Source organism: Salvelinus alpinus, chromosome 23 (genome assembly GCF_045679555.1).
Source record: "Salvelinus alpinus chromosome 23, SLU_Salpinus.1, whole genome shotgun sequence".
Classification (NCBI taxonomy): domain Eukaryota; kingdom Metazoa; phylum Chordata; class Actinopteri; order Salmoniformes; family Salmonidae; genus Salvelinus; species Salvelinus alpinus.
In genome coordinates this window covers 29,661,176-29,893,783 of record NC_092108.1, presented here as the reverse complement: position 1 = coordinate 29,893,783, position 232,608 = coordinate 29,661,176, and the positions used below count along the sequence as shown (strand labels likewise).

General features: G+C 42.8%; 12 protein-coding genes, 1 long non-coding RNA gene and 1 pseudogene across 26 annotated transcripts; 6 read left to right on the top strand and 8 right to left on the bottom strand.

The window, feature by feature from the left end:
- Window positions 1-8,547: 8,547 nt before the first annotated feature.
- Window positions 8,548-13,492, bottom strand: LOC139550767 (uroporphyrinogen decarboxylase-like). The gene is made up of 10 exons (XM_071361899.1): window positions 13,312-13,492; window positions 12,615-12,727; window positions 12,382-12,461; window positions 12,227-12,289; window positions 11,797-11,994; window positions 11,465-11,626; window positions 10,600-10,734; window positions 9,940-10,040; window positions 9,625-9,691; window positions 8,548-8,929 (listed from the first exon to the last, which is right to left on the bottom strand). Exons 1-10 carry the CDS (start codon window positions 13,332-13,334, stop codon window positions 8,768-8,770), a joined length of 1,104 nt encoding a protein of 367 aa, XP_071218000.1. The 5' UTR covers window positions 13,335-13,492; the 3' UTR covers window positions 8,548-8,767.
- Window positions 13,493-13,838: 346 nt separating this feature from the next.
- On the bottom strand, window positions 13,839-26,915 carry LOC139550763 (tyrosine-protein kinase Lyn-like). The gene is made up of 13 exons (XM_071361894.1): window positions 26,761-26,915; window positions 24,146-24,282; window positions 23,701-23,755; window positions 23,430-23,535; window positions 23,150-23,248; window positions 22,877-22,980; window positions 22,605-22,754; window positions 22,224-22,376; window positions 20,416-20,598; window positions 20,175-20,251; window positions 17,425-17,578; window positions 15,167-15,298; window positions 13,839-14,744 (listed from the first exon to the last, which is right to left on the bottom strand). The coding sequence occupies exons 2-13, from the start codon at window positions 24,275-24,277 to the stop codon at window positions 14,542-14,544; spliced, it is 1,548 nt and encodes a 515-aa protein (XP_071217995.1). The 5' UTR covers window positions 24,278-24,282; window positions 26,761-26,915; the 3' UTR covers window positions 13,839-14,541.
- Window positions 26,916-29,494: 2,579 nt separating this feature from the next.
- Window positions 29,495-50,860, bottom strand: LOC139550766 (trimethylguanosine synthase-like; annotated as a pseudogene).
- Window positions 50,861-51,307: 447 nt separating this feature from the next.
- Window positions 51,308-54,823, top strand: LOC139550765 (DGAT1/2-independent enzyme synthesizing storage lipids-like). 4 transcript variants are annotated; one of them, XM_071361895.1, is made up of 8 exons: window positions 51,308-51,442; window positions 51,893-51,947; window positions 52,221-52,617; window positions 52,942-53,109; window positions 53,283-53,476; window positions 53,693-53,753; window positions 53,851-53,990; window positions 54,107-54,823. In XM_071361895.1, the coding sequence occupies exons 3-8, from the start codon at window positions 52,293-52,295 to the stop codon at window positions 54,209-54,211; spliced, it is 993 nt and encodes a 330-aa protein (XP_071217996.1). In that variant the 5' UTR covers window positions 51,308-51,442; window positions 51,893-51,947; window positions 52,221-52,292; the 3' UTR covers window positions 54,212-54,823. The 4 variants fall into 4 exon arrangements, with proteins under 4 accessions (XP_071217996.1, XP_071217998.1, XP_071217997.1 ...); XM_071361897.1 differs by lacking the exon at window positions 52,221-52,617; XM_071361896.1 differs by lacking the exons at window positions 51,308-51,442; window positions 51,893-51,947 and having other exon boundaries at window positions 52,221-52,442.
- A 6,204-nt stretch (window positions 54,824-61,027) lies between these two features.
- buc (bucky ball) lies at window positions 61,028-158,868 on the top strand. Of its 2 annotated transcripts, XM_071361892.1 has the most exons (8): window positions 61,028-61,038; window positions 155,279-155,299; window positions 155,521-155,575; window positions 155,682-155,840; window positions 155,916-157,592; window positions 157,713-157,823; window positions 157,956-158,057; window positions 158,143-158,868. In XM_071361892.1, the coding sequence occupies exons 3-8, from the start codon at window positions 155,569-155,571 to the stop codon at window positions 158,172-158,174; spliced, it is 2,088 nt and encodes a 695-aa protein (XP_071217993.1). In that variant the 5' UTR covers window positions 61,028-61,038; window positions 155,279-155,299; window positions 155,521-155,568; the 3' UTR covers window positions 158,175-158,868. The 2 variants fall into 2 exon arrangements, with proteins under 2 accessions (XP_071217993.1, XP_071217992.1); XM_071361891.1 differs by lacking the exon at window positions 61,028-61,038 and having other exon boundaries at window positions 155,171-155,299.
- On the bottom strand, window positions 61,932-125,764 carry LOC139550762 (XK-related protein 4-like). The gene is made up of 3 exons (XM_071361893.1): window positions 124,813-125,764; window positions 76,806-77,005; window positions 61,932-64,658 (listed from the first exon to the last, which is right to left on the bottom strand). Exons 1-3 carry the CDS (start codon window positions 125,502-125,504, stop codon window positions 63,700-63,702), a joined length of 1,851 nt encoding a protein of 616 aa, XP_071217994.1. The 5' UTR covers window positions 125,505-125,764; the 3' UTR covers window positions 61,932-63,699.
- On the bottom strand, window positions 145,263-155,016 carry LOC139550760 (E3 ubiquitin-protein ligase RNF31-like). 2 transcript variants are annotated; one of them, XM_071361889.1, is made up of 23 exons: window positions 154,676-155,016; window positions 154,136-154,337; window positions 153,784-153,930; window positions 153,396-153,551; window positions 153,251-153,307; window positions 152,958-153,126; window positions 152,721-152,880; window positions 152,438-152,580; window positions 151,975-152,147; window positions 151,578-151,811; window positions 150,844-151,179; window positions 150,383-150,568; window positions 149,892-150,098; window positions 149,563-149,736; window positions 149,230-149,328; window positions 148,037-148,126; window positions 147,794-147,908; window positions 147,009-147,121; window positions 146,628-146,738; window positions 146,414-146,462; window positions 146,230-146,326; window positions 145,936-146,101; window positions 145,263-145,850 (listed from the first exon to the last, which is right to left on the bottom strand). In XM_071361889.1, the coding sequence occupies exons 2-23, from the start codon at window positions 154,334-154,336 to the stop codon at window positions 145,800-145,802; spliced, it is 3,234 nt and encodes a 1,077-aa protein (XP_071217990.1). In that variant the 5' UTR covers window position 154,337; window positions 154,676-155,016; the 3' UTR covers window positions 145,263-145,799. The 2 variants fall into 2 exon arrangements, with proteins under 2 accessions (XP_071217990.1, XP_071217991.1); XM_071361890.1 differs by having other exon boundaries at window positions 152,438-152,577.
- A 3,411-nt stretch (window positions 158,869-162,279) lies between the features above and the next one.
- Window positions 162,280-166,294, top strand: LOC139550759 (uncharacterized). Of its 3 annotated transcripts, none has more exons than XM_071361888.1 (6): window positions 162,280-162,337; window positions 162,544-162,830; window positions 163,069-164,988; window positions 165,696-165,803; window positions 165,887-166,000; window positions 166,172-166,294. In XM_071361888.1, exons 2-6 carry the CDS (start codon window positions 162,551-162,553, stop codon window positions 166,201-166,203), a joined length of 2,454 nt encoding a protein of 817 aa, XP_071217989.1. In that variant the 5' UTR covers window positions 162,280-162,337; window positions 162,544-162,550; the 3' UTR covers window positions 166,204-166,294. The 3 variants fall into 3 exon arrangements, with proteins under 3 accessions (XP_071217989.1, XP_071217988.1, XP_071217986.1); XM_071361887.1 differs by having other exon boundaries at window positions 162,280-162,423; XM_071361885.1 differs by having other exon boundaries at window positions 162,280-162,464.
- A 2,237-nt stretch (window positions 166,295-168,531) lies between these two features.
- On the bottom strand, window positions 168,532-172,716 carry LOC139550757 (putative nuclease HARBI1). 7 transcript variants are annotated; one of them, XM_071361884.1, is made up of 11 exons: window positions 171,874-172,708; window positions 171,510-171,580; window positions 171,246-171,422; window positions 171,094-171,155; window positions 170,925-171,011; window positions 170,796-170,837; window positions 170,554-170,727; window positions 170,439-170,474; window positions 169,786-170,340; window positions 169,393-169,504; window positions 168,532-169,298 (listed from the first exon to the last, which is right to left on the bottom strand). In XM_071361884.1, the coding sequence occupies exons 1-8, from the start codon at window positions 172,029-172,031 to the stop codon at window positions 170,439-170,441; spliced, it is 807 nt and encodes a 268-aa protein (XP_071217985.1). In that variant the 5' UTR covers window positions 172,032-172,708; the 3' UTR covers window positions 168,532-169,298; window positions 169,393-169,504; window positions 169,786-170,340. The 7 variants fall into 7 exon arrangements, with proteins under 7 accessions (XP_071217985.1, XP_071217983.1, XP_071217984.1 ...); XM_071361882.1 differs by adding an exon at window positions 169,601-169,716 and having other exon boundaries at window positions 171,510-172,698; XM_071361883.1 differs by having other exon boundaries at window positions 170,439-170,727; window positions 171,874-172,716.
- Window positions 172,717-174,089: 1,373 nt separating this feature from the next.
- On the top strand, window positions 174,090-175,238 carry LOC139550756 (uncharacterized). Its single transcript, XR_011670120.1, has 2 exons — window positions 174,090-174,285; window positions 174,475-175,238. It is a non-coding gene; the product is annotated as an uncharacterized lncRNA (long non-coding RNA).
- Window positions 175,011-182,731, bottom strand: LOC139550754 (glutamate decarboxylase 1-like). The gene is made up of 15 exons (XM_071361876.1): window positions 182,647-182,731; window positions 181,923-182,069; window positions 179,824-180,066; window positions 179,563-179,653; window positions 179,141-179,253; window positions 178,799-178,914; window positions 178,633-178,712; window positions 178,480-178,534; window positions 178,077-178,193; window positions 176,753-176,817; window positions 176,461-176,539; window positions 176,197-176,346; window positions 176,017-176,124; window positions 175,831-175,920; window positions 175,011-175,657 (listed from the first exon to the last, which is right to left on the bottom strand). Exons 1-15 carry the CDS (start codon window positions 182,666-182,668, stop codon window positions 175,460-175,462), a joined length of 1,674 nt encoding a protein of 557 aa, XP_071217977.1. The 5' UTR covers window positions 182,669-182,731; the 3' UTR covers window positions 175,011-175,459.
- An 863-nt stretch (window positions 182,732-183,594) lies between these two features.
- Window positions 183,595-185,146, top strand: LOC139550755 (E3 ubiquitin-protein ligase RNF152-like). The gene is made up of 2 exons (XM_071361877.1): window positions 183,595-183,877; window positions 184,100-185,146. Exon 2 carries the CDS (start codon window positions 184,207-184,209, stop codon window positions 184,903-184,905), a length of 699 nt encoding a protein of 232 aa, XP_071217978.1. The 5' UTR covers window positions 183,595-183,877; window positions 184,100-184,206; the 3' UTR covers window positions 184,906-185,146.
- Window positions 185,147-188,289: 3,143 nt separating this feature from the next.
- On the bottom strand, window positions 188,290-204,136 carry LOC139551254 (glutamate decarboxylase 1-like). The gene is made up of 15 exons (XM_071362736.1): window positions 204,115-204,136; window positions 203,182-203,322; window positions 200,298-200,540; window positions 195,798-195,888; window positions 194,999-195,111; window positions 191,231-191,346; window positions 191,065-191,144; window positions 190,912-190,966; window positions 190,509-190,625; window positions 190,247-190,311; window positions 189,948-190,026; window positions 189,686-189,835; window positions 189,506-189,613; window positions 189,320-189,409; window positions 188,290-189,125 (listed from the first exon to the last, which is right to left on the bottom strand). Exons 1-15 carry the CDS (start codon window positions 204,134-204,136, stop codon window positions 188,877-188,879), a joined length of 1,719 nt encoding a protein of 572 aa, XP_071218837.1. The 3' UTR covers window positions 188,290-188,876.
- Window positions 204,137-219,967: 15,831 nt separating this feature from the next.
- LOC139550753 (melanocortin receptor 4-like) lies at window positions 219,968-225,310 on the top strand. The gene has a single exon (XM_071361875.1). It carries the CDS (start codon window positions 220,710-220,712, stop codon window positions 221,730-221,732), a length of 1,023 nt encoding a protein of 340 aa, XP_071217976.1. The 5' UTR covers window positions 219,968-220,709; the 3' UTR covers window positions 221,733-225,310.
- The last annotated feature ends 7,298 nt before the right edge of the window (window positions 225,311-232,608 follow it).

Below are 232,608 nucleotides of genomic sequence, written 5' to 3'. Positions count from 1 at the left end.
CTGTTATACCGCAATCGTATTCCAAGGGTCAGCTTTAAACTTTTCCTGTTAAAAGGTCTCGTTTCAAGGCATTATGTGTGGAGGAGGTGGAATGCTGAACTTGGATGTGTCAGGTCCAGAAGCCAAGCCTAAATATGCCAGACTCATCAGGTACATACTGAGTCCTCTGACTTGACCAAGCCACTCACACTCTCACATATTCTCTACCACCTTTCCTGAGTGTAGCCTGATCGATTTGTCTGGTATCTCCTATTTCTAGTGAAGGTACCTTTCAAAAAGAGACAGATGTACAGAGAGAGAGACAGGTTGCGGCAGATTGGTATTTGGATTCGATCACGGAAAGATGGATTGACTGGCCTGAGAGTGATACTGCCACTGTGGGTTTGGGTCTGTGAGGAGTGGCTTGTGTTGTCAGAGTTTGGGTTTATAACATGTGGAAATACCATTGCTGAAAAACATCTCGTATCTTTCAAAGCAAAACGTGTATGAACGTGTACTTTTTGACAACATGCCTTGGTGTAGCCGGTTGGGGTTAGTATTCCACATACAGGCCTAACTATAACTATCAACCTCTCAGACCCTGTGGGAAAAGTTTTATATTAGCCGTAGTACTATTGTTATACAAGCACTTCAAAAAATGTCATGTACTCAACACCATTCTGTCTGCTTGAGCAATTATTTATCGATCATTAGAATAATCTGTGTGTGAATGAATACTAGGAATACAAACAGCATAACTATATTTAACATGCAAAAATAGGAATATTAGACAAAAACATTTGAGGATAAATGTTGAGGCTATGAAAAGCGTTCCATGTCAGCTTCCACATTCCAGGTGACCTAGGGCCACAGAAGTACGTCTGTTTGACGTAGTACAGTAAAGAAACAATGACAGAAAAGAGAAAAGAGACGCTGAACTCAGTTCTCAGGGAATCACTTAAAGAAACAAAAACAAAAAAAAGTAGTAGCATAAGCATTTAAGATATTGTAAATATGAAAGTGTCAATTAAGAAAATTGTAAAGTTATAATTATTTATGATAACTGTATGTTTTTGTGGGATACTTGAATGTGTTGTGGGCTGGGAATGTGAGGGCAGTTAGATGGAAATACATTTCTCAGGTGCTCCTGTGTACATTTCTCTGAATTGAGTCGATTTTTTTATTTGTATGTTTTGTTTAGTTTTTGCAGTGTTTTCTAAGAGGAAGCATGTTATTTCGAAATTAGAAAAGCAGGCATACCATTATGAACAGAAAGCAACCTGACTATGCAGAAACCACTTGGTGGTTTGGTCCCCTTCTCTGGAGTCACCCAGACGAATGTCTGAGGGGGGCTAGCCACTATCCTAAAGAGAACAGACGAGGCAAGACACGGCATGTTTGTATTTGTAAGTAGCCTGCACATGCTGCAAATTGGGACGGACGTTGCCTTTGACCAATTTTAATGTACAATTTCTCTCTTTGGACTTAAGCCTTTAGTGTCTTCTCAAAGTACCCGTGTCAGCGCTTGACATGGTAACGAGAGTTTAAGGAGAACAATGGTCCAAAATAAATGAAAATAAAAACCCTGCATGCCCCACGCAAAATAAGGAACTGGCAGATAATATGAATGGGGGAGTCTGTTTTGCCAACCCCTATCGTCCTCCCTTGTATTTCTTCATGCTTTTAAGCCTATTCAGTTCCCTTCACCTGAACGACCATGGCCATGCTCTTAACCATTCTCTACAACCCCTACGGAGCAGCTGAGTTATTCTGCTCCTTCCTTCCATCCATCGCCGGTCTTTATTCCTTCTCTTTTAAAAAGATTTTGTTAACTTCCTCCCAAACGTTAGTCACAGGATTCAGTAAGACTGCAGCACTGCCTGTACCAGTGCCATATGCACCACGACATAACACCTGCTTTCCAAACCAACCTACCAACCTACGGCAGTCTCCTCTGTTTTGTCATTCACTAGCTGCCACAAATATTAACCACTACTTGAATCTGAGATTTGTGAGTTACAACGAGTGGACAAAACAAGATTGCAGTTTAATGTAAACCTGTCTGTTATATACACACGTCAAACAACAAGCATTTTCTGTCGCTGAAGTAGTTGGTTCTACGGCATTGCAAAAAAAGTGGGGGGGGAAACTCCTCTGGCTTTTCATTTCTCTCTCCCATACTCTGTGTCTGTGTTAACTGTACCAGTGTTTTGACCTGTCACTAGAATTTAGAAGGAAGTAATAATAATCGCTGGTAGATTGTTCACTAGTTCATCTACGGTTTGATTCTTTTTTTATTTAAGGGAAAGTGTTTGTTGCCTCTTTGTGCTACTGATTAATAAAAAAAGGTATCCAGTATTTGTTGCCACAGAAGTATAGTTTATCAACAGTTTGTTTGTGCAACCTCTTGAGCTAATGTCTATAAAACAATTTATTACTATTTATGTAACGCTACTACCATTTTATATCATTTGTGTTGGAATCTCAGTGCTTTTCTATGAATAAAGTGTGAAACACGTATATTGACTCCTGCTACTTTCTAAAACCTGAATTCTCTCACTTTAGGTGCCACTCTATTCCTGTCAGTGTAGTTGTGATTTATCCTCTAATAAGACTCTATCTCATCTATCTCATTGCAATTCTCATTCATTAGGGCATTCATGCAGCTAAACCTGTGAATCAGGTCATAAAGAATCCTAAGTGTGTGTGAGAGGCAGGCAGCACGTCTCCAGCCCAGATTGATTGCCTCTCTAAATGAGCTTATTAATTATCGCAGCAGACCGCTCACAACTGTCTGATTCCCATTCTGTTCTTAATATAACACCACCTCAATTTGTTCTGTTACCTCCTACACATGGGATTGGACTGACAGTGAATTCTATGAATCGGTTTTGGGATTCAGTGGTGACCAAAAAACGGTATATACGTTGGCTGATATTGAACGTGCTGCACGTGCATGTTGACTGACAGGTTGGTTTAGCTCTAATTTTATCCTGGGTTAAAGGCAGGGGTGTTTTTTTTGCGTCTGCTGTACGAGCCAATCTGTTACAACTGTAAACACCATGAAGACCAAATGTCAGAGTGATTGGTAGCGCTGGTTGGTGATGCTGTCAACAAACCCAATACTCTTCGGACCTGCTTGTACAAACTACATTGCTTCTCCCCTGGCCTATCCATGGGGGAGTGCTTCACAGATGGGCTCTGTCATTGTGTTTTGGACAGGGAGCACAGAGTTTGCCTGCTGAAATATGGACGGCTGCTGGGCCCGCCCCCCTCTGCTCCACTGGGGAGTGTTTGTGCTCCTGTAGAGGGGGGTGATTTAGCTGAAGTGACATGTAGGGAAGAGACAGACGAGTAATTGGCTCCCCCACCTTGCTGTGTGGTTCCTGTGTCGGCTGCTGAGGCTGTCAGCTGGGGGAAAGAGTGGAGAGAACAGGCATCGATGTGAGACGAACGCTGGGATGCACAGACATAGCACCAGATTGCTTATGTGGTCCTGAAGGCAGGTGCTTCGTTCGAACACTAGAGCTGCACTGTATGTTTATTAGTAGACAATTGGTCAGTCGAACCCCAGCAAGGACCAACAGGTGGAGGAAATTCCTCCGGTGGTCAAGTCCACCTCCAAATTGGCACACACTCATGCTCCGAGAGCACTCTGACTGTCTGTCCACGAACTGTTTGGCAGTTGAGTCTTAAGTTCTCTCTCTCTCTCTCTCTGCACCTTGGATGGTAGGTTGTGCTGTCAGCATTATCAAACATCTCATTCTTCAGGGAGCTGATTTGGAGAGCTTTGTCCTGCCGCTCTGGCTTTCTAACATCCCTCAGTAATTGGGGTGTGTGAGGGGCTGGGCAGGGAGGGTGGGGTGAAGGAGGGATCAGGGAGGAAGGGAGCTTGGGGGAGAGCTAATGAAAAGGAGTAACTGCAGTGGCCCTATGATTCTATCCATTCCAAATGATTCTTTCTTTGGATCATTTTTGATTGGATTGAATCTTTTATTGAGAAATGCTGGGGTGTGGGGACTGGGGAGATGAATGACTGTGGTCTTAGCTGTGGAACAATAGAGATGATGGTGATGGATGAATCAAGGCTGGACCACAGGGAGTTAGGCTCCCTCTGATAGTATCTGTGTCATCCAGCTCCACTATCATTTGGCTCCATGTTAACTAGTGATAAGGTGACAGGAACAAACAGCACATTACTCTCTGACCTAGTTGGGGACTGACAAGCATATTTCTTTCAACACCCACTTTGTGTAATGGCACAACTCATACAGTGTGAATATATTACACAGGTTAAGGTTTACAAGTGACAGTGACCTTAACACAACGACATGGACATGTCAGTGGCTTTCTAAAGCACAGGTCCCAAGATGGAATCCACACAAAGGCTGTGTAGCGACAGTGCCAATATCACATTCCCACAAAATATTGTCTTCACTTTTTCCATAGCAGCTACAGTATGAAACATTGGAGCCGGCCAGCAACTCCTCACTGAGAAGTCTGATTTGGGTTTCTCCATTGCCCTATGTTAATATTTCAAATCAATCACAGTCAACGGCAGCCCATACGATAAAGTGCTGATGGTGCCAGTCCCTGACAAATGATGTACAGCCTGCTGTCTCCAGGAGCAGATTGGATTTTCAGGCCTGCTGATTTGCTGAGAGATTGTGCCTGAGACCCCCACAATCCATCCCCCTGGTCCTCTTTGTAAGGAGGCCTTGAGTTTTTTTTAAGCACCGGATTCATTGTTGCATTTAAAAAATAATGCCTGAAAAGCCCATGACGTAACGCACGCACATGGGGAGAAACAAGAAAACATAGCCTTGCTCTACTTGGTCCTTAAACAGCAAAATGTAAAATGACAGCACCTTTAGAAACCTAAAGCACTAATCAGCAAATTAATTGTTTTTTGTGTTGAATTCTTTTTTTTTCACGTCGGCTTACAGGGAACAGCACCTAACAGCAAAGTCGGGCTAATCCTGCATTGTCACAACAATTTACCGTTTGGGTCCAGCTGAAAAGGAGTGCGCCACCGCCACGGTTTGAGGGTCAGACATCCAGCCAATCAGGAGACTCTTAGGCAGAGCTACTTCCTCCTTCCTCTATCAATGTTTCACACAGCAAATCAAGGAGCATCCGTAAAGGACAACTAACCAAAACATGATGCATTTTTGTGGAATCCTATTCCCACAATTCCAACAACAAAATCAACTGGATTTGAACCGCTCTACTTATCTGTAGTGCTTAGCTTCCTTTCAGAGAAAAACACCCGTTGGGATTAACTGTCTTTATTCCTTGTGTTAATATCAGTCTGTAATGACAATCATTTCCTTTAAAGCCAAAAGAAGTAATAAAATGAAGCAATTTTTTATATGTATGTTCAAAATGGAAACAAATGAAGTCTGGATAGATTTGTTCTGGTACTGGTTTGAACAAAATCATGTACAGTATGCCAACCATACCCATCCCCGACTCCCAGTCCCTCACTACATCCCCGACTCCCAGTCCCTCACTACATCCCTGACTCCCAGTCCCTCACTACATCCCCGACTCCCAGTCCCTCACTACATCCCCGACTCCCAGTCCCTCACTACATCCCCGACTCCCAGTCCCTCACTACATCCCCGACTCCCAGTCCCTCACTACATCCCCGACTCCCAGTCCCTCACTACATCCCCGACTCCCAGTCCCTCACTACATTCCCGACTCCCAGTCCCTCACTACATCCCCGACTCCCAGTCCCTCACTACATCCCCGACTCCCAGTCCCTCACTACAGTCGTATTAATTTCAACTAAGTTTGCTGCTTCAGTGTCTTTAGATATTTTTGTCAGAAGTTACTATTGAATACTGAAGTATAATTACAAGCATTTCATAAGTGTCAAAGACTTTTATTGACAATTACATGAAGTTGATGCAAAGAGTCAATATTTGCAGTGTTGACCCTTCTTTTTCAAGACCTCTGCAATCCGCCCTGGCATGCTGTCAATTAACTTCCGGGCCACATCCTGACTGATGGCAGCCCATTCTTGCATAATCAATGCTTGGAGTTTGTCAGAATTTGTGGGGTTTTGTTTTGTCCACCCGCCTCTTGAGGATTGACCACAAGTTCTCAATGGGGTTAAGGTCTGGGGAGTTTATGCTAATAGCATTTCAATCGGTGACGTCACTCGCTTTGAGACCTTGAAGTAGTGGTTCCCCTTGCTCTGCAAGGGCCGCGGCCTTTGTGGAGCGATGCTTCGTGGGTGACTGTTGTTGATGTGTGCAGAGCGTCCCTGGTTCACGCCTGGGTCGGGGCGAGGGGACGGACTAAAGTAATACTGTTACATTGACACCAGGCCATCCTCCAAAAGTCTTCACCTCACTGTGCGTGCAGATGCACTCACACCTGCCTGCTGCCATTCCTGAGCAAGCTCTGTACTGGTGGTGCTCCGATCCCGCAGCTGAATCAACTTTAGGAGACGGTCCTGGCGCTTGCTGGACTTTCTTGGGTGTCCTGAAGCCTTCTTCACAACAATTGAACCGCTCTCCTTGAAGTTCTTGATGATCCAATAAATGGTTGATTTAGGTGCAATCTTACTGGCAGCAATATCCTTGCCTATGAAGCCCTTTTTGTGCAAAGCAATGATGACGGCACGTGTTTCCTTGCAGGTAACCATGGTTGACAGAGGAAGAACAATGATTCCAAGCACCACCCTCCTTTTGAAACTTCCAGTCTGTTATTTGAACTCAATCAGCATGACAGAGTGATCTCCAGCCTTGTCCTCATCAACACTCACACCTGTGTTAATGAGAGAATCACTGACATGTTAGCTGGTCCTTTTGTGGCAGGGCTGAAATGCAGTGGAAATGTTTTTGGGGGATTCTTGGGGTTCATTTGCATGGCAAAGAGGGACTTGCAATTCATCTGATCACTCATAACATTCTGGAGTATATGCAAATTGCCATCATACAAACTGAGGCAGCAGACTTTGTGAAAATGTATATTTGTGTCATTCTCAAAACTTTTGGCCACGACTGTATATCTCATTTGTAATTTAAGAGTTTCCCCTGATAATCTCAAGCACCAGTGGTATAGTGGTAAACGTGTGGACATAGGATTGCTAATTCATCTCAAATTGGGAGCTTCCCTTGAGAGCTTTGGTGAACTGCAGAGGTCAAAATCTATGGAGCACAACAAGCTGAACCAACAGTCCTGGATGAAGGCTTTACCAAGGCAAAAACAACCAATATAAATCCAATATATAATTTATTCGATCTCATTTCAAATACAGGTCCAATTCCAAACACAATCATTCTTAAATTTGACTGAATAAAAATAAACAGGGAAATAAACACTAGTGCTTATGCTTTAGTACATGTCACAGTCAAACAACAGTGTTTTCCATGAGAGCAACACACAACCTTTCAAGATAATCACATTAAACCCTTCATGTTGTTGTAAGATGAACTACCTGATGAAAAAACGGAGCAGAGGTACACATAGGAAATATTACAAGGTCGTGCACTACTTCAATGTTTTTCTTTTGTCCAAGGATTATCTATAGAATATAACCAAAATATTATTTACAAAAGAAAAATCACATACACTACCGTTCAAAAGTTTAGGGTCACTTGAATGTCCTTGTTTTTGAAAGCACATTTTTTGCCAATTAAAATAACATCAAATTGATCAGAAATACAGTGTAGACATTGTTAATGTTGTAAATGACTATTGTAGCTGGAAACTGCAGGTTTTTAATGGAATATCTACATGCAACCATCACTCCTGTGTTCCAATGGCACAACGCGTTAGCTAATCCATTTTATCATTTTAAAAAGGCTAATTGATCATTATAAAACCCCTTTGAAATGATGTTAGCACAGCTGAAAACTGTTGTTCTGATTAAAGAAGCAATAAAACTGGCCTTCTTTAGACTAGTTGAGGATCTGGAGCATCAGAAGAATTTGTGTGTTTGATTACAGGCTCAAAATGGCCAGAAACAAAGACCTTTCTTCTGAAACTCGTCAGTCTATTCTTGTTCTGAGAAATGAAGGCTATTCCATGCGAGAAATTGCCAAGAAACTGAAGATCTCGTACAACACTGTGTACTACTCCCTTCACAGAATAGAACAAACTGGCTCTAACCAGAATAGAAAGAGGAGTGGGAGGCCCCGGTGCACAAGTGAGCAAGAGGACAAGTACATTAGAGTGTCTAGTTTAAGAAACAGACACTTCACAAGTCCTCAACTGTCAGCTTCATTAAATAGTACCTGCAAAACACCAGTCTCAACGTCAACAGTGAAGAGGCAACTCCGGGATGCTGGCCTTCTAGGCAGAGTTGCAAAGAAAAAGCCATATCTCAGACTGGCCAATAAAAATAAAAGATTAAGATGGGCAAAAGAACACAGACACTGGACAGAGGAACTCTGCCTAGAAGGCCAGCATCCCGGAAACTTGTATTAGCTAACAGAACGTAGTGATGGTTGCTGATAATGGGCCTCTGTACGCCTATGTAGATATTCCATTAAAAATCTGCCGTTTCCAGCTACAATAGTCATTTACAACATTAACAATGTCTACACTGTATTTCTGATCAATATGATGTTATTTTAATGGACAAAAAATTAGTAGCGTAAGTCTGGATTTGTCCTGTGATAACATACTTGATAAGACCTGTTGGTAGATTGGTTTTCTGTGAATACATGATACATTGTCTCTATAATCCAATGCAATGTTGCTTAGTTCTTTGGGCGCTGCTCTCTGCTAGTATGATGACTGTGGTCAATGTTGCCAGGTGATGGGGGTGTTACTTGAGGTTGAGGTGGCGAGAGTGAGTGTGGACAGCTTCTACAAAGGCACCCACATTCTCTGGGTCCATGTCAGGGTACAGCCCGTGGCCCAGGTTGGCTATGTACCCTCTGGTCCCAAAGCCTTCCAGCATCTTCTTCACTATCTCCGATATACGCTCCTGCAGAAACAGAGACAAATGAGCATCACTTTTGAAAGTGTGCCGTATAAGTAAGAGCAGCAGTTTTGGGGTTAGCAAGTGCCTGGTTCAAGAACACAACAGTTGCTGGATCATGTGCTTGTACTGTACAGTACCTTTGTACTCAAACATCTCTCTGTACCATGTGTTTTCTATTGTCAATATTATAGATTTATTTTTAAAATAATATAATAAAATCATTTTCGGAATGGTCAAACGTTTTCAGTGTAAACTTAAACGACTAAAACCAGATATGAAGTATGTAGAAAAGATAATGGACTTATATATTTTTTAAATAAGATAATCTTTGAGAACAAACAATCTCCAAAACAAAAAACTAGACAGTCAGGGAGAATCAAGAATTCAAAAAAATGATGCATTCAGGAGTATTTTTGTCATGGGGCCCCCATTGATTTTGAGTCACTCATATAGCGTAAGAACACAGCATTAGTCATGGCAAGATGTGTATAATTGCAGGAAATTTGCTTTAAAACTGTAAAATGTTCTCTTCGCCCCATGGCAAAATGTATAAAAAGGCAGGAAATTAGCTTTAAAACAGCAAAAAGTTTGTCTCTGCGGCAAAGAGGGCGGCTCTTAAATGTTCAGTTGGCGACTGCACCATTGGCCACGCCCACCACCTAAGCCCCATTTTGATCCAGAAAAAACCCAGTGCTTACCTTGGGGGCATAGAGTGCACAGGGGTCCATGTTCCCCTGGAGACTAACCTTTCCTCCCGTCCGTTCTCTGAAATCACAGAGACAATAAGCTCATTAGGAAGAGTTCATTTACAAGGTGTTCAGTGGACAAAGCCAGGCATCCCCATTTTTATTGTTGACAGGATAAAATTTTATAAGAGTGATTCCAATACAATTTAAACATATGACACAAAACGTCTTTTGCAAACGTTGGCTCGGCCATTGACTGTCTAGGAAGCTAACTCTCTGGGAATTATTCATAAATTGCTTTCTGTGAAAAGGGTTCATGTCCATTACCGTGCTGAGTGTGGATCGATGGTCCAATCCAAACCAACAACCTCATAGTGGGACTGAGAGAGGTCCTCCAGACCATAGTGGCCGTCCTTGGCAAACACAATCTGGAACAGAACATACAGGACACGGGGGGGTTACAGAATGGTCCAGGGAACTTAAAAGACACACCCGTGAAAAACTAAAATTACAAAACAATTGTGAAATATTTAATTATGAGCAGTGATGTACAGAAAAAAAAGGCTTCAGGTCGGCGTGAAAAAAAAGGTAACTGTTTCAATGCGTTTTTCGGCAAAAAGTGGGTTAACTGTTGGGCAATAAAAAGTTGGGTGAACTGTGTTAACTTGCATTTACCCACCACTACACTGCTGATTATGAGACCTATGACATGCTATATAATGATTCAAGGCATAAAAAAAAAACCCTAATGTATTTCTGACTATTCAAGATGACGTCTGTAGAGAAAAATCTTTGACCGTATAGTGCCATCTAATGGTGAAATATCACATCACACTGGCCAACATATCTCACTGCAATAAAGGCAAGCCTTTTATAAGGACAACGTAGAAGATGATAAACAAAAGCTTGTCTTGAAAATCTAGTGACATAAAATCCACAAAAAGGAGGTCTGTGTTGTTTTGTGAATGACAGTCTGTGTGGGCTCACCATGGGGACATCCTGGCCTGACTCCTTCAGCTGGTCTTTGACCTTACGGGCGATGTCTCGGAGGTAGGGCAGGGAGAACTCCTGGAACTCCACTGGGCCCAGACAGCCAGCATGGGACTCAAACACCTGCAAGGCCTGGGGAAACACAGGGATGGGGGATGTATCTACGTAGCACTACACTGAGTGTACAAAGCATTAGGAACACCTGATCTTTCCATGACACAGACTGACCAGGTGAATCCAGGTGAAAGCTATGATCCCTTTTGATGTCACTTGTTATATCCACTTCAATCAGTCTAGATGAAGAGGAGACAGGTCAAAGAAGGATTTTTTAGCCTTGAGACGACAGACATGGATTGTGTGCCATTCCGAGGGTGAATGGCCAAGACAAAAGATTTGACTGCCTTTGAACGGGGTATGGTAGTAGGTGCCAGGTGCACCGGTTTGAAAACTGCAACGCTGCTGGGTTTTTCACACTCATGCTGGGTTTTTCACACTCAACAGCTTCCCGTGTGTATCAAGAATGGTCCACCACCCAAAGGACATCCAGCCAACTTGACACAACTGTGGGAAGCATTGGAGTCAACATGGGCCAGCATCCCTGTGGAACGCTTTCAACACCTTGTAGAGTCCATGCCCTGACGAATTGAGGCTGGGGGGTTCAACGCAATAGGAAGGTGTTCATAATGTTTGGTACACTCAGTGTATGTCTTTTGTATAACTTTAAGTGCTGTAAATAAAATGATCTACCTTCTATTCACCTGATAATTTTCCCATGTGCAAGAACTCTGAGCTAGCAGTGCACCTGAGGATAAGCTGTAGTAAGATACAGCTGGAACTCAATCTCCCATGATGCCTAGCTTACCTGTGCCCCAGCAGCCACCTGTCCCAGCAAGTACTCTACGATGACATCAGTCAGCATCTTTAGCAGCTTGTGGCTGGCCTCAGGGTGGCGGTACAGCCAGCGCTTAGCCTTGGAGTGGGTTGTTGAGCCTCCCCCCTCAATCATATAGGCCATTAGGGTCCACTACAGGGGAAAACAGATGATGATATGGGCCACTTTACCAAAGCCACTAGTCTAAGAAAACCAAAATACAACACATTTTTTTCTTCTGACTATTGAAGCAACCAATAGATTCTTTATTGAAAAGTGTTGTCTCTCTCTGTGTGTGTGTATGTGTGTGTGTGCCATCTCACCGGGGCACCAGTGAAGCCGATCAGAGGGACCTTGCCATCCAGTTTGTGGCGTGTCAATGTGATGGCCTTGAAGACATAGCCCAGCTCCTTGTTGACGTCCACCTTGTGCTGCAGGAGCAGCAGGTCTTCTGGCTCCTTTAGGGGCTCTGGGAACGTAGGGCCCTTTCCTGCCACCATCTGGACATCCATACCCATGGCCTGGTAGCAGGAGCACACATAAACCCAGACATTCATTGGGCAGTTCCATTCCTCATACTGTATCTGAGTTATGTATTTCCTCCTCTCCACATACTACACAAAGAGATGACCTTCTTACTGTACCTCATGTCATCTCTTTGTCTAGTATGTAGAGAGGAGGAAGAACACTTGTAACTGAATTGAGTAAAGTAATGGCAAATAAAAATATTTGTCAGACAAGGACTATTCTTACCTGTGGGATAACCAGGATATCTGAGAAGATGATGGCAGCATCAAATGGGAAACGTCTCAATGGCTGTGAGAAGACAACAACAAAAAATAGGTGAATGTTATCAATCAAGGCTAAGATGTTTTGTAGATCGTTTTATACCTGTACTGCTTAGCTACCTGGAGAGTGAGTTCACAGCAGGCTGCAGGTGACCGACACGTTTCAAAGAAGTCCTTCCCAGCTCTGAACTCACGGAACTCTACAAACAGACATGTCAATACCAGCAACTCATTAAAAGATGGATGGGTCCATTCAAACAATAACAACTTACTCATATTTGATTTAGCCTAGTGCTTGTTAATGTTAGTCTCTTATGTCAATGAAGAGAATATGAGGGTGTAGTGAGGCCCACCTGGCAGGTAGCGTCCAGCCTGTCTCATACACCACACAGGAACATGGTTGGTCTCCTGGCCTTGGCATGCACGGAGGAATGCATCATTCTTCAACTTAGGGAAGTCTTTGGGGCTAAAAACGAAATATCATGTCAAAGATGGAATGAGACCATATGAGGTCATATTCTTATCAGAGGCAAGGCCTACTCCTCCCCTTATCCTAGTTATCGTGTTGGCCACCCACTATAGCGTGCTGTAGGAGCATGTGATCGTAAAAGATAAGTCCCCCCTCTCTGTTCTCAGCTGCACATTGTGAAACGGTTGAATGAAATTATGCAGGTTCTCTCTTTCTCATGCAACTTCATAGTGACACTGTCACAAATGCTTTATGTACCAAGCCTAACCCCTGACAATACTTCAATGTGACATGCTGCAAGTCTTCATCGTGTTCCTTTAGTGACTCTGTTAGCAGTTAACTAGCTAGCTTCTTAGCACACAATTAAAAAAAGAACTAGCTAGCTACAATCAAGCATTAGAAGAACACAAACAACACTGCATGCACTTGAATGTCGACGTAATAGATAGATAGCTAATGGTTCAGTGTTTTGTAACGCTACGAATAAAATGTATATTATTCTATACAAGCTAAATGGTAAGCTAGTTAGTCGGCTAACAATTGCTTGCTTTAGAGTATCTAGGTATACAGAATATACGTACAGTATTAGATCGTCATTTTCCATGATGGGACAGATGATACAATGGTTGAGAAAGTGTAGAAATGATGTTTACTTGTCCTAGATGTCAGTGGCACAATGCTGTCTGCTTCTTAACTGTCATCCAGAATGTTGTACAACTAAAATTATGTCACACCCCTCGGTTACAGGGCGCGGCCATCTTTAGAAAGTCACGTGACCACTATGGTTACGTTTCAACTTTTTGCCTCGCGATCCCCGAATCTTGAATGTTGCGCACTGTGATATCGGTAGTTGTCCGTTTATAACATCTTTTGATTGATATTTTTCATGTTTTGTAAGTTAATTCACTGACTCAAATGATCTGATTTTAAATCAGATCTCACATCGCATGGAGAAGTGAATTAACTGAAAAGCGCTAGTACAAAAAGAGGACATGGAACGCCACTTGTCTTGTCTGAAGATAAATACTTATATTTCTGGCATAGATAGTATATAATATAACTTTCTAGTGCTGATGACACTTTTCAAATGACTTATTATAGGCCAAAATTATGAAATATCTGCAAATAAGTATTTTTATTGATACATATCATTTGCATTTATTCAGGTTAATACAATCACAAACACGTGATGTCACACATCAATATCTCATTGCAAATAAAACTAAAATACAACAAATATACATGAAATAAATCATTAGTCTCATTATTTTCGTAATTCAGAAAATAACCCAAAAGACCAGCTGCTAAAATAAATCAATGTACCTTGAAATATAAAGAAAAATAGAAATGTAATAGATGAAAAGGTAAGCATCTGTACTGGTAAAATGTATGCTTGAATTCAACATGGCAAACAGATATGGCTAAAGTGATAATAAATATGTGGTAGAATGTCTATTTTGTGCTGTTGAATGTGATAATTATTCGACAGGTTTGATCAGAGTCAGTCAACAGTAAGCCATTTGTTATTCGATCATTTTCCGTGAAATGCTGAAATGCACAAGCAGGTCTATACTTCAATATGAAGTTGAATTCATAGATTCATCTTTAGCTTGCTTAACAAATAAACAAGCAGTCAACTTGTCCGACAATATCTACTTCCACTGAATAGCTGATATTGTTGCTGGTGGATTGACTATTTCATAATGAAACTAGCACATTGGCAGATGTATGTACATCCCAAATGACACCCTATCCCCTACATAGTGCACTACTTTTGGCCAGAGCCCTATTGGGACTCAAACATTGACTTCCTAGGGCTGCTGTTGGTACTGGCCCTCTGTGGCGGTGTAAAAGTCATCTAGGACACTCTGGATGTAGTCAAATGTAGGCCTGTCATCTGGCTTGCTCTTCCAACAGCTGGTCATGATGTCATAGAGCTCGGTGGGACAGTTCTCAGGGCGGGGCATTCTATAACCTCTCTGCACGGAAGTCATCACCTCACCATTACTCATCCCTTGAAAAGGAAAAAGGGAACAGAAAGATTCAGAAGTGAGGCGAAGCAGATACTCTGAAATGCAGTTCGACCCAAATTGAAAAAAGCAAATGTGACCAATTCTATTTTCTGTGGGGAAAATGGTTGATCAATAGCGGAAAAAATACAAATAAAGTCAGCAGGTATTTGGTATTTCCTGACGCATCACAATAAATACCATCAAACCAAATACAGGGTCCTTCTCTGGAGAATACCCCTCAACGATCTCATGCAATATCTGTCATTAACCAGCAGATGGCGATAAATATATGTTAACGCCTATTATTTCGTTCATTCAAGCTCTATATTTTGTCAGCATATCGTGGGGAAATCAGGCTTGAGTAGTTAGTCTTAAATATGAAAGTATTGTGTGTGTTTATGTGTATACGGTTGCATGTAATTACCTGGGTAAGGTATTTTTCCATAGGTAATGATTTCATACAGGAGGACTCCAAAGGACCACATGTCTGATTTGATAGTGAAGGAGCCATAGTTGATGGCCTCTGGTGCTGTCCACTTGATGGGAAACTTTGCACCTGTAATGGGCAAACAATCACATATTCAGAGGACGGAATAGTTTGACACTTATCTGCCTAACCAACCAACCAAGGTACAATTATATACACTAGTACATGTTTGGACTGCTGACAGAAGCATTCTTGTACAAACCAATATGCAATGATAACCAGTTTACTTCTAGCATGTTTACATTGCTGAAATGTACCTCTACTTCCTCATTGGCATAACAAAAAACAAACACACTATGCAAAGCCTGATCCAAGTCCCTTAGATAAACATCAACATCATGTCCCTCAGCAGTACTGGTCTCTACAGATACGATCTTACAAAATATACACAATTACACTACTGTAATAACTCTAGAGAGCAACAGGGAATTTCTCTATACTGTCTTGCTCAGCCAAAGATGTGACACTAGACAAATCGTTTTGGGAAAAACTCACGATGCATGATTAATCAGTTACAGAACTGATTAACAGTAGTTACAGAACTACCCACCACAAGCGGACCAAGCAGCGTGGTATGGAGGAGCAGAGGGTTCAGGACTACTGGACATGGGAGGAGATATTGGACGGACAGGGACCCTGGAGACAGGCTGGGTAATATTGCCGCCCGAAAGAAGAACTGGAGGCAGCTAAAGCTGAGAGGCGGCGATATGAGGCAAGGCAGCGCAGCAGGCTCGAGAGGCAGCCCCAAAACATGTTTTGGGGGGGCACACGTTGAGATTGGCAGAGTCAGGCGATAAACCTGAGCCAACTCACCGTGCTTACCGGAAGCAGCGTGGTACTGGTCAGGCACCGTGTTATGCGGTAAAGCGCACGGTGTCTCCAGTGCGCACTCATAGCCCGGAGCGCTATATGCCAGCCCCCCCCCCAAGTGCCATGCGAGAGTGGGCATCCAGCCAGGGCGGATTGTGCCAGCTCAGCGTGTTTGGTCTCCGGTGCGCCGTTTCGGCCCAGGGTATCCTGCGCCGCCTCTGCGTACTGTGTCTCCGGGGCGCTGGAAACGTTCAGGTCGTCCTATGCCTGCGCTCCGCCCTAAAGTGGGCATTGAGCCAAATGGAGAGGTGCGAGTGGTAAGCACCAGATCTCCAGTGCTCCCCCACAGCCCGGTTCGACCTGTGCCTGCGCTCTGGAGGGGCCGGGCTAAAGTGGACATTCAGCCTGGAGGAGTGGTGCCAAGGGTGCGCACCAGGGCTCCAGTGCTCCCCCACAGCCAGGTTAATCCGGTGCCTCCTCTACGCACCAGGCCTCCTGTAGGTCTCCCCAGCCTGGTGGGCCCTGTGGCAGCTCCACGCACCAAGCTGTCTCTGTGTCTCCTCCCTCCAGAGTCTTCCTCCAGTCCGGACCCTCCAGCGACGCCCTCCAGTCCGGACCCTCCAGCGACGCCCTCCAGTCCGGAGCCTCCAGCGTCGCCCTCCAGTCCGGAGCTCCCAACAAGGGTCCCCAGTCCGGGGCCCGCTACGAGGGTCCCCAGTCCGGGGCCCGCTATGAGGGTCCCCAGTCCGGGGTCGGCGGCGAGGGTCCCCGCTCTAGAGGCGCCACCCAAGTGGGCCAAGCCAGAGGTGGAGCGGGGTCTATGTCCCGCACCAGAGTCGCCACCGCGGAGAAATGCCCACCCAGACCCTCCCCTATAGGTTCAGGTTTTGCGGCCAGAGTCTGCACCTTTGGGGGGGTGTACTGTCACGCCCTGACCGTAGAGAGCTTTTTATGTCTCTATTTTGGTTTGGTCAGGGTGTGATTTGGGTGGGCATTCTATGTTCATTTTCTATATTTTGTATTTCTTTGTGTTTGGCCGGGTGTGGTTCTCAATCAGAGGCAGCTGTCTATCGTTGTCTCTGATTGAGATTCATACTTAGGCAGCTTTTTCCCACCTGTGTTTTGTGGGTAGTTTTCTGTTTTGTGTCTGCACCAGACAGAACGGTTTCGTGTTCCATTTTATTATTTTGCTTCAGTGTTCAGTTTAAATAAATAATCATGAGCACTTACCACGCTGCGCTTTGGTCCGATCCTTCTCATTCCGACGACGAACGTTACAGTTATGAATATTATCACATGAATCACACATATGTATAACAGTATGGCCAAAGTACAGTATTAATATTGTACTAACTAATTCTAGCATGCACATATGGAAGGCTCACCCTCTCTGGCTGTGTACTGGTCATCTTCTATAACTCTAGCAAGGCCAAAGTCAGCTATTTTACACAGCAAACTCTCAGACACCAGGACATTGGCTGTTCTCAGGTCACGGTGGATGTAGTTCTTCTTCTCAATGTAAGCCATTCCCTCTGCAATCTGAAAAATGATGAAAGTTCCCCTCAGGGATTAATAAAGTACCTATCTATCTGAAATGAAACTCAGTTCAGCATTCGACCCAAATCAGTAAAACTTTACGACTCTGACTTGTGTCGTTTTGTTCCCATAAAACAGTACTGAAAATGCTTAATAACTAGACTTCTCTTCTGAAAAAAATTCAGTATGGCAAATGTGCAATGCTGCACAACATGCACCACATGACCAAAAGTCTTTGGACACCTGCTCGTCGAACATCTCATTCCCCGTTCTGCCAGTCACATTCTCTTAAAGTTCCCCAAAGCACACATCCCTGGGTCGCTCCTCTTTTCAGTTCGGTGCAGCTAGTGACTGGCACGAGCTGAAAAAAACACTCAAACTGGACCGTTTTATCTCCATCTCTTCAATCATGGACACTCTTACTGACTGTTGTGGCTGCTTCGCGTAATGTATTGTTATCTCTACCTTCTTGCCATTTGTGCTGTTGTCTCTGCCCAATAATGTTTCTACCATGTTTTGTGCTGCTACCATGTTGTGCTGCTGCCATGTTGTGTTGCTACCATGCTGTGTTTTCATGTGTTGCTGCCATGCTATGTTGTTGTCTTAGGTCTCGCTTTATGTAGTGTTGTGGTGTCTCTCTTGTCGTGATGTGTGTTTTGTCCTATGTTAAAATTTAAAAAATAAAAATGTATCCCTGTCCCCACAAGAGGCTTTTTGCCTTTTGGTAGACCACCATTGTAAATAATAATTTGTTCTTATTAACTGACTTTCCTAGTTAAATAATGGTTTTAATTTTTTCTATAACATTCTCCAATCTTCTGGGAAGGCTTTCCGCTAGATGTTGGAACATTTCTGCGGGGACTTGCTTCCATTAAGCCACAAGAGCATTAGTGAAGTTGGGCACTGATGTTGGGCGATTAGGCCTGGCTCACAGTCAGTGTTCCAATTCATCCCAAAGGTGTTCGATGGGGTTGAGATCAGGGCTCTGTGCAGGCCAGTCAAGTTCTTCCACACAGATCTCAACAAAACATTTCTGTATGGACCTCGCTTTGCGCATGTCTGCATTGTCATGCTGAAACAGGAAAGGACCTTCCCCAAACTGTTGCCACATAGTCGGTAGCACAAAATCGTCTAGATTGTCATTGTATGCTGTATCATTAAGATTTCCCTTCACTGGAACTAAGGGGCCTAGCCCGAACCATGAAAAACAGTCCCAGACCATTATTCCTCCTCCACCAAACTTTACAGCTGGCACTATGCATGTGGGGAGGTAGCGTTCTCATGGCATCCGCCAAACTCAGATTCGTACAGAATCTGCCAGATGGTGAAGCGTGATTCAGCACTCCAGAGAACACATTTCCACTGATCCAGAGTCCAATAGCGGTGAGCTATACACCACACCAGCCGACGCTAGGCATTGCATATGGTGATCTTAGGCTTGTGTGCGGCTGCTTGGCCATGGAAACCTATTTCATGAAGCTCCCGACGAACAGTTATTGTGCTGACGTTGCTTCCAGTGGCAGTTTGGAACTCGGTAGTGAGTGTTACAACCGAGGACAGGTGATTTTTACGCGCTACAAACTTCAGCACTCTGTGGTCCCGTTCTGTGAGCTTGTGTGGCCTACCACTTCGCGGCTGAGCCGTTGTTGCTCCTAGACATTTCCACTTCGCAATAACAACACTTACAGTTGACCGAGGCAGCTCTAGCAGGGCAGAATTTTGATGAACTAACTTGTTGGAAAGGTGGCATCCTATGACGGTGCCATGTTGAAAGTCTCTGAGCTCTTCAGTAAGGCCATTCTACTGCCAATGTTTGTCTATGGAGATTGCATGGCTGTGTGCTCAATTTTATACACCTGTCAGCAACTGGTGTGGCTGAAATAGCCGAATCCACTCATTTGAAGGGGTGTCCACATACTTTTGTATACATAGTGTAGGTAATGTTTGTATTTTACCTCTTGGTAGAATTGAATTAGCTAACAAACATTTGACTTGGTTATTACTCAACAGGTTTAAGTGAGCTGGCTGAGTCCATTCTGGGAAAGGGTTGATCTGGTAATCAGACAATTGTTTCATTTCCCCAACTGCATCCTCTTTCACTTTGTCTAACACGTTGTGCAACTGTGGCTAGATGCAGTTTTCCCAAGCCAGAACTGACCACACCTCTCAGTCAATCCACAAAGACCTGATTAGGAATTTCTATTGAACTAATCAGTATCTCAAGTGTACTGACCTACATGGAATGAGGTATTTTCCTTTCAAAATGTGTGACCTTTTTTAGGTAGTTTACTTCTTTGGGGAGGCATGTTATCAATGGTACCTTATGAATCATCATTTCTTATACTTCCATGAGACTCATACTTTAATAGGCGTGTGAGGCACCACTGGATGGTCTTCACTTGTCACTTCTATGTTCTTAGTTGGTTGCAACTCATTTGGAAAGTGTGTCACAAAATAGTATTTAGTTGCTATTCCTCTTTCTGGTTTACCAATGGAAAAACTGACATCATCATCTATTTCTTAAGTGGAAATGTCTGTAAAGTTGAGCCATAATCTTAATCCTTGTGACATATAGAGATGTAAGAAGAACATGCATTACCTGTGCAGAGAAATCGATGAGCTTAGGTAGCTGAACTTTGCAGCCTACCTCACTTTTTAGGAAATCTAAGAGGCTACCTAAAAAAGGAAAGAAACAAAATGTAGGAATAGAAACCAAACCAATGAAAATGTGCAAAGGTGACATACAGAACACTTATATAACTTATGTAACATCAAATGGTGTGTATTGATGAAAACATGTCGGCAAAATTATTAGGAATTGGACTTGAAGTGTGTGTTACCGTTGGACATGTACTCTGTGATGATGTAGATAGGCTCGACCTTGGTGACGACGGCGTAGAGGCGCACCAGTCTGTCGTGTTGCAGGGTCTTCATCAGGTTAGCCTCCTCAATGAAGGCCTCAGCTGACATGGTGCCTGGCTTCAGTGTCTTCACTGCCACCTTGGTCGTGTTGTTGTAGAACGCTGTAACAAGGAGGGTTTTACACAGTATGTAAAAATGTCTTCTGATCTCTAGGGCTACCTACTGTATTTTTTTGTCTTTTTATTTGAATGACATTTTGATTGGAAGATTTCACATAAACAGGTGACAGTGATTGCATGCAGTTTCACACGATTAAGTAACAAGGGAACCAATGGCAGTGACATAGAGTAGTGAAGCGTAGTTCATACTCAATAAATAGAACGAAGGAATTAAGCTGTAACAGTTCAGAAAAAAACTGTTTGTTTGAGAGAGCTAAAAGTAGACAGCAGGAGCCTTGAGACAGATACATTTTCATGTTTCAGCTTCACTGCCCTCTGAACAAACATCAACTGTAAGATGCCTCAGGGGAATGATGATAGAACTGCTAGAGAGACCATTGATTCAAAACAATAACTCTAAGTGTACGTCCCAAATGACAGCATATTCCCAATATAGTGTATTACTTCTGACCAGGGCCCATAGAGCTTTGGTCAAAAGTAGTGCACTATGTAGGGAATAGGGTGCTATTTGGGATGCACATAATAAAATACAAGCTAGGGAGTTTCTCTGGATATATTACTGATTAACAAGTGGAGTTTCAGTACAAGTTTGAGCATTTTGAACCCTCCGTCCAGAATAGCATTTCTTTATCACATAAGTCTCCAACAATTTTATTGTTTCCACTGTGCTAGCTGAACAAGCCCTGAACTTCATCCTAATCTAAGCCTCTTAATTCCTCGTATTCATAGAGAAGAGGGGACTAAACTCTACAGAGACATAACAAATGCAAGGAGGTGAATGAGAGGAAACAGGACTGTCGACGGCTCCATCTGGCTGGCTGGCTCACTGTGCCATAGGAAAAGCCCTTAAAGCCAATGAGTTCAGAGAAAACAAAGGAAACATCTTGAGCGCCGTACAGGAGCCCCACAGTCCATTTGGATATTTGCAAAGATGACAACTTCCTGCAATTCATCAAGGCTGAGGTGCGTGAAGGTAGGACTTGAATAATAACAAAATCCAATGCAAATTCGAAGTCAGACATACTCACATTTCCTCTACAGATGCCTCTGATAACAGCGCCAACAGTTCCTTGTACCAGTCCCATCCCTCCACTCTCTAAGGCTGCTCACAATCTCATAGACAGTAGGATCAACATTTGACTGTCTGTCTGTCTCAACCGCCCTACCCCTGATACAATTACACCACAATAAAGTGATACTATTCAAAAACAATGGAGAATTCTGACCAAAGGCCTGCCATGACTCATGCATCCACTTACATTACAATAAAGATGACTTACTAATTTGGGATATCTGATAATCACCACTACTATGTTCTTGGTGAAATGACACACAGTCACATACTGTACAACCGTGGTTCCTAACCAGGGGTACTAGGACCCCTGGGGGTACTTGGCCTATCCACAGGGGGTACTTAGGAAGACTCATGAGACCATAGGCCTACTGATAAAATGTACATGAGGGGGTACTTCAGCGGTGCTCCAGGCAGAGCAAAATTCAGTTGGCGGTACAGTAACCAAAAAAGGTTGGGAACCACTGCTGTACACTCACACACACATACACAACACACTCCTCCAACAGACAGGGAGCATCTGTCGTTGACTCACCCATCCACACTTCACCAAATTGTCCTGCTCCTAGTTTCTTCACCATCTTGATGGACTCCTTGGAGATCTCCCAGGCATCTTTGTCCCATGGCTTCTGAGCTTTGGGTTTATCACACAGCTTCTCCAGCTTTCGACAGAGACCATCCGATTGTTCTGACAAGCACACAACAAACCAATGTTGAGACATAGCAGAGTGACATTACTATATTCTTCAGACAAGATATTCTTTATTTACTTTTAGTGAATAGAGAAGTTGAAAGTTTAAATTTGAAAGAAGCCAAGAAAAGTTTAAGGTCATAAATGGTCAAAGAGAAGAGTAACCAAGCAAGATGTTTAAGTTGGTGTAATATTACAGGTGGGCTCAAATACAGTGGTACTCACTGTGATAATGATTTATCATGCTGCCAATATCAGGGAATGTGATCTTAGGAGAGATGTAGAAGCCTCCGTTATCCAGCATGCGGATCTTATAATGTTTCACAGTGTCCGTCCCTTGGGCATCCACATCTCTGATAGACATGGAATAACTTCCTGATAAAGAGAAAAAAACGACCACAATTATACTCATATATTCAGACATCCAAATACAATAGAGTGATTCATGGACCATCTATTTTCATTAGAAAGACTTAGTTTCTCCAGTGGGTCCTTACCCTTTGATGTCTCACTCTCACGAATGAGGTAAGATCCTGCTTTGTTTGCAGGCGCCAAAAGTTGTCTCTCTGCGTCCTTCCTTGTAATTTCCTTAAAAAACCATCTACACAGAACAGAAAAACAATACTATAGTGACACAAATTAGAAATCCACTCTTCCCCTGAAATGAACGAAAAATAACAGCTACAGAATGTGCATCTATTAACAGTGAATAGAAAACCTTGTTGGCTCTGAGAGAAATGTGTAAAAGTAATTGTGATGACGACACTCACTCCTCTGTCTCCATGGTGTTGGCCTCAGCAACATAATTGGAGGGTATGAACCCTTCTTTCTTAGAGGTCAGAGACTTAGCCTTCCACCATTCACCATGCCTGAAAACAGTTTGGATTCATATGATGTCAATAAAGGGGCACAACAAGAATATACCTATTCAATGATGACACTATTATCTTTTTATAAAATGCTTGAACAAACAAAATTCCTCTTAGTCCTACATTGGATTGGTTTATGTATAAAATCCAACACACTCAAATATGGAGAACAGGCACTTACTCTTCAAGAACCTTAAGCCTTTCCCCCTTCTTGAATCCCAAATCGTCTTTGTGTTTTGCATCATATGGGTATAGTGCAATAACTATTTTACCAGACTCAGATTGCTCTGTGTGAGATAAGAGGGACAGTGGGAACATTTGTCTGCAATCAAATAGTATTGGAATAATGCACTGCACAATGCACTGCAGAAGAAATGGAACCACCATACAATATTTGCTCTGCATCAAATATTACTGTAATAATGTGCAATAAAGAAATAAAACAAGCATACCTTCCATTTTCATGAATACCTGACCAGGCAGGAGACCTCCAGGAGGTGAGTTACTCTGTATCAAAAGATGATTTCAAATCACTACTCTGAACAGTAGTTTTTCAAATGTTGTCATGGTTTCATTGTGCTAATCTATGAACAGTAGTTTGGATCAAATGATAATCTAAAGTGAACAGATGAAACAGATAGAGAGAAAGAGAGAGAGAGAGAGAGAGAGAGAGAGGGCTGGAAATTGACATTTGTGCTATTGGGTCCATTTAAATAAAAACATTGATAAGTTGGTTACTTTTTCAATTTTCAAAGATTCATTAATAACACACTTGAACCATTTGTGTCAATTGTTTCCAGGTCAGGTTTTTTTTGTTGTTGTAGTGATTACATTAGTAATCACTACAAGAATAATCACTACAAAAGAAATACTGTTTCCCCTGACAGTACTACTTACTGTAGCATTTGGTTTACTGGAGGTGGGATCTCTCACATATACAGTTTGGTCAGGACGTACTGGCCGTTGGTTCTTGCCATCAAGCACACCTCCATTCAGACCGTCATTTAGCTTGGATTTTTTACAACCCATGTTGTCTGTTGGAAAAGACACAGAAGTTAACTTTAATGTATTGACCTCGTCTTTTCCATTGGTTAAAACCACAGATGGCACATAGAATTTTGAGCAAAGCTTGCTATTCATCATTTCAATATTCCAACAAAATGGCCATGAAGGAATGAGTGTCGAGAAACGTAACCCAGATGATTATCAAGACACTAATATCAAACATAGATAAACATTGACAGTGTGGCTGTGTGTGTGAGACCTACTGTACACATGATCTTCACTGTACTACACTACAACACCACTTGATTCAGCAGGGATTGAAAATTAAATTACATCTCAAAATAGAAGAGAGTGGGTTATTATATATATACAACCAGCAGTGGTTGCAAATCAGTATCTTTCACTCACTCACACACTCTTTCTCACATACAGACACACACACACACACACACACATGTGCGTGGAGTTTGTAGCAGCAGTGGTTGAGTATAACAACAATACTGTGAAGGTAACAATCTTAGATCTGTACATGTTTTGCTATGTACAGTACATTAATACCATAGACATACGATACAAGCCGCGGTTTGCTATTACCGGCAGGAAACAGGGTTGTACAGCTGGTTCACTGATACCAGGGGCAACACATGATTTCCTGTGTCAAAACACATTTACTCACTCCAAAGACACTCCAATGCTCAGTGTCCAGGAGAATTCTCCAATGATTTCAGTTATAAGTTACAGATATCGTCTTATATCAAGAGCTACAAAATAATATAATTAACACAATAGGCCTATTGTTTGATCTTAAACCAGTGTGTCACTAAAACTGAGGGAGGGAAAACATTCATTTATTATTAACTATTCCAGTCAAAATTAAAATTGATTTTATCAGAGTGTGAGGTATTTTTCTTCCTTTACTTTTTCCTCAAACGTTGGATCCCTAAAAAAATATTGATCAGTTTTTCTTTCTGGCCAACTAACAGCTTAAAGGCACACCATTCATTTGTCCTAGTCTTGTATTTAATTTACCCCAAATGGAAACCAGATCAGAAACTATACTGAACAAAAATATAAATGCAACATGCAACAATTGAGTTACAATTCATAGAAGGAAATCAGTACATTTAAATAAACTCATTTGGCCCTAATCTATGGATTTCACATGACTCGGCAAGGACACAGCCATGTGTGGGCCAGGGAGGGCATAGGCCCACCCACTTGGGAGCCAGGCCCAGCCAATCAGAATGAGTTTTTCCACACAAAAGAGCTTTATTACAGACAGAAATACTCCTCAGCACCCCCTCAGACTATACCGCAGGTGAAGAAGCCGGATCGGGAGGTCCTGGGCTGGCGTGGTTACACGTGGTCTGGGTTGAGAGAAATAAGCTTTTTGTGCATGTGGAACATTTCTAGGATCTTTTATTTCAGCTCATGAAACATGGGACCAACACTTTACTTGTTACATTTATATAATGGATGTCTGATTGTGAACCATAGCATTTGGTTGTACTAATGCACTGTTGTTGGATGATATGGACAATGCATTAGACCATTAAGCAAGATATCTGTGATAAAAAGAACACATTCAACTCCTCTAGTGCTCTCTATCAAATGCTGAACAACAACCCCAACCCTGTTGGGTCCTTTGGGTCTCAGGCTCTGGCTGTCACAAGTGTTGAGGCTGATCTTGCTTGGTTGTTTATATGACAGCCAGGAAACGGCTGCAGACAACTTAGAAGAATCCAAATACAGAGGCTATGTGCTACTGTGGCTTCTGTACACTTCCTCATTTGACCAGCCACTGTCTTTTGTCAGACAAGCGAAAAACCCTATCTGCATGTATTTCTGTCTGGTGTTATTTAGGTCAAGGAATATTCAATTTTCTTTAGGAGTTAAGTTGGTTAAACAATACAGAAAATGCAATTCCATTTAGTAATGTTGAATACATAAAAATACACTTAGACCATGCCTCATACACTTTAGAGGGCACAGCACATGTGGGCGTGCACACGACAGGAATGTCCATCACACCATTGTGAAGTGTGAGCGGGGTGGTGATAGGAACCTATCGCATAGAAGTCTCCCACCGCAGACTGGTTGCCTCGCGCAATGTATCAACGCTACTAGGATCAGGTTTACGAGACTAGCTGCATAGTGCAGTCTACAGTTGAAATTATTTATTTAAAACACATACTTTGGGGTAATAATATGTCCACTCTTAAAACATCCCAAATTGAAAATATAGGCTACGCCAAGTTTGTACACACACCAATTTCTTTAGACAAAGGTTTCAGAACAATTTAAACTTGATACCTAAACTGTGGATCGTATCCCGATTTTTTAAAAGAGAAAATGTGGACTATTTTGCCAAATAAACGGACTAGCCTAATGTCTATAGAAATAAAAATGAAGTCATGCTTGATTTAAAAAAAAAAACTGCTGATAACTTTAAAAGACAGCTAGGCTATAGAATAGAGGTGCAATGCCATAATATAGGCTAGACTTACCTGTCAAATTTCACTAGTTATAGATGCGTTTTAGCCAAATAAAGAAAAATTGTTGTAATCCACAACTTTCGTATATCTTGCTCTTCATTAGAGCCGAGAATGGACTGTCATAGACTGTTACATTCACCGAACAGAATGAGGAACTTCATATGCTAAATTGTCGGGATTTTTTTTTTTACTGTAACTTCCTGGTACAATGTTCATTCGTCCAAAGTATTTGCATAATAGCGCACAACTGAACACATTTGAAAGTCCAACACCTTCAAACATCATGCTAATTACACAGGTAATTTGAGGTCAAAGTCATATATTTACTACATACCTTTTACCTTACACTGGGTTATTTATTTTATACAGTCAGAGGCACTACAATTTATGAGGTGGACAGAGGGGACATTGTGGAACTACTACCTGTGTGTTGTTATTAGTGAGAAGCAGTATGATGAAAAGTCAGCCAAAACAAGATATTTATTTCCCAAAAAGATACTAGAAATAAGGATGTGGCCATGTGTCTCTTGCAATTCTGCAGGGGCCAATATTATCATAAGACATACTGTATAATATAATAGCTGTCTGTATAACATGATAGTGTGATATGTGATTTTTATTGTCTGCTTAGATACGCATGCTGTCACGCCCTGACCGTAGAGAGCGTTTTATGTCTCTATTTTGGTTTGGTCAGGGTGTGATTTGGGTGGGCAGTCTATGTTCTATGTTCTATGATTTTCTATTTCTAAGTGTTTGGCCGGGTGTGGTTCTCAATCAGAGGCAGCTTTCTATCGTTGTCTCTGATTGAGAACCATACTTAGGTAGCCTTTTCCCACCTGTGTTTTGTGGGTAATTATTTTCCGTGTGTGTTTGTGTGCACCTCGGTTGCGTCACGTTCTTTGCTGTTTACCTGTTTGTTTTTTTGATTGTTTCGGTTCCACTTTCATTAAAAGATTTGGAACTACATGCACGCTGCGCCTTGGTCGATTTATGACAGGGAGTTTGAGGATAGCGAGCGTGACAGAATTACCCACCACAAGAAGACCAAGCAGCGTGCGCCAACCTGGAGGAAGAGTTGGACCGGGGAGGAGAGAATGGTAGAGGACAAGACCCGGTCACTGAAGCCCGAGAGGCAGCTCCAAAACATTTTTTGGGGGAGGCACACGGGGAGTGTGGCAGAGTCAGGTTGGAGACCTGAGCCAACTCCCCATGCTTACCGTGGCGAGCATGGGACTGGTCAGGCCCCGTGCTATGGGGTGATGCTCACGGTGTCGAGGCGGAGCATTCACAGGCCGGTGTGCTCGGTGCCAGCGTCCCGCATTTGCCGGGTGGAAGCTGGCATCCAGCCAGAACGGGTGGGGCCAGCTCTGCGCTCGAGACCGCCAGTGCGCCTCCACGGCCCAGTGTATCCGGTGCCTCGGCCAAGGAAGAGGCCTCCTGGATGTCTCCCCAGCCCGGTGAGTCCTGTGCCTGCTCCCAGAGCCAGGGCTCCTGCCCGGAGCTGCCAGTCGCCCTCCTGCCCGGAGCTGCCAGAGTCGCCCTCCTGCCCGGAGCTGCCAGAGTCGCCCTCCTGCCCGGAGCTGCCAGAGTCGCCCTCCTGCCCAGAGCTGCCAGAGGGCCCGCTACGAGGGTCCCCAGTCCGGGGTCTACGTCCCTCGCCAGAGCCGCCACCGCGGAGAAATGCCCACCCAGACCCTCCCCTATAGGTTCAGGTTTTGCGGCCGGAGTCCGCACCTTGGGGGGGTGGGGGGGGGGGGGGGGGTTACTGTTACGCCCTGACCGTAGAGAGCGTTTTATGTCTCTATTTTGGTTTGGTCTGGGTGTGATTTGGGTGGGCAGTCTATATTCTATGATTTTCTATTTCTATGTGTTTGGCCGGGTGTGGTTCTCAATCAGAGGCAGCTGTCTATTGTTGTCTCTGAATGAGAACCATACTTAGGTAGCCTTTTCCCACCTCTGTTTTGTGGGAAATTATTTTCCGTTTGTGTGCACCTCGGTTGCGTCACGTTCTTTGCTGTTTACCTGTTTGTTTTTTGGTTGTTTCACTTTCATTAAAAGATGTGGAACTACATGCACGCTGCGCCTTGGTCGATTTATGACAGGGAGTTTGAGGATAGCGAGCGTGACACATGCACTCTTCTTCGGGAAAGGCAGGCCCAGCCCACTGAGGACATACTGGTTGAATCAACGTTATTTCCACGTCATTTCAATTAAATTACGTTGAACCAACGTGGACTAGATGTTGAATTGACGTCTATGCCCAGTGGGAGGCTTGGGTGTCAGTGTGACAGAGATATCCTAATAGCTATCAGCTCAACTGAAGCAGAATCAATAGGGCTTAACTGTTGGCCAGGCTGCAAACAGCAGGTCTGGTCACTGCTGTGATGCAGGGTGCCTGCCCAGCAGGTGCTGAGCTCACTAAGAGAGAAAGAGTCGCATATGTGGACCCAAGCATCACTGAGGCCAACTTCAGCAGGTCCTCACTCAGCTGACTGTCTATTTTCTGAAGCCTGATGACCATGTCATATTTTCCAAGCACTGACTATGCTGATAAATACTTTGAGGGAAAATGTACTTGATGCAATTTGTATGTGTTGCCTCATCTACCTATCTTAAGATGAATGCACTAATTGTAAATTGTTCTGGATAAGAGTGTCTGCTAAATGACTAAAATGTATATCCAGTGTGTAGCTAACATGTAAACGAAAATGTCCACACAAAAAAAAGCCAATGTTGAGAACAGGGCAAAGTAAGATGGCATGGTTAGCTTTAATACAACAATAGATCATCCAAGAAAATGTGTTCTTCGATCAAAATAGAGTAAAACATGTATCACCGCAAAACTGCCAAGGCTATTCTTGACAGAGTAGCCAGCACGTCTTCAAAATAGAGAACTATTCTGTGCAGTGACATGTAAGCTTTCTTTTGGCTAGACCACAGTGGTCTGACAGTAACAGTTAAGGCCAAACACAGAGCCAGACTCCCCTAGAATGAAACAGACAAAGAACTAGACTCACTAACTCTAATAAAAAATAAATAGGGGCCTAGTGCCATTATCTAATGTCAAGTAGTATCAATTGATCAACTGATGACTTGGGCCAATGTAGCTAGCTCTATATACAGTGGCAAGAAAAAGTATAGTTCGGCCTAAATTGGTCATAAAATGTGATCTTATCTTCATCTAAGTCACAACAGACAAACACAGTCTGCTTAAACTAATAACACACAAACAATTATACATTTTCATGTCTCTATTGAACACACCGTGTAAACATTCACAGTGCAAAAAGTATGTTAACCCTTGGATACATTTTCTTTTTTTTAATTCACCTTTATTTAACCAGGTAGGCCAGTTGAGAACAAGTTCTCATTTACAACTTCGACCTGGCCAAGATAAAGCAAAGCGACAAACAACAACACAGAGTTACACATGGAATAAACAAACGTATAACACAGTAGAAAAAAATCTATATACAGTGTGTGCAAATGGCGTGAGGTGGTAAGGCAATAAATACGCAATAGTAGCGAAGTAATTACATGTTAGCAAATTAACACTGGAGTGACAGATGTGCAGAAGATGATGTGCAAGTAGAAATACTGGTGTGCAAAAGAGCAAAAAAGTAAATAAAAACAATATGGGGATGAGGTAGGTAGTTGGATGGGCTATTTACAGATGGGCTGTGTACAGCTGCAGCGATCGGTTAGCTGCTCAGATAGCTGATGTTTAAAGTTAGTGAGGGAAATATAAGTTTCCAACTTCAGCAATTTTTTCAATTCGTTCCAGTCATTGGCAGCAGAGAACTGTAAGGAAAGGCGGCCAAAGGAAGTGTTGGCTTTGGAGATGACCAGTGAGATATACCTGCTGGAGCACGTGCTATGGGTGGGTGTTGTTATCGTGACCAGTGAGCTGAGATAAGGCGGAGCATTACCTAGCAAAGAGTTATAGATGACCTGGAGCCAGTGCGTCTGGCGACCAATATGTATCAAGGGCCAGCCGACGAGAGCATACAGTGGTGGGTGGTATATAGGGCTTTGGTGACAAAATGGATGGCACAGTGATAGACTGCATCCAGTTTGCTGAGTAGTGTTGGAGGCTATTTTGTAAATGACATCGCCGAAGTTGAGGATCGGTAGGATAGTCAGTTTTACGAGGGTATGTTTGGCGGCGTGAGTGAAGGAGGCTTTGTTGCGAAATAGGAAGCCGATTCTAGATTTAATTTTGGATTGGAGATGTTTAATATAAGTCTGGAAGGAGAGTTTACAGTCTAGCCAGACACCTAGGTATTTGTAGTTGTCCACATATTCTAAGTCAGAACCATCCAGAGTAGTGATGCTAGACGGGCGAGCGGGTACGGGCAGCGATCGTTTGAAAAGCATGCATTTAGTTTTACTAGCGTTTAATAACTGGTTGACCATCCTTTGACAGCAATAACCTCAACCAAACACTTTCTGTAGTTGCGGATCAGACCTGTACAACGGTCAGGAGGAATTTTGGACCATTCCTCTTAACAAAACTGTTTCAGTTCAAGAATATTCTTGGGATGTCTGGTGTGAACTGCTCTCGAGGTCATGCCACAGCATCTCAACTGGGTTGAGGTCAGGTGTATTTTCTTCTGTTGAAGCCATTTTGTTGTTGATTTACGTCTGTGTTTTGGGTCGTTGTCCTGTTGTATCACCCAACTTCTGTTGAGCTTCAATTCACAGACAGATAACCTAACATTCTCCTGCAAAATGTCTTGATAAACTTGGGAATTCATTTTTCCGTCGATGATAGCAAGCTGTCCAGACCCTGAGGCAGCAAAACAGCCCCAAACCATGATGCTCCCTCCACCATATTTTACAGTTGGGATGAGGTTTTGATGTTGGTGTGTTGTGCCTTTTTTTCTCCAAAGTGTTGTTTTCCTTCCAATTTTAGTTTAATCTGTCCACAGAATATTTAGCCAGTAGCGTTATGGAACGTCCAGGTGCTCTTTTGCGAACTTCAGACGTGCAGCAATATTTTTTGGGGACAGCAGTGGCTTCTTCCTTGGTGTCCTCCCATGAACACTAACCTTGTTTAGTGTTTTACGTATCGTAGACTCGTCAACAGAGACGTTAGCATGTTCCAGAGATTTCTGTAAGTCTAGGTGATACCTCATTGAGCATTCTGCGCTGTGCTCTGCAGTCATCTTTGCAGGACGGCGACTCCTAGGGAGAGTAGCAACAGTGCTGAACTTTCTCCATTTAAAGACAATTTGTCTTACCGTGGACTGATGAACATCAAGGATTTTAGAGATACTTTTGTATCCCTTCCCAGCTTTATGCATGTCTTCTGAGATCTATTTTGTTTGAGGCATGGTTCACATCAGGCAATGCTTCTTGTGAACAGCAAATTCAAATTTTGTGAATGTTTTTTATAGGGCAGGACAGCTCTAACCAACATCTCCAATCTCGTCTCATTGATTGGACTCCAGGTTAGCTGACTCCTGACTAGTCATTAGCCTAGGGGTTCACCTACTTTTTCCAACCTACACTGTGAATGTTTAAATTCCATATAGACAAGAAAAATACAATAATTTGTGTGTTAGTTTAAGCACACTGAGTTTGCCTATTGTTGTGACTTAGATGAAGATCAGATCAAATGTTATGACCAATTTATGCAGAAATCCAGGTAATTCCAAAGGGTTCACATACTATTTCTATGCTCAGTATACTTCTTATCTTCTAATAACAGCAAACACGGACTTACATTTTTATAGTAGTAGATATGCAATAAAAGGCTATAGCTAGATCTGCCACTGCTAAGTAACCAGGTCAATGTGTTACCAAATAGGTGATGGCCTGCTTTGTTACACTGCTGATAAAATACATGATGGTGGCAGAATACAATATCATTGAGGTCTACAGTATGAGGCCTGTTCCTGCTCTGGGAGCCTGTGATCTGACAGTGTGAACACATACAGCCCCAGGCCACTGGATAGCACAGAGCACAGAAATGGGAAGTCATCTAAATAAAGGAGAAGTATGGGTATTCCCAAGAACACGTTCAGTACATGCTCAGCAGGGCAGGCTGACGCCTGGCATCATCAGCTCTGACTACAGCTAAGTCCCAATTCTCCACACTTCAGCCAAACTATGCACTTGCACACTCCCCGTCATGGATTTAAAAGCAATGGATTGGTGTAAGCATTGTCTGGAGGGAGTTCCCACCATTGTTAAATGGGAAGTGTGCAAGTACACACTTTAGGAGAAGGGTGGAGAATTGGGACGTAGCCTTTATCCTCCTCCAGATGCAGAAACCTCACACCTCTATAGGCCTTCAGACTATTACTGTTATGTAATTTACACTGAAATATCAACAAATACAGTGCATTCGGAAAGTATTCAGACCCCTTAAATCTTTCCACATTTTGTTACATTACAGCCTTATTTTGGATGGATTAAACAACAAACATCCTCATCAATCTACACCCAACACCACATAATGACAAAGCAAAAACATGTTTTTCGAAATGTTTGCATTTCTGAATACTTTCGAATGCACTGTACATCTTGACTCAATGGTAGACGATTAGCCAAGCATGACTAGCATGCACAAAGACTGTAAATCAAAATAAGATGCAAACAACCAATACTCCTCTACTTGTCTATCAGGGCACAAGGCGAGACCCAGATGCAGACACAGGAGGCAGATGGTTGGACTCTTAGATGTTTATTGATCCAAAAAGGGGTCAGCAAGAGAATGGTCGTGGACAGGCAAAAGGTCAAAACCAGTTCAGAGTCCAGGAGGTTCAGAGTGGCAGGCAGGCTCGAGGTCAAGGCAGGCAGAATGGTCAGGCAGGCGGGTACAGAGTCCAGAAACATGCACGGGTCAAAACCGGGAGGACTAGCAAAAAGAGAATAGAGAAGGCAGGAGCACGGGAAAAACACGGTGGTTGACTTGGACATACAAGACAAACTGGCTGCTCTGCCATGGAAACCTATTTCATGAAGCTCCCGATGAACAGTTCTTGTGCTGACGTTGCTTCCAGAGGCAGTTTGGAATTTGGTAGTGAGTGTTGCAACCGAGGTCAGACAATTTTTACGCACTATGCGCTTGTGCACTCGGCGGACCCGTTCTGTGAGCTTGTGTGGCCTACCACTTTGCGGCTGAGGAGTTGTTGCTCCTAGACATTTCCACTTCACAATAACAGCACTTACCGTTGACGGGGCAGCTCAAGCAAGGGCAGAAATTTGACAAACTGACTTGTTGGAAAGGTGGCATCCTATGACAGTGCCCGGTTGAAAGTCACTGAGCTTTTCAGTACGGGCCATTCTACTGTCAATGTTTGTCTATGGAAATTGCATGGCCGTGTGCTCGATTTTATACACCTGTCTGCAACAGGTGTGGCTGAAATAGCTGAATCCACTAATCTGAAGGGCTGTCCACATACCTTTGTATATATAGGGTATATTAGCCACTTCTGAGACTCAATCAGATAATTAATTTGATGACAAAGCAGCAGCAATACAAGGATATAACATCTATAGAAAATACAGGAATGCTTATGGGGGAGGTGTTTCTGTATATATTCAGAGCCATATCCCTGTAATGCTTAGAGAAGATCTTATGTAAAGTGTTATTGAAGTGTTGTGGTTGCAGGTTCACCTGGCACATCTAAAGCTTTTTATTTTGGGGTGTTGCTGTAGGCCACCAAGTGCTAACAGTCAGTATCTAAATAATAGGTGTGAAAGGCTTGATAGTGTATGCGATGTAAACAGAGAGGTCTACTTTCTTGGGGACCTGAATATTGACTGGTTTTAATCTGTAACCAGTGCCTGTAACCTGGTTCAGGTTATTAAACAACCTACCAGGGTGTTTACAAACACTACAGGAACAAGATCATCCACATGTATTGATCACATTTTTACTAATACTGTAGAACTTTGTTCTAAAGCTGTATCCATACCCATTGGATGCAGTGTTCACAATATAGTGGCTATATCCAGGAAAGCCAAAGTTCCAAAAGCTAAGCCTAAAATAGTGTATAAGAGATCGTACAAATTAATTAGCTGTGACTCTTATGTAGATGATATTTGTTGGTCTGATGTGATTAATAAGGAGCATCCAGACGCTGCACTGAATAAAGTAATGGAATAACTTCTTCCAATTATTGATAAACATGCACCTGTTTTGAAACTGACTGTTAGAACTGTTAAGGCTCCATGGATTGATGAGGAATTGAAAAACTGTATGGTTGAAAGAGATTGGGCAAAAGGAGTGGCTAATAAGTCTGTCTGCACATCTGACTGGCTGACTTACTGCAAATTGAGAAATTATGTGACTAAACTCAACAAAAAGAAGAAGAAACTGTATTATGAAGCCAAGATCAATGATATAAAGATTGATGAAAAAAAACTGTGGCATACTTTAAATGAAATTATCGGCACAAAGACAAATTGAACTCCATCTTTCATCGAATCAGATGATTTACTCATCACAAAACCATTTGATGTTGCCAATTATTTTAACGATTACTTCATTAGGCAAAGTGGGCAAACTTAAGCAGGAAATGCCAACAAACAGTGAGCCATCGTACTCATGCATAAAAAAAACATATAATCAAAAGAAAAGCATTGTAAGTTTGAATTTTGCAAAGTTAGTGTGGGAGAGGTGGAAAAATTATGAATAATGACAAACCTCCTGGAATTGACAACTTAGATGGAAAGCTACTGGGGATGGTAGCTGACTCTACAGCCACTCCTATCTGTCATATCTTTAATCTGAGTCTAGAGGAAAGTATTTGTCCTCAGGCCTGGAGGGAAGCCAAAGTCATTCCACTACCCAAGAGTGGTAAAGCCCCCTTCACTGGTTCTAACAGCAGACCTATCAGCTTGGTGCCACCTCTTGGCAAACTGTTAGAAAAAATTGTGTTTGACCAAATACAATGCTATTTCTCAGTAAACAAATTAATAACAGACTTTCAGCATGCTTATAGAGTAGGGCACTCAACATGTGCTGCACTGACACAAATGACTGATGATTGGCTGAAACAAATTGATAATAAGAAGATTGTGGGCGCTAGCTGTACTGTTAGATTTCAGAGCAGCCTTCGATATTATTTACCATAACCTGTTGTTGAGAAAACTCATGTGTTAGCTAGTTTTCTCAACCTCATGGATTCAGAGCTTTCTTTAATGTAAGCTTCTTCAAATGTCAAACATGCAAAGTGTGGTGTACCGCAGGGCAGCTCTCTAGGCCCTCCACGCTTTTCTATTTTTACCAATGACCTGCCACTGGCATTAAACAAAGCATGTGTGTCCATGTATGCTGATGATTCAACCATATACGCATCAGCAACCACAGCTAATGAAGTCACTGAAACCATTAACAAAGAGTTGCATATGGTTTTGGAATGGGTGGCCAGTAATAAACTGGTCCTGAACATCTCTAAAACTAAGAGCATTGTATTTGGTACAAATATTTCCATAAGTTTTATACCTCAGCTGAATCTGGTAATGAATGGTGTGGCTGTTAAACAAGTTGAAGAGACTAAATAACTTGGTGTAACCTTAGATTGTAAACTGTCATGGTCAAAACATATAGATTCAAAGGTGGGGGAGTAGTCTGTCTGTAATTAAGAGATGCTCTGCTTTTTTGAAACCACACTCCACAAAGCAAGTCCTGCAGGCTCCTGTTTTATCTTATCTTGATTGTTGTCCAGTCATATTGTCAAGTGCTGCAAAAAAAGACCTAGTTAAGCTGCAGCTGACCCAGAATAGAGAGGCATGTCTTGCTCTTCATCTGCCCCGGTCTCTACCGCTCTGCCCTGGCCTCAACCACTCTGCCCTGGCCTCAAAAGCCCTGCCTCGGTCTCTACCGCTCTGCCTCTACCTCTACCCCTCTGCCTCTACCCTGCCCTGAGTGCTGGAGTCTGGCCCGTTGCCTGACTATAAAAGCCTGAGAGCAGCTATAACGAGAGGAATAAAGGATATCCATCTGAAGTCATCATACTCTTGATATCGAATATGTCTGCGCTGAGGTAGTCTGAACACCACATCCCCCCTAAGACGTGGTGCCAGCTTTAGGAAGTCTCCCTGCACAAAGTCGATGCGCTCGGCCACCTCATAGACCTGGGCGTTGTGCAGGGACAGACGCACTGGGTCGATGTCAATGGCTAGCACTACAAGGGGGAAGGGACAGGGAGGACAGAGAGTCAGACACACAGGGAGTACCACTCAGGACAATAACTGTTAACCTATAGGATATAACAAGTGCCCAGAGGTTTTCCTGGTCACATCACAGAAAAACTCTCTTCACAGTGAGAACAAACTGGATGGCATTGCCTCCTACTCCACAGAAGGTGTCTATGAGTGGAAACTGTGGTCGGCTATCTTGACAGACAGACAGAACAGACAGACAGACAGACAGACAGACAGACAGACAGACAGACAGACAGACAGACAGACAGACAGACAGACAGACAGACAGACAGACAGACAGACAGACAGACAGACAGACAGACACAGACAGACAGACAGGAGTAAAAGGCTTTAACAAACTGAATACAAAGATACAATTAATATATATTCTAATTTCTGTCATTTTACTATAATACAAGGCAAATTAAGTGTATTTTAATAGTCACATTTTAATAAATCAGAATTTATCTGATTTGGGAGGTTTTGCAAAGAGAAATACCCCAATGCAAAGCATAGCCACCAGGGGTCAGACAAGTGTCAAATGGTTTTGTTCAAACTGCCATTCTGATATTCAAGCCAAGTCCAGAAATATAATATATAATCTAGTTGATTTATTTTGTGGGTTTATGAAGTCATGCTAGTGCCATGCGCAACTTCACCAAAAGAACCAGAACACTATCAGTGACAGTTACATTTCAAAACAGCTGTCATTCACAACATTTTACTGCAGGCAAAATACTAATATTAGGCCTGCTGGAATATAAATTAGATGTGGGTTTGCCATCACACCAGGAAAAGCCTAGTTATGATTATACTATACAAGACAACACAAAAAGTATTCAAGAAGTATGCTGTGGATATTGAGATATATTAGACTATGTGGAGAGACTGGGATGCTTCATAGACCACGTCCTCCTGTCTCCCCTCGGAGACCCCTAGACCATCTGCCATCATTCTCTAACTGAGTCTAGCAGTCATTGCTGTTTTCTGTTCCGCTGCTTGTTTTCACAGCCTCCTCAGAGAATAAACACCTGTTAAGGCAAACAATGATGGGAGTGGTCTCTACTCTTTTAGCGCTTCACGTCTCTCACACTCTTTTATTATGCCTTCCTTCCCTCCATTCTGAGAAAAGTGACTGAGGAGAGGGCAGATTTTCCAATGCTAATTTTACTGGGGCTCAAGGGAGGGTCCAAACAAAATATTGAGCTTATGCATTCCCCTAATGTCTATTAGCAACTATGTCTATGGGCGACTAGTTAGAGTTGTATTCTCAAACAGATCTTGAAGGGAAGACAACATCATGTCGGAAGTTTTAAAACCGAGCTACATCACTTCAGTCCCAGAAGACTAGACTACCCCTCTTCACAATCTGCTATCTATCATTAGCCAGGCACTGCTACACATGATGAAGCTGTACAGGCACTTTCTCAGACTTTACCCCTATGTCTAATTGAGCAGTAGACACCATAGGAATCTGAAAGGAGTAGGTGTAATCTGCAGTGGGTTTCAGCCATGCTACGGTATGCATCTAGGCTCTTCTCTGTTGACATGAATAACTGAATAGTTATGAAGGCTCTGATCTCGTTTTCAAACAGAATTCAGAATGCTCTGTGAAAGACTTCTTATTTGAGCTAGGTAGACTAAAGACATATTAGTCATAATACTTTGGAGAATAGGGAGATTCGGAAGGATGAGATAGGCCCTCTGATAACAGATAAACTCTTTCCCAGAAATAGGTTGGAGAAGGCCGTCAGTGAGGTATAAACTGAGCTTTAAAAAAAACTTTTATAACCCTACTTACAGTAGGGCGGGATGCTATGCCTCTGCTTAGAACTATAAGTATAAATATAAGAAATCTAAGATGTGTCAAATAAATGATATCCAGCTCAGGGCTCCAGCTATACATTTGATTTGCTAACCTTCTAGCTAAATGTCAAGATAAAGCTTCTTGGTTACAATCAGGGGCATAATTGTTTTTGGTTTTAGTGAAATAGTGCCCCTTGTTTTTTCTGGTAATGCCGTATTCCCTGGTATGGTACAGAAATAGTATGAAAATCTGATACCGCCCAACCCTAACTAACAGTATGAATATTTGTCATTCTAGACTACAAGGTTGCTTTTATTTCTGCTATAGTCTCTGCTCTTTTTGTTGGGAGAGAGAGAGAGAGATTTGATTTCGATTTTATAAGGGCTTCTTTTAGTTCTCATTTGGACTAATCTTCCAAGAGTCCTTAAACATTAAAGCACAATATATAATAAGATCACATTTTCACATAACATTCTGTTACAAACAGACATAATACACTGACATATTGACCAGATAAATACTCTAACAGTCTGAAGATATAGAGTGATTCCTTCATCTACCATAGTTCCGCACAACCTTCCAATTTATTATATTTAAAATGGTTCTAAAGTATTGTATGAATGTATATATTGAAATGTTTCTGGTTTTCTCAGATAAATTATTCAATTTCTTTATTGCTCTAAATCGAAATGTTATTTTGCCTATTTCTCTTTTCTGTCTGGATAACACAGATGATGGACACTATATTCCAAGTATTTACTGAATGTCTGTCTCTTACCAACTGAATACTGTTGTGAATAGTTTGGCTGTTTTAAATGGTGTACATTGTGAAATAAAATAAGCATGTTTTTTTTCAATTATCTTGTTGATTGATGACCAACCAAGAGCATTGAGCATGACTCCAACAGAATAACCATATCTCCACCTTAAAACAATTCTTGCCGCTTTGTTCTTTTCAATCTGCAGCCTCCTAATTTCACTTGCTGATGCATTTCCCCAGACCACAGAACAGTAGTTTACCTGGCTCCCAATTAGTGCTTGGTTGTTTGCTTAAGAATCTTTCCTGGTAAATATTTAGCTATCTTTCTGATCATGCATACCTTGGATTTCTTGGTGTTCAAAACAAGTTTGTTCAGACAAACCCACTCCCTGATATTTCCCAGATCTACTTGTAGAGCTTGCTGTACCTGTTGAACCAATTGTCTTGCTGTATAAATTGTAGCATTATCTGGAAATATAGTAGGTTGAGTTTCAGACAAGGCATAAGAAAGGTTGTTGGTATATATTAAGTAAAGAAGTGTCCCAAGACAGCTGCCCTGCGGTATTCCACAGTTAAAAGCATGAGGGGAAGAAAACAACCCATTGATATAGCTGGACTGTTTCCTGTCAGTTAGATATTACTGTACCCAATTCCATGCTGCTAAACACTGTTTAGCATGCTTCCATACATTTGTAAATGTCCCCTTTTCCAATTACCAATTAAATATATATTTCAGTGGAGCTGCAATCTGGGGAGCAGCATAGCGAAGTAAAAAAATTGTCCATAAGATCATAACCTGTAGATTTACCATCAGGTAATGACTTGAATAGGTTAAACACCTCCTCCACTGACACCGTTTGGAAACTAAAAGAGCAGGTGTTTTTGCTCATGATATGATCATCAATCCATTGGAGAATTGCTTGTTTGGGAGAATGGATGTTTACATTGTCGCTCAGTAAATTCATTTTCTTTGTAAAAAAAAATCAGAAAAATGATTGGCAATGTCAGCTGGTTTTGTTACAGAACAGGGCTCCGGGCAGCCGAGCGGCCGAGCGGAAATGGAGGAAAACTCGCCTCCCTGCGGACCTGGCATCCTTTCACTCCCTCCTCTCTACATTCTCCTCTTCTGTCTCTGCTGCTAAAGCCACTTTCTACCACTCTAAATTCCAAGCATCTGCCTCTAACCCTAGGAAGCTCTTTGCCACCTTCTCCTCCCTCCTGAATCCTCCTCCCCCTCCCCCCTCCTCCTCCCTCTCTGCGGATGACTTCGTCAACCATTTTGAAAAGAAGGTCGACGACATCCGATCCTCGTTTGCTAAGTCAAACGACACCGCTGGTTCTGCTCACACTGCCCTACCCTGTGCTTTGACCTCTTTCTCCCCTCTCTCTCCAGATGAAATCTCGCGTCTTGTGACGGCCGGCCGCCCAACAACCTGCCCGCTTGACCCTATCCCCTCCTCTCTTCTCCAGGCCATTTCCGGAGACCTTCTCCCTTACCTCACCTCGCTCATCAACTCATCCTTGACCGCTGGCTATGTCCCTTCCGCCTTCAAGAGAGCGAGAGTTGCACCCCTGCTGAAAAAACCTACACTCGATCCCTCCGATGTCAACAACTACAGACCAGTATCCCTTCTTTCTTTTCTCTCCAAAACTCTTGAACGTGCCGTCCTTGGCCAGCTCTCCTGCTATCTCTCTCAGAATGACCTTCTTGATCCAAATCAGTCAGGTTTCAAGACTAGTCATTCAACTGAGACTGCTCTTCTCTGTGTCACGGAGGCGCTCCGCACTGCTAAAGCTAACTCTCTCTCCTCTGCTTTCATCCTTCTAGACCTATCGGCTGACTTTGATACAGTGAACCATCAGATCCTCCTCTCCACCCTCTCCGAGTTGGGCATCTCCGGCGCGGCCCACGCTTGGATTGCGTCCTACCTGAAAGGTCGCTCCTACCAGGTGGCATGGCGAGAATCTGTCTCCGCACCACGTGCTCTCACCACTGGTGTCCCCCAGGGCTCTGTTCTAGGCCCTCTCCTATTCTCGCTATACACCAAGTCACTTGGCTCTGTCATATCCTCACATGGTCTCTCCTATCATTGCTATGCAGACGACACACAATTAATCTTCTCCTTTCCCCCTTCTGATAACCAGGTGGCGAATCGCATCTCTGCATGTCTGGCAGACATATCAGTGTGGATGACGGATCACCACCTCAAGCTGAACCTCGGCAAGACGGAGCTGCTCTTCCTCCCGGGGAAGGACTGCCCGTTCCATGATCTCGTCATCACGGTTGACAACTCCATTGTGTCCTCCTCCCAGAGTGCTAAGAACCTTGGCGTGATCCTGGACAACACGCTGTCGTTCTCAACTAACATCAAGGCGGTGACCCGTTCCTGTAGGTTCATGCTCTACAACATTCGCAGAGTACGACCCTGCCTCACACAGGAAGCGGCGCAGGTCCTAATCCAGGCACTTGTCATCTCCCGTCTGGACTACTGCAACTCGCTGTTGGCTGGGCTCCCTGCCTGTGCCATTAAACCCCTACAACTCATCCAGAACGCCGCAGCCCGTCTGGTGTTCAACCTTCCCAAGTTCTCTCACGTCACCCCGCTCCTCCGCTCTCTCCACTGGCTTCCAGTTGAAGCTCGCATCCGCTACAAGACCATGGTGCTTGCCTACGGAGCTGTGAGGGGAACGGCACCTCCGTACCTTCAGGCTCTGATCAGGCCCTACACCCAAACAAGGGCACTGCGTTCATCCACCTCTGGCCTGCTCGCCTCCCTACCTCTGAGGAAGTACAGCTCCCGCTCAGCCCAGTCAAAACTGTTCGCTGCTCTGGCACCCCAATGGTGGAACAAACTCCCCCACGACGCCAGGTCAGCGGAGTCAATCACCACCTTCCGGAAACACCTGAAACACCACCTCTTTAAGGAATACCTAGGATAGGATAAAGTTATCCTTCTAACCCCCCCCCCCCCTTAAAAGAGTTAGATGCACTATTGTAAAGTGGTTGTTCCACTGGATATCATAAGGTGAATGCACCAACTTGTAAGTCGCTCTGGATAAGAGCGTCTGCTAAATGACTTAAATGTAAATGTTATTGTTCTCCTGTCAACCTCCACACTAGATGGGTATGATGAGATAGATGTTCCAAGTAGGCCCTTAACTGTATTCCATACCTTTTTACAATCATTTTTACAATCAATAAAATATTTTTTGTAAAATAATGTTTTTTTTCTTACGATTTAATTTAACTGCATAATTACGTAGTATTCTATAATTCTGTTCATCAATTTCTAGTTTAGATTTGGCTGCTAAGACTTTTGCCATATTATTTGAGAAAATGCCTCAGCCAGTTAATCATCAATCCATGGAGATGGACGAGCCCCAACAGTACTCTTTCTTACTGGGGCATGATGGTCCATTACCTCAGTGAGCAAATCAATAAAACATTCTGTAGCGTGATTTAAATCCTCCTCTAGATTAATCAGCTCCCAGGGTACAGCGGCCAAATCATTTTGAAATAGCTCATGATTAAATCTTTTAAAATTTCTCTTGACCATAGTTATGGTCACAATATTATGGTCTGTCCAGCCCACTGGCATTGATCTGGCTTTTAAGCATTGCAATAGTATATTACAGAATATCAGATCAATGCATGTGTCAGAACGGTGACCTAACTTTGTTGATGATCTAGTAGTACAATGAATCATTTGTTTCAAACCACAGCTCTCGGAATATATCATTAATTTAGTTATATTTGAATTATTATGATCCTTCCAATGTATATTAAAATCACCCAATATAAATACATCTCTGCTACTATTTGTGGCCTGGTCAAACCCAGTGCATAAGTCATCCAGATCGAGCTCTAAGGTGTCCTGAGGTCTATACACACATCCTACCAATATGGCTGCCTGGTAAGGCAGATGTACTTGAGCCCATAGTGCCTCTATTTGACATACATTAAGGTCATTCCTCCTCTTAATGGGTATATGATTCTGAATGTACAGTGCTACACCCCCACCATTCCTATTCCTGTCCCTTCTAAGTACTCTATCCATGGATGTACATTTTCCCATCATTTACAGATGCATCCAAATGCGTTTCAGTCAAAGCTATAATATGAATATTATTTATGTTGACCAAGTTAAAAACCTCATGTATTTTGTTAGGAAGGCTACATACATTAACCTGAGCTATATGCAACCCTTTCCTTGCCAAGTGGAGATCAATAGATCATGTATTCATTATAGTTGAAGTTGTCATGACACACTACAACACAAACTCAGATTTAAACAATGGATTAAAATAGCCAGTGAGTTACTCTAGAGTCCCGATACAGTTGGATTAAAATAGCCAGTGAGTTACTCTAGAGTCCCGATACAGTTGGATTAAAATAGCCAGGGAGTTACTCTAGAGTCCCGATACAGTTGGATTAAAATAGCCAGTGAGTTACTCTAGAGTCCCGATACAGTTGGATTAAAATAGCCATTGAGTTACTCTAGAGTCCCGATACAGTTGCCTGTTGATATAAAGTTTATCCATCACCAAGGAGACTCGTTGATTCCGGGAACGCTTTTCCTTCATGATGGGATATCCGTGGGGAAGTGATCATTCAATCCAAAATCTGTGTTTCTGAGTTCTCTGCCCCAGCTCTTCACCATTTCCATTTGCTTACAATGTTCAAAACATGCAATAGCCCGTGGCCTTTTCCCAGAGGCCTTACTCATTCTATGGACTCTGGAGACAGTGACATTACGCACGATATCTGTGGGCAGTTTTAGTTGAGTTGACATAAAGTCTCGGACAGTGTCCTCACAGCTTTTGCTGTTGTCATTCTCTGGCATCCCTGAAAAGATTAGTTTCCCCGTATTGATTGACACTGTACATCAAGCAAGGTTTCTTTAAGTTGTTTGTTCTCCCTTTGCACCACCTCCACCTTGCTATGAATAGAGTCTACAGTACCTTTCAGCACTGTGTTCTCTTTCCTTAGATCATCAATCTGACTTTGGCTGAATTCTAGACTGTCACATAATGCATTGATGTCCTCTCGTAGTATATCCAAGATATCAAGTTTGGCAAGCCTTTCATTGATGGATTTCAACAAGTCAACATCCATATCGTAAACCTCTCCCCACTCACGCCCTCTTGCTTGGGGATGGTTTTATGCCATCGTTGATACCGCTTGGCCAACTTGGCTTTGGTTTGTTGATTGGGTTTGTTGTCCTTAACAGTGTTTGAATCCTCTGAAACCAGCGACAATTTTTCTTTGAGTTCATAAGTATCTCTCGTCAATGAATCGTTCAAGCTCTTCAATGGATTCTGAAGCATCCAGCGTGTTTACAGGCAGAGTAAAACAACGGATGTATCTTTCCGGATCTGTACAGGCCGTTGGTAGATACACCCCCCAATTTCTTTTTTACAATTGTGTCATCACTAGGACTGTTATATTGAAATATTTCCTGCAAACAATTAACCAAGGGAGAGAAGAGCCAAATTGAGTACAGCTCCCGGAGAGGAGAAACTGACAGGTGGGCAGATGCACTCGGAACAGAACCTGTGACACCTGTTTCAGCTGCAAGGGAGAGAGAGTAAAGGAAAGGAGAGACTCGAGAGTCATGAAAGAGTTGCTCTGCTGGGAGACAGGGAGAGAGCCTGATGCTGTCATGTCATGTGACACAGGGTGAAGTGTGAGGTGTGCTTCACTGGCGTCAGCACTTCTCCCTACAGACAGGAAGCGGAGTGCCCTGTCTGCCAGCCAGCAAATCCATGCACCCACTACACCACCATCTCAACCTCCCTGCCTCTCTTTCCCTCTGCTTCTCTGAAAACAACATGATGTTAGACTTCAAGAGCAGCAAAACTGTAGCTTTTACCTTGGACATAACAGCCATCCGTTTCTCAACTGAAGAGAAAGATAACATTCAGTCACCTTGAGGCAAATCCTTTTCTTTTCAGAATAAAGTGCATTCCTGAATCACATTTGACAACACTCCATTTGGGCTGCATGAATAGAAGTGGTTGGGAGACTACAATAGTTGTTCTCAAACTAGAGAAATATTAACACGTTAACAACAATAATAACGTAAAGTCGTTCCAAAATACGACTAACCCTTTCTGCTTGAGCCTGTATGAAGAAATTGGTTGTGTTTCCTGAAGTGTGTGTGTGTGTGTGTTCTGTTTGCTCTGTGACTCAACTTGTTCCAATTTGATGCCCTCATCGAACCTGGAGAAGAGGCGGTAGTGCTGGACCCAGTACTTAGCCAGCTCGGGCTTCACTGCAATCTCAGCTGGCATCACTCCACATTTCCCTCTTTTCTTGGTATTATTGTTCTTCTATTTCTTCCCAGTAGCCTCTGGAAATAGGTAGTGCAAAAGTTGTACAAGACTACAACAATCAAACAAGAAATACACTAACGTAGATCTGACATTAATTATTTATGAAGAAACCCTGGGTTAGAAAAAGGTCTAAACCGGCTGTTGACGCAAACTCACCTGTGTTATTGTGTTCAGGTGCTCCGGGAACTAAGTAGTCTGGTATGTCCAGTGAGTACACCTCTCTTCTGAATTTAATCTCATCATCCTCTTCATCTTCTATTCTGGTGAAGAGGTTCTGATGAGAGGGTTGCTCAGTACTATCCAACTCCAGAGGGGTATTCCCCCCTCCTATCTTCCTGCTCCTCTTCCTCCAGTCTTTCTTCTTTTCCCTCTGCAAATGGACAAGCAGGGCTCCCCCTGTTTGCCTGGTCAACTGGTGTGTCTGGGACAGCTGTGTCATTATCTTTCTGAACTTTCTGGAGGAATCTCTGAACCTGAAGACAGATCAGGACATGAGTGAGTGATCTGCAAGTACAAGACACAAGCATGAGCAATAAACACTAAATCAACAGAGAAGCATGACAAGTTTGACAACAAAATAATACTTTAAATAGGCCTAATCAGTGCTGAAGTCATTTCTAGCGGGCCTGCTGGATGATGGAGCCATTTGCTGCAGACAGTAAAAACGGCAAGTCTTGCCCAGAAGATCAATTCAGTGAGCTCATACAGAGAGATGAATGGAAAAGCACTGCATTTAAGACCTCCCACAGTGCGACACTACTTTATAATGTAGTAAGACATTAAGTTTCTCCTTATTTGAAGTGCTGTTTCTGCACACTCAAGTACTTTGACAAGTTTCAATTTCTTTGGGATAAGAAAATCCAGCACAGTCAGCAAACAGAGAAAAGCAGCATTTCCTAGCTTCTCTATTATGGTGTGAACAAGCATCTGAGTTTATAGCGACCAACTGAACCCTCTGAAGGTCAGCCAGTGATGTGAACTTCCTACATCAGCCATCCAAAGATAGTCTTACCAATGAAATGTGACTGACTCAAATAAGCGGATGATACATGAACTTTAAACAGCACGGCTACCCTTGAACCAGTGCAGTGTGCCGGCGCATTGTAAATAAATTCAGTCGGCCGAAAACAGTGGCTGCATGTTTAAAGAGATGCAGTGTGTCAGAGGGTGTCAGAGGAGGGCAGCACTGACAGGGAGGGGGGTGGGGGGGATAGGAGGGGCTCCTGTGGAGTCTTGGCTGCTCTCCCATTCTCTCCTCTGCCAGCAGACACTGAGTGAACACTGAGGCTGAGGCTACAGGTAGCTGAGTTAGACATGATGCAGACCTCTCTGACAAAGCTTCCCCCGGTGTCAACCACAGCACATCTTCCTCCTCACCACACTCATCCATTTGCTAGTCAGAAGCTGCTATGAACTGTGGGTGTGTGCTATAACTGCTCAGCTACCACCCGGTTACTCAACCCTGCTGCCCTATATACATACATACTGTAGACATGGAATCACTGGTCACTTTAATGTTTACATACTGCTTTACTCATTTCATATGTATATACTTTATTCTTCTCTACTGTATTTTAGTCAATGCCACGCCAACATTGCTCGTCCTAATATTTATATATTTCTTAATTGCATTATTTTACTTTAGATTTGTGAGCATTGTTGTGAATTGTTAGATACTGCTGCAGTGTTGGAGCTATGAACACAAGCATTTTGCTACACCCGCAATAACATCTGCTAAATATGTGTATGTGACCAAAAAAATTTGATTTGATTAAAAACGAGGGTGACTATTGGTATTGCTATCAAAAATAATTTCAGAATAATTGGTCAAATGTTTACAAGGCTTACTTTTTGAAAGGTCTTGCTCAGCTTGGGCTCTGTGGCATCTCCCTCTTCAGTAAAGAAGGTGTGCTTGTTGATGTGGCAGGATGCTCTCCTACCTCCATGTAGCTTCCTATTCCTCCCAGCCTTCCTACCCTGGTGGTGACTGGGGCTTAAACTTCAGCACACACTCAAACCTAATACATCAAAACATGAAAAGAGATTGATTATGTGAGATTGTCCTCTTAGAATATCATACAGATAACTGGTCTCTGTTTGAAATGGCACCCTATTCCCTACATACTGTAAAAGTGCACTACTTTTTGACAAGGCTGGTCAAAAGTTGTGCACTATATAGAGAATAGGGTTCCATTTGGGATGTAGCCCAAGTCTGATGTAGTAATGCTCACGTACATGGGGTCGTGGCTGCGCTTTAATCCCAGTTTATCCCAGGCTTCCTCTACAGACATCTGAGGGTTCTCCTCCACATCCAGTTCATGACTGTGTCAATCAATAGATCAGATGACATCATTAGCCTAACAAACAATCACAATGATTGAACAAGGTTACATCCCAAATGGCACCCTATTCCCTATATAATGTACTACTTTTGACCAGAGCCCTATGGGGTGCCATTCGGGGAGCATGCAGAACAATTTTGTTAAAATTTCACAAAGCATTGTGTAGGCTTAATCATATATCAGTCCCCAATACCAGCCTTTGGGTTGGAATGGACCATGTGATTCTTACTGATTTACATCTATACAGATTCTACAGAATCTATTTACAGAATCCTTGGTTAATTGAAACATGATGGAGTGTTTATCATTGGACATAAACATCTCCTTAGATCAAACTGAAATTGAAAAAGACAGTGGATAAGCACTTTCATTCCTTCCCCAGGCTGACACTTTTACATTCAATGCATCATAGTCAATATTTTAAACCTTTACATCTTGAAGCATAGTCCAATTCAAACCCATAGGAAAGATATGTCAGTCACTGTCAGCATATGGCAGCCAATTGAAGCAGTGATATTCAGTAATACTATAAGGGTTGAGCAATAGAGGCCAATACTGAAAAATGCAGCAAGGGATGGATATATAGACAAATTATGTCATGTAGCTTACCTCCGCTTTACTTTTGCAATTCTTCTATGTGGCGTTTCTTCACCATCGTCACCTTCACTATTAGATGCTCTTCCCTCACTTGATCCATTGTTATTTTTCTGGGAACACCCATCCTGTGTCTGGAGGGAAGAAACGTGTACATTCATTTATCCCTTCAACATTACATTCTACATTCATGTTTTCTGATCAAAAGGATAAAACAGGGAAAAGGAAGTTGGCATGTGGTATAAAACATTGCTACAAAGCCAGATAAAACAGATATTCTATGCCATATAAATGAGGGCAGTGTTGTGTTGTATGGGATCAGTCACGGACAGGATGGAAAATCCCAGAGGAAAGGGAGACGTTGAGTCAGGCAGTGGTGCGCGCCACTGTTCTCTATGACAAGAAGAGCCATTCAAAATGCATGGGCCTGTGTCACATGGTCCTTTCATTCAAAGGAACACATCTTTTGATTGTATTATGCATTAAATACTCTGACAGAATCAATGCACAATTTGGAAAAAGCCCAGAAATACAAGGACTAAAATACGTTTTAAAAATTAGGTCTGTTGTACATAAAGTCATTTTGAGTAGATCATTGGGCTGCCTGGCTACTCTAATGACATTGTTGTTTGAGAGATAGAAATCATTGATATGTCAATATAGTTTCAGTCTCCTCAACGATACAGGATAGTTGACTAAACTGAAAAACAGAAAAAGCATGTATATAGGTTGGTGGGGGGACTCACCTCTTGACTCAGTGGGCTTGGTGTTTGAAGAGGCAGCTCTTTTGCAATTACCACCATCACAAGGTTTATCATCATTTCCACTGACATGGTCTGCTTGCTGTTGGCCCTAATCGCACTGGCCAGCTACCACTGACAAAAGTCTGCCCAATCAGATCGATCACTTCACTAGTGCCCGCCTGACTTCACTTCAGCCTTCCTCCAAACTCTGACTCCCCTGGGTCACGACAGGGAGTCGGCTCTCCATCGGCTCTGTTTCAATGGGTGCGCTGCTTGATTAGTCAAGGACTATTGCCAATGCTTATATAAATGGGTCTATTTCAAAACAGGATATGAAATCCATGGTATGGAGAAGATTCCAGATGAAGGAGCAGCTCTTATAGTCTATTATCATGGGGCTATTCCCATTGACTATTATTACTTTCTGGCAAAGGTCATCATTCAAAAGGGACGGATTGTTCACTCAGTCGCTGATTACTTTCTGTTCAAAGTTCCAGGTAAGATCTTCACAGTTTAATTTCCCAGTATCTAAATATAAAAGTGAGATGTTACATTCAGCCCTCTGTATCTAGTTGATCAGTAAAGTGTATAGCCTACAGCTGCCGTAGTCCATTCTTACTACATGAGCTACTTAGACCCTAAAAGCAGGACCTTTTATTGTTCTCTGTAGGGTTCAAGCTGCTGTTGGAGGTGTTCAGTGTCATCCACGGGCCCCAGGAGGAGTGTGTGAAGGCCCTAAAAAGTGGCCACCTCCTGGGCATCTCACCTGGAGGCGTGAGGGAAGCCCTCCTCAGTGACGAGACCTATCCACTGCTCTGGGGGAAGAGAAAGGGCTTTGCACAAGTGGCTATCGATTCCAAAGTGGTACATATTGGTTTTTGTCTCCTGTCTTTGTTCTCACAGGATGTGTCCCAAATGGCACCCTATTCCCTATATAGTGCACTACTTTTGCCTGGGAGGGTGGAGGTTCTGCTTTCCTCCTGGCCCCTCACTGAGATCAAATCAAACGCAGCCTTAGTGCTTTCAACAGTGGGATCATTCTTCTCCACCTGGAGTGAATGTAGCTCTTCTTCATCCAGATTCTCAGGAGCTGCTTCCCAGTGGATGGCATTCTTCCTCATCAACTTTGTCCCCTTCAAGAGAGAGAGCATTGGGGCAACATTATCTTTTTCTTTCTTTTAGGTGGACTCTATGGTGACGGACAGACATAGGCAATGTTTACTTGCTACTACGTACAGCTCTTTTCTGTGCAGAGGAACTTATGAACTCCACAGGCAGTCCCATGCTTGCCTTAAGTTGGGCTTCTTCATCGATCGGTCCATCCTCCTCTTCAGCCTCTTCATCTTCTGACAGCTCTTCTCCATGCTCATCCTCTGCCTCCGAGAGTGCAACAATAGGCAGAGTTACAGACAAAACCTTCAGTTTTCAAAGCTTGTGAAAAAGTAATCAAAATGCATGTCAATCATTAAAAGGTGTGAGGTATGCCCAATGATCTATACAAATTTACGATCCCTACACACCGGGAGAAAAAGAAGATAGTGAAAAGTGAAAACAGTGCAACACAGTTGACATTGAGTGTTGTACTTGTTGTGAGCTAACTTAACGTTACTTACTGTACAAAAGCTCTTGAGCACAATCAGTGTATTGTCCCATGATCATCTCCAGCCAAGCTCATTTGGCTAAAAATAATGTCGACAACCACATTCGATCTTCCATTATTAATCATCATGTGGTTCACATTTGCTATCTGATCAAATTCAGACATAAAATATACAAGCTAGCTAACATAAAGCCTATTCCACTGCAGTTCATTCCACACAAGTTGTTTTGCCTCGATGACATTCGTTCCTGCTTGTGTCACATGAATAAGGAACCGGTTGAACAAAGAAGAAAATAATCTGTAATCTTCCTGCTATCGACTTTCCAAGGGGATCAAACCAGTGCTAAAAAAGTATGTAATTATTTCATTAAAATATGGTATTGTTATTTATGCAATAACTAGTATAGATGTTCATGCAGTAGCTGTACTAACGTTAGCTCGTTATGCATTGATGTCAATGCTAACGTAATTGAGGTCATTCAGCCTCAAGAACTAGCTAACGTTACCACAAACAGAAGTATATCTTTGTACCTACTGTGTAAATTAAAAGTTTGCTAGGTAATCGAGGGAAATGCGATTCATAATGAGCAGCTTTTTCATTATTGTGTCTAGTTTGCTAAGGTGTCTAGTTTTAAATTGGACTTTAAAGTTGTAGCTCACTAGCTAGTATGTTATTCGCTAGCTAGCTAGTTATTACAGCGCGTTAACGAGTGGTGTCAAGACAGTACACAGCTAACGTAGCTAGCTAACTCAGCTGTCACAAGTGGTGAATGAATGGCATTTACTTTCATTTGTCTTTAGAGTCTGGCCCTGGAATGATCTGTCCCCAGTATTATTTACGCTGGAAAAATAAAAGGTTTGTGAAGTATTACCTTTTAAGAACTTATAGCTAGCTAGCTACATTTTATAATTTTTCATTCAGTGATGCTGCAAATACCATTTGATTACTTGCTATTTGGGTTGTTTATCAAATAGCTGCACTTCATCTAGCTAATTGTTAATTTATGCATGCTGATTTCATTATTTGTATATTAACCAGCATGTGTAAAACATGCTCTCATTGTAATTTGATTTACTTTAATGTATTGCTATTGTACATTAGCCTTCTTCTCTCCATTCTATACTTCAGGCCTGCCCATTGGCAGATGGTGTCCTCATTCGACTTGGCTTCCTTTGGGAGAGGCTAACTGTGGCAGGCAGTATGTCAAATGGGAACGAGTCCTGCATGTTTGGTGATGGAGATGATTTACTAGCCTGCCTCTTTCACACATTTGAGGAATGGTCAGGACTAGGACCCCTGGAAGACTATCTGAGCTATCTGGAGTACCTGACCTGGGTTTTCACCCCTCTGGTTGTCGTTTTCATCATGCCCTTCCTCATTGTGATCTTCCTCTACCTTTCCATCCTCTTCCTCCATGTGTACAAACACAAGAACCAGCTCAGGGAGGCCTACTCCAACAACCTGTGGGATGGTGCTAGAAAAACGCTGGCAACATTATGGGATGGCCACGGGTTCATCTGGCACGGTATTTATACAAGTGGCGAAGTGGTCTAAGGCACTGCATCACTACAGACCCTGGTTCGTTTCCAGGCTGTATCACAACCTGCCGTGATTTGGAGTCCCATAGGGCGGCGCACAATTGGCCCAGCGTCGTCCGGGTTAGGATTTGGCCGGGGTAGGCCGTCATTGTAAATAAGAATTTGTTCTTAACTGACTTGCCTAGTTAAATAAATATTGTGTGTATGCCAGGGGATGTTGCAGGGTGTTTGTTTATTGCTTTGTTTACTTCCGTTTTACCATGACAATGACTATTGCCAATGCTTATATAAATGTGTCTATTTCAAAACAGGATATGAAATCCATGGTATGGAGAAGATTCCAGATGAAGGAGCAGCTCTTATAGTCTATTATCATGGGGCTATTCCCATTGACTATTATTACTTTCTGGCAAAGGTCATCATTCAAAAGGGACGGATTGTTCACTCAGTCGCTGATTACTTTCTGTTCAAAGTTCCAGGTAAGATCTTCACAGTTTAATTTCCCAGTATCTAAATATAAAAGTGAGATGTTACATTCAGCCCTCTGTATCTAGTTGATCAGTAAAGTGTATAGCCTACAGCTGCCGTAGTCCATTCTTACTACATGAGCTACTTAGACCCTAAAAGCAGGACCTTTTAATGTTCTCTGTAGGGTTCAAGCTGCTGTTGGAGGTGTTCAGTGTCATCCACGGGCCCCAGGAGGAGTGTGTGAAGGCCCTAAAAAGTGGCCACCTCCTGGGCATCTCACCTGGAGGCGTGAGGGAAGCCCTCCTCAGTGACGAGACCTATCCACTGCTCTGGGGGAAGAGAAAGGGCTTTGCACAAGTGGCTATCGATTCCAAAGTGGTACATATTGGTTTTTGTCTCCCTTCTTTGTTCTCACAGGCTGTGTCCCAAATGGCACCCTATTCCCTATATAGTGCACTACTTTTGACTGGAGCCCTATAGGGAATAGAATGCCATTTGGGGACAGACAGTACATGTCACTTCTTACTCTCACACAGGAGCATAACTTTATCTGAAATCATCTTAGATATTTAATGTCTTCTTTAAAATTTTCAGCCAATAATTCCGATGTTTACTCAAAACGTCAGGGAAGGATTCCGATCTCTCGGACGGTTAAGTATGTATGCTTAACTATTAATTTTAATTGCAGTGTAACTTATTTTATTTAAACCTCATTATAGCTCAAATTAACGTGAACATTTTATATTTCTCAGGCTTTTTCAGATGGTCGTATGAAAAGTTCCGCGTGCCGATGGCCCCTGTCTATGGGGGATTTCCTGTGAAGTTTCGTACATACCTAGGCAACCCCATCCCATACGACCATAACATTAGTGCAGCAGAATTAGCTGAAAAGGTAAGTCATTATGCAACTGTAATTTAATGGTTACTTACTGTCTGACATGTAGAGCACACAAAAGTCAAATGATTGGGAAAGACGGGGTCAGAGAATTTTCCTTTTCTGATTTGCAGACACAGCAAGCAGTTCAAGCACTCATTGACAGACACCAAATAATTCCTGGGAATGTCCTTCGAGCATTACTAGAGCGATTCCACAGCAGGCATAAAGACAAATAAATATCCTTTTGAATAGCCTTTTGTTAGTTAAATGAAGCAGTTACTTGTTTTTAAGACAAACTGTTTGAGTATTATCATGTGATCAATTGAATGTTTAACTGATTCCCGGTTTCTGTTATTTCACTATATTAGTACTTTTTCCACTCAGTTTGTCACAAACCAAGTACAGAAAATAAGGTAAATTGTAAAGGTGTCATATAGCCTACAAGTGTCATTATAATGGTTAATGTCAAATGTGCAAATTGAAGACATTTGTGCATTGTTGTATGATTCCACAATTGATTTGCACAAATTGTTCAAAGTTCCACTGGCAACAATTTCAATTTAAGAGGCCTTTCTTTTGTTTAACAACTGCAAATATTGGAACAATATAGCAATTGATATACAGGGAACAATATAGGTATGGAGACTGGGCTGTGTTATTTTCTTTCGTCTGTGTAGAATGTTTGCCTTTTGATTGAAATAATTATATAATTTCTTTCATTTGTACATTGTTGTATTATGTAGGTATGTACTGTAGCCTATGCACTTTTAAAACCTATTGAGGTCCATTGTCAGTGTGATTCAAGACGGAAATTATTTGTAATGTTACAATAAACATGTTTTAATGAGTGTTGCTAGTTACAAGTAATTCCTTTAAAAATACTCTTTATACACTGAACAAATTTAAACACAACATATAAAGTGTTGGTCCCATGAACTGCAATAAATGAAAACAGAAATGTTCTATATGTACAAATAAAATAAAAAATGTACATCCCTGTTAGTGAGCATTTCTTCTTTGCCAAGGCAATCTATCCACGTGACAGGTGTGGCATATTAAGAAGCTGATTAAATAGCATGATCATTACACAGATGCACCTAAAGGCCACTCTAAAATGTGCTGTTTTGTCACAAAACCCAATGCCACAGGTGTCTCAAGTTTTGAGGGAGTGTGCAATTGACATGCTTGACTGCAGGAATGTCCACCAGAACTGTTAATTTCTTTACTGTTGTTAATTTCTCTACCATAAGCTGCCTCCAACGTCTTAGCGTTTGGCAGTTCATCCAACCAGCCTCACAACCGCAGACCACATGTATAGTGGTGTGTGGGTCAGCGGTTTGCTGATGTCAACGTGAACAGAGTGCCCCGTGGTGGTGTGGTTATGGTATGGGCAGGCATAAGCTACGGACAACAAACACAATTGCATTTTATCGATGGCAATTTGAATGCATAGAAATACCGTGATGAGATCCTGAAGCCCATTGTGAGGCCCATTTTTTTAAGGTGTCTGACCAACAGATGCATATCTATTTCCAGTCATGTGAAATCCATTGATTAGGAACTAATTTATTTATTTCAATTGACTGATTTCCTGTAACTCAGTAATCTCTTTGAAATTGTTGAATGTTGCGTTTTATATTTTTGTTCAGTACTCTTAAATGCAAATGGAGCCACAGACAGCCATTTCAAGATACAGTATTTGGGAAGTGGTTTCAAACAGAATATACAATTTTCTTGAATAAAACCTCTGGGTAACTTTTCTGCACTAGTGGTTTTCAGGGTTGTAATGCTTCAATAAGAATGATCAAGTAATTATTTCTGGCATATACGTCAAATGTAACTAATGTTAAAGTTCACTGTAATGTGTAGCCTATGATAAAACCCATTTAGTGTATTTTTCTGTACTAAGTTGTTGAATAAAAACACTGCCCACTGATGCCAATCCAAAGGTGAGAATTACATAATATTTCCAATAAAGAATGATGGGATTTCTTCAATGGCTTTTGGGGATATTTCTCAGCAGACAAACTCCATCACACTTACATCTCACAGTGATGAGCAACACCACAAACTCAGTGTTATACTACATTGTTACTACTCTTAAGAACAAAGCGAAACTGTTTTGGTTTATCTGCAGAGATGCTTAGAGCTCAAACTCAGGCCTGCAAAGATCTGAGTAATGGAACATTGTTGGCATCCACATCACATATTGTACAGCTTATTTCAGTCCAGTACTGTCTAGTTATGAGGCTTTGACACCTGTACAGCTCTCCCTGCCTGTCCTGTGTGATATCCTGTTCACCTATTCGCCTCTGGTGGGCTGCAGTAGCCACTGGTTGTGTCCCAAATGGCACCCTAATCCATGTAGTGCAGTACTTTTGGCCAGGGCCCATAGGGTTATAGGGTCTGGTCAAAAGTAGTACACTAAATAGGGAATAAGGTCCTATTTGGGACACATACATTGTCAATGGATACAGCCTCTTCGATAATGAATGAAGAGGTAAATTGCACCTATTATCTAGTATGTCATCATGCAGAATGTACATTTTACCCACACCTACCTATTTGCATACTGTATGCACACAGTATTCAAAGCCAAGAACTCGATGCACTTAAATGTATCGGTGTGTAAATGTGCTGATCTTTTGTTCATTCACTGCCCATTCTGCAAACACTGCATTATATCAATAACAATGCTGTTGGAATGCTGTATAACCAGTGGCTCTAGTGAAAATATATGAATCATGGTATAATACATTACCATTATATCCATATCTTTAGAGTTGCATGCACATAATGTGACAACCTGTGTTAACAAAACACAAATTAACTAAGTGGAGGCTGAAAAAATGGCCACAGTGTACTTTATTAAATTAATTTAGGTACTTTGTGTTGCATTAGAATCAAATAAAAATTTACAAAAATCCAATATATACAAAAATGTCATGTTCTGTTTTTACTGTTCAATTTACAATAACATTAGTTTAATTCTGATTTAATGCAGTCCAAGCACTTCAGACTTTCATTACACAATGTAACTTAAAATACCAATAATTAACAGTTTTTTAGTTTTTTTGCATTTTTGTCATTTAATACATCACATACACCACACTATTTTAATCTGTATTACATCATATGTAACTGCCGTCTTGTGGCGGCGACCTCCAGTCAACAGACACCCTTCACAATCAGGACTCTGAGAGGAATGTTCTTTTAACATGTACATTTGCATACATTTATTTACAGTTATATAGTTTGTTTTTCAATTACTATTGTGATCTTCCATTTGCAACTGAGACACTAATGACATCTGTACACTATGCTTTCGAAGTTAACAAAATGGAATGACATTCCTATGTTCATTTGTTACTGTGCTTGTACTAATGTTATATTGGCTACAGTAGGGCTGGAATAGTATGATACAATACATCACTGCTATTTGTCTACATTACTAGTATCTAATGTTGATGAATACCTCAAAACAAAACTCAACCCCCAATAATGGATCCAAATCAATACATAATATTAGTAGTTCCTTTTGTTAGAAGTCTTCAGTATGACCTGCTACAAGAAAGACAATTTCATTTCCTGGGTCAAGGGTTCTCATTTAAACTGTGAGCTTAATAGGTCTATCTTGCATTGTGGATAATTATATAATAGTATAAGCACAGTAACTGTATAGAAACACATTGCTATTGGGCCGTGAACAGAGAACTTTGATAAACCTAGAGACCTCACACCACTTTGATCATCATAACCACAAAACCAGAGGACAAAAACAAATCCTTATGAGATTGAAAGAAATTAAACAAAAGCATAGAAATATTTTCTTAAGGCAAACGAAACAGATATAGGCCTAAGCAGCTTAAATAGTCACAACCATGAATTCCTCTTAAACAATGAAGCGGGTTTGTTGACAAGTGCATTTTCCTGTTGTCTCAGTCTGCTTGCTGATGCACTTACAGTGGTAAACAGAATAGCATCCACCATCAAAACACTGAACGCCTTATCATTTGTTTCACATTTGGATTTATGCTCTTGGTAAGAAGATCAGTACAGTATCATGTATCAATGACGTCAGAGGAGGGTATTCTGTTCAGAAACCAAGTTGAGGTAGGTATATGTACAATTTACACACTTTTTCAGAGATGATGATGAACAAGGGTAGTCTGAGATTCATCCCTGGATGTGCTAAAACATTTATTTATTTTTATTAAAGAATAAGACGCCTTCCTGAAAAGTGTTTCTGTATAGATGGGTTTTACAGATGGTGTAATAATAATTTCATCATTATCACCCACAAGACCAAAGGAGATTTTCCCACTCCGTTGTGACAACAGGGAATGTATTTTTGATGTACTAATAATGACTCTTTTGACCTTTCCTGACACTCTGCCCTATAAAAATGACTGACACATATTCATATTTGACCCTAAGCTCAACACTACTTTTTTCTAAAGATAGAAATAGTAGAACATTGGCTAGATTGTAAGTCTCGCACAAGTCTCGTATTTTTACAGTGCCTTGCAAATGTATTCATCCCCCTTGGCGTTTTTCCTATTTTGGTACATTAAAACCTGTAATTTAAATTGATTTTTATTTGGATTTCATGTAATGGACATACACAAAATAGTCCAAATTGGTGATGTGAAATTTAAAAAATTACTTGTTTAAAAAAAGTATAAAAAATTAAAAACTGAAAAGTTGTGTGTGCATATGTATTCACCCCCTTTGCTATGAAAGCCCCTAAATAAGATCTGGAAGCAACCAATTACCTTCAGAAGTCACATAATTAGTTACATAAAGTCCACCTGTGTGCAATCTAAGTGTCACATGATCTCAGCATATATACACACATCTGTTCTGAAAGGCCTCAGAGTCTGCAACACCACTAAGCAAGGGGCACCATGAACACCAAGGAGCTCTCCAAACAGGTCAGGGACAAAGTTGTGGAGAAGTACAGATCAGGGTTGGGTTATAAAAAAAATATCTGAAACCTTCAACATCCCACGGAGCACCATTAAATCCATTATTAAAAAATGGAAAGAATGTGGCACCACAACAAACCTGCTAAGAGAGGGCCGCCCACCAAAACTCACGGACCAGGCAAGGAGGGCATTAATCAGAGAGGCAACAGAGACCAAAGATAACCCTGAAGGAGCTGCAAAGCTCCACAGCGGAGATTGAAGTATTTATCCATAGGACCACTTTAAGCTGTACACTCCACAGAGCTGGACCTTACGGAAGTGTGGCCAGAAAAAAAGCCATTGCTTAAAGAAAATAAGCAAACACGTTTGGTATTCGCCAAAAGGCATGTGGGAGACTCCCCAAACATATGGAAGAAGGTACTCTGGTCAGATGAGACTAAAATTGAGCATTTTGGCCATCAAGGAAAACGCAATGTCTGGCGCAAACACAACACCTCTCATCACCCTGAGAACACCACCCCCACAGTGAAACATGGTGGTGGCAGTATCATGCTGTGGGGATGTTTTTCATCGGCAGGGACTGGGAAACTGGTCAGAATTGAAGGAATGATGGATGGCGCTAAATACAGGGAAATTCTTCAGGGAAACCTGTTTCAGTCTTCCAGAGATTTGAGACTGGGACGGAGGTTCACCTTCCAGCAGGACAATGACCCTAAGCATACTGCTAAAGCAACACTCGAGTGGTTTAAGGGGAAACATTTAAATGTCTTGGAATGGCCTAGTCAAAGCCCAGACCTCAATCCAATTGAGAATCTGTGGTATAACTTAAAGATTGCTGTACACCAGCGGAACCCATCCAACTTGATGGAGCTGGAGTAGTTTTGCCTTGAAGAATGGGGAAAAATCCCAGTAGCTAGATGTGCCAAGCTTATAGAGACATACCCCAAGAGACTTGCAGCTGTAATTGCTGCAAAAGGTGGCTCTACAAAGTATTTACTTTGGGGGGGGGGGGAGTGAATAGTTATGCACACTCAAGTTTTCTGTTTTTTTGTCTTATTTGTTTGTTTCACAATAAAACATATTTTGCATCTTCAAAGTGGTAGGCATGTTGTGTAAATCAAATGATACAAACCCCCCAAAAAATCCATTTTAATTCCAGGTTGTAAGGCAACAAAATAGGAAAAATGCCAAGGGGGATGAATACTTTCGCAAGCCACTGTAGAGGTGGTGTACTGGGTGAGTCCAGTGGGTGTTCATTTGGATGGGACTGACAGCAGTTGTTGTATCTGTACATTTTTCGCAATATACATGAATACTGAGGAAACCTATGTGGATATCACTGGATGAGGACACAGTCAGACACACCACTATTCTGAAAAACAAGACTCGCGTTGTCTATTTGTGGCCGTGACCCCAATAAATCATCAACACTGGGACTCTCACTGAAAATGAAAATAGCAGTTGAAAGCAAATAATGGGATGATAAAATCTCATGTTAACATGGATCAGATTGACTAAAGGAAAGCAACACAAGCTAAAGACGTGCAACGTGACATTGAGAGAATAATTTACTACATGTTTTATTGATGAGGAGATGGAACCAGGCCAAGTGACCTTCAATGATTGACTAGTTAATGATGAGCAATTCATTTGACCTCTTTAAGTGTATCATCAATAGCAGACCTAAATAAGAGATCCCAAGATAAAATAGAACAAAAGCACCAGTGTTGTGCCATTCATGATAATTTGCTCATTTCTAAGCCTGTGCTTTCTTGATTTCCCCCCGTGCCGTTTGGTTTCTGTCTTCATTGTAAATAAATAAAAATCTGCTTTTTTTAAAAATTAACCTTAAAACACAGACAGGTTAATGCAGGGGCGTTAAACTCATTTTGCCCCACAGGCTGCATTCGGTCTTCACCAAGGTCCGGAGAGCCACACTTAAAATTGGTTATATTTCCTCGCCGTCAAAGTTTGCTGAAAATTGCCCTCTATCCATCGCTTTTGGAAATGTTTATGCTCCCTGACTGTCTAGCTTTTCGGTGACTGTTCTGTGGTATGTTTTACTCAACTCCATTAAATATTCAGAAGTGAATGCCGCTACACGTTCAAGAGACTCTCCAAAAAGTTTTTTTTTGGTATTACATGCAGAAGCACTGGGTAAAATCATGTCCACAGCTCTGTTTTCTTGGAGTTGAGTTGGTGTAGAGCAGCATAAAGAGACTATAAATGTAAGTCCATTATCATTTCTACCGTTTCATATTTGTTGTTGTTGTTGCCATTTCAATGTCGATTGAGATTGTTTTCCCCAGAAATAATTCTACATTTTTTATTAATGAAAAATATATATATACACTCAAACAGGCCGGATTGAAGGGGCTCTCAGGCCGGATCCATATGACAGCCCTAGGTTAATGAGAGAAACTGAAAAGATAAGTTGTAATAAAACGTGTTGCACCATTTATGCTCATCCACACTGAATTCAACTCAGAAGAAGTAAACAGAGCTGTGGACATGGTTTTACCCAGTGCTTCTGCATGTATTACCCCCCAAAACTTTTTAGAGAGTTCCTTGAATGTGTAGCAGCATTCACTTCTGAATATTTAATGGTGTTGAGTAAAACATACCACAGAACAGAAGGGAACAGACATAACTAAGACAATTTGTGTGATGTCGCAACAACAAGGCAAATGATGTGAAAGCAAATTAAACCAAGAATTTCCCACATACGAACGGATATGAATAATTCAAATAAGACATTTCAACAAAAACAATTCAACAAAAATAAATCTGAACCATTCAGTAGAGATTTCAAATCTGGCTCTAGTCGAAAACAACAGACACATCTTTCTGGACTGATCAATGGCCTTTTCTCACTCTCACATTGAATATCATGGTTTCCTTCCCTCAATGTGCTCTGATTAATTCCACAGAAGTTTTGTGCTTGTTTTTTTCCCTCCTCCTTGTCACCCTCTTCTCTCCATAGTTCAAACGAACAAGACATAAAAAAGAAGCGCTTGTGACCTAGAACTGAAAGAGAAGCTACACACTTTCTTTTTTGTGAAGACACCTTTGCAAGATATTTGAAGATATTTTTAGATATCACATCCACAGTCATAGTGCCTGGGGCTTAAGTCAGAGCATAAAAGGTGAAATACTTGTTGTTTCCTGCTTAAAAGCCCATCTTGACACCATTGATGTTGGATGTTGACAGCTACAATGATAGTGGTATACACCCTAGAATTGGTACTGATCTTGTGTTGAGTATAGGCTACAGCAGCCTTTCACACCATAGTGCTGAAGTGCATGTCTCTAGTTCATTGCACTACAATATATAGCTGCAGACAAACTGACCACTGATTGTGGCATCTACACATACCATCCTGCGCCATGCTTTTCCTCTCTTATAAGCACGCATGAGCGCGCACGCATACACACACACACACACACATACACACACTTCCCTCCCACACACACGGATGGCAATACACTTTTACATCAGTTAGGTAAAACGTAAAAAAGAATGCGGCATCTATGATGACAGTAGATCCTGCAGGTGCTTCAGTTATGAGAGTAGTTTGGCTGAAGTGGCTGCTCGTTTGTCTCTTATCCTCTCCTCCTCTCCGTACAGAACAGCACTATGTGGCCCAGCAGACTGATCCTTATCAGCCATATGGACGCATGGCAGCCCAGACCACAGCTGGACGAGGCTGGACTGTAAATAGGAGCTGCCAGGAAGGTTTTCTTGGCATGCCGCCTTTTATCCAGGCGAGAACAAAGATGAGGTTTGTCCTTCAGTCTCTCCACAATACACGAACATTCCGGTTTTATTTAGCATATAAACAGCATGATTACCATGTACAGTACTAAGCTTCTTCAAAGTAAATAGCAGTTCTGCCCTGCCTGAATCTACTAATATCCAGTTACTGGCAGTCACAGCCACAAAATCCAGTAGTTTCAGACCTTTTGGCACTAGGACAACATGGCTGATGAAATCAGATCAGAACTCATGGGCCAGTACACATGTAAAGTATGACAGACACAACGCCCTACTCATGTCGCTAATTACATCACGGACTACGCGTGTACTACTTTGTCACCTGTTTTCTTTGAATTAGAAATAACTAGAACCATCCTAAATATGAATCAGGACCATTAACTGACCTTTTTTTTCTTATTTTTGTTAATCAACACGTCCACTATATCAGGGGATATTACTTGTATCCTATAAATGTAAAGTACATATTTGCAGGTCTAAGATGTTGGTAATAGAAATTCATGTAAATATGAGATATCGTAGGTAAACATTAATAACTTGTTATAACCTGTTACGAACCTTCATAAGGATCTGTTATGAAAGGGCATGATATCATTCATTAGAACACTGCTTTTATTATGATAGACTATTGGGCTACATTTTTTTATATGTGTGTGTGCAATGGCCTTTTATCAAATAAGAGATTCCCTGACGAACGTAAGTAAAATTTAAAAAAAATGTAAATACAATAACGACAACATCAACCAAATAAACCCAAAAAGAGGAACTCTGTTTAGAAAACATTAATATATCCCTCCGTCACATCAACTAATAAATTGTGTCTATTCTTGCCCATGACAATCAACATCATGGTTCAATGCTAGTATGTAGAGTGAGTGAGAGAGCTAATAACTTATTATTGCCACAGTCCTGCTGTAAATCCAAGTTGATGGTCATCCTTTGTTACGGTTTTGCATTTCCAAGGATCCAACATCCAGGCATCCAACATCCAGGCATCCAACATCCAGGCAGCAGTGTAGGGCTACAACGTGGTCTCATACTCCAGGCGCTCCTGAACTGTAGTGTCATCTTTGTACTGGAGTCTGGGCGGCGTAGGGGAGCAATCGATGGCCAGGATGGCCTTGCGTATACTCCTGTCCAATACGTGCCTTTCCCAGGCCGGATAGCGGTTCCGACACAGGTCTATTTTGATGACCGTCTCCTCGATGCGTGGGGCACGGGAGGACGGCGTGGAGGGGGCGGTGGGTCTCACCTGAAACACGGGCATGCAGCCGTCCCTCTCTGTGTATTTGCCGTCCCTGCCAATGGTGCCATCCCCTGAGATGAGAGGCGCACCACGGTTGGACCTCAGCGAGTTGGTGGCCCCCTCGGCAGGCAGCGTGAAGGCAGCCGTGGGGTCGTCCAGCACGAGGCTGGGTGAGCGTCCGAATCGGGGCCCATTGGGGTGAAAGAAGGCGTAGTACATGAGCATGAAGACGATGCCGGTGAGGAAGCTGCTGAAGATGACACAGAGGGCGGGGACGGCAAAGGCGTCGGTGCTCTGAGGGACGCGGTACAGGTACCACAGGGCACTCAGAGCAGTGTTCTCCAGCAGGATCACAAAGTAGTAGATGAAAAGCCTACACCGAGTACGACCCTCCTTCACATTAAACCAACTGAAGATGTAGATGATCCCCACGACCATGTCGAAGACAATCTCCTCCCACTTGGTGATGCAGAACTCGGTCTCACAGTGGACTATCCAGAAGGTCATAATGCACCAGTGGAGGACGATGAAGATACCAAAGTAGAGCTGGAACACGGAGGCGAACAGGGCGAAGGTGATGACCCGGGCGGCAATGGTGAAGAAGTGCCAGCAGAACTGGATGATGACGGCCAGGTAGCTGATTGGCTTCTTATCATCCCGGGAGTCTCGTAGGGCTTTCTGATAGGATGCCAAGGCCCAGGCCAGAGACACCAGGGAGGCAGCCGCTGTCATTCCTACGGAGACACAGAAAGGACAAAAAAAACTCATGAGATTCGCAGTCACATTCACAGTTATAACATAATCAGAGAGTATGGTAACCCAAACTGTTATAGACCTATATCCATCCTGCCCTGCCTTTCTAAAGTCTTTGAAAGCCAAGTTAACAAACAGATCACCGACCATTTCGAATCCCATCGTACCTTCTCCGCTATGCAATCTGGTTTCCGAGCTGGTCATGGGTGCACCTCAGCCACGCTCAAGGTCCTAAACAATATCATAACCGCCATCGATAAAAGACATTACTGTGCAGCCGTCTTCATCGACCTGGCCAAGGCTTTCGACTCTGTCAATCACCGCATTCTTATTGGCAGACTCAACAGCCTTGGTTTCTCAAATGACTGCCTCGCCTGGTTCACCAACTACTTCTCAGATAGAGTTCAGTGTGTCAAATCAGAGGGCCTGGTGTCCGGACCTCTAGCAGTCTCTATGGGGGTTCCACAGGGTTCAATTATCGGGTGACTCTTTTCTCTGTGTATCAATGATGTCGCTCTTGCTGCTGGTGATTCTCTGATCCACCTCTACGCAGACGACACCATTCTGTATACTTCTGGCCCTTCTTTGGACACTGTTAACAAACCTCCAGACGGGCTTCAATGCCATACAGCACTCCTTCCGTGGCCTCCAACTGCTCTTAAATGCTAGTAAAACTAAATGCATGCTTTTTAACCGATCGCTGCCCGCACCCGCCCGCCCGCTAGCATCACTACTCTGGACGGTTCTGAGTTAGAATATGTGGACAACTACAAATACCTAGGTATCTGGTTAGACTGTACACTCTCCTTCTAGACTCACATTAAGCATCTCCAATACAAAATTTTATTTAGAATCGGCTTCCTATTTCGCAACAAAGCCTCCTTCACTCATGCTGCTAAACATACCCTTGTAAAACTGACTATCCTACTGATCCTTGACTTCGGCGATGTCATTAACAAAATAGCCTCCAACACTCTACTCAGCAAATTGGATGTAGTCTATCACAGTGCCATCCGTTTTGTCACCAAAGCCCCATATACTACCTACCACTGCGACCTGTATGCTCACGTTTGCTGGCCCTCACTTCATATTCGTCGCCAAACCCACTGGCTCCAGGTCATCTATAAGTCTTTGCTAGGTAAAGCCCCACCTTATCTCTGGCCACCATAGCAACACCCACCCGTAGTACGCGCTCCAGCAGGTATATTTTACTGGTCATCCCCAAAGCCAACTCCCCTTTTAGCTGCCTTTCCTTCCAGTTCTCTGCTGCCAATGACTGGAACGAATTGCAAAAATCACTGAAGCTGGAGACTTATATCTCCCTCACTAACTTTAAGCATCAGTTGTCAGAGCAGCTTACCGATCACTGCACCTGTACACAGCCCATCTGTAAATAGCCCACCAAACTACCTCATCCCCATATTGTTATTTATTTTTGCTCTTTGAACCCCAGTATCTCTACTTGCACATCATCATCTGCACATCTATCACTCCAGTGTTAATGCTAAATTGTAATTATTTTGCCACTATGGCCTATTTATTGCCTTACCTCCCTACTCTTACTACATTTGCACACACTGTATATAGATTTTCTATTGTGTTATTGACTGTACGTTTGTTTATCCCATCTGTAACTCTGTGTTGTTTTTGTCGCACTGCTTTGCTTTATCTTGGCCAGGTCACAGTTGTAAATGAGAACTTGTTCTCAACTGGCCTACCTGGTTAAATAAAGGTGAAATAAAAAAATGAGAAAATGGAGAAAAAAAAAACTACATGGGAGTAATGTGTGGAGTTTTTCCTTCCTGTAAAAGTCTGCCATGATGTGATGACTCTTTAATAGATACTGTACCGGTACGTATAATGTTTTCAAAGAGCAACGCAACACCAAACAGAACCGGGAGCCAAACAAACGTTTTTTTTGCACCAAAACACAAACACAAGCACATTTGGGAGACAAACAACCCTTCAGGAGGAACTGCATAACATTATATATTCCTCCACTCAGTGACTATCTGCAGTGCAATTAGCTCAATATGAAACCCATTCTTTTCCAAGCTGCCTGTAAAATACAGCAATTCACAAGACCCACTGGTGGCGTTTAGCTCTGAAATATCTGAACTGAGGGACTGTATTGTTGCTTTGTACTCAGTAAAATCCAGAAAAGATGGCTGTGGTGATGGCAGAGGTCCAGGGATCCCTGGCTGTATGACACTGGGTTTGACACTGGGTTTCTCTGAGGAGCTGGGTGCCATGGTTCAAGTGCCAAGTCCTCATGGCGCTGGAGTGATCGTCCTCTATCAAGAGTGAGAGGAGACCATCTCCTGGACTCGATACCAGAGGGAGACAACAGCCTACACACGCACTTGCATGTACACACACACACACACACGCGCGCGCCCGCGCTTGACCTCCCCAAGATGTCTCTACGCACACACACACACAATACTTTGGTCAGACAGACAAGTGTAAGAGGCAAAGAGCACAAGTGGACAGACTGAATTGACTGCATTTTACTATCTTTGTTAAATCCTTAAATCCTATTGAATATATCTACTGTTTATTATTCCTCCGTAACCGCAGGTACTGCAGGATTTTGTTCCAACTAGGCACCACACCTAACCAACTGAGCTAATTGATCATTTCAGCGCCTAAATTCAACACGCCTGGTCTTCCAGGTCGGTTAAATTAAAAGCATGAAGTGCGAGGGTTGCTTACCCCTGCCCTAGGGATTCAATGGAAACTCTTTAGACTACAATCTGACTGTAAACACTGAAAGTAGGAGCAATAAGGAGGTTCATTGGCAGCCATTCAAGTTCATGCGACCCTTTAATCACATGGAGGAGGACCCCATGAATATCCTGGGATACATCCAAAATGGTACCCTATTCCCTATAGCCCTCCAACTCAACTCTGGACCTGGAAGCCAGTTCCACTGTGTTCTTTCATTGTTGCCCTCTAATCAGGGACTGATTTTGACCTGGGACACCAGGTGTGTGCAATTAATTATCATTATCATGTAGAACAGAAAACCAGCAGGCTCCGGACCTCATAGGTTAAGAGTTGAATACCCCTGCCCTATATAGTGCACTACTTTTGACCAGAGCCCTATAGAGCTCTCTGCTGCCAATGACTGGAACATTTCAAAAATCACTTAAGTTTGAGACTTATATCTCCCTCATTAACTTCAAGCATCGGCGGTTTAAGTCAGCATCGGCTGACTTAAACTGTCAAAGCAGCTTACCGATCGCTGCAGCTGTACACAGCCCATCTGTAAATAGCCCATCCATCCAACCAACTATCTACCTCATCCCCATATTTGTTTTTTTGTTTATTTCTGCTCTTTGCACACCAGTATGTCTACTTGCACATCCTCATTTGCACATCTATCACTCCAGTGTTAATTACTAAATTGTAATTACTTTGCCACTATGGCCCATTTATTTCCTTAGCTCCTTACCTAATTTGCACACACTGTATACACATGTTCTATTGTGTTATTGACTGTACGTTAATTTATGTGTAACTCTGTGTTGTTGTTTTTGTCGCACTGCTTTGCTTTATCTTGGCCAGGTCGCAGTTGTAAATGAGAATTTGTTCTCAACTGGCCTACCTTTTTTGGGGGGGAGCTTAATAATAAACCATGCTATTCAATCATGTGCAAATTAAAAGTGAGGAACAGTCGTTATTACGGGGCATGACAGCTACTTACTGTTTCCCATAAAGTGAGCCAGAGTCCGCTCAGAAAACACACTTACTCCATTGTTTTATTACATCCTCAAGAGCAAAGAGACAGTGAAGCAAACTGGGAAATGAATACTGATCGAGCTGTGCCGCATGACCCCAGTTTATCCAATAGTCTAGCGGGCCTGGCTGGGTGGACTAGCTCTTGATCAACCTGTGAGCATATTATTGTGACTTTAAAGGTTATAATAGATCAGACCACATTTAAAATTGAGATAATTACTATTTATTGCAACGCAGCTCCCTTGGCTCCTCTAATAACAAAGAATTACCCACAAAGACATCTGGCAACAAGCTGTGCTCTGTCTGGTGGTAGAGCTGTCCCGGATATTTCCATTTTACTTTTACCAGAGATGGCTTTGATGATGGGGCACAAAACGAAATCCATACTTGACATTCTCTAGACCAAAGACTGTTGTGGGCAGGATACTTGTCTGTCTAATCTAGATCATGGATTATGATGTGACTGGCTGCTATGGACATTTTGGTCCATGTAGCAACAACCTCATACATAAATCAATTAATTATCCTGGAGCTGGATGAATAAATCCAGCTTCAAAAGTTGAAAATGAAAGCCATCCAAACACCCTTTCAAATGTAAATGAAGAGTTTAGATGATAGAGAAAATATAGGACAACTTCAATGTATGTGCATATCAAAGCATCAATATCTTATTTAGAACCTCACTCAAAACTCTATGGCTCCTTGTGGATGGATATGTATCTGGAACCAATGTCAATCCTGTCACCTCACTCAAGGAGTCCAACAGTACAGCAAAGTGTTACCCAATTACCCTTTCTGTAGATACCCTTTGTGTAATGTCTCCCAAATAGTCCCTATGGTCTTAAGTGTAACTGCAGTATATGCATTACTTATCTCCCTGTTCCTGGCCTTTAACACCCAGGACCATTACAGTCAATTGCATTTTGTAATCAGACGTTAACATATGGCTGACTCCTGTGCTTTTTAAATTATTTTCACTTCAAAGTCAAACCGAGTCAGTTTGTTGAGAGAGACCACTCTCTCTTTTCCAGGATGTCAAAACTGGATGGCGTGATGTATACAGTAGAAATATGACAGAAAATCATTGTGTTCCTCCACTTCTGTCTACACAAAAAAATGCTATCTAGAACCAGCTGTCCCCATAGGAGAGCCCTTTGAAGAACTAGTTTTGGTTCCAGGTAGAACCCTTTTTGGTTTCAAGTAGAAGCCTTTTGGTTGTGGAAAGGGTTCTACCTGGAACCAAAACTAGTTTTTCAAAGGGCTCTCCTATGGGGACAGCTGAATAACCCTTTTAGGTTCTAGATAGCATGTTTCTGCGTAGACAGAAGTGGAAGAACGCAATGATGTTCTGTCATGTTCCTACTTTTTTCTAAGAGTGTATACAATACATTGAGCTGAGAGAATCAGCTAACTGTCTGTCTGTCTCCTTCTGTTTGTATGCCTATCAATAATATAGCTATGTCTTAAGCAGATGCTTTTTATCAACTGTATCTATCTATTATATTGATTGGCCTATCTATTTACATGTTTGTATTTTTTTGTCATTGATTAATAACAGTCTTTAACCCAGTTAGATGCAGGCCAGGCCATTAGGTGTTGGGGCGTGATGAAAGGGTTTAATGACTACTGTGTGGAGTGGGATGATTAACAGGCTGAGGCCAGGAGTGGCAGGGGACTGGGAGGGGGATGCCATTCTTATTCTGGAGCTAGGCCCTGGGCGCGTGTGTTTGTGCACGTTTAGTTTAGTGCATGCACGTGAGTGTGTGGGTGTGTGTCTGAGGAAGGAAGCAAAGCCCTTCCTCTGCACACACACACACACACACACACACACACACACACACACACACACACACACACACACACACACACACACACACACACACACACACACACACACACACACACACACACACACACACACACACACACACACCTCGAGGAGAAGGAGGAGGGGAGGGAAGCTAGAGGAATCTGCCGGGCTGCCACAGTCCAGCAGCGTGCTGCCTGGCTACTGGGTAGTGTGATTTAACTGGTGATGTAATACTCCTCCTCTCCTCTCACAGAAGCTTCAGTAATTTGGGAAAGGGGGCGGGCTGGGGACCAGGGAGAGGCAGGGTTACGTAAACCACAGCAGCATCACTGCAGCACTGGGGCTGCAATGTACCAAATGGCACCCTATTCCCTATGTAGTGCACTACCTTTAACCAGACTAGTGCACTATATTAAAGGGAATTGGGGGCCATTTCAGACAGCAAAGGCTTTGGCCAAAAGTACTATACAGGGTACTATATAGTATAAGCACTATGTAGGGAATAGGTTTAAATTTCAGATGTAGCCTGTGTGGAAATACAGTGGGGAGAACAAGTATTTGATACACTGCCGATTTTGCAGGTTTTCCTACTTACAAAGCACGTAGAGGTCTGTCATTTTTATCATAGGTACACTTCTACTGTGAGAGTCGGAATCTAAAACAAAAATCCAGAAAATCACATTGTATGATTTTTAAGTAATTAATTTGCATTTTATTGCATGACATAAGTATTTGATACATCAGAAAAGCAGAACTTAATATTTGGTACAGAAACCTTTGTTTGCAATTACAGAGATCATACGTTTCCTGTAGTTCTTGACCAGGTTTGCACACACTGCAGCAGGGATTTTGGCCCACTCCTCCATACAGACCTTCTCCAGATCTTTCAGGTTTCGGGGCTGTCGCTGGGCAATACGGACTTTCAGCTCCCTCCAAAGATTTTCTATTGGGTTCAGGTCTGGAGACTGGCTAGGCCACTCCAGGACCTTGAGATGCTTCTTACGGAGGCACTCCTTAGTTGCCCTGGCTGTCTGTTTCGAGTCGTTGTCATGCTGGAAGACCCAGCCACGACCCATCTTCAATGCTCTTACTGAGGGAAGGAGGTTGTTGGCCAAGATCTCGCGATACATGGCCCCATCCATCCTCCCCTCAATACGGTAGAGTCGTCCTGTCCCCTTTGCAGAAAAGCATCCCCAAAGAATGATGTTTCCACCTCCATGCTTCACGGTTGGGATGGTGTTCTTGGGGTTGTACTCATCCTTCTTCTTCCTCCAAACACGGCGAGTGGAGTTTAGACCAAAAAGCTCTATTTTTGTCTCATCAGACCACATGACCTTCTCCCATTCCTCCTCTGGATCATCCAGATGGTCATTGGCAAACTTCAGACGGGCCTGGACATGCGCTGGCTTGAGCAGGGGGACCTTGCGTGCGCTGCAGGATTTTAATCCATGACGGCGTAGTGTGTTACTAATGGTTTTCTTTGAGACTGTGGTCCCAGCTCTCTTCCGGTCATTGACCAGGTCCTGCCGTGTAGTTCTGGGCTGATCCCTCACCTTCCTCATGATCATTGATGCCCCACGAGGTGAGATCTTGCATGGAGCCCCAGACCGAGGGTGATTGACCGTCATCTTGAACTTCTTCCATTTTCTAATAATTGCACCAACAGTTGTTGCCTTCTCACCAAGCTGCTTGCCTATTGTCCTGTAGCCCATCCCAGCCTTGTGTAGGTCTACAATTTTATCCCTGATGTCCTTACACAGCTCTCTGGTCTTGGCCATTGTGGAGAGGTTGGAGTCTGTTTGATTGAGTGTGTGGACAGGTGTCTTTTATACAGGTAACGAGTTCAAACAGTTGCAGTTAATACAGGTAATGAGTGGAGAACAGGAGGGCTTCTTAAAGAAAAACTAACAGGTCTGTGAGAGCCGGAATTCTTACTGGTTGGTAGGTGATCAAATACTTATGTCATGCAATAAAATGCAAATTAATTACTTAAAAATCATACAATGTGATTTTCTGGATTTTTGTTTTAGATTCCGTCTCTCACAGTTAAAGTGTACCTATGATAAAAATTACAGACCTCTACATGCTTTGTAAGTAGGAAAACCTGCAAAATCGGCAGTGTATCAAATACTTGTTCTCCCCACTGTACCTGCTTCAGCAGCAGCAGCAGGGTCATTACTGTTGGCAGCACTGGGAAATGGATATTGTGGAAATAAAACGTTGATGAGTGTCTGCTTCCTGGTATACTGTACAGTTGAGATTTTTCAGTGTGAGTGGTTTTCTCCTCATAGACTCATGCCTTTGGCATTGTCACTGTGTTGCTGACAGTTTCTTTCACAGATTTGTCACTACTTTTATAAAAAGGCAACATATGGTATTCTCACTGCAAGCAACAGAGCTGGATAACTAACTCTCTGGATAACTCTCTCAGTGCTACTTTTAGTCAGTGAGTGAGAGGTGAATGTCTGTGGCCATGGCCGTATGATCAAAATAACACTTTTCTTAACCTCAGGGATTTTTTAAAAACTGCCAGGATTGGCCTTCTAAAATAAAATCAGAACAAGGGGAGAGAATCAGACATACTGTTGTGGTAAGGAAGAAGACATTACCTCAATTAACTTATCTAGCAGAGAGAGGAATGAAGACAAGTGATTTGAAGAGCACACAGAGAGGGCCTGGGTCAGGCCTGAAGCAGCCTTATCAAACCCATTAACACAAGCTTATTTGGAAAAGGAAAAAGCAAGCTCTTCCCAACCATGGTGTGTTTTTAAATACATTGCCCAGTTCATCAGATTATAGGATGTATTGTTTTACCTAAATACTTCAGACAAATGAATGGTGTGTGATATGCCACTGGGTTAAATGGTTTCTTAAATCAACACAGAAGGTATGACTTGACATTTCATAAAGCTCTCCATGTTAGCTCCCTGTGATAGCGCAGTGTGTTGATGCAAGAGGAGGATTTTAAAACAATATCTCTCATTTCTCTTCTTCTTTTCCAATATGAGAGTCACCAAGTCAAATGTGATTGCATATTCAAGCAATAGGTAACCAACAGTGATGTACCCTTGACTTAGGACCGAGAGGGATTGCTGAATACCACTTATTTGTCACCTGGGATAGTACTTACGATTGCAGTGAGGATAAAGTAGATATAATTCAGGAAAAGTGCTGCAAGAAATACAGTCAAGCTGAAGAATTGCTCACTTACAGGTGTTGGTTAGATAGGCCTCCTGGAGAATATTTATTTTCCCAGGAAGGAAGTGTGTCACTCTGACAGAGTGTAAAAGAGGAAAAAGGCTGACGACTGATGGGTTCTGGCTCACTGCTAGTGTGGGCTAAAACCACAGTAGCTATGGCAACTTCACTTAGAGAGAGAGAGTGATGGGGAAATATAATGAGAACGAATGAGAGAGTGAGTGAGAATATGAGAGAGAGCAAGAGAGAGGGAGAGAGAGAGTTTGAGAGGAAGAGATAGAGGCCTCTATTTTTGACTGGCGTTAAGGACGGCACTAGTGTCAAACGCACATTAGTTTGCAATTTCGTCATGTAAAAACTTGCGCACTGGCATTTTCCAGCCCTAACGCCAGGTTCGGCAATTTACCTGTCTTACATGAGCTCGCTTGCGCTCAGATGGGCAGGGTGGAAATATTTGAGGTGTGTCCTTGAAGACATGATCCAAAGTGCTCATTTCAGGCAGCGCTGACAGGGATATTTAAGACCAACTGAAAGCTGGTTTTAGTGGTAACACAGTGTGTTATGGCATGAATTTTGACAGCGGAAACGCAGCCTATCTAGCCGTGACGTACACTGCACATGGAACAAGATCAGTGGTGTAAAGTACTTAAGTAAAAATACTTTAAAGTTCTACTTTTACTTTTACTTTTACTTCACTACATTCCAACAGAAAATAATGTACTTTTTATTCCATACATTTTCCCTGACACACAAAAGTTCTCGTTGCATTTTGAATGCTTAGGACAGGAAATTGTCCAATTCACACACTTATCAACAGAACATCCCTGGTTATATCTGTCTCTGATCTGGTGGACTCACTAAACACAAATGCTTTGTTTGCAAATTATGTCTGAGTGTTAGTGTTCCCATGACTATCCGTAAATACATTTTTAAAAACACAAATTGTGGCATCTGGTTTGCTTAATATGAGGAATCTGAAATGATTCATGCTTTTACTTTTGATACTTAAGAATATTTTAGCAATTACATTTACTTTTGTTTATTTAATAAGTATATTTAAAACCAAATACTTGTAGACTTTTACTGAAGTAGTATTTTACTGGGTGACTTTTACTTGAGTCATTTTCTATAAAGGTATCTTTACTTTTACTCAAGTATGACAATTGGGTACTTTTTCCACCACTGAACAAGAGTGACCTAATGTGCTTTTGGTGCCTGTATACTTCGTATTTAGAAACATAAAAAAACAAGGCTTTTTTTGTCTGCCCATTGCAATTGCGAAGTAGTCAAGACTGTCGATAACAGGTTTGGCTCCTGAGACCGCTTGGAAATAAATCTTAAATCACCAAAATGTATTAAAATATTAAGTTTGAGAGGAGTAAAACAGTGAGCTGACTGTTTTATCTATGCATTGTAGGCAGGCCCACATTATTTTAGCCAAGCAGGTCCCGTTTTGGATGTGTGTGAAACCCTCCATAGTCTGCGTTGTTTTAATATTATATGCCGACATGGAGAAATGATGGTGCCTGTAAGTGTGACATAGCCTATTAAAACAAGTTGTTGTTTTGTTTAGAATTTGATTAGAATTATTCACCTCTTTTTACGCCTTATCAATAATTAATTTAATCTCGCTTATTGACAATGTTTGGCATGTCCACGCTCAGCCATAATGTAATTTACAGTAGGCCTAGCCCATATATCAGTGTGAATGCTATTGAAGCCATGCAATTACTTAGAACAATGTGGACTGCAAATGGGTTCAAGTTAACATATTTAGCAAAGATAGGTCTACATTTTGTTGATTCATTTCTGTAAGTCATTTAACAAACTAACATTGGAATTGAAGTTGATCCCAAGACAATACATAAAAGACCGTAATTACACAACTTGAAGCAACCACATATTTCGCCATGGAGCATGTTCTGATTGGCCAGTAAGGGGCAAAGCCTAGATACACCCACAACTTGTTTATTCGTCAAAACCCATCCCAATATTGAACAACCATATTTTCATGTATTTTTATAGAAAATTGTTAATGAGCTAAACTGAATGGGGGACTAAAACGGTTAGGTCAAGCCAAGGTCAGCGATGCCACATGGGAGGGTTTTAGGTGCTCTATAAATCCGCCATAATGTCCTCAAGTCTTGGTGAGCCGAGGATGGGATTTTCAGAGCAATTAACTTACCCCATCAATCCATCCACATTTCTCTGTCCCATTGTACTATAGCAGCCTGTGAATATCAAATGGAAGAAGAGGAACCTATAAATACACTCTCTCTTCTTCTCCCAAGGCTCCTAGACTCAGAGTAGCTACAGTGATTAACATCCTGCATTATGTGCATTTTCCACTTGTAAATCTTATGCAACTCCCACAGTATGAATAGAATTGTTTTGAAATGATGGCTGGAGAGAGACTGACAAGAGGAAATACAACCGAGTGACTACATCCAGAGACTCGTCAGCATCCTCTCCATTGTTTTCTCTCCCTCTCAAGCGCATCACAGATTTTTACAAACCCTCCTCGCCGCTAACGTCAGAGGAGGTCCAATCTTCTTTAGCGCAGCAGAAAGAGCATAAGTGCCTCTAAAGTGCAGCAAATACTCTACTTTCCGCAGCTCAGCACAGCAGAGGAGAAGGTAGAGCAAAGCAAGGCTATGGAGTTGTGGGGACGATGGACAAGGGGAAGACTTGTGATAATGTTCAAGCCTACAGCAGACCTGGAAGCCCTCCACTGGTCTAAATGTGGCCAGCCTTCTTCCCCCCCTGCGTGCGTTTACTTGTGTGTGTGTGTGTGTGTGTGTGTGTGTGTGTGTGTGTGTGTGTGTGTGTGTGTGTGTGTGTGTGTGTGTGTGTGTGTGTGTGTGTGTGTGTGTGTGTGTGTGTGTGTGTGTGTGTGTGTGTGTGTGTGTGTGTGTGTGTATCCGAGCGTGAGGCATGCGAGGTGTGTGTGTGCCAGTCCAGCCAGTGTAATTAAACATGATTCATTGCCCCGGAGAGAGAACCACACTCTTTCTGTACTTAACATTACATTAGGCCTGCATTGATGTGCTTACATTAGAGCAGACTTTACATTGATGTGCTTCTGCTTACACTAACAAATAAGTATTCCACACAGGCCTGGACCACAATAGAACACTTGGGTGGTGGTGTCCTTTTAAACCGTGGTATCCCAACTTGGGAAACCCTAACAGTGCAATGTGACTGATTTACAACAGACAGAGACAATGAATGGGAATAGTGGAGGATGGAGAGAGTATGTGAAAGTGTGGTTTCAGGAAGTACATTGGATGGCCTGTGTATTTACAGTATGTGTATAGTGGCAGATAGATGAGGTGAAAGGGAGAGTGTTAATGCAGGGTGTGGTTCCAGCCAGTACCTTGGACGGCCTGCAGTTTGTGGGTCTGGATGATGATGCAGAGCTGCAGGACCAGCTGAGGAGCGCTCTCCAGGAAGGTGGCCAGGAGGTGCAGCATGCTGACGTCAGCAAACTCATACACCATCCTCCAGTAGAATCTCCAGCGGTCATGGTCCCCACTGCGCCGGCTCCGAATGCCCAGGTAGATGGCGTGGAAATACCTGGAACAAAAGGAAACAATACAAAACAATACCTTGTCAAAAAGTTTGGATCCATTGGCGTAGCAGCTAATGTGCTACCCCTCGACTCCACAGTATGACCCCCTTTGGTTGTGCATGTATATAGAGAGTCATATCATATTTGTGTTTATATGTGCCACTCAAATGTGTTTCATCCATTTTCATATTCTAATCCTATCTAGAATGAATTTCACCAAGTCGAACTTCTAAAATTGTGTCTTACAGCTCCTATCCAACAGACTGCATTCAGCAGTAAGAGGGTTTCTGATGTTGTGTTGGGTTATCCTGTGTGTTAGCTATGCCTAAGGATGCACATGAATTTGATGTGAATTATTTAGTGCTATTGCAGTTGATTCTGTGAATACAGACATAGTGTGGCTATAAACAATAAACACAGAGAAAGTGATGTCATTGTTACATAACTTCAGCTAGGTATTGTAGCTAGAATAATGATTATGATACATTTAAGTCCCGGGGGGATGTGGTACTGTGTATGGCAAATATACTACGGCTAAGGGCTGTTCTTAGGCACAAAGCAAAGCAGAGAGACTGGACAAATTCCTTAGCCGTGGTATATTGGCCATATATCACAAACCCCCGAGGTGCCTTATTATTATAAACTGGCTACCAACGTAATTAGAGCAGTAAAAATACATGTTTTGTCATACCCGTGGTATCAGCCAATCAGCATTCAGGGCTCTAACCTCCCATTTTATAAGTACATTTAACCTGTCATTGCAAATTATTAAATAAATAAAGACCAATTGTTTTCTAAAAGTGGACTTAATTGTTACACAGTGAAAATGTCTCAAGTGGCACTTAAGATTAGTTAACCTCAACATTGGCAGAAACAGCTATCTGCTTGCTTGTTCTAGGATGCGTTCTAAATGGCACCCTATTCCATTTATAGTCCACTACTACCCATAGGGCTCTGGTCAAAAGTAGTGCACTATAGGGAATATGGTGCCATTTGGGACTCAGAAGCTTCAAGTGGATGGAACATCACTTTTAAGCTGCTAGCTATTCCCAGGTAATTAATTACATCTATATTTACAATGCTAATCTAACCATTTAAACATAAAGGCTTGAAAGAGCTTATTTCGCAAACATACACTTTTACTGTCAGAGAGAGACATGCGCAGAATTAAGATGAGGTTAGCTATTGACTACAGCTCCACCAATCTATGAAATCCTCACACACACAAAAATAATATGCTCCACTGGCAGTCTGGGCAACCGTCCAAACATAACCGGCCAGAATCTACCGGCTCACCACAGGGCTATTTGAGTACAGCACTGTACACTGCTTCTACTACTCCATTACCTGAGAACATGTTCAGGGGAGGCCGACATGGTGACCAATTAGTGTCTTTGTTTTTGTGCCCCTATAATTTTTGTAGCTCTCTACATTAAGAGCACGGATATTAAACTAATTTTGTCACAAATAACAACATACAAGTGCCACATCTGTAAAGTTAATGTGGAAATTATGGAACTGCAGTTGGATGTTTTCGCAAAACTGCTGCTTTCAAACTTAGTGTAGGTGTAAGCTTTGACTGATGATACTTTCCCTCAGTGCCTCATTAAATGTGGATTCTATGCAACACCATTTTGAAAGGACTGAGGTTGAACACTTAGATTTTGTTTATACATTTGTACTTATCACCACATCTCATCTGCGATTGTACCACATTTATCACATTTATATTTCCCTAGCAGAAATACTACTACATCTGAACAGTCAGTGTTGCACATTTAAGTGATATCAATTAAAGGTTTCTTAAGATGAGTTAAACTTTCTATGACTCTGTGTAGGCCTTCAAGTCTCCAGGGTTAGCTAGTGATTATTAGGGTAACTGCACTTCAGAGGTTTCTAAGAATCACATTTCTGCTTTAAAACAGAACACAGTAGACAGGATGCTTATGAAATTCTGACTTGGGTTACGGTCTTTGCTAAAGGTCTAATGACTGAATATGGCCCTAATGAAACGTAGCCAGACTGTGAATTGATACACCGACTGATCCAACTCCTGTTTTTCCAGGACGCAGCTACTGAGGAGCCCTGAATTTGTTTCCAACAGAGGCCCTGCCTACTGGCACCTGAGTTGTATTCATTTGGCCCCAAACGAAGAAAGAAAAGGACTGGAACAGGGAGCAACTTCCTAAACTTGTACAATAAGAAGCACTTGTTTTCTGTTTTCAATTGATGAACGCTTTTCTAAAAAAATGCTACGCTGTGCCCTAATGTATACGACCCTGCCAGCCCTGTCCCAGCACCAGTCCTGCCCCGCGGTGCCAGATGCCCCATTCCCAGGGTGTGTCTGGGGTCCTCACACAGAAACATTATCCCCCTAACCCACCTAGGCACACAGCCAACCTACTCACGCTCACAGGCAACAGAGGTAAACCAATAGGATCCGCCCCTTTTTTCCCGTTTTCGCCTGAAATTACATACTCAAATCTAACTGCCTGTAGCTCAGGTCCTGAAGCAAGGATATGCATATTCTTGGTACCATTTAAAAGGAAACACTTTGAAGTTTGCGGAAATGTGAAAGTAATGTAGGAGAATATAACACAATAGAACTGGTAAAAGATAATACAAAGAAAAATCTACCGTTCTTTTGTATTTTTTTTGTACCATTATTTTTGAAATGCAAGAGAAAAACCATAATGTATTATTCCAGCCCAGGTGCAATATACATTTTGGCCACCATATGGCAGCAGTGTATGTGCAAAGTTTTAGACTGATCCAATGAATCATTGCATTTCTGTTAAAACATTTGTATCAAGACTGCCCAAATATGCCTAATTTGTTATTTAATAACTTTTTATGTTCAAAATTGTGCATCCCTCTCAAACAATAGCATGGTATTCTTTCACTGTAATAGCTACTGTAAATTGGAGAGTGCAGTTAGATTAACAAGAATTGAAGCTTTCTGCCAATATCATATACAGTATGTCTATGTCCTGGGAAATTTTCTTGTTACTTACAACCTCATGCTAATCGCATTAGCCTACGTTAGCTCAACCGTCCCCTGTATTATGACATGAATGCACTTCAAACCCAAATGCTTAGTCTCAGTCTTCAGCTACCATAAATCTTTGTTTTTAACGGTTGTAGTACTAAGTCAAAATATTCCCAAGTATGGTTTTTGGTTTTTGCTAATGATTTTATTTTGATGTTTGTACAATAAAATCAAATGTTATTTGTCACATGCTTCGTAAACAACAGGTGTAGACACAGTGAAATTCTTACTTACAGGCCCTTCCCAACAATGCAGAGAGAAGGAAAATAGAGAAATAATACAAAAGTAATAACACATGATAATAAAAGTAATAATAAATACACAATCAGTAATGGTAACTTGGCTATATACCACTTCCGTATTAGCCATGGTAATGGTACTTCCTGCTTGAGTTTTGCTTGTAAGCAGGAATCAGGAGGATAGAGTTATGGTCAGATTTCACATATGGAGGGCGAGGGAGAGCTTTGTACGCGTCTCTGTGTGACGTAAAGGTGCTCTAGAGTTGTTTTATACTGGTTGAAATGAGATAAGACATTAAAATCACTGAACACTAGGAGCATCGCATCTAGATGAACATTTTCTAGTTTGCTTATGGCTCTATACAGCTCGTTGAGTGTGGTCTTAGTGCCAACATCGGTCTGTGATAAATAGACAGCTACGAAAAATATAGATGAAATCTCTCTCTGTAAATAGTATGGTCTACAGCTTATCATGAGGTATTCTTTGTATTTGTTAAAAATATATATATATACATTACCAGTCAAAAGTTTGGACAAACTTACTCATTCAAGGGTTTTTCTATATTGTAGAATAATAGTGAAGACATCAAAAAACATAACGTTAACTTCACTGCTATGCGGATGACACACAGCTGTACATTTCAATGAAACATGGTGAAGGCCCAAAATTGCCCTCGCTAGAAATTGGAACCTATGATGTACATTAATTGAAATTATTAGCTGTATATTAGTCCTCTGCTGATTCATTAGACTTTAGTATAACAATGTCTGGCATGGAAGCTCTACATAATCTACATACATGCATGATTATGATAGTGGTAAAGTATTATGCAAACTACAAGAATACTTCCCTCCTGCCCTGTCAATGATCCAATGACCTATTCATGATTTATCAATCAAAACAGGAATACTCTTACTGGTGTGTGTGCTAGTCAAGGTCCAGGTCTGCACTGGGGAGTCTCAGTGGAATCTTCCTGCCTGACCTTCTCAATGAATGGGCTCCAGGCCCTGAACAGCATAATGATGCACTCCACCCCATCCCCTTAACACTGCCATGAAGACAGAACGGACACTAGCCCTCCTCACTCACTGCTCCTCCACATTGTCAAGGCTAATCTAGAGATCATCTCAACAGATTACTGCTCACATGTTCTCGATGAAAAACAAAGCTCATCTTCCAGGTTGATCCAGGACACTACCATGATGAAATACTGTGCAATACCATAGAAGCAAATAGTACTGCAGTACTGAATTAATGGACATCAGTAGGACCATTTGTTTGCTATTTCCTTTGAAAACATATCCCGCTCATGGTAACTACCCATTTCATATCATCCCCAGCACCAAGCCCCCCAGTATGTGAAACGCTGGTTGTGGCTGGATAACTGGATGGGTAACTGGCCTCTGGATGATGTTATTCCTGCAGCGGAGAGCCGGGGCTTTGCATGGTGTGGTGATAATCGGCGGTTCTAAATGGGATTAGCCAAATGTTGCTGTGCATCCTTCCCTGAAATGGGATTATTTCTACCACTCAGCCAATGCCAGTCTGAAGAGTGGCTCAACAGACGTGCATAGAGCAACAATGCCTGTGGATGGGCCCATAGCTTACTGTACAGTGTACACACAACACGCCTGCCTGAGTAGACACCCATAATACAATACACACAAAGCAGGCCTGCATCTATGTTTGAGGGCTGAGCTAAGAAACACTGACATTGTCCAAATAGCACCAGACTAAGAAACGTGTTGATGACAGGCTCCACACAGGGCTGTGCGACTGACTGATTGTGTGAGGCGTGCAGGACAGGGAAGCATCCTCACAGGCCATGCATGCCAACACACAGGATCAGTGGAGACCGAGCTCTGATAGCTCTACCAGCTCAGAACTTTGATCACCGTATTTCAAATCAGTAGGGATTCCTAAGACTCTCCTAAAAACGTCTGTTTGCTCCTCTTAAGCATCAATCTCTCCAGCTTCTTTTAAGACTGGCCAATGAAGAGTATTGTAAAGTATACTCCCACTCACTGCAAAGGCAGTTATTTGTTTGATTCATTTCTAGATACTGTATATATGTCTTAGATATGATTCCTTGCTGTGACACAATACAACACAATCAAGTTATTGTCTGTTCAATGTTTCTATCAGTCCTTGAAACAAACTAAACAATGTCATAAAACACATACACAATTCTCAAACATAACAGCACAAATGCTTAATCAAATACTTGTCTAGTCGTTCCATGTCTCTCATTGGCTTTTAATAACCATGATCGTGCTCATTAGGCACCACACAGGAGGAAACATTTCTAAACCGAGGAGGAGCTACTTGAACTTGTCTAACAAGAAAGCTCATCTTCATAGGTTTCCTGCTGTCTCGTGCCTCATTTTTTTTATTTTTTTTATCCGTTATTTTACCAGGTAAGTTGACTGAGAACACATTCTCATTTACAGCAACGACCTGAGGAATAGTTACAGGGGAGAGGAGGGGGATGAAAGAGCCAATTGTAAACTGGGGATTATTAGGTGACCACGATGGTTTGAGGACCCGATTGGGAATTTAGCCAGGACACCAGGGTTAACACACCTACTCTTACAATAAGTGCCATGGGATCTTTAATGACCTCAGAGAGTCAGAACACACGTTTAACATCCCATCCGAAAGACAGCACCCCTACACAGGGCAGTGTCCCCAATCACTGCCCTGGGGCATTGGGATACTTTTAAGACCAGTGGAAAATGTGCCTCCTACTGGCCCTCCAACACCACTTCCAGCAGCATCTGGTCTCCCATCCAGGGACTGACCAGGACCAACCCTGCTTAGCTTCAGAAGCAAGCCAGCAGTGGTATGCAGAGTGGTATGCTGCTGGCAATGAATGAACACGACCCAAGATTGGTGCGTCCTGTTTGTTACTTTTCATGCTGCTGGCCTGGGCCTCTAGCTCTGTTCTAATGAACACGACCCAGGTTAGTTCGTCCTGTTTGTTACTTCTCATGCTGCTGGCCTGGGCCTCTAGCTCTGTTCTAATGAACACGACCCAGGTTAGTTCGTCCTGTTTGTTACTTCTCATGCTGCTGGCCTGGGCCTCTGGCTCTGTTCTGTTTGCTGTTTCTCTGTGGGTTCTGGGGCCGTTGGCGGTGGCGGTGGCTATTCTGTTCTCTCTCTGTGTGACAGAGCTGCTCTCCCGATGGCTCTATCCTTCATGTCTCACTGGTTCTGGCATCATACTGTAGGGTCCAGCCTCATCCCCTTCATCACTGTCTAATTTTACTCCATCCCTCCCCAGCCATCAGTGGCCCAGTGTGGTTATCACCCCCGTTCCCCCGCACATACACACTCCCACTCCCACTGACAGCTCCAGAAACACACACAGGCGCGCACACTTTCTCCCAACCAATATATCTCTCTCCTGCCAAAGCTTCGTCTATTCCCCAAGCTCTGGGTCCTGTCAATCACCTCCAAAAGAGCCAGACCACACTACACTATCTTTTAAAACGTTATACTGTGTGTGTGTGTGTGTGTGTGTGTGTGTGTGTGTGTGTGTGTGTGTGTGTGTGTGTGTGTGTGTGTGTGTGTGTGTGTGTGTGTGTGTGTGTGTGTGTGTGTGTGTGTGTGTGTGTGTGTGTGTGCGTGCGTGCGTGCTTGCGTGCGTGCGTGCGTGTGTGTGAAATCAAGCCACTCAGACATTTCAACTGGTGATCCCATCTATACAGCACTGTATAGTCAAATATCTAGTTCAGACAGTCTCAAGTATTGAGTGACACTCATCTTTCACAGTTGGAGAGCACTTGACCTGCTAATGGTTGCTGGAGAATGGTAACTGGTCAGTGGAACAAGCCTTTGCTTTTATGGGGGAGACTGAGGTGGAAGGAGCCAGGCTCTGAGGTTGACTGGCAGAGACAGGCTACAAGCCCTGGGAGACAGAAACACCATGGAAGAAAGGAACAGAACAGGCAATGTCCCAAATGGCACCCTATTCGCTATATAGTGCAGGACTTTTGACCAGAGCCCTATGGGCCCATGTCCAAAGTAGTGCACTATAAAGGGACTATGGTTCCATTTGGGACGCAGTCACAGGCTGAGGCTGCAGTGCCGGAACACGCGTGATCTTTAAGCGCTCCCTCCGTTGCTAAGCACCACCATCACCATCAGCTGCATGTATGCAATCCTCTCTAGAGGTCTGTGTTTCTATAGTGAATTATACTGTATAGTGGCACGATTTCATGCATCCACTCAGGACCCTCGGGGTAACGCAGAGACAGCAAACACTCATCATAATTACCAACATGGGCTTGGTTTGCAAGGACTATTTCCCTATCGATCTGAATGCCATTTTGATTGGTAACCACAGCAACCACTTTACCTCTACCGTCGTATTCATGAGGATTTCGATACAGCCAGGAGGAGAAGTGTGGAGGGAATTTCCATCTCTCACAGTAAATCAAAGCTTCACCGCCACACCACTGTTGACCAACTAAGTCTGCTAATTACTGCCTTTTCCTGCTTCTCATTGTCAATCAGAGAACATCAGGGAGAGACACACTACAACGAGACACACTGCACACTACAACCGTGGTCGCTGCAGTCAATTAGAAGACCAGGGTGAGATCACAACACAGAAATACTACACCTCTAATACTACTAATCCTTTAAAGCTAAAATCCTTAGGTTCTACATCCATTTTTGGTTGATTCTTGAAGAATATAACTTATAAAATGCCTAATAAGCTTAGTTCAACTGTCGTACCTCATCAAAACCCAAAATATACATTTGTTTAACTCCAACGTTTGTAAACAACATTAACATAAACAAACAGTGTATAAACTCAAAACACGTTTAAAACTATTTGATACAATGGATGGTCAGTCATTGCATCCATAGCTCTGTCTCTGAATTTGAGAGTGGTTACATTTCTCTAGCCCCACCCCTTAGCTTTTTAGTGAAACCGGGATGGGGACAATGCTTTGTTATTGTTTGAATTAAGGATTATATCTTTAAGGTCTGTCTGTCTGTCTGTCTGTCTGTCTGTCTGTCTGTCTGTCTGTCTGTCTGTCTGTCTGTCTGTCTGTCTGTCTGTCTGTCTGTCTGTCTGTCTGTCTGTCTGTCTGTCTGTCTGTCTGTCTGTCTCTGTGTGTGTGTGTGTGTGTGTCCCTCATGGCTCAATCAATGCCTCATGGAGCCGGAGCCAGCGACTCCCCAGCCTGCAGCTCAGCCCAGTCCAGTCCTGCCTCCTTCCCATACATGATGAATGCCTCCTGTGCCGCTGACAAGAGGAACCCAATCAATTGAACCTTGTTATTCAGCAATTATCAAAGGACCACTTTTTCTGCATGATGCCCAATGAAGAAGGTCAATGGGATTCACCGCCATAAATAAAATTCTCGCCGGGATATTATTGTGCACTAAATTCTCGACACGGCCATATTTCTTGCATTTACCAGTCACAGCAGACACATAGGTTCCAGGCTTATAGCCATTGACGGTCTGGAGGTAGAATGTCACAGAGAAAACCTTGAGTGATTGACAGCCACACTTGATGTTAAGGATGTACCTGAAGCATAAACTGGACGGTGGAACCAGATGGCTTGTCACTCCAGTCTTTAAATGCAATCCATTAAAATAATACAGTACGTCACCTTCAATTGTTTTCATCACCTAATAATGGGTTCACTTGGTGGCACTGTATGCCATTTAAAATCACATTCACTTTATCAGTGGATGCATACAAGATAAATAAATCCTGCAGTTCTGTGGACTGGACCTCATAGTTCTCAACACTATTCCCACCAGTATTCCAGATCGATAGTCTGTAGTGTTTTCATGTTTTGTCCAAATGTGTCTTATCTATAGACAGAAGGACAGCCGTCGCAGTATGTGTTCAGGAGGACGAGGAGGAGGTAGAGGAGGAGGACGAGGACAAGGAGGAGGACAAGAAGGAGGAGGCAGTAACCATGAAGCCACGGAGAGCCATGTTGTCAGTCAGAGAGCTGGCTGGGCTGCCTGGGCCTCTGTCAGACTGCTCTGCATGCCAGGACCCACAGATGCTATCCCTGCTATGTCACAGCGCATAAACTTCAGTCTACACTGAGCCCTATTCAGAGAGAGCGGCATGTAACTGTGACACTCTCCAGTGAGGCAGATAGAAGCCCAGCCTAGCACAGCCCCTCCTAGCCTGAGAATCAGCCGGCATAAAGGGGCTCTGCTGTCAGTGCTTTGCCTCCTGGACACATTGAGTCAACACAGGCACACAGGCACACAGGCACACACACATACACACTGCTCTACAAGGCATCCTCCTTTCCAGTTAATGTGTCCCTCATTAGGCACATGGAGAGCCTGTCCCCTCAGGTCAGACTGCCCATAGTGCTGAGTGTGGACTATGGGTGCTTCAGCACAATCTTCATACTGTAGTCCCGTGTGGCTCAGTTGGTAGAGCATGGCGCTTGCAACGCCAGGGTTGTGGGTTCATTCCCCACGGGGGGACCAGGATGAATATGTATGAACTTTCCAATTTGTAAGTCGCTCTGGATAAGAGCGTCTGCTAAATGACTTAAATGTAAATGTATGGGCCACATTACCAGACTGTACAGATACTGTACTCTTATACCTGCAAATTTCCCTCCAATACCCTCTCCTCTCCCTCCATGTTATCATCCCAATTAAAATCCCTGAAACAAAATGGCTGAGTGTGTGAGGTGCAGCGTGCACATGGCATATGCACCCAGAGCAGTGGACACATGAGTAACCTAGAAGATTACATTCGGCCAGTAGTGACATCCAGGCATGTCCAGCAGCCGTAAGCCCCTCTCTCCCGTGGTTCCTCTGAGATTCACCCTCAAGGTGCCAAAGATGTTCCCCCTCTCTCTCCTGTGGCCGTTTGGTCTTGTTCATATTTTCTTGGTTATAGAGGAGTAGATTTGAGACCATTTTATCGCCAGTAAAGATTAGGATTAGAAGATCGGTGAAGATAAGCAAATAATCCCAGTTGAAATTCATGCAGAGATGGAATCTATACTGAGGCTAGCAAATAGAGGTGTATAATGCCTATGGTCTGGTACTGTACAGCCATTAAGTATAACATCACATTATAGTAGGTACAGTGCACAGGGTTACGCATAGACACTCACAGTTTCCATTAGTTTCCAAAGCATTTATGGCAAACAGGCCTCCCTGAAAAGCACTTTTTTTTTTGCTGTGCAAGCAATGATTCCTAAGACCAGAGGGCAATTTGTCACTAAAGCAATGTAACGGATGGCCCAAATTTGTAACTGTGGTATTGGCTCTATGACAAATAGCTGGGCTATTGAGATCTTTTGGTGCAACCTGCAGAATCTTAGTTTGAAAACAAAAAGAAAAATCCTTGTTTCTTACATCTTCTTCCCCTTTGCCACTAACTTAATACTGCTTAAGGTTCATTTGAATAGCTTCCGATGGTACTACATTAAACACTATCGCATAGACTAACTCCTCTGCATCCCATGTGGCTTATGAGTATCTACTGGACTCAAGAGTTGAAAGTTGATAATCACTGAGAGCATCCGTTTCATACAGCAGTACATATATCAAAAACATCTGACACTTAATTATCCAAATTCATCGCATTAACATTTGTTAACTCAATAATAATAACAATAATTATGCATAGAACACCAGTATTTGAACTACACATAAAACACACATGGATTTGAGTCTTAAATATAAATACAAACCACATAGGGCCTACTGTATAATATCTTCATGCTTGGTATGCTGCATTTAACATTTAGTGATGTATGACTATGGATGCAGGGGGTTTTGTGTGCGTGCTTATGGATGGTCAACCGAATAAAAAAATGCTTATTAAACCCAGATGGATGGACCCGGATTCCTCTCCAAATCTGCCTTAACACTCTTTGTAATCCCAGATATGAGATATCAGGCCAATTCATTTCCTCAGGGGGGTAATGATAGAGATTAAAGAGATGAGAACACCTTTTGGTGCTTGCGCTGCTTTGGCTGGCTGAGGAGGACTTTCATTGAACCAGTACTGTCATAACATAAGATGCAGTGCTGCCCTCTAAACATTAAGTATTGATGTACAATATATCTTGGGAAGGAACACTGGTCTTCATAGACCTCATGCAGAGTGCCGGCTATAAAGTGAAAGTGCAGAAATCATAATTGGAATATGTATTGTTAAGTATAATTCATCTTAAAAAGGGCTGACGAAATGCAACCCTAGACAAAGAACAAGCTAAGGTACATACTGTATCTGCTGTGTGGCTAATCTACTACATCATCTATCCAGAGACAAAGAAATTCCATTAATTGTTGAAAGATAAAACATTTCTAATACATTGTATTATTTCCCTGACTTCTCCTGTCCTGGGACAACAAAGGTTGACACAAATGCAATACTGTCTGCGTGATTTCAACCAGTGACACACTGACAATGACACCTTGAAACCAACAATAGAGTGTATTTGCATACATCAGGGTGTGGTGTATGTCCATCCATCAGCTGTGACAGAAGATGTGATCGGGGTAGGGTCACCCACGAGCGCTGATCTCATCTGAACGTCATTGCCAATACATTGTCATTACTGTGGTCATAATGTGTGTGTTTGCGTGTGTGCGGTTTCGCCTGTGTGTTGGAGTAGCTGACTCAAGAGGATGGGAGGGAGTGATCCCCCTGGAGGATGCTGGTCCGTCTGACCCATTTGGTCATTTCACTGCCCCTCCCCCACCCACCCCTTCCCTTGAGAAGGGTGCAGTTGCGGTCTGCAATTCGGGGCGTTCCTGCATGTGGGCAGCTGCAGGAACCCCTCTTTATACTTCTATTGATACATTTTGAAAGCTATGACAGGCAGGAGGCGGGGACGCTCTAGTACCATAGATGGTGTTAATGCACAATAACATTGGATGCCAGCCGTCGATAAACCCCACAGAAGGGGCGGGGGCAACAATGGTAGCTAGCTAGCCGTACAATGATAGACAGTGTGCGTCGTCCCCGCCTGTCGGGCACTGTTTTCCTGCAGTTCTGTTAAGGACAGCGAGGGCAGGTGTTCGGCAGGCGGGAGCAAAGGACACTGTGTGCTAGTTTAGCCAGCTAGTCCGGTACACAGGAGGTGGTGACGACACCGTGTGCTAGCTAACTAGCATGCTAGCTAGTACATGGTGTCCATAACTAGCAAGCTAGCTAGTTAGCTAACACACAGTGTCGCTAGCGGGAGGCGGGGGTGACAGATAGACAGTGTCCTTCTCGCCCACATGTCTGGCACCGTTTTCTCCAGATAACAGCAGGTGGGAGGCGGGGGCAACACCATGTGCTAGCTAACTTGCAAGCTAGCTAGTTAGCTAGCACACAGTGTCGCCCCAGCCTCCCACTTGCTGTGCTAGCGGTAGGGCAGGAGCGACACCAATAGACAGTGTCCTTCGCCCCTGCCTGTCGGGCAATGTTTTCCCGCAGTTCTGTACGATGGTAAGGGCAGGAGTTCAGTAGGTGTGAGCGAAAGACACTCAGATTATTTCCCTTTTGACCCACATTCAAAAGTGTGAGGGGGGATGCGTTCATGCAAATCAAATGTTATTGGTCACATACACGTGTTTAGTAGATTTTATTGCGGGTGTAGCGAAATGCTTGTAAACCAATGGGATGATTGAGAGGGAGTGTTCAAAAAGGAACCAATGGGAGAATTCCCACATGCAGAAACGCCCCGAATTGCAGGCTGCAGTTACACACCATTGTTCCCTCTTCCACCCCTCACCTCTTCCGTCTCCCTTCCCCCCTCTGTCTCCCCTCCCTGGCCCTTTCTGGCACACAGGCTGGGCTGAGGCCTTCCTCAGGGGGACATTACAGCAGCTGTCTGCAACCATTGATCCCAGCCGATAATGTCCCAGTCTGGGCACAGGAGGCCCATCACTGCCTGGTCCCCATGCCCAGTGCTACTCCATAAGGTCCATCCATCACAAAGTGACATTGGACGCAGCAGCTTAGTCCCATTTGATCAATGAAACTATGATTTGATTGATACATAATTTACACAACAATGATAAGCATATAGCATGCCAACTAGATCCTTCTTATAAGAATATAGATGAAAAACATTCTCAGGGTGAAACATTCTGACACTGAGTGACAAATTACTGGATTAAGACTATTTGTAATTTTCCTAATTGGTCCCTTTCTGTTCATTATGCCTGTTGTTCAAATGCTGAATTTCTGTCTAATTTGTAATTTGACTATCAGTCATGTAATAGTAAAGGATACTGGACATTTTGTAGAGACAAAGACAAAGGGAATGAAACATTTGGCAAATTGAAAGTACTGCTTTTAAGATTTTGCTTTAAAAAAGGTCCATTGCAGCCATTTTTAGCTAATTTCAAATCATTTCTGGGTAACAATTAAATACGTACTCCAGCGATTTTTTTGCTTCTACTGTTGAAAAGCAATATCCCAAGTATAAATACAGTAAAGTACACACACTTAAGGGTAAAAAAATATTTTTGAGCAAAATAATGTTTTTTTACACACAACTGCAAAGTTTAAGGAGTAGGGCATTCAAGGAGTTGGTCTGATGGGAAGTCGTAATGTCATCGGCATCCCCCTTTCTTGAGGAACAATAGAGGAGCAATAGAGAACAAAAGTGTGTGCTATGTCATGACTTACCTGGACCACCTACTGAGATGTACTTTTTATTAAGTAAATCAGGTGATAAATGAGGTGAAAAGGAGACTAGAGTGTCACTTTAAGTGCCATTTTAATAGAAAACAAACAAAAATAGCTTTTTAGCAAAGAGCAATTTCTCAAGCAATACTTTTGCTAGGACTGTCTGGAAGTGGTCTGAGTGGGGTGGGGAAAACTGAAAACTATCTGTTATTGGCCGAAAGGTTTGGAACTCTCTTATTGGTCTATTAACTAATTTAATGACGTCACCAGGCAGGCCAAAACTCCGTCCCATCAAAAACTGAAATTTCAGGCGGTCTTTTCAAACACCTCTTACACTAAAAAAGCATTACCATCATTTTCACAATTTCACAGTATTATTCCACACTCATAGTGTGGAAATATATATATATATATATATATATATATAAACTCAGCAAAAAAATAAACGTCCTCTCACTGTCAACTGCGTTTATTTTCAGCAAACTTAACGTGTAAATATTTGTATGAAGATAAGATTCAACAACTGAGACATAAACTGAACAAGTTCCACAGACATGTGACTAACATAAATGGAATAATGTGTCCCTGAACAAAGGGGGGGGGATCAAAATCAAAAGTAACAGTCAGTATCTGGTGTGGCCACCAGCTGCATTAAGTACTGCAGTGCATCTCCTCCTCATGGACTGCACCAGATTTGCCAGTTCTTGGTGTGGGATGTTAACTCACTCTTCCACCAAGGCACCTGCAAGTTCCCGGACATTTCTGGGGATGTCACCCTCCGATCCAACAGGTCCCAGACATGCTCAATGGGATTGAGATCCGTGCTCTTCGCTGGCCATGGCAGAACACTGACATTCCTGTCTTGCAGGAAATCACGCACAGAACGAGCAGTATGGCTGGTGGCATTGTCATGCTGGAGGGTCATGTCAGGATGAGCCTGCAGGAAGGGTACCACATGAGGGAGGAGGATGTCTTCCCTATTACGCACAGCGTTTAGATTGCCTGCAATGACAACAAGCTCAGTCCGATGATGTTGTGACACACCGCCCCAGACCCTCCCCCTCCAAATCGATCCCGCTCCAGAGTACAGGCTTCGGTGTAACGCTCATTCCTTCGACGATAAACGCAAATCCGACCATCACCCCTGGTGATACAAAACCGCGACTCGTCAGTGAAGAGCACTTTTCCCCAGTCCTGTCTGGTCCAGCGACGGTGGGTGTGTGCCCATAAGCAACGTTGTTGCCGGTGATGTCTGGTGAGGACCTGCCTTACAACAGGCCAACAAGCCCTCAGTCCAGTCTCTCTCAGCCTATTGAGGACAGTCTGAGCACTGATGGAGGGATTGTGCGTTCCTGGTGTAACTCGGGCAGTTGTTGTTGCCATCCTGTACCTGTCCCGCAGGTGTGATGTTCGGATGTAACGATCCTGTGCAGGTGTTGTTACACGTGGTTTGCCATGGTAAATGGTTCATTGAACAAGCATGGGAAAGAGTGTTTAACTTCACTAGGGTAGGGGGCAGCATTCAGAATTTTGGATGAAAAGCGTGCCCAAATTAAACTGCCTGCTACTCAGGCACAGACGTTAGGATATGCATATAATTAGTGGATTTGGATAGAAAACAGTCTAAAGTTTCCAAAACAGTTAAAATAATGTCTGTGAGTATAACAGAACTGATATGGCAGGCAAAAACCAGAGGAAAATCCAACCAAAAAGTACTATTATTTTGAAAGGCTGTTTTTCCACTAAAAGCCTATCCATACAAAGACTTAGGACCCAGTTCAGGGAGGGAGATACAGCACTTTCAATGAGAGGCCAGTGGAAATTTCCAGACATCAGCCATGCGCCTGATCGGGAACGCACCTTTCTTGTTTCTCCTTTCCTATTGACGAAGCTTTTGTCTGGTTGAAATATTATTGATTATTTATGACAAAAACAACCGGAGGATTGATTTTAAACATCATTTGGCATGTTTCTACTAACTTTTATTGTACTTTTTTTGGACTTTTCGTCTGGACTTGTGCACGCGCCTTGTAGATTAGGATTACTGGACAAAACGCGCTAACAAAAAGGAGGTTTTTGGTCATAAGGAGGGACATTATCGAACAAAACTAACATTTATTGTCTTAACATGGAGACCTGGGAGTGCCACCAGATGAAGATCATCAAAGTTAAGTGATTCATTTTAATGCTATTTCTGACTTTTGTGAGCCCTCTTCTTGGCTGGAAAATGGCTGTATGGGTTTCTGTAGCTAGGCGTTGACCTAACATAATCGAAAAGTGTGCTTTCGCCGTAAAGCCTTTTTGAAATCTGACACAGCGGTTGCATTAAGGAGAAGTTTATCTTTATTCGTATGTTTAATACTTGTATCTTTTATCAATGTTTATGATGAGTATTTCTGTTATTTGATGTGGCTCTCTGCACTTTCACCGGATGTTTGTTTGAGACAATGCATTTCTGAACATAACGTGCCAATGTAAACTGAGATTTTTGGATATAAATATGAACTTTATCAAACAAAACGTACATGTATTGAGTAGCTTGGATGAAAGGTGCCCAGAGTAAACTGCCTGCTCCTCAGTCCCAGTTGCTAATATATGCATATTATTATTAGTATTGGATAGAAAACACTCTGAAGTTTCTAAAACTGTTTGAATGATCTCTGAACTCATATGGCAGGCAAAAACCTGAGAAAAAAATCCAACCAGGTAGTGGGAAATCTGAGGTTTGTAGGTTTTCAACTCATCGCCTATCGAATACACAGTGAGATATGGGTCCATTTGCACTTCCTACGGCTTCCACTAGATGTCAACAGTCTGATGCTTCTACTGTGAAGTGGGGCCGAAGGAGAGGGGTTTGAGTAAGGTCTGCCATGACCTGAACATGCGCTGACCATGCGCGTTCATGTGAGAGTGAGCTCTGTTCCATTGCACTTCTGAAGACAATGGAATTCTCCGGTTGGAACATTATTGAAGATTTATGTTAAAAACATCCTAAAGATTGATTCAAAACATCGTTTGACATGTTTCTACTGACTGTTACGGAACTTTTTGACATTTCGTCTGCTTTTAGTGAACACGCTTCGTGACTTTGGTTTTGTTTACCAAACGCGCTAACAAAAGTAGCTATTTGGACATAAATGATGGACATTACCGAACAAAACGAACATTTCTTGTGGAAGTGGGAGTCCTGGGAGTGCATTCCGACGAAGATCAGCAAAGGTAAGTGAAGATTTCTAATGCTATTTATGACTTTTGTTGACTACACAATTTGGCGCTAGCGTCCCACTTGTACCAGAGAGGTTAAACCCTTTACAATGAAGATCTGTGAAGTTATTTGGATTTTAACAAATTATCTTCGAAAGACAGGGTCTTAAAAAAGGGACGTTTCTTTTTTTGCTGAGTTTATAACACAGGAAATCAAGTTTTGACTTCACTGGGCCTTTAACTACCGACTTTTTCTCCCAGACATCCCTTGCTTTAAAAGGCAATGTAAGGTTACTCTACGAAATATCATCCATACACTTCATTCTCGCTAAAGTATTTGAAAGTTAAATCTGTGAAAAGGTAGGAAATGTCCTTTAGATGGACATAAGGCACTTGGTATTATGTCCTTGGAAGCCCTTTCCCTGGGTTGATTTTGCCCAGCCTAACACTAAGTGCCCTTCAGCAGCGCATTGATAAAAATGTGCTATCACCATGGGATCAATTCCGTGGGCAGGCTTGGCACTGTGACAACACTACAAACACTTGCAGTTGGTTGCCAGTTTCGCCAGACAGCTTACATATATACAGTATGTGCATGATATATGAGTGTAGGTTATAGTGACGTGTTTGGTGTTTGCTTTGGATCAAAGATACAAAACAGAACATCATTTGGGCATATGTGGTGAGCGGCAACACTTTCTGGATCAAGATGAATAGATGTGGGTCAGATGATCTGAGATCAGTGGTGGACCGTTGCGGTTAGGTAAACAGTATACAGTGATTAGGGGTACTACAGACCCAGATAAAGGGACACAGCTACAGTCAGCTAAGCCCCATCCTGACAGGAAGAAATATAATTGTGCCCTCCGGTTGCCATTAAATGCAGCTTGTCTCCAGCTACAGATCAAGTTGAAGAACACAATTTCCATTGACTTGGCTGGAACACTGTGAGGGCATCACTGAATATCTGTTTATAGCCCAGGATTGTTAGGGAACATTCACCACCTCTCTAACCAACGCTTACTACACACCCAGACCGGAGATGATCAATGATGCTACCAACACATAGAAAATAGTGATTTTTAGTAAGTGAAGAAAAAATTCTAAACATTGATTGAGTTATTTTGGAATTAAACCTGAATGTTATATTTGGAGAATACTCTACGACAAAAAGCAAGCTTGCAACCTAACCACTTCTATTCAGGATTCACTTCTATTCAGAATATTACTGAAGGTTAACTGAGGTTTATGTAGCTGTAGCTAGAGCGGTAGGTAAAGACATTCAAGGCAAGCCATTCACAATTCCATGAACAACATAATAGAGAGAGTAAACATTTCTATAGATGTTCGTCATATACTGAAATATGCAATGTTCTTTTCAGTAAACCACTGAACATTTGAGGCATAAGAGACCTGTATTATATCCTTACAAACTTTATTCAGAAAATACATTCCACATACCTCAGCTGTCCCTCATATTTCTCCAAGCAAAATGTATAAAACACTGTCTGTCAATGAATACGTCCAACAGTCCCCTTGACTAAAACCCTTTGATATCCATTGTCAAATGCAAGGACGTTTACACATCATCAAAGGCAACATAAATAGCTCTCTATGACATCAAAAGGAAATCTGGTGTTTGGGATTCCTCCTAGACCAAGTCTAATCCCTGACTTGAGATGCATTCATATACCTCAAAGTTTGTCACCGCCTCGCCGCACACCGGCTAATAAACGCTGTATCCCCCCTAAGCCATAAGGAGCATGGGAGAAAATAGTTGTGAGAGAAACTTTGCATTGTTTGCTGACAGCCATTTGCCGCTCATGATCACATAGAACAATTTTATCCACAGGATGGAGGGTAGTAAACAACTTTATTCTACTTCAAAAGTTGAATAAAAATACTATTTCTGGCAACCTCACCCCACTGTAAGTCTAGTCATCATGTCTTGTCATTAAGTATGGGAATAAGACTCAGCTAGTTAAGTAATAAGCCTTCTCTCTTCACTGACTCAGCACTCTGTCTGAGTAATTTGCTACAGCTGTTTCATTGTTAGATAAAGAGCTTTGTCCCCTATTTGGTTATTTGGTAAGGGTGATGGTTCTATGTGGAACCATAATGACTCGAATAACCCTTTGAGCCTTTCAACAGTTCTTTGCAGATCAGAAATGTTTTCTTTCATCTTTTAGTGATAACTAAAATGAGGGGCATACAAATATTTTGGGGCTTGGTCTGCTCACAGCTCTTTTTGTGCAACCGTGAGTGAGAATTTTACTCCAGTTTACCTAATCTGTTGTGTTATGTCATTACATGTTAAATGTCACTATGGCCAGTAATGGTGTTTTGTGAAAGACTCACATTAGGCCTTGTGTTTTGAGAAACGACTAAATCAGTGGTTCTCAATTCTATGCTTAGTGAGCCCCAGCCATTCCAGATCTCGTTCCAGTACACTGGATTCAACTTGTGAAATACAGTAACGGTGTCACGTTCGTCATAGTGAGGAGACCAAAGCGCAGCGTGATGTGAATACATCTTCTTTAATGAAACGAAGAACACTTAACAAACTAATACAAAACAAATGTGAAGCTAAGTATAACGATGGCAGACATGCAACATCTCATAGACAATCACCCACAAACCAAACTGGAAAATGGCAACCTAAATAGGATCCCCAATCAGAGACAACGATAAACAGCTGCCTCTGATTGGGAACCAATCTAGGCCACCATAGACCTACATAATGCCTAGACTACACACACACACCTAGACATACCCAAAACCCTAGACAAGACAAGAACACACATACCACCCTCGTCACACCCTGACCTAACCAAAATAATAAAGAAAACAAAGATAACTAAGGTCAGGGCGTGACAAACTGCCCAGTGAACATCTCACTTTCTATATATATATATATATATATATATATTCTGTTAAAGACATGCTCTGGAACTTTGGCGACTACTAAGTATTTTTTAAACCTTCCACTTTGGGCTGGATGTGCCAATGTGTTATTCATACATGCATAATCTATGAGCAATATTACTGTCTTACCTCAATTAGCCATGAAATCACTAGTTTGAAAGCAACGTTTTTCTGGAAAATGTGCTGCGCCCTTTCCCTACATTTTCCCCCACCTGGTCCAGCACTATTGCAATTTGAGTTCAAACAATGAGCTTCAGCACCTCACCATACGAGTGACAGCTAGCAAGATGCACGTCATGCACACACAGAAGAACGAGAGAGAGCGCTATTACATGATGCACATACTGTATCTGCACATATGTGCCGTAGTACGCAATTTTCAGGGACCACTTTTGGCTCGTGAATGCTACTTTCAGAACTACTGGCTAGAAGTATAGAAAAGTACCAGAGAATCCCGTCAACTCATATCCAAAATGATGTTGTTGACTTGTCCTATAGTTGTATGTGGCCAAAACATAAATTGGAGGGAAAAAAACAATTAAAAAATCCCACGTCAAATTTGTATCTCAAACAGACAGTTTAAAAAATGCTTGCTATTTCCTTATAGAACATGATGTCATCTCCCTAAGGAGCAGCTAGCCAATCCGCGGTCTAGAGGAGGATGAGCTGGCCAATCAGCGATCTACTTGCATTAATATTTTTTATGACTTGTATACGCCCACACACCATTCTATTGTTTTATGTAACCTTTATTTAACTAGACAAGTCAAGCTTGGCACACCTGTATTTTGAGAGTTTCTCCCATTCTTCTCTGCAGATCCTCTCAAGCTCTGTCAGGTTGGATGGGGCGCGTCACTGCACAGTTATTTTCAGGTCTCTCCAAAGATGTTCAATCGGGTTCAAGTCCAAGCTCTGGCAGGGCCACTCAAGGAAATTCAGAGACTTGTCTCGAAGCCACTCCTGCATTGTCTTGGCTGTGTGCTTAGGGTTCATTGTCCTGTTGGAAGGTTTTTGCTCTGGAGCAGGTTTTCATCAAGGATCTCTCTGTACTTTGCTCCTTTCATCTTTCCCTCCATCCTGACTTGTCTCCCAGGACCTGCCGCTGAAAAACATCCCCACAGCATGATGCTGCCACCACCATGCTTCACCATGCTTTACATGCTTCGTAGGGATGGTGCCAGATTTCCTCCTGATGTAATGCTTGGAATTCAAGCCAAAGAGTTCCATCTTGGTTTCATCAGACCAAAGAATCTTGTTTCTCATGGTCTGAGTGTCCTTTAGGTGCCTTTTGGCAAACTCAGAGCGGGCTGTCATGTGCCTTTTCCTGAGGAGTGGCTTCCGTCTGTCCACTCTACCATAAAGGCCTGATTGGTTGAGTGCTGCAGAGATGGTTGTCCTTCTGGAAGGTTCTCCCATCTCAGCAGAGGAACTCTGGAGTTCTGTCAGAGTGACCATCAGGTTCTTGGTCACCTCCCTGACCAAGGCCCTTCTCCCCTGATTGCTCAGTTTGGTCGGGCGGCCAGCTCTAGGAAGAGTCTTCTTGGTTCCAAACTTCTTCGATTGAAGAATGATGGCCCGTGTTCTTGGGGACCTATAATGCTGCAGATTTTTTTTGGTACCCTTCCCCAGATCTGTGCCCTTCCCCAGATCTCAGAGCTCTACAGACAATTCCTTCAATCTCATGGCTTGGTTTTTACTCTGACATGCACTGTGAACTGTGGGACCTTACATAGACAGGTGTGTGCCTTTCCAAATCATGTCCAATCAATTTAATTTACCACAGGTGAACTCCAATTAAGTTGTAGAAGCATCTATTGTGTGTAGATTGATGAGGAAAATGTTTTATTTAATCCCCTTTAGAATAAGGCTTTAACATAACAAAATGTGGAAAAAGGTTCATGGTGTGAAAACCTTCCGAATGCACTGTATATAGCACCAAAAAGGGATCCACTATGATTACAAGCCAAATAACCTTTTTTTGGTGTGTTTAGCACCATGTTCACAATGAAAACTCTTTCTCATCCATCAAATAAGCACAAGGGCCTATCGATTTACTTCATGCGCATGTTCTTAGTAATGTTTACTGTCACACCCTGATCTGTTTCACCTGTCCTTGTGCTTGTCTCCATCCCCTCCAGGTGTCGCCCATCTTCCCCATTATCCCGTGTATTTATACCTGTGTTTTCTGTCTGTCTGTGCCAGTTCATCTTGTTTGCCAAGTCAACCAGCATTTTTCTCCTAGCTCCTGTTTTTCCCAGTCTGTTTTTTCTCCTCCTCCTGGTTCTGACCCTTGCCTGTTCTGACTCTGAGCCTACCTGCCTGCCCCTGACCTCGAGCCTGCCTGCTACCCTGTAACGTTTTGGACTCTGAACTGGTTATGAACTCTTGCCTGTCCCCGACTTGCCTTTTACATACCTCTTGGACTATAACAAATATCAGAGCTCAAACCATCTGCCTCCAGTGTCTGTATCTGGGTCTCGCCTTGTGTCGTTATAGTTTACTGTGACAGTAGGGGTGAGTGGTTTTAAGGCAGGCATGATGAGGTCAGAATGGTTTGACTTGACATTGGGGACTGCAGCAGTAGGATTAGCAGGAAGTGAATGTATCAACACCAGAGCCTTGGCCTGAATAATCAAACCCAGAGTTACATCTGTAGAACTGTCATGGTGAGATTCGGCATGCCTCTACACCGCCTGGAGACAAAGTCAGAGAACACAATCAACGAGAAGTGACAGCAGCAAACTAGACTACTGCAGCAGCGACAGAGCCCCTGTCACTCGCCTGCTATCGGTTGATAATGGAAGAAGTGTGGTGTGCTAGTTTCTTTCTTTACACTGGTCCAATCTTACATTTCTATTTTTAGAAATGAGAACTATTTTGTATTTAACAGTTTGATATAATATTGGAAAAGTGTGCATTCAAGATCACACACACAACACACTCAAGGTCAGGGGGATGGTGTCCTGTGAGTGTAGGGTTGTCTAGTGAGCCTAAGGTGCCAGGACCCCTGACACTACAATGGCCCACCAGGCCCTGTGTTTGGATAGCAGCAGGCAGCAGTATCCTGGCTCTGAGGAGAGGACTGACTGCCTGCACATCATGGCTCACGCTGAAGCTGTCCTGCTGACAACGCACTGTTCCCTGGCCTGGCCTGCACATAGCCACAGTCACACACACACACACACAGCAGCCTTGCTCTGACTGAGGACTCAGGGAGTGACAATCTTCAAAACGCACATAGCACAGGGCCTCTTTAGAGAGCATCTCTGTCACACATACACAAACATGCACAAACACCTCATATGTTAGTACAGGTAAAGGATGGAATGACAGAAAGTGTCTGCTTATGAAGTGGCCATGTAAAATTTAGTATCTATTTTCGGTACAAAATTTAATATGTAAAACATGCAATACAACAACTGCTTTGCTTTAGGCCATTTCATGTATCAGAGGAAGAGCCTTAATATTGTGAGCTTGAAAGTAGTGTGGGAGTTTGATAGCAGTATGTAGGTGATTGTACTCTGTTTCTGTGAAGAAGAAAAAAATTCTCAAAATTTCTGCCAGTTACCATCAAACAACAGACAGTGTGTGATGACAATCACTGCTGATGTAATTCTATCACCACAAAATACCATTAATGAAGCACATTCTTACATATCAGCCATTATTTTTTACATTATAGTCATTTAGCAGACACTTATCCAGAGTGACTTACAGTTAGTGCATTCATCTTAACCTTTTAGTTAGGTAGATAGGTAGGTGGGACAATCACATAGCACAGGCATAGAAAGTAATTTTTTTTCATCAGAAAGACACGGACAGACAGATAGACAGACATACAGACAGACAGGTAGCTGTTCACTGCCAGGTTAATTTCTCAACAACATCAGAAATGAAAGAAATACAAAGAAAAGGCATAGCCATTAGTCTCTACCTCCATTGCCATGGAGACCAATCAACTCGGCAGGAGCCTATGTTAAAGACCATAATCTGAGATGCGCAGGACAGAAGCCTGCCAACCGCAAATATGAGCACCCCTGTAATAATTTTTACAACTTTTATATAGAGATCTGAAGTCTTCATGCAGGCAGTTCATCATAATGTGATACGATTCTGAAGTCATTCATGTGTTTGAAATATTTAAATCGGTCAGATTTTTTGTAAAGAAAACTATTATCACTAAATTCGTAAACTGTGAGCATAATGCAGAGGTTTAGGGATGAACCGATTAGTATTACCGTTTCAAATTTGAATTATCATTCAAACCGTGTTTCATTACCACGGTTTGAAAAACTCACGGTAAATACTGTCCAGCATTCACTAAAGTTAGCAACAGTTTGACGCAGGCGCAGCATGCAACGTGGGGTTTGTTTCGTGTGAAAACATGGCGGAAGGCAGTGACAGCGCCAGCGCCGGGGGATTTTTCAGGCTTCTAAGAGGACCAAATCTGAAGTGTGGTCGTATAGAGTGCTGAGGGAAACTTAATCGAAGATGGTCACCCTGTCTGCAGAACATGCAAAAACAATCGCTGCGAAAGGGGGCAACACTTCAAATCTCTTGAGTCATCTTCGTGATCACCACCCACTACTTTATAGCGAATACAAGGTAAGTTAACTTTTAGCTCAATGCATGATGTGGGGACTTCGGAATGGGGGAAAATGTCATGGTTTGTCTGTCTGACTTGCTAATAGCTTGTCAATAATGGAAACTGAAGCTTTCAGTGTTACCTACTCTTGTAAAAACACTACACGTTGTTCTGCTGCTGTATGCGTTGGGTGTCTGCAGACTCTATTCGCCCATTGCACACGATAACACGTTATGTAGTTTTAAGTCACCCAACCAACATATTTTGTTCATTTAAAATCCGGCAGACGTCGACTTGTTTGTAAAAGTGTTCCAACAGGAGAAACACTGTAGACTCCTATACAAGACTCCTGTATTTATGTCAATTGTTGGGCTCATTGCAATTACTATCTTCTTAAGACTAATTTGTATTTATGTAAATCGTGTGTTAATAATAATGTAACACATAATAATAATAATAATACATTTGCTATTCCCTTGTTTACAGAGTGGGCGAGCAGCAGGCAAACCCTGTGATGCTACTGGTCCCTCATCTACAGTTGTGACAGACACTCGAGCAAGCGTTTAAAAAGCATCCAAAAAATGCTCAAGACCTCATTGCAAAGGACATGATGCCATTTCAATTTGTTCTGAGGCTGATGAAGGTTGGCGTGCCTCACTACAAAGTGAGTGCTGCTAATTTTATTTGTTGTTTGTTTATTTGATTTGCCTACTTAAGGTTGTGTTAATTTAAATCTGGACTAGGGAAACTGTTACCTCTCATGGCCACATGGTGGCATCTTTAATGTTAACGTTATTATTTTAATGTTTATGCGCACACAAATTTCATAGTGCTGCTAATTTTATTTGTTGTTTATTTGTTTTCAATATAAAACTTGGTGAAATGTTTTCAGTGTGTGTATCAGTACTTTTTGAAAATGTCCAGCACATTTTAATAATACTGTGATAATACTGATAACCGTGATAATTTTGGTCACTATAATCGTGATATGAAATTTTCATACCGTTTCTTCTCTACAAGGGTTAATATACTATGTAGTGGATCTATTCTGTAATGGCCCATAATCAGAAGTTACTGCACTTATTAATAGATAAAGAAGCTCCTGAATGATGTCATCCTGACTATCTTGTGTCAGCGCTAAGCCTGGGGTATATTCAACATCCAGGTGGTGGAGAAAGATCCTAACATCCCATCACATGGTGGGCAGATTGTAGAGGCATGGACCCAGGACTGCCTGGCACGTTGGCCGATACCCAGGCCTCACACACCATAGAGATCCTATAATTCTATAATGCACGCACGCACGCGTGCACACACACACACACACACACACACACACACACACACACACACACACACACACACACACACACACACACACACGTGAGACAGATGTTTTCAAATGGAGCCTCTGTGTGCCAATTCAAGACTCTGGCACACACACTCACACCGACATGGAGCCTGGGAGCTAATCTTTGAGAGATGTGCAACCTGCTGGCCAGCCTGAAGAGCTTGTTGGCACCATGACTGCTCTACTATTGGCTCCACTCTGGGAGGCCATTTCGGAGAAGTAGCTGTAGTAGTTTCAAATCAAATTTTATTTGTCACATGCGCCGAATACAACAGGTATCTTATAGTGAAATGCTTATTTACAACCCCTTAACCAACAATGCAGTTCTAAGAAAATCCCTAAAAATCCCTGGCCATTTGATTAGCTGTTCAGGAGTCTTATGGCTTGGGGGTTAGGAGCTGTTTAGAAGCATCTTGGAAATAGACTTGGCGCTCCGGTACCGCTTGCCGGTAGCAGAGAAAACAGACTATGACTAGGGTGGCTGCCTGTTTGATGGTTCGTCGGAGGGCATAGCGAGATTTCTTATAAGCATCCTTGAAAGCGGCAGCTCTACCCATTAGCTAAGTGCAAATGTTGCCTGTAATCCATGGCTTCTGGTTGGGGTATGTACGTACAGTCACTGGATACTACGTCCTCATTGCACTTATTGATAAAGCCAGTGACCGATGTGGTGTACTCCTCCGGAAGAATCCCGGAACATATTCCAGTCTGTGCTAGCAAAACAGTCCTGTAGTTTAGCATCTGCTTCATCTGACCACTTTTTTATTGACTGAGTCACTTGTGCTTCCTGCTTTAATTTTTGTTTGTTAGCAGGAATCAGGAGGATAAGAGTTATGGTCAGATTTTCCAAATGGAGGGCGAGGGAGAGCTTGTGTGTGGAGTAAAGGTGGTCTAGAATTTTTTCCCCTCTGGTTGCACATTTAATATGCTGATAGAAATTAGGTAACACTGATTTAAGTTTCCCTGCATTAAAGTCCCCGGGCACTAGGAGCGCTGCCTCTGGATGAGTGTTTTCCTGTTGCTTATGGTGGAATACAGCTCATTGAGTGCGGTTTTAGTGCCAGCCTCGGTCTGTGGTGGTATGTAGACCGTTACGAAAAATACAGATAAACTCTCTAGGTAGATAGTGTGGTCTACAGCTTATCATGAGATACTTTACCTCAGGCGAGCAAAACCCTGAGACTTCCTTAGATATCGTACACCAGCTATTGTTTACAAATATGCATAGGCCCCCGCCCTGTGTCTTACCAGAGGCTGCTGTTCTGTCCTGCCGATAGTGTATAACCAGCTAGCTGTATGTTCTTAATGTCGTCGTTCAGCCACGACTCGGTGAAACATAAGATATTACAGTTTTTAATGTCCCGTTGGTAGGATATACGTGCTTTCAGTTCGTCCCATTTATTTTCCAGCGATTCAACGTTAGCTAGCAGAACGGAAGGCAAGGACAGATTAGCCTCTCGTCGCCTGATCCTCACAAGGCATCCTGATCTCCTTCCACGAAACCTACGTTTCTTTTTCCAGTGAATCTCTGGGCCTGGTCGGGTGTCCATAGTATATCCCTCGCGTCCTACTCATTGAAGAAGAACTCCTCGTCCAATTCGAGGTGAATAATCCAAGTTCTGTTATCCAGAAGCTCTTTTTGGTCATACGAGATGGTAGCAGCAACAATACAGTTGAAGTTGGAAGTTTACATACTTTTAAACTCAGTTTTTCACAATTCCTGACATTTAATCCTAGTAATAATTCCCTGTCTAAGGTCAGTTAGTATCACCACTTTATTTTAAGAATGTGAAATGTCAGAATAATAGTAGAGAGAATGATTTATTTCAGCTTTTATTTCTTTCATTTTATTTCTTTACATACACTCAATTAGTATTTGGTAGCATTGCCTTTAAATTCTTTAACTTGGGTCAAACTTTTCGGGTAGGTTCCCACAATAAGTTGGGTGAATTTTGGCCCATTCCTCCGGACAGAGCTGGTGTAACTGAGTCGGGTTTGTAGGCCTCCTTGCTTGTACACGCTTTTTCAGTTCTGCCCACAAATTTGTGGTCAGGGCTTTGTGATGGCCACTCCAATACTTTGACTTTGTTGTCCTTAAGCCATTTTGACACAACTTTGGAAGTATGTTTGGGGTCATTGTCCATTTGGAAGACCCATTTGCGACCAAGCTTTAACTTCCTGACTGATGTCTTGAGATGTTGCTTCAATATATCCACATCATTTCCCCCCCTCATGATGCCATCTAATTTGTGAAGTGCACCAGACCCTCCTGCTGCAAAGCACCCCCACAACATGATGCTGCCACCCCTGTTTATCACGGTTGGGATGGTGTTCTTCGGCTTGCAAGCGGCCCCCTTTGTCCTCCAAACATAACGATGGTCATTATGGCCAAACAGTTCTATTTTTGTTTCATCAGACCAGAGGACATTTCTCCAAAAAGTACAATCTTTGTCCCCATGTGCAGTTGCAAACCGTAGTCTGGCTTTTTATGGCGGTTTTGGAGCAGTGGCTTCTTCCTTGCTGAGCGGCCTTTCAGGTTATGTCGATATAGGACTCGTTTTACTGTGGATATAGATACTTTTGTACCGGTTTCCTCCAGCATCTTCACAAGGTCCTTTGCTGTTGTTCTGGGATTGATTTGCACTTTTCGCACCAAGGTGCGTTCATCTCTAGGAGACAGAACGTGTCTCCTTCCTGAGCGGTATGACGGCTGCGTGGTCCCAAGGTGTTTATACTTGCATACTATTGTTTGTACAGATGAAAAAAATATTTTGATTTTCCCATGATGTCAAGCAAAGAGGCACTGAGTTTGAAGGTAGGCCTTGAAATACATCCACAGGTACACCTCCAATTGACTCAAATTATGTAAATTAGCCTATCAGAAGCTTCTAAAGCCATGACATCATTTTCTGGAATTTTCCAAGCTGTTTACAGGCACAGTCAACTTAGTGTATGTAAACTTCTGACCCACTGGAATTGTGACACAGTGAATTATAAGTGAAATAATCTGTCTGTAAACAATTGTTGGAAATTGTTGGGGGTGCTTTATGGGGTAAGGGTCTTCATTTTAATCCAGAGAACAAATGGACAGTGACAGCTCCATCCAAAACTGGAGGGGGTGGGTTGAGGGGGGAAAACGGAGAAAGAGCAACTCGATAGGCTGAGCATCTGGTTAAATGTTCATCCAAGGTGGACATCCCTCCCTGATGGAGACACTGTTCTCCTCTACTCTCTCTGTGACTCCTTCAGGAACAAGAAGTGCTGTGTTATGTCATCAGTGGGAGAGCAAATACTTCCTCTATCCTCCCTTTGACTCTTGTGTTCTGATTATAGGAAATAGAGGAAAAAGAAGTACAGGTCATAGTCTTTATGGAACCTTGTGTGTCATTGGCTGCTGGGGAGATGATTTTAAAAAACTGACATGGATGAAAGTGGCAGAGGGGGTGTTGGAGCAGTGTTGTTGATGGAACACTCCAGCCAGGTATCCCCCTGGGAGCCTTGTGCATTATGGGACTTAGAGTGTGTTGCTTGCTCCCGCTCTGTATTGACTGGAGCAGTGGGTTCCAATCCTATACAATCCTTCTACTCCTTGAATGGGGAGTATGTATCAGCTTTAAGTCCCCCATGCTGCTAAAGCCTACAGAATGCCTTCTCCATAATGGAGGAGCTCAATGGAAGCAAGCTGCTCCACTCATGACCACAGTAATACATTTAGGAGGCTTACTTGTTGGGCCATTCACTGGTATAAGAAGCAGTCTCTCTGAAATGTGGCAGTTTAAGGAAACAGCTTTCCTCTGTGAGGTACGCAGCGCTTAGGAATTTTCCTATGTTTACCGATTATAAATTGAATCAACTTCCATTTGCTTTGTAATTCCTCAAGTTAATATTCAATACACCATACTCAAACAAATATGGTTAAAAACAGAGGTTTAAATTTGTCACACCTTATTTTGGACATTGAGTCAGAGGTATAATATTGTTTTCACTATTTCCCACAGTTAACTAACAACTGCATTATACAGAATAACCATTATCTGTTTAATTTCTACACAATCTATGGTTTGACGACTCACAGGGGATGTTACGGTCAATCACGCAATCATACTTTATAGTCCACCTTGTACACGTAAGACGCAATCAAGCCATACAGAAATGAAATATTAAACTGCCAATAAACCATCAGGAGCATCAATACCCACTAAAGAGGGCTGTAATGCATCACAAACATTCAGGACCAAGTTGCTCTTTAAGTAGAAATTCTTAATGATCAATATGGAATGCACAGGGTTAGCCTGCTGTGTCATTAAGTTGCCCCCACTAGGTCAGTCAGTCATTAAATGTATTAGCCTCACAGTGAATATAATAAACAAGTGGTAGTTAAGTAGGTTTGTCATCATTGTTTTGTCCAAAGGCTGACCATTCCAAAGCAGACAGGACATACATGCAGGAAACTGTAAAAAAAAGAATACATGCATTTCACAGGGTGTTTCCTAGTAAGACATCCTTTTGGAAGGATGGGGGTCTGCAGTGAATAAATACACATTATGTACACAGCGCACCATGGCAGCACTGATTAACTTTGAAGTTGTTTGTTTGTTTGTTAAATGAGGCATGTTGCAACATTAATTAAAAGAAAGGCACTCAAACTGCAGTACTGGAAGGGAGCGGAAACAACCTGTTTCACTATGGGGCAATTAGGAGAGAGCGACACCAGTTGTTGGGTTTTTTGTTTCCTGATGCTGGGTGGGCAGTATGAGCCCATCTGGTGTGTGTGTGGCCTCTCCCTCCCCCCTCTCTTTCTCTCCCTCCCAGCACCATCCAACATCACACCACAATACAGGTAGGCAGTTACTCATCCAGACTAACTAGCCAGCAGGTGTCAACAGGTAAGCATATAGTATGACGTAATCGTAAAACTACTATGTAAAAGTCTAATTGCTGTGGTTTATTTTCAGCTGCCTCTACAGCATTGCATTGCTGAGTTATCCTATAGAATGGTGTTCTGATGTTATAGCAACAGCTTGCCCCACACTAGGTAAATAAATACATGGTCTACTGGGATTGAGTGGGCAAGTACTAATATACTGCAATGTGTAAGTGAGAGGAAGTAGGTTTGACACAGTACACACTGTATTTTACACAAAAGACAGTTTGTGCACCTTTAGGTATACTTCAGTATGTGGGAGGGAATCATATAACCATAAGTAGCTTATGTAGCATCATATGATTCAATAAAATAAAATTTTATTAGTCACATGGGCCGAATACAACAGGTGTAGGTAGACCTTAGTGAAATGCTTATTTACGAGCCCCTAACCAACAATGCAGTTTACATTTTTTGGGATAAAAATAAGAAATAAAAGTAACAAGTAATTAAAGAGCAACAGTAAAATAAAAATAGCGAGACTATATACAGTGGCTTGCGAAAGTATTCACCCCCCTTGGCATTTTTCCTATTTTGTTGCCTTACAACCTGAAATTAAAATAGATTTTTTGGGGGGTTTGTATCATTTGATTTACACAACATGTCTACCATGTTGAAGATGCAAAATATTTTTTCATTGTGAAACAAACAAGAAAAAAATGAAAAAAACAACTTGAGCGTGCATAACTATTCACCCCCCCAAAGTCAATACTTTGTAGAGTCACCTTTTGCAGCAATTACAGCTGCAAGTCTCTTGGCGTATGTCTCTCTAAGCTTGGCCCTGGGATTTTTGCCCATTCTTCAAGGCAAAACTGCTTCAGCTCCTTCAAGTTGTATGGGTTCAGCTGGTGTACAGCAATCTTTAAGTCATACCACAGATTCTCAATTGGAATGAGGTCTGGGCTTTGACTCGGCCATTCCAAGACATTTAAATGTTTCCTCTTAAACCACTCAAGTGTTGCTTTAGCAGTATGCTTACGGTCATTGTCCTGCTGGAAGGTGGACGTCTGTCCCAGTCTCAAATCTCTGGAAGACAGAAACAGGTTTCCCTCAAGAATGTCCCTGTATTTAGTGCCATCCATCATTCCTTCAATTCTGACCAGTTTCCCAGTCCCTGCTGATGAAAAACATCCCCACAGCATGATGCTGCTACCACCATGCTTCACTGTGGGGATGGTGTTCTCGGGGTGATGAGAGGTGTTGTGTTGGCGCCAGACATTGTGTTTTCCTTGATGGCCAAAATGCTCAATTTTAGCCTCATCTGACCAGAGTACCTTCTTCCATATGTTTGAGGAATCTCCCACATGCCTTTTGGCAAACACCAAACGTGTTTGCCTATTTTTTTCTTCAAGCAATTACTTTTTTCTGGCCACTCTTCTGTGGAGTGTACGGCTTATAGTGGTACTATGGAAAGATACTCCAATCTCAGCTGTGGAGCTTTGCAGCTCCTTCAGGGTTATCTTTGGTCTCTTTGTTGCCTCTCTGATTAATGCCCTCCTTGCCTGGTCTATGAGTTTTGGTGGGCGGCCCTCTCTTAGCAGGTTTGTTGTGGTGCCATATTCTTTTATTTTTTTAAATAATGGATTTAATGGTGCTTTGTGGGATGTTCAAAGTTTCTGATATTTTTTAAAAACCCAACCCTGATCATTACTTCTCCACAACTTTGTCCCTGACCTGTTTGGAGAGTCTTTTGGTCTTCATGGTACCGCTTGCTTGGTGGTGCCCCTTGATTAGTGGTGTTGCAGACTCTGGGGCCTTTCAGAACAGGTGTATATATACACTCAGATCATGTGACACTTAGACACACAGGTGGTCTGTTATTTAACTAATTATGTGACTTATGAAGGTAATTGGTTGCACCAGATCTTATTTGGGGGCTTCATAGCAAAGGGGGTAAATACATATGCATGCACCATTTTTACATTTAGAATTTTTTAGAATTTTATGAAACAAGTAATTTTTCACTTCACCAATTTGGACTATTTTGTCCATTACAAGAAATCCAAATAAAAATCATTTTAAATTACAGGTTGTAATGCAACAAAATAGTAAAAACGCCAAGGGGGATGAATACTTTTGCAAGGCACTGTACAGAGGGGTACTGGGGCACCGGTTAGTTGAGGTAATATGTACCTGTAGGTAGAGTTAAAGTGACTATGCACAGATGATAACACCAGAGTAGCAGCAGTGTAAAAGAGGGGGGGGGGGGTGCAATGCAAATAGTCTGGGTAGCCATTTGATTAGGTGTTCAGGAGTCTTATGGCTTGGGGGTAGAAGCTGTTTAGACGCCTCTTGGATCTAGACTTGGCGCTCCGGTACCGCTTGCCGTGCGGTAGAAGAGACAACCGTTTATGACTAGGGTGGCTGGAATAGGTTTTGTCGTGCGCTCTTCATGACTGTCTTGGTGTGCTTGGACCATGTTAGTTTGTTGGTGATGTGGACACCAAGGAACGTGAAGCTGTCAACCTGCTCCTTTAGCTCAGTGCGGATGTTACCCGTAACCCATGGCTTCTGGTTGGGGTATGTACGTATGGTCACTGTGGGGACAACGTCATCGATGCACTTATTGATGAAGCCAGTGACTGATGTGGTGTACTCCTCAAAGCCATCGGAATAATCCCGGAACATATTCCAGTCTGTGCTAGCAGAACAGTCCTGTAGTTTAGCATCTGCTTCATCTGACCACTTTTTTAATTGATCTAGTCACTGGTGCTTCCAGCTTTAATTTTTGCTTGTAAGCAGGAATCAGTAGGATAGAATTATGGTCAGATTTGCCAAATGGAGGGCGAGGGAGAGCTTTGTATGCGTCTCTGGACCACCTTTACTCCACACACAGAGTTTTTTTTCCCCCCTCTGGTTGCACATTTAACATGCTGATTGAAATGAGGTAAAACTGATTTAAGTTTCCCTGCATTAAAGTCTCCGGCCACTAGGAGCGCCTCCTCTGGGTGAGCTTTTTCTTGTTCGCTTATGGCGGAATACAGCTCATTCAATGCTGTCTTAGTGCCAGCCTCTGACTGTGGTGGTATGTAAACAGCTACGAAAAATAAAGAAACTCTCTAGGTAGAGTGTGGTCTACAGCTTATCATGAGATACTCTACCTCAGGTGAGCAATAGCTCGAGACTTACTTAGATATTCCTTAGTTATTTATAAAAAATACATAGCCCGCCACCCCTTGTCTTACCAGACGCCGCTGTATAACCAGCCAGCTGTATGTTGATAGTGTCGTTGTTCAGCCATGACTCAGTGAAGCATAAGATATTACAGTTTTGAACGTCCTGTTGGTAGTTTAATCTTGCTCGTAGGTCATCCATTTTATTCTCCAACGATTGAACGTTTGCTAGCAGAATGGAAGGAAGTGGGGGTTTATTTGATCGCCTACGAATTCTCAGAAGGCAGACCTCCCTTTGGCCCCTTTTTCTCTGCCTCCTCTTCACACAAATCACGGGGATCTGGGCCTGTTCCCGAGAAAGCAGTATATTGTTCGCGTTGGGCTCGTCAGACTCGTTAAAGGAAAAAAAGGATTCTGCCAGTCTGTGGTGGGTAATCGCGTGGTGAGTAATGTCCAGAAGTTATTTTTGGTCATAAGAGACGGTAGCGGCAACATTATGTACAAAATAAGTTTAAGAACTAAGTTACAAACAAAAAAACACAATTGGTTGGGCACACGTTAAACGTCTGCCTTCTCCAGCGGAATTTTTAGCTGTTGGTATTGTCTTGCTAGGGCAATTTAATTTAATTGCTGTCTTTTACCTAGTAGCCTACTTAAATCATTGCTCAGTACTCGTGACTGTTGCTGTGGACTAGTTTCAGGCCTATTTGTTTAACAGTCGTGATAATTTGTGGGTGTATTGTATGTTAGGGGGTGTTTTCTTCACCTCTACTAGGCAAGTCTTTCACCTTTGCTAGGCAATTATTGTTGGTACTTTAGTTTCCCCTGTTTTTTCAGTGGCAGCTGTAAACGGTGGTATTGTCAAACGACAATGTTGTCGCCGAAACAAAGACGTTCTTCCGAGTTGTTCTGGCGAGTTGTTTGAGGAAGTAAAGAGAGGAAAGCTCCACATCACTCTCTCACTTGAGTATCTTACCTAGGTATTTTCTGATCTCATTTAGCTCTTTTGTAGCTTTGGCAAGTATGTGTGTGATTTCTATCCCAGTTCGCTCCTCTCTCCTCTCTGTAGGTCTGCGTTCAATAAAGCGGAGTTAATCTCAGCCTATATTGCCCTCCAGTCCCTACACTTTTTGGCACCGACAGAGACATGGATTACCCCAGAGAACGCTGCTACTCCAGCTGCTCTCTCGTCATCTGACTAGGTGTTCTCTCATAGTCCGAGAGCATCTGGTAGTCGTGGTGGTTGCACCGTGCTACTCATTTCTGGAGATTTTCTATTTTCTCCCTCACTCATCTGTTCATCTCCTAATTTGAATTCCATGCAGTCACTGTCACTTGTCCACTCAAGCCTAACATTGTCATCTATTGCCCACCAGGTGCCCTTGGAGAGTTCCTCAATGAGCTTGACACCTTGATAAGCTAATTTCCCGATGATGGCTCACCACTCATCGTACTAGGCGACTTCAACCCCCCGACGCCTGACTTCAATTAATTTCAATTTAATTAACTTTTGATCTCACTCTTTCCCAGTCACCACATACTCACAACGCAGGCAATATGTTGTACCTCATCTTCACTAGAGGCTGTTCGCCTACTAATCTCACTGTAACCCACTCCGTGTCTCTGATCCCTACTTTGTTTCCTTTTCTCTCCATCTCTCCTCCATCCCTACCCAGATGCGCCACTGCAATCTTCGCTGTCTCTCTCCCACTACTCTCTCCTCTTCTATCCTATCCTAAATCCTTCTCCCTCCTGTCTCCTGACTCTGGTTCTTCGACCCTACTTTCCTCCCTGTCTGCATCTCAGTGTCCCATATCCTCCCGGCCGGGTCGACCTTCCCCTCCTGCTCTATGGCCAAATGACTCACTGCGTGCTAACAGAACAGGGCTGCTGGCAGCTGAGCGGAAATGGAGGAAAACTACACTTCTGGAGGACCTATCATCCTTCCACTCCCTCCTCTCCACCTTCTCTTTCTCAGTATCCACTGCTAAAGCTGCTTTCTATCACTCTAAAAGCTTCTGCCTCCAGCCCTGCGAAACTCTTCTCCACTTTCTCTTCCCTCCTTAATCCCCCCCCCCCTCACTCTCTGCGAACGACTTTGTAAACCACTAATGAAAAAATAGGTTGATGGCATCCGCTCCTCATTCACTCAGCCTACTGGCCCACTAATCCCACTCACACAGAACTACCCTACACCTTGACCTCTTTCTCCCCTCTCTTGCCAGATTAAATCCTGTGACTAGTGATGTCCGGCTGGCCAGGTGAACGGTGTTTCCTCCGACACATTGGTGCGGCTGGCTTCCGGGTTAAGCGAGCGGGTGTTAAGAAGCACGGTTTGGCGGGTCATGTTTCGGAGGATGCATGACTCGACCTTTGCCTCCCGAGCCCGTTGGGGAGATGCAGCAAGGTCAAAATTTGGGCGAAAAAGGGGGTAAAAAGAAGATTATATATATCCCTTATTTATTTTATTTCCAAAACACTTGAGCCTGCTGTCTGACCAACTCTCTCTCTATCTCTCTCAGAATGATCTTCTTGACCCTAACCGGTCAGGCTCCAAGGCAGCTCACTCAACTGAGACCGCTCTCCTCTGTGTTACAGAGGCTCTCCGTTCTGCCAAAGCTGACTCTCTCTCCTCTGTTGTCATCCCCCTAGATCTATCCGCTGCCTTCAACACAGTTTACTATCAGATCCTCCTCTCCACCCTCTCAGGGTTGGGCGTCTCAGGCTCTGCACACTCCTGGATTGCATCCTACCTGGCAGGTCACTCCTACCAGGTGGCGTGGAGAGGATCTGTGTCTGAACCATGTGCTCTCACTACTGGTGTCCCCTAGGGTTCGGTTCTAGGTCCTCTCCTTTTTTCTCTTTTCACCAAGTCACTCGCTATTTTTAAAACAAGCCATAGAAAGTTGGTTGCAATTTCAATTTAATCCACCAGAAAAGACAGAACAAACAAAACTCAGATATACAAAAGGAAAGTGGAAGTGGAAAAAAGTAAGGAACTTGTCTGTCGGCCCTACATTAAAGACCATAATTGGTTCAAGAAAATAGTGATAAATAAAAAAAGTATACCAGTTTCATTTAAGGACCAAAAAATTGACAGCTGTGCCATATAGATTGCAAAATAGTTGGGAAGAGATTTGAGGGACTGATTCCATGGCACATGGTTTATGAACTGATGCGCAAAACTTGGATTTTTTATTATACAGAATTCTTTCAACCAATAGAATGTTATTTATATGGGGGATACAACCTTCCCAGCTCTGCAGAATTTGCTGCGAAGAGGCAGAATCATTTGATCATTTGTTTTGGTACTGTCCATATGTAGCTTATTTTTGGTCACAGGTCCAGGAATGGCTGAAGAATTGCAATATTTACCTGGAGCACTACTGGGCGATCTGAAAAGTCATAGTCAATCGATTAATAATATAATAATACTTTCAATTTAAAATTTGTAGAAAAAATGAGAATAGAAAGGTTCAGAACTTTTGTGAAACAGCACAATTATGTCAAATAGAAATCCAATATGGATGGTGTTAAGAGATAGATGGGAAGGATTGAATGGAGCTGAAGGTTGGGACTAATATCAACAAGATAACTAATGTAAAACATATTGTGCCCGTAAAACATATATAGGTTAAGAACTTTTTTGAAAAGAGCACAGTTTGAAAGATATGGCAAATAGAAATCAAACCGGATGAACATCATAAATATATGGGAGAGGTTGAGAGTAGAGGAAGGACAAGAGTTAAAAACAAACTAAATGAAACTATTGTAAAATAGACTGTGTCCATAAAATGTATATAGTATGTATAAGCTGGAAATACAGGCCTAAGCATGGTTGTTCACTCGTTTGCTCCAATTAGGGGAGGGGTGGAGGGTAATAAAGGAAATATATATTTTTAAAGATATGTGTGCGGGTGCGTATGTATGTATATTTGCAAAAATATATGGGGGATTGGAAGTGATGCAGACAATTACATTGGTGGTAGCTATAGTCTTTCTGCAATATTAAAGTTGATCTACACCCTAATATTTTTTTAAGTCACTCGGCTCTGCCAGATCCTCCACATGGTCTTTCCCATCATTGCTTTGCGGATTACACTCAACTACCCTTCTCCTTCCCCCTTCTGACACCCAGGTGGGGACACGCATCTCTGCGTGCCTTGCATACATCTCAGCTTGGATGTCGGCCCACCACCTCAAGCTCGACCAAACAGCTGCTCTTCCTCCCGTGGAAGGCCTGCCCGCTCCAAGATCTCTCCATCATGGTTGACAACTCCACAGTGTCCTCCTTCCAAAGTGCAATGAACCTTGGGGTGACCCTGGACAACACCCTGTCGTTCTCTGCAAACATCAAAAAAGTGACTCGCTCCTGCAGGATCATAGTCTACAATATCCGTAGAGTACAACCTTTCCTCACACAGGAAGCGGCGAAGGTCTTAATCCAGGCACTTGTAATTTCCCGTCTAGACTATTTCAGCTCTGTTGGCTGGGCTCCCCGCTTGTGCCATCAAACCCCTGCAATTTATCCAGAATGCCACAGCCCGCCTGGTTTTCAACCTTCCTATATTCTCCCATGTCACTCCGCTCCTCTGCACACTCCACTGGCTTCCAGCCAAAGCTCGCATCATCTTCAAGACCCTGGTGCTTGCCTACGGAGCAGCAAGGGGAACTGCCCCTCCTTACCTTCAGGGTATGTTCAAACCCTACATCCCAACCTGAGCACTCCGTTCCGCCACATCTGGTCTCTTAGCCCTCCCACCTCTACAGGAGGGCAGCTCCCAACCCAGTCATAGCTCTTCTTTTTCCTGGCACCCAATGGTGGAACAAGCTTCCCCCTAAAGTCAAGACGATAGAGTTCCTGCCCATATTCAGAAATGTCTGAAACCCTACCTCTTTGAATAGTTCTTAAATAACTCTCACAGCGCCCCTGACGAACAGGGGACTGTTAACTAATCAAAACATGAAAACTATTACCATTGAAGACTATGTACGTGTTTTAATTCAGAACTCTGTGAAATAGTGTTGACAATTGTACTCCAAAAATAAATCAACAGCAAATATGCCTCATTCTCTGTAACCAGAACTTGAAACTACAACCTGTGATGCATACTATGCACAGATTAGAAATATGACAGTCTTCCAAATACAAAATAGCCTACTAGCATCATCCTACACAAAATGTAGTCATTAGTACAGATTGAAGATACACTGATGCTACCATACATCACTTATACATGGCGTCCTAAGAATGATACTTCACACACAAGACAAGGTCCGCGTCCCAAATGGCTCCCTATTACTAATATACTGCACTACTTTTGCTCATAGGGTAGTAGTGCACTACATAAGGAATAGGGTGATATTTGGGAAGTATAGAAGGAGAGGCATCTCCATGACAGGATTCAGTATGAACACAATGGTTGACAAAATGAGGATGCAGCTAGAGAATGCATTGGATTCAATAAAGAGTGTTGTACTGTATACATTACAATGTACATAATAGCTCTATACAAGCTCTATACATAAGGGACTGACTCATGAAGTTAGAGTTGTATAGCAATATACAGTATGTATAGCAGAAGCCTGGCCCATTGACTCGTTAAACTATACAACCGTTATACGATCACTCTGATGATGATCAATCTTCCAGAGATAGTGTATTTCTACAGTAGTGAGAGATAACATGGACACTGGGCGTGACCAGAAAGCAGAACTCTAGATGTTTTCTTCCAGCGCCAGTGAATTCTGTGCTTAAATGATGTGTTCCGAATCCAATTGCCAGTGAGCTATCGTAGAAAAGGTGGGTGGATCTGGAGAGGATCTGGAGCAAAACCTCAACGGTTTGGTCCAGCTGGTAGACAGTGGTGGAAAAAGTACCCAAATGTCACACTTGAGTCATTTTCGATTAAGGTATCTTTATTTTTACTCAAGTAAAAGTCACCCAATAAAATGCTACTTGAGTAAAAAGAAAAGCAGTATTTGGTTTTAAATATACATAAGTATCAAAAGTACAAATCATTTCACATTCCTTATATTAAGCAAACCAGACGCCATGATTTACTTGTTGTTTTAATTGACGGATAGCCAGGGGCACACTCCAACATTTACACAATCATTTACAAAAGAAGCATGTGTTTAGTGAATTGGCCAGATCAGAGGCAGTATGGATGACCAGGGATTTTCTCTTGATAAGTGTGTGAATTGGACCATTTTCCTGTTCTGCTAAGCATTGGAAATGTAAAGAGTACTTTTGGGTGTCAGGGAAAATGTATGGAGTAACTAGACTATTTTCTTTAGGAATGTAGTGGAGTAAAACTAAAAGTCATCAAAAATAGAAATAGTAAAGTACAGATACACTAATAAATGACACCGTGCATTCGGAAAGTATTCAGAATCCTTGACTTATTCCATATTGTTACGTTATAGCCTTATTCTAAAATGTATTAAATAGTTTCTATTCCTCATCCATCTACACACAATACCCCATAATGATGACAAAAAAAACAGAGTTTGGCAGCGATTACAGCCTTGAGTCTTCTTGGGTATGACGTTACAAGCTTGGCACACCTGTATTTGGGGAGTTTCTCTCATTCTACTCTGCAGATCAACTCAAGCTCTGTCAGATTGGATGGGGAGTGTCGCTGCACAGCTATTTTCAGGTCTCTCCAGAGATGTTCGATCGGGTTTAAGTCTGGGCTCTGGCTGGGCCACTCAAGGACATTCAGAGACTTGAGGTCATTGCTGCGGTGTTTTGGCTGTGTGCTTAGAGTCATTTTCCTGTTGGAAGTAGAACCTTGGCCCCAGTCTGAGGTCCTGAGAGCTCTGGGGCAGGTTTTCATCAAGTATCTCTCTGTACTTTGCTCTATTCATCTTTCCCTCGATCCTGACTAGTTTCCCAGTCCCTGCCGCTGAAAAACATCCCCACAGCATGATGCTGCCACCACCATGCTTCACCATAGGTATGGTGACAGGTTTCCTCCAGACGTGACGCTTGGTATTCAGGCCAAAGAGTTAAATCTTGGTTTCATCAGACCAGAGAATCTTTTTTCTCATGGTCTGAGAGTCTTTAGCTGCCTTTTGGCAAACTCCAAGCGGGCTTCATGTTCCTTTACGGAGTGGCTTCCATATAGACACTCCACCATAAAGGCCTGATTGGTGGAGTGCTGCAGAGATGGTTGTCTTTCTGGAAGGTTCTCCTATCTCCGCAGAGGAACTCTGGAGCTCTGTCAGTGAACATCGGGTTCTTGGTCACCTCCCTGACCAAGTTTGGAACCACCGAGACTCTTCCTAGAGCTGGCCGCCCGGCCAAACTGAGCAAGCGGGGCAGAAGCTTGCTCAGTTTGGCCGGGCGGCCAGCTCTAGGAAGAGTCTCGGTAGTTCCAAACTTCTTCCATTTAAGAATGATGGAGGCTACTGTGTTCTTGGGGACCTTTAAAGCTGCAGAAATGTTTTGGTACCCTTCCCCAGATCTATGCCTCGACACAATCCTGTCTCGGAGCTCTACGGACACTTCATTTGACCTCACGTCTTGGTTTTTGCTCTGACATACACTATCAACTGTGGGACCTTATATAGACAGGTGTGAGCCGTTCCAAATCATGTCCAATCAATTGAATTTGCCACAGGTGGACTCCAATCAAGTTGTAGAAACATCAAGGATGATCAATGGAAACAGAATGCACCTGAGCTCTATTTCGAGTCTCATAGCAAAGGGTCTGAATACTTATGTAAAAAAAGGTATGTTTATTTTTAATACATTTGCAAAAAATCTCTAAATCTGTTTTCACTTTGTCATTATGGGGTAGTGTGTAGATTGATGAGGAAAAAAATATTTAATCAGTTTTAGAACAAGGCCATAACGTAACAAAATGTGGAAAAAGTCAAGCGGTCTGAATACTTTCCGAATGCACTGAATATACTGTATACACTGAGGCTGCCTGGCTGCTCATTTGAAATGCAATCGGGTGTATTCCATTGTGAGATACAGTACACACCTATTCATTCCTGGGTTTCTTTATTTTTACTATTTTCTACATTGTAGAATAATAGTGAAGATATCAAAACTATTAAATAACACATATAGAATCATGTAGTAACCAAAAAAGTGTTAAACAAATCAAAATATATTTATATTTGAGATTCTTTGAGGTAGCCACCCCTTGACAGCTTTGCACTCTTGGCATTCTCTCAACCAGCTTCATGAGGTAGTCACCTGGAATGCATTTCAATTAACAGGTGTGCTTTGCTAAAAAAAAAAAAGTGGAATTTCTTTCCTTCTTAATGCATTTGAGCCAATCAATTGTGTTGTTACAAGGTAGAGGTGGTATACAGAAGAGAGCCCTATTTGGTAAAATACCAAGTTCAAAGAACTTTGAAAGTTTCTTCAAGTGCAGTCGCAAAAACCATCAAGCGCTATGCTGAAACTGGCTCTCATGAGGACCGCCACAGGAAAGGAAGACCCAGAGTTACCTCTGCTGCAGAGGATGAGTTCATTAGAGTTAACTGCACCTCAGAAATTGCAGCCCAAATAAATGCTTCAGAGTTCAAGTAACAGACACATCTCAACATCAACTATTCAGAGGAGACTGCATGAATCAGGCCTTCATGGTCAATTTGCTGCAAAGAAACCACTACTAAAAGACAACAATAATAAGAAGAGACTTGCTTGGGCCAAGAAACACAAACAATGGACATTAGACCGGTGGAAATCTGTCCTGTAGTCTGATGAGTCTGAATTTGAGATTTTTGGTTCCAACCGCTCTGTCTTTGTGAGACACAGAATAGAACGGCTGTGTAGTTCCCACCGTAAAGCATGGAGGAGGAGGTGTGATGGTGTGGGGATGCGTTTCTGGTGACACTGCCAGTGATTTATTTACCAGCATGGCTACCACAGCATTCTGCAGTGATACGCCATCCCATCTGGTTCGCGCTTAGTGGGACTATCATTTGTTTTTCAACAGGACAATAACCCAACACACCTCCAGGCAGTGTAAGGGCTATTTGACCAAGAAGGAGAGTGATGGAGCGTTGCATCAGGTGACCTGGTCTCCACAATCACCGACCTCAACCCAATTGAGATGGTTTGAGATTAGTTGGACTGCAAAGTGAAGGAAAAGCAGCCAACAAGTGCTCAGCATGTTCGTAAACTCCTGTTGGAAAAGCATTCCAGGTGAAGCTGGTTGAGAGAATGCCAAGAGTGCAAAGCTGTCAAGGCAAAGGCTGTCTACTTTGAAGAATCTCAAATGTAAAATATATTTTGATTTGTGTAAAAACATTTTGGTTACTACATGATTCCATATGATATTTCATGGTATTAATGTCTTCACTATTATTTTACAATGTAGAAAATAGTAAAAATAAAGAAAAACCCTTGAATGAGTAGGCGTGTCCAAACTTTTGACTGGTACTGTAAGTGTCAATCCAAAGATGTGACGTATACAACAAACATCTGGACTACTGATGATAAATTTATGAGAACAATGATTGTGGGGGCTGTCTTGTTAGACTTCAGTGCAGCTTTTGACATTATCGATCATGGTCTGCTGCTGGAAAAACGTATGTGTTATGGCTTTACACCCCCTGCTATAATGTGGATAAATAGTTACTTATCTAACAGAACACAGAGGGTGTTCTTTAATGGAAGCCTCTCAAACATAATCCAGGTTGAATCAGGAATTCCCCAGGACAGCTGTTTTGGCCCCTTGCTTTTTTTTATTATTTTTTTACTAATGACATGCCACTGACTTTGAGTAAAGCCAGAGTGTCTATGTATGCGGATGACTCAACACTATACACGTCAGCTACTACAGCGACTGAAATGACTGCAACACTTAACAGAGCTGCAGTTAGTTTCAGAGTGGGTGGCAAGGAATAAGTTAGCCCTAAATATTTCTAAAACTAAAAGGATTGTATTTGGGACAAAACATTCACTAAACCTCACCTAACTCTTGTAATAAATAATGTGGAATTGAGCAAGTTGAGATGACTAAACCGCTTGGATTAACCCTAGATTGTAAACTATCATGGTTAAAATATTGATACAGTAGTAGCTAAGAGGGGGAGACGTCTGTCCATAATAAAGCGATGCTCTGCCTTCTAAACAACACTATCAACAAGGCAGGTCCTACAGGCGCTAGTTTTGTCGCACCTTGACTACTGTTCAGTCGTGTGGTCAGGTCCACAAAAAAGGACAGCATGGCTGGCGCTTGGATGTACACAGAGAGCTAATGTTAATAATATGCATGTCAATCTCTCCTGGCTCAAAGTGGAGGAGAGATTGACTTCATCACTACTTGTATTTATGAGAGGTATTGACATGTTGAATGCACCGAGCTGTCTGTCTAAACTACTGTCACATAGCTCGGACACCCATGCATACCCCACAAGACATGCCACAACAGGTCTCTTTACAGTCCCCAAGTCCAGAACAGACTATGGGAGGCGCACAGTACTATATAGAGCCATGACTACATGGAACTCTATTCCACATCAAGTAACTGATGCAAGCAGTAAAATTATATTTAAAAAACAGATAAAAACCACCTCATGGAACAGCAGCGACTGTGAAGCAACACAAACATAGGCACAGACACCTGCATACACACACGATAACATATGCACTATACACACACACACACACACACACACAGATTTAGTACTGTAGATATGTGGTAGTGGTGAAGTAGGGGCCTGAGGGCACACAGTGTGTTGTGAGATCTGTGAATGTATCGTAATGTTTTTTACATTTTATAAAACTGCCTTAATTTTGCTGGACCCATGGAAGAGTAGCTGCTGCCTTGTCAGCAGTTAATGGGGATCCATAATAAATACAAATACAAATACTGTATGGGGAGGTTTGACAGCCATATTATTAACCCCACAGCTGCAATTGAAAGGGGAAAACTTTACTGAAAAGCAATTTACATTGTGTGTGTGAAATATGAGTAAACTAATACAGAAAATGCATTTGAAAAAAGGTTACTCATAATTCAGAAATAACTGAATTATTCAAACCATAAACCATATCCAACGTGAGTATTTGGAGAAATATATGATGGAAACCTGTTTGGACAAACAATTACAAAATCATTGTGCTAATAATACACATGGTGATGATGTCATGTCATAACCGTTGTCAGGAACCAACATGGCTCACACTGGGTCTGATGAACTTCATTAACACACAGCCATTTATAAAACCTTGTCTGTCTCAAATGGCACCCTATTACTTATATATACTGCATGACTTTGACCAGGGCTTCTGGTCCAAAGTAGTGCACTACATAAAGAATAGGGTGCCATTTGGGATGCAGACCTCAACTTTGCCTGATTTCCCCAGACAACTGTGCTCACTGCCGTGTCTCAACAATACCCTGTCTACTCTCTGAGGATACACACCCTGGTGGAGTCAGATCTACAGTATTCTCAATGCACCAGACAATGTGACATAACAATGATGAAACTAAATGGGGCGGCAGGTTGCCTAGTGGTTAGAGCGTTGGGCCAGTAACCGTAATCTTTGTGGGCTATACTCGGCCTTGTCTCAGGATGGTAAGTTGGTGGCTGAAGATATCCCTCTAGTGGTGTGGGGGCTGTGCTTTGGCAAAGTGGGTGGGATTATATCCTGCCTGTTTGGCACTGTCCGGGGGTATCATCGGATGGGGCCACAGTGTCTCCTGACCCCTCCTGTCTCAGCCTCCAGTATTTATGCTGCAGTAGTTTGTGTCGGGGGGCTAGGGTCAGTCTGTTATATCTGGAGTACTTCTCCTGTCTTATCCGGTGTCCTGTGTGAATTTAAGTATGCTCTCTCTAATTCTCTCTTTTTTTCTCTCTCTTGGAGGACCTGAGCCCTAGACCCATGCCTCAGGACTACCTGGCATGATGACTCCTTGCTGTCCCCAGTCCACCTGGCCGTGCTGCTGCTACAGTTTCAACTGTTCTGCCTTTGGCTATGGAACCCTGACCTGTTCACCGGACGTGCTACCTGTCCCAGACCTGCTGTTTTCAACTCTCTAGAGACAGCAGGAGCGGTAGAGATACTCTTAATGATCGGCTATGAAAAGCCAACTGACATTTACTCCTGAGGTGCTGACTTGTTGCACCCTCGACAACTACTGTGATTATTATTATTTGACCATGCTGGTAATTTATAAACATTTGAACATCTTGGCCATGTTCTGTTATAATCTCCACCCGGCACAGCCAGAAGAGGACTGGCCACCCCTCATAGCCTGGTTCCTCTCTAGGTTTCTTCCTAGGTTTTGGCCTTTCTAGGGAGTTTTTCCTAGCCACTGTGCTTCTACACCTGCATTGCTTGCTGTTTGGGGTTTTAGGCTGGATTTCTGTACAGCACTTTGAGATATCAGCTGATGTAAGAAGGGTTATATAAATACATTTGATTTGATTTAACCGAAAGGTTGCTGGATCAAATCCCCGAGCTGACAAGGTAAAAATCTATCATTCTGCCCTGAGCAAGGCAGTTAACCCACTGTTCCTCGGGTGCCATGGATGTCGATTAAGGCAGCCCCCCCGCACCTCTCTGATTCAGAGGGGTTGGGTTAAATGCGGAAGACACATTTCAGTTGAAGGCATTCAGTTGTACTACTGAATTTCCCCTTTCCCTAAATGCTCAAGTGCTGAAGTGTGGCAGTGTCAAGGAGTTACATAAGGAGTCAAGGGTGCAAGCCCCCATGAAATGTACATTATTGTAGATGATGTGATGCCCTTATCATGCATGGCCAGGAGCTAAACAGAAAATCAATAAAACATAATATCACATGCAAATAATAATGCATGTGCGAACACACCCACATTAAATTGCCCAGTCGCAGATAACATGTGTGTGACTGGAACAGAATGGATACAAAAAATAGGATGGCACCAGAGAGAAATTGAATTGAGAATGGAACCAATATCCACTAATAGCTTGTTACGCCCCCTGTATTTAATTAAATACATTCTTGAAGTTAAAGCTCAATCTCATTAATAATGGATTTACAATGTGATTTTATTCAATATCATGCCTCGGTATATGTTTCTATCTATAGATTTTGAACTTGATGTGGGTGAATTTACAATCCATTTCTTCTGACATTATGTGCTTTTTGCAAAAGAGTGTGTATTGATGGCCTGGTCCCCACACACACACACACACACACACACACACACACACACACACACACACAACATACCCTCACCTTCAATGTTCAGATCCCAAATGTCTCCAATACACATTTGATATATTCTTAATTTAGGGAAATCAATGTGGTTTTTAACTGTTTCTTTCCTCACACATAATGTACTTGTTTGTAAATAATAGGCCTAGTTGTAAAGAGTTTCCCATTTGTATACTAAGCTGGGCTACATACATCTAGCCCTATACTGTATGGTGTGAAGAATTCAATTGAACATGCACAACTTCTAGCTCGCCATTGGACCAAGCACATTCACAAGGATATCACATCATGAAACATGATACCATTTTGTTTTACGACAGACTATTTATCTCCCTATGATTGTTTATTTAAGATATAACACCTATAACCCACCAAGAAGCTACACAGGGTATGCTACTCAAAATGCTTTGCAGTGCGCGTAAAACCTGAAATGTTATACGTTCTATGGTAGTTGGTGCCTAATAATGAATAACAGTAGACCCTCTTGGGCATGATGGGAGCTAAGTGTAGGCTATGAGGTACGTGCAGTCAGAAGTTAACACACGTAGGCTAATGGGCTGCTACTCTCTTCATTCGAAAGAGCATATCAAACGCTTACCTCCATATCTGTCCAAGCTGCAAGATGTGGGTGACGGATTGCGCGGACCATATGAATAATGAACAGGACGCCGAGCTTTTCTTATTCGTCGGGGTTGCGGTGCTGCTGTTGCTGTTGCTGTTGGTTGTGGTGTTGCTCTTGCTCGCGGTGGATGCCTGTCTTTGAGGTGTGGACGGTTGGGCGCCCACATCTCCATGTGAAGCAGAACCGCTCAGCAGCTTCCCGTCCATGTGGGATGAGCAGTTTGCCGCACCGGCGGCATTGGAGCTCTCGTCGGTGCTGAAATCGTGGACGAACCATCGGAAACTAAAGACTTGGACGGAGAACGACCCTAGCACAACAAAAAATAGCGTGAGCCCGAACCACCAGTAGTCGCGACGGAGGTAATAGTCGACAGAAAGCCAAATGTCGGTGCCTACATCGGCGAAATACACCACCACTGCAGTGAGAATCCATAGACAGTCCCATATCGTGTATTTTGTTTGCTGCTCTCTGCCAAGGCGAAGACATGTCGAATTAGAACCACAGCACCGCGATTCCCCATTCACGAATTCCCCATCCCCGGTTCCCGAATCCGGCTGCGATCCTGGAACGAGTCCTTGTACTGAGCCCGAGTGGTCCGAATTCTGCAAAGGCGTGAACGCTACATCGCTCTTTCTAATTTTCAATACCCCATCAGATTTAGCGGCCATTATCGTAGCTTTTTCTTTCTCCTCCAGCCAACACCGTCTTTTCTCCTCCCGTTTTCTCGTCTCCCCCTCGGCTTCTGTGTTCTAGGCGTAGAGATACTGGGCTGGGCGACCTCCTCTTCCGCCAGCTACAGCGCCGCCTGTTCATAACAAAGCAACCCTACCGCTCGGCAGCGGGTACGAACCATATGCTCTCCCAAGGCACATACTTGAAACTATGACATCATTGCTTCGCAACTCTTCCTCAGTCGCTCATCACCTCACATTTCTCCCCAATAGCGACAATAGAGCTACAGCATATTGCAATTCACTCTGATAGGCCTAATTAAACCAAATGTATAGGCTAATTTAAAAAAAGTATATATATATATATTCCAGAGGACTGCAATAAAATGAATCGAAGGCCTGGCCAATATTTCAGGTAGGTTATACTTGACCAACGATGAGCAAAATACAATAGGCTATTAACCTAATCCAGACCCTCTAGGCAAAAACTGATTGAATCAACGTTGAATCGACATAATTTCAACCCCAAAATGCAATGTGATGACGATTAATCAACGTGGAAAACTGATTGGATTTGCAAAAAGTCATCAACTTCAGAGAATTTTGTATTTTTTTCACCCAACCTTTAACCTAAATCACGTTGAATTCATGTTAGTTAACAACTCAACCAAATGTAAATTAAAACTAGACGTTGAACTGACGTCTGTGCCCAGTGGGGAGGGAATAGGGCTCTCCTGCTGCCACTATGAAATAATACAATAGCTATAAATAACTGGAGCAGTGACGCACGCACCCACTAGAAAGTGTTGATTTGTGGTTAAGTAGTCAATTATCCCACTATTCACATATGTAGCCTATTTCTCATCTGGGTATTCTGGTACAGTGCGTATAACGGTTCAGCACCATGGACAGCTCCCGCGTCAACTCACTTTCATACTGTATGTAGCCTACAGCTACCCTCATACAGAATACACCGGTAAGCAATCAAGTCCCGTCATTTATTACTAGAGGGTCCCGACACAGTCATTGACTGCGATTTTAATGAATGACCGCACCATAGGCTATTTGAAGCACAGCCGCACAACCGCTGTGATTTTGACACGCCCTCCTCGCAGCTTGGCTGCACGCATGGCCAGAGGACGACCATGCTATATAAATGTACAACCTTAAAACACGGCCACAGCCTTGCTTCAATGGTATTTTGTTGAAATGCTGAACAGTGACACTAAAATATTATTATTTGCGATTTAAAACTGAGAGATTGATTGTATTAGCTGTCTAAAATGAGGAAAATAGTTAATGAATTGTGTCCATGTGTGAGAGATGGAGAGCATCCAGATATAAATATGGACCCTGTCACAAAGAAAAATCGATCCACGCCCAATGACTGATTGACAGACAGGTGATGCTACAGAGGAGTGAGAATGAGGAGATGGGGGAAAGAGGACAACTCTATAGCTCTATATTCCTAAACACTATAACACACCCATAATGGCTTATATTGCGGCACCTAGGGGCCCCGAATGACAACCTTAGCCTCCCACCCAGGCAGCCAATCTGCGACGCATGGTAAATCTTCAAAGATGTGACCATCTGTCATTAGTGGTGCAGGGGAGGATAAATACCTTGGCGTGACTCGAACTGCTAGCGTTTGGCAGATCCCATTTCAAGCCCCACTGACGTGAAGATGAGCGTCACACATCTCCTTCCACCACTGGCCAGTGTTGTGCCGTGTTGCTGTACCTGTGGCCATCTCTCTCTCTCTGACTGCCACAGCCACACGACCTATGGGTGACTAGGCCAGAATGATGGTGCTGTCACCTTGCCTGGCTACCCAGACTCCTTGCTCTGGCCAAACGCTACGCCACACCCACAGACATTAGTTTCTTCTCCGCAATGAGTCTGGATCTGATAGGTCCAGAAACCGATGGGTTGGGCCAGAGCCAGAACACACGTAGGTAAAGCAGCGGTTTAGAAATGTGTAGCCTCTGCCAAGTCCACAACAACTGGATGTTCTGGTTTTCAGGGGAAATGAAAGAGAGCCTGTGGCGTGGCTTCCTCTTTTGGACATTAAGAAGGCAACACTCCATCTTAACTCCTCCTCCACATTTACTGGATTGGTTGAACAGTGCAGAAGAGAACCTCCTGTGCCAGTTTTTCTTCCGTCTTGTCAAGACCAGTATGTAGGGGATCTAGTTTCAGGCGTTTCTTTTCAAGCCTGCTACGATGGGTTATAAAATGAGTCATTGGCTTTGATACTCTGATTAGTTAGAGACGATCCAATCACTGACAACGCCTTTCGTGCACCTCGTCACCATAAAGAACTTCAATGATGGCAGTCTCGGACTAAAGTATGTAGCGAACGACAGAGCAGCGAGAGAATTGAGTGTGAGTTGTCAGGCTAGCTGTCACCTGGTGCTGGATCCTCTCTTAGCTCACCTGTCACATCATAAGCACAACACACTGTGGAGGAATGGCTCACTCCGTACCAACCAGAAACAGACTTTCCTAAATGCAGTTTGGGCAAATGTCAGATGGGTTGGGCCATCTTTGGCCCAGTGGGCCTGTCTGAATTGCGGGTTTTTGCGCATAATGTTTATTTGGATAACAACGGGGGCCTCTAGAAAAAAATTGTCTGTTTGGTGTCCTCAAGGAAAGAAATGGGCCGGTGTGTTTGCAATGCCCGGGCCGATTTCTGGTCCCAGGTACCAACACTACTGTAGTAGAGAACCTCAACAATATATTTATTCTTATTAGATGGAACTCATTAAAGAGGAGGGCTGCTGTGAGCTGTTTAAGTTTTGCCTGGATGAAATAAGGGCCACCTCACAGAACTAGGGACAGCCCCCACATTATCTCACTCATGTTTTATAGCTGTGCTTCCTACCTTTACCCCTCACCTCTTGATTTGAAGTAACTGAAAATGTACATTATTCATAACTGTCTGCAGCAATGAATTCTCACACATATTCATGTTTATCATGTGGAATTCTCACTTTCAATTACTCCACCATAAATCCCTGTTAAAATCTTTCAGCAGTAAGCATATTAGTTATTCAAGAGAGACTCCTGTTCTGTGGAGGAGACATCCCTCCCTATGCAACCACAATTTAATTACTGCTGTCTACTCTTATTGATTTGAACAGGCGCTCTGTCAAATGGATAGCTATGCCTAGCTCTGAATTCCATCATTAATTCCTCCTAATGATTTCCAAGGTACATTTTTTATGACAGGAGCAATCATACAACTCCACTGGCCTCTTGAATCAGTTTCATCAGTGGCAACCAGCAAATAAATACTCATCTGAATGTACTGGGAAAGGGAAAGGAAAGGGGGATACCTAGTCAGTTGTCCACCGGAAAGTATTCAACTGAAATGTGTCTTCCGCATTTAACCCCTCATTGTCTCTTACTGTTAAGTACTTGACACAATACAAACTCACTGGAGTCTTTTTTTATTTAAAATATGTTTCCAACCTAGATTATTTCTTTATCATAAAAGAAAGCAGTCGCTAAATATGCATGCTTCATTTGCACTGTATAGTAAAAGATCCAGATGACATTGTCTATTCAAAGCCCAGTGTTGCATCAAATATCTGGGCCATATCTACAGTATGAAATATTAATAGAGCAGCCCTCAGCATCATACGTCATCAGAACCAGGCAGGCTGGTGTGATCCTCTCCTAAAACACATGGTATCAATTCAATGGATACAGTCTATTTACTGTAATTCACATGCTATACTATAGTTACTATACGTATATTCTACAGAATTCTATTCTATTCTAAAATATACCATCCTGTAACACACATGATACATAAACTGAGTTTCAGATCAGTCTGACCTTTCTGTCAGAAGGGTGTGGGTTCATTTTACACTTGCTATCTGCAATGATTATATTATGTAAAACACACACAAATGCAGAATTCAGAGGTGATGAATATTGAAAAAATGTATATCGATCAGCAGACCTGGCAGAAAACATGCTCATCATTCTGAATTTGAATGAAATGTGATAACTTTGTCAAGCGAAGAATCTTCTTCCTTTGTTATTAATGACAGCCGTAGTTGCTCAGCAACAAACCCCAACGTTCCAAACAGAGTGAGGACCTGCGGTGAGACAACATGCCATTGTGACAGGTCCGTTCGAATAGTAAGAGAGCTGACATGCTAAAAGTGGGACAGTAGCCTTTGCTATCTAGAGCCACTCTCAGACTGGCATCTAACTGTAAAGATGGTGACACAGGGAGGCTTGTCCACTGAACCAAACAAGGCTTGTCATGAGAAGAGGCTTCGTCTGAAACTTTTTCAAACTGGGTTAGACGTCTTGGATTTACAGTGCCTTCAGAAAGTATTCCTTTTTTTTCTCTCACTCATCTACACACAATACCCCATAACGGCAAAGTGAAACATGTTTTTAGAAATGTTTACAAATGTATTGAAAATAAAATACAGAAATATATTGCATAAGTATTCACACGCCTGAGTCAATACACGTTAGAATCACCGTTGGCAGAGATTACAGCTGTGGATCCTTTTGGGTAAGTCTCGAAAAGCTTTGCACATGTGGATTGTACAATATTTGCACATTATTCTTTTAAAAATTCTTCAAGTTGTCAAGTTAGTTGTTGATCATTGCTAGACAGGCATTTTCAATTCTTGCCATAGATTTTCAAGCCGATTTAAGTCATAACTGTAACTAGGCCACTCAGTAATATTCAATATCCTCTTGGTAAGCAACTCCAGGGTATATTTGGCCTTGTGTTTTAGTTTATTATCCTGCTGAGAGGTGCATTTGTTTTCTAGTGTCTGTTGGAAAGCAGACTGAACCAGGTTTTCCTCTATGATTTGTCCTGTGCTTAGCTCTATTCCATGTATTTTTATCCCACAAATCTCCCTAATTGTTGCCGTAGGCAAGCACACCCATAACATGAAGCAACCATCACCATGCTTGAAAATATGAATAGTGGTAGTTCATTTCTTTGGCAGATGTTTTTGCAGTTTTACTTTAGTAACTTATTGCAAACAGGATGCATGTTTTGGAATATTTGTATTCTGTACTGGCTTCCTTCTTTTCACTCTGTCATTTAGGTTAGCATTGTGAAGTAACTACAATGTTGTTGATCCATCCTCAATTTTATCTCATCTGTCACGTTCCTGACCTGTTTTCTATTGTTTTGTATGTGTTTAGTTGGTCAGGGCGTGAGTTGGGATGGGCAGTCTGTGTTGTTTGTTCTATGTGGGAGTGTGTTGGTTAATTAGCCTTATATGGTTCTCAATCAGGGACAGGTGTTATTCATTTCCTCTGATTGAGAATCATATATAGGTTGGCTGTTCTCACTGTTTGTTTGTGCGTGATTGTCTTCCGTGTCTGTGTCTGTGCACCACACGGGACTGTTTTCGGTTTGTTCGTTTTATGTAGTCTATTCCTGTTCGTGAGTTCTTTCGTGTCTTTATGTAAGTTCCATGTTCAGGTTTCGTCTACGTCGTTTTCTTATTTTGTAAGTTATTCAAGTGTTCTTCGTGTTTCGTCTTTATTTAATAAATTCATTATGTCATCATACCTCGCTGCGTATTGGTCCACCGATCCTTCTCTCCTCTCCTCGTCCGAGGAGGAGGAAGAGCTAGAGCACCGTTACAGAATCACCCACCAACCTAGGACCAAGCGACGGGGGAGAGCGCAACAAGGAAACCAGGACTCGTGGACATGGGAGGAAATATTGAACGGAAAAGGACCCTGGGCTCAGACAGGGGCATATCGCCGCTCCATTGAAGAGAGGGAGGCAGCTAAAGCCCAGGAGCGGTGGTTTGAGGAGGCAGCAAGGAGACGTGGCTGGAAACCCGAAAAGCCTGTGAGTAAACCCCAAAAATTTCTTGGGGGGGGGCTTAAAGGGAGAGTGGCGAAGTCAGGTAGGAAACCTGCGCCTACTCCCTGTACTTACCGTGGAGAGCGAGAGTACGGGCAGACACCGTGTTACGCAGTAGAGCGCACGGTGTCTCCTGTACGTGTGCATAGCCCGGTGCGGGTTATTCCACCTCCCCGCACTGGTAGGGCTAGATTGAGCATTGAGCCAAGTGCCATGAAGCCGGCTCTACATATCTGGCCACCAGTGCGTCTCCTCGGGCCGGCTTACATGGCACCAGCCTTACGCATGGTGTCCCCGGTTCGCCTACATAGCCCGGTGCGGGTTATTCCACCTCCCCGCACTGGTCGGGCGACGGGGAGTATTCAACCAGGTAAGGTTGGGCAGGCTCAATGCTCAAGGGAGCCAGTACGCCTGCACGGTCCGGTATTTCCGGCGCCACCTCCCCGCTCCAGCCCAGTACCACCAGTGCCTACACCATGCACCAGGCTTCCTGTGCGTCTCCAGAGCCCAGTTCCTCCTCCACGCACTCTTCCTGTGGTGTGTGTCTTCGGCCCGGTGCCTCCAGTTCCGGCACCACGCACTAAGCCACCTGTGCGTCTCCAGAGCCCTGTATGCACTGTTCCTTCTCCCCGCACTCGTCCTGAGGTGCGTGCCCTCAGCCCGGTACCTCCAGTTCCGGCGCCACGCACCAGGCCTATAGTGCGTCTCAGTCGGCCAGAGTCTGCCGTCTGCCAAGCGGCGCCTGAACTGCCCGTCTGCCAAGCGGCGCCTGAACTGCCCGTCTGCCAAGCGGCGCCTGAACTGCCCGTCTGCCAAGCGGCGCCTGAACTGCCCGTCTGCCCAACGGCGCCTGAACTGCCCGTCTGCCCAACGCTGTCTGAACTGTCCGTCTGCCAAGCGCCGCATGAACTGCCCGTCTGTATTGAGCCTTCAAAGCCGCCCGTCTGCCATGAGCCTACAGAGCCGTCCGCCAGACAGGAGCCGCTAGAGCCGTCCGCCAGACCGGAGCCGCTAGAGCCTTCCGCCAGACCGGATCAGCCAGAGCCTTCCGCCAGACCGGATCAGCCATAGCCTTCCGCCAGACCGGATCAGCCAGAGCCTTCCGCCAGACCGGATCAGCCAGAGCCTTCCGCCAGACCGGATCAGCCAGAGCCTTCCGCCAGACCGGATCAGCCAGAGCCTTCCGCCAGACCGGATCAGCCAGAGCCGTCAGCCAGACCGGATCAGCCAGAGCCGTCAGCGAGCCATGACCAGCCAGAGCCGTCAGCGAGCCATGACCAGCCAGAGCCGTCAGCGAGCCATGACCAGCCAGAGCCGTCAGCGAGCCATGACCAGCCAGAGCCGTCAGCGAGCCATGACCAGCCAGAGCCGTCAGCCAGCCATGACCAGCCAGAGCCGTCATCCAGCCATGACCAGCCAGAGCCGTCATCCAGCCATGACCAGCCAGAGCCGTCATCCAGCCATGACCAGCCAGAGCCGTCATCCAGCCAGGATCCGCCAGAGCCAGCCAGCCAGGATCCGCCAGAGCCAGCCAGCCAGGATCCGCCAGCCAGCCAGGATCCGCCGTCCCTCAGTCCGGAGCTGCCGTCCCTCAGTCCGGAGCTGCCCCTTATCCTGGTGCTGCCCCTTAGTCCGGTGCTGCCCCTTAGTCCGGTGCTGCCCCTTAGTCCGGTGCTGCCCCTTAGTCCGGTGCTGCCCCTTAGTCCGGTGCTGGCCTCATGGTGAAATCCCTGAGCGGTTTCCTTCCTATCCAGCAACTAAGTTAGGAAGGTTGCCTGTATCTTTGTAGTGATTGGGTGTATTGATACACCATCAAAAGTGTAATTAATAACTTTACCATGCTCAAAAGGATATTTAATGTCTGCTTTTTTAATTTATACCCATTTACCGATAGGTGCCCTTCTTTGCGAGGCAATGGAAAACCTCCCTGATCTTCGTGGTTGAGTCTGTGTTTGAAATTCACTGCTTGACTGAGGGACCTTACAGATAATTGTATGTGTGGGGTACAGAGATGAGGTAGTCATTAAAAAATCATGTTAAACACTATTATTGCACACAGAGTGAAACCATGCAACTTATATGACTTGTTAAACACATTTTTACTCCTATTTAGGCTTGCCATAAGAAAAGGATTGAATACTTATTGACACAACATTTCAGCTTTTCATTTTTTATTAATTTGCAAACATTTCTAAAAACATAATTCCGCTTTGACATTATGGGGTATTGTGTGTAGTTCAGTGACACAGATTCTCAATTTAATTACTTTTAAACTCAGGCTGTAACACAACAGAATGTGGAAAAAGTCAATGGGTGTGAATACTTTCAGAAGGCACTGTACTATAATATAAAATGGCAAGTGTCAAAACATTGAAAAGCTATGGTACAGTGGCAAAATAATGAGCGGAAATGGGTTTGAAATACCAAAACCTTTGGAGTGTAACAAGTCACTAACCAACCAATAAATGTTAATTTTCATTAGCGTCATTCTTTGATTTCTCCTTTTATTTGTCATTCTGAGCAAGCGAGAGGGGTAGAGAGAAGCAGCAGACAACAACAAAATCAAAGACCCGCTGTCAACTGCCAACTCAGCCAATGGGCTGAGTACAATATTCTAATTATTTCTCAATCTGTCAATCTGTCACTCGTTCTACTGTGTAACTCCCACTGGCAGGGGAACACTGTGCCTGTCTGGCCTAGCCCTTCTGAGAGATCTTGTCTGGGTACTGTCTGTCTGGCCCCTGGGTATGAGACCAGCTCACTGGGCACAGATGTCAATTCATTGTCTATTCCACGTTGGTTACACGTCATTTTGTTGAAATGACGTGGAAACAACGTTGATTCGACCAGTGTGTGCCCAGTGGGAGGGTGCTTGTGATCCATGGTCTACTTTGGGGGCTGGCTTGGCTAGAGGAAACAGGGGAGCAACATAATTAATTAGCTCAGACTTAATTGCCATGACATTTCAAATGAGGTGTTTTCATTGGTAAACAACACAGAATGATGCATGTATCGCTGACATTTATGAAAAGCAGCTACTTACGTGCTGACTTGTGCTAGATTGTGGTGTATAGGAACAGGGCCAAAGTAATAACAACCACAACATAAAATGTTGTCCTTGGAGTAGCCAACAGAGGGCTTTTGGCAATATCTTGGTAATACAGATGGGTCGTTTCACTAATTAAGGGCCTTTTGAGTAGTGTAACTTTTTATTTCACCAAAATGTTCCCATCTCAAGAGGTTAAATAAACAAATTACTATAGTAAGTGCCTATTAAGAGCCAAATAAAGTAACAGGGTTGACAGTAACAGGGTTGACAGTAACAGAGTTGACGATTTCATCTTAAATCAGCCATATATCCCTCATGACAGGGGGAATGATAGCTTGTTGTGTGCATAACATTTCTAGCCTGTATATCTATGGGTAACAGAGTTGACGTGTTATGCTCGACCCGCTCAGTTTTCCACCACAAAACAACAGAAAATGTCCAAAAGAGTAGAACCAGCTCACCTGCATACTTTTACACTATGATTTGACTATTAGATGTTCAATGTTTCACCATATTAAAACGAGAGTTCCGTTAACGTAACAGGGTTGACCTTAAAAAGTTGGACATGTATTTTTTTACCTTAAAATTAATCACTCATCACATTAAATAATTTGTACTCTTCAGAAATGACTTTGTCAAAGCAAAGATTTAAAAAACTAGGGCTTTACAATGATGGTGAAAACTTGGGAAAATGTTGGGGTTAAAATCTTCCTAGAAGTCACAGAGGATGCACAGAGGGACACAAAGCAGAATTTTATTCACATAAAAAAATCAGATTTATTGCATTTTCCATGTGCTCTATATTAAAGGCCACCTCATTTAATAACAGGTTTTTCAAATTCAATATTTGAGCACAATTTCGACTTAAAATATCAACAGGACGTAAAAGGCACTCATTTCGTGGAATGACCCAGAAAGAAATGCAAAAACTCAAGTGCTGCTTCAATTCAATAAAATTCAACAGCAAAAGCTCCATGTTGACATTGCATGGAGCCCATGAGTGTTCTAATCTGAAGGTCTATTTGGAGAGGGATGCTGACCCTGTCCCATGCCTTGGCCCTGTCTCTTTCCAGCAGGATGATCTGTAGAGGAGTGTGAGAGAGGGAGTGACATGCCTGGGTGGCGGTGCCCAGACACTCAGGGCAATACCAGAGTTCAGGTGAAGAGATGGGAGGAGTCAAGCTGGCCTCGCTGCCTGCTGCAGATTAGCTAAATACCTAGGCCACTGATTTCTGTGGACAATTACATATCAGCCACATAAAAATATATACTACTCCCTCGCTCTCTCTCTTCAGTTTGTATTTGAACCTCTCACTTGAACAAGTTAGCTAGCTATTACAATGGTAAGATTGGCAAGTACAGTTGAAGTCGGAAGTTTACATACACCTTACCCAAATACACTTAAACTCAGTATTTCACAATTCCTGACATTTAATCCTAGTAAAAATGCACTGTCTTAGATCAGTTAGGATCACCACTTTATTTTAAGAATGTGAAATGTCAGAATAATAGCAGAGATAATTATTTATTTCAGCTTTTATTTCTTTCATCACATTCCCAGTGGGTCAGAAGTTTACATACACTCAATTAGTATTTGGTAGCATTGCCTTTAAATTGTTTAACTTGGGTCAAATGTTTCAGGTAGACTTCCATAAGCTTCCCACAATAAGTTGGGTGAATTTTGGCCCATTTCTCCTGACAGAGCTGATGTAACTGAGTCAGGTTTGTAGGCCTCCTTGCTCGCACACGCTTTTTCAGTTCTGCCCACCCCCCCGAGCTTTACTGTTGGGATGGTGTTCTTCGGCTTGCAAGCATCCCTCTTTTTCCTCGAAACATAACAATGGTCATTATGGCCAAACAGTTATAATTTTGTTTCATCAGACCAGAGGATATTTCTCCAAAAAGTACGATCTTTGTCCCCATGTGCCATAGTCTAAACCGTAGTCTGGCTTTTTTTATGGAGGTTTTGGAAGCAGTGGCTTCTTCCTTGCTGAGCAGCCTTTCAGGTTATGTCGATATAGGACTCGTTTTACTGTGGATATAGATACTTTTGTACCTGTTGCCTCCAGCATCTTCACATGGTCCTTTGCTGTTGTTCTGGGATTGATTTGCACTTTTCGCAAGGTACGTTCATCTCTAGGAAACAGAACGTGTCTCCTTCCTGAGCGGTATGACGGTTGCATGGTCCCATGGTGTTTATACTCGCATACTATTGTTTGTACAGATGAACGTGGTACCTTCAGGCATTTGGAAATTGCTCCCAAGGATGAACCAGACTTGTGGAGGTCTACAATTTTTTTCCTGAGGTTTTGGCTGAATTCTGTTTATTTTCCCATGATGTCAAGCAAAGAGGCACTGAGTTTGAAGGTAGGCCTTGAAATACATCCACAGGTACACCTCCAATTAATTCAAATGATGTCAATTAGCCATCAGAAGCTCCTAAAGCAATGACATTTTCTGTTATTTTCCAAGCTGTTTAAAGGCACAGTCAATTTAGTGTATGTAAACTTCTGACCCACTGGAATTGTGATACAGTGAATTATAAGTGAAATAATCTGCCTGTAAACAATTGTTGGAAAAAATACTTGTGTCATGCACAAAGTAGATGTCCTAACCGACTTGCCAAAAATATAGTTTGTTAACAAGAAATTTGTGGAGTGGTTGAAAAACGAGTTTTAATGACTCCAACCTAAGTGTATGTAAACTTCCGACTTCAACTGTAAGTACTGATGACGCCCAACCTGCTTGATACATTAAACAACAGTTCGATATTTTAGCTTTTAATTCATTCAGTGTTGACAGTAAAATACAAAAATATGTATTGATAGTTTATCAACGGTACTAAACCTATTGATTTCATAAGGATGTCCCTTTAGCTGCTCATCATGGTTTTAACCAATCTAGACATACAGCACTCAGTTTTTACTGTAGCGTCTCCGAATCTTACAACCTGATTGGTAGATTCCATTTCACTTCCATTTCAGCAAGCCCGAGGACAAGACTTGACTGTTAATAATAGTGATGGTATGAAAATTGAAATTGCAAACCATTTTGTCAGACCCCTGACAGAAAACCTGTTTTATATGTCAGCCCATGCACATGCCAGTCAAACATCCATCCAGTATGAAGCACTTGATAGTCAGCTTGACTTGTACTGTAGGCCTATTATGCAGCAAAAAAAGTTATGGCTTCTGTAACGCTGTCACAACCTGCATCAGTGTAATCAATAGTGTTGTGGTAAACAAACCTAACCTACCACTATGTGTATTTTATAGTCTCAAGCTTTTAATGTTTACAATTTCCCCCCTTGATGATATTGGTGTTTTTCAAGTTCACTTGTCATCCTTCAGTTTTTGCCCCTTGACAGACTGAATGTTCTCATTTTAAATTTATCAGATGGAGCCAATTTATTTTGACACAGCTGGCTGATAAACATTCCACAGATACACTTGCTTTGCAGGGCTGCTATCTGGCTGTGGATAATGAAGGTCAAACAGGTCTTGTGGTGCATGTTAAAAAGCCATTCCCTTCCCCATCATCACCAACCCCAGTCAAACTACCCCAGAGGTCAATTCCAGAGCAGATAGAGCAATAACACAATTGATCTAGCTTGGCTGAGCTTGAAATAAAACGTTATATTTCATGACAACAATTCTGGCTTAGGTTAACCTAAATACCACGACCTGAGGGTGTGTGTTATATGTCAGGAAAACATGTTGCCGTATAGTGTATTTCCTATTTTGTTCATTTCATCAGGACCCCCATCTCTTCAGGGCACTCACTGGATGGTTGGCCTAAGCAGGGGGTACAAATACTAGTTCTGTCTTTTGGCAGTGTGCCTTGCTCTGTTCCAACGCCTGCCCTGTGGCACAGAGACACCATCACAGCAGTACCCATAAACCTGCAGGCTCTCCCTGCCCCCTCTCCACTTGTCTCTGATCCTGCTGCCGTACCGATATCTATCTCAGACTATGGCTGCTTCGCTTCCCAAAACATCCTAGAGACAAGCACAAGAGAGTTCATCTGTCACAAGACATTAGCAGCCATGTCAGCAGCTGACTCATCTGACTTAGTATTGGAGTGAAAAACAGCAATACACGTATGATTATTCATATTTGAGCCGTCAATAGGCTTGTTCAAGCTCAAATGTTTTGAAATACTCTTTGACCGTAAAATGTCAAGGCTGCTCTTTTTTGAATAAACATGATTTTATGCAAACAATAGAGTGAGCATATACATGTAAGTCAATAAGCACATTGAAACCTGGTGTAGAATAAATGCAATTTCAAAGGTCTGAGTTACACTAAAGTTCTTGCTCTGTGTGTTTTTCAGAGTCTGAACAGTGAATAACAGTAGCTGCTAATCATAGCGCTTGGGGCTGCAACACACAGTGGGCCACATCCTTTATAATCAGTCCCACATTAGTCATAGCCAACTTACACAAAGTGATATTCAGTCATAATTCACTGACACTGAAGACAAACGCAATTAAGGGAAAACAATTAATATCTCAAGTAAAATCTGAAGTTTATTGTTAATGATTGTGTATGATTTATTTACTGTAGAAATACTTCACAATGATACCTGGAGGGGAAACAATCTCCAGTTTCAAAATGTCCAGTCTTGAAGCGGAATCCTACCTCTGGGGCTGTACTGATCCAATCCCCCCCCAAAAATTCCAGTAACTATGTCAACCCTGCAGTTACTCTGAGGACACAACTACCTCCCTTACAGCAAGCATACCAGGAACATTTTGGATAAAAAGCATGACAGAACCATAGTGGATGATTGATCTTTTGGTTTATTGCAGGGCTCTCCAACCCCGTTCCTGGAGTTCTACCCTCCTGCAGGTTTATTGCAGGGCTCTCCAACCCCGTTCCTGGAGTTCTACCCTCCTGCAGGTTTATTACAGGGCTCTCCAACCCCGTTCCTGGAGTTCTACCCTCCTGCAGGTTTATTGCAGGGCTCTCCAACCCCGTTCCTGGAGTTCGACCCTCCTGCAGGTTTATTGCAGGGCTCTCCAACCCCGTTCCTGGAGTTCTACCCTCCTGCAGGTTTATTGCAGGGCTCTCCAACCCCGTTCCTGGAGTTCTACCCTCCTGCAGGTTTATTGCAGGGCTCTCCAACCCCGTTCCTGGAGTTCTACCCTCCTGCAGGTTTATTGCAGGGCTCTCCAACCCCGTTCCTGGAGTTCGACCCTCCTGCAGGTTTATTGCAGGGCTCTCCAACCCCGTTCCTGGAGTTCTACCCTCCTGCAGGTTTATTGCAGGGCTCTCCAACCCCGTTCCTGGAGTTCTACCCTCCTGCAGGTTTATTGCAGGGCTCTCCAACCCCGTTCCTGGAGTTCTACCCTCCTGCAGGTTTATTGCAGGGCTCTCCAACCCCGTTCCTGGAGTTCGACCCTCCTGCAGGTTTATTGCAGGGCTCTCCAACCCCGTTCCTGGAGTTCGACCATCCTGCAGGTTTATTGCAGGGCTCTCCAACCCCGTTCCTGGAGTTCGACCCTCCTGCAGGTTTATTGCAGGGCTCTCCAACCCCGTTCCTGGAGTTCTACCCTCCTGCAGGTTTATTGCAGGGCTCTCCAACCCCGTTCCTGGAGTTCTACCCTCCTGCAGGTTTATTGCAGGGCTCTCCAACCCCGTTCCTGGAGTTCTACCCTCCTGCAGGTTTATTGCAGGGCTCTCCAACCCCGTTCCTGGAGTTCTACCCTCCTGCAGGTTTATTGCAGGGCTCTCCAACCCCGTTCCTGGAGTTCGACCCTCCTGCAGGTTTATTGCAGGGCTCTCCAACCCCGTTCCTGGAGTTCTACCCTCCTGCAGGTTTATTGCAGGGCTCTCCAACCCCGTTCCTGGAGTTCGACCCTCCTGCAGGTTTATTGCAGGGCTCTCCAACCCCGTTCCTGGAGTTCTACCCTCCTGCAGGTTTATTGCAGGGCTCTCCAACCCCGTTCCTGGAGTTCTACCCTCCTGCAGGTTTATTGCAGGGCTCTCCAACCCCGTTCCTGGAGTTCGACCCTCCTGCAGGTTTATTGCAGGGCTCTCCAACCCCGTTCCTGGAGTTCTACCCTCCAGCAGGTTTATTGCAGGGCTCTCCAACCCCGTTCCTGGAGTTCTACCCTCCAGCAGGTTTATTGCAGGGCTCTCCAACCCCGTTCCTGGAGTTCTACCCTCCTGCAGGTTTATTGCAGGGCTCTCCAACCCCGTTCCTGGTCCAACACAACAACACCCCCTCAACCAGACCCAGACAACAGTCCAACACAACAACACCTCCTCAACCAGACAACAGTCCAGCACAACAACACCTCAACTAGACAACAGTCCAGCACAACAACAACCCCTCAACTAGACAACAGTCCAACACAACAACACATCCTCAACCAGACCCAGACAACAGTCCAACACAACAACACCCCCTCAACCAGACAACAGTCCATCACAACAACATCCCCTCAACCAGACAACAGTCCATCACAACAACACCCCCTCAACCAGACAACAGTCCAACACAACAACACCCCCTCAACCAGACAACAGTCCATCACAACAACACCCCCTCAACCAGACAACAGTCCATCACAACAACACCTCCTCAACCAGACAACAGTCCATCACAACAACACCCCCTCAACCAGACAACAGTCCATCACAACAACACCCCCTCAACCAGACAACAGTCCAACACAACAACACCTCCTCAACCAGACAACAGTCCATCACAACAACACCCCCTCAACCAGACAACAGTCCATCACAACAACACCCCCTCAACCAGACAACAGTCCAACACAATAACACCACCTCAACCAGACCCAGACAACAGTCCAACACAACAACACCCCCTCAACTAGACAACAGTCCAGCACAACAACACCCCCTCAACCAGATACAGGTCCATCACAACAACACCTCCTCAACCAGACAACAGTCCATCACAACAACACCCCCTCAACCAGACAACAGTACAGCTCAGTACAGCTCCTGCAGGTTTATTGCAGGGCTCTCCAACCCCGTTCCTGGAGTTCGACCCTCCTGCAGGTTTATTGCAGGGCTCTCCAACCCCGTTCCTGGAGTTCTACCCTCCTGCAGGTTTATTGCAGGGCTCTCCAACCCCGTTCCTGGAGTTCTACCCTCCTGCAGGTTTATTGCAGGGCTCTCCAACCCCGTTCCTGGAGTTCTACCCTCCTGCAGGTTTATTGCAGGGCTCTCCAACCCCGTTCCTGGAGTTCGACCCTCCTGCAGGTTTATTGCAGGGCTCTCCAACCCCGTTCCTGGAGTTCTACCCTCCTGCAGGTTTATTGCAGGGCTCTCCAACCCCGTTCCTGGAGTTCTACCCTCCTGCAGGTTTATTGCAGGGCTCTCCAACCCCGTTCCTGGAGTTCTACCCTCCTGCAGGTTTATTGCAGGGCTCTCCAACCCCGTTCCTGGAGTTCGACCCTCCTGCAGGTTTATTGCAGGGCTCTCCAACCCCGTTCCTGGAGTTCTACCCTCCTGCAGGTTTATTGCAGGGCTCTCCAACCCCGTTCCTGGAGTTCTACCCTCCTGCAGGTTTATTGCAGGGCTCTCCAACCCCGTTCCTGGAGTTCTACCCTCCTGCAGGTTTATTGCAGGGCTCTCCAACCCCGTTCCTGGAGTTCGACCCTCCTGCAGGTTTATTGCAGGGCTCTCCAACCCCGTTCCTGGAGTTCGACCATCCTGCAGGTTTATTGCAGGGCTCTCCAACCCCGTTCCTGGAGTTCGACCCTCCTGCAGGTTTATTGCAGGGCTCTCCAACCCCGTTCCTGGAGTTCTACCCTCCTGCAGGTTTATTGCAGGGCTCTCCAACCCCGTTCCTGGAGTTCTACCCTCCTGCAGGTTTATTGCAGGGCTCTCCAACCCCGTTCCTGGAGTTCTACCCTCCTGCAGGTTTATTGCAGGGCTCTCCAACCCCGTTCCTGGAGTTCTACCCTCCTGCAGGTTTATTGCAGGGCTCTCCAACCCCGTTCCTGGAGTTCGACCCTCCTGCAGGTTTATTGCAGGGCTCTCCAACCCCGTTCCTGGAGTTCTACCCTCCTGCAGGTTTATTGCAGGGCTCTCCAACCCCGTTCCTGGAGTTCTACCCTCCTGCAGGTTTATTGCAGGGCTCTCCAACCCCGTTCCTGGAGTTCTACCCTCCTGCAGGTTTATTGCAGGGCTCTCCAACCCCGTTCCTGGAGTTCGACCCTCCTGCAGGTTTATTGCAGGGCTCTCCAACCCCGTTCCTGGAGTTCGACCCTCCTGCAGGTTTATTGCAGGGCTCTCCAACCCCGTTCCTGGAGTTCTACCCTCCAGCAGGTTTATTGCAGGGCTCTCCAACCCCGTTCCTGGAGTTCTACCCTCCAGCAGGTTTATTGCAGGGCTCTCCAACCCCGTTCCTGGAGTTCTACCCTCCTGCAGGTTTATTGCAGGGCTCTCCAACCCCGTTCCTGGTCCAACACAACAACACCCCCTCAACCAGACCCAGACAACAGTCCAACACAACAACACCTCCTCAACCAGACAACAGTCCAGCACAACAACACCTCAACTAGACAACAGTCCAGCACAACAACAACCCCTCAACTAGACAACAGTCCAACACAACAACACATCCTCAACCAGACCCAGACAACAGTCCAACACAACAACACCCCCTCAACCAGACAACAGTCCATCACAACAACATCCCCTCAACCAGACAACAGTCCATCACAACAACACCCCCTCAACCAGACAACAGTCCAACACAACAACACCCCCTCAACCAGACAACAGTCCATCACAACAACACCCCCTCAACCAGACAACAGTCCATCACAACAACACCTCCTCAACCAGACAACAGTCCATCACAACAACACCCCCTCAACCAGACAACAGTCCATCACAACAACACCCCCTCAACCAGACAACAGTCCAACACAATAACACCACCTCAACCAGACCCAGACAACAGTCCAACACAACAACACCCCCTCAACTAGACAACAGTCCAGCACAACAACACCCCCTCAACCAGATACAGGTCCATCACAACAACACCTCCTCAACCAGACAACAGTCCATCACAACAACACCCCCTCAACCAGACAACAGTACAGCTCAGTACAGCTCCTGCAGGTTTATTGCAGGGCTCTCCAACCCCGTTCCTGGAGTTCGACCCTCCTGCAGGTTTATTGCAGGGCTCTCCAACCCCGTTCCTGGAGTTCTACCCTCCTGCAGGTTTATTGCAGGGCTCTCCAACCCCGTTCCTGGAGTTCTACCCTCCTGCAGGTTTATTGCAGGGCTCTCCAACCCCGTTCCTGGAGTTCTACCCTCCTGCAGGTTTATTGCAGGGCTCTCCAACCCCGTTCCTGGAGTTCGACCCTCCTGCAGGTTTATTGCAGGGCTCTCCAACCCCGTTCCTGGAGTTCTACCCTCCTGCAGGTTTATTGCAGGGCTCTCCAACCCCGTTCCTGGAGTTCTACCCTCCTGCAGGTTTATTGCAGGGCTCTCCAACCCCGTTCCTGGAGTTCTACCCTCCTGCAGGTTTATTGCAGGGCTCTCCAACCCCGTTCCTGGAGTTCTACCCTCCTGCAGGTTTATTGCAGGGCTCTCCAACCCCGTTCCTGGAGTTCGACCCTCCTGCAGGTTTATTGCAGGGCTCTCCAACCCCGTTCCTGGAGTTCTACCCTCCAGCAGGTTTATTGCAGGGCTCTCCAACCCCGTTCCTGGAGTTCTACCCTCCAGCAGGTTTATTGCAGGGCTCTCCAACCCCGTTCCTGGAGTTCTACCCTCCTGCAGGTTTATTGCAGGGCTCTCCAACCCCGTTCCTGGTCCAACACAACAACACCCCCTCAACCAGACCCAGACAACAGTCCAACACAACAACACCTCCTCAACCAGACAACAGTCCAGCACAACAACACCTCAACTAGACAACAGTCCAGCACAACAACAACCCCTCAACTAGACAACAGTCCAACACAACAACACATCCTCAACCAGACCCAGACAACAGTCCAACACAACAACACCCCCTCAACCAGACAACAGTCCATCACAACAACATCCCCTCAACCAGACAACAGTCCATCACAACAACACCCCCTCAACCAGACAACAGTCCAACACAACAACACCCCCTCAACCAGACAACAGTCCATCACAACAACACCCCCTCAACCAGACAACAGTCCATCACAACAACACCTCCTCAACCAGACAACAGTCCATCACAACAACACCCCCTCAACCAGACAACAGTCCATCACAACAACACCCCCTCAACCAGACAACAGTCCAACACAACAACACCTCCTCAACCAGACAACAGTCCATCACAACAACACCCCCTCAACCAGACAACAGTCCATCACAACAACACCCCCTCAACCAGACAACAGTCCAACACAATAACACCACCTCAACCAGACCCAGACAACAGTCCAACACAACAACACCCCCTCAACTAGACAACAGTCCAGCACAACAACACCCCCTCAACCAGATACAGGTCCATCACAACAACACCTCCTCAACCAGACAACAGTCCATCACAACAACACCCCCTCAACCAGACAACAGTACAGCTCAGTACAGCTCCTGCAGGTTTATTGCAGGGCTCTCCAACCCCGTTCCTGGAGTTCGACCCTCCTGCAGGTTTATTGCAGGGCTCTCCAACCCCGTTCCTGGAGTTCTACCCTCCTGCAGGTTTATTGCAGGGCTCTCCAACCCCGTTCCTGGAGTTCTACCCTCCTGCAGGTTTATTGCAGGGCTCTCCAACCCCGTTCCTGGAGTTCTACCCTCCTGCAGGTTTATTGCAGGGCTCTCCAACCCCGTTCCTGGAGTTCTACCCTCCTGCAGGTTTATTGCAGGGCTCTCCAACCCCGTTCCTGGAGTTCTACCCTCCTGCAGGTTTTCGGCTCAACCTGTTTTAACTAACCTGATTCAGCATATAAACCAGTTCATTATTAGAATCAGGTGTGCTAGATTAGAGTTGGTGTGAAAATCTAGTGGTTTATTGGGTGTTTAAATATATATCATTTTTTCCCCAGACAGAAATATACATTTAAGAGCATGCACCTCCAGACTGTGTGCAATGAAGCGATGCCTCTAAATATAACTGGTTATTTAAGCTGTAACCCTGTTATCAGTCTTGAAATGTTATGCACACACCCACACACCCACTCTCATACATCTCTGTTTTAAATGAATGTGCAACTGAGCATTTAGCCCTAATATAGATTCATAAATAACTGTAGCACAATAATGGGGATGTAAGCATAGCTTTCTGCTGTGTGGTGTAACAGTCACATTGACGCAAACACATTTGATGGCCTATTGAGCCAAAATCCCAACACTCAATACTAAACACACTTCAACGAACAAACAAGTCGTTTTCATTTCTTCCGTGGAACCTTGTCTCCAAGTGGTACTTCATCAATAAGTTTCTGAAATAAGATTAGAAATGTTCAAACCAAGTGACTAAATATTTGGAAAAAGACAAATCCCTCCACAAGGACCATCAATGCATACCTCCAGTATTCGAGTATAGTACGTCACATCGTCCTCCAGCTCCCCCCGGGCGTCATCCACTTGGTATCTCCGACAGGCCAGCACCAGCTCGTTGGCATTGAAGAGAGGGGCCGGGTCGATGGAATGGCCATTGATGAGGCTCACCAAGTACTCTCTGTAGTGTTTCCTGGAATAGATTAGACAAAAACCAGTTAGTTACATCGATGCATGTTTATCATGGGAGAACTCTGTTGTTCTCTAAAGCGCCTTTGAGTCCTTGAAAAATACTGGTGGTGGCAGTGAGAGGAAACATACTCGCACAGTCCTGCATGGCCAGGCTGAGTTTGAGCCCCACAGGCCGAGTCCGTCTGCTGCCCACTCTCATCCTTCTGCTCTATCACTCCGCACAGACCTGAGAGAGAGAAAGACAATTATATATCTTAGTATTTCTCCGTTTCAGTTTTTCTGAGTAAAAAGAAAATAACACATAGAATCTTACCTGCTTGAGTTCCTGGAGGGGTGTCAGTATTGAACTCAACAACCTTGTTCTGCAAACAGACAATAACAATAAACAATCATTTTAATGCGGTCCATCTACAGATATTCTCGCAATAAAATCAGTTATAACTGAATGTGAGTCAGGGTGCTATAATGTGGTTATGGTGATTGTAATGGAGTGTGAGCATCCGTGTGTGTGTCGTGTGCGTCTCTACCTGCAGCAGGGCTTGTAGTCTGCCAGGCTCCCAGTCCCTCAGGTAGAAGAGACAGTCTCGAGGGTGATGGGCATGCAGGCCTGTCACACTACAATGGATCACTGCACAAGTCTACAGAAGAGGGAGGGAGAGAGGAGGGGGGGAAAGGAAGGAGAGAAAGAGAGAGTGCAAGAGAGAGAGAAAAGAAAGAGAGAAATGGTGGGAGAGTAGGGGAGGGAGAGAGTAGCAGAGAGAAGGAAAAACAAACACCCACATTAAAGTGACATTCAAGTTAACTCCCATAAGATAAAACCTTGCCAGGAACTAGCACAATCGATGATGCACAAATGAACAACCCACAAATGAACAACACAAACACACCAAGCCATTTAAGGGACTTACAGTGTGGAAGGGGTTGTTGCATCCGCTGCAGAACTGGTACCTGCACTGGGAGCAGCTGAAGTGCATACAGCCTCCTTTGGACAGGGCATACTGGAACCTGCAGTTTGGACATGCTGAGGGAAAGAGGAAGTAAATTCAGGGAAACGATTCCCGGGTATTGGGAGAGTACACATGAGAATGCATCAGGGAAAGGAACTAAACGAGTTTTAATAATTCCCACAAATGAAGGTCATGGAAGAGACTGTAAATACTTAAAGGGTCTAACTTGCTCTAACTTGGTAAAACTGGGTCTAAAGGTAAATACAGTAGAACACCTGCTGAGGTGCAGTAGAACACCTGCTGAGTGTCGATGAAAGGTAACAATTCAACATGGATTGTCGAGAAATGAACAGAAAATGACAGACAATATTCTATGCGGTCCCATAACACTCCCATAGAGGTACTGTAGGCCTTCTGCCTGAACTAAGCCAGAAGACTAAGGACAAACCGGACTGTGCCGACAAACAGTTAAAAGCAGCAGCAGTCCGGTTTGTCCTTAGTCTTCTGGCTTAGTTCAGGCAGAAGGTCTACAGTACCTCTATGGGAGTGTTATTCATGATGCTAATGAAATGTACTGGTTTGGAAGAGGAACTATTAGTAAGACCAATTTGATCTCTCTCAGCCCAACATCTAGTAAAGTGTCTGGCCGTTCACACCTCCGCAAGTACCTGCCTTTCCTGGTTAAAAGCTACAGTAGCTCAATGGAGGTGTTTAAGAAGGTGTGTGTGTGTGTGAGAGAGACTCACTGATGCCGTTGTCACGCAGGTATCCGGCCAGGCCTTGCCTCTGGTACTCTGGGTCATTCTCTCTCTTCCAGGACTGGTACCGTTCACACGACAGACCACCGTGCTGAGACTCCCACTAGAGAATGCACGGTGACAGAGACAAGAGAGGATGATATACAGATTAAGCTCCAGCTTCACTCCAAAGAAAAATCCCCTTCTATCACCCTCTCTCACACATAAATAGAGTGGATGTTTGTCACTTACAGGTTTCTTGCATTGTGCGCAGAAGCTGTTCCTGCACTGGAAACAGGTGACCTTCAGTTGGTCTCCATCATAGATGAACCCATAGGAACACTGACAGTAGGAAGGGGAAGACAGGAATAGTTAATGAAATAAAAAAAACAGAAATACCTTTGCTATCAGACTCGAAATTGAGCTCAGGTGCATCCTGTTCCCATTGATCATCCTTGAGATGTTTCTACAACTTGACTGCAGTCCACCTGTGGTAACTTCAATTGATTGGACATTTGCACATACCTGCAAATGCACATTGCACATACATGTCTATATAAAGGTCCCACAGTTGACAGTGCATGTCAGAGCAAAAACCAAGCAATGAGGTTGAAGGAATTGTCCGTAGAGCTCCGAGACAGGATTGTGTCGAGGCACAGATCTGGGGAAGGGTACCAAAAAATGCCTGCAGCATTGAAGGTCCCCAAGAGATCCTTGAAGAAAACCTGCTCAGGACCTCAGACTGGGGCAAAGGTTCACCTTCCAACAGGACAACGACCCTAAGAACACAGCCAATACAATGTAGGAGTGGCTTCGGGACAAGTCTCTGAATGTCCTTGAGTGGCCCAGCCAGGGCCCGGACTTGAACCTGATTGAACATCTCTGAAGAGACCTGAAAATAGCTGTGCAGCAGCACTCCCCATCCAACCTGGCAGAGCTTGAGAGGATCTACAGAGAAGAATGTGAGAAACTCCCCAAATACAGGTGTGCCAAGCTTGTAGCATCATACCCAGAGGACTTGAGGCTGTAATCATTGCCAAAGGTGCTTCAACAAAGTACTGAGTAAAGGGTCTGAATACTTATGTAAATGTGATATTTCAGTTTTTTTTATTTTATAAATTTGCAAACCTTTTTAAAAACTGTTTTTTCTTTGTCACTGTGGGGTGCTGTATGTAGATTGATGAGGGGAAAAACGATTTGATACATTTTAGAATAAGGCTGTAACATAACAAAATGTGGAAAGGGGTCTGAATCCTTTCCGAATGCACTGTATACTGCCATTTCTTAGCTAGTGAAGTGTGATTACTGTGATTTTATGACAGCCTCAATGGGGATTATCAAATTATGTCTGGAAACAAACATTCTAACATTTTTCCTTTGCCTTTGTACACATAGGAAATAAACCTTAAAAACCCGCTCAAGGCTATTATGTGATTAGAACTCACATGACTACACCAGAGGAACTTGGGGTCCTTGATGAGGGCTTGTTCAGTCAGCTTCTTATGAAACAGATCATACACTTCCGGCTCCAGACATTCCCGCAGCTGCACACACACACGCACAGGAAAATATGATTACAGGTGTTACCATCATACACACACCCAGAAAACAAATCTATGGTCTCGTGAGATAACACTGACACCACCAACAACTGCATTTTGAAGGGAGAGAAGCCTCTGAAATCCTGGAATTGTGTTTTTTCTCACTGTTTCTTCTCTCTTCAAAGAGAAAATCTGAGGGAGATGTTGTGTGACGTTGTTCTCTGTGTGATGTACTACCTGGATGTCCAGGGTGGAGAAGTAGCTGTTGAGGTGTTCAGGGTCGTTGATGTCAGGTTCCCAGCAGACGGGACACACCATGTCTCTGATGTGCTTGTCTCTCACTGCGATAGTGAAGTGCTGCTGGAAACAGCCACAGCACACCGAGCACTGACAGGAGGTCAGAGACTGCATCTGAAACAGGGAAGAAGAGAGGAGAGGAAGAAAGAAAGGATTAGGAGAGTTGGGGGGGTGGGATACTGCAACAACAACAAAAAAAGAAAAGAGAAAAGCTTCTGCTACATTTTGAGTAAAGACAAGCTTGTGCACACAGACACTTGAGAGAGTACCTTGCTGTGGGGAAAGTCTGACAGGCAGATGGGGCACTCTTTGGCCAGCACCCGGCGGATGAAGTCTCGGTCATGTGACTCGCGTACGGCCTGTACCACGTCGTCTAGGGAGTAGGGGGCGGTGCGCTCCTGCAGCAGGGACAGGGCCAGCTCACAGCGGCCCCAGCTGGGCAGGTCATACACCGCCAGCAGCCTCCGGCACACACGCTGGCCCCAGGGGGAAGAGGGAGAGGAGAGAGAGATCAGACCAGTGAAGGGGACAAGCAGATACAGAGGAATGATGAAAGGAGAGATATGCCACACTCAAAAAATAACTCTTATCACTGTGAGACATCAAGCAATTGTCAAGATGACTGAAGAACATGTATGACCTGTGGGCCTTTCTAATGGTGGTAGGTATAAACAGATTATCATCAATATAGCTATTCTGTGTTCAGCTAAATGTATGGCCAGAAAAATATAGTGGAGTTCAGAGAGCCCCAGTGACCCACCTGTTTGTCGGGGTGGTTGATGTCGATGGGTGGCTCAGGTTGGTCGCTCCACATGCGCTGGTGGAAGGGCTCCATGAGGGGTCGCTGCAGCAGAGACAGAGCCCCCCGCACCTCTCCCTCGCTCTGCCTCAGAACCTCCTGACACCGCACCTCGTCAGTGAACCCCAGAGAACACAGCTCCTTTACCTGCAAAGGTACATGAGAGACCAAACCCTTCCTTGAGTGTTCGAAGGCTAATCTCCTACATATGGGGCCAATTTCCCACACCAAGATTAAGCCTAATTCAGGACTCAAAATAGTTAGTAGAGAATCTTCATTGAATGTCAGTTTTAGTCCAAGACTAGACTTAATCTAGGCCTGGGAAACCAGCACATAGCTGTCAGCAAAGTGAAAAAAGTGACGGTACAACTGACCTTAGACCAGTTCTTAATGGGCAATAGACTTTCTGACCTGTCTCTCACCTTAGAGTGTCTGTCTCTGAGAGCCTGTTTCGCTGCTCTCTCAGTGTCTCCCCCTGCAGACAGCCAGGCCAGCTTGGCCTCAGCCCTGGACAGGGTCACTCCTCTCCCTCTGGTCTGCTCCTCCTCCACACCTGTATCCTCTGCAGTACCAGTACCGTTCTGGTTCTGTCCGGCCTTCAGGTCTGCTGCTCGAGACGAAGAGGCCGTGGCACAGATCTGGTCGAGCAAGTGAGGTAGCTCTGCTTTGAGCCAATCACAGGGAAGGATGTTTCCGTCCCCGGAGACGCGCATGCCCGTGTACACTTCCTCTGGACTCACTCCTTTCTTCTCTCCATCCTGACAGACAGACAGGCAGACAGGCAGACAGACAGACAGACAGACAGACAGACAGACAGACAGACAGAAGATGGAGAAAGAGTTAACAGAGACAGGAAGAGAGAGGGAAATAAAGAAACCAATCTGTCATACATATTCACTAGGCCTCAGCTGCTGCTACTCACCACACTGTATATTACACACCTAGAGGATGCTAAGGTTATTTTTACACATCGTTTGTTTTCTGAAATCTGTAGCCTGTAGTTTTAATAGTACTGCAACCAAATTGGCCAGCAATGGTACAATAAAGACTTTTCTGAACCAAAATCTTAAATTAGCTAATAGCTTGTAATATTACAAGTAGTGGGGTAATGTGATTATACACCATATTATAGATAAAACAGAAAGCATTCACTCACTCTAATAAGCTGGATCAGCTTTAGCCCCTCCTCTCTCATCAGTTTCTGTCTCCTCAAATGAGGGTCCTCCATGGGTGGGTCTTTGGGTTTGACGGACAGCACGGGGACCCTTTTGACCTGGGATGGAGGGTGGAGTTTGACTCGCATTTTGGCGGGCTCGGGGCGGGGGAGGTCACACATCTCACACACTGATGCTGGAGTGTAATTGATGTAAGTACAGAACTGACACATCCACTGCAAAAGGATGGGAGAAGAAGAGATAATTTGAGTGACCTTAGACACTCACAGGAATAGAGGAACAATATCAACTGTAATACATGGTGATAAAGGCACAATCTGAAACTTTCATTTCAACTCAAAATGTGCTGCTTCTGCATTGACTTTAACAGTAGTTTACCTGGCTGTCTGGGTCTCCTGGCATACCCAGTACCGGAGCAGCAGGCCGGTTGGGTGTAGGAGGGGGGCGTGTGGGGGTTGCCGGAGGCTTGGTGGCCAGGCGGGGGCGCTCACACACCTCACACAGGATACTACTGCCCGCGTTCACCACCGTACAGCTTTTACACTGCCACTCTGGTGACATACATAGTGAAAACACACTCAACACAGGACTATGGAAGAGGTGAATATTAACTCAACAACTCATATACACCAAGAGTGTCTTCCCATTTTCAGACAATAAACAACTATACATGGAAATACAGAGGAGTGAGACTGACTGGAGTGCAAAAAAGGCAAACCACCACTATTAAAACACAAACATTGTTGGTTGGTTGGGTGTGTGTGTGTGTGTGTGTGTGTGTGTGTGTGTGTGTGTGTGTGTGTGTGTGTGTGTGTGTGTGTGTGTGTGTGTGTATACTGACCAGTGATGGTGAAGGGCTGTGGGAACTCATCCTTAGCAGAGCCAGAGGAGGCCAGGCGTGGTCTCTCACATGTCTCACACAGTATGTCCTGGTTGGAGTTGACCCTGGTACAGTGGGTACAGTGCCATGACAGGAGGGAGCTGCTGGGAAAGAGAGGGAGGAAGTGAATCTAGTGCCCAACACACAGGGAGTTGCATTTCAGCAATAATCACCACCTTTGAAAATGTAGCGATTCTCACCCTTTCCTGTCAGTTTCTATTTTGTCTTACTTGTCATGTCTTACCTGTGGTTCTTTCGCATTTTAGAGGATGTCACGACAGTCCTGTGGTGATTGGCTCGCTCTACAGAGGAGTGGTACAGTCTATCACATTCAGTACACAGCCATTGGACACAAGAGTTACAGTGGGCAGCCACTGGGAATATAGCACAGATAGTGCAGTTGTCTGCAAAGAAGAAGAGAAACAAGGAAAGTTGAATGCAAGTTTCAGATGTAAAAAATACACACACACACACTTCCAACCTGTGTGTCTGGTAGAGATAGAGGTGGATGTTGAGGCGTTAGCGGTCCGTACTGGAAGAAAGGCACTAGTGGGAGACTGAGCCAGGGAAGCCAGAGACATGTACAGGGGCTGGCTCTCTCTGAGGCTGGAGGGAATAGCTACCGCATCAGAAATGGGTCCGAAGTCATCCTGGAATCATAAAGGAGATTTCAGTCATCTGATGGTGGTGGAAACTACCAGGCACAAAACCACACAAATATAAAAACTGCCTGAAGTAGAGAAAGGCAAATAGGGTGAACAAAAAAAAACATACCTGTTGGTTCAGTGATGGGATAATTCTCTCAAAGAACTCTGGGTGGGGGTGAGCCTCCTGTGAAAACATCAACAACGACTCAGTGGTACAACTGACTTTAGAAACCTCTTTGAAATATTTCAGAATAACTGCCATTGGTCCAGACCTTGATGAGCATGTCCAGTTCCATGCGTAGACTCATGACCTCCAAGGTGACCGCTGCGACCTTCTCAATGTCAGGCTCCATGACCTCATCAGGGAAACTCAGGCCGTCTGGCTGCTGATTGGAGTAACCATAGAGACAAAGCACTGCCCTTCCTCCCTGGGGTAGAACAGAGGAGAGGAAAGGATATAGAGGGTTTTATGCAATACTGTTGGCATAACGTTAGTGTTGTGGTGTGTGCACAATTAACTTCATTAGCAAGGTAGTAGGCTATAGACTCATATTGAACTAAGCCTATATCAACATAATGTCAATAAGACAATAGTGACAAGACAGTAGACTACATATCATCATCCAGAATCTCGCCTGCCTGTATTGAAGACATCCTCACCTGAATGGCATCTACTGTTGCTCTGAAGACAGGGTTGTTGTGCTTGACAGCACGCCAGTACTTGGGCCTACTGGAGCTGGTGAGGTTACAGCCATACTTCTCCAGAATGTTCAGTGCTGTGGACAATCTCTGCAGGGAACCTATGGTCTGGCAGGAGAGAGGACAAAGACGAAAAAAGTTTGATACAGAAAAAGGTTGAGAAAAGAATAGACAGTGAACAAAAATATGAGTACAATGTATAAAGAGAGAGAGAGAGGAGTTCACTATTCCAAGATGTAGGCTAAGTGAAGGTAATTATGTCATTGTGATATGGACATAGTTTGAGTGTACTTGAAACATTAAACAAACTCACTTCTTTCCTGTTGTTATTGACGCCGTTTTCAATTATCATGGTCTCCGCAGCAATGTAGCGGTATTTGACCGATGGTGGTAAGGGTATGTTGGCCATGGCTGATATTCCTGCACGGACCTCCAGCACTGAGCCAGTGGAATACAGACAAGCTTCCGCATGGCATCGTACCTCCTCTAGCTGGTCTGAAAGGGTACTAGCCATCCTGGAAAAGAGACATCAGTCATCATCATCACACAGATCAGATAGCAAATCATTGAGGGCACTGCCACACCACAGGCAGGGTTGATGAGCAAGATGCTTGCCTTACTGACATCCATTCATTCATTCATTCATTCATAAGACGTTACCTGTAAGCCCCCGACAGTGTGTGGCCGTTAAATCACAAGGCTGTCATATCAAGGAACACACACAGCCACCAGACTTTTACTGCATTTGCAGTACTCTATATTTGCAACAACACAATTACTAGCTAACTAAAGTTGAAGTGGAAATTATATCTCTACCTATGTGAAAATACTGTCATATAAGCAATCTGCTTACCCAGTGTTTTCGCTCAACTGTCTGCAGTGACAGCCATTGAATCACGATGAGATGGCATTTCATTCAAAAGCGGGTGCTTTCAAAACACCATGTCACGCACCTCAATACAGACTTGTGCGCTAAAAACATGTATTTATATATATTTTTTATATCAAATGTTATTCTAAAACAAGTAGTAACAGGGTCGTAGTAAAATCTATCTGCAGTACTAGCTACGAATGTAAACAACTGCGTGAGAAAAATGCCGTATTCTGCTTTGCGCAAAGAAACTAACCCCCGTGCATCGCCATTGTGTGTCAAAACCTAATTTTCAAACAGAGATCCCGGAGCCAATATGGCTTGGACTGAGGAAACGTCGCAAAGCTGCAGTGCAGTACATTGTTTGTGAAGTTTTGGTGTCACCTTGTGGTGAAAATGACTAATTGCCTAATTTGCCTGTCGACTCACCTGAAAAATATCCAGTTGATTACACGCTAATTGGTGTGGGGCGCGGGTGTTGCAATGCCCAGGCGCAGTAGGTTATAAATATGGCGGGGAGGGTGAAGAAAGGCAGAGTTTTGTGTTGCTCTCGTTTCGTGCACGCCTACGGTCTTACGTTTTTTTTTTGGACCGTCACGGTCACATGTAAGTCCTTATACTTTCCCCCCCGGTCATTTTCATGTGTATTACTCTGATGTAATGGCATCGTACATATGTCTTGTTCGTGGATGCAGTCAGATTGCAGTCGCCTTATTTGAATGGAAGGCAGAGCCTCTGCAACACTACCAGTTTCTACACCGATTTAGGATGCCCATCTAATGATGTGTGTAGGCTTACGTTAACTTTTTGTTTCCTCTTTGCACTAGAATTGCGGTGTATAATATCCTGTGCTGTCTTTCAGCCCTGACCAAGCAATGGAAGGTGATTATTTATTAGTGTACTGGGTTTGATCAATTGTGACATTACTCAATTGAATATTTGTTGTGGAAAGTGTCAAATCATCTAATTAATTTCTCCTTTCGTTCAGATATGAATAATCCTTCACACTCAATGGGAGTTGGGCAACCACACCATCCAACTAATCACACAAGACCATTTTTCTATGTTCAACCACCAACTCAACCTTATTATAATATGTACCAATGGAATATGAACCCATATGGCCAGTATGGTCTTCCCCCATCAGGTACAATAGCACACATTTTTCTAGCATCTTAAACAAATGAATTTACATCTTAATTTAAAATGTCTTTATTTCCAGTTATTCCTTATGTGCGTCCATATATGGCTCCATATCCATATACTGGTATGCAGTATCCTGGCTATGTGGTTCCCCAGGCTCCGATGCAGCCTGTTGATTACAGTAGGGTGTTTAACCCCCACATCTCCTCTGCGACCTATGACGTACAGTACCGCCACCACTACCAGCAACAGGCCTGTGTATTGCGAGAGACCGCATGTTCAGAGGTTCAAACCGATCCGAGCGACACTGTCCACAACCTGATCGACAGTCTGGACAGGCTCAGAACCAATGAGAAGCCACCTGAAGAAAGTGAGCTAAACCCTAAATCTGACCTAGGGTCCCTAACCTCTGAGACAACCATCTCTTCCTCTGGAAATGTGGAAGAAGAATTCAGTGGGACGCGTAGGGAGCTGGAGTTGAGACCTCTGCCACAGAGACAACCCCAGCAGGGTAAGAGGAGGCAGAGGGACTCCTCTCTGCCCAGCAGCGTATTCAGTGACTCCACTATTACAGCACTGGTCTATGATGCAGAATCCAGCCAGAGCTGCCTGGAGATGGCCAAGCAGGATTGCTGGTCCCTGGGCTCTGAGGTGCTGCCCATCGGCAGCTCTTCTGTCCATGAGGAGAGTCTGGAGGAGTCTAGGCAGCAATGCCACTCTGAGAAGCTCCACCTGAACACTGAAGAACCTGGGATAGAGTGGCAGTCCAGAGAACAGCCTAATCCTCCAGAGGATGTAAAACGTGACTCTGGGGCCTTGACACAGAGCCTTGAACTGAATGGGGCTTCACATGACCACCACTCACTTGACTGTCTGGCTCCAGAACAAGATTGTGACAAGGTTCTGATTCCATCTGCCTCTGAGCTGAAGGACCCTGTAGATAATCTAGCCTCCAAGGCAGAGTCCTCTGACTTGCCTTACAGAATCCTCAGGCTGCCCTGTGATCAGGTTACAGGCATGCTGCTGGACGATCCACTGTGGTATGTTGACTCCGCTGCGTCCAGTCTGGTGCCTCCACCGCAAAGCCATCTGTCCCCGCTTGGGAGTGCCTACTACTGTAGCTACTACCCGCAAGTGGCCCAGGAGCGCCAGAGTGTCCTCAGCCCATCCATAGACGAGCTCTCCTCCAGAGACGAGCTCTTCTCCACTGATATCGAAGATGTGGACCTTATCTCTGGTGGTCATGTGTATGTGGGAGGCGGCAAGCTAGCCGAGGCAACCTGCGAAACACCTGACCTCTCTGGTAAGGAAAACGTACCAACTCAATCCAACCCAGTAGAAGGGTTTGCAGAATGTTCTAAGACCTGTCTCAGCTGTGGCCTGAGCCTGGCGGAAGAGTCGAGGCCAGGCGACTCACAAGGGCCATGCCGTTATGTTGAGCGGGAGGAAACAGATGAAGATGTGCTAGAGGAAGATGACTACAATGAGCGAGGGGAGCTGTTGAGCGCCTGTCAGGTGCCTGTGAAGAAACCACATCACCCTAACAGAGTGCCTCAGCCCTCTGCTCGCCAGTTTCCTAACAGTAAACCAAAGACGGGCTGCTGTGAGGACCACCATGAAGTCATGTGTCATGAAGAGCAGGAGCACGGTTACCTCTGGAGTTTTGACTGCTGTGAGGACCACAAAGCTACTGTCAAAGCTGACAAGTATAAAGGGAAAGGAGGACAAAGAAATGCCCCATGCAGGCCTTATAATGGTAAGATTCTTTCCATCTCTTGACGTAGTCTGATGTCCCCTTCTAAATAGTGTTTTTACTTTTAATCCTCATGTGTCATTCATTACAAATGTGATGTTGTGAATTTGTCATGTTTCCCAGAGAAACCTTGGAGAGAAGGCACTGTGGCATCAGACCACGATAGCTGGGGGAGTTCTGGTGCCAAATATAAGCCAAAGTCTTGGAGACCGTACAATGGGTCACAAGAACAAAGTGAGTTTCCTGTTCAAACTGCCGAGTTACCCATTGCCTTGATCAGTTCTCTACTTTTCACTAGTCATTCACTGTTTGACCTGGCCGTTATTGGTGTCCCAGCTCATGCTTCCCTCCCTCTGTATCCTTCAGTGAGACCCCCACGCAGAAGGCCATTTGTTCAGCAGAGGCCCCGGAGGACTGACTATGACGATCATGAAGAATCAGAGTTCTCTCGCTGCCAGAGGGGCAGAGGTAAGGGTTGTGTTGCAGTATAGAGATACTACTACTTTTGTCACGTTTTGAAATGATAACACTAACTTTTCTTTTTTTTCTTCAGGGACCACAAAGAGAAGGGGCACAAGATATTAGCCTATTTAAGAATTGCACCGCTCCTAATATATTTATTCTAAATGTATTACCTAATATATATAAATTCACTTGCACTATGAAATACACACAAAACACATTGTAATAAATTAATAGACACTCGTAATGTTTGTATACGTGGTTAAAAAAGAATCTCAGGCGGCAGTTCAACAACTAGCTACACAGTAGATGCCTGCATTTCCACTGCTTGATGATGGTAGCCATGTTGACGCTGTGTTCATCCTTATCACAGCCTGGGCTGCAGCCTCACAGACCGTACTGTGACGCTAACCCCCATGTTGGACGCTGTGTTCATCCTTATCACAGCCTGGGCTGCAGCCTCACAGACCGTACTGTGACGCTAACCCCCATGTTGACCTGCAGACCAGAATGGACCTGGGAGGTGTAGGTCCAGTCTACTCTGCAGCTTTTAAACTCTTTTTCAGTGTCTGTCGTTCACTGAGGATGAAGCCCAGGTAATAAGATGTATCAAGCAGTGGAAATGCAGTGGCTTGGAGAGGAGATGCAAAGAAATAATTGTTGGGCTAGTTTGTAGCTAAGAGCCAGTCTAAATGTGTCTTGTTTTTATTATTGTGCAGATATTTTAAGCATTGCAGTGTAATGTTGACAAACTGACATCTACTTGTCTGCACAGTGTTGTTGTGTCATTAAAATCCTTGCATTGCACTTTAAAAAATGACTTTTGTTAAGAGACTAGTGCTACATTCATCATGAAGAATAGTTTGATGCCTCAGGTTCATGGAAGGTGTGGATAGTGCTCTACAAGATGGATCAGTAATTGAAAGACCCAAAATGTAATTGATAGCTATCCTTACATTATGGACTTCGTGGAAGAGCAGACCACTTCACATCTTTTTATTTTTTTTATTTTTTTATTTCACCTTTATTCTGTACTATAACAGCCTTAATCATTGGCATGTCTGACTTGTTCAAGGTAATCTGGGAGCCAGCACAGCCTTGTGATCACCGCAGTTCTTTATTCTGACTATAATAGGTGACATGTTGGCTGACGACCATTAACTTCACACATGAAGTTTCAACTTGATCATTGGATAATGGGGACTGCAGACCACACTATACTGGACAAAAATATAAACGCAACGTAGTGTTGGTTTCATGAGCTGAAATAAAAGATCCCAGACATTCATCATTAGCACAAAAAGCTCATTTTGTGCACGTTCACATCCTTGTTAGTAAGCATTTCTCCTTTGCCAAGATAATCCATCCACGTGGCATATAAAGAACCTGATTAAATGGCATGATCATAACATAGGTGCATCTTGTGCTGGGGACAAAAGGCCAATAAAATATGCAGTTTTTGTCATAAAACAATGCCACAGGTGTCTCAAGTTGAGGGAGCATGCAATTGGCATGCTGACTGCAGGAATGTCCTTCAGAGCTGTTGCCAGAAAATGTAATGTTAATTTATCTTAAAAGCCTCCAATGTGGTTTTAGAGATTTTGGCAGTACGTCCAATCGGCCTCACTTCGGCAGATCATGTGTAACCATGCCAGCTCAGGACCTCCAGATCCGGCTTCACCTGCAGGATCGTCTGAGCCTGGGCAGCTGATTAAACTGTGGGTTTTAACAACCAAAGGATTTCAGCACAAACTGTCAGGGAAGCTCAACTGCGTGCTCGTCATCTCACCAGACGTCACCCGTTGAGCATGTTAGGGATGCTCTGCATCGATGTGTACTATAGCGTGTTCCAGTTCCCTCCAATATCCAGCAACTTTGCACAGCCATTGAAGAGGAGTGGGACAACATTCCACAGGCTACAATCAACAGCCTGATCAACTCTATGCGAAGGAGATGTCGCTGTGCATGAGGCAAATGATGGACACACCAGATACTGACTGGTTTTCTTATCCATGCCCCTACCTTTAAATTTTTTTTCTTTCTGTAACTAACAAATGCATATTATTCCAAGTCATGTCAAATCAATAAATTAGGGCCTAATGTTTTTATCTCAATTAACTGATTTCCGGTTATGTTTTTGTGAAGTGTGTTTTGTAAAGCAAATTAACTGGACTTTCATTTGCTTTACAAGAAAGGTCAAAACCTAGTAAGAAACCTAGAGAGTAACCAGGCTATGAGGGGTGGCCAGTCCTCTTCTGGCTGTGCCGGGTGGAGATTATAACAGAACATGGCCAAGATGTTCAAATGTTCATAAATGACCAGCATGGTCAAATAATAATAATCACAGTAGTTGTCGAGGGTGCTACAGGTCAGCACCTCAGGAGTAAATGTCAGTTGGCTTTTCATAGCCGATCATTAAGAGTATCTCTACCGCTCCTGCTGTCTCTAGAGAGTTGAAAACAGCAGGTCTGGGACAGGTAGCACGTCCGGTGAACAGGTCAGGGTTCCATAGCCAAAGGCAGAACAGTTGAAACTGGAGCAGCAGCATGGCCAGGTGGACTGGGGACAGCAAGAAGTCATCATGCCAGGTAGTCCTGAGTCATGGTCCTAGGGCTCAGGTCCTCAAAGAGAGAGAAAGAAAGACAGAGAGAGCATACTTAAATTCACACAGGACACCGGATAAGACAGGAGAAATACTCCATATATAACAGACTGACCCTAGCCCCCCGACACATAAACTACTGCAGCATAAATACTGGAGGCTGAGACAGGAGGGGTCAGCCATGCCTCCTTGCCCGTCCAACATTTCCTAATCTCCCACCCCTTCTAATGCAACTAGCCCCGACGCTTCTCCCTCTTTTTCCCCTGCCCCGCTACAAAGTTTATCCCTGCAGGCGGTCACTGAGTCTGAGGTGCTCAAGGAGCTCCTGAAACGTGACCCCAAAAAATCATCTGGGTCAGATGGTTTTTACCCTTTCTTCTTTATGGTTGCTACCCCTATCATCGGATTTTGTGTTAAACACTCTACAACATAGCTTTCTTAGTGTCCAACAAGCTTTCTCTGTCCTCAACCTTGTTCTGAACACCTCCAAAACAAAGGTCATGTGGTTTGGTAAGAAGAATCCCCCTTTCCCCACAGGTGTGATTACTACCTCTGAGGGTTTAGAGCTTGAGGTAGTCACCTCATACAAGTACTTGGGAGTATGGCTAGACGGTCCTTCTCTCAGCACATATTAAAGCTGCAGGCTAAAGTTCAATCTAGACTTGGTTTCCTCCATCGTAATCACTCCTCTTTCACCCCAGCTGCCCTTTGTGCTGTTATCTGTGCCCAATAATGTTTGTACCATGTTTTGTGCTGCTACCATGATGTTGTCATGTGTGTTGCTACCATGCTGTGTTGTCATGTGTTGCTACTTTGCTATGTTGTTGTTTTAGGTCTCTCTTTATGTAGTGTTGTCTCTCTTGTCGTGATGTGTTTTGTCCTATATTTATTTTTTATTTTTAATCCCAGCCCCCGTCCCTGCAGGACTTGCCTAATTAAATAAAGGTAAAAAAAAATAATAATATATATCCTCGATTTTTTTACACATTTTTTAATTTTTTAATTTACTATGTCAATATGTGTTTGTTGTAAATGTTTTGCCACCAAACTGGTGAGAGTTGTCGAAAAAAGTCAATAGTTGCAAAGTTAATTGAAAATAATGCCATTGTTGATTATATGCCTGTTTCATTAATTCGGCTATTTTCTCTTGAACCATATGGTCTAATCCCCCTCAAACTCAACTCTAGACCTCGAAGCCAGTTCCACTGCATTTTGTCAGTGCGCCCCTCTAATCAGGGACTGATTTAGACCTGGGACACCAGGGGGTGCAATTAATGATCCGGTAGAACAGAAAACCAGCAGCCTCCGGACCTCGTAGGATAAGAGTTGAATACCCCTGGTCTAACCACTAGAAACTCAAGGACAATATGGACACCAATATTTAAAAAACTATACTATATGAATACATTTTGTAAAAAGTTATTAAAGTGTAAATGACCAAAGTTACAATAGATTGCTATAGATTACCTGTTAATTACCTAAATTACCAAAGATCCCAGTAACTTTGGTAAATTACTGGTAGCTTTGCAACCGGTGGTAAACCAATCCAAATAAGGAACTGTTTTTGAAACTGAAACCACACCTCTCATAATCATCTACTTAATGCCAGGTGTGTCTAGTTTCCACTTTTAATCAGCGTGTTGTTAGGCAACGCAAGTTGATCTATTGTTTTGGTGGTGATCAGGTCATTTCAAACATTTGTGTGCTCTGTTTTTGGAGTTATTTTCTTATTCAGGGAAATTGGAGTTAATTGTTGTAGTGTCACCATTTGTAAGATGCACTTATTATTCAATGACATTGATTGAATTCAGGTTATTATTTAATTACAATGTCAGACTTTTCATTGATTCAATGTATTTCCTTATAGTTACAATCTCTTTCTTTGACTAGTTGAGTTATGGCAGCAACCCCGTTTGAAAATGGACCGCATGGTCGACATGCGGTAGCAAGGCACCTTGGGCCACGCCAGTCAGTTCGTCAGCCTAACCCTGGTACACGGCACTCGGTGCATGGACCCCAAGGAGTAGGGCCTCATCTGACCGAACATCCACCCCATCATGTGCACCAGCCTCGACCCTACTTCTACGTGCAGCCTGTGCAGCCCCCTCCTCCTCCTCCCGTCTACAACTACCAGTGGCCCATGCCCTACAACCCATACTCTGGCTTTCCAGGGATGGGTACGCTTGAATCGTTTTTCATACTCCGTAGTATAAAAGCTATGAAATGTTCAGTCTGGGTGTATAAAGTAATATTAATGATAATTAAACCAAATGTTTGTTCTGATTAATTTACTACATTGTACAAACTCAAAATGTACACCTCCAAAATTTGAGGAACCCCATGTTTTTCAGCTGTCTTTTTATTTAATAATTGATTCAATTCAATGATGCTCATCCCTTCTAATTCTGTCTTTAGGTTACGGTATGCCGGGTATGGTTATGCCACCATTCCCTCCCCACCCATACATGGAGGCTCCAGGTTATTTTCTTCCCCATGCCCAGCTGCACCCTGCTGAGTACAGACAATACCAGTTTCCTCCTGCTGCCATGGTCTACCAGAACCACAACAATAGGTTGAGAACGTTTTACCAGAACACCACACCCAGAGAGACGGTCAACTCCGAAGTACAGACTGAACCACCACCTGAAGCGGAGAAAGACTCTGCTCCCTCGGCTGCCCCTCTGGCTGGGTCAGATTCTGGAAGGGGCACCAACTCTACCAACTCCACCAACTCATCCTCGCCAAGCTCCAATGCAGAGAAACAGAGCCGCCCGGAAGCAGAACCAAATTCCCCCATTGCCTTCGAAACTGGATTCCAGGGGATAGTGAGGGGCCAGGGTACTGGCACAGACCCGCCTGCAGGAACCAAGACCATCCACTCACGCAGGACCTCTATAGAGGCACTGGGGAAGCCTGTCCATGGTGGAGGCCACCTAGTGCATCATGATGTGTGGTCAGTTAGCTCTGCTGATGGCATGGTCCCCATGTGTAGCTCCTCTGACCAGGAGGATGAGGTTATCATGGCTGAGAGGTGTGCGTCGTCCTCCTTCCCAGATGTGTTGATTGGTGGAGGTTCGCCATCTTCCAAAATGGAGAGGGCACCCAAATGTGGTCAGACTCTTACCCAAGAAATTACACATGAGAACACCACAGAGGGCTCCAACGTGGTCATGACAGGAAGCTGTGAAGGTGTTCCGAACTTAGACAATTGCCACTACAAAATACTGAAGCTACCTTTTATCTTTCATGACTTGATGACGGAGTCAAAGGTGAATGAGTCTGTGTGGTCAGTGGAGTCAATGGCACCATACGTCCCTTCTACAGAGTGGCTGATACAAAATGGACTGATGGCGCCAGAAGATGTGGCACAGGAGTCGTCTGAGAAAGTTTCAGCTGATCAAAGCCAGATGTCCTTTCATTATAGGCAGGTACCGAAAAAGTTGAATGAGTCAGTATGGTCAGTGCAGTCGTTGGCCCCATATGTCCCCTCCAAGGAATTGCTGATAGAGAATGTCCTTATGAATCCTGAGGTGGTGACTGAGAGAGAATCTGATCCTGTTAAGGTCAATCAAGGCCTCCGAGCCAGTCAGGTCATTGATATAACAGAGAGGAGGAGAAGTCGGCGGTTTTCGCTGACTTTAGAAAATGTGAAAGAGGCTGAGAAAATGTCTGAAGAGAATGCTACTCCATGCCAGGAGTCATTCCATTATAGGCAAATACAGAGAAATGCTAATGAGTTTGTTTGGTCAGTGGAGCCTGTGGAAAAAGCCAGTGTGGATGGTTCGCCTATTATGCTCTCAAGCAAAGGTACAATGATCCCAAGTCTTGAAGGATCATTGAATAGCACTCAAGGGTCACTGAAACCCAAGGCTCAATGTAGCCCAAATCTGAAGCCTCTGGAAGTTACAAGGCACAGGGCTCAGAGCCCTCCCTGCTCTCCAGATGACCCTGAAACATATGCTTCCAAATGTATGGCAGGAGACCAAGAGCCTGGTTACAGTTGTCCAGGTCCCTGCAACCAGGAAATGGAGATTGAAGAGAAGGAGCCTGCCAAACAGACTGGGCCTGTTGTACCCAGTCGACAGGGCTGCAAGCAGATGATCACAGATATTAGGATGTTAACGGCTCCTTCCTCAAACAGACAGTTCAAGGTGTGTGGTCTGAAGTGTTCAAAGCTACAGGAGAGGAACTGCTCCTGTCATGAGCCGATGCTAAACGTAGTGAGTTTCAGGAAGAGCCCCACAGGCAGACTGAATGAGGGAAATGTGGCCCCTGATCTCCTCAAGCCTCAGGAGCAGCAGTGTGGCATTCCACAGAATCAGAAACGACAGATGGGTAAGAGGGCAAAGCCTGTTTCTTTTTAAAATAATTTCATAAACTGGTCTGAATTACTGTAAGATTTTGATGTACACTGTGGTTGAAAAAGTACCCAATTGTCATATTTGAGTAAAAGTAAAGATTCCTTACTAGAAAATGAGTAAAATTGAAAGTCACACAGTAAAATACTACTTGAGTAAAAGTCTTAAAATATGTTTTTAAATATACTTAAGTATCAGATGCAAAAATATGCTTAAGTATCAAAAGTAAAAGCATAAATAATTTCAAATGGCTTATTATGCAAACCAGACAGCACAATTACATTTGTTAATTTACCGATAGCCAGGGGCGCACTACAACACACAGACATAATTTACAAATAAAGCATATGTGTTTTAATGAGTCCACCAGATCCGAGGCAGTAGGGATTATCAGGGATGTTCTCTTGATAAGTGTGTGAATTGGGTCCTTTTCCTGTCCTGCTAAGCATTCAAAATGTAACGCACACTTTTAGATGTCAGGGAAAATGTATGGAGTAAAACATACATTATTTTCTTTAGGAAAGTATGAAGTTGTCAAATGTAAATAGTAAAGTAAACATACTTTAAAGTACTACTTAAGTAGTATTTTTACTTAAGTACTTTACACCAATGTATTCTTACACAAATGCACATTTGAAACGATGCTGGAAAATGACACATGTACATTTTACCTTTCTCCTGCAGATTCCAGGAAAGCAAACAAGGCCAGGCCTGGTCATGAATTTGGTGAAACTGGATATGGCCCGAACAATAATAAAAAGAAACGGAGACCATGGCAAAATGGACCACAGGGTATGTTCAACATATAACTATTTTCCACTGTGTTGGTGTTTTCAATGCTGAATACCTGATGGTGTTATTGGTTTTGTCCACAGACAGAACACAGGCACAGACTAACCCATCAAACTCCCTTGGACAGCGGAACACCCAGAGGAATGGCTACCAAGAACACTGTAATGGGTATTATGGCAGATCTGGTAAAACCAGAGGCAAGTAAAACCATTTAATGATCTTCATGAATATTCCAAGATGAAGCCTTATGCTGGAGTTCTGATGTCCTTTTTGAAAAGACAAGCAGATCCTATATAGAAGATATTAAAATGGTTCAATGATCATGAAAATTGTTAACCATTTTGAATTCATTATATTTTTCTCTACAGGAGCAAATGGGGAAAAAAACACCAGGTACTGACTGACCAGACTGAGAACAAATGACAAAGATATTTTAATAACCCTATTTATAGGCCTACCTACAACAAAATTAAACTTTTTTAAAAAAATAATTCCTTGTATTTTGGTCTTTTGGAGTAGTGGAGGCATTTGAAATGAAAATGTGGATGGAAATGGGATTTATAAGTATGCTTTATCACATCCGGCCCTGATTGGGAGTCCCATAGGGCGGCGCACAATTGTCCCAGCGTCGTCCGGATTTGGCCGAGGTAGGCCGTCATTGAAAATAAGAGTTTATTCTTAACTGACTTGCCTAGTTATATTTAAAAAAAAAAAGAAGTGTGGTAGTTTGCTAATGATGACAGCTGAATTCTATAGACGCACACAACAATTCTAAAGTAAAATGTATTCACTGTCAATTGCGAAAGGCACAGCAGATTCATTGTCTAGTAGTCCCAAATGAAAGATGAATTCAGTCTAATCTAAAAAATACCCAATACGCTTTCTGATAGGGCTGTGAGATGGCCTAATCAACTTGATTAGCTGTTCAGGAGTCTTATAACTTGGGGGTAGAAGCTGTTAAGCCTTTTGGACCTAGTCTTGGCGCTCTGGTACCACTTTCCGTGCGATAGCAGAGAGAACAGTCTATGACTAGTGTGGCTGAAGTCTTTGGCAATGTTTTGGGACTTCCTCTGACACCGCCTGGTCCTAGATGGCAGGAAACCTGGATGGCAGGAAGCTTGGCCCCCGTGATGTACTGGGCCGTACACACTACCCTCTGTAGTGCATTATGGTCAGATGCAGAGCAGTTGCCTTACCAGGCGGTGATGCAACTAGTCAGGATGGTGCAGCTGTAGAACCTTTTGAGAATCTGATGACCCGTGACACATTTTTTCAGTCTCCTGAGGGGGAATAGGTGTTGTGCCCTCTTCACAACTGTCTTGGTGTGTTTGGACCATGATAGTTTGTTGGTGACGTGGACACAAAGGAACTTGAAGTTCTCAACCTGCTCTACCCCAGCCCCGTCGATGAGAATGGGGGTGTGCTCGGTCCTCTTTTTTCTGTAGTCCACAATCATCTCCTTTGTCTTGATCACATTGAGGGAGAGGTTATCCTGGCACCACACTGCCAGGTCTCTGACCTCCTCCCTATTGGCTGTCTCATTGGTGATCAGGCCTACCACTGTTGTCGTCGGCAAACTTAATGATGGTGTTGGAGTCGTGCTTGGCCATGCAGTCATGGGTGAACAGGGAGTACAGGAGGTGACTGAGCATGCGCCCCTGAGGGGCTCACGTGTTGAGGATCAGCGTGGTGGCTGTGTTATTACCTACCCTTACCACCTGTGGGCGGCCGGTCAGGAAGTCTAGGATCCAGTTGCAGAGGAGAGGTGTTTAGTCCCAGGGTCCTTAGCTTACTTATGAGCTTTGAAGGCACTATAGTGTTGAATGCTGAGCTGTAGTCAATGAATAGCATTCTCACGTAGGTGTTCCTTTTGTCCAGGTGGGAAAGGGCAGTGTAATCTGTCATCTGGTAGGCTCGTGTCACTGGGCAGCTCGTGGCTGTGCTTCTCTTTGTAGTCCATAATAGATGTGGCAGGCTTGCAAACTAACGAGAGTCAGAGCTGGGGCCTGTTGCACAAAACTAGGATAAGGGATTAAGCCAGGATATCTTGGTGATCCTGGCTCATTTGATCCGTAATCCGGTTGCACTAAAGATGGATAGGGGGCAGGAGGATATGTTATGGTATAAATTACCATGGAGATTTATTCTGTGGAGCTAGCCTGCTCCAGACCAGGCTAAATTCCAGGATCTATTTAATCTCATCCCTAATGTCAGTCAGCAGTCACCACAAATGGAAACCAATAGTTATTTCACTGCTCACTATACATTGTTATCACATATAACTAGACCCACTGTTATTATTTAAACGTTTGTGATCATTAATTTCAATGATTTTGGATAAAAAATGATTTTTAGATGATGTTGCTATCATTAGATAATTTACAGTTTCCCATAGACTATAAGGCTATATATAAAATGATAGAATATTAGGGCCACAGAGGGGAAAAAAACACAAGTCATAATATTGTAACCAGTTGTTTTAAAGGAGGACAGTTGTTAAAATGACAGATGTGGGGCATTTCGTGAAATTGTACTTCAGTATGGTTTCATAAACAAAGACATGCTGATGTGCCAGAATATTAAGTATCACATTGTCATAAGTATCAAAACTGTAAAAACAATATGTAGCTTTTCTGCAGAAAGAACCAGCCTCATAAATTTATGACTTTATCCTTTTTCTTCAGTGTGGCCCTAGTACTCTGTCATATAAACAAATACACATTCCATATGAATATAAAAACACAATGTGTAACATTATGTTCCTTTATTGAATAAGGACAAAACAAAGCAGGTAAACCATCAGCTCCTTTCGAAACTGAAGTCACAGTGACTCTACAAGATGGAAAGCACAGAATCCAAGCATATTATACAAAATGATACATACACATTCAAAGGTCTGTATATAACACACCCTGCATGTCTGCACACTAAAATAAATGCAGGACAAATCCATACACATCAACTGAACAGACAAATGAATGGATGCAGTAGCCTCCCTGCAGCCTTGTATTACACACAGTATACCGCACAAACATCATAAGAGGCCAAATTCGTCAAAAAACGAACCCAAAAAAACCCAAATTCCTCTGCCACCGCAGGACATATTTAACCAAAATTGAAAGCACACATACTAACTAAAATAATTCAACACATATTGGTCCCTCAGCAGCCGACCACTGTCGTCATCAGGGAAGATTGCCGGATTGTCCCAGTCCATGGCTGGTGGCACTCTGGGGGCCCTCTCCTTCCTCAGGCAGGCCACATTGTGGAGGACAGCACAAGCCACAGTAATATCACATGCCCTAACAGGGCTGACCCTTAATTTGTGAAGGCAGTGAAAGCGTGCCTTCAGGAGGCCAAAGGTCATTTCAACTCTGGCCCTGGTCCTGGCATGGTTGTAGGCCTGCTGTGCTTCCTGGGGGTCTGTGAAAGGTGTCAGGAGAAAAGGCTGGCAGCCATACCCCCTGTCTCCCAGCAACACACCAGAGAATTCACCTGTCAACACAAAATCTCATCATTACTACCTCATAAACACAGTGATATTCTTGACACAGCCATGATGGTTATAAATAGGGGTTGTGTGGCTTACCTTGTGATAGGCACTGATAGATTTCAGAGGCCCGAAAGATTCTGGAGTCATGGACTGAGCCAGGCCATTTTGCCACAACATTGCTGATCACACAGTCAGCATTGCAGACCATCTGAAATCATAAGATGAGGAATATTACACCAATCAATGCACATCACTGGCAATGCAGAGTGTTCGTCAATGGACAATATCAAAAAGTTATGTTCACCTGAACATTAATGCTGTGAAAGGATTTCCTATTCACAAAATCGGCCTCATGGGCACCTGAGGGGGCTTTTATCCTTATGTGTGTGCAGTCCACTGCACCAATGACATTGGGGAAACCTGTCACACAAAGTAATGAGTATCCTACTATGTGTTAACAGTTGTCCTGTAATTTGTAGATCCTCTTACCTGCAATCCTATAGAACTCCTCTTTGATGTCACAGAGTCTTCTGTGGCCAGGGAAGGAGATGAAGACATCTGCTAATGCTTTGATAGCCAGACACACACTCCTTATTGTGCGGCAAATTGTGGCCTTGTTCAGCTGTTCTGCATCCCCCACTGAGTACAGGAAGGCTCCACTAGCAAAAAAGCGCAAGGCCACACAAACCATTTGCTCCACACTCAGTGCATGGCTCCGTGCAGTGCGGTGCTTAATCCTGGGACCCAGTAGTCTGCATAGATACCTGATGCCATCTGCAGAAAACCTGTATCTTTCATATAGATGGTCATCAGGGAAGGCCAGTGGGTCCAACCGGTCCCTGAAGACCCTTTCTCGCCTGAAGGCTCTCCTCAGCACAAGTGCTTCTTCATCCACCACATCTCGCACGAATGGGCATGCCATTGTCAGAGCAGAAAGGAACACACAATTTTGGGCCTTCATATAGGCTAGTGGCCACACCTGGTGCTGGGGGGGTGGGCAAAAGAGGGCGATGCCTTATAACGATGACTTGGTTGTACTGATTGCTGGGAAAATAAAAAAAACCTTAGAAAGATGCCACCGTCCTGTGTGCTCACAATAAGAGCTCATATGTCATGGCTCACTTGACTTTACGAGAATATACCTAATTTTTATTTTGAGCTGTGTCATCTTCTTGGAGCTGGGGGAGGAAAGAAAAATAATGATTAATACATTTGTGTTACAGTTAGCATACAGTGTACATTGAAGGCATATCTCACCTCCCTCTCAAGTTTTTTTATTTCAAGGTCCAGTTTCCTAATTGTCCTCTTTTTTATTTCGGACTCCAGTGCAAGATTTTCCGTCTTTTTCTTCTTGTACTGAATGTCTATGTCTGCCAGTTCTATTTGGCGCCGGAGGTGGTTGCCATACAACTTTCTGATAGCTTGTGAGCTCTGTGAACACAATACAATTAGCGCAGCTGGAATTTGGCAGGATGTGGTGTCCTTTTATTAATACGCACTATGTTGCCAGGCTGGTTTTCCCACTGTATAGCATCTGGGTCCTGTAAAATAAATTAGATTTTTTGATTTTGATGAGGACTCCTCACCATTGTAGAGTAAATAGTACTTTCACAGTCTTAACATGATACCTCATGCCTTCTGGAATCCAGAGAGATGGTCTCCTCCTCATCATCGTCTCCATCATGTGCTGTTGCTGCTGCACTGGGGCCTTCACCCTATCACATTTAATCGGATTCATATTGAAGCTAGTAGACAAGACATGCCAGGCCTACAGTATGCCTTTGATGGAGTACTCACTGGATCAGCATCGTCTGGTGCTTGTGCTGGTGGCTCTAACAGGAACACAGTGCTGCCAGACACTGCAAGGCAATAGGTAAACCAAAGTCAGACAGTCCAAATTGATTCAATATGAATGTGGTTGTATCCCATGTAGAGATGGAAGGACATACCTTGAATGAAGCGGGTGGCATCTTGGGAGGAACCTATGCTCGTCTCTTTCCCCCCAGGGATCCCCTCTAAGACGGGCCTGCCTTTATTTAGCTCCAAGGCCATGTCCTCTGCTGGGGTAAGGTCAGCCTTTGGTGACCCACCACCCGTGCCTTGTCTGTGGGTATTCTTTTTCACTGCTAAAACAGTACAGACAATGTGTGAGCAGGCACCTTCTGGGTACAATATATGCTTGTGCTTTGTTAAATATTAGTCAGGGACCATACCATTCTGCAGAATGTTCTTGTATTTGATTTTGACCTGCTGCCATGTCCGTTTTGGCCCGTTCATGTTTAATCTACACACACACACACACACACACACACACATTTAATGGAGTCACACTGCAAAAAATTACTTGGTATTTTTGTCTTGTTTTCAGTAAAAATATCAAAAAATTTATCATAGCTTTATACAGTGTGATGGAGTTACTTTACACAATTTCACTCATATCTGCAGTGCATTTCAATTAAAAATTTAACCGTTTCATAATTACAGTACAACTGCATTTTTGGAGATGTGAATTAAATATTTGAATTGTAATTGTGATGTTTCAGCGGAGCGGTGAGTGTGTAATTGTGCACTACTTACGCATTCAGGCGGTCTGCAATACTTTGCCACGCTTTTTCTCTTTGCTTTATCACTGTGGCGGTGTTGCCTTTCTTCTTAATTATATCTTTTACCTCCTCGTATGCCTCCATGAGGATTTGTGCTTCCGACGGGGAAAAGTACGCGGCTCTAGTTGCCATGGTAAATCAGTTAATCTGTGATCTGTGGCGGGGTCTATTTGAGTGAGCCGTGAGCGCGCACCTATCCAGGATTGGTTTCACCTGGCTTAATGAATCCGTGTCTGCTCATCCTGGCTTGGTCTTTGTGCAACCAATTAAGCCTGGACGCACATGTTTTGGCTTCATTGAGCTCAGCTGAGTCATTTATCCCGGATGTCTTAATTCTACTTTTGTGCAACAGGCCCCTGGTGTAGTACGATTCAATCTTAGTCCTGTATTGATGCTTTGCCTGTTTGATGGTTTCGTCGGAGGGCATAGCAGGATTTCTTAAGTGAACGGGTTGGAGTCCTACTCCTTGAAAGCGGCAGCTCTACCCTTTAGCTCGGTGCGGATGTTGCCTGTAATCCATGGCTTTCTGGTTGGGGTATGTACGTACAGTCACTGTGGGGGCGACGTCATCGATGCACTTATTGATGGAGCCAGTGACTGATGTGGTGTACTCTTCAATGCCATCGGAATAATCCCGCAACATATTCCAGTCTGTGCTAGCAAAACAGTCCTGTAGCTTAGCATCTGCGTCAGCTGACCACTTCCTTATTGAGCGAGTCATTGGTACTTCCTGCTTTAGTTTTTGCTTGTAAGCAAGAATCAGGAGGATAGAGTTATGGCCAGATTTGCCAAATGGAGGATAAGGGAGAGCTTAGTACATGTCTGTCTGTGGAGTGAAGGTGGTCTAGAGTTAATTTAAAACCTCTGGTTGCATGCTGGTAGAAATTAGGTAAAACGGATTTAAGTTTCCCTGCATTAAAGTCCCCGGCCACTAGGAGCGCCGCATCTGGATGCGCATTTTTTGTTAGCTTATGCCCTTATAAAGCTCGTTGAGTGCCGTCTTAGTGCCATGATCGGTTTGTGGTGTTAAATAGACAGCTACGAAAAATATAGATTAAAACTCTCTTGGGAAATAGTGTGTCTACAGCTTATCTACAGCTTATTATGATATACTCTACCTCAGAGCAAAACCTATTAGATTTTGTGCACCAGCTATTATTTACAGATGCACACATCGCCACCCCTTGTCTTACCGGAGGCAGCTGTTCGATATTGCCGATGGACCGAAAACCTAGCCAGCTGTATGTTATCCATGTCGTTCAGCCACGACTCAGTGAAACATAAGATATAAGTTTTTAATGTCCCATTGGTAAGATAGTCTTGATCAGAGCTCATCCATTTTGTTATCCAATGATTGCACGTTGGCTAATAGGACTGATGGTAGAGGGAGATTACTCACTTGCCGTCGGATCCTTACAAGGCATCCCGACCTACGTCCCCGATGTCTCTTCATGCGAATGGAGATTTGGGCCTTGTCAGGTGTCTGAAGTAAATCCTTCACGTCCGACTCGTTAAAGAAAAAAACTGCATCCAGTACGAAGTGAGTAATCGCTGTCCTGATATCCAGAAGCTCTTTTCGGTCATAAGAGACGGTGGCAGAAACATTATGTACAAAATAAGTTACAAATTACGCCCAAAAACACGCACAGTTGGTTTGGCGCCCGAAAAGCGTCAGCCATCTCCTCCGGCGCCATCATTATATCCACATGACTTTAAATTGCAACGTCATGAATAAGGCTATATGGTACTAGTAATGTGTGCCTATATGTAATATTTAGCTTTCACATTACAGCTCTATCCAGGTGTTTTTTTTAAATGACCGAAAAAGTCTGTAGTCAAACTCACAACTGCTTCTTTAACTCAAATTCAACCTGGACAAAGATTGCCTTGAAAACAGATGTGCAGCAATGTCATTCACAAACTTTACCTAAGGCTGCTGAGTGATAAAGGTCTAGCAGTCAAGTTTGCGCATTAGCTAGATTATTTATTTATCCTTACACACACACAGTTTAGACAGGCAGCCCAATCTATACTTTTTTGACCAATCAGCTCTGAAAAATATCTGATTTAATTGGTCTTTACACCAATAAGATCTTTTTTCAGAGATGATGTGATTGGTCAAAAGGCTGATTGGTGGAACAAGATCAGAATTGTGCAGCCTTAATGCTACTGATGTTTGTTTCTGACAGAGCTCAGTGGGCAGGACATGACCAAGTAGTCTTTTGACTTTTTCAGTACGAGTGATTTAATGAGGATTACTGAATCACACAGTGACTTGACAAATGTTTTCTCTCTAATAGGGTAGATGGAGCCAGACATGGATTTAACTAAGTACTGTGTCAACACAACTGTAAAGAAGAGGCGAGACCAAGAGCATGAAATATCTGTGAGTCTCCCTCTGGATGTGCAATAATCCCTAATCTGCATATTCATACTGAGGGACCAAGACTGTTTGTGGTTTGACATCTTGTGCCTGTCATTGATACAACAAACCAAACTCATGATTATGGAACCTGTCTCACAACAAAACTCGATGTTAAAATGTCAGATCTGTCTGAACTGATACAATTTGCAGCGCAGGCCCAAGCTCTTGGACTACCAACACACCTGCTGCTCTGTGTGCTTGACCCAGATGAAGATGAGCCTGAGTGAGCTGCGCTGTCCCTGGTGTCGCTCTGTCACCACCCTGCCACCTGGGGTCTCCAGCTCCCAGCTCCCAGATGACCCGGACATTATGGCCGTCATCTCTATCCCATCTCCCCCAGAATACACACCTGTCTTCAAACAGCTGCCTAGTAACATCTGCTACCTGTCTATAGACCACCAGGAGAGGGCTACAGTGCCTGGTGAACATTCAGGTAGGCACCTACTGGCTGGGCAGACAAAGGGGATGTCTCCAGTGCCTGTATCTGACGAGGGAAGCCCAGGGTTGGGGGAGGAACATGGGGAGAGGGAGGAAGGTTGTTGTAAGAGCTCGTTCACGACCAGGGCGGGCTTAGTGGTTCTTCTGGGTTTTGTCCTACTCTTATGTACATTGTACTGTACAACATGCAGTACAAAAGCAAAAAAATTGTACTTATGTTAATTGACCTGAAAAACATAACTGACCCATTTTAGAGCTTTGTGATTGTATTTGTTCAATTCTTTGTCCTCCCCTACAGATGGTGTTGGACATTTTAGTCAAATGTAACATTTTAGGCCACACACGATGACAATATGATTGTTAAACACTCTAATAACCCATCGGTTAATACAATTACAGCATCAACTGTTGCCTACTTAACATTGATATTTTAAAATGTCAAACTTGAGAAATGATATTAAAAAAATTAAACCATGTTCATTGTCCTGTTAGATACAATATTGTTGTACACAAAATATATGTAGAAATAAACTGACTACAGTATAACTATCTGATAATCTGAAATACAAATAATATTTGAATATTTATAAAAAAATGAATATTTACGCAATAAAACATTTGAACAAATGTTTTAAAGTTGATCTGAGCCACAATCTGATTCATAAAGTGGTCTAACTCCTGATTCACCCAACCTGATTCATAAATCGGTTTCAATCCTGATGCATATGTCATGACCAAGAGAAGCGATCTCCTCCAAGAGGTAGTCCACATCCTCTGTCTGTGTGGCCGGGTTGGAGAAGACACATCGGAAGAAATTCACTTTGTCTCCAAGCGGCTGATAACCAATCATGGCCATCCCCTGCTCCATCATCTTGGCTTTGATCTTTGGTGCCACCTTATAAATCAAACAGTTATTTAACTTTATAGAGTATGAACTGAAGTTATAATGTGCTGGTGCTAGTAATGAATGATTACATACACAGTATCTAATGGATAAAGAACCACAAAGGTTGAAATAAGACGCATCTAATATATCACTAACATTAGAGATCCAAGGTGTAGCATTACCTCATGGAGTCTCCTGTTCCTCTCAGAACCTGGTGGCATGTTCCTCAGACTTGGTGGGATGTACCAGAAGCACACGTTGCTGTGTTCAGGCTGCATGGGGATGTATCACAGATAAAAGGCTTACAACGATTCATCTCACTGAGGAATTATTCAATAACTTCAAGGGACTTTAAAAAACAGACTTACTTTGCTTTTGAAGACGAGTTCAAAGTCTGGTCTTTGTTTGAGTTTGTCGAACAAGTGCTCAGCATTTTCCAAACATTTATTGACCTGTGATTCAAAGCCTTCTGAACCCTAAGAAGAGATGTGTTTTATTGACCAGTTGATAAATAAAAAATAAAAAATCCATATGAGTGTGTTACATACCTTGGCCTTCCACATGAGCCAGAGCTTGAAGACATCAACGTGCCTGCCACACTGAATGGTCTTGTCTCCGGTGTCATAAGAGGTGTCGTAGTGCTTGTCAGTTTGGAAAAGGTATTCAGCACACATCTGATTGCAGTCTTTCAAGAGGCCCTGTGAGTGAGAAACCAGTATTTGCATTATGTGTGTGTGTTTCGGTGTGTGTGTGTGTGTGCGCATGTAATGGTAATCTTGATTTTTAAAAATTCATAGCGTTAGACTACACACCCTTTTCTTCACCAGTATGGCTGAGCATTGCAGCGGAGCACCCATCATTTTATGAGGGTTCCAAGTCACAGACCAGGCTCTGTAATAAACATAATTCAAATAGACCTGCATGTAATATACAATCAAGGCATCAATTCCATTTCCACTTCAATTGTGAATGGAAACAGTATCCCCAAAATGTAATTGATCCTGGCTGTAAGGTAGAGTGAAATTCAGAAATCTATTATCTTTTCGGAGAGCTGTAGATTTTGGGTGTCCTTAAGTCTCTGTTCTCTCTGGTTACCGTACCTACCGTTCAATCCCTTGTAGTTTCACACGGTGCAGGTTGGACATCAACAGTCCTCCGCCCCAGGCTGCCTGTTAAGAAATAAAGAGAATTTTACTCTAAATACAATCCTATCTTTATATATTTTATATCTTACATACGGAGTTGTACAGTAGGTTACTTTCTAAATGTAATCCGTTACAGTTACTAGTTACCTGTCCAAAATTGTAATCAGTAACGTAACTTTTGGATTACCCAAACTCAGTAACATAATGTGTTTACATTCAGTTACTTTTAGATTACTTTCCCCTTAAGTGATATTAGAAGAAGACAAAAATGTATGTTACCAATTGAACGACATCTATTGCAGGATAAATCAATGTTAAAGTTTACATAGCTGGCCATGTATGATGTTATATTTTACTTTATGGGTTGGTTATGTAGGCTTCTTCTAACCCATCGCTTTCTACTACATATAATAATAGGATTAAATTATATATTTACATACATATAAATATATATATGTATCATTTATAAGTCCAGAAATGGATGTAGCAACTACAGATTGCCCCTTTAAGTCTATCAAAAGTGTGCGAGATTGAGCATGTCTCCATTAGGCCTATGGATATATTTATTTTTTAACAGCATGAATTAGATTTAGCAAAAAATCAATTTATTCCATAGGCTGGGATCCACACTATACAGCTGTTGCAAGACCACATTTTTCACTGTCTGTCCATTGGTTTCAAAAACTGATTGATAGGCAACTTAAACTTCTTGAATTCAACCATTATTGGGTTCAAACACACATTTAGATTTGTGAACAGCCATCCACAACAACCACAATCCGTAAGGCGCAAATAGCTAAATCAGAGGGCAGCAGTGTGATTCACATCAATGCGCTGTGTAGATGTCAATAATACGTGATATCCATATCGCCGTAGACTACACCACTGCTGTCATCCTTACCTCCAAGCGTTTATTCAAATTGGATAATATTTGAATGCTGACAGCAGTCCCACCATTAGAAGACATAGCTTGGACTGTAGCCCACAAAAGCCTGTTCCTGCTCTTTTCCAGCGTTCCATCAAACACATTTATTGTGTCGTCATAGTGGTCTCTGACTTGTTGTCAGACTCGCTCAGGTGGAACAAACTTGAATTTGCGATTACATGTAATCTGTTACTCCCCAACCCTGCTTACATATAACACATTCTTATGGGGACGGTTTCCCAGACACAAATTATCCTTGGTACTGGACTAAAGCGTGCCCAATTAAAATATATTTTTTGTCCAGGATAAGGCTAAATCTGTGTCCGGTAAACCATGATGGATGCTATAAGGTAAATACATCAACATGCAGCCAGAGTCCATGGCTCTCACAGATGTCTGCGATGGCATTGAGAGGATCAAAGGCTCCGTACACAGTGGTGCCTGCTGTGGCATTGACGTAGAATGGGACACAACCCTGAAGAGAGAGAGAGAGATGACAAGAATCATGATGAGTGTATTGACCTGTTCCTGTGAAATAGTCCCTGCCAACACATTGGAGCTCTGGTAGCTCATTTTATGCACCAGACAATGTTGTTGACTGGTAAACAGAAATTCTGATTTGAGCGTATTCTGTTGGGGGTGTCTGTTTCATCCTAATTTGACTAAATCCATCCCTGGCTGAAAATATATGCTTACATGTATTTAATTCACAAAGCCCTTTATCCCTCAGTTTGGCAAGAGCAGACTCATTCATCCATTACCTGATCTTTGGCAGTAATGATACTTGACTCCAATTCTGCAGGGATCATCTTTCCCCTTGAATTGTAAAAAACACGACATCACTCATTTAGCTCTGATGATATTGTCAATGTTCACAATCAACAAATGCCAATCACTCTCCCCTCCTTGCTTACCGGTCATTACATTTCACCAGCACAACATTTTCACTTCCTATCCCAAGAACTGCTGCAGATTTCTTGACTGAATAATGACTCTAGAGTAGGGGAAAAGTATTTGTCAGTACAAGTTTATAGATAATATGAATAAGCATGACCTAACGTGAATACTGGTGATGTGTACATGTGCTGATGTGAAGAGGATTAGCCTGGGCAGAGCAGTCATCCCTTTGGTCTTCACTTCAGGGAAGAAGTGGTATCTGGCCAGCAGTACACTGTACAGATTGGACATGGTCCCACCTGAGGAAATATATACATGTATTATAGATGGATATCTCAATAAGAGATTGTCTTAATCTTATAATTTCATTCAACTTCATAACAACTAAACAATATATCCAAAATTAAGAGGACAAAATTAACCAATTCAATGGAAGTAACAAAGATAATTGTATCACAGTGTATGTTTGTCATTGGCTACATTGTTTGTATTGATAGTAAGGTCAGAATGCAGCTAACACTGTACCTGGACAGAAAACACCATCCCCCTCTTCCTCTGACCAACCCACAATCTCCTGCATCTTTCTCAGGAGAACGTCCTCCATCAGAATGAAGACTGGGGACACTTCATAAGTAAACCTAGAAAAAAGGTTTTAACACATTGTTTTACACTTTAACTCATATTTGAGAATGACATTTACCAGAAACCAGATCACACCGTAGGCCCTAGTGTCAACTGGGGCCGTACGTGTCAAACGCCTCAGCGTAGGAGTGCGCATACAGGATCAGATCCACCGTGTCTATAAGATCAGAACAACTACTCTGAGAAGCTTGATACATACTGTTCTCTGGTAAATGTCAGATATGTTCTTAGGCAAATGTCATTCTGCAACATGAGGGCTTAGCGAGAAATGAGATCTTACACCTTAGGGATAATGTAAATCTTACATGTTTGTGTTGGCGGTAGACGTCAGCCATTCCCCGGCCAGACCGATGACATCCAGCCCTGATGACAGCTGATTGAAGAAGCGTGGGTGACCTGGGGACAGGTGAGGACATTCTGGAACATTCTACTAATCTATAATGTCTATAATGTCAGCCATTGACTGGACAGAAGCAATGACTTACTAGTACATGGAGTACATGTTTTCTACCTATAGTACATTTTTGGTAAATTTTCGTCAAAACAGTCAACAGCTCTTACGGTACCTGTTTTGACTCCATACTTCAAGGTGTCCCTGCAGTCAACCAGGAGTTGTTCCAGGTTCTCGGGCTGGTCTGGGAGCTCCAGACTGAAGCCCTCCAGGCCCTCTCTGAGTTGGTGAGGGTGGTGGAAGTCCAGGACTTTGGAGCTCCGTCTGAACGACTTGCAGACATAGCTGAGGAGAATGTTCACCAGCTCTTGGAAGAAACATTTGGTTGTGTCCTCACCACTGAGAGCAGGGAGTAGATCTAAACATAAAGGGACACGGTCAGGGCTCATTTTTTCAATGGTAGCAATTGCTCCCAACTTGCAATAGTTTGTAGGAGCACCAGAAAACGAGATTAATTTAAATTGCAGCCAAGTTGTTTATATAGAACATTTCTGGGATTTTTTATTTCAGCTAATGAAACATGGGACCAACACTTTACATGTTGCGTTTATATTTTTGTTTGTGTATATATATATATATATACACACACACACACACATATATATACAGTGCATTCTGAAAGTATTCAGACCCCTTGACTTTTTTTCACATTTCTAAAATGTATTAAATTATTTCAGTCTACACACACAATCTACCCTTCAATCTACACACAAAATCCCATAATGACAAACCAAAAACATTTTTTACATTTTTTAAGTAAATTTATTAGAAATAAAAAACAAAAATACCTTATTTATATAAGTATTTAGACCCTTTGCTATGAGACTCGAAATTGAGCTCAGGTGCAGCCTGTTTCAATTGATCATCCTTGAGATGTTTCTACAACTTGATTGTTGTCCACCTGTGGTAAATTCCACCCCTTTATGTTAATTTGGTCATATACGCAAATACCCCCAGTGTATTCATGCAAAGGTAGCACATATCATTTTCTTTATTTTAACACAAAATATTTAAAAAAAATACCTGATACCATTACCAAATGTACATATGAGTGCATCCTAAGAAAAAAAGTGAGATTTTACAATATATTGAATACCTGAATTCCCATCAAAATCCCTGAACTCCAGTCATTATATATGTCTATGTCAGTAAAATGTTTTATGTGATATAATTCAGTCAATATTTGATGGATTTTAAAATGTCTAAACGTTTAGAGTATCTTCATCCATTGTCAAACTGTTGCATTAATTAGAATTGCTTTTAAAACATTTTAACAAACAACATCTCAACCACCTAGTGGTTGATTTCTCCCTAACCATCAAAATAGAGCCTTGAATCTCATAGGGACGTACCTCACTGTCAACATTGGTCATCTAGCTAGCCAGCAGGGTTGCATTACAGATAGAACAATTAGACAGATATTTCACCAGATGTATGAATCTGAAGCATTCGCTTGTCGTTTCCACTTACTACCAAATATGGTAGTGAGAGGAAGGTTAGTTGCCAGCAGTGGGAGATGGAATGAGATGACATTTTTTGTCTACATTCTGCAAATTTTCTCATCGATGAAACATTTGATCTCAATAAAAAAAATTGTTCAACAAAATAGAATATGTTACCAAAAGAGTGGACAAAGTTCAGTAGACTTTACTATTTGCCAAAGTAAAAAAAAAAGCGTTGTTTAGAAAGAGTGCATAGACAAATTGAGTTATAACACCCGGATACTTGACAGAGTAGGCTTTCCTAACGAAAATATGCGCTAGCTCGTCCTTGGCTCTGCCCACTATGACTGATTTGTTAACGTTTGAAACGACTGGTTGTGGTCTATCTTGTTTTTATAAAAAATCTTTGGTTGCATCGGTTTCCATTGGACTTGACCAGAGTTTGCTTGGCTGGCAAACTATCTAACGCCGGTTAGCTAGCGAATGACGATGGACACAAGCAAATGGTACAGAACTCATAACAAAATCATATTTTGACATTGTAATCCGGTAATCCGGTTTCAACATGAGAAATCATTGAAATCCCACAATCCACTGAGATACTGCGAGGATCTGCGCAGTCACGGATACGGAGCCTCACAAATAAAACATCTGGTCATGGATTAGGAGGCACGCAATAGCTCGCGGGAATTTGGGATTTTGTCAGTAATTTTTCATACCGAAACCGGATTAGATACATAAATGCCCACATATGATGTTGGGCTGGTTTTACCTTTGCTGTAGATGCAACTGAAGTCATTGGTTATGCTGCAGGTGTTGTCACTTGCTGTCTGTGGAGGGTTGATGTCAGATGAGCTTCTGTGCTGTTTACTCTCTGCCAAAACCTGCCCACCTGGTTTAGCATTTTCAATTATGCTTTCTGGAACAATTAAACCCAGAGTACATGATGATCCAATACAATATTGACATGTCTATATTGTCATGTGGAATTGCTTTGAATTTTGACATTAGGCCTGTATCCAATATATTTTTGTTTATTTAACTAGGTCAGTTAAGAACAAATTCTTATTTACAATGACAGCCTACACCCCTGGACAAACCTTCACCTAATGACACTGGGCCAATTGTGCACCGTCCTATGACACTCCCGATCACGGCCAGTTGTGACACAGCCTGGGAACTAACCAGGGTCTGTAGTGACGCCTTAGACCGCTGCGCCACTCGAGTGGTCTATGTTGGATATGTTTTTTTTTTGCATACCATGTGAATCTAACATATTATTCAAATAGATATGCTACCATTAATAAGTTGTCATACTTACAGATATCATAAATGAAAACTTGCCATGCCATTCAAAATACATGAAGAGTATAGCCAGAAAAAGGACAGTTATTTTAAATTATATAGCCCCCCCATAGAGATGTCATCTTGACATAACCCCATAGAGATACCATATAGATACATCTAAATAATTGATATGCTCATTTGACACTTACCTGGCAGCTGCAAATAATCCATAATGTGTCCACATATGATTGAGTTCTGGGAGTGAAGTTTGTCCAGTATCTCACTGTTCCACTGCTGCCCCTCCATGAGATGCACCTGGAATGGTTTTGTGGAATATATAACCCCCTGGGGGAACTAGGTGTGGTGGTGGGCGCATTATGACACAAGGCTATTCAACCTGAATGAAACGATGCTATTACAAAACCCTTTGAGAATGAGAGCCTCCCCAAAATGTTTCTGACAATCACTAGCTCTTCACATCAATTCATTATGATCTCTTTTGTCCTTTTGTGTGTAATTATTTGTCTCAAAATATGTTTGTGTGTGCTACTCAACCTGCATACAGTACTCTGAAGGATCAAAAAGAGACTTGTGAATGTTACCTGTATTTGGTCTGAGGACACCATTGAAATATTATATTGAAACTGGCAACTCGATTTATAGGACAGCAAAATTGTTGTTATTGCTTTGTGAGAATGCATGACTCCCTGTCAAAATAAAGGTTAAACAAAATGAGCTCCCACTCCTCCCACATGCTGACCTTTGACATCACCTACTAAGGAAATGACCTTGAAAACAGCATTATTGGCAGTTAAATGCAACCACCTTTCATGGCATTCAGTGTTTACATAGCCTTTAAAGTAGACACTAACTTTTTAACTTCATGATTTAGGCTATATGGTAGTAACGTGTGGCGTCATGTAATATTTTGCTTTCAAATTACAGCTCCATCCACTTTTATTTTCAGGTGATTATCAACTATATATAACCATTTCAAGTTAGTGGCAAAGCATTATCTTTGCATATGAAAAGTCCAAGGACTTTGTCTTAGAAAGCTCTAATTAAAGTACATTGTATTTTTGCAAACTTCAGCACTTAGGATAGGCCACTGCAGTAACTGTGGAAGGCAGGTTACAGAACTGTATCTCTACTGCCGCTATTTAGAGGGATAATTTGACTGTGCTCGTGTGTCCTATTTAGAGAACCTGGTGAACTGGTTTGGTTGGTATGTCAGTACTTGCAAGAACTTGAAAACGTTTTGTGGGCTGACATGCATTCTGTAACTCACGACTGCTTCTTCAACTAAAAACTTCAACCTGGACTGAGCCCATAAGATTGTCTTAAGCTATTTTCAGCAACGTCATGCAGGAACTTCTCCTTAGGCTGCTGAGCGATAAAGATCTAGAGGTCAACATCCTTGCCAGTCCATACCAGATACAGGTTTGCTCATTATCTAGGCTTCTTTTATTTTTTTGTTCAATGACAAAAATGGTTTCTTGTACTAATATCCTTATAGTCATACACAGGGTCTTGAAGGACACAGACACACAACACACACAGGGCAGGACACGACCAAGTAGTCTTTTGACTTTTTCAGTATGAGTGATTTAATGAGGATTACTGAATCACACACTGACTTGACAAATGTCTTCTCTCTAATAGGGTAGATGGAGCCAGACATGGATTTAACTAAGTACTGTGTCAACACAACTGTAAAGAAGAGCGGAGGCGAGACCAAGACCATGAAATATCTGTGAGTCTCCCTCTGGATGTGCAATGGTTCCCTAATCTGCATACTCATACTGAGGGAACAAGACTGTTTGTGGTTTGACATCTTGTGCCTGTCATTGACACAACAGACCAAACTCATGATTATGGAACCTGTCTCACAACAAAACCCCATGTTAGAATGTCAAATCTGTCTGAAATACTACAATTTGCGGCGCAGGCCCAAGCTCTTGGACTGCCAACACACCTGCTGCTCTGTGTGCTTGACCCAGATGAAGATGAGCCTGAGTGAGCTGCGCTGTCCCTGGTGTCGCTCTGTCACCACCCTGCCACCTGGGGTCTCCAGCTCCCAGCTCCCAGATGACCCGGACATTATGGCCGTCATCTCTGTCCCATCCCCCCCAGAATACACACCTGTCTTCTTCAAACAGCTGCCTAGTAACACCTGCTACCTGTCTATAGACCACCAAGAGAGGGCTACAGTGCCTGGTGAACATTCAGGTAGGCACCTACTGGCTGGGCAGACAAAGGGGATGTCTCCAGTGCCTGTGTCTGACGAGGGAAGCCCAGGGTTGGGGGAGGAACATGGGGAGAGGGAGGAAGGTTGTTGTAAGAGCTCGTTCACGACCAGGGCAGGCTTAGTGGTTCTTCTGGGTTTTGTCCTACTCTTACTTGTGTACATTGTACTGTACAACATGAAATGCATTTACAAACGGTTCACCATGATATCCTGTGCCTGAAAGACTGGATACTAATAAGCTGTTTGGAATCTTTCTATCTCACTCCCCCAAATTACAGGGCATTGTCACAATGCCAGTATTCAGGCTATTTCTTAACCAGAGATAGTGCTGTCGTACTGAGGGAAGAAATGGTTGTTATACTTTGTTTTAGGAATGTGTACAGTTATAATGATGAATTTGAATTTTTCAAAGGATATTTTTGTGCAATAAAGAGTTCAAACAATAAAACCAATCACCATTATTCCAGCTTTTCTATTGTGATTCATTCAAAAAAAATCCTACTTGTGTTCATTCATATTAGAAACATAAAAACGGACCCATTTTAGAGCTTGTGATTGGATTTGTTCAAGTCTTCCTTTTTACCTACAGATGGTAGTGATGGACTTTTTAGTGAAATTTTACTCTGACTTTTAGGAAACACACAATGACGGCAATATGATTAAATACTTTAATAACCCTTCAGTTGATACAATTACTAAATTACAGCGTCAACTGTTGCCTACTTAACATTAATATTTTGAAATGTTTGAAAATATCAAACTTGAGAAATTATATATAAAAAATAAAACCATGCTCATTGTCCCCTTAGATATACAGTGCATTCAGAAAGTATTCAGACCCCTTGACCTTTTCCACATTTTGTTACGTTACAGCCTTATTCTAAAATGGATTCAATTGTTTTTATTCCTCATCATCATCAATCTACACACAATAACCCATAATGACAAAGCAAAAACAGGTTGTAGACATTTTAGCAAATGTGTTAAAAATAAAAACGGAAATATCACATTTACAAAAGTATTCAGACCCTTTACTCAGTACTTTGTTGAAGCACCTTTGGCAGGGATTACAGCCTCGAGTCTTCTTAGGTATGAAGCTACAAGCTTGACACACCTGTTTTTAGGTCTCTCCAGAGATGTTCGAATGGGTTCAAGTCCGGGCTCTGGCTGGGCGACTCAAGGACATTCAGAGACTTGTCCCGAAGCCACTCCTGCTTTGTCTCGGCTGTGTGCTTAGGGTTCTTGTCCTGTTGGAAGGTGAACCTTCACCCCAGTCTGAGGTCCGGAGCACTCTGGAGCAGGTTTTCATCAAGCATCTCTCTGTACTTTGCTCCTTTCATCTTTTCCTCGATCCTGACTAGTCTCTCAGTCCCTGCCACTGAAAAACATCCCCACAGCATGATGCTGCCACCCCCGTAGGAATTGTGCCAGGTTTCCTCCAGATGTGACACTTGGCATTCAGGCCAAAGAGTTCAATCTTGGTTTCATCAGACTAGAGAATTTTGTTTCTCATGGTTTGAGAGTCCTTTTAGGAGCCTTACGGAAAATGCCAAGCGGGCTGTCATGTGCTTTTTACTGAGGAGTGGCTTCCGTCTGGCCACTCTACCATAAAGGCCTGATTGGTGGAGTGCTGCAGAGATGATTGTGCTTCTGGAACGTTCTCCCTTCTCCACAGAGGAACTCTGGAGCTCTGTTTGAGTGACCATTGTGTTCTTGGTCACCACCTTGACCAAGTTCCTTCTCCCCTGATTGCTCAGTTTGGCCTGGCGGCCAGCTCTTGGAAAATAATTGGTGGTTCCAAACTTCTTCCATTTAAGAATGATGGAGGCCACTGTGTTCTTGGGGACCTTCAATGCTGCAGAAATGTTTTGGTACCCTTCCCCAGAGATGTGCTTCAACACAATCCTGTTTCGGAGCTCTACGGACAATTCCTTCGACCTCATGGCTTGGTTTTTGGCTGACATGCACTGTCAACTGTGGGACCTTATACAGTGGGGAGAACAAGTATTTGATACACTGCCGATTTTGCAGGTTTTCCTACTTACAAAGCATGTAGAGGTCTGTCATTTTTATCATAGGTACACTTCAACTGTGAGAGACGGAATCTAAAACAAAAATCCAGAAAATCACATTGTATGATTTTTAAGTAATTAATTAGCATTTTATTGCATGACATAAGTATTTGATACATCAGAAAAGCAGAACTTAATATTTAGTACAGAAACCTTTGTTTGCAATTACAGAGATCATACGTTTCCTGTAGTTCTTGACCAGGTTTGCACACACTGCAGCAGGGATTTTGGCCCACTCCTCCATACAGACCTTCTCCAGATCCTTCAGGTTTCGGGGCTGTCGCTGGGCAATACGGACTTTCAGCTCCCTCCAAAGATTTTCTATTGGGTTCAGGTCTGGAGACTGGCTAGGCCACTCCGGGACCTTGAGATGCTTCTTACGGAGCCACTCCTTAGTTGCCCTGGCTGTGTGTTGCGGGTCGTTGTCATGCTGGAAGACCCAGCCACGACCCATCTTCAATGCTCTTACTGAGGGAAGGAGGTTGTTGGCCAAGATCTCGCGATACATGGCCCCATCCATCCTCCCCTCAATACGGTGCAGTCGTCCTGTCCCCTTTGCAGAAAAGCATCCCCAAAGAATGATGTTTCCACCTCCATGCTTCACGATTGGGATGGTGTTCTTGGGGCTGTACTCATCCTTCTTCTTCCTCCAAACACGGCGAGTGGAGTTTAGACCAAAAAGCTCTATTTTTGTCTCATCAGACCACATGACCTTCACCCATTCCTCCTCTGGATCATCCAGATGGTCATTGGCAAACTTCAGACGGGCCTGGACATGCGCTGGCTTGAGCAGGGGGACCTTGCGTGCGCTGCAGTATTTTAATCCATGACGGCGTAATGTGTTACTAATGGTTTTCTTTGAGACTGTGGTCCCAGCTCTCTTCAGGTCATTGACCAGGTCCTGCCGTGTAGTTCTGGGCTGATCCCTCACCTTCCTCATGATCATTGATGCCCCACGAGGTGAGATCTTGCATGGAGCCCCAGACCGAGGGTGATTGACCGTCATCTTGAACTTCTTCCATTTTCTAATAATTGCGCCAACAGTTGTTACCTTCTCACCAAGCTGCTTGCCTATTGTCCTGTAGCCCATCCCAGCCTTGTGCAGGTCTACAATTTTATCCCTGATGTCCTTACACAGCTTTCTGGTCTTGGCCATTGTGGAGAGGTTGGAGTCTGTTTGATTGAGTGTGTGGACAGGTGTCTTTTATACAGGTAATGAGTTCAAACAGGTGCAGTTAATACAGGTAATGAGTGGAGAACAGGAGGGCTTCTTAAAGTAAAACTAACAGGTCTGTGAGAGCCGGAATTCTTACTGGTTGGTAGGTGATCAAATACTTATGTCATGCAATAAAATGCAAATTAATTACTTAAAAATCATACAATGTGATTTTCTGGATTTTTGTTTTAGATTCCGCCTCTCACAGTTGAAGTGTACCTATGATAAAAATTACAGACCTCTACATGCTTTGTAAGTAGGAAAACCTGCAAAATCGGCAGTGTATCAAATACTTGTTCTCCCCACTGTATATACAGGCTTATATATACAGGTGTGTGCCTTTCCAAATCATGTCCAATCAATTGAATTTACCACAGGTGGACTCCAATAAAGTTGTAGAGATATCTCAAGGATGATCAATGAAAACAGGATTCACCTGAGCTCAGTTTCGAGTCTCATAGCGAAGGGTCTGAATACTTATGTAAATAAGGTATTTCTGTTTGTTTATTCTTTCAAATTTACAAACACTTCTAAAAAACAGTTTTTCCTTTGTCATTATGGGGTATTGTGTGTAGATTGACGAGGGGAAAACATTATTTAATCAATTTTAGAATAAGGCTGTAACGTAACAAAATGTGAAAAAAGTCAAGGGGTCTGAATACTTTCCGAATGCGCTGTATATGCTACAATATTGTTGTACACAAATAAAATGAATTTAGAAATGAACTGGCTACATTCTAACGATTCCGATACCTGGAATACAAAAATCATATTTGTATATATTTTTACATAAGAAGAACTGTAATTACACAACAAAACATTTCAGAACAATTAGTACGTATAGAGATGTATTTAATTTTCTGATTGTTTTTACCCATTTTCCTCTAAATGCATGATTTACAGTTAATCTGAGCCACAACCGGATTCATAAAGTGGTCTCAAACCTGATTCACAAATTGGTCTCAATCCTGATGCATATTGCATGTCATGACCAAGAGAAGCGATCTCCTCCAAGAGGTAGTCCACATCCTCTGTCTGTGTGGCCGGGTTGGAGAAGACACATCGGAAGAAGTTAACTTTGTCTCCGAGCGGCTGATAACCAATCATGGCCATCCCCTGCTCCATCATCTTGGCTTTGATCTTTGGTGCCACCTTAGAAACCAAACAGTGATTTAGCTATAGCTTTATAGAGTATAGATTTTATAGAATTGAATTCATAATGTGCTGCTGCTAGTTATATGTACAGATACAGTATCTGCAGCGTCTAATGGATAAAGAACCACAAAGGTTGAAATAAGACGCATCTAATATATCACTAACATTAGAGATCCAAGGTGTAGCATTACCTCATGGAGTCTCCTGTTCCTCTCAGAACCTGGTGGCATGTTCCTCAGACTTGGTGGGATGTACCAGAAGCACACGTTGCTGTGTTCAGGCTGCATGGGGATGTATCACAGATAAAAGGCTTACAACGATTCATCTCACTGAGGAATTATTCAATAACTTCAAGGGACTTTAAAAAACAGACTTACTTTGCTTTTGAAGACGAGTTCAAAGTCTGGTCTTTGTTTGAGTTTGTCGAACAAGTGCTCAGCATTTTCCAAACATTTATTGACCTGTGATTCAAAGCCTTCTGAACCCTAAGAAGAGATGTGTTTTATTGACCAGTTGATAAATAAAAAATAAAAAATCCATATGAGTGTGTTACATACCTTGGCCTTCCACATGAGCCAGAGCTTGAAGACATCAACGTGCCTGCCACACTGAATGGTCTTGTCTCCGGTGTCATAAGAGGTGTCGTAGTGCTTGTCAGTTTGGAAAAGGTATTCAGCACACATCTGATTGCAGTCTTTCAAGAGGCCCTGTGAGTGAGAAACCAGTATTTGCATTATGTGTGTGTGTTTCGGTGTGTGTGTGTGTGCGCATGTAATGGTAATCTTGATTTTTAAAAATTCATAGCGTTAGACTACACACCCTTTTCTTCACCAGTATGGCTGAGCATTGCAGCGGAGCACCCATCATTTTATGAGGGTTCCAAGTCACAGACCAGGCTCTGTAATAAACATAATTCAAATAGACCTGCATGTAAGATCCAATCAAGGCAGAACTGTTGAGAGTCAATTCCATTTCCATTGTGAATGGAAACAGTATCCCCAAAATGTAATTGATCCTGGCTGTACGGTAGAGTGAAATTAAGAAATCTATTATCCTTTTGGAGAGCCGTAGAATTTGGGTGTCCTTAAGTCTCTGTTCTCTCTGGTTACCGTACCTACCGTTCAATCCCTTGTAGTTTCACACGGTGCCGCTTGGACATCAACAGTCCTCCGCCCCAGGCTGCCTGTTAAGAAATAAAGAGAATTTTACTCTAAATACAATCTTATCTTTACATATAACAAATTCTTATGGGGACGGTTTCCCAGACACAAATTATGCTTAGTACTGGACTAAAAAGCATACCCAATTAAAATATAGGATGTCAGAAATAAGACTAAATCTGTGTCCGGTAAACCATGATGGATGCTATAAGGTAAATACATCAACATGCAGCCAGAGTCCATGGCTCTCACAGATGTCTGCGATGGCATTGAGAGGATCAAAGGCTCCGTACACAGTGGTGCCTGCTGTGGCATTGACGTAGAATGGGACACAACCCTGAAGAGAGAGAGAGAGATGACAAGAATCATGATGAGTGTATTGACTTGTTCCTGTGAAATAGTCCCTGCCAACACACTGGAGCTCTGGTAGCTCATTTTATGCACCAGACAATGTTGTTGACTGGTAAACAGAAATTCTGATTTAAGCGTATTCTGTTGGGGGTGTCTGTTTCATCCTAATTTGACTAAATCCATCCCTGGCTGAAAATATATGCTTACATGTATTTAATTCACAAAGCCCTTTATCCCTCAGTTTGGCAAGAGCAGACTCATTCATCCATTACCTGATCTTTGGCAGTAATGATACTTGACTCCAATTCTGCAGGGATCATCTTTCCCCTTGAATTGTAAAAAACACGACATCACTCATTTAGCTCTGATGATATTGTCAATGTTCACAATCAACAAATGCCAATCACTCTCCCCTCCTTGCTTACCGGTCATTACATTTCACCAGCACAACATTTTCACTTCCTATCCCAAGAACTGCTGCAGATTTCTTGACTGAATAATGACTCTATAGTAGGGAAAAAGTATTTGTCAGTACAAGTTTATAGATAATATGAATAAGCATGACCTAACGTGAATACTGGTGATGCGTACATGTGCTGATGTGAAGAGGATTAGCCTGGGCAGAGCAGTCATCCCTTTGGTCTTCACTTCAGGGAAGAAGTGGTATCTGGCCAGCAGTACACTGTACAGATTGGACATGGTCCCACCTGAGGAAATATATACATTTTTATTTAACCTTTATTTAACTAGGCAAGTCAGTTAAGAACAAATTGTTATTTACAATGACAGTCTACCAAAAGGCAAAAGGCCTCCTGTGGGGATGGGGGCTGGGATAAAAAATACAAATAAATTAAATAAAAATATAGGGCAAAACACACATCACGACAAGAGAGACAACACAACACAACATAAAAAGAGACCTAAAACAACAACATAGCATGGCAGCAACACATGACAACACAGCATGGTAGCAACACCACATGGTAGCAGCACAAAACAGGGTACAAACATTCTTGGGCACAGACAACAGCACAAAGCAGCCACATCACGCAAAGCAGCCACAACTGTCAGTACCTTTAACAGAATGTGACTGCTAGAACGGGTGTTGTACAATAGTTCTTCCTGTAAAAGTTGCGCCATACTGCTGCACACCTTGCGGGCTGCCGCAGAATTCTATGGCACGTTATTTCATTGTCAGCTATTGTTGCTATTAATGCTAGTTAGTGCTAGTTTGACCACCAGAGGGCATCTTGAGAAGCATTTGATAGTCTTCAATATTGTCTGTACTAGAGAATTTAAAGCGATTGTAATCTGAATAAAGGCCAAAATAATATTTATAAAGGCCAACATATTTATTTCTGTTTTTAGAGGGAGAGAAACCAAAAGCACAGCGTGCCTATTTTTTGGACAAGGACATCCCGGCCGGCCAAACCCTCCCCTAACCCGGACGACGCTGGGCCAATTGTGCGCCGCCCTATGGGACTCCCAATCACGGTCGGATGTGAATGGAGGATGAGGGCTGCAGTAGATATCTCAGATAGGGGGGAGTGAGGCCTAAGAGGGTTTTATAAATAAGCAACAACCAGTGGGTCTTGCGGCGGGTATACAGAGATGACCAGTTTACAGAAGAGCATAGAGTGCAGTGATGTGTCCTATAAGGAGCATTGGTGGCAAATCTGATGGCCAAATGGTAAAGTACATCTTGCTGCTCGAGAGCACCCTTACTTGCCGATCTATAAATTACGTCTCCATAATCTAGCATGGGTAGGATGATCATCTGAATCAGGGTTAGTTTGGCAGCTGGGGTGAAAGAGGAGCGATTACAATAGAGGAAATCAAGTCTAGATTTAATTTTAGTCTGCAGCTTTGATATGTGCTGAGAGAAGGACAGTGTACTCTCTAGCCATACTCCCAAGTACTTGTATGAGGTGACTACCTCAAGCTTTAAACCCTCAGAGGTAGTAGTCACACCTGTGGTGAGAGGGGCATTCTTCTTACCAAACCACAAGGTTAAGGGCAGAGAAAGCTTGTTGGACACTAAGAAAGCTTTGTTGTAGAGCGTTTAACACAAAATCCGGGGAGGGGCCAGTATAAGATTGTATAATCTGCATGTAAATAGAGGACTAACCGTGGTTGCCTTCCAAGCAATGGGAACCACCCCAGAGAGAAGAGACAGGTTAAAAAGGTCAGAGATAGGCTTGGCGATTATAGGGGCAGCAATCTTAAAGAAGAAAGGGTCTAAACCATCTGACCCAGATGTTTTTTTGGGGTGAAGTTTAAGGAGCTCCTTTAGCACCTCGGACTCAATGACCGCCTGCGGGGTGAAACTTTGTAGCGGGGCAGGGGGAAAAAGAGAGAGGAACATCGGGGCTAGTCGCATTAGTGGGAGATGTTTGACAGGCAAGGAGGCATGGCTGAGTCAAATACGAATCCGGCCTTAATGAAGTTGTGATTAAAGAGCTCAGCCATGTGCTTCTTGTCAGTAACAACCACATCATCAACTTTAAGGGACATGTGCAGCTGACGTGAAGGAGGGGTTATTCTCTAGGTCTTTAACCGTTTTCCAGAACTTCTTGGGGTTATACCCACAGAGAGAGAACTGCTCCTTAAAGTAACTAACATTGGCCTTCAGGATAGCCTGAGTGTACTTATTTCTCATTTGCCTGAACGAGTCAGCCTGAGTATGCATGTGCTGAGCCTTTCGCCAAATGCAATTCTTGAGGTGGAGTAACTCTGCAAGATCATGGTCAAACCAGGGGCTGAATCTGTATCTAATTCTCATTTTCTTTATGGAGTGTTTGTTAACAATATCACTGAAGATATCAAAAAAGAAGGTCCAAGTGTCTTCGACAGAGGGAATCAAGCTGATTCTGTACCAATTTACAGAGGCCAGGTCATGAAGGAAGGCTTGCTCATTAAAGTTTTCTAGCAAGTTTCTATGACAAATCAGGACAGGACGTTTCACTGAGCAGCCATTACGAACCCAGGCTGTTAAACAGTGATCGGTAAGGTTATTACAGAAAATACCAGACTGGTACTTATCAGGATTATTTGTGAGGATAACATCGAGGAGATTAGCCTTTCCTGGGTGTTTGGAGTCATACCTTGTGGGATTGGTAATTATCTGAGAGAGATTTAGAGAGTCTAATTGCTTTAGGACTTGGTCAGGTGGTTTAAGCATGTCCCAGTTTAGGTCACCTAGCAGGACAAATTCAGACTTAGTGTAAGGGGCCAGGAGAGAGCTTAGGGCAGGTAGGGTACAGGCCGGTGCTGATGGAGGACGATAACACCACTCAACAGTCAACGAAGAGCTATTTGAAAGTTGAATGCTTAAAACCAGCAAATCAAATTGTTTGGGGACAGACTTGGTGGAGACAACCGAGCACTGAAGTTTATTCCCGGTAAAGATTGCCACTCCCCCACCTTTGGAAGATCTGTCTTGCCGAAATAGGTTATAAACAGAAAGGTTAACATCAGTATTCAAAACACTCTTTCTTAACCACGTCTCAGTAATGACCAACACATCTGGATTGGAGCTGTGAACCCAACCTTTCAATTGATCCATTTTAGGTAATACGCTTTTTTATTTTTTATTTTTTTTATTTTTTACATGTAATCTTTATTTAACTAGGCAAGTCATTTAAGAACAAATTCTTATTTACAATGACAGCCTAGGAACAGTGGGTTACTTGCCTTGTTCAGGGGCATAACGACAGATTTTTACCTTGTCAGCTCAGGGATTCGATCTAGCAACCACTCGGTTACTGGCCCAACGCGCTAACCACTAGGCTACCTGCCGCCCCAAAAGCTTCTAGTGTTAACGTGCAGAAAACCCAGGCTTTTACGAGAGCTGAAATCAGTGAAACAGATATCAGAGCACAAGTCAGAATTGTGGCTAGCAACAGTAGATGGGCAAGGGTGTACATGCACATTTCCAGATATCATCAACAGTAATACAATTAAGGCACGGCAGAGGACAGGAAAAGCTCTGCAGTGTTGATTTGTGACATTTGAATGTGCATTAGATGGCAACAGGATCATATTATATAGCAATTTCATCAGGTAGCAGGAATACAAAGCCGGCGAGAGGTGGTTAGAATAGGATTGGGGCCAAAAGTCTGTGTAACCTATATAGAGTCATAGAGAGTACTGTATTATAGGTGGATATCTCACTAAGAGATTGTCTTAAGCTTATAATTTCATTGAACTTCATAACAGCTAAACAATATATCCAAAATTAAGAGGACACAATGAACCAATTCAATGAAAGTAATAAGGATAAATGTAACAAAGTGTATGTTTGTCATTGGCTACATTGTTTGTATCGATAGCAAGGTCAGAATGTAGCTAACACTGTACCTGGACAGAAAACCCCATCCCCCTCTTCCTCTGACCAACCCACAATCTTCTGCATCTTCCTCAGTAGAACTTCCTCCATCAGAATGAACACTGGGGATACTTCATATGTAAACCTAGAAAAAAGTTTTTACACTTTAACTCATATTGCAGAATGACATTTACCAGAGGACAGATCCCACCATAGGCCATACACTCTTCGAAAAAAAGGTGGTACCTTGGACCTAAAAGGGTTCTTCGGCTGTCCCCATAGGAAAAATGAAAAAAAAAAAAAAATAAGTACATTCCCCCTGGAAAAACCATTTTGAGTTCCATGTAGAACCTTTTACATAGAGGGTTCTACCTGGAACCAAAAAGAGTTATCCTATGGGGAGAGCCGAATAACCCTTTTGGAGCCCTTTTTTCTAAGAGTGTAGTGTAACCTGGGGCTGTATGTATCAAGCGTATCGGAGTGCTGATATGGGATCAGATTCACCCTGTCCATATAATTTTATTCATTATGATTTAAAACAGGGTTTCCCAAACTCGGTCCTGCCCCCCAAACATGCACCCAGGGGGAATGTACTTTTTTTTTTACATTTCCCTCCTGGGTGCATGTTTTGTTTTTTGCCCTAGCACTACACAGCTGATTCAAATAATTAAAGCTTGATGATGATTTTTTTTGGTTGCTTCCAATAGGCTCATTCATTCCTCCTCCTCTCCCCTGTAACTATTCCCCAGGTTGCTGCTGTTAATGAGAATATGTTCTCAGTCATCTTACCTGGTAAAATAAGGGTTAAATAAAAAGGAATGTAAATGTTACATGTTTGTGTTGGCGGTAGACGTCAGCCATTCCCCGGCCAGACCGATGACATCCAGCCCTGATGACAGCTGATTGAAGAAGCGTGGGTGACCTGGGGACAGATGAGGACATTCTGGAACATTCTACTAATCTATAATGTCTATGATGTCTATAATGTCAGCCATTCCCATGGCCAGAACCAATGACATACTGGTACATGGAGTATGGGGGGGTAACTGTACACATATTTGTACTTGACCATTCGGTACTGGGACTTCGGTTCCCGAATGAATACATAATTTAAAAAAACAATTAAAACACCTAGGCCTACAGTATAAGCTTAGAGTAAATCTGAGCTGAAAAAAACCCAATTTCAGGCTATTCTGTTAAAACAACTAGAGCCTATGCACATGTTGTAGTAAAAATTAAAATCTTAATTGGCAAATTTCATACAGTCCTTTTGCAGCCAAGAACTAGATCTGTATAATGGCGAGTGGTTGGGTCGATAAACAAGGAGGATTCTACATCATCGTTTAAGAACATTTTGACTTCCCAGTAGATTACAACAGCAATAGACAGAGAGAATATGTCGACACTGATCAACGAGAATAGCCCATGTAGCTGTCAACACCTCAAACATGTTGACACATTTATGCCAACACAGACGTAACACTAACCTTAACCCTTAACCCAGCGTTTCCCAAACTCGGTCCTCGAGACCCCAAGGGGTGCACGTTTTGGTTTTCCCCCTAACACTACACACTTGATTAACATTATTAAAGTTTGATTATTAGTTGATTATTTGAATCAGCTGTGTAGTGCAAAAAAACAAAACGTGCAACCCTTGGGGTTTGGAAAACCCTGCCCTAACCTGAGCTAACGTTATCCACCTAGCTAACGTTAGCATTAGTGACCTAGCTAACCTTAGCCACAACAAATTGGAATTCATAACATATCATACGTTTTTGAAATTTGTGATATATTGTATGCAATTCGTAACATTTTGTACGAATTGAAATTCGTAACATATACAAATTGTAATTCGCAACATATCATACAAAATGGATGATGGACATCCACAAATTAATACATACCATGCAAAACTTAACATATCATACTAATTGGAATGTCCCAGATTTAAATGTAATATGTTACATCAACTCCTGAGTCCAGGTTGGCCTACATCACCCACGAAACGAAAAAAAAAAACAGCACAACTTCGTCTCCCCTCTGCAATAGGGGAGAGTTGTCTATCAGTTTTTTTTGCTGCTTTGGGGAGAGTTGTGTGATTTTTTTTATTGGACACAGAGGAAGGTAGTGAGTTTTTTCCCCCTGGTTTACATTCACTCTTTGGCAGGTTTACTATAGAATGTCTTCCATTCAATCCATATTTCCTCATCTGCTTGCATGCGCCTCACCTATATCAAGGTGTTTTGATACATCCCTTATGCAATACGCTTTTCCGTGCACTAACTTTTCTTATAAACTGGGTGGTTTGAGCCCTGAAAACTGATATACCACGGGTATGACAAAAAATAACTTTTTACTGTTCTAATTATGTAGGTAACCAGTTTATAATAGCATTAAGGCACCTCTGGGGTTTATGGCCAATATACTGTACCACGTTGCGTTGTGCTTAAGAACAACCCTTAGCCGTGGAATATTGGCCATATACCACACCCCCTCGGGCCTTATTGGTTAACTATACCACAGGTCAATCAATATACAGCCTAAATGTCAACCCTGCCGTCTCTCCACTCAGTGACAATAATGGTAGGTGGGAGGACATTCTGGAACATTCTACTAATCTATAATCTATAATCAGATCTGCAATAGGCTAACTAGCAATCATAGCACACATAAAAGCATTGAAAGCTGCATCAATTTTCAATATGAATCCACAAGAACAAATAGGAATAGCTGAGGAGAGGCCAAGTGCACCAATGCGCATGAAAGAACAGTGGTAGCCTGATTGCCAACGACATTGAGACAGACTACAGGGAGGAGGTGAGGGCCCTGGTGGAGTGGTGCCAGGAAAATAACATCTCCTTCAATGTCACCAAAACAAAGGAGCTGATCATGGACTTCAGGAGACAGCAGATGGAACACGCCCCCATCCACATCGACGGGACCGCAGTGGAGAAGGAGAAAAGCTCCTTGGGGTACACATCACTGACAAACTGAAATGGTCCACCCACACAGACAGTGTGGTGAAGAAGGCACAACAGCGCCTCTTCAACCTCAGGAGGCTGAAGAAAGTGGTGGTGGCCCCTAAGACCCTCACAAACTTTTACAGATGCACCATTGGAATATATCACCACCTAGTATGGCCCTCCAGGACATCTACAGCACCTGGTGTCACAGGAAGGCCAAGAAGATCATCAAGGACCTCAGTCACCCGAGCCACGGCCTGTTCACCATGTTACCCTCCAGAAGGCGAGGTCAGTACAGGTGCATCAAAGTTGGGACCGAGAGACTGAAAAACAGCTTTTATCTCAAGGCCATCAGGCTATTAAATAGTCTACACTTGCCTCCGCCGGCCTCTGCCCAGTACCCCTAGTTTCTGTCACTAGCCGGCTACCACCCGGTTACTCTAACATGCACCTTAGCCCTATGTACAGTACATAGTCATGGAACACTGGCACTTTAATAATGTTTGACAGAACACTGCGGACTCAGTTGTTGTGTGTTGTTAGATACTGCTGCAGTGTTGGAGCTAGGAACACAAGCATTTCGCTACACCCACAATAACATCTGCTAAATATGTGTATGCGACCAATACAATTTGATTTGATCTTGTTTAGGGACAATACAATTATCTTACCTAGACTTGCCTACAACACCACAATGTAATGAATAATTGCATTATTGTTTTCAAGTGAGTACAAAATTCTACTCTCGGCTGCAGTGAACATTTTTTATTTGAATAACGTGCAAAAGCCCTGTGATATGAATGTTTCTTGTAACGGTTGTCGAAGTCATTCTCCTCCTCAGACGAGGAGGAGCATGGATCGGACCAACACGCAGCGAGGTATGTAGACATAATGATTTATTAAATGAAGACAAAACACGAAGAACACTTGAATAAACTACAAAACAACAAACGACGTTAAACAGACCTGAACTTGTGAACGAACGAAACGAGACAGTACCGTGTGGTGCAACAAACACAGACACAGCAACAATCACCCACAAACAAACAGTGTGAACAGCCTACCTAAATATGGTTCTCAATCAGAGGAAACGTAAAACACCTGTCCCTGATTGAGAACCATATCAGGCTAGTTAACATGAACCCAACATAGAAACACATAACATAGAATGCCCACCCAACTCACGTCCTGACCCACTAAAACAAACAATTAACACAATAACTAGGGTCAGAACGTGACATTTCTTTACGTTTGGATCAGTTGTGGGTCTACTCTCGACAGTGTATAAGATCTAGAAAGGTACAGTAGCAGGCCAGTCTGGCTGTATTTTTACTTCTGATACTGATATGCGCGATCTGTTGCAGATCATTATTCTCCCAAGTCGTCCTACAATAATGTGGCCATAGAGATGGGTTGGCTGATAATGTCACGAAAACTATGTTTGCTTCCATGGGGGAGAAGTCAGCCTGTTGTTGTGATTCTGTTGTTGTGATTCTGGGTTGCCAGATTGCTAGCAAGAATGACAAGAAACTGCCATGTGGGGAATTGTAAGTGGCTCATTTTCAACTTGTTTCAACTTGTGTTTTGACAGATTTCACATTAATGCTAATATGGCAAAAAATGTGCTAGATAGTTAACCACCAACTGTAACAATGTATTTGAGAGACAACAAGTGGTTATTGTGCAAATGTATGTATGTTTTCAATAAACTTTGGAGACAAAATATAGCTTACATATAGCTTACAACCAGTCACAATGTTTTAATCTGATTTGGCTACTTCAAAAGTCTCCTGTAGGCATGTGCAAGTTTGTACAAAATATAATTCCAGTATCCTCAAAATGGCTTGACATTAACCAGGTTTCCATCCATCCTTTTAATGCGAGTAAAGTACATGTTGGATAAAGCATTTCATGACCAGCCTGTTGTAAACAGCTAGCTAATTTGTTGGTAAACTTTCCAAATGTCGACAAAACAAAATACACTTAACAAGGTGGGATATTTTTGTGTCTGTAAAATGAATTATGCAAGAAATGGCAGTAGAAAAGCTTTAATGCTCAAATATTGATATAATAACCATCATATCCAGGGGTTGCGTTAAAGTACAGAAATCTGTATTTTCAACCATTTCACATGTGCTGTCATAAAGCATTATGACTCATGATCATCTTGAATCAGGAGTACCAATACTTTGTATTTTCTTAAATAAACAAAAAGGAACTACATTAACTGTTGGCATTTCATTTTCTCGCTGTACCGGAACTGAACCCTAACCCCAAAACTGCAATATGTACTGAACCTTGGGCTTGGTGAACCGTTACACCCCTAATGGAGTACGTTTGGCAAAACAGTTGACAGCTCTTACGGTACCTGTTTTGACTCCATACTTCAAGGTATCCCTGCAGTCAACCAGGAGTTGTTCCAGGTTCTCGGGCTGGTCTGGGAGCTCCAGACTGAAGCCCTCCAGGCCCTCTCTGAGTTGGTGAGGGTGGTGGAAGTCCAGGACTTTGGATCTCCGTCTGAACGACTTGCAGACATAGCTGAGGAGAATGTTCACCAGCTCTTGGAAGAAACTTTTGGTTGTGTCCTCACCACTGAGAGCAGGGAGTAGATCTAAACATAAAGGGACACGGTCAGGGCTCTAAATGAACTTTTTTAATTGGTAGTCAGTGCTCATCTTTAAATAATTAAGAGCACCAAAAAGTATTTAGGAGCACCATAAAAAGGCATTGATTTCAATTGATTTATCCTATAGGCCTGAGAGCACATCCAGGAGCACCTTTTCTTTTCTCCAGTGCCATCTTAAAGCATACTGGTGGCCGAGTTACCAGGTTGTTAGTCAGCTAGGTAACATGACTGGACAAGGTTGTTTGTTACCTAACAGTTAGCGGCCCGGGAGTAGTTTAAAAAGGTCCAGAACACATGTATTGAAAGAAAAATATATTTTCTCCGGTAATATGATTCATGTTAGGCTAGCTAATGCTAAAGCGGCCCACAAGACAATACAGGTATTAGTCAAAGCTTATGAATATTTTATGTGAATTTCCATATATCAATTACACTACCAAAAGGGTTAAATTGTTCAGCAACATGTGCAGTGAATGCTAACATGGCTTTTGTGGTGAAAGGTACATAATGCATTTATTTTAATCTCGCTATCAGGCCACTGTATGCTGTGACATAAGCCTGGATGGTGACACATCTTCTTCAAGCTGCCTGACTGAACACTGGGGCCTTCAGTGGTACCAGAAGCAAATGCCCTACCTGGGAAGGGCCCTACCTGTCTCACAGCCATTCTGTCAACATGTATTGTATTAACCACTCAAATTCATGCAAACTGCAGATGCAAGCACTGACTTATACACGTGTACAAAACATTCCTTATACTGAGTTGCACCCTCTTTAGCCCTCAGAACAGCCTCATTTTGTCAGGGCATGGACTCTACAAGGTGTTGATGCTGGCCCATGTTGACTCCAATGCTTCTCACAGTTGTGTCAAGTTGGCTGGATGTCCTTTTGGTGGTAGACCATCCTTGATGCACACAGGAAACTGTTGAGTGTGCAAACCCAGCAGCGTTGTAGTTCTTGATACACTCAAACCAGTGCACCTGACACTGACTACCATACTCCGTTCAAAGGCAGTTAAATCTTTTGTCTTGCCCATTCACCCTCTGAATGGCACATATACACAATCCATGTCCCAATTGTTTCAAGGCTTAAAAATCCTTCTTTAATCTGCCTCCTCTTCATCTACACTGATTGAAGTGGATTTAACAAGAGACATCAATAAGGGATCATAGCATTAACCTGGATTCACCTGGTCAGTCTGTCAAGGACAGAGCAGATGTTCTTAATATTTTGTACACTCAGTGTATATTTGGCATTGTGTTTTATGTTATTGTCCTGCTGAAAAGTGAATCTGTCTACCAGTTTCTGTTGGAAAGGAGACTGAACCAGGTTTTCCTCTATATTCTACATGTCCCATTCTTTAATCTTGTCTGGAATATGTATTTTAATTGACATCCCAATTATGTGTCTGATATACACTGAACAAAAATGTAAAAGCAACATGTAAAGTGTTGGTCCCATGTTCCATTAGCTGAAATAAAAGATCCCAGAAATGTAACTGTAACTCAGTAAAATCTTTGAAATTGTTTGCATGTTGTATTTATATTTTTGTTCAGTGCATTCGGAAAGTATTCAGACCCCTTCCCTTTTTCCAAATGTTGTTACGTTACAGCCTTATTCTAAAAGGGATTAAAAAATGTATTCCTCATCAATCTACACACAATACCCCATAATGATAATGTGTTAAAAAAACAGATCTGGGGAAGGTTACCAAAACATTTCTGCAGCATTGAAGGTCCCCAACAACACAGTGGCCTCCATCATTCTTAAATGGAAGAAGTTTGGAACCACCAAGACTCTTCCTAGAGCTGGCCACCCGGCCAAAATTAGCAATCAGGGGGAGAAGGGCCTTGGTCAGGGAGGTGACCAAGAACCCAATGGTCACTCTGACATAGCTCCAGAGTTCCTCTGTGGAGATGGTAGAACCTTCCGGAAGGACAACGATCTCTGCAGCACTCCACCAATCAGGCCTTTATGGATGGTAGAGTAGCCAGACGGAAGCCACTCCTCAGTAAAAGGCACATGGCCCACTTGGAGTTTGCCAAAAGGCTAAGGTTCCTTTATAAACAAGATTCTCTGGTCTGATAAAACCAAGACTGAACTCTTTGGCCTGAATGCCAAGCTCCACATCTGGAGGAAACCTGGCACCTACGGCGAAGCATGGTGATGGCAGCATCATGCTGTGGGGATGTTTTTCAGTGGAAGGGACATTCTGTCCTTTTTTTTTTTCAAGTCTTCTACTCCACTAGCCAGTACCTCGCCTAAACAGGTGTACATTTGTTTCACCTTCAGGATAGAAAGCCAGACCATGTTGATCTTGTATGTGTCTTCTACATCTGCATTGTTTGCTGTTTGGGATTTTAGGCTGGGTTTCTGTATAGCACTTTGTAACATCGGCTGATGTAAAAAAGGTTTAATAAATACATTTTATTGACATGTGTCCCAAATGGCATCCTAGTCCCCACACTGCTCTACCTTTGACCCTATGGGCCCTAGTCAAAAGTATGGCACTCTATAGGGAAAAAGGTCCCATTTGGTACGAAGACCTTGAGTGCAGTTTAACTGATGAAAAGGCTACCAGCAGTAGCTTTCATCAGCCTCATAATGCAGCTTTTGTTGGCTTTACCTTTGTTGTATATGCAGCTGAAGTCCTTGGGTATGCAGGTGTTGTCACTTGTTGGTGGAGAGTTGATATTGTCAGAGGAGCTTCTCTGTTTACTCTCTGCCAAAATCTGCCCACCAGGTGTAGATTTTTCTGTGGTGCTTTCTGGAACAAATAAACGGAGAGTACATGATGATCCGACACCAATATTAACATATCTACTGTATATTGTCATGAAGAATTCTTTGAATTTTGCCTGTAAAGTAGAGACTGAAGATCGAAGGAAAGCGTACTAGTCAGGTGGGGTGTGAGGGCAGGGTGGGAAGAAGCATCTTAGTAATTTATGGTAATTCTAATAAGAATAGAATGTCACCCGTATATTCATTGATTGAAACCATGTAAGCAACAGTAAACTCAGGCCATGTAATCAGGAGCAAAGTTTTGTGTGTAACCCAGTCTGCCCGTTTGAAGGATCAAAATGGCCAGGGCCAGGTCAGAGAAATGAACAGACTGTCAAAAGATTGTGAGTCTGGCCTGGAGGGACGATTGTGTGTATGCAGTTAATAGATACAAACTTAACAAAAGTAATTGCAACACATTATTAAAACTAAAAAGTAGTTTGACTTGTTCTTTGTCTCCACTCAACAATATCAAGCAAATATAGAGTTCCCAACAAGATCACATGTTGCATATGTTATTTACATACCATGTGTACCATGTGAGTACAAAATATTGTTCAAATAGATTGATATGCTAACACAAATACGATTTCTTATTCATAGATATCGTAAGAAACGTGTAAAGAAATTGCCTAAAGCCTTATCTCAAGGTTTACTGCTTTACCTGAGCGAATGTTTCAAAACACACAAAAAATCACATCATGGTATAACTGACATAACCCCATTGATATACCATAGAGATACTTCTAAATAATTGATATGCTCATTTGACTCTGACCTGGCAGCTGCAAATAATCCATAATGTGTCCACATATGATTGAGTTCTGGGAGTGAAGTTTGTCCAGTATCTCACTGTTCCACTGCTGCCCCTCCATGAGATGCACCTGGAATGGTTTTGTGGAATATATAACCCCCTGGGGGAACTAGGTGTGGTGGTGGGCGCATTATGACACAAGGCTATTCAACCTGAATGAAACGATGCTATTACAAAACCCTTTGAGAATGAGAGCCTCCCCAAAATGTTTCTGACAATCACTAGCTACCACATCAATTCATTATGATCTCTTCTGTCTTTTTTGTCCTTTTGTGTGTAATTATTTGGCTCAAAATATGTGTGTGTGTGCTACTCAACCTGCATACAGTACTCTGAAGGATCAAAAAGAGACTGTTGTGAATGTTTCCTTTGATCTGAAGACATGATTGGAATAATATATTAAAACTGGCAACTGGATTTAATGACATTAAAATAATGATTATTGTTTGTGAGAGCACGTTTAAATGTCTAGCTCAATTTCTTTCTTGATACACATGGTTTTACTCATAGTAATGCATTTCTTACTCTTGAAATGTTGGTAATATTTCTAGATTCTCATCTGAGAAGGGTGTTATTTGCAAATATGACATTATGGCGTTATCTATTATAATATGACGAGCACAGGCTTGAATCATTTTTTGGACAGGGTGCAATTAATATTTAAGATTAATAAAGTTGTTATTCATTTTAGAGGGTTTAACACTGTATGTTTTTTCCCTATCTTTAATACACATGATTTCCAGGGTTCTGGTTGTGTTTATTTATACTAGACTCGATATCTATTGATAGGGATTGACACCAGACTGGAGATCCAAGGACCAAGGACACTGTTGTAATTTGTGAAAGACTGATTCTTTAGCAGCTGACAAAGTTGTTTTGACTTCCTGGTGTAATTTGGATATAAGGGTGAAGGCCAAGTTAAACATTATTCTCTGCTCCTGTGCAGGATACTGTGCTCCCTGTTTGCAAACTTGTATTAAACCAGATTGATTTATGATTGACTATATCCGTAACTGCATTTCTCTTTTGTTCACCTGAAAATTCCTTTTTAAGCTTGGTGACGAGGATGGGATGTGAACAGCCAGGTGAGCGAATGGCTTTGGTCAAAAAATAAGAAAGATAAAGCTGAGAAGGCAGCTGTGTTAATACAGTGTGTATCAACACAGCTGACATTCTGTTTAAAAAGCTTTTTGCATCCCCTGTTATCAATACTCCAGCACCCTCTAGGATACAGACACTGAGACTTTTTCTAAAATGTTTTATGAGATTGGGGAACACATTGGGAGGGATCTTAGACCATTTTGAGATCCTCGATATCCTACGTCTGTGCTTATGGACTGCCCAAAACCACAGGTTTTGAATGGGGTTGATGTCTGGAGAATTTGATGTGTGCTTGGGGTTATTGTCTTGCTGGAAGATCCATTTGGAGTCAAGTTTCAACCTCCTGGCAGAGGCAACCAGGTTTTTGATTAAAAATGTCCTGGTACTGGGTAACGTTCATGATGCCGTTGACCTTAACAAAGGCTCCAGGACCAGTGGAAGCAAAATAGCCCCAAAACACTAAAGATCCCTCACCATATTTTATGGGGTTATTTTCTGTTTATGCATCCTTATTTAGACGAAAAATCTACGGCAAACCGCTCTGACTCCATTCGTACTGCCCACAAGGCTGATGGCTGCGCTTTGCTATCACCGAAATATCTTGAATATTGCCCATTATTTAGTTTGTGTACAGTAGGCCACTTTGTAGGTTAACTCAAGTGAGCTGCTGGATAGCTAGCCAGCTAACTGTACACTGTGTTTAGGTAAGTTAATTAAAGTTCATCAGCTATGTTATCAGCTAGCTATCTTCCTATTAGCTAGCTATATTGATGTAATCATTCTAAATTAAAAACACAGTCTCCAAATGCATTTGTAGATAACAGCCATGGAACATGGTGAAATTGCAGCTTCAGCTGTCGGTAAAGGGAGAATGTAGGCTACTGGATAGGGCAGGTCATTTTCTGGGAGGACATTATGAAAAGATTCTCCAGTTCCAGTACCTAGAGGGGGAAACTTTGAAGACTGAGAGAAAATAGGAACATACTATTCAGTGCTGTCTAACTTGAGTAAAATTAAGCCTGTTTTCTGTTCTCAGATATGGAAAGCTGAGAAAGCCTGTTTGCAGATGAAGAGAGAGGTCCCAATGAATATCTAAGAGACTAGGGGTATGTCCTATATGCCGGCAGGTAGCCTAGTGGTTAGAGCATTGGGCCAGTAACTGAAAGGTTGCTACATCGAATCCCCGGGCTGACAAGGTAAAAATCTGTTGTTCTGCCCCTGAACAAGGCAGTTAACCCACTGTTCCTAGGCTGTCATTGTAAATAAGAATGTGTTCTTAACTGACTTGCCTAGTTAAATAAATACAAAAATGGGTTATACTCTGTAGGCCTACCTATCTTAGCAAATGTAGTATACTAAAATACTGTTAAACATCAAACACAATGTATAAACCAATTAAAATTGGAGCAGGTCAACCCTGCTGGGTGTGCAGGGTTCTGTTTCAGCTCAGCTGTAACACACCTGATTCAACTTATCAAATCTATTGAGTTGATAATTAAGTGTGCTATTGCTGGGCTGGAATGGAAGTCTGCTCACCCAGTAGATCAGGCATCAGTGGAGCAAATAGCTAAACTCACACATTGTTTACATGTTGAGCTATATGTTCTCAATTATACCAGATTTTGTATATGCCTTTTAATTTAGGTACAGTATGAAAATAAGGAAATGGCAAATAGGCTACAGGAGATAAGCTTTACAGGTAACATTTTATGAGGTTCATTTTATTTAATTAAATGTATCTTTGCTAGCAAAATTATTGCAGTTCCTATAGACAGTACATGGTTGCTCTATGCATCACTGACCCTGGATAAGCTAGCGACTGGGCTAACACAGCTAACCTTTAAGGTCAATAATATGCTTTTTTTAGAAAGATGTTGTTGGCTTCATAATCATGAGAAATTGAACTAGCTGGTAGCTAGTTAGTTAGCTATACCTAGGTATATTACAAGATTAGCTAACTTCTCAAAACAAACCTCATTGTGGTTAGCTATTTGTCCCTCATGCTAGCCTTTACAGCCAAATACAGTATCACTTCAGAAACGTCAACATTTTTAAAATTGAGAAGTGCCAGCATTGTGTACCATTTCTCCCCTCTTGCTGCAGCTTTAGCTGCTCATCTCGAAATAACAGGGAAATGCTGTGAAAACCAGCGTGCTGCAAACGTTCTACAAATGTTTTGTTACCAGTGCTTGTTTTGTTGACATGTTTAGTCCTCACTGTTGCTCCTGCAGCACCAACCTGGTGAGCACATTTGGAACTCCGCACAGGCAATGCATTTGATTGGTTTAACGTTTTGTGAGGCGCCACTGATTTACACCAGGTTCTGACCCCTCTAGCTGATTTCTGCCATTGAATTTCCTCAGGCTTCCCGTGACGAGGCTACGGCACAGCTAGTGAACTGGAACTACTCACACATTTTTTTCTTCTCACAAATAAAATAAAATATGTTGAAGTAGGCAAGAATTGACATTATTTTTCTGCATCATACCTGCCTAATTCTCACTTGAAACACTTTTTGTGTGCCTAAGTCTCACTTTTTGTGTTTAATAGCCAAAGTAACATATTCTGGTAACATCTGATTCTGGAATGATCTGTTCTCGCAAGTTGTAGTCGATGACACTTGAGATTTAGATATTGTAATTATCTAGTAGTTTGGATGTAGTGAACTAGTGAAATACTGAACTACTTTTCTAACTTTAGCTTTAGTGTAGTATAACTTCTTCCAGTGTGAAGTAATCGGTAGCTTGGTAAACTATATTTTCAGAGTAGCTTCCCCAACACTGGTATGGGCTGATTTGGCATTGCTGTAGCTCAGCCAAAATAGCCTGCCAACAGCCTACTAAAGGTTGCATTATGTCCATTACAATGTAGAAAACCGTTCAATAGTTAGGCTATCCATATTATAGGAGCTTATTCTTTCTATTTCTATTGTGGATTTGTGCCTGCAATTTATGGAACATGACAAAACTTTGACGATAACAATAGATGGCAAAGTCAAAGATACTGGTTTCCCCTATCCATCTGTGGCAAAGTTTTCCCTCAATGCTTATGACAAATCCAGCTCCAGAACAAGCCATAGCCCAGATCTCTGGCTAATATTTTGAATACAGTGTACAGCAACAGATAACATTAGCTAGCTAGATAAGGTTAGCATGCTATCTAGCTACACTGACAGTGCTCTACTTGTTGTTATTTCTCCACTCCACATGGAAATCACCACATCGTTCCCACCCTCAATTTGTGAATATGTATTGGGGGCTGCTTATGTCACTTGCCTGGAGCCAGTCCTGGTCAGATGACATGAACATAGAGCTTTTGGCCATACATACCGATGGTGAGTTTGGCATCTAAATAATTACATTTTAGTCATTTAGCAGACGCTCTTATTCAGAACAGCATACAGTAGTGAGTGCATACATTTTCATACTTTTTCTTATCCTGGTCCCCCATGGGAATCGAACCCACAACCCTGGCGTTGCAAGCACCATGCTCTACCAACTGAGCTACACGGGATGCAAAAGGGTTAAAAGGATGCATTAGCTGTCAGGACCCGGTGCGAGAAACAGTCACTAATAATTGGCAGAACCCAGAAGATGAGGCAGACACAGCAGTACTAGAGATGGTGGTTTAATAAAAAATAGATATCTTCCAAAATACAAAAGAAAATCCACAAAGTGGTAAAAACAGCAAGGGAAAAAACAAACCTCAAAAGACCAATCCAAAAATACACGAGAACAAAACCAGAGAACCTCTGGAAAATCCAACAAGAGAAAAATGTTCACAAAGGCTGGGGCTGGGTGCTAACATACAAACACTGAGCAAGGAACTAAGGAACACACAGGGTTTAAATACTAACAAGGGAATGACTTACAGGTGCAAACAATAATTAGGGCAAGAAAAACAAAAGGTACAAAAAAGGTGCAAGGGGGACATCTAGTGAACAAAACCAAACAGTCCTGGCCAAAACCTGACATTAGCAGAAAATAACCCCGTACCTACTGTACAATATGGTGGTGGATCTTTGATAGATGTGGAGCAGGCATGGACGGATCTTAACTACACTTCTCTCATGATGTTGGTGCTTGGGACAATCTGATGAGGCTGAATGTACAGCAGTTGATGGTGGTGACAGCTCAGGCTAAAGCTTGTCTGGTTGGGAAATACAATCTCCTGGACATCATCAATATCAGGACATCATCAATGGCTTCTACTGTACGTTTGTGAGTTCTGAACTGTAGCATATCTGAAGAATTATTTTTGGAACGGCAGGTTGATTGTCGGGGTCTACACACTGTGAAATTTGTAGTAATCTTCAACTTGAAAATGCATTGAGATATTGATTGGCCATTGACATGTCACTTTTGATGGACATGTCGAATGACCAAAACGGGGGACTGTAATGGAGAATATTTAAGATGATTAAAGTTCTTATTCATTTTAGAGTGATTAACACAATATACACTGCTCAAAAAATAAAGGGAACACTAAAATAACACATCCTAGATCTGAATGAATGAAATATTCTTATTAAATACTTTTTTCTTTACATAGTTGAATGTGCTGACAACAAAATCACACAAAAATGATCAATGGAAATCAAATTTATCAACCCATGGAGGTCTGGATTTGGAGTCACACTCAAAATTAAAGTGGAAAACCACACTACAGACTGATCCAACTTTGATGTAATGTCCTTAAAACAAGTCAAAATGAGGCTCAGTAGTGTGTGTGGCCTCCACGTGCCTGTATGACCTCCCTACAACGCCTGGGCATGCTCCTGATGAGGTGGCGGATGGTCTCCTGAGTCATCTCCTCCCAGACCTGGACTAAAGCATCCGCCAACTCCTGGACAGTCTGTGGTGCAACGTGGCGTTGGTGGATGGAGCGAGACATGATGTCCCAGATGTGCTCAATTGGATTCAGGTCTGGGGAACGGGCGGGCCAGTCCATAGCATCAATGCCTTCCTCTTGCAGGAACTGCTGACACACTCCAGCCACATGAGGTCTAGCATTGTCTTGCATTAGGAGGAACCCAGGGCCAACAGCACCATCATATGGTCTCACAAGGGGTCTGAGGATCTCATCTCGGTACCTAATGGCAGTCAGGCTACCTCTAGCGAGCACATGGAGGGCTGTGCGGCCCCCCAAAGAAATGCCACCCCACACCATGACTGACCCACTGCCAAACCGGTCATGCTGGAGGATGTTGCAGGCAGCAGAACGTTCTCCACGGCGTCTCCAGACTCTGTCACGTCTGTCACGTGCTCAGTGTGAACCTGCTTTCATCTGTGAAGAGCACAGGGCGCCAGTGGCAAATTTGCCAATCTTGGTGTTCTCTGGCAAATGCCAAACGTCCTGCACGGTGTTGGGCTGTAAGCACAACCCCCACCTGTGGACGTCGGGCCCTCATACCACCCTCATGGAGAAAAAGAAAGAGAACAGCGGCAGTTGGAGTTAAAAATGCGCCAGATGGAACTGGAGGCAGAGACAGCGAGGCTAGCCTCCATTCCTGCTGTGCCTGTTAGTGAGCCGTCCTCACCAGCTGTGTCTTCCAACACTTTTGACATTAGTAGGCAGATTGCCTTAGTACCTTTTGTTCAGAGAGTCAGAGGTTGACTCCTATTTTTGTGTTTTTGAACGTATAGCCATAGCATTGAAATGGCCTGAAGAGGTATGGTGCCTATTACTTCAGTGTAAATTAACTGGTAAAGCCCAAAAGGTTTTGTCAGCGCTACCTCTTGAAGACAGTTTGAATTACGAAGTGGTCAAAGCTACTGTTCTTCGCGCCTATGAGCTTGTGCCTGAGGCATACCGACAGAGATTTAGGTCTCATAGAAAGTCTTCTAGTAAGACTTATGTGGAATTTGCTAGAGACAAGGGAAATATGTTTGATAAATGGCATGCTGCTAGCAAGGTAACTGATTTCAACTCTCTCCGGGAGTTAATCTGTTGGAAGAGTTTAAAAATTGCTTTCCCGAACGCATTGTAATTTGCCTAAACGAACAAAGTATCCTCCCTGTCAGAAGCGTCTGTGTTGGCAGACGAGTTTGTGTTGATGCACAAGAGCGGGTTTTCGGTTCATACTGAGAGTAGAGCCACTGAATTACCTACTTGTAGCCCTACTCGGTCAGCTGTACATCAAGCACGCCAGAAAAATTAGCGTCCCTGTTTCTATTGTCATAAGATGGGACATATGATTAATGATTGCTTCCTGCTAAAACGTAAACAAGGGATGCCTCTTCGTGCCAAGCCGCCAACAGGTGTAGGGCTAATTCGTACGGTTGGGAGGTCTGAAACGAAACAGGTGCCTCAGGGTAAATGTAGTTTGAAAGTCCCAGTCCCCGACCGCAGTTATGAACCGTTCATTTTCGAGGAATTTGTTGTTCATTTTCGAGGAATTTGTTTCCCTAACAATGAAGAAGCGTCTCAGCGTCCGGTTAAAATCCTTAGAGATACTGGTGCGGCGCAGTCGTATATATTGTCTGATGTGTTGCCCTTATCCGACAATACCTACTGTGATTCCAGTGTGTTAGTTCAGGGTATTGAAATGGGTTTTGTCCCAGTGCCATTGCACTTTGTGAATGTACACTGAGTTAATCAGTGGAATATTCAGAGTGGGGGTACGTCCTATGTTGCCAGTAAAAGGTGTGACCTTTATAATGGGTAACGATATTGCCGGAGGAAAGGTAGTACCCATATTGGAAGTATTGGCTAAAAGTGACCACACTCTCTAATGAGCTGGCACAGAATTATCCACGTGTTCCCCGCTTGTGCTGTCACTCGTGCTCAGGCACGACAAGTGGGTGACGTGATAGATTTGTCGAACACTGTTCTGTTCAGAGTTTGATCAAGAGGATGGGTTGTGTGCTACCTCTGGGAAGCTGATCCTCTCTGACAAACAGCCCAGGGAAGAATCGAAGGATTTTAAACTTATTGCTGATGCAATACAGTTACCAGTCACTCGTGAGCAGCTGATTGCTAACCAAAAGGTTGACAACAGGCTTGCTAAATGTTTTTCTAGGGTTGTCTCATGGGAAGAGGTAAAGAAGAAGAAAGTGGCTTACTTCATTGATGGTAATCTCCTCATGCGTAAATGGACATCCCATGTTGACGCGGGCGGAGATTGGAATGCTGTTTACCAAATAGTGATTCCTACAGCCTTTCGACAAAATGTGTTATCCTTTGCTCATGATCACCAGTGGTCCGGTCATTTAGGAATCACCAAGATTTACGATCGGGTCCTTCGACATTTCTTTTGGCCAGGTTTAAAACAAGATGTGGCTCAGTTCTGTCGGACATGCCACACATGTCAGATAACAGGAAAACCAAATCAGGTTATTCCTCCCGCTCCTCTTTGTCCAATACCAGTCATAGGTGAACCATTCGAACATGTGGTGGTTGATTGTGTTGGACCATTACCGAAGACAAAATCGGGTAACCAGTTTCTGTTAACGGTTGATGTGTATGGCAACAAGATACCCTGAGGCCATTCCTCTGCGATGGATTACAGCTCCGGTGGTGAGTAAAGCCTTAATTAAATTCTTCACGACATTCTGGTTACCTAAGGTGGTACACACTGGTCAGGGTACCAATTTCCTATCAAAGCTCTTCAAGCAGGTGTTAAAATCCTTGTCAATTACGCACCGTGTGGCAAGCGCATATCACCCAGAGTCTCAGGGTGCGCTTGAACATTGGCAATGATGCTACGTAAATATTGTTTGGAATCTGAGAAAGATTGGGATGAGGGAGTTCCTCTAGTTTTGTTTGCTGCTTGTGAAACTGTACAGGAGTCCCAAGGGTTCAGCCCGGCTGAACTAGTGTTTGGTCACACAGTGAGAGGACCAATGAAAGTCCTTAAAGAACAGTGTTTGTCCCAAGAGTTGTGTGCGGGAGATGAGAATGTGTTGGACTACGTTAGTCGCTTTCGTGAGCGCCTACACCAAGCCTGTACTCCCGCAAAGGAAGCTCTGTCTTCCTCACAGAGGGGTATGAAAAGAAACTATGATAAACAGGCTGTTTCTCGTCCACTACAGCCGGGTGACCAAGTACTGGTGTTATTGCCTGTTCCAGGATCTTCACTGTCAGCTCGTTTCTATGGTCCTTATTTAATTGAAAAGAAATTAAGTGAAACTGATTATGTGCTTCAAACTCCTGATAGAAAACGCCAATCTTGTGTGTGCCACATTAACATGTTGAAAGCATACCACACCCGACCCATCACCCAGTTAGATAGTTCAAAAACAGCGGCAGGTACTACTGTCTCCTCTGCTTCTACTGCTATGATAGTGGGCTGTCATATTAATGATGTTGATGGAGATGGATTAGAGTTGCGCAATACTCAGGAGCAGTGCGTTAGATTGCCCAACTCAGAAATGCTGCTGCCTCTCCAGTCAGGTCTGGTTCATTTAACGGACGGACAGGCCGACGATATTGTGAGGCTACTACACAGTTTTCCATGTCTCTTTAATGACGTTCCTACTCGCACAAACGTGTTGGAACATGACATTAATGTTGGAAATGCTGCCCCTATCAAGCAACACCCATATCGTGTCAACGCTTCTAAGAGGAAGATAATGAGGGATGAGGTGAGATATTTGTTGAAGAATGACCTGGCTACGCCAAGTTCAAGCCCTTGGAGTTCTCCTTGCATTCTGGTTCCTAAACCTGATGGTTCGTCCAGGTTATGTACGGATTATCGAAAGGTAAATTCTGTCACAATGCCAGATTCATTCCTGTTACCCAGACTGGACGACTGTATCGACACTGTTTGCTGCTACTTATGTAACTAAGTTAGACCTCTTAAAAGGTTACTGGCAGGTTCCGTTAACCTCACGAGCTTCTGATATTTCTGCCTTTGTGACCCCAGACAACTTCCTACAATACTCTGTCATGGCTTTTGGGATGCGAAATGCACCAGCCACTTTCCAACGACTGGTTAACTCTGTATTAGCTGGCGTTCCAAATTGTCGTGCATACCTTGATGATCTAGTGATTTATTCGTATGAGTGGTCAGATCATGTTAACTCTCTAGGGGTGGTGTGTGAATGTTTGGCAGCTGCTTCTCTAACCCTGAACTTGGCAAAGTGCGAGTTTGGGAAGGCCACTGTTACCTATCTCGGCAAAGAGGTCGGCAATGGACAGGTGCGCCCTGTTGATGCCAAGGTCTTGGCTATAACTGCATTCCCCGCACCTACCACCAGATGAGAGCTATGCCACTTTTTAGGGATGGTTGGCTACTACCGTAGTTTCTGTAAAAATGTATCTGCGGTCAATGGATGAGCAGTCAATGGAGCAACTACTCAGTCCAACTTTGCTCAGTCCGGCTAGATCGTTTGAGTGGTCCCCTGATTGTCAGGTAGCTTTTGATACTGCTAAAGCACTCTTATGTAATACCCCTGTACTTGCTGCTCCGGATTTTGAATGACCGTTTAAACTTGAGGTAGATGCTAGTGCCAGAGGTCCTGGTGCTGTTCTACAGCAGCAGGACAAGAGTGGAGTGGATCATCCTGTTTGTTATTTTTCTCGAAAGTTTAACAAATGTCAGGCTAACTATGCAGCCATTGAACAAGAATCTCTAGCTTTGTTGTTAGCTCTGCAATACTTTGAAGTATATATTGGTTCCAGTGCCCTACCAGTGATAGTATATACTGACCATAACCCCTTAGTGTTTCTCCACCGTATGTACAACCAAAACCAGCGCCTTATACGTTGGGCGCTTATTGTGCAGAATTATAATTTGGAGATCAGCCACAAAAAGGGTTCTGATAATGTATTGGCAGATGCTTTGTCTCGTGTTTAAAAATGTATGATTTTTGTATGTCTCGTTAGGTTGCCTTGGCTCATTGAACTTGTTGGTATTCGTTACAAATACTTTGGTCGCAATCCTTATAGGGTTACTCTTTTTTAAGGGGGGGAGTGTTACGGATACAGGGATCCTGTGTATTTGTTTTCTCTCCTTCTGCCCTAGTCACAGGTGGCAGTCATCAGTCGCCAATCTGAAGACACACCTGCTCCTTTTCCCTTACCCAATCACATCCCCGTTCCCTTGGTTTAAAAGAAACCAAATCAGTTGTCTCTGGAGCTATCTCTCTTTTGTTTTTGCGCCTACATGTCACATTTGTCTGTTATTATCTGAGTATGTATTGTTGTGGTGTATGACTATTTGTTGTTGGGAAAAGGGGATCGCCCATGGGCATACCAAGTCGCACATGGGCATACATTACCCGTAGGAGAACTTTGTCTAAGTACCCTAGTTAGAACTGGGCGGACCACCCACTGTATTTTATTGGTTAGTTAGCTAGCTGTTCATGAAGCAGGCTAGACTAGCTTAGTTAAAAATGAAAAATAAATTAGTTCTTTCCTTGGGTCCAGCTCAGCCCCCCCCCCCATTACCGTGTGTTTGAACAATAAACCTTAAGTGTTTGACGGTAGATTTAGGTTGTCTGTTTTTAGTTCTCATTGTTCCTTTTCACTTATGATTTGCATGAGATATGTTACGGGTCTCGTTTCCATCCCCCCTAGACTGCAGGGCCAAAGGGGTTCGTAACAGGCGTTATCCTCATACAAGACACACACAAAAAAATCACTTGAAGATTTGGTGTTTTATTCCCCATAAAATTATGTTTCATCAGGTCTCTCTTGAAAAAAGAGATTGATAACCTCAAGCGGCCTCCAGGTAATAATAAAGGTTAGACCAATAAACCCTTTGAAAAAGCTATTCTTTCACCACCTTCATTTATTTAGTCATATCCATATATTACCATAGCTGCTGCAGCCGTGTACAACTTCTAATTTTGCCTTGTTCATGACCACACAAAAGAGAAAGGACAGCCCATTTCTTTCACCAGCTGGTCCCAGGACACAGAAACCAACTCCACCTAAATCAAAACAAAGCAGAGACAAAGCATGAATGACAAAAATAACAGAGAAAAAACAAGGATTGTAAAGAGAGGGATATTTCTATTTACTGTACATGAATGAATTGTTGTTGCTGATGGATTATAGGAAACCTCTGAAATGATCAACCTGTTGCTTGTTTAGCAGATTTCTGCAAAGATGTCAACTGCCCAAACTGCAATGCAGCCATGGCAATTTCCCAGAATGAGGTTTTTCGTGCTAATGGCCTGAGTCAGAAATTCAGTTTTTTGCTTTAACCCAAGCTATCCCTGAAAAATACATACATTTGACAAAATACGTAAATTTGTCACCAAGTGATTCTGGGTGTACCTGAAGCCATCCTCTCTATTTAAAACCCACTTAAGGTGGACGACGCCTAGTACGACGCCTAGTACATCCTGTTCCAGTTAGGTAATACTGAAAACCAACGTGACCCTACAACAATTGACATAAGACTGTTTGCAACATGTTCTCACAAACTCACATCGATTCTTGAAGTATTTTAGGACCAAGACACAGTACATCTGATTTGTGGTTAATAATTATAATTTTGTGCCTAGCAATGTTAAGGCCACATTAAATGTGACTATTTTTTTCTATGACCATGCTGTCAGGATCCTTTGAGGTGATGTCAGAGTACCGCGAGTGTGATCGAAAGTTGTTACAAAGCTGTCAGCAAAACACTGAATGAAGGTTTGAAAGAAAATGTGGTGTTAATAAGCTTCCTGGATAAGTTCAAGCATGACATACTATATCTGATCAGCACCAAACCCTACCACCTCCTTTTGTTGAGTGAGGATGAAAGATTGCAATGTGAAGAATTGGTCTGCCTGTGTAAACACAGCCATAACAGTGGATCTATATGGATAGTGTACTCCAGAGTGGTGTAGAAATCGAATAATGATAGTATGCTTTTGACGACAATATTTGTTTGATTTGTAAGAAGATCAGCAAATTATATTTAAAGGAATCTCAGCTAGCACACAAGCATTTCACTGCACTTTTCATATATGCTGTAAAACTGTGTACGTGACAAATAACATGTGATTTTATTTTCATTTGATGTTTGTCTGCTTGTGCTTGGTGCATACAGTAACTTCCAACGATATCTCTTATTGATTCAGACTGATATAAGACGTGAGAACAAACTGCTCACCTAAACAAAAACATCTGCCTGTCCTAAAACATATGTCCTGTCCTAAGCTGGTGTATGTATTTGTGCATGCATGTGTGTTTTTCAAACACCTAGAGGTGTGATCGATAGGCCAGGAAGCTAGCCTAAAGCCATGGGAGGCCTCGACAGTTCCACCAATTCGGTGCCTTTTGAGAAGTGTAACTTGGTAAAAAAAAAAAAAAAAAAAAAAAGACTATCCACTTGAGGATGAAATACCAAATTTTAACATTCTGTCATAAAGAGCACATGTTCTTCATTATCAACATAAAAAAACACGTCTTCCCATCTCGAGGTTAACCTTTCTAGGACATGCATTCCGCTAACGGAACCCCTAACAACATTCCGCTGAAAAGGCAGCGCGGGAAATTCAAAAATATTTTTTAGAAGTATGTAACTTTCACACATTAACAAGTCCAATACAGCAAATGAAAGATAAACATCTTGCTAATCTACCCATCGTGTCCAATTAAAAAAAATAAAAAAATAAAAAATAATAATTTTACAGCGAAAACACAACATATGATTATGTTAGATCACTGCCAAGTCCAAAAAACACACAGCCATTTTCCCAGCCAAAGATAGGAGTCACAAAAAGCAGAAATAGAGATAAAATGAATCACTAACCTTTGATGATCTTCATCAGATGACACTCATAGGACATCATGTTACACAATACATGTATGTTTTGTTTGGTAATGTGCATATTTATATCCAAAAATCTCAGTTTACATTGGCGCCATGTTCAGAAATGCCTCCAAAATATCCGGAGAAATTGCATAGAGCCACATCAAATAACAGAAATACTCATCATAAACTTTGATGAAAGATACATGTTTTACATAGAATTAAAGATACACTTGTTCTTAATGCAACCGCTGTGTCAGATTTCAAAAACTTTACGGAAAAAGCAAACCATGCAATAATCTGAGATGGCGCTCAGATATAAACAACATTTCTCCGCAATGTTGCAGTCAACAGAAATACGAAATTACATCATAAATATTCCCTTACCTTTGATCTTCATCAGAATGCACTCCCAGGAATCCTAGTTCCACAATAAATTGTTGTTTTGTTCGATAATGTCCATTACTTATGTCCAAGTAGCTACTTTTGCTAGCATGTTTAGTACACATGTCCAAACGCTCGCGCAGGTCCAGGCAAACGTCGGACGAAAACTTCAAAGTTATATTACAGGTCGAATAAACTTGTCAAACTAAGTAGAGAATCAATCTTCAGGATGTTGTTATCATATATATTCAATAACGTTCCAACCGGAGAATTCCTTTGTGTCTACAGAAGTAATGGAACGCAAGACGATATCATGTGGAATGTGCGTGACCAGGAATTGGCACTCTGCCAGACCACTGACTCAAACACCTCCCATCCGGCCCCACATCACAGTGGAGGATTCATTCAACGTTCTACAGACTGTTGACATCTAGTGGAAGGCGTAGGAAGTGCAAACAGATCCATATCTTACTGGGATTTCAATAGGCGCTGAGTTGAAAATCGACCCGCTTCCTGTTTGGATTTTTTCTCAGGTTTTTGCCTGCCATATGAGTTCTGTTAAACTCACAGACATCATTCAAACAGTTTTAGAAACTTCAGAGTGTTTTATATCCAATAGTAATACTATGCATATATTAGCATCTGGGACAGAGTAGGAGGCAGTTCACTCTGGGCACGCTATTCATCCAAAGTGAAAATGCTGCCCCCTATCCCTAAAAAGTTAAATAAAAACATTCCTGTAGTAAGTGCCTATTAAGTGCCAAATGAAGTAACAGGGTTGACGATTTAATCATAAATCAGCCATAAATCCTCTCATGACTGGGGGAAGGGAAGCTTGTTGTGTGCAACAGGGAGTGGCAATTGAATGCAAAAAATTGAATTGCTAAAACATTTCTAGCCTGTCTATCTATGGGTAACAGGATTGATGTGTTGTGCTTGACCAGCTCAGTTTTCCATGACAAAACACCGGAAAATGGCCAAAAAGAGTAGAACCAGCATATCTGCTTTTACACTGATTTAAATTGTCAATGTTTCTATTGAAATAAATATTTAAAAAGGAATCGCTTCACCAGATTAAAATGAGAGTTCAGTTCACGTAACAGTGTTCACATTAAAATGAGGGACATACAGTACGTAAATGAATCACTAATCACATTAAATAAGTAATACTCTTCAGAAATGGCTTTCTCAAAGCAACAAAATAACTAGTGCTTTACAATGAATTTTCAGATTAAGTGGATTGAAATCTACATAGAAGTGACACAGGGTTGAAGTATATTGACACTTCAGCAAGCCTTCTCTCCATGTGGTCTATATTAAAGGGCACTTCATTTAATATAGCAGAGTTTTAAAATGTTAAATTGGTGCACAATTTCTACTTAAAATATCAAAGGGATGCAAAAGGAACTCTTTTCGTTGGACGACCCGGGTGTGATTAATTTTAGGACAAACGGGGAGGTTGTCTGGGGATGAATGACAAGACTACAGAGCATGTCCAGTAGATCTGACTGCTTGAAACATAGTGGTAGGTAGGATACAGTTCCTAAATGTTATTGATACACTTACGTAAATCACCCCTATGAATGCTTTTCAAAAGACCTCGATCAAGACTCACATTTCTGACATTAACAAAACCATCAATTTGATTAAATTGACACATGCCCCAAGGACAACCTGTATGTGCTGAAGTGAGGTGCAGCAGGGCTATTCATACCTCTCTCAGACCAAGAACACTCTCCAGATGTGATTCCCACCCTTGTAAGCACTCCCCCATTGGCTGAGAGATGGGGAGGAGTCAGGGATGAGAGTGCTGAGGGGTGTCTATAGGAAAAGTGAGAATGATTCTGTTAAGTGAAGCTCTGGCTGGCTAGCTGTGCTTTAATACCTTTTCTTTCAGTTAGTGACTCAAACTCTCGGGACTCACTCACAGACACACACCCCCATTCAACCTCCATCTATTTTTCACAATTTCTGCCTCCCTCCCTGTCTCTCTCTCCCAATCTCCTTCTCTCCCCTCTCGCGTCCACCTCTCTCTCTCTCTCTCTCTCTCTTTCCCTGTTCTCTCCGCGCTCTCTTTCTCAGACCTCTCTGGCTGAAGCTGTGGTAAATAGATGGCAGCGTGAGACCAGAGGATGATAAGGCTTTCCTGCCTGTAGAGTCAATGCCAGAAGTAGAGTCAGACGGGCGCCTGTGGTCACGTATCGGACTACCTCCCAGTGTTTCAGACTTTACTTCACTGCCCAGTGTCTGCATGGCATTCAAAGCTGGAGCTTGAAGTAAGCAGCTCCTCATTAGGCACAGAAACCCTCTAGACGGATTAAGGGAATAATGAAGAAAGAAGTAAACTAAAGAGTACTGACTGAAGAGATCCGACAAAACAATGAATGCCACGCACCAGCATCACCATGGATCATTTCACCTATGGAACCACAGCTCTGGAGCTCCGCCTCTTAGCCATCAGAGGCATCAGGCCGGGGCGGAGAGACACCATGGTTCGTCTGGGTGTTACGAGCAGCTGCTCATCTCCACCGAGGTCTTCCTCACGCTGGGCATCGTCAGCCTGCTGGAGAACATCCTGGTCATCGCCGCCATCATTAAGAACAAGAATCTGCACTCTCCCATGTACTTCTTCATCTGTTCCCTGGCCATGGCCGACATGCTGGTCAGCGTCTCCAACGCCACAGAGACCATCGTTATGGCAATGATCACCGACGGAAATCTGGGGATTGGTGGCGGCGTGATCAAGAGCATGGACAACGTGTTTGACTCCATGATCTGTAGTTCCCTGCTGGCGTCTATCTGGAGCCTGCTGGCCATCGCCGTGGACCGTTACGTGACCATCTTCTACGCGCTGCGCTACCACAGCATCATGACCACGCGCCGGGCCGCCGCCATCATCACCAGCATCTGGACCTTCTGCACCGTGTCGGGCGTCCTCTTCATCGTCTACTCGGAGAGCACTACTGTCCTTATCTGCCTTATCATCATGTTCTTCAGCATGCTGGTGCTCATGGCCTCGCTGTACGTCCACATGTTCATGCTGGCACGCCTGCACATGAAGAGGATCGCCGTTCTGCGGGGCAACGGCCCCATCTGGCAGGCAGCCAACATGAAGGGGGCCATCACCCTCACCATCCTCTTGGGGGTGTTCATAGTGTGCTGGGCTCCTTTCTTCCTCCACCTCATCCTCATGATCTCCTGCCCTAGGAACCCCTACTGCGTGTGCTTCATGACCCACTTCAACATGTACCTCATCCTCATCATGTGTAACTCTGTCATTGACCCGCTGATCTACGCCTTCAGGAGCCAGGAGATGAGGAAAACCTTCAAGGAGATCTTCTGCTGTTGGTATGGTCTCGCCTCTCTGTGTGTCTCTCTGTGTGAAATGCCCAGCAGATACTGAATCTTATGGAGATACTGCATGTGAACTGTTTAGGGAGAATGTGAACAGTTTAAAAGAAACATAATTATATTATTTGTAAATAAGGACATATTTTTGTCTTGCCTCATGATCCAAATAAGAATTGCAAAATTGTTTAACATGCCTAAGGTAACTACAGGTAACTGCCAAAATAATGGAAACACCAACATAAAGTGTCTTACTAGGTTGTTGAGCCACCACGACACACCACGAGCCACCAGTTTCAATGCGCCTTGGCATAGATTCTAGAAGTGTCTGGAACTCTAATGGATGGATGCGACACCATTCTTCATGAGAAATTCCATAATTTGGTGTTTTGTTGATGGTGGTGGAAAACTGTCTCAGGCGGCGCTCCAGAATCTCCCATAAGTGTTCAATTGGGTTCAGATCTTTTGATTGAGACGGCCATAGCATATGGTTTACATCGTTTTCATGATCATCAAATCATTCAGTGACCACTCGTGCCCTGTGGATGGGGGCATTGTCATCCACTCCCATCAGGATAGAAATGATTCGCCATAGGTTGACGGTAATCACTATTTATTGGCGTTTACCTTGGGTTGAGTGGACCTAAACCATGCCAGGAAAATGCACCCCACACGATAACCGAGCCGCCAGGACCCTCATTTACTCAAGTGTTTCCATTATTTTGGCAGTTTCCTGTACATGTAGATAGATTTATCTCAATATCAAAAAAATTGTCAACAAATGGCATGGCTATCAGTACATGGAGATGTTTGGGAATTGTTAGATACTGTCTTGCTGTTTGCTCTCTAACACCCTGAGAATATTTAGAAAGACAGGAAGAGATATTGCTATGAAATATTGTTTCCTTGATATGTGCAAGTACAATGCATCACAGTGCTGTAGTCTTTGCATGTTATTTAGGATAATAACTTTCCAAATGCAGTGAGCTCCAAGTATTGGGACAGTGTCACCTTTTTGTTGTTGTTTTGGCTCTGTACTCCAGCACTTTGGATTTTAAATGATACATTGACTTCGAGGTTAAAGTGCAGTCTGTCAGCTTCATTTGAGTGTATTTACATCCACATTGGGTGAACTGTTTAGAAATTACACCATGTTTTGTACATAGTCTCCCCATTTTAGGGGACCAAAAGTATTGGGACAAATTCACTTATGAGTATTAAAGTAGTCAAAGGTTTAGTATTTGGTCCCATATTCCTAGCGCTATATTAGGCCACACAGTTACAAGGATGGACCTCATATTGAAGCTTATAGAGACCCCAACTGATGTATGGAACACAAATGTTTGGTTTAGATACAAGCATCATGAAACCTCTAACACAATACATTCAGTTGGCTTGGTGAAAATCTGTTTTTTAGACCTAACTTGCTTAACATTTTTTCCATGTGGTTTCTTCCTTCACAGACTTCATGAAATTATGACCTCTTCCTAAATATTTGGTCAAATTATACATTTTGTGTATGGTTTCCTAGAAACCAAGGGTGGCTCAATTTACCCCTTTGGCTCACCCTCATGAAAAAGTACTACTGAATTACTGCACAAAACCTATTCATGCAGTATTTATTATGGATCCCCTTTAGCTGCTGCCAAGACAACAGCTACTCTTCGTGGGGTCCAGCAAAATGAAGGCAGTTATACATTTCTAAAAACATTACAATACATTCAAAACAGATTTCACAACATATTAAGTGTGTGTCCTCAGGCCCCTACTCTACTACCACATATCTACAACACAAAATGCATGTGTGTGTATAGTGTGTATGTTATCGTGTTTGTATGCATGTGTCTGTGTTTCACAGTCCCCGCTGTTCCATAAGGTGTATTTTGTATCTGTTTTTTAAATCAAATTTTACTGCTTGCATGAGTTACAGTCGTGACTATGTAAAGACTTGTAGTGAATGTGTAGTTTATGCACTACTCAAGATACACAAGTAGAATTTTGTAGTGTTCAGTAGGAAAACAGTAGTAGTGTTTCTAGTAGTAATCAGGTAGAGATTTTCACTACTTGATGTTAGTAGTAAAAAAAACTACAGCTTTTCTACACAAGGTTTTCGCGACCGCAGGAGACAAAACAGGAAGTAGTTTGGTTGTTAGCTATGTACTGTTTTTGACAATCCTGAATGTAATCATCTTCCATCCTTCATAATCCTGTCTTTCATATCCCTTATGCTGGCACCATCTGTAAGGTTAACTTTCCTTTATGTTTTATAAATACTTTAATGTCATTTATATAACTTTTTACCAGATGAAAAAGATTGCTAGCCAAAATGGCCTTGTTTGTTAGCCCCATTGAAATGGACTGTAGCTAAGTAGCCTGTGTTTTCATCATGCTAGCTAATTCGTATGTGTTTGTATGCAAATGTACAGTATGTTCATATTGTTATACTTACCCATTCTACTTACCTCTTTTGACCTGTTGCCAAAGAGGCCCTTGACATACTGTAAGAAGACTGGAGGCCATTGTTTGTAAGATTAACATTGTTAATCAAATGTTTTTCTGTGTTGTCTTATGTGACCTTTATTAGCAGTGTCACGCCCTGGCCTTAGTATTCTTTGTTTTCTTTATTATTTTAGTTAGGTCAGGGTGTGACATGGGGAATGTTTGTGTTTTGTCTCGTTTTGGGTGGTTATATGGTAAAGGGGGTGTTGGGTTTAGTGTATGGGTTTGTGTTGAGTGAATGTTTCTAGGTATGTCTATGGTTGAGTGAATGTTTCTAGGTATGTCTATGGTTGCCTGAGTGGTTCTCAATCAGAGACAGATGTCTTTCATTTGTCTCTGATTGGGAGCCATATTTAAGGCAGCCATGGGCATCATGCATTTGTGGGTAATTGTCTATGTCTAAGTGTTTAGTGTCAGCACTTATTTGTTAAGATAGCTTCACGTTCGTCAGTTTGTTGTTTTGTTTCGTTCATTTTTGTCTCTTTAATAAAAGGAGATGTATTTTTCACGCGCTGCGCCTTGGTCCTCTCTCTCTTATCAAGATGATCGTGACAAGCAGATGATGAATAATGGCTTATAATTGGTTGTCTCTTTTGCTTGTTTTTATTTTCTAAAAGGTTAAGTGGTGGAAAAATGTGGCTGCAACGCAAAAGAGAATCTGAATGAAGACAAGGCCTCAAAGGGATTAACAAAAGTGTAAATATGTAATTCATTTAAATAAAAAAATGCAATTACGTTTGTATAAGCTTATTATGTATTGTATGATTATATAACTACAGCTAATAACTTGAGGAAATAGCATGTGCACTAGTCTAGTAACCAGTGGTGTAGTACTACTTAAGTAGTTTTTTGGGGTATCTGTACTTTACTTTACTCTTTATATTTTTGACAACTTCTACTTTTACTTCACTACATTCCTAAAGAAAATTATGTACTTTTTACTCCATACATTTTCCCTGACACCCAAAAGTACTTGTTACATTTTGACAGGAAAATGGTCCAATTCACGCACTTATCAAGAGAACACCCCTTTTCATCCCTTCTGCCTCTGATCTGGTGGACACACTAAACACAAATGTTCTGTTTGTAAATTAGTGTTGTAGTGTGCCCCTGGCTATCTGTAAATAAAATAAAAAAACAAGATTGTGCTGTCTGGTTTGTATAATATAAGGAATTTGAATACTTTTAGATACTTAAGTACATTTTAGCAAATCCATTTACTTTTGATACTTAAGTATATTTAGATCCAAATACTTTTAGACTTTTACTCAAGTAGTATTTTACTGGGTGACTTTCACTTTTACTTGAGTAATTTTCTATTAAGGTATCTTTACTTTTACTACAGTATGACTTTTGAGTACTTTTCCCACCACTGCTAGTAACGTTAGTGACACAGTAGTGAAAAAGATGTCAACAGTGATTTTGAATAGACAAACAGTAGAAAATGTGTCAGTTTTCAATAGTAATTCAAGGGGTTTAAAGGGGGAAATGAAAAAGGATCTGGAGCAATTTTGTTGGGATCAATAGTGACACAACACTACACACACAAATGGCAGTATTAATTCAATAGGGATTGAGTAGACATACAGCAGTAATGGGTAGGCATTACGTAGTAATTCAATAGTGAATGTGTAGGTTTTAAGTAGTAGATACCAAAAAGCTCAGTTACACAGTAGTCATTAAGGGAGAATTATGATGTTAATAGGAAATAGGTACAGTGCCTTAAGAAAATATTCAGACCCCTTGACATTTTGTTGTTACAAAGTGGAATTAAAATGGATTTAGTTGTCATTTTTTATCAACAATCTACAGAAAATACTCATGTCAAAGTGGATTTTTTTTATAACATAAAAAAAACAATACATCTTGTTTAAGTATTCACCCCCCTGAGTCAATACATGTTAAAGTCACATTTGGCAGCGATTACAGCTCTGAGTCTTTCTGGGTCTCTAAGTGTTTTCCACACCTGGATTGTGCAAGATTTATTATAAAAAAAATTCTTCAAGCTCATTGCTAAACAAATGTTCAAGTCTTGCCTTAGATTTTCAAGTAGATTTAAGTCAAAACTGTAACTCGGCAACTCGAACATTCACAAATCTACTCGGTAAGCAAGTGTAGATTTTGCCTTGTGTTTAAGGTTATTGTCCTGCTAAAAGGTGAATTAATATCCCAGTGTCTGGTGGAAAGCAGACTGAACCAGGTTTTCCTTTAGGATTTTGCCTGTGATTAGCTTTTTTATCCTAAAAAACACCCCATTCCTTAATGATTACAAGCATGATGATAACATGATGCAGCCACCATTTTGCTTGAAAATTGGAGAGTGGTACTAAGTAATATGTTTGGGGCAAATCCAATACACAACACTTTATATTCAGGACAAAAGTGAATTGCTTTGCCAAATTTTTGGCAGTATTACTTTAGTGCCTTGTTGCAAACAGGATGCATGTTTTAGAGTATTTTTTTATTCTGTACAGGCTTCCTTCTTAGTCTGTAAATTTGGTTAGTATTGTGGAGTAACTACAATGTTGTTGATCCATCCTCAGTTTTCTCCTATCACAGACACTAAACTGTCGTGTCTTTGGTATCGTTAAATTGAAGATTTATAGTTTTTATCATAGATTCCTATAATTAGGGATTACGCGATCACTTGAGTAATAGCGTAACTAATTAACTATGAATTCGAGGGCACCAGGGAAAGTTATTAGATTACAAGGTTATAATTTCCCAATCTAACCTTTCAGATATTTCCATATCTGATCAATAGTCCTCTAATTAAAGATTTATTTACTCTACCTTACGTCAGTCTCATTCCAAACGTCGTAAATCGTTGATCTGCACGAACCCAGTCTTCACTATGAGTCATCCATACATCAATTGTCTTAAATCATTTATTTATTACTAACTAATTAATTCACATAAATGCATAAACAAACAAACTTAAAATAGTTACATGAAATGATGGGAGAAAATATGCCCTAGTGGGCTAAACCGGCATGGCGGCTGTTAGACAAAGGGAAAGTTGCGTTCGACTAAGAATTCACTACAGAGTCCATAATTATAACAATTGACATGTTAATCCTTACACATGAACGCTCACTCATTCGGGAACAATTGCAATCAATATATATATAGTTACGTCCAGTGTGTGTGTGCCTTGGTCGTTGGAGAGAAGTTCGTTTTGGTTGGAGTGAAGTTCTGTCTCGGTTGTGGATTGTTCAGAGGGACATTCGTTATAGAATGATTGTTTCGGCGGTTGTCTTTCTTCGCGTTCAATGATACCGAATTCCTAGCTGCAGACTAGAAGTCAATATCAAAGACTTGTTCTCATTCGTCTTAAGAGTTTAACCACGTGGTATGGTTAAAAGATTCCGCAGTCTGGTCTCAAACCTTGGCCCTCTCGTTATCGAGGTAAGCTGGTCTGCAACCTTTGTCCTCTCGTGATTGAGAGAAACATGGTCTTAATGGTAATTTCTTAAGAGTTGGCTTTTATTCAGATAGCAGAGAGGGGTGGTCCCATGGTCTCTGACCCAACTGGCTCAGGGGCGGTCCTTGGATTTAGTTCAAATACAACCGGGAGTTGTATTTTCCTTAATTAAACAGTTCAAAATCATATTACACAATTATACAAACAGTATCATACTCACTCATTCATTTTATACAACAAACAGATGTTAACCTCATATCTGAGGTTATTATATAAACAGCGTATGGCAATGTGGTCCCACAGTCTCACGTGAGTTTCTCACATGGTGACCAATGGACATGTTAATAGCTGGACTGTCCACCGGCCTTTAATACTTTTTCCGGAACATGAAATCTGTTCGTACCTCAAGTTCTGTGAGGTGGAAGAGAATTCCTTTGTCCTGAAAGTTTACCCTCTCTCTTAATACTGTTTAGCCATGAGGAGATCCTCAGGAATTTACGACATCTCTCTGTGATCACAGCATGGGTTGAAGGAGTGGAGGCAGGGAGAGGGGGATGGGGTTTGCTATACCCACGCAGGCAACGTCATGACAAAACTCTGTTACTGTTTAAAAGAGTCCATTGACCTCATGGTGAATTCCCTGTGCGTTTTCCTTCCTTTCGTAAAAAACATAATTCCACTTTGACATTTGGGTATTGTGTGTAGTCCAGTGACAAAATATCAATTTAATCCATTTTAAATTCAGGCTGTAACACAACAAAATGTGGAAAAAGTCAAGGGGTGTGAATACTTCTGAAGGCACTGTAGTGTTCAGTAGTGAATCTTCCCAATTTATCACTCATTACTACTTCAGTTAATACATAAATTACTACTGGTTTACTACACATCTCAATAGAAATCAAGTAGTAAAACCAGTAAGTTTTGTGTTGTAGTGATTATTTAAATAGTAATTTTTCATGAGGGTCAACTTACCCCACTCTCCCCTATCGCCATTTTTTGCCTATTTTAGTGTGGAACGAATTGAGGACAATAAAGCAATGTGTTTTGAGGATTAAACCTTTCCAGGTTGCAAATTAAATCTAACCAAGATTTCTACTTGTTTCCAGGTTGTATCTTGCTTGCTAGTGCCATAGCGTGGTTAACAATATCCCAGGTGTCTTTTGATACTCTTACCCAATCCATCATCCAGCACAGGGAAACTAAAACAATTCAAAATCTATTCCAATGTTATAGGGGTCATTTCACTTGATGGAATGGTTTAAAAATTGGAACTGCAAAGCATTGGTCTAGTAGGCTCCTGTAATGTCAGTCAGTTAGCTGTACTGGGAATGATACAGCAAGAGATGCAGCAAGAGATACATGTTCTGCTGATCTGTTGCTTTTGATGTTGGTTATTTAGTTGGTTCCTCGTATTGACAATAACACACTTCACTGAACTGTTAGGGAGCCAGGCAGCTCTGTTCTAGGTATCAGCCAGGATAAATTAACAGGTGGCTTTTGACATAATTCCCTTCAGAGCAGGAAATGAAAGCTACAGTGTCTATTGATGATGTGGAGTTAAGCACTGGAAAGACATAATGAGCCATCCTTTAACCCTCTACAGTCTAAGCTCTGTCTAAGCCAGGGGGGGGGGAGTTCTACTAAGCTGTATGGAATTGTTTTAAGAAGGTCATACTAAGGATCATTTAGCTTCATAAAGAGCCATGTTTTAATGGGCCTTGTTGGCCATCCTCGGGCTCTTATTAACAGAACATGTAGGCCTAGGTTTTTTAATCAAACCATTAGCCTATTTAAGTAAATTATTTTTCAATCTTTTATTCATTTATGAAGACATCTCCCCTCATAGATAAACATCGGAGGCTGAAAAAACAAAAAACAAATGACCCACTGGGCACACACAATACAATTATGATGAACCAACGTGGAATAGACATTGAATTGACGTCTGTGCCCAGTGGGGAGGCTCCTATTAGTGCAGTAGTGTGATACATCCTCAGTTTACTCTACATTATTTAACAACAGCTGACAGACTGCACAACATACATGAGGAAAAAAGGAAGTGGGTGTCAGTCAGAAAAATGTTTAAAGGCACAAAATAATTATGTTCTTTAAAGTCAACCACTCTACCCAACAGCCTTCAGGTGCATTAAAAAAAGGTTACATAACTTTAATATTTGGAGGTTGCTGACTCATCTCTGAAGGTTCTCACAGACCTGTTCTGTTGGGGATGCAACTCGTATGAGCTGTTCTATCTCTGCTTTAACACAGAAAAGTCTTGTTTACTCTGTTTGCAAAGGATGTTATAACAATTCACACATTACACATTTCTAGCACACCTTGGGTCTCACAACCCATTTGAGATCCCTTTCTTGCACATAACTACTTTTCATGTTCCACTGACTCCACTCTCCAGACAGTACACTTCTTTGCAGGCTTCACTGGAGCGTATTCAATAGGTTGGTCAACCTAATTGATTTGGATGGTGAAGCCTTCCTGATCCCATCCATGGCAGCCAAGACATGCCAGTCAGAGGGAAGGTGTCAAGATCCAACCGCCTTGGTTTGGGGCATCAGTAGGCTAAGCACGCAGGCCCATCTCAATGCTCGGTCCAACACCATCCTTTACAATGGGATAGCGGTCTGCATACAGGATACAGAACACTGGTCTGAGTCCCGTGGAGGGAAGCATCAAGGTTATGTCTGTGATGGACAATGACCCACTAGGCACACAAACAGTGTGAAGGAAGTATCAGAGTTGATATGGTGGGGAATAAGAATGTGGTTCACTCACTGTGTAGGTTCATTGCAATGGCTTAAGTTGTTGAAATGGTCTTGAATATGACTGCACACAAAATAATATCATATATATATATATATATATATATATATATATCTATATAGTACCAGTCAAAAGTTTGGGCACACCTACTCATTCAAGGATTTTTCTTTATTTGTGCTATTTTCGACATTGTAGAATAATAGTGAAGACATCAAAACTATGAAATAACACATATGGAATCATGTAGTAACCAAAAAAGTGTTAAACAAATCAAAATATATTTTATATTTGAGATTCTTCAAAGTAGCCACCCTCTGCTTTGATGACAGCTTTGCACACTCTTGGCATTCTCTCAACCAGTTTCATGAGGTAGTCACCTGGAATGCATTTCAATTAACAGGTGTGCCTTGTTAAAAGTACATTTGTGTAATTTCTTTCCTTCTTAATGCATTTGAGCCAATCATTTGTGTTGTGACAAGGTAGGGGTGGTATACAGAAGGTAGCCCTATTTGGTAAAAGACCAAGTCCATATTATGGCAAGAACCGCTCAAATAAGCAAAGAGAAATGACAGTCCATCATTACTTTAAGACATCAAGGTCAGTTAATCCAGAAAATTTCAAGAATTTAGAAAGTTTCTTCAAGTGCAGTTGAAAAACTGCGGTATGATGAAACTGGGTCTCATGAGGACCGCCACAGGAATGGAAGACCCAGAGTTACCTCTGCTGCAGAGGATAAGGTCATTAGAGTTACCGGCCTCAGAAATTACAGCCCAAATAAATGCTTCACAGAGTTCAAGTAACAGACACATCTCAACATCAACTGTTCAGAGGTGACTGTGTGAATCAGAACTTCATGGTCAAATTTCTGCAAAGAAACCACTGCTAAAGGATACCTATCAGAATAGGAGACTTGATTGGGCCAAGAAACACATGCAATGGACATTAGACCGGTGGAAATCTGTCCTTTGGTTTGATGAGTCCAAATTTGAGATTTTTGGTTCCAACCGCTGTGTCTTTGTGAGACGCAGAGTAGGTGAATGGATGATCTCCGCATGTGTGGTTCCCACCGTGAAGCATGGGGAAGGTGGTGTGATGGTGCTTTGCTGGTGACACTGTCTGATTTATTGAGAATTCTAGGCACACTTAACCAGCATGGCTACGACAGTATTCTGCAGCGATATGCCATCCCATCTGGTTTGCGCTTAGTGGGACTAATATGTGTTTTTCAACAGGACAATACGCTATTTGACCAAGGAGACCACAATCACCCAACCTCAACACAATTGAGATGGTTTGGGATGAGTTGGACCGCAGAGTGAAGGAAAAGCAGCCAACAAGTGCTCAGCATATGTGGGAACTCCTTCAAGTCTGAGGAAAAAGCATTCCAGGTGAAGCTGGTTGAGAGAATGCCAAGTGTGTGCAAAGCTGTCATCAAGGCAAAGGGTGGCTACTTTAAAGAATCTCAAATATATTTTGATTTGTTTAACACTTTTTTGGTTACTACATGATTCCATATGTGTTATTTCATAGGTGATGTCTTCATTATTATTCTACAATGTAGAAAATAGTAAAAATAAAGATAAACCCTTGAATGAGTAGGTGTGTCCAAACTTTTGAATGGTACTGTATTAGGACTAAGTTGTGTCAATAGTGCTGCCTGCATAAACGCAGCCATTGGATCATCAAATAGCAGAGATTGTGCACAGACAGAATGTTCTTGATGTGTGGAATAGGCTACATCATGCTGTGGTATAAATTCTTTTTTAAATGGTGGGCTGCAATCCCCAAAATAAAATCATATGATTATGTTTGAGGAGCATCAATGTCCTCTTAATTGAGTCGGTGTGTGTTTGTTGTGAATTACCCCAGGCAATATGAAATGCTGATTCCAACTCTCAGGATGCATGAAGATATCATATGCAAAGCTATGAATATTATAATTGGGTGTGTCATGACGTTGGCCTGGGGGTAGGTTTATGACAGTCATAAATACCTCTTTCCCCCCTCCCCCGTTCCTCTTCCCTACTGATGTGACATTAGAAAGCCCCTTTGGTTAACATAGAGATTCTGGGAACATCAGAAGTTGGGGGGAAATGAACTATATTCTGGTAATCCGACCAACTGAACATATGCGGTGGTACTTAAGGTATATTATGTCAGTTCGCTTGCCCTCTGACACATTCTCATCAATGATAGAATGACAAACTCTACTGTGGAAAGTCTAAACATC

Coding starts and splice junctions, on each gene's coding strand:
- LOC139550767 (XM_071361899.1), bottom strand. CDS start 13,334: ATGGAAAATGACGATCTAATACT. Junction 12,728..13,311: donor GAAAATGACGATCTAATACT/GTACGTATATTC, acceptor TTTCGTTTTTAG/CCCCAAAGACTTCCCTAAGT. Junction 11,995..12,226: donor ATATCCTGGTTATCCCACAG/GTAAGAATAGTC, acceptor TCCTGCTACCAG/GCCATGGGTATGGATGTCCA.
- LOC139550763 (XM_071361894.1), bottom strand. CDS start 24,277: ATGGGTTGTAAAAAATCCAAGCTAAATGACGGTCTGAATGGAGGTGTG. Junction 22,377..22,604: donor CATGATAAATCATTATCACA/GTGAGTACCACT, acceptor TGTGCTTGTCAG/AACAATCGGATGGTCTCTGT. Junction 15,299..17,424: donor CCAGTACACAGCCAGAGAGG/GTGAGCCTTCCA, acceptor TGCCCATTACAG/GTGCAAAGTTTCCCATCAAG.
- LOC139550765 (XM_071361895.1), top strand. CDS start 52,293: ATGTCAAATGGGAACGAGTCCTGCATGTTTGGTGATGGAGATGATTTA. Junction 52,618..52,941: donor CCACGGGTTCATCTGGCACG/GTATTTATACAA, acceptor ATTTCAAAACAG/GATATGAAATCCATGGTATG. Junction 53,477..53,692: donor TGGCTATCGATTCCAAAGTG/GTACATATTGGT, acceptor TAAAATTTTCAG/CCAATAATTCCGATGTTTAC.
- LOC139550762 (XM_071361893.1), bottom strand. CDS start 125,504: ATGGCCGCTAAATCTGATGGGGTATTGAAAATTAGAAAGAGCGATGTA. Junction 77,006..124,812: donor CAGCTTGGACAGATATGGAG/GTAAGCGTTTGA, acceptor CTTTTGTTCCAG/GTATTTCCACGCCATCTACC. Junction 64,659..76,805: donor CAAACTGCAGGCCGTCCAAG/GTACTGGCTGGA, acceptor GTGTCTCCGTAG/GAATGACAGCGGCTGCCTCC.
- LOC139550760 (XM_071361889.1), bottom strand. CDS start 154,336: ATGGCTAGTACCCTTTCAGACCAGCTAGAGGAGGTACGATGCCATGCG. Junction 153,931..154,135: donor TCAATAACAACAGGAAAGAA/GTGAGTTTGTTT, acceptor CTCTCCTGCCAG/ACCATAGGTTCCCTGCAGAG. Junction 147,909..148,036: donor GCGCACAATGCAAGAAACCT/GTAAGTGACAAA, acceptor TGCATTCTCTAG/TGGGAGTCTCAGCACGGTGG.
- buc (XM_071361892.1), top strand. Junction 155,841..155,915: donor GTATGGTCTTCCCCCATCAG/GTACAATAGCAC, acceptor CTTTATTTCCAG/TTATTCCTTATGTGCGTCCA. Junction 158,058..158,142: donor TCGCTGCCAGAGGGGCAGAG/GTAAGGGTTGTG, acceptor TTTTTTCTTCAG/GGACCACAAAGAGAAGGGGC.
- LOC139550759 (XM_071361888.1), top strand. CDS start 162,551: ATGGCAGCAACCCCGTTTGAAAATGGACCGCATGGTCGACATGCGGTA. Junction 162,831..163,068: donor CTCTGGCTTTCCAGGGATGG/GTACGCTTGAAT, acceptor TTCTGTCTTTAG/GTTACGGTATGCCGGGTATG. Junction 164,989..165,695: donor GAATCAGAAACGACAGATGG/GTAAGAGGGCAA, acceptor TTTCTCCTGCAG/ATTCCAGGAAAGCAAACAAG.
- LOC139550757 (XM_071361880.1), bottom strand. CDS start 170,257: ATGAAGGCCCAAAATTGTGTGTTCCTTTCTGCTCTGACAATGGCATGC. Junction 169,505..169,600: donor TTCACAGCATTAATGTTCAG/GTGAACATAACT, acceptor TTATGATTTCAG/ATGGTCTGCAATGCTGACTG. Junction 169,299..169,392: donor CTATCAGTGCCTATCACAAG/GTAAGCCACACA, acceptor TTGTGTTGACAG/GTGAATTCTCTGGTGTGTTG.
- LOC139550754 (XM_071361876.1), bottom strand. CDS start 182,668: ATGGATTATTTGCAGCTGCCAG. Junction 182,070..182,646: donor GGATTATTTGCAGCTGCCAG/GTAAGTGTCAAA, acceptor TAATTGTTCCAG/AAAGCATAATTGAAAATGCT. Junction 176,818..178,076: donor GACTCTGGCTGCATGTTGAT/GTATTTACCTTA, acceptor ATTTCTTAACAG/GCAGCCTGGGGCGGAGGACT.
- LOC139550755 (XM_071361877.1), top strand. CDS start 184,207: ATGTGCAATGGTTCCCTAATCTGCATACTCATACTGAGGGAACAAGAC.
- LOC139551254 (XM_071362736.1), bottom strand. CDS start 204,136: ATGGATTATTTGCAGCTGCCAG. Junction 190,312..190,508: donor GACTCTGGCTGCATGTTGAT/GTATTTACCTTA, acceptor ATTTCTTAACAG/GCAGCCTGGGGCGGAGGACT. Junction 189,410..189,505: donor AACTCGTCTTCAAAAGCAAA/GTAAGTCTGTTT, acceptor ATCCCCATGCAG/CCTGAACACAGCAACGTGTG.
- LOC139550753 (XM_071361875.1), top strand. CDS start 220,710: ATGAATGCCACGCACCAGCATCACCATGGATCATTTCACCTATGGAAC.